The sequence below is a fragment of the Engystomops pustulosus genome, chromosome 4 (assembly GCF_040894005.1).
Source record: "Engystomops pustulosus chromosome 4, aEngPut4.maternal, whole genome shotgun sequence".
Taxonomy (NCBI): Eukaryota; Metazoa; Chordata; class Amphibia; order Anura; family Leptodactylidae; genus Engystomops; species Engystomops pustulosus.
The window spans coordinates 98,141,856-98,430,213 of NC_092414.1; the positions used below are offsets into that span (position 1 = coordinate 98,141,856).

The window sequence follows — 288,358 nt, forward strand, 5'->3', positions numbered from 1 at the left end:
TTCATGGGAAGATTTATCAGAAATGTCTGAGAACTGTTCGATTTGCTCATGGTAACCAATCAGAGCTCAGCTTTCATTTTCCCACAGCTATTTATAAATTTACAGCTAAGCTTGATTGTTTGCCATGGGCAACTAGAATGGTTTTTACCCCAGACACTTCTGATAAATCTCCCCCTTGGAACTTATGTTATTCATCATCTTGGGACTGCTTGAATAACAAATAGATGTCAACTCAAGTCTACATTGGAGAAGAAGATGTCATTACTTGAGTAGGTCAGCTATAATAAATATTAATATATTGGTTCCAATCATATTAGAATAAACTTACCATATTTTTTGGCTATAAGATGCACTTTTTAGCAAGAAAAATCCAGCTGCCAGACGCTCCTGACCGATGTAATGGAGATCGGATAATGCCCTGAAATAGTACTTCATCCGATCTCCCAGAGAGCAGAGCCTCGGCAGGACCTACACGACCTGCGGTGATGTCAGAAGCATGTGACTGATCACATACTTCTCACATCACCACAGGTCTGATGCTGCCGAGAATGGGGACGTGCTGCGCTGGGACAGGGTAAGAAGAAGAGGAGGGGAAGGGGGAAGGGTTCTGTATTTGTGTAGTTCTTCCCAGTGTGTTCCTTATATGTGTATAGTAGAGCTGTGTGTGTATTCATGTGTAGAGTAGTTCCCAGAGTGTTCCTTATATTTGTATAGCAGAGCTGTGCGTGTATTCATGTGTGTAGTACTTCCCAGTCTGTTCCTTATATGTGTATAGTAGAGCTGTGTGTGTATTCATGTGTAGAGTAGTTCCCAGTGTGTTCCTTATATGTGTATAGTAGAACTGTGTATGTATTCATGAGTAGAGTAGTTCCCAGTGTGTTCCTTATATGTGTATAGCAGTGCTGTGCGTGTATTCATGTGTGTAGTACTTCCCAGTGTGTTCCTTATATGTGTATAGAATAGCTGTGTCTATATTCATGTGTAGAGTAGTTCCCGGAGTGTTCCTTATGTGTGTATAGTAGAACTGTGTATGTATTCATGTGTAGAGTAGCTCCCAGTGTGTTCCTTATATGTGTGTAGTAGAGCTGTGTGTGTATTCATGTGTAGAGTAGTTCCCAGAGTGTTCCTTATATGTGTATAGCAGTACTGTGCGTGTATTCATGTGTGTAGTACTTCCCAGTCTGTTCCTTATATGTGTATAGTAGAGCTGTGTGTGTGTTCATGTTTAGAGTAGTTCCCGGAGTGTTCCTTATGTGTGTATAGTAGGGCTGTGTGTCTTCATGTGTATAGTGCTACCCAGTGTGTTTCTTATTTGTGTATAGGAGAGTTGTGTATGTATTTATGTGTAAGGTAATTCCCACTGTGTTCCTTATATGTGTATATAGCAGAGATGTATGTGTATTCATGTGTAGAGTAGTTCCCAGAGTGTTCCTTATATGTGTATAGTAGTATTCATGTGTATAGTAGCGCCCGGTCAGTGTGTGTGTATTTTGCAGTGCCCACTGTGTATAGTAGTGACAATGTATGCAGCAGTGGTGAGAGTGTTCCTATTTCTGTTTGTGTTTGTATAGCTGATCTGTGTGTGTAAATGAATGGATGAAACAGAGCTGTGTGTGTAAATGAATGGATGAAACAGAGCTGTGTGTGTAAATGTATGAATGTAGCAGAGCTTTGTGTGTAAATGTATGGATGTAGCAGAGCTGTGTGTGTAAATGTATGGATGTAGCAGATCTGTGTGTGTAAATGTATGGATGTAACAGTGCTGTGGGTGTAAATGTATGGATGTGTGCTGTGCTTTAGTGCGACCAACAGGGATATCTTAATTGGTTTAAAGTATATTTTTCCTTTTCTGGAAGCCTAAATTTCAGGTGCGTCTTATAGTAAGGAGCGTTTTATAGTCCGAAAAATACGGTACTTACAGTTTTCCATTTGTCACCTCTGTCTTTGAGGCTCAGAGATAAGCAACATATCAAGTTAGTAAAAAGAACAAGAAAAATAATACAGCGATTCTGTAATACATAAAGAACATAAAAGACAGTGCACATTACAAAACAGAAGATAATCTGTGGTGATGAAACCACTGTCAATCCACCAATCCAGTTTATTGAAGGATCCAGCATCCATATTGATGCTAGATTTCAAACCTGTTCCTCATACTGAGCTGTATTTCCCAGTGACCAGTGGGTGTTCGGCGCATCCTCATATGAGCAACCCTGGGTCTATTTTTTTACTAAAAGTCTCTAGTGCACAGGTGTCAAACACAAGGCCCACGGGACACATCCCGCCCACTGTCTTGTGTTCTCCGGCCCTCTTCCTGCTCCTATGCTGTGCTACTTAGGAGAGTGGCATAGGACCTAAGGTACTCCGATACCCACCTTTCCCTGCTCCTCTGAAGCTGTGGCAGTCTTCATGGCTGTGAAGCCACCAGATTTGGTGAGGTCATTACATCAAGACTGCTGGATTCAGAATGGCGTACAACCACAGAAGAGAAGAAGACTGCTACTGCTTCAGGGAAAGATGAGTAACATACATCTGCACATACATTGGGGTGGGGGGTGACTACACATAGGAAGCCTTTATGGGGGGCATAAATGACATTGATACAGTAATAAAATGACATTAATCCCTTTTAAGGAAACCATAAGGCTGATGTTGCCCCCTTTTTTCTTTTTGGATTAGTAAACCCACCAACATAAGAACATTTATCCCCCTTGCTGTGAATGAATTGATCAGTCAAGTGCAGAATTTACTCATAACGGAATGGCCCAGTGACTCGCAGACCTATTATTTTCTGTATAATTGTATAACATACTGATAAATATCACCATCATTATATTTCTGCTGTCAGTTGATGCTTAATATTGCAATGTTAGTATAAAATGTGTATATAAATTGTCCACTAAATTGGCTTTTTCTTTTAAATAAAACTTTGTTCTATAAATTAGTCCTGGTACATGTAATAACTTGTTCCAGAAACATAGGTAAAGGAACTACGGGGCAGTAATTTGTTACTTAGCGTGAACATCAAGAAGACCTATTGAAATATACTGAGCATACTTTGAAGTCTGTAAATGGATTTTAATAGCAGCTCACTAGCTGACACATCTAATAACAGCTTTGGAAGTATGTGAGAGAGTATAATGTTATATTCTGGGCTGATGCCAGCATATTGCATTTCTACTCACAAATATTTTCTTTCAATTAATAGTTACAGGATTGACAGATCATTGATGGTAACATGCACTTTCAAAATTGATCTATTCTTTATTTTGCACTAAATATAATCTAATATTGATCTTTCACTAAAGAGGTTGTCTCATAAAAGTCAATTCAACCTTTGTTTCTTTTTACCGTATATACTGGAGATTTTCGGTACAAAAAATGCGCTGAAAAACCTCACCTCGGTTTATACACGAGTCAATAAAAAAATTAACTTATATACTCACCCTACTGGGGGCTGGCTGTATACTATAGGGAGCTGGCTGTATACTATAGGGGGCAGGCTGGCTGTATACTACAGGGAGAAGGTTGGCTGAATACTACAGGGGGCAGGCTGGCTGTATATTACATGGGGTTGGCTGGCTGTATACTACATGGGGCAGACTGGCTGTATACTACTGGGGGCTTGTTGGCTATATACTGGGGGGAGGGGGCTCTGATCAATGCATTTCCAACCCTCGGCTTATACTTGAGTCAATAGGTTTTCCCAGTTTTTGGTGGTAAAATTAGGGGCTTTGGCTTATATATACGGTAAAAAGATTTTTAACCTCAGCAGGCAGCTGTTATAATGGCCAGATACATGCTTTGGTGCTACTCTGACGAAGAAGCTGTCTATTCTGGCTATTTTATATTGGACAAAACATGTCCTTCCATTACTACAGCAGAAATCCAGATCTGTGATGGAATTAACATTGTTGGAACATTAGTCTACACTAAAACTTCATTTTCATGGGAGTAACTAAAATTAACTACAAGTCCAGGGTAAAGACAAAGTCATGTTCCTGGGACAGTGATGTTAAGGAAGCGGTAATGGGGAAGTAAACCCACTGGATCACTGTATTGCAGACTGTGTCTTCTAATAAATGAGGTGGTAAGCTTTAAAGCAAGCAATCCCATATCCACAGAATAGGGAATAATAAGCTGATCACTGGGGTCCAACTGCTGGGACCCTCACTAATCACGAGAACTTCCAGTGCAGAAGGTAGTGCTGTTCTCAGCAATCTCCGACACTTCCATACTATTGAATGAAACGCCAGGATGCATACTTTACCTGTTCTTCCACCCATTCGTAAGAACAGGACATTGGATGGGGGATAACAAGTTAACTTGTGGGTGTGTTTTTATATCCAGTGAGTTGGATTTCCCTTGATATATCTTGATTTTATATTCTCTTCATATTTTTTCATTTCGATTATATTCAAGTATTTGTATACTGTAGCCTTTTTCCCTTGTACACTTTTGTGACATGGTATTTTTGGAAACATAGATTATTGTATTATGCACCAGCACTTAATTTATATTGATAAGAATTAGACATTCTGATATTATATTTATTATACATGCACTATGTATGTATTTTCTTTTGCAATGCTAGGCTTTGTTTTAGTAACATGTTTAAATGAATTGTAGTGTATTCACAAGTGTAATACACTCATTAGCACCTTCAATTTCTGGTACAGCAACATTTAAAAGTTGAGAAAAATATATTTACTTTATACTTGTTCATTTATACTGACTAATTTAGAGGGATTATTATTCAGGTTTTCAATTAATATTTCAATTAATGATTAAAATTGTGTGCTTGGTTTCGATAGATGACACACCTAGCAGCCAAAGGCATTTCACTATTTGCATTGCACAAGGTGCCTCTTCTAAAACACAACACATAGGGGGTAATTTACTAAGGGCCCGATTCGCGTTTTCCCAACGTGTTACCCGAATATTTCCGATTTGCGCCGATTGTACCTGAATTGCCCCGGGATTTTGGCGCTCGCGATCGGATTGTGGCGCATCGGCGCCGGCATGCGTGCGACGGAAATCTGGGGTGTGGCCGAACGAAAACCCGACGTATTTGGAAAAACCGCCGCATTTAAAAACGGAAAATGTGTTGCTCGGGACGCACTTACCTTCACTCAGCCCGGCCTCGGTGAATTCCGGCACGTTCAGAAGCTTTTGAGCGCAGCAGCGCCACCTGGTGGACGGTGGAGGAACTACCTTATTAAATCCCGGCCGGACCCGAATCCAGCGCAGAGAACGCGCCACTGGATCGCGATTGGACCGGGTAAGTAAATCTGCCCCATAAAGTTGAGATATCATGGAATTTATATTGAAGAACAGAAAAACTGGGATCGAAAGATTTTTTAGCAGAAGGATACACAGCAAAATATGAGAACGGAAAAGTGTAGAGTATGATAGCTTGGTGGTGTGTACAATGTTGACTGTGATACATTTATCTATTCATATCTTTTCTAAATTATGTATATACTGTAAGTTCTTGCACAACATAGAGATGTAGGAAATTCTTTCACATTGCCTGGCTGCGTTTTCTACATTTACTCCACTACTTACTCAAAACTGTGACCTACATTACTCTGTGTTACATTTGTACTGTAGTTGGCATTCTCAGTCGCTGATACAACAGCTGCACTGTGCTGATAGAGCACCAGAAAGGGTAAAGTCCATTACTGCAGTTGGTGTTTCAGGCCTGACAGAATCCAGAAGAGTAATGCCAACTCTTGATCTCAAGGATTAGATTCTTCTAACTTACTAAATGATCCATTTTTATAAAAATACAAAACAGGAACATAAAAAACAAGGTCTGTAATAGTAGTAATGCACATACATACAACTGCATGAATGCAGTAATCCATAACAGTATAACAAAGTTGATGTACAGTATCAGGAATAAACTAGAAAGTAACCCCTGAGCCAAAGAGGAATCTTAACAGAATCCAAAACTGAAATAAATACAAATAACAGGACAAGACAAAAAGGAGAGGGTGTGGGGAGAATACAGGTCAAGATTAAGTATGATGTTCTAGAGATCTGACTTCCTTTTTTTCAAAGTAAAGGAAGAGGAGTATTTTACACAGGAGGGGTGGGGGACTCAGCTCTGTGATGAACACGCCCAGGGGATACAGGAGACACAACTGGTAGGGAGCCAGCTAAAGTTTAATATAAGTTAATAAGTCATTTGATCCACAAATGAAAGAATTTTGGGTATATTCTATTAGTTGTCTGTCAGGACATGAGGGAAGCCAAAAAAGGGTCTCTGATGACAGGTTCCCTGTAAGAGAGGTCAGGTCTTCAGGGGGAAAATTGAAACTCTCTTAGCAGTATGCATCTTGTACACAGATTAAATAAATTTACATTGACCATAACACAGATGGCCATAATCTAATATATAAAGTTGTTTATGTGTATGTATGTCTGCTAAAGGAGTCTGTATTGTTGCATTTACAATCACAGGATTTTGCACAGATGAATCCCCTGACCCAGGGGAACTCCACATACTGGAGCACATTTACTTACCCGTCCGGAGGAGTTCATAGAAAGTGCATTGTCCGACGATCATGCACTTTGCTAGGATCATGCGCCCGATATCCTGCATGTGTCGCTTCCCCGCTCAGGTCCATAACTAAAGGTATGACTGACACAGGGGCCGGGCAGTGGGAGCTTTCAGCATCTGTAGGTGTCAGACAGAGATGGCACCCTTCAATAGTGGGACGTGTACAGTAACAGCCCTTACCCCAGACAGGGGACACTTTCCTGGAACTACTATAGGACTCTAATAACCCCAATTGCTATAGTTCCCCTGCCAGGTGAAACATCTCAGCTACAGCACCAGCAGAAGGTACTGTAGTATGAACAAAGCGGTGGCTTCAGAATAACTCTCTGATCATTCTTGATCTGACCTAAACCCAACTGAGCATCTGTGGAGAGACTTGAAAATGGCTTCCACAACATTCAACATCCAACCTGAGAGAACTGGAGAGGATCTACAAGGAAGAATGGCAGAGGATCCCCAAATCCAGGTGTGAAACACTTGTTACATAATTCCCAAGAAGATTCATGGCTGTACTAGCGCAAATGGGGCTTTTACTTAATACTGAGCAAAGGGTCTGAATACTCATGACCATGAGATATTTCAGGTTTTTCTTGTTTAATAAATTAGCAAAAATATCTACATTTCTGTTTTTTTCTATCAAGATGGAGTGCAGAGTTTACATTAATGAGCAAAAAAAGAACTTTATTAAACTTACCAAGTGGCTGCAATGAAAGAAAGCGAAAAATTTGGAAAAGTTCTGAATACTTTACATACCCACTGTAAGTTGGGGACCACCTGTACTATTCAATTGCATTCTTATTGTTTTGCTGTGAACTTTTTTAACAATATTGAGTATTGTCCTACTAATTTAATTCTAACATATTGATAGAAATAAACCATACTGTTGACAGTAGGTATCCAATGCTCATCTTCCAAAAATCGCAATAGCAGGAAAGAAGCAAAGACTAAAAACAGGACATTTAGGATTGTAAACATATTGAGGCATATTTATCTCTTTGTTTACAAAAGAATTCTGCCTTAATTTGCATCACAACAACAGTCATGAATGCTTTGCGCCACATTCATCAAGGGTTTATGACATTTTTATGACTAGTACAACAAAAGTGCCATGGTTTCCTAAAAGAGAGTGTGACTTCACTAGAAATCGTCCTGTGCATGAAAAATGATGACAATGCACCAGAAGGTACAACTAGTCTTATAATCCAGCATCAACACTAATTCATGTGGAACAGCATCCGGTTAGCCAACAAATTAGTGGTAACTCGAATATAGGTAGGGGTGCACCCCAGATGTTCATTCTAGTTGCCAGAATCCAATTATAGATAAAGTAGAAAATATCAGCAGCACTTCAGGATAAAGTATTAAATCAAAAGTCTTCCATTATTCATCAGATATGCTGTGCACCACATTGAGTACTGCTGATATTATCTATTTTAGACTTTATCTATTATCCAGCATCAGACACATTGATAAATCTGGAGCAGCCATATATAACTGTATATTGTCTTAATTTGCCCCAGCGGGGTATATTTTTCAAAGGTATCTGAAAGTAGAGCTAGGCAGTTCTGCTGAACCTGATTAATTAAAGAGTCTGATGTTGGATAATAAGTCTGGTGTAGTATAAGAATGCCTAATGGTGTATGTTCAAAACTGTAAGATGAGGCAAAAAAGTGCAATAAATGTTTCTGTTGAAAGTCTTGTAAACAGTATTTTGGTGCTAATTACACAAGAACCTGGTGCATTAAAATAGCTGAGTCTATTGTTTATCCAGCAAATTGAACATGGTTAAAACAAAGCAAGAATTGCTATTTTTGGTCATCCATGAAATTTTGTATAATGTACAAAATGTAAGTTAATGCTGTTCTCTGGATTTATGCACCTGTATGACAGGTGCCAAACATATGCCCAGATATATGCATCTACGCCAAATATAATCTCTAGATGTGTTCATCTACTATGTGCCAGACACATTCCAAGGTACAGTATATGCAGCTGTATCTCCCAGATATATACAACAGTATGACTAATGATTCCACCGATGTTTGCAGTTGTATATGTAACTGTACTCTAAATATACACCAAGATTTGTATATCTGTGCAGCTTGGTGCCTACAATCCATCCTTACTGTTGTATTTGTGAGCCACCATACACACAGCCATTCTAGCTAATAACGAAAAGTGTGGAACAGTATAAAACCACAAAAAGAATCAAGAGTATTCAGGTCCACAAAAAGAATCCAGGGTGGAGAAGGACTCTCCTTTCTCTTTATAAGGCGCCTGTTTTATGTGAGTGACAGTGTCTGGCATGCTGGATTTGGAGATAGTGTGAATGTTGCTTGTCCCTCTGTATAACCCCCTGCTTCTCCAGCTTGGCACTAGCAGAGCCTTGAGCAGCTGGAAGCAGTATCCATGTGAGTTTCTAGGATAGATAGGCTCCCTTCCAGCTAGAGGGGCTATGATGTCAGCTTGTGTCAGGGGCTGGCTAGAAGGCGGGCTCTTTTCTTTGATGTTGGGTCCTGGGATGGTCAGAGTAAGGAGGACGGAGGAGCAAAGTTGTTGGCAGCGAGCCACAGCTTCACACATGTACTCCGTTCAAGTCCCAGCTGTGGCAGCTGAAGGCACTACAAGGAAGGGACAAGGACGAAGCGATGCGAGGTTGGCGGCGGCGGCACAGGCGAGATTTGTCTGAGGGGCAGAGAAGAGAAAGACAGTCCGTACAGGCTCCCGAGCACTTGTGAGGGGCACCGGCTGGGGGAGAGCGACCGAGGAGGGAGGGAGGGAAGAAAGTGGGAACGGAGGACCTTAGCCCTAGTCTACTCTCACACAAGAAAGGAACATGCTGGCTGCACACTGGCTGGCGGGGCTCCTCTGTCACCTCTGTGTCCTGCACATAGGCTCCTGGGAAAACAGGCTTCACCCCAAGCAAGGTAATACTCCAATGACAGCATGACTTCCCCGCCTGCATGCTCTGGGAATGAATGAGATTTACTGTCACCGGTGTCTGCAGAGGTGTATATGTATGACATAGAAGCTACACATATGCAATAGTAGGGTGTAGGGCAGTGGTGGCACATTATTCGCCCCACAAAACCAAGGAAGTCAAGAATGTGTTGCACTATCCAAGCCCCTGCGATTGTTCTTCTCAAGCTACTGTATTGGTGTCCTCAGGATGCTGATATGATCGAATGCTGTAACAGAGCTGGGTGCAATAAGTCACTTCTTAAATTGCCGTGTTGGCACTTTTGATGGTAGTTTGGGCACTTGGTCTCTAAAAGGTTCGCCATCACTGGTATAGTGCTTCAGAAATAGAAATTGTCAGGAGCAGGGTGACCGGCACTCCCATAGAGGCTAATAAGACAGCTGAACTGACCAGTGGTAAGTGCACTTGTACCTAGATGGCAATGTATACAAGGCATACGTTTAATAAACATGAAGCCCTGTAAGCACAGGAGCTTTCCCTGAGCATGATGTAATAGGTGGCTGAATGTAGCACAGATATCTGTGTTTAGTGGTAATGTTACTTTATGAAGGTGTTACTGGTGGTATCACGTGCGGAAGAGCCCAAACAGAGCAGTACTTAGATTCAAGAGCAGAGGAGCACTGACAGGCGACTCAATTCTGTATGATGCCAAAAGCAAAAATGCCTACCGCCTATGCATTTCAGCAGCCATGACTATCTTCACCCAGGATGGGTGAGTGTTCTCTGCCTTGCCTTTTATATCTATTGATGGTTACTACTCCTGATCCTCAGTAATCCACTCTTTGGGGCACATTTACTAAGAACAGAGCAGTCTGCACTATGTGCAGTTTGCCTGTGTAGTGTGCAGAGGGTGCCAGTTTCTGGATTTCAGGATCTGGCCCCCTCTGCACTACCCCAAAAGAGTGCACCACCTTTTATTTGGTGTACCTTTAACATAGGGCATGCAACACATTTCTGTCGGACTTTGCATGTTAAATCTGGCGCACAGTCTGACTGAGCACCGAAACGCCCCTTTCAGTGCAGGAAGAATAGTGCAGCCGTGACACACAAAAGGGTCGGTGTGACACAAATGTGGTGCAGACCATTCTTAAATACCTGTGCAAGCAGTTTTCACTAGAAAGAACGTGCAAAGTCCGACAGAAAACTGGCGCACGACCGTTAGTAAATGTGCCCTGTTGTTTTTTTACAATGGGCTCATAGTTATCTCTGGATTGTGATTGTGCTGCTGGACAATTCTGCCTTCGCTTTGCGTGATGAGTCATGTATCATCATAATAAATCCAAATAATGATGTGCTGAACAGTAGTAGGAGTAGTGGGCTTTACATTGCCAATGCAGGACTACAAATAAGTAAACTAATTTCTATGAAAGACTACATGAATCTAAACTTGCAGGATATGTTTACCCCGAGGAATAACTGAGGAATTACTATAGAAAATCTATCAAACATACATATAAATACAATCAGTAGCAGGATGTGCAACAAACCTTTCTAAGTAGATTTATTACTTATGTATGTTAATAAAGAGTGCACTACTGTTCTCTTTCAGTCCAGATAAAAATTGAATCCATAGGTTTAGTTTTGTAGTTGCCTAAAATCTTCCTACATAGTGTTTTGTGTGACTGGACGTGAATCTGGTCCCCACGGCGGGACCTCATTTTTGTGAATAAAAGTAATTCTCATAATTAAATATGACATTACTGTTTTCCTTAAATAGCCTACCACCAACATTGGATCTGGATTCATGTTTGGTATTTATAATAATAATAATAATAATAATAATAATAATAATAATCTTTACTTTTATAGTGCCATCAAATTCCATAGTGCAAATCAATTTATAGCAGTTCCTCTGTTATTCCTCTCGAAAATCTATTATACTGAGTCTTACTAAGACATAATAATGTTGCCACAAATGAAATAAACCACAGTAATTCTTCTACATAGATTTGTAGCCCTGTTTCAATTATGCAAAGCCCACTATTCATCAGGTTGGAATGACTAATCATTCCCATTGTTATCAGCAATATACATAAAGAATCTACTTAGGAAGGTCCCCCGCACATCTTGCTACTGATATTGCATTCACATGTATGTCCGATAGACTTTTCTATAGCAATTCCTCCGTTATTCCTCAGGGTAATCATATCCTGCTCACAAAGTTTTAGACTTATTAGACTTAGCCATTTTTGAAGAAAACCATAGGAATTAATTTATTTGGATTTGTATTAAGCCAACTACTCACTACTGTTCAGCAACTCTGAGGCCATTGTAAAGACTAGGAGTGGAGAACTTTCTAGTATCTGTCATAGTTACCATGACAAACCCCGGCCTGGGGTTCCTTCACTCTTAGTACTGCTCTGCTTGGGCGCCAGGCATGATACCCCCAGAAACTTCTACTTCATAAAGTCACACCTTCTAGTTTGCCTCACAGTAGTTGCTTCATTCATCTGCCTATACTATCACACTATCACACAGTTATATGCACACAACAAAGAGGCCTGGCTAGGTCCTGCTAGAATTTCTCTATAGCCTGTAGCAGGATTCTGGTGCAGGTAGCCTTCTATATAAATAGAAATGATTTGCTGTAGCACTGTTCAGTGGTGTAAATACTGCAAGATTATAGTCCATTGTAAAAGCCCCAACATCACCAATAAAGGTTAGAAATTATCTGTGGCTAAAAATCATGACTTTGATACATACCCATAAGCTTGTATGATTAATGATTGTTATAAACTGGTCTGCAGTTATGGATCAGTTTCCACATTTGGCGGCTGTCCTGTCAATGGCTGCCTCCAGCCTTTATATGAATGAAGTAAGAGGTTGCATCAGGTTGATATGATATGATATTATCCAAGTCTAATAAAATGCGGTTTCCAGTTTTATGAGATATGGCAGAATTCACTCTCTATGTTAAATAGGCTAAAATTTGTGAAAATCTAATATTGATTACAGATTCTAAAATTTGCAGCTTTTCCCTCTCAAGTAATTCCTCTTGACTTTTAATATTGCAGTTCTGCAATCCTGGGTGAAATCCTGGGCAAATCTGCAACAAAATCTGCTTGGAAAATATCTGGATTATGCTGTACACTTATGGATACATTTTGCGGAAAATGTTCAATGGGTTTCTTCTTATAAAACATCTGAATGTGAAAATGTATTTGGATGAATGGAACAGGCACTGAAATTACTACTGTATGCTTAAGGTGTTAGAATTGCTTACAATTGCAACAGTCTTGTGATACAAGCTACTATACAGACCTTCTAGCTATTTGTGGGGGGCTACCTAAAGTGTCAGTAGGACTGCTGATGTAACATGGCATCTGGTAACAGTCTTGTGTGTTGGGGCAAGTGTAAATGATCACAGATAACAGATACAGAACATGCAAATACATTTTCCAGTGACATGACTTGGGATAATAGCCAAAGCTAAAACAGCAAACCATGGGAAACTGTTCTTCTGCTAGCTTTAGTATTTCTGACTTGTGAATATGATCACAGAATGGTAGAAGTAAAGCTCTGTTCACACTTGCGTTTGGCAAGTTCTATCACCCTCATTAAATAGCAGAAAAAATAGCACAGCAGCCCCCATCTTTTTTTCTACTACAGGCGGTACCCTACTTAAGGACACCCGACTTACAGACAACCCATAGTTACAGACAGACCCTTCTGACCTCTGGTGAAGCTTTCTGAATGCTTTACATTTGTCCCAGATTGCAATAATCAGCTGTAAGGTGTCTGTAATGAAGCTTTATTGATAATCCCTGGTCCCATTACAGCAAAAAATGTTTAAACTCCAATTGTCACTGGAGCCCAAATTTTTTTTGTCTGGATCTACAATTATAAAATATACAGTTTCGACTTACGTACAAATTCAACTTAAGAACAAACCACCGGACCCTATCCTGTATTTAACCCGGGGACTGCTAGTATTAATATTGGAGACATAATGAAAGATAACCTTCTGTACATTGAAGTCAATGGGGAAGACTAGAGCTTGCCCATTGAGCCTTCTCTGAAAATGGAGAGAGTAATGGAAAGCTCCTCCGCAGGTGTGATCTGAGCCTCATGTAAACCAAATGTATATCAACATTAGTCCACCATTCAGAGATTAGAAAAGCTGGAAACTATTCAGTGCTGGCACTGAAGTTCGGCCAGCAGACGGGAAGTCCTTGCATCATATTTTGTTATAATGCAAGGACTCCCCTTCTGTAAAAGGTGTGCAGTCTATGGGAACACACTGACCAAAGGGCCCCACATGATTATGTTAAAGGAAACCTACCAGTTCATATGGTCGGTGTAAGCTGTAAATACCGAGCACCAGCTCAGGGTGAGCTGGTGCCGGAACTTACTTTCGTTAATGTTATAAACCGCTGCATCCCGGTTTAAACACTTTTTAATGTTTATAGCTGTAGCTGCCTCGGCGCTGCGCGACCGTGCGTGACGTCTCCAGCACTTCCTATGTGCGCACGGTCGTTTACAGCTATTAACATTAAAAAGTGTTTAAACCGGGATGCAGCGGTTTATAACACTAACGAAAGTAAGCACCGGCACCAGCTCACCCTGAGCTGGTGCCCGGTGCTTACAGCTTACACCGACCATTTGAACTGGTAGGTTTCCTTTAAATAAAGATGAAAATGGGTCCCGGGTACATCAAGACGCCGGAGCCTGTGGATGTATCTGGAGGCTTTCAAGGGGCGAGGAATTTGTCCTCCATTGCATTTCTCAAAGTAGCATTAATATTATTTCTGCTACATACTTCTGACCTATAGGGTAATCTTCTGGGCAACTTCTTTAAATTCACGTTGTTACATATAACTTCCCCAAACTCCCTTTTTTAAAGAAACTAAGTATTTCTTCTTCCTTCACAATGGGGGAAATGGCTTTTTCTACATTGGTCTCAACCATAGAATGCTAGATACAACTGTGCCAGGTTGTTCAGAGGCATACACTGTAATCAGTGTGTCAGATTGATGGTGGCCTTGCTCCAAAATAACCCTCTTCACTGTTGCTGCCACTGTGGTGTCTGCCAAAAACTTTGACTTTTAGGTAAATAAAACAGCATTAAAAAGTCCACGTTTTAAAGAATTAAATAACTTTTGCAAATAATGAACTTTCCACATATTGTTTAAGCATGTTAGTAATAAGAACACTGTTTTATATAGATGGCAGATGAGTTTGCTGGATTCTGACCTCCTCTGAACTTCCTGTGGATGTCTGGTCTGTGCTTGGTTTCTGTAGCTGACACCTCTGCAGATAACATAGCTGAAAAGTGGAAATGATGACTTGACCTCAGAATTGGTTTTGGATATATATATATATATATATATATATATATATATATATATATACTCGAGTATAAGCCTAGTTTTTCAGCACACAAAAATGTGCTAAAAACCCAAACTCGGGTTAAAAAAAAATATAGGTTTTACCTGGCTTTTGTCTTAAAATTAGGGGCCTCGGGTTATACTTGGGTCGGCTTATACTCGAGTATATATATATATATATATATATATATACATATATATATATATATATATAACAGATTTTTCAGGAGTTATATAATCAAAATGTCATAGTGTTGGCCAAAATTTATGAAATTCCCAAATAAACATTTGTCCAGATATATGAATGCTGGTGCTTCATGCTTTGGTGACACAATTGTGTTGAATCACAGTAATAAATGTGGCGCAAACTAGGAAAACACATCAACACACCAACTTAGACAAAAAACATATACAGACATAATAATATCTCTGGGTCATTTAGGGGAATTTATTACCTGTGCTGTAGGATATGACTGATATGTGTTTCTGACTAGCTATCGGCTTCACATGTAATACATTTGGCTCCCAGCTCTACTATATGTGCCCCCAAAAAATGTAATTAATTTTGGCGCACAGAGATAATAAACTCTGAATACTTTAGAAAGCGCAGATAATTTTGTGAGTCATAAAATACTTTTTTGGCACTAATGACATTGAGTTTTGGTATACCGTTTTCATTTATTTATAGCATTATGGGTTTTTGTATAAGACATTCATATTCCCGGAATACCCTTTTAAGCATTTAACTATTTAATGCCATCAGAAACATTCGGTTCACTCCACATTGTTAACCTTATTATGCAAACAAGTCTACAAAAAGGGAGCATGGCTGACCTAATGTCATTGTCAACTGTAGCTATTACAATATATACTGATATATTTGTATCAGGCTCTGTTCATTGTATGGCAAGCTCCAGGTTTTACCTGATCTGGTTTTAAAGGGGTTGTCAAAGGGGAGGAAGTAAAATAAAGAAGTTAATGAATAATTTCCTTTCCCTTCACCTTTTGTCTCTGTCTATGTTGCCCAGCTCCTCTGCAGAATACATTACCCAGACATCTTGTTATATCAGCAGTCTTGCCATTATTTCCTAAAGTCCATCATTTCCCTTTTTTATTGATTAGAATCTATTGATTAGAACTGATGCAAATGAAAACCACCTTCCGTTTGCATTCTTCATACCGTTATATTGGGGAAAAGATTAACATTTCTTTTCTGGCAAGTGTCCATTTGTTTATGTCTAATAGATTGTAAATAGAGATGAGCGAACACTAAAATGCTCGGGTACTCGTTATTCGAGACGAACTTTTCCCGATGCTCGAGTGCTCGTCTCGAATAACGAACCCCATTGAAGTCAATGGGAGACTCGAGCATTTTTCAAGGGGACCAAGGCTCTGCACAGGGAAGCTTGGCCAAACACCTGGGAACCTCAGAAAAGGATGGAAACACCACGGAAATGGACAGGAAACAGCAGGGGCAGCATGCATGGATGCCTCTGAGGCTGCTTAAACGCACCATTATGCCAAAATTATGGGCAACAGCATGGCCATGACAGAGTGACAGAATGAAGCTAGATAGTATCTAAAACATGCAATAATTGACCCTGACACTATAGGGGACGGCATGCAGAGGCAGCGGCAGCAGGCTAGAGAGTGTCATGGCGACATACCCTAAATGGACTCAGGCTTCAAACCAATGGGTGGCAGAGAGGAACCAAAGGAGGTGAGCAAGAAGTGCTCAAATAATATCGGTACATGATAAAAGTTTGCCAGTATATTTTGTGGATTACACAGCAGGGTGGCGACAAAGTTAACATGGAAGCCATGAAAACAACCCAAAATTCTGCCTGACACAGCTCGTTTGATAAGGGGACCATGTATGGAGGCAGTGAACTAGTAGTAGATTAAAGGTGCTGCAGTTAAAACTATGTTAGTTGGATCTTGGCATGGAGCTGGCGCTCCGCTGCCAGACGAGCTTTCGCCAATCCAAGCCCCTGTCTCTAGGCTACTCCCCAAACAGCACTTTTGTATAAGATCAAGTGTAGTAGCGTTCTTATAAGTTTAGGATATGCTGGGTGAGGGGAATGTAAACAGATGCGCAAGAAGCGCATGATGCGCATGGAGCTGGCGCTCCGCTGCCAGGCGAGCTTTCGCAAATCCAAGCCCCTGTCTCTAGGCTACTCCCCAAACAGCACTTTTGTATAAGATCAAGTGTAGTAGCGTTCTTATAAGTTTAGGATATGGCGGGTGAGGGGAATGTAAACAGATGCGCAAGAAGCGCTGAAATAATATCCCTAAATGGTAAAAGTTTGCAAGTATATTTTGTGGATTACACAGCAGGGTGGCGACAAAGTTAACAACTTTGATGTGGAATGCCCTGTAATAGCTCTTGGGCGGTGTGCCTTTTATCGCCTAGGCTCAGCAGTTTCAGCACCGCCTGCTGTCGCTTAGCGACGGCACTGCTGCTGTGCCTAGAGCTACCGACTGATGGCGCCATGCCCACGGATGGTAATTCGGAGGAGGAGGAGGTGGAGGAGGGGTGGGAGGAGGTATAGTAGGCCTTTGAGACCTGGACCGAGGTAGGCCCCGCAATTCTCTGCGTCGGCAGTATATGACCAGCCCCAGGGTCAGACTCGGTCCCAGCCTGCACCAAGTTAAGTGTAGTAGCGTTCTTATAAGTTTGGGATATGGCGGGTTAGGGGAATGTAAACAGATGCGCAAGAAGCGCTGAAATAATATCCCTAAATGGTAAAAGTTTGCCAGTATATTTTGTGGATAACACAGCAGGGTGGCGACAAAGTTAACAACTTTGATGTGGAATCCATGAAAACAACCCAAATTTCTGCCTGACACACCTCGTTTGATAAAGGGACGATGTATGGAGGCAGCTATATGGACGACTTTTGGAGGTAGCAATGGAGACAACGTGTGGAGGCTGCTATGGAGACAATTTAATTTGGATAGTGCCTGTATGTGGCAGTCCCAAACATTTTTCAAACCAGAGGAGCAGGTAGGTGGCCCTCCAGTAAAATGGAATAGATTGAGTGCCTGTATGTGGCAGTCCCAAAAATTCTTCAAACCAGAGGAGCAGGTAGGTGGCCCTCCAGTAAAATGGAATAGATTGAGTGCCTGTATGTGGCAGTCCCAAAAATTGTTCAAACCAGAGGAGCAGGTAGGTGGCCCTCCAGTAAAATGGAATAGATTGAGTGCCTGTATGTGGCAGTCCCAAAAATTCTTCAAACCAGAGGAGCAGGTAGGTGGCCCTCCAGTAAAATGGAATAGATTGAGTGCCTGTATGTGGCAGTCCCAAAAATTCTTCAAACCAGAGGAGCAGGTAGGTGGCCCTCCAGTAAAATGGAATAGATTGAGTGCCTGTATGTGGCAGTCCCAAAAATTGTTCAAACCAGAGGACCGGGTAGGTGGCCCTCCAGAAAAATGGAATAGATTGAGTGCCTGTATGTGGCACTCACAAAAATTGTTTCAAACAGAGGACCGGGTAGGTGGCCCTCCAGAAAAATTAAATGCATGAAGTATAGCAAGAGCCAGTGGGCCCTGTCAAAAAATAGCCATTTTCCTCTGCTTTACTGTACAAAGAGGAGGAGAAGGAGGAAAATGAGGAGGAGGAGGAGGAGTGGATCAATTATTCAGGTTGAGCTTCCTTCACCTGGTGGAGATTGGAAATTCTGAGAAATCCAGCCTTTATTCATTTTAATAAGCGTCAGCCTGTCAGCGCTGTCAGTCGACAGGCGTGTACGCTTATCGGTGATGATGCCACCAGCTGCACTGAAAACCCGCTCGGACAAGACGCTAGCGGCAGGGCAGGCAAGAACCTCCAAGGCGTACAGCGCCAGTTCGTGCCACATGTCCAGCTTTGAAACCCAGTAGTTGTAGGGAGCTGTGTGATCATTTAGGACGATGGTATGGTCAGCTACGTACTCCCTCACCATCTTTCTGTAAAGATCAGCCCTACTCTGCCGAGACTGGGGACAGGTGACAGTGTCTTGCTGGGGTGACATAAAGCTGGCAAAAGCCTTGTAAAGCGTACCCTTGCCAGTGCTGGACAAGCTGCCTGCTCGCCTACTCTCCCTCGCTACTTGTCCCGCAGAACTACGCACTCTGCCGCTAGCGCTGTCAGAAGGGAAATACTGTTTCAGCTTGTGCACCAGGGCCTGCTGGTATTCATGCATTCTCACACTCCTTTCCTCTGCAGGGATGAGAGTGGCAAGATTTTGCTTGTACCGTGGGTCCAGGAGAGTGAACACCCAGTAATCGGTGCTGGAATAAATTCTTTGAACGCGAGGGTCACGGGATAGGCAGCCTAGCATGAAATCTGCCATATGCGCCAGAGTACCAACGCGTAAGAATTCACTCCCCTCACTGGCCTGACTGTCCATTTCCTCCTCCTCCAACTCCTCCAACTCCTCTTCTTCTGCCCATACACGCTGAACAGTGAAGGACTCAACAATGGTCCCCTCTTGTGTCTCGCCAACATTCTCCTCCTCTTCCTCCTCATCCTCCTCCACCTCCACCTCCTCCGATATGCGCTGAGAAACAGACCTCAGGGTGCTTTGGCTATCAACAAGGGAATATTCTTCCCCCGTCTCTTGTGACGAGCGCAAAGCTTCCGACTTCATGCTGACCAGAGAGTTTTTCAACAGGCCAAGCAGCGGGATGGTGAGGCTGATGATGGCGGCATCGCCACTGACCATCTGTGTTGACTCCTCAAAGTTACTCAGCACCTGACAGATATCAGACATCCACGTCCACTCCTCATTGTAGACTTGAGGAAGCTGACTGACCTGACTACCAGTTCTGGTGGAAGTTGACATCTGGCAGTCTACAATCGCTCTGCGCTGCTGGTAAACTCTGGATAACATGGTCAGTGTTGAATTCCACCTCGTGGGCACGTCGCACAACAGTCGGTGAGCGGGCAGTTGGAGGCGGCGCTGCGCTGCCCTGAGAGTGGCAGCATCTGGGCTGGACTTCCTGAAATGCGCACAGATGCGGCGCACCTTCGTGAGCAAATCAGACAGATTGGGGTATGTCTTGAGGAAACGCTGCACTATCAGATTTAACACATGGGCCAGGCATGGCACATGTGTCAGTCTGCCGAGTTGCAGAGCCGCCACCAGGTTACGGCCGTTGTCACACACAACCATTCCCGGCTTGAGGTTCAGCGGTGCCAGCCACAGATCAGTCTGCGCCGTGATGCCCTGTAATAGCTCTTGGGCGGTGTGCCTTTTGTCGCCTAGGCTCAGCAGTTTGAGCACCGCCTGCTGTCGCTTAGCGACGGCACTGCTGCTGTGCCTAGAGCTACCGACTGATGGCGCCGTGCCCACGGATGGTAGTTCGGAGGAGGAGGTGGAGGAGGGGTGGGAGGAGGAGGAGGCATAGTAGGCCTGAAACACCTGGACCGAGGTAGGCCCCGCAATCCTCGGCGTCGGCAGTATATGAGCAGCCCCAGGGTCAGTCTCGGTCCCAGCCTCCACCAAGTTAACCCAATGTGCCGTCAGCGATATATAGTGGCCCTGCCCGGCAGCACTCGTCCACGTGTCCGTGGTCAGGTGGACCTTGTCAGAAACGGCGTTGGTCAGGGCACGGATGATGTTGTCTGACACGTGCTGGTGCAGGGCTGGGACGGCACATCGGGAAAAGTAGTGGCGGCTGGGGACCGAATACCGAGGGGCGGCCGCCGCCATGAGGTTGCGAAAGGCCTCGGTCTCTACTAGCCTATAGGGCAGCATCTCCAGGCTAAGCAATCTGGAGATGTGCACATTAAGGGCTTGGGCGTGCGGGTGGGTTGCACTATATTTGCGTTTCCGCTCCAGCGTCTGGGGTATGGAGAGCTGAACGCTGGTGGATGCTGTGGAGGATCGTGGAGGCGACGATGGGGTTTTTGGGCCAGGGTCCTGGGCAGGGGGCTGACTAGCAGCTGACACAGGGGAAGGAGCAGTGGTGTGCACGGCCGGAGGTGAACGGGCTTGTTGCCACTGAGTGGGGTGTTTAGCATTCATATGCCTGCGCATACTGGTGGTAGTTAAGCTAGTAGTGGTGGAACCCCTGCTGAGCCTGGTTTGGCAAATGTTGCACACCACAGTCCGTCGGTCATCCGGTGTTTCCTTAAAGAACCTCCACACTTCTGAAGATCTAGCCCTCGCCGCAAGAGCCCTCACCACGGGAGCTTCACTAGTTGACAGTGGCGCTGATGCACCAGCTCTGGCCCTGCCTCTCCGTCTGGCCCCACCACTGCCTCTTCCAACCTGTTCAGGTCGAGGACTCTCCTCCGTCTCAGAAGCACTGTGTTCACCCGGCCTCTCAACCCAGCTTGGGTCTGTCACCTCATCATCCTCCGATCCCTCAGTCTGCTCCCCCCTCGGACTTCCTGCCCTGACAACAACTTCCCCACTGTCTGACAACCGTGTCTCCTCATCGTCGGACACCTCTTTACACACTTCCACTACGTCAAGAAGGTCATCATCACCCACAGACTGTGACTGGTGGAAAACCTGGGCATCGGAAAATTGCTCAGCAGCAACCGGACAAGTGGTTTGTGACTGTGGGAAGGGTCCAGAAAACAGTTCCTCAGAGTATGCCGGTTCAAATGGCAAATTTTCCTGGGAGGGGGCAGACTGGGGGGGAGGAGGCTGAGGTGCAGGAGCTGGAGGAGTGGGGATTTCGGTGACATGGGTGGACTGCGTGGAAGACTGACTGGTGGTGGACAAATTGCTCGAAGCATTGTCAGCAATCCACGACATCACCTGTTCGCACTGTTCTGGCCTCAACAGTGCTCTACCACGAGTCCCAGTAACTTCAGACATGAACCTAGGGAGTGTAGCTCTGCGGCGTTCCCCTGCTCCCTCATCAGCAGGTGGTGTCTCACCCCGCCCAGGACCACGGCCTCTGACCCCTGCAGTAGTTGGACGCCCACGTCCCCGCCCTCGTCCTCTACCCCTAGCCCTGGGGTTAAACATTTTTAAAATGAGAGTTATAACTTTTTTTTTTTTTTTACTTTTTTTTGTTTTTTTTTGTGTTTTTTTGTGTTTTTTGTTTTTTTTTGTGTTTTTTGTTTTTTTTTGAGTTTTTAGAACCAAACAATCCTATCCTATTGCTATGGCTATTTTCTAGCCAAGTATCAAAGGAAGCACACTACTATGCCAGATGAGATGACACTGAGTTAGTGCCTAATAGAAATCCAACCCCTACTGAATTTTCCCACTTCAGCCTTTGCTATGGATATGTGCGCCACTAAGCGCAGAACACAGCGGTCGCAAGTCTCACTACAAATTGCTCAGAATTGGCAAGTACATGCACTGCAGAAACTAAAGCCACCAGCAGATCAACCAGAAATCAAATATATAGAACGCTACTGTAGGCTTCAAGAAGCTGTTTGTATTCTCCTATGGCTATTTTCTAGCCAAGTATCAAAGGAAGCACACTACTATGCCAGATGAGATGACACTGAGTTAGTGCCTAATAGAAATCCAACCCCTACTGAATTTTCCCACTTCAGCCTTTGCTATGGATATGTGCGCCACTAAGCGCAGAACACAGCGGTCGCAAGTCTCACTACAAATTGCTCAGAATTGGCAAGTACATGCACTGCAGAAACTAAAGCCACCAGCAGATCAACCAGAAATCAAATATATAGAACGCTACTGTAGGCTTCAAGAAGCTGTTTGTATTCTCCTATGGCTATTTTCTAGCCAAGTATCAAAGGAAGCACACTACTATGCCAGATGAGATGACACTGAGTTATTGCCTAATAGAAATCCAACCCCTACTGAATTTTGCCACTTCAGCCTTTGCTATGGATATGTGCGCCACTAAGCGCAGAACACAGCGGTCGCAAGTCTCACTACAAATTGCTCAGAATTGGCAAGTACATGCACTGCAGAAACTAAAGCCACCAGCAGATCAACCAGAAATCAAATATATAGAACGCTACTGTAGGCTTCAAGAAGCTGTTTGTATTCTCCTATGGCTATTTTCTAGCCAAGTATCAAAGGAAGCACACTACTATGCCAGATGAGATGACACTGAGTTAGTGCCTAATAGAAATCCAACCCCTACTGAATTTTCCCACTTCAGCCTTTGCTATGGATATGTGCGCCACTAAGCGCAGAACACAGCGGTCGCAAGTCTCACTACAAATTGCTCAGAATTGGCAAGTACATGCACTGCAGAAACTAAAGCCACCAGCAGATCAACCAGAAATCAAATATATAGAACGCTACTGTAGGCTTCAAGAAGCTGTTTGTATTCTCCTATGGCTATTTTCTAGCCAAGTATCAAAGGAAGCACACTACTATGCCAGATGAGATGACACTGAGTTATTGCCTAATAGAAATCCAACCCCTACTGAATTTTGCCACTTCAGCCTTTGCTATGGATATGTGCGCCACTAAGCGCAGAACACAGCGGTCGCAAGTCTCACTACAAATTGCTCAGAATTGGCAAGTACATGCACTGCAGAAACTAAAGCCACCAGCAGATCAACCAGAAATCAAATATATAGAACGCTACTGTAGGCTTCAAGAAGCTGTTTGTATTCTCCTATGGCTATTTTCTAGCCAAGTATCAAAGGAAGCACACTACTATGCCAGATGAGATGACACTGAGTTAGTGCCTAATAGAAATCCAACCCCTACTGAATTTTCCCACTTCAGCCTTTGCTATGGATATGTGCGCCACTAAGCGCAGAACACAGCGGTCGCAAGTCTCACTACAAATTGCTCAGAATTGGCAAGTACATGCACTGCAGAAACTAAAGCCACCAGCAGATCAACCAGAAATCAAATATATAGAACGCTACTGTAGGCTTCAAGAAGCTGTTTGTATTCTCCTATGGCTATTTTCTAGCCAAGTATCAAAGGAAGCACACTACTATGCCAGATGAGATGACACTGAGTTATTGCCTAATAGAAATCCAACCCCTACTGAATTTTCCCACTTCGGTCTTTGCTATGGATATGTGTGCCACTAAGAGCTAAACACAACGGTAGCAAGTCCCCCTGCTAATTCCTCACAAAATGGTAAAAGATGCAAATTAAAATAAAAAAAGTAGAACGTTATTGTAGCCCTAAGAAGGGCTGTTGGGTTCTTTGAGAATCACTCCTGCCTAACAGTAAGCTAATAGAACACCCTAACGCTTTCCCTGACCAGCAGCAGCTCTCTCCCTAGCGGCATCCAGAGACAGAATGATCCGAGCAGCGCGGCCAGCGGCTAGTCTATCCCAGGGTCACCTGATCTGGCCAGCCAACCACTGCTATCGACGTGTAAGGGTACCACGTCATGCTGGGTGGAGTGCAGAGTCTCCTGGCTTGTGATTGGCTCTGTTTCTGGCCGCCAAAAAGCAAAACGGCGGGAGCTGCCATTTTCTCGAGCGGGCGAAGTATTCGTCCGAGTAACGAGCAGTTTCGAGTACCCTAATGCTCGACCGAGCATCAAGCTCGGACGAGCATGTTCGCTCATCTCTAATTGTAAACCTATGTGTCCGTCACATGACCAGTTCATATTCTTATCTACAGCCATGCTGTATTTGTTATGTATTTGTTGTATATATACACAAACAAAATTATACTACATTATTTCTAATTCTTTATTTTTCAGCAAGTTTTGTGAAAACGCTTTCATCGTATGAGATTGTCATACCATCTCGAGTAAACAGTTTTGGACAAGTGTTCCCTCCCAACCAACATTTCAGAAGAAAGAAAAGGAGTCTAGAGCCTCAAACTTTACAACCTGTTTTGAACAGGACATATTATCAGATTGCTGCCTATGGCCAGCTCTTCCATTTTAATCTTACCAATGATGCAAGCTTTATTGCGGATTCTTACAATGTTATCCATATTGGAAACCAAAGCCATGCCCAGCTTGACTTCTCAGATCTCAAACATTGCTTCCACATTGGGCACGTCAACGGCTTGGAGGCACATCCTGCTATCTTAAGTCTCTGTGGTGGCATGGTAAGTTTTATCAAAATGTGTATGCTTGTTTTTTACATTCATTTGGCAGAAAAAGATTCTTGATAAAGACTGAATTTTTGTCCACTTATATAATTAAACTTTTTCACTGTTTTTAATGGATGAAAATATTTTGTTTGCATCTGAATTAGCATTTTAACAGTAATTGATGAATTTTGGTTGTAATGTAATCTTAGATAGTTGTCGGCTAAATACTTATCATATAGTTATTTGTCCCAAACTTCTTCTTGCGATTCGAACCAGAATAAAACAGGGGGTTGCTACTGTTTTTTTTTTTTTTTTTGATTAAAACTTTAGTACATTTAAGGATACATTTTAGTATGATTTAAGGATACAACAAAGTAACTTGTGAAAGTAACTTGTGAAAGTAATGCCATTTGAAGAATTTAGCTAGGAATATCCCATTACCTTTTCTCACTTGTCTTTTTACCATATTGCAAGTTGGTGCAATGTTTTCTGCATGGTGTATAAGAAAAGATGATTTGTCAGACCAGGCCCTCTTTTTACATTAATTCATTATGTGGGTTTGACTTATGTGATCATAGCTTTTGTAGTAGACAGGGTTTATCTTGAGACTGGTCTTTGCCTAGGCAATCCTTATAGATAGTAAGCTGCAATGTTCTGTGTTTCCAGACACCTATCATCTTAGTTTTTATTAACTTTTTTAGCAATTGGGGCTCTAAGTGTTCTTCTGTCAGCTCTGACCATACAGAACAGCTTTTACATACCACTTGTGGTTTTATATATCAAGTGGTATGAATGATGGGGATTCCCCCACTCACATGTACTCTTTCCTCAGCCAAGCAAGCATACTTTCTGAACAGGGACAGATGAGAAAGCTGCTGCTAGTCTCCTGTTATACCCTCTAACAAAAGGACAAGTGAGATCAAATGTCAAGACCTAAACACTTGTCAAGCAGAAATCCTTTTTACAAATTAATGTGAATGGTAAATATATTACTTATCTTCCATTGCAAGCTAGGTTTATTAGCAAAAACGTTAAATGGTTTGCAAAGAACTCATGAAGTATAGTGCAAAAGCTTGCCATAACTTATATAACAAGATATCAATTGAATTCAGCATAGCATTCCACTTGTTACCACGCTAGGTTCATAAGGGTTGTGCTCTTATGAGGGATTTTTTTCTGGAGTTTGAATAATGGAGTGCTTTTTTCTTTGCTCAAAATGTGTAAATGCTGATAATAATCTATATTTATATGGCGCCATCAAATTCTGCAGCGCTTTATCAATCATATGGGACATATACAAGTATAATATTACATTATAGAGTACAAATAGTCATATGGAACAATAGGGGTGAGGGCCCTGCTTGCAAGAGCGTACAGTCTATGAGGATATTAAAACTATGCAGTAGTCACTGTGTAGGGATAGGGGGACTAGAGAACTCTTGAGAATTATAAATATTGTGTCATCTGCCTAAGCAGATGGATTATTTCATAACATGGTATCATGAAAAATTTGAAACTTTCATGGAAATTTGTCTAAATTAAAAACTTGATTTAAATTAAAGGTCATTTTCTGACTATTTCTATTTCTGAATGTTTCTACAGTACATGCAAAAATCTCAACCAAAATGTCCTAAAGGTTTGTAAGGGTTATAAAAGACAAAATAAATATGTGAATATTTTGGGGAGGACACTTGTAAACGAAACACACTAACATGCTGGCGTTTTCCCCTTTTGACAGGATCTGCTCTTCGTCTAGCTTCCTATGCCCTTATTTTTAAGAAAAAGAGGTTTTAAAATTCTGCAAATGAAGCTGAGGTGGTTCCAGGCTCCATTAACACCATTTGCATAATTTTAAAAAGCCTCTATTTTTGTAAAAAACAGTGCATAAGAAGCTAGACGAAGAGCACACACCAGTATATAACTGTGCATGATTTACAGTCCTTGATCCTGGTGGTACTTATCCTTAAAGGGGTATTCCCACAAAGACAAGTTTCTTAAATGTAATCGGGATAACAAAAAAAACCATCCTCTAATTTACAGTTACTGACAAAAATACATTTCACAGATATAATTCAAACCTGTCTCTATCAGTCTTGTTGTACACATTTTCAGTTGCCCCTAGATCCGAAACTGTAACTTCTGACTTAGGGGTCCGGAAAGACATCTTTTCTGAGGCTTCTTATCGGCACTTATCTCTGGGCTTTTTGCACTTTAGCCCCTCCCCTTGCATTCCAGGATGGAGATCTCACTGATTCACACTTGCTGACTTCCTGCCAGCAAGCTACAAGCTACAGTTTTTTATCCAGCAAGAGCTGGAGAGTGTCATTGTGTCTAATATCCATCTCATGGCTCTCATCGCCTCTCATCTCTGATCTGTGTCATCTCTCTTTCTATGTGTCAGATATTAGCGTTCAGAAGATAAATGAAAGTGTATATAAACCTTGTACCCCGATAATCTAATCGCATTGTAAGCTCACAGAACTAGATGGATCATAATTTGTCCCATCCACACCCTGGAATTTTACACTGACCATCACCGAGTTATAAGAATTAAAATAGCAATAAACTGAGTAAAATTATAAAGTTAAGAGTTACAAATTATCTTTATTGTGTTAACGCCACTAGGGGATTGAAATTTGAGAATTTTCTTTTATGGGAAAACCCCTTCAAACTTAATTTTTTGGCTTTCGGAACAAGCCACGCGATACTGTTTACATATGCATAAAATATATCTACCATTGGGCGGAATGAGTGTTGATTTAACTCTAGTGTTGATAGGGAAGGGAATTGTTCACCCCAGGGTGATCTTTATATATAGTTTATATAATATGTTTACTTTGTATTTAATATCCACAACAGGGGTATTCTGACATAACATTTACTTTTACTTCACATAGATTGGCACTTTTAAAGCTCATGATGGGGAATATTTTTTAGAACCATTGATGAAATATGATGGCAAGGAGCATAAAGATGGGCACAGCAAACCACATCTTCTCTACAAAAATGAGCAAAAAACTGGAAAATCAAATAGAAAAGCAAATCCAAACTGTAATATATCAGGTAAGATCTCATTGGAGGAGTACAATCGAATGGTTAACGCTAATGCTATTGTAAAAATATACGCATAATAGTCATCTATGTGTTACTTTAATTAAAACTTGTATATGGTACACAAATATAACAGTAAGAAGTTTTGATCCCCACCACATTTTTGAACATCACACTTCCTGCTGCAGCCAATCTGTACTTAAAAGGGTATTCTCATCTGGGCATTCACTTCCAGATTCATTAATCTGCTATATATAAACATTTCTTCAATTAAATGTTATTACTTTAGAAACAAAAAGTTTTTGTATATGAAATATCCAGGAGTTACTGCAGGTCCCACAGCCGTCCTGTGGTAATGAACACTGAATCCAGGTGGTCAGGCAGGACTTAATAGCGCATGTCTGGCCAACGCTGCCAAAATGTGAGGTGGTCGTATCCGAGGAAGCTCATTTCTAAGGGACAACATGGCTACATTTATGAGAAATTATCTTCACACAGGAACTTTTTTTTAAAATAACATTCAATTGAAGAAATGTTTACATATGGCAAATGAATGAAATGAAATGTAAATGCCGAGATGGGAATACCCCTTTAAATGTTAAATGTAGTTAAAAGCAACTCGCAAAGCCAAGATACTTTCTATGTAGAAACTGGGCATAACAGAAAAGGTTATGGCTTGAAAATAAGTATTTTACATTAAATGCTCTAAAATTTTAGCTTTAACAAACAAAAGTAGTATAAATTAGTGGAAAATGTTGTGGATTTAAGTGTAATTTTATGTGAAATGTGGCATACAGGTTTACACAAACTAGGACAGCCATTATTGTAAAGTTTTAGATAAGCAGCCTAAGGGTCAGGTTTATCATGCAACCTTTGCAAGTGATACATTTTGTGTATTTTCAATAAGTTTATTAAGAGTTTACAATTGTTTTTAACCCCTTTAGGATGCAGCCTTTTTTCATTCATTTTTCCCTCTATACCTTAAAAATCTATAACTAAATTTTTCCATGTACAGAGCTCTATGAGGGCTTATTTTCCGCATAACAAATTGAACTTCTTAGAGATGGTAATTATTATTCCATGCTTTGTACTGGGAAGCATGAAAAAGAATTCCAAATGCAGTGAAATCAGTGAAAAAACGCATTTGTGCCATTTCTACAGCTCAGTTTTTACAGCTTTCACTGTACGCTCCAAAAAACACCCCTACTTAATTCTTTGGTTCAGTACAATAATGGGAATACTAAATTTATGCAGGTTTTATTGTGTTTTTAATAATTTTTTTAAAATTCAAAACTTATGTACATCTTCTGACGCTAGTAACTTTTTAAAACGTCAATACAGAATGACAGTATATGTGGATTTTCCACAACATCTTTTACAATCTTGCAAAGACCCAAGGCTGTCATGGCGATGGATCGGTTCTCTCCAATGATGTCAACCATAGGGATACATGGAACCTGCCGTTAACACCAGAGGCCTTAGTGTATGCTATATTCTTTTCCATATAAATCTGGCAGAGAACAAATTGTACCATGCTACATCCATTATATGTCATTTAACTTTAAAAGAAATCTACCATTTGATATCATGCATTATGAACCAAACATACCTTGAGAATGCTGTAGCTACACTGATACAGAAACAAGTCTTGTTTAACCGGTTAAGGACCTGGACCTTTTTTGTTTTTTATTTCCATTTTTTACTCCCCACCTTCAAAAATCTATAACTTTTTTATTTTTACACGTAAAGAGCTCTGTGAAGGCGTGTTTTCTGTGTAACAAATTGCACTTCATAGTGGTGGTATTGAATATTCCATGCCGTGTACTGGAAAGCAAGAAAATTCCAAATGCAGTGGAAAAGGTGAAAAAACACATTTGCACCGTTTTCTTGTGGGCTTGTATTTTAAGGCTTTCATTGTACGCCCCAAATGACATGTCTACTTTATTCTTTGGGTCGGTACGATTTGTGGGGTACCAAATTTGTATAGGTTTTAGAATGTTTTCATACATTGAATGACCTTTTGATCACTTTTTATTGACTGAATGACCTTTTGACTTTTTATTGATTTTTTTAATATTTTTCAAATTGGCAAAAAAGTGCCATTTTCGACTTTAGGCACTAATTTCCATTACGGGGTTAAATGCAGTGAATAAACGTTATTATATTTTGTTAGATCAGGTATTTTTGGACGCAGCGATACCTAATGTGTTTATGATTTTTATTGTTTATTTATATTTATATCAGTTCTAGGGAAAGTGGGGTGATTTGAATTTTTAGGATTTTATTATAACTTTTTAAAAACTTTTGTTATTTTTATTTTTACTATTTTTCAGACTCCCTAGGGTACTTTAACCCTAGGTTTTCTGATCATTCCTATCATAATACAATATGGCAGTATATAAGGGTTTTCCTTCTGATTCATTACATAAAAGAGTTCAAATGAAACAGCCTCGGGTCTTTTGAAGATCCGAGGCTGTTATGGTGGAAGATCGCCTCTCCCCGATATATATGCAGCTCAGCTCAGCTTTTCCATAGCTGTTTATTAAAGTTGAACTCTGATTTACATGGGCAACAAGAACAGTTCTGCTCTCAGACACTACTGATAAATCTCCCCCTTGAGAGGTCTAAGTTTATATGCTATCTTTGTTCTCCGTCTATTGTACACAGACAACAGCAGCCATAGTAGTAGATGCTGCAACAACCCCATTACTATTCCACCTAGAGCTACATCATGCACTTCACCTCACCTCACTTCAAAAAATAAAACAGTAGTTTAGTGTGTGAACATGAGGAATAAACATGGTTTATGAAAATGATGTGACTTGTAATCTGTATTTACTCTTCCCTTTGCAGCCTTCATTTGTAACATACAGTTGTCTGCAGGAGAGTAAGGGCACATTCACATGGCCGTCTGCGGGGACGTACATGCGGCCGCATGTACGTCCCCATAGACGGCAATAGCGGCGCGGCGCAGATGCGGTGCCACACATGTGTGGCACCGATCCGGCCTGCACACCGCAAAAAGATAGAGCATGCTCTATCTTTTGGCGTGTGTGCGGCCGTGCGCCGCTATTCTCTATGGAGGGAGGAGGGGCTGCCTCCTCCTCATCTCCAGCACACGGCGGTATGCCCGCACGGCGGGCATACCGCTGTGTGAATGTACCCTAACTAGGAGAGACTGGGCCTCATAGCAGACATCTTAATGCAACCCCTCTCCCTTAACACATGATATCCATCATATCCATCCATTATCATACCTAAAGTTGTTAGAATAGGTGGATGATGGCATCATCTACACCAATGCCTGGCCCATAAGAAAACCGTAGGGCGTCCATATATAAGCTCACTAGAGGGCGTAGAACCAACATCTCAAAGGTCTTCATCAAATGGGATGCCACTAGTCTGTAGCTGTTGAGGTCTGATGGGTGAAGTGTTTTTGGAACTGGTACCACACAAGATGTTTTCCATAGTTGTAGTACCCTTCCCAACTTCAGCCTCATGTTGAACATATGTGCAATGATACCACAAAGTTGATCACCACAGGTCTTGAGTATTCTTGCACTGATACCATCTGGACCTGCAGCTAGTAGTAGGGCCCTACACCTGTCTCTACTGTGCTGGAGTATTACTCCTGCCCAGGAGTACAGAAGGCAGCAGGGAAAAGCTGATGATTGTGCAGTGCACCATCACTACCAGCGGCATCCTTCTGTGCTTGAAAGATTCTGGAGGCTGCCACTTCTACTACTGGACCAGAAATACTTTCTAGTCTGTTTTTTGGAAATATATAATAAGGAGGGAGCCCTGATGTACAGCATGTCTTTGGTTTGATAGTGTGTCAGGTGCCCAGGCCCCCTGAACCAGTGAGCCCCGTAGCGGCTACTAAGGCTGCTCCCTAATGGTTATGTCCCTGGTTGTCTACGTTCTGCTGGGTGGAAATGCACCAGGGTCTAAGTGCAATATGGGAGCAGCTGGATTTCCAGGGACCGGAGTGGCTGGTTGTATTTGCAGCCTTATGCCAGGAAATGTCACGGTGGCTTGGTCCACAAGTACTGGCTTTCATCTAAGCCCATCAGGGAGATGCAGGAAGAGGATAAGGCTACATTATAGTTAAGTACCCTGAGGCACTCTCCATGTGTGTGTAGAAACAGATCCCCGGGCAGATGGTGAAGCGGAAGTCTGTGGTATTTGCTGCAGGCCAGGAATCACACTTAACAGTGGGAATCTTTGGGAATCACATTTTCTTTAATGGCACACAGTCCACAACACCAGCAAGTAACAGGCTGCAAATGGTCCTTCCTGCAGGCACACACACAAGTCGGTGGATTGGTTGCTGTAGTGAAAGTTGCCCCTATTTCTTGGGAAGCAACCTAGATGCAGAGATGCAGCCACATTCAAATTTCATGAGAGAGACTGACTTAGTCCTTTCTCCTGACAGGAGCTCAGAGATAAAGATAAAGAAAGACCCAGAGCCTTGGAATGAGCTCTTATTAGCTACTTTCGCCAACCAATCACCAGCCTGGTATTCTGCATGGAAGATGACACATGTTTCAACACAAATAAAACATCACATATTAACCCTTCAGTAGTAGGCATGATGTACTGGAAGGTAGGAGAAAGTCTAATGTGAGAGTTGGCCAAAATCGTCCAAGAGCAAAATTTAGTAATGACCCATCCACCAGGACATTACAGAGACCTGGTGGTTTGCTTCAATTTTATAATGAATATCAATTTTTATCAGTTAGGAATGGAACATGGATGGAGTCATATTAAATGGAGAAAGAAGCAATTACATCTGATAAATTATATTACAACATTCACCTGTACTACTGATTCTTGAAAAGTTTGATGGAAAAGTGGTAGTCATCTGTACCTACCTCCATAATAAATCCTATTTGAGGTTTTTATCAGATTTAATGTTGGCAGCGATATTATTCTGCAGCTAATCCACAACTATTTTTAGTTACATTACTATGCACAGCACAGCTACTGTTCGAATAGTTTGTTTTTTTGTCTGTTTTATGTTTCCTAGAGAACAGGTTGACCTAGTTCTTTTTTATCCTTTTATACAAAGAAAAAAGAGCAGTTATCACAAAATGTAGAAATTTAATAAGATGCAAGAAAAATGTTCAACTTAGAATCAAAAATGCAAAACTGTCTGAAGCTTACTACTTTGTTGTATCCTTGTAATTATTATTAAGTATTATTTTAACACAGGGATCAAATGTATACATAATTCATAATTTCTAAACATTTTAATAATAAGATTAAATCACATTTAATTGTTATTATGTTCAGTTCCTGTCTTGGAACAAATTAAAAAGATGCAGTTCTCAAACTTGAAACATCACTGTGGCTCACTTTCCCCGTTTATACATTAATGCAATATTTTTCCACTTCACTGGTACTTTATAATTCCTCAAAAAACTCAGTTTGCACTTTGAAAGCCAAACAGAAGACCTTTCCGTCTGTGTCCTGCTTGACCCCCAAACATCAGTTTACACTGACATATATGACAGTGTTGTTACCGAACCCACTTAATGACATATATAGGCATAAACTGCTGAAGGGCGCAAAAACGAATGTCTGCTTATTACCTTTTTGATCACAGATTCGGACTGTTTTGGACTGTTGCCACTTTTTCTAAGTATCTTAGTGGAATAATCTTTGTAGCTTGTAGCTCTCAATACAAGTGATATAAAATATAGCCTTGGCTTGCTGGCTTCTGAATTCTAAACACATATTTTTTACCATCCTTACAAGTTTGCCATTTTTTGTTTGTCCCGTGCTCTCTGAATGCTTTTTGAATCCTTTTTAAATCCAACTCTCCATTAAAAACCCCTACCACCTAGCAGGGGTGTAACTAGGAGAGGCAGGGCCCCATAGCAGACTCCTGAATGGGACCTCCTTACTGCATAAAAATATACATATTGCACTCATATATACAGACACATTTATATACCTATATACATATTCTTACAGTTATTCACTCATACACATGTATACACTCTTACACACATTTATACACTCTTACACACAAATGCACATATATAGAGCATATACACATCACATACTGTCAGACAAAAATTCGAGTGTGGAGCAGCACCGTGTAGAAAGATAAAAAACGGGTGCAAAAATCTTCCAAAAGGGTTTAGACATCACCCACCATGGTAGCAAAAAACAGCGATGAAGCAGCACTCCGTATAGTGAAAAAATCTTGCTTTTATTCCACCAAAATCTACAATGTGCAACGTTTCACCTTATCATTAAAGGCATTTTCAAGCATGAAAATGCCTTTAATGATAAGGTGAAACGTTGCACATTGTAGATTATGGTGGAATAAAAGCAAGATTTTTTCACTATACGGAGTGCTGCTTCATCGCTGTTTTTTGCTACACATCACATACAGTGCCATATACAGACATACAGCATAAATACATATACACAGTATATAAGCATCACAGATACACACACACATATACAGTATAAATTACAGATATATGATATATATATATTATGCTGTACAATCTACAATATAATATGTATTGTATGATGTACATCCCCCATTCTTTATTGTTAGGTCAGATGACGGGGCCCCCTGACACTACCCCATAGCAACTGCTATGGCTGCTACCACTTTAGTTTTGCCCCTGCCACTCCGAGTGGTTACTACACAGTAGCTTCAACTATGGAGGTGCCAGATGTCCCCATGTGTTACAAAGAGGAAATTTGTAGGGAGTCGGGTTAGACTACAGGAATCAGTGGGAAGCAAATATGCAAATGTCAGGAGTTACATCAGCCTGGCATGAAGTCTGTGATCAAGAACACAGTCAAAAGCTGGGGGTAAAACCTCACAGGCAGAATTCAACTTAGTTATATAATGTAATGGTTACTACTAATGGTTAAATCACGTTTTTTTTTAAAGTATCTGATTAGTACCAAATGTGTTCAATAGTTTTTCTAAAACAAAATCATAGAACCTGAACACATTCATGAATTCACATCTTCTTTCCTTTACGTGAACTAGACATCTTGATACACAGCTTTTTTTAAAACATGTGGTTTTAGCCTTAGGCTATTTGGCAATACAGCCATGGGAATCTTGAGAGTGACACTCAGTGTATTCATTCAGAAGGTCTAGCTTACTGTTACACTACATCTTCCTTCCTCTGGGCTTGAATGATCAGAACTATTCATGCACTTTGAAACTGAACTTGGTTGTGACATTTGCTGACCTGATATTTTTCATCCAAGTTCAGTCCTATCATTTTTACAATTTGAACAGGTGTTGCTGTCATAGTGTCAGCTATAAAGAGATTGGGACTGGCATATATTACTGTAAATGTGAAAGGAGGATTTAATTTGTTTTAAGTGCGCTCTCAGTTATGTATATATTTATATGATGCTAGCAATAAGTGGATTACTATGCTCTTGGTGTTTCTTTAACCCCCCACAGATTATTGTGCTATTTATTAATTCATACTCTACTGAATGTACCACATTTGGAGAGCTTTATTTTTGAGTCCTTTCCCACAAAGGTCACTTTAGGCTAAATGCTGTATATTTAAATTGTAGATGTTTATAAACTGTATATTACTGAAATTTAAAGGAAGGTAATATTAAAATTATATGTAGCATTTTCAAAGGCACATTATAGGCTTTTGTTGATCTAGTTATATAAAAAGAACAGCATGTTTAATATAAATTCCATATAATTTTTATTGTATCAAAATGTATTACAAACAATACAGATTCCATTGTGAATTCTGATGTAGATCAGTATACTGGTCACGTACCTTTTAGTCAAAAAGTCTGTATATACATAACTGTGCTACTGCATGCCATTGGAGATGCATATAACAATTCCCTCACATACTATACGTGTAGAAGGGTATCTGTAATCAGACTCATCATACATCAGTACTTAATCTATGTTGTTCAGCATTAACAGCTACAGAACCTTCCCCTTGGCATACACTAGGCTGCTCTAACCGACTGTCACAGCAAAGTGCAGATCAGGCGTGTAACTAGGAGAGGCAGGACCCCATAGCAGACTTTTGAATGGGGCCCACTTCCTGCTTAAAAACATACATATTACACGCATACATAGACATGCAATTCTATACCTATACACATAAACAAACAGATCTTCATCCATACAAATACATTTAAACACATATGAGCACACATATAGAGCATATAGACACACATAGAGTACCTTATAAGACATACAGCATTTATACACACATACAGTATATACACACCATAAACACATCACACATACAAACACATATACAGCTTATACACATCAAATATATTTTATATATATATATATATATATTATGCTGTAAAATGTGCACATCATCCATTTTTTTTTGTGTCGGGTGGGATGATGGGGCCCCCTGACACTGCGGGCCCCATAGCAGCTGCAATGGATGCTACCACTGTAATCTATTAATCTATTAAATAGTGCTGGAAGAACACATATCATTGCATTTACATATGGTCCTTATCAGAAGAATATAAATATAGCAATTTTACATCTCTTTGGGTTAATATATCTTTTTAGTGGTTTGTACTACATTTTTTTATAGACTCCTTTCTCTTTATCACAGCCATAATATAAGCCTGGAACTAGTATTAGGGGATCTCACTGCTTCTTATTAGAAGATCATTGGAGTCATTTATTTTGCTGCGAACCTCCCGCGTTCGAATCCAGTATAGATGACAAGCATTCTTTATATGCAGTATTCTGAATTCCTGTCATCATCTGTTCCCTGGTAATATGATAATCCCTATGACAGCTACTACTGTGATTTGTTTCCAAATAAAAGATTGCACTTCATTCATTCAGTACTCCAAGGCATTCACTTGTCTATTGCTCAAAGTGTGAACTACAGTATTCTTAAATCTTCTGACAGCAAGTCTTGCCTGCATTTGTCCTCTTATGGAATGCTGTGCACTAGGCAAGAAGCTAAAGTTCTGTACATCATGCCAGCATATGGACAACACATTTGTCTATTACAATCGCTAACTTAAAAGTTATGTATATGACTTAGTGACAAGGCTGCAAGGCCAATAAACTAAAAGGTTTTTAACTTACCATATATACTCGAGTAAACCAGGTGCCGCTTGGGCTCCGGTCCCAGGTGTCGGCTAGTTCGATCTCCCGCGGTGGTCCAGAGGATCCACTAATCCTGGCAATAAAAAATGCATTTGTGCCGTATTCTTGTGGGTTTGGATTTTACAGATTTCACTGTATGCCCCAAATGACATGTCTACTTTGGGTCAGTACGATTACGAAGATACCAAATTTGTATAGGTTTTATAATGTTTTCATACATTTAAAAAAATTAAAACCTCCTGTACAAAAAAAGTTTTTGGGATTTTGCCTTCTTCTGGTACTAATACTAAAAATGACGTTTACAATGTTATCATTTTTAGGACTGTACGACCTTTTGATCACTTTTTATAGAATTTTTCAATTTTTTTCAAATGGCAAAAAAGTGCCATTTTCGACTGTGAGGTTACGGGGTTAAACACAGGGAAAACGGTTATTATATTTTTATAGATCGGGCATTTTCAGAAGCGGAAATACCTAATGTGTTTATGATTTTTACTGTTTATTTATATTCATATCAGTTCTAGGGAAAGGCCGATAATTTGAGTTTTTAGGTTTTTTTATTATAATGTTTTTTTTAACTTTTTAAAATTTTTTATTATTTTTCAGACTCCCTAGGGTACTTTAACCTTAGGTTGTCTGTAAGATCCTATCATATACTGCCATACTACAGCTGATAGCACATTGCAATGCATTGGTTAACCCGAAGATCCGAGGCTACAATGGCAACGCATCGCCACTCCCCGATGACGTTACGCCCATGCGCCGCCATCTTTTTGAAGCCACTGTCAGCTTTGCTGGCGGCGATCAGCGAGAAAACACCCGTGATTGGTGCTGGCACCGATCGGGGGTCTTACCAGTAAGCCTTTGCTGCAAAATGCAGCAAAGATTTACCGGCTATGGAGAGTGCTCAGCCCGTGAGCCCTCTCCATGCACCCGCACCCGGCATGTGACATAGTATTACGTCACATGTCGTTAAGGGGTTAAGCATGCTCCCTCCATCAGCTGCGCAGCCTTGTCCCAAAGTCGCTGGTCTCCACATGCCCAGTAGAAGAGAACAAATCTGGTGCATGCGCACATTGGTGGCTTCGGAAAAGGCCACACAGCTGAAGCTGAAGATGCGTTGGAAGGCGGATTAACTGAGGCTACTTGGGTGTGGAGTAACTTTTACTCCTGCTCCACGGCGAGACTACTCCATGCCTCAGTAGCCTGTGCTGATCATTTACATATAACAAAGATAACATTTTTATGTGAAATTACTGGATGTCAGTCTTAGCAAAAAGCACTATCAGGGTGAGAATTAGAGTAGGAACCTACAATTGGATCTATCTTGTAAGGTAGATCTGTGATGGAAGGTTTCCTTAAAGGTAATATTATTCCTTGTTCAATTATTGTATTCTGATGTACTTTTTATCCTTTTTTTTAAAAAAAAGATTTAAGCCAGTTAGGATGGATGTTACCTTACACTGTTAATAAAAAGATAATGGAAAGTAAAATGATGTTCTAACAGTAGCCAGACTTGCCTATTAGATTCTTTGCCATTCCAGTGCTTTCAAATGCTGGTCCAACCCAGGGAACTCTGCCACCAGATTTTACACCCCTGAATTAGTAGCTGAATTAGTACTATCCTTTCTAACAAGAACCTTATCCCTTAACCAGGGGCGGACTGGCCATAAGACCCACCGGGAGAAATCCCGGTGGGCCGATTGGTTTGGGGCCGGTCCGGGGCCGGTCTGGGACAGGTGGGGTCGGTGGAAAAGTAAAAACACATGGAACTCACCTGTCCGATGCCCCGACGCTGCTCCCCTGCTTGATTCAGTCCGGCCGCGGTGACAGCTCCGTACGGGTCGGCGTCGCACAGACCATGACGTCGGCAAGCGGCTGACGTCATGGTCTGTGCGACGCCAGCGCGTACGGAGCTGTCACCGCGGCCGGACTGAATCAAGCAGGGGAGCAGCGTCGGGGCATCGGAGAGGTGAGTTCCATGTGTTTTTATTTGTATGTACTGTGCTGGCGCTGTATGATGGGGGATTTGGCTGTATACTAGCGGCAGTGGCTGTATACGGGGGGCAGGGGCTGTATACTGGGGGATGTGGCTGTAAACTGGGGGGTGTGGCTGTATACTGGGGGATGTGGCTGTATACTGGGGGATGTGGCTGTATACGGGGGGCAGTGGCTGTATACGGGGGGCAGTGGCTGTATACTGGGGGCAGTGGCTGTATACTGGGGGCAGTGGCTGTATACTGGGGGCAGTGGCTGTATACTGAGGGATGTGGCTGTATACTGGGGGATGTGGCTGTATACTGGGGGATGTGGCTGTATACTGGGGGATGTGGCTGTATACGGGGGGCAGTGGCTGTATACGGGGGGCAGTGGCTGTATACGGGGGGCAGTGGCTGTATACTGGGGGCAGTGGCTGTATACTGGGGGCAGGGGCTGTATACTGGGGGCAGGGGCTGTATACTGGGGGCAGGGGCTGTATACTGGGGGCAGGGGCTGGCAAGCTGTATACTGGGGCTATGGGTTGGCAGGCTGTATACTGGAGCAGGTGCTGTATACTGGGGCTATGGGCTGGCAGGCCGTATACTGGGGGCATGGGCTGTATACTGGGGGCATGGGCTGTATACTGGGGGCATGGGCTGTATACTGGGGGCATGGGCTGTATACTGGGGGCAGGGGCTGTATACTGGGGGCAGGGGCTGTATACTGGGGGCAGGGGCTGTATACTGGGGGCAGGGGCTGGCAAGCTGTATACTGGGGCTATGGGTTGGCAGGCTGTATACTGGAGCAGGGGCTGTATACTGGGGCTATGGGCTGGCAGGCCGTATACTGGGGGCATGGGCTGTATACTGGGGGCATGGGCTGTATACTGGGGGCATGGGCTGTATACTGGGGGCATGGGCTGTATACTGGGGCTACGGGTTGGCAGGCTGTATACTGGGGCTACGGGTTGGCAGGCTGTATACTGGGGCTACGGGTTGGCAGGCTGTATACTGGGGCTACGGGTTGGCAGGCTGTATACTGGGGGTATGGGCTGGCAGGCCGTATACTGGGGCTATGGGCTGGCAGGCCGTATACTGGGGCTATGGGCTATATTCTTGTACATAGGGAGCAGTATTCCAATATATTTTACTTAGGGGCAGTAGTATTAAAGTAGTTACATTCTTGTTTATTGGAGAAGGTATTGTAGTATGTTTTTAGTGTACATATATGGCAGTATTAAGTTGTGTGCTCTTAAAATAGAAGTGTTATTCCTTTACAAGGAGGCAGTATGAGTCTCTTTCTCTGGGCTGTACATGTTGATTTAGACCATCTATAAACAGTTTGTATGGAGTTTAGTAACTCACATCACAAGGCCACACCTACTTGTTTTGACTCCGCCCACAGAATGGGGCCACTTTTACAGTTTTTTCCAGGGCCACTTTAAATTCCCAGTCCGCCCCTGCCCTTAACCCTTTCACGACCCGTGACGTAATAGCACGTCACGGGTCGGCCGCGGGTGCACGGAGAGGGCTCACGCGCTCCATAGCCGGTAAGTCTTTGCTGCATATTGCAGCAAAGGCTTACCGGTAACACCCGCGATCGGTGCTAGCACCAATCACGGGTGTTTTCTCGCTGATCGCCGCCAGCAAAGCTGACAGTGGCTTCAAAAGGATGGCGGCGCGTGGGCGCCGCCATCTTTTCGAGGATTGCCGCTCCTCGTGATGTCATCGGGGAGCGGCGATCCATCGCCATGGTAACCTCGGGTCTCGCGAAGACCCGAGGCTACTTCGGGTTAACCCATGCATTACAATGTGCTATCAGCACATTGTAATGTATGAGTAGTAAAATCCCCATATACTGCCATACTGTAGTATGGCAGTATATGATAGGATCGTGAAGACCCCCTAGGGTTAAAGTACCCTAGGGAGTCTGAAAAGTACTAAAAATAAAAATAAAAAAAAGTTAAAAAAAAAAAATTATAATAAAAAACCCTAAAAACTCAAATCACCCCCCTTTCCCTAGAACTGATATAAATATAAATAAACAGTAAAAATCATAAACACATTAGGTATCGCCGTGTCCGAAAATGCCCGATCTATCAAAAGATGATAACGGTTTTTCACTGCGTTTAATCCCGTAACGGAAAATCGCGCCCAAAGTCGAAAATGGCACTTTTTTTGTCATTTAAAAAAATTAAAAAATTCTATAAAAAGTGATCACAAGGTCAAACAGTCCTAAAATTGATAACATTGTAAACGTCATCAAAATCCTCAAAAAACGACACCACCCACAGCTCAGTACACCAAAGTATAAAAAAGTTATTAGCGCCAGAAGATGGCAAAATCCCCCAAAAAATTTTTGTACAGGAGGTTTTAATTATTTTAAATGTATGAAAACATTATAAAACCTATACAAATTTGGTATCCCCGTGATCGCACCGACCCAAAGAATAAAGTAGACCTGTCATTTGGGGCGCAAAGTGAAATCCTTAAGATCCAAGCCCACAAGAAGGCGGCACAAATGCGTTTTTTTACCAATTTCACTGCATTTGGAATTTTTTTCCCGCTTCCTAGTACACGGCATGGAATATTCAATACCATCACTATGAAGTGCAATTTGTTACGCAGAAAATAAGCCGTCACACAGCTCTGTACATGGAAAAATAAAAAAATTATGGATTTTTGATCATGGGGAGTACAAAATGAAAATGAAAAGACAAAAAAGGGCCAGGTCCTGAAAGGGTTAATGGTTCCTTTACATGACTGCAATGTTAAAAAAAAATCTATTTGTATCACCTGACATGGGTCCAATCACAGTTAGTGAATCCTACATACTCAGTGTGCAGTCACATGTTGCAGTTAAAACTACATCACAATCAGCGTTGAGGTGGTTTTAGGTGTAGCTTAGTTAATCTAAGTGAAAGATATATGTTGAACAGGTGAATGACATTTGTGAAACAGATTTCCCCTTCAAAATCAAATTCACTCATTCAGTGCATGTCTTTCACCTTTTAATTTAACAAAACTGCACCTAAACCCACCAAAGAACGGATTGTGATGCAATGTGTGACCGCACTCTCATTGTTCCCTGCAATGCCCTGCCTTCTTGACCCTGATTGACAAGTCTCACTGCTACCAACATGCCGCCTGTATAGACCTAGTACTTGTGGACCATCTGCCAATATTCAACTACAAACATATACCGCTCTCCTTACTTTCCCTGGGGCTGTTATCAGTGGTAGGAAATTCTACACAATGCCTTGCCGAAAACCTGAGAGAGACCACTGAGAGGTTAAAGAGAATTCCTGATGGAGGAGTGAGAGAGACAGCAGTTGTGTTTGATTTGGCTCCACTATATCATTAACCACCCACTCAGAAAGGTGACCCTGTCTGTGTGAAAACAAAATCAACCTTCCTCCTCCACAGGAATTTTCTTCAACCCAGTTTGTGGTGTCAGCATCAGTGAACTTGACTGTATACTGCAGCTCGACCACCTTCATGACTGGAACAGCGGACATCAATAAAAGTCTTTTTCAGAAGGATGGTAGCTCCCATGGAATCCCATGGATAGAGGCATCAGTGTAATGTGTATATAATCCATAAATGGGTATCTGGAAAAGGCCCTAGTTATGAAGAATGGATATATATGATGGGTAGAATTCTGAATTATTTGGCTCCTTTGATATGATTTATGAGTTTTATTTATTATTACAGTCTGGGCTTGGGGGGGGGCATTTGGGGAATCAAGATTTACCTGTCACCACTACCTGTTGGCAACCACTACCTTCGAGCATCTCACAAGGATTCCATCCCAGCCTTTATCTAGTCAATTCATTCATTAATCATTCACAAATCATCTTTTCTTTATTATGTAGGTGAGGCTGGTGACATGGAGAGAGAAAGTGATGTCACCCCTGTTACCCCTCCCTTGTTCATGGCTGTGTGTAAAGTATAGTAAAGCATTGCTGGTGTCTGTGTTTTATCTGCTGACATGCTGTGTTCTGCTGTACACACGTGTGAGACACAGGCATCACCTACACAAGTGCCTGACATGTTCTGCTATAACATGGCTGCATCTTGGAGCTTTTGTATCTCTTCTATACACACACAGGCTGAAGGGGCCATGTGTGCCAGAACCAGGAAGCACATGGAGGAGCCATTACACCATTGTAGATCACATGATTATACAGGCTGTCAGTCAAGCACTGGGGGTGTGGCTGTGCCTCCCACTCATGAATAAGCTGGACAGCTGAATACGATAATGACGCATTGGACATCTCTCAGGTCATTTGCATACAACTTTAGTACCTGATAGTTTAAGTTTACAGGCATGTAGAGGGACATTGAAGGGATTGGGGCAATGCTTTCTGATCGCAGTTTATGAAAATATATTAAGTTTCGGTGGTTAATTAGCCTGACAGGTTCTTTTTAAGAATAGAAGTATTGAATTTTGTTGAACATTTATGTATTTTTATGTATATATTTTTATGTAGGGGAATCATGGAATGTTATTTGATATTAGCTTCTCTATTATAGAAATTTGCTGAGAAAAATAATTATTTTGTAATATATTAAGTTGTTGATATTATGGCGTGTATTATGCATTATGCATCCTTAATCAAAAGGTACTGTGTCAGGTTTGTAGACGGGAGTCACTGGTGACAGGTTCTTTTTAAAGACCAGTGGCCCGGGATGGACAGCGGAACAAAAATTTGTCATTTTCGTTCTCCCGGACCCGTCCCTTCCGCCTGCCAGGGGTGCTTGGGTGTGCCAACAGCACCTGCACATTTTGTCTGTAAAGGTCTGGCTGGCCACCCACATACCACATCTGCGTCCTACACAGCAGCCCGCGCATACCAGCCAACACAGACACTGTCCTGGCTGTCTCAGCCTCCCACCTGTACACTCGTTGATACACGAACAAAACCGCCCATCTGCTGGCACAGATGTCTGCCCGGCCTGCACAGCCAGCCTCTGTACACCCCCAGTCTGCCGGCACAGATTTCTGCATGCCCGTCCACCTGCTGGCACAGCCACCCAGCCGCCTGCCCAAAATGCAAGCACCTCTATATGTATTGTACATATATATACATATATATATATATATATATATATTCTGATGTATATGTGTGAGTCTATATCTGTATGTATGTGAATATGAGTTTATAAATGTATGTGATCTTATAAACGTGTGTGTACACACATGTACACACATGTATGTAAAACTGCTATGGGGCCCAGCCTCTGTGAAAGACCCAACATAAAATTATTCATATTCCTGCACAACGGCTTTAAGGAAAATTCTGACTTGCACAGGCAAACATCTCTGGGGAGAGCATAAAATGTCAGTCAATCAATATTCCTCATCCAACCATGTGCTTGAGAAATCACTATATGCACCAAAGAAGACTGGAGGCTGTAATCACCGCTAGTGTACTTATATCAGTGCAATATTTTCGTTTTTCCTTTTCAGTAAATTGAGAAAGATTTGTAACATCCAGCTTTCACTTTGGGTACTGAGCAAAAAATAATGGGGGACCTTTTTAATCCTAGCATTTGGCTTTTACATAACCAAATGTGGAAAACTTTAGAGACTTTCTGAATCCATGTTATATACATACACTCACCGGCCACTTTATTAGGTACACCTGTCCAACTGCTCGTTAACACTTAATTTCTAATCCGACAATAACATGGCGGCAACTCAGTGCATTTAGGCATGTAGACATGGTAAAGACAATCTCCTGCAGTTCAAACCGAGCATCAGTATGGGGAAGAAAGGTGATTTGAGTGCCTTTGAACGTGGCATGGTTGTTGGTGCCAGAAGGGCTGGTCTGAGTATTTCAGAAACTGCTGATCTACTGGGATTTTCACGCACAACCATCTCTAGGGTTTACAGAGAATGGTCCAAAAAAGAAAAAACATCCAGTGAGCGGCAGTTCTGTGGGCGGAAATGCCTTGTTGACGCCAGAGGTCAGAGGAGAATGGGCAGACTGGTTCCAGCTGATAGAAAGGCAACAGTGACTCAAATCGCCACCCGTTACAACCAAGGTAGGCAGAAGAGCATCTCTGAATGCACAGTACGTCGAACTTTGAGGCAGATGGGCTACAGCAGCAGAAGACCACACCGGGTGCCACTCCTTTCAGCTAAGAACAGTAAACTGAGGCTACAATTTGCACAAGCTCATCTAAATTGGACAGTAGAAGATTGGAAAAACGTTGCCTGGTCTGATGAGTCTCGATTTCTGCTGCGACATTCGGATGGTAGGGTCAGAATTTGACGTCAACAACATGAAAGCATGGATCCATCCTGCCTTGTATCAACGGTTCAGGCTGGTGGTGGTGGTGTCATGGTGTGGGGAATATTTTCTTGGCACTCTTTGGGCCCCTTGGTACCAAAAGAGCATCATTGCAACGCCACAGCCTACCTGAGTATTGTTGCTGACCATGTCCATTCCTTTATGACCACAATGTACCCAACATCTGATGGCTACTTTCAGCAGGATAATGCGCCATGTCATAAAGCTGGAATCATCTCAGACTGGTTTCTTGAACATGACAATGAGTTCACTGTACTCAAATGGCCTCCACAGTCACCAGATCTCAATCCAATAGAGCATCTTTGGGATGTGGTGGAACGGGAGATTCGCATCATGGATGTGCAGCCGACAAATCTGCGGCAACTGTGTGATGCCATCATATCAATATGGACCAAAATCTCTGAGAAATGCTTCCAGCACCTTGTTGAATCTATGCCACGAAGAATTGAGGCAGTTATGAAGGCAAAAGGGGGTCCAACCCTTTACTAGCATGGTGTACCTAATAAAGTGGCCGGTGAGTGTATATAGTCTTTCCATTGATTTTTCTCTTCCGATTTAGTTGATGAAAATATAAGGCTGACAGATGGCCTTGGCAGACATTTATAGCTTAACTGTATTCTATACAACACATATGATCTAATGCTGTAAAACAACACTGTGAAAAAGGGTTACAGCTGTGTGTTCACTCCAGGGACTGGAATAAACTGTATACTGCAACAGTTGTTCATGTTATTTGCAAAATGTCATCTGTACTTCAACGGTTCCTCAAGAGAATTTAGGAAAATAGACCAATCCGAAGTATGTAGATGCTTTAGATTGGTCTTTTTTATTGAGTTGTCTTGAGGAACCATGGAAGTTTCTTATCACTGATTGATATGTGTGTAACTTGAAGCATAAATAGAAAGTACTGGACTTTTCAAAAATGTTATGATTATTTAAACAAAGCCTTTGAGAGCATTGCCATGCCACATTTCAACTATTCCATAAAGAAGATCTAGAATACACAATACAGTGTTAGGCCTCATGCACAGGGACGTAATGGGGACCGTGATCTGGCCGTTCAGGGGCCCCATAGATGTCTATGGCATTGGTCATGATGAAGTTAGCACACACTGTTTCACCGCACCGTGACCATGCATGGAAAAATATAAGACATGACCTATATTTTGCCATAATACGGGGCTAGCCGAAAGTCTTTCTATGGAGAGGGAAGGGTTGAGGAGCGCTCATCCCTCCTCTCTTCTGCACCATGCTGAATGCTCGCCTGGGCCGTAGTCCACTTGTGTGTATGAGACCTTAGTGCAGTGGTTCTCAACCTTTCTAATGTTGTGACCCCGCAATACAGTTCCTCATGTTGCGGTGACCCCAAACCATGTACAAGAATATTGTATTTGTGCCAAAAAATGCAATCAAATCGTGGCTCCCATGGCTTTAGGCGACCCCTGTGTTTTGGTCGTTCGACCCCCGCCGGGGTCGCGACCCACAGGTTGAGAACCACTGCCTTAGTGGGTTAAAGCAAAAATAGCAGCATTGTAGCGAAATCTTCTTACTACTATGTAGATGAAAAAATATCCTAATGCATGCTTTCCATATTTATATTTGTCAGTAGTATTCTGTTATTTGGAACACGTCCAGGAATGCTACTTTACCTATGTCACCTAAACTAGAGTCAGAGTTCGGTTTGAACGGGTAATTGCAGAAATGCCACTTTGGGATGTGGTCTGTTCCACATTTCTGTTATAATTTTCAGGCCCATCTTTTGTTTCTTATAAATTGTGTAGAAAGGGGGTGGATCCCATTGGTCAATAAAATAAATATACATCCCAGTAACACATATGTCATATTTAACAAAAAAGAAAGAGGGATGTCCAAATAGCAGATAATAAAGTATAATTTTATTTAATAAACAAAGAAGTTAGTTTAAAAACAATTAAGAAGCACACACATGTGCATATATACATACATATCCCTCCTGTTGCATAATTACATGATAAGATGGTAGAAAAGGTATATATATATATATATATATATATATATATATATATATATATATACCTGTAAATATATGAATGGTATTCAGGGGGTATATAAAATATGTGAAAAATAACCACATTATTGCAGTCCTCAAAAGTAAAAGAAATAGTAAACAATATACAAAATTACCTAATGCTGTTAACATTTTTTCTCATTTTTTATAGAATCTAAAAGGAAAGAGGAGTCAGCATTATTGCATACTTCAAGCAGCTTTGAAGAAGATGTTACTATGTTTACAAACTCTGCATCAGAATATTTGCCACACAATGAGACAAGTTATAATGGAAACGTTTCACATATCAGACGAAAACGCTTTATTTCTTATCCAAGATATGTAGAACTGATGGTTACAGCCGATGTAAAAATGGTGCGCCATCATGGCAGAAATCTACAACACTACATTCTTACTCTTATGTCAATTGTAAGTAATGATGATAATATTGTCCACTGTCAATCACTATTCCCTTGGCATATCACTATGCTCAACCGTGGCCATAGTATTCAAACATTTATCTTCAAAAATGCAGAATATGCTGCTTATTTGCAATCTTCAATTTTTGTATCAAATTGATAAAAAAATAGTATTTGTGGTTTCATCCATAGGCCTGTTTTACACACTGCAAACCCTGGATACTGTACAGCTATATCTAACACTATAGCTATAGCTATATGTAACACTACAACATTTTCAATCCATGGAGGATAATTTGAGTAGTTGGAGTTTATTTGGAGCAATTTGATTATTGGAGAAAAATTTAGAGTGAAATGGCATTTCTAGAATGATTTTAAAGTAAATTTTCTATCTGTGTGGAAGCATAAAATTCACTTGCAAATAACGCAGTGCTTTCACATGGTCTTTGTCGCTAGCTAAGGAGTAGATCCAGGACTTGGTTGCAAAGATTTTGAAGACAATTAAGTCTAGGAAGTAAGAAGATTCCTCTGCAGGCATGTGGAGACTTACAGCCATTGATGCTAGAATATGCAAATACAGTTTTCCAGGATGGGATAAGGAAAACATTGCCTCTTCGCTACCTTGTAAAGCAGCTCCCTTAACATCAATCATTACTTTTTCAGAATTCCCAATGACATTATACAGGACACGAGCTAAACCAGTATATCTATTCCATAGGGAAAAGATGCCCAATAGATATACTGGTTTGGCTTTTAGCTCACATCATTTTATTAGGGTTTCTGAAAAAGTTCCTTGTTCCATACAGGAAAGTAAATTTGCATATTTCCCTGAACCATTAATGCATTCCCTATAGATAAAGATTTCACTGCAACTTTTTTGCATTGTAAGAAAAAAGTGTTAGAGAAGCATTAGCCTTGTATGCATATATGTTCATGTAAGACTAAATACACATTTGCCCTGCAGCCAAGCCACCAGCATTAAGCTTCACTGAATCCTTATCCTTTTCCATTAAAAAATGAAAAATACATCAAAGCAGTAAAAGCGGCCCGTGATTGTAAATAATCCTATAACACTTGAATCTAGCTTATAGTGGTATATAGTGTTGTCATTCTCAATGGGATCCTTTAGTAATCTGTATAATAGCATTGGTTACTTCTCCATGGGTAAGCTCAGTATATTTGAAACAGAATTCCGTGGTTTATTTTCTGATACAAGCATGAGTAAATGGTTTCTATATACGGATGCTATGCTGTGTGCCAAGAGGAATGCTGTGTGATATCTGATATGATCACTTGTGTTAAACAGCCTGCACACACCCATGATTGAGAGACGCTGTAGAAATTTTTTGCCAATGTTAATCTCTCTGGTAAAATAAATTTGCTTAGAATAATGTTCATTTAAAAATGTCTTTGGAGCATTATTCTAATGTGAACCTAGTGAATTTTAGAGGAATATGATTTATTTAAATTTAAATCTAAAGAAGGGGATACACTCTAAGACAAATATATCAGGACGCCTCAGCTGGGTCCAGCTAGTGGATACGCCATCGTACAATTCCATTGCCACTTCATTAGAATTGCTCTTTAACCAGGCCTGAATGGGCGCAGGCTATAGAGTGTGCATGCCTCCATCAAACCTTTCCACTCCTAAAGACGCACTAGGTTTTATTTTTTGGGGAATTCACATTTATTGTTTAACAAAAAAATCTACATTTATTAATATTTTGTGCTCATCACATACATCAGCACAACCATCTGACATAATACATAGGGGCTTATTTATTAAGGGTCCTGCGGGCGCATTTTCATCGGGTTTCTCCACTTTTCTGGGAGTGCGCCGGGGATCGTGTTCGGATTATGTCGCAATTACGTCGGACTAAGAGAAGGATTTAACATTCAAATCTGTGCCGCAAGCCAAGCACTTACATGCACCGGGAAGAAGAAGGTGAACTCCAGTGGACCTGAGCGGGGAGCGACACATGCAGGATATCGGGCGCAGGATCTACGTGGATCGCGGCACAGTGCATCATCATCGAGGAACGCACCTCGGGGATCGCGACTCAGACAGGTAAGTAAATGTGCCCCATAATCTTCTGGATCCTTATAACTCACCAAAAATGAAATTTCATGCTGAATTGCCCCATGTGTAGCACTTTCCTTCAATGACGACTTCTTCAGGTAGCTGTTTGTAGCATTTTCAGCACAGTGATTTTAACCCATGAATTCAACCATGTCCCAGCCTCTTGGAGTATCTAAATGATCTACTAATACTAATGTATGACGTGGGCGAAGCTGTAGCAATCACTGCCACTAGGTCTTATTTTCAGGGGAGGCCTTATATTTCTAAGCTTGGAAAAAAATGTGCTTGGTCTTATTGTTGGGGGGTTTCTAATTTTCAGGGAATCAGGGTATCTGCTGTCTGTCTGTAACTATGAACTGTCTTACTTTTGCACAAACTTGATAATTGTTCCCCCAATTTTCCTGTGAATGTGTCAAAAATGCCCATTTGACTGGGTTTTCCAACAATGTTTTATATGTTTCTTTTTTTGAACAGATAGCTTTAGTTAACAAGTTCAGGTTGTTGCATGGTGTTTAAGCGGAGTGGATTGAAAAAAAGCAAAGCACAATCTGTCCCATACAGGTCTTCCTGCACTTTAGGGTGGCATTTTAATCAAATTGCCATCAGATCTGTCCCTTATACTTCTCTCTTTTTATAATGAACCCCTAATTGTGACGTTAAAAACTGCATTTAAATGCCGCCTAAGGGCTCATTCACACAACCGTAATGCCGATATGCGTCTGCACCATTTGCGGCCACATATCCGTCCCCATTGATCTCTATGGTGTCCGGTCACTGTGCAATGAGCACACATTGGGGCAGACTTGTCAAGTGTCTGAAAGTCAGAATATTTCTAGTTGCCCATGGCAACCAATCACAGTTCCCCTGTGATTCATGAGCACTGGTAAAATGAAAGCTGAGCTGTGATTGGTAAATCTGCCCCATTGACTCAACACACAGTGAGAATCCCTATAGCCGAACAGGCACACGTTTGTGTGAATGTACCCTGAATGTGTTTTTGACAACACTAGCTTGTTTATTGATTACTTGAATATCACTGGTTATTGTTACCAATTTATCTAATTTATATAACATTTTTAATAGGTTGCTGCTATCTATAAAGATCCAAGCATTGGGAATTATATAAATATCTTGATTGTAAAGCTAATTGTAATTCACAATGAACAGGTATGATATTTATCATATTTCTTCTTTTTTGGGATTCTATTGATCATTCTGAACTATACACATATACTACATAAAGTATACTTACACACAGTGGTGACCTATCCAATACAGGCAGTCCCCGCATTACGTACAAGATAGGTTCTGTAGATTTGTTCTTAAGTTGAATTTGTATGTAAGTTGGAACTGTATATTTTTTAATTGTCGCCCGAGCCAAAATTTTTCTGGTCTCTGTGACAATTGGATTTTAAAAATGTTGGGTTTTCACAAGAACCAGGTTTAACAATAAAGCTTGTAGCCCAGGGTTAAAATACAGTGGGGCACATTTACTTACCCGGTCCATTCGCGTTCCAGCGGCCGCTTCTCTGACGAGCGTTCGGGTCTTCCGGCGATTCATGAAGGTCCTGCGCCCGATGTCCACCAGGTGGCGCTGCTGCGCCGAAGTTCGCCGAGGTGCCCCTGGAGTTCATCATCTTCATCGTGGTGCATGTGAGTATGGCCCGTGCGACCATTTTTTTTAAAAAATGCAGCGGTTTTTCCGAATCCGTCAGGTTACCGTTCGGCCACGCCCCCCCCCCCCCATTTCCGTCGCGTGCATGCCAGCGCCGATGCGCCACAAACCGATCGTGTGTGCCAAAATCCCGGGCCAATTCAGGGAAAATTGGCGCAAATCGGAAATATTCGGGTAACACGTCGGGAAAACGCGAATCGGGCCCTTAGTAAATGACCCCCAGTAAATTACCAACATCCAGAGGTCCGTTTGTAACTAGGGGTCATCTGTAAGTCAGGTGTTCTTAAGTAGGGGACTGTCTGTATATAAAGCTTAGTGTATATGTGTGTGTGTGTATGTATGTCTGCTAAAGGAATCTGCACCGTTGCGTCTACAATCACCAAATATTCTACAGCCGCTCTCTGTGACTCAGGGAACATCATAGAGTAGGTTTTGAGCTGAAATTTGCACCCTGCACTTTCAAAAATACACTTATTAACCACCATATTCAGGGGCCATTGTCTGCTGCTGCTGTGGCAGTTAGAAGCTGGGCCATGTGTGGTTGCTGTTTTGCCATAGTTAATTAATATGAGCTCTCAGCTTTGATTGGTTACTATAGGCAATGAGTATAAGACAGCTTATGTGTGAAATGTCTGAGGTAAAACAGTTCCAATTTCCCATGGAAACCAATGCATTTTATAAACAGCTTTGGGAAAATGAAACTTGAGCTCTGATTGGTAGCCATGGGCAACTAGAACAGTTTTGCTCTCAGACACTTCTGACAAAGTGACAGTCAGAGACAGAGCCAAATACAGAGAAAGTCACATACTCACATAGACAGACAGTTGAAGACAGAGACAGAGATAGAAAACCTAGGTTAGAGACAGTCAGAGATAGTAAGAGACAGACACAGAGACAGTCAGAGAGACACTGAGAGAGATACACATAAAATATTTTTTTGTTAACCCAATTTTGTTATAGTTCAGAGCAGTTATTTACTATCCCAGGCAATGCTGGGAGCTACGACAAGTGATAATATAAAATTATCTTTAAGTGTGTACAAATAAAATAATAGGGAGCCCCTAGTTAAGTGTGTGCCACTCTATTGCTTTGTCTAGGTATCTTCTGGAGCCAGTTTACTGCAGTGATTGGCTATCCCCAGCTGTGCTATATACAATGAATGAATAAGCAAGGAGTGAGCTTGACCTGCAGCTTCATTCACTCAAAGATCTGGGCCACCATTTTAGACCTCAACAATGACCATGTCCTGCGTTTATCTTTTCCCCAGTAAAATATAGAACAGATCAGAGTTATCCATCTTTTTGTTGCAAGTTGTTTTTCATGTTCATATAGAAACTGTTGCAGACTGACAAATAGTATAGACAATAATATACTATGCTGTCAGCTCTTTCTTTCTCCTAATACAATGTAATACATTGTTTTGATACATATTTAATATTTGTAGCCATTTTTAATGTGCAGGATGGACCAGCAATCAGCTTTAATGCAGCTACAACTCTTCACAATTTTTGTGTCTGGCAAAGAACACAAAATATTCCTGATGACTCTCATCCCTCCCACTATGATACTGCTGTTCTTCTTACCAGGTATTATTTGTCAAAGTATGTTAATCATGCAGTACATAAAGCACTTGAGAAACCTTTAATCCCCCAGCAAAGGCTGTAACTGTTATCTGGGCCCAAGAGCAAAATTCCTAACAAGTCCCCCTCCCGCTAAGCGTGAACAACATTACTGAAACAGCATGGCTGTGTTCACACGGTGCGTTTTGATTGCATTTGAGACGCAATCCAAAGGCTCCAACCGTGATCACATGCTGATCCTGCATTACATTTCCATTGCATTTGTGATAGAAAAGGAATGTTATCTCAACACGTGATAACATCAGAAGCCTTTGGATTGCATCTAAATGTGCAGTCCAAATGCACCATGTACACTTGTCCAAAGTGAAAAATACCAGTTGTAAATGGAGATGTTATAGAAAAATAACACTTCCTAAAACAACATGTGCATGGTGCCTAAGGGTGCGGTCACACGTACCGCTTTGATTCAGTTTATAAGCGGAATAAACACGCATGCCACGGCCCAATAACATATGTGTTTCGGATGCGATTGGTAACCAATATCATGCTTTTCACTGGAAATGCATATGCAATCGAACTGAGTCCTGCCTCCATGCGCCAGCTTTGTGTTTGTAAACACCGCACTAGCGACACCTGTGGCTGCACCCTAAACAATGCAAGACATAGGGCGCTGGTTACTGATCACTTGTGTTTCCATGAAAACCCATTTGCTATCTGGCCGAGGCCCACCCCTGTGTGCTTGCATTGCGTTTCTGCTCCCTGAAGCTACATTTTGCTACACTAAATTTGAGATTTAATAACACAGTATATTCATATACCTATATATGCATATCCATATACATGCTAAATACAATATAAATTAAGCATATTAACACCCTGTTCCACATGAGCACATATAGAAAATACACATTATAAACATATGAACATATAAAGCATATTAATATACACATGAACATTAAACACACAATACACACAATCTAGATATAAACGTATGCAGTATGCAAATACAGTATACATGGAAATAAAATATGTACACCTTATATTAATATACCACATAATACTTACATTTCAGTCATGACTTCAGCAGAAGAGGACAGCATTAGAGGAGAAGCAGCTGGAGAGCACAGGAAGCATAGTGTCCCTGCACACCTCCTCCTCTCTCCGTCCCGTATATCTGCCATTTCCTGTAAGAGAAGAGTCTCTCTGACTCTGCTGAATGTTATTGTGCACAGCCTGCACCCTCGGCTCTCCAGAGGTGCAGGTTAGTTTGCATCCCCTGGCCCTGCCTGGAGGAAAACATCTACTGCAGTGCACAAGCTAGGAGCGCACTACTCCTGCATCTGGCCAGTGCCATGTATCTTGGGGTCTACGGGAAGATTGGAGCAGATATTAAAGGGAACCTGTCACCAGGAGACCCATTTTTAGCAATCCCCCAGTCCCCACAGAGCATAGTACATACACTACCAAAGTGTTTTTGTGTTAAAAATTGGTTTTATAGAAAAAAAGATATGTTATAGAGTACCTTTCATTAGCATCTGCTGTGTGACTAGGCAGTTGCCTATTGGGAGGATCTGGAAAGGAGCATTTCCCCCCCACCCTTGGGAAACATGTGACCTTTTCAAATATATGAATAACTTCCAACAGGAGCAGGGGGCAGAGGGGCAGGGGGCGTCGCTAAGCCCAGTGATGGGTGTTTTCTTATATTTGAAAATGCCACATGGAGGAGCTGTTCCCCAAGTGTGGGGGGAACTGCTCCTTTTCAGACCCTCCCAATTGGCAACTGCCTAGTCACACAGCACATGCTAATGAAAGGTACAATATAACACATCTTTTTTCTGTAAAACCTATTTTTTATACAAAAACACTTTGGCAGTGTATGTACTATGCTCTGTGGGGACTGGGGGAGTGCTAAAAATGGGTCTCCTGGTGACAGGTTCCCTTTAAATGGTGACAGCTGTGGGCCTGTCTTCCTGCGCTCCTGCACTATGCACATTTATTTGCTTCATGAGCTATAATTAGTGATTTAGTTATAATAATATTTTTTATTTGATCAGATTTATATTCACAAGAATGTACTAACACTTAAAAAACATGTATGAAACAATGATATTTTGAATCTTTACATGCAGGTAATGCCAATTATTGTAAAATTCTTTATTTTTATCTCTTTTTTTCTATAGAGAAGATATATGCAGGGCCAGTAATAAATGTGATACACTAGGTGAGTGACAACATTTGATGATTGAATGTAATGTTCTAGGAAGCCATCTAAATATTCGTAAAATTACTGTAGCTCCCTGTGTTAGAATACTTACCTTACCTTTAAAGGGATTGGCCACTTGACTTCACGTGATTTCTAATGTGTGTGTAAGTGTGGGGGGCAGGATCTTAGCTAATTTACCAATACACATGTTCTGCTCTGCTTTCTTTTACCTCATCATCCAGACATTTCTGTCCATAAAATGGCCACAGATGGAGGGTCATGTGATCTCTATCCGTCCATGAACAATTGCCAGGGTGATTGTTCATGGATAGATAGAGATTACACAATCCTCCATCAACAGCCATTTTATGGTCAGGAATGTCTGGCTGATGAGGTAGAAGACAGGAGCCCTCACTTTACATATCAAGAAAGCAGAGCAGAACTATTAATAGATGTATATTGGTAAATTACCTCATATCCTGCCCCCCCCCCCACACACACTTACATGCATGTTACAAAAAACATGAGGTAGCCAACCCGTTTAACAAATTCTGCCCTTTCATTACAATAAGTATGTAAATAGATGGGGTAAAATACTGTGTATTAACTAATTGTATGGCATTAGTTTATTTTACAAAATAAATGTTGTCATAAAGCAAGGACTACAGTGGGTAAATAAGTATTTGATACAAATCTGATATTGTCAAGTTTTTCCACCTACAAAGAATGAAGAGGTCTGTAATTGTTTTTCATAGATACACTTTTGCATAATTTTAAAAAAATCAAGAAAATTACATTGTATGGGGTTTTAAGTAATTCATTTGCATTTAACTGATTTGGCAAGCTCTGTGTAGCACTCTGTAATCTGTGAACGTTATATAAATAAAGGAATTATTATTATTATTATTGCATGAAATTAGTATTTAGTCACCAAACAACCAGTAATACATCTAGCTCTCACCTGTTAGTTTTTTTCATCAGAAACTCCTACTTCTCTGCATTAATTGAACTTGTTACCTGTATAAAAGAGATCTGTCCAAACACTCATTCAATCATACGCCAAACTTTCCCCATGGTTAAGACCAAAGAGCTCTCTAAGTACTCTAGAGACAAAATTGTAGACCTGCACGACGCTGGGATGGACTACAGGACAATAGGCAAGCAGTTTGGTGAGAAGATAACAACTATTGTTGCGATTTTAAAGAAATAAAAGAAACACAAGATGACTGTCAATCTTTCTCAGTCTAGGGCTCCATGCAAGATCAATCGTTGTGGGGTAAAGATGGTTCTTAGGCCAGGAATCAGCCCAGGACTACATGGGAGGACCTTGAAATCAGCTGGGACCACAGTCTCAAAGATTACTTTTAGTAATACACTACGATGTCATGTACGACAAGTGGTACATGTATTAAAACATTTTTGGCCAATAACCTCTTTCCCTCAGTAAGAGCATTGAAGATGGATTGTGTCTGGGACTCCCAGAATGATAGTGATCCGAAACACATGGTCAGCACAATCAAGCAATGGCTCCATGATTGGCCTAGTAAGGCCCCTTCCACACTTGCGTTGCAGATCACGTCAGAGTTTGATCAGGGTGCGATCAGGGTCAGTGAAAAATGCACATTTTGCATCAGAGTGCAATCAGTTTTCAGTCAGAGTTTGTTCAGTGTCTCAGTTTTTCATGCGCGTTTTCAATGCAATTTCAATGCGTTTTTCACGCGCAGGTAATGCACGTGAAAGGACTCAGGACTGTGCTCTATCTTTTCTATGGCAATTGATGCGTAAAAAACGCATTGCACTTGCATTGCACTTGCAAGTGTCTCAGAGTGCAATGCGTTTTTGATGCGTCTCCATAGACTTGTATGGTGCGTTTTTCACGTGCGTGACTTGCAAAAGTAGAGCATACTGAGATTTAAACGCGCTTTAAAAAAAAATGCAAGTCTGAAAAGACTCATTGATTACAACAGGTCAGAGTGCAATGCAAGTTCTGCGCGTCAAAAGCTCGAGCAGAACACGCTCGTGAAAAACGCAAGTGTGAAAGGGGCCTAAGTCTCCAGTCCTTAACTCAATTGAAAATCTTTGGAGGAGCACTCCTGTTGTCTTAAACCTGAAAGATCTGGAGAAGATCTATATGAAGGACTGGTCCAAAATCCCTTCTGCAGTGTGTGCAAACTTGTTCAAGAACTACAGAAAATGTCTGACCTAATTGCAAACAAAGATTTCCATACCAAATATAAATGTCTGTTTTTCAATTGTATCAAATTTTTATTTAATGTAATAAATTGCAAATTAATTATTTAAAAATCATGAAATGAGATTTCCTGGATTGCATTTTAGTTTTTTTTCTCTCATAGTTGAAGTGCACCTCCAATAAAAGTTACAGACCTCTTCATTTTATTTAGGTGACCTGCAAAATCAGCAGTGTATTAAATTTTTTATTTTCCCCATTGTAGATCTAGCATTATCCAAAATAGCATTAGTGAAGTAGTCAGAGTATTGGACACTTTGTATAAAGCACTAAGGGTCTTTAAAGTAATTTAATCTTTTATGCATTTCTACATCTATGATACTTTATGTAGTGTTGACACATTTTTCCAAGCCCAAGAAAATTTATATAAAAGTGTATTAGTTAAACATAGATAATGATTTAAAGTAAATAATTTGAGAATATTAATATCAAATATTTATTTAAAATATCTGCATTAAACTTTACAGGATTAGCGGAACTGGGCACAATGTGCGACCCTCAAAGAAGTTGCTCCATCAGTGAGGAAAATGGTTTAGGTGCTGCATTCACCATAGCACATGAACTGGGGCATGTGTAAGTGTTTTTATACTTTTCAGGTTTTAATTTAAATTACATGCAAATAAAATATTAACCTTGACTATGGGTCTAATATTTTTCAACATCATTGGGGTTTATATATTGTAATATTTACACATGTTTACAGATTTAACATGCCTCACGATGACAGCACAAAATGCAAAGACATAGGAATAAAAAATGAGTTCCATGTAATGTCAGCAGTTTTAAGTTATGATACAAGCCCGTGGACCTGGTCTGAATGCAGTCAGAAGTATATTACAGAGTTCCTAGAGTAAGTACTTATACCTTTTACCTAGAAATGCATTTATGCCTGAAGGAATACTTGTTGCTTTAAATTTCTTGTTAAGAGTTTTATTATTTGTTGTAAAAAGTGTTTTTGTATGAATGTATGGTTTCCGACACTTTTTATTTGAATCCTTAATGATTCATATATAAACTTACCGTATATACTCCAGTATAAGCTGACCCAAGTATAAGCCGAGGCCCCTAATTTTATCACAAAAACATGGGAAAACCTATTGACTCGAGTATAAGCCGAGGGTGGGAAATGCATTGGTCACAGCCTCCCCAGTATATAGTCTGCCGGACCCTGCCCCATAGTATATAACCAGCCCATATCCCCCAGTATATAGCCTGCCAGCCCATATCCCCCAGTATATAGCCAGCCCCCTGCCCCAGTATATAGCCAGCAACGAGGGAAGCCAGAAAGGTGAGTTTTGATATTTTTTTTTACTCGAGTTTAAGCCGAGTTTGGGATTTCAGCACATTTTTTTGTGCTGAAATACTGGGCTTATACTCCAGTATATATGGTAATTATATAAACTTAATGCTTTTAAGTTGCTTTATTTAGTGGGATAGATATTCTACAACAAAAGATGTGCATTACTATTTTACACATATAATTTTGATTGTAAATGTTTTTATAGTACTGGCTATGGGGAATGTCTCCTTGATAAGCCCACTGGACGTGTATATGATTTTTTAAATCAATTGCCCGGTGTAATATATGATGCTAACAAGCAATGTGATCTGATGTTTGGAAAAGGGTCCCAAGTGTGTCCATATATGGTAAGTTTTCCATCATTGTAAGTTTGTAGCCAGATATGTGTAATGCTTTCTTACTACTATCCACCTGGATAAGAGACAAGTATTTTGCTTGCTTGATTGGTTAGGAAATAGCAGAATAATCCATTCTGTATTTCAGTGGCAAAGTGCTGCAGTTATACTACATATACTACAGCCATTAGAATTTGATAACAAACATTTGGATACTTTGCAATAAAATTACAAATGTAGTTCTGGAACATAATACATGTCACATACATGTGTGTATAAGTAATGCTATGTACTTTACATTTTACTTAAGTGTCAAGCAATGACAACCCCTGACAATCTTCCCTATTAGAGCATATTCATGGTATATTCACTGGAGCACTGCTATGCATTGTCTTAGAGGTCCACACAGTCTCAGAGGCTACCCCTGAGGAAGACACAGAAACTCACAACATGTGAAAGTATTTCTTTTTTCAAGGCTTTACCATTTATATGAGAGCATATACTGTCCTTTTTTTGCAATAATTTGTATACATATTGCACTTTATTGTTTATACACATGATTACTACTATTGCTTTCATTATTATTATTTATTTAACACTGCTCATGGATTTACAGACGGTCCCCGACTTAAGGACACCCAATTTTATGCTCATGTATATGATTTCAAGTTATGACTCTCATTAGAGGGAAGCTAGCTGTCCCCAGCCTAAACTAAACTAACACATCCTCAGCTAAGGTATGAAATTGCACTTTTAGCTTTCCTTCTTTTATTCTAAAACACAACCATTTGTATATACAAAATCACCTTCCAAAACTATGTGCTAATTAGCTGTAAACAGTCACAATTTGCCTGAGATGAGTCACTTTTAGAGACTGGAGGGAGAACAGACACCCATATATTAAGTAACTAGAATAAAATTAATGAACAGAATCTGATTAGGATTGAAATTCTGTGAGCTATGTCACAGGTGCCACTGCGACCCATGTCCGGGGTTGCAGGCACACCCATGTACCTCCCTGTGCCCCAGTACGGCTGCGACGGGCTGACTTACCTACACACGGTCCTGGGATGGTTACTGTGTTCCAGTGTGCTTTTTCCTCCTAGGGCACATGTGCGCCGGCTCTCTGAAATTTAAAGGGTCATCACACCGCTAATTGGCACTGGCCATCCGCTGATCTATAAATGGCCTGCCTCTTTCTGTCACCCCTGCCGGATCTATGTGCCTTTGCCCTAGAGAAAGCTTTGTTCCTGATGCCCTGTGCTTATATTGCGATTTCCTGTTTGGGACACTGGTTCCGTTATTGACTACGATCCCATGCTGCCCGTCCTGGCCTCCTCCTCTCCCCAACTATACGACTTTGTACTTTGCCTTGGCAGCAAGCCACAGACATATGCACGCTTGTGGAGCGACCTGGTGGTACCACTCCGCAGCAAGTCCAACCCGCTTTGCGGTGGGCTCTGGTGAAAACAGGGTACCACTTAGACTCTGCTCCCAGGTGTCGGCTTAAGTAATCGTCATATTTCTGATGATCCCAGTATAAAAGATGATAATGATACATATATTTATAATTGAAGTAACTTAAATATCAGTGGTTGTTCTTTGTGATAATAGACAAAATTCTGACACTGTAATGTTGTGACTGCAAATAAAAGGTCAGCAAGAATACATAAAGAAATCATTTCTTTTCAAACAGAAACAGTGTAAGCGCTTGTGGTGTACAAGTGCTGAAGGAATGCATAAAGGATGTTTAACTCAACATATGCCTTTAGCTGATGGGAGTGACTGTGGTCCTGGGAAGGTATGTGGCTTTTAACCCTTCAACCTTAGTTTGTTCATCATGTGACTGAAATATGCAAATACATTTTCCAGAATGGTATAAGGAATACATTGCCTCTTTGGGTTACCGCCACATGCTGGGGGATTAAACCAGACAAGTGTATTTATTCCAAAAGGAACAGATTCCCAACTATTGACAGCGCTGTTTCAGTGTGTTTCCATCCAAAAATATGGCAAGAAATATTTCTAAATTTGACAGGAAACCGGGTTATACAAACCATGATTAAATTGGTTGTAGGAGGTTTGTACTGTATGACCTAATTTCATCAAGAACCCTAACATTGTGGCCTACCATACCTGTTCACAACCTGGCATGTATAAGATTAAACACACATAGCATGAAAGATAAAATTCCCCAATGTCCCACAATTTTCACTTCTTCACCACACCTGTCACTAAGAGAACACGTATAGTAACATACCACATACAATTGCACCTACTCCAGGGGAACTTTTGCAATGTGTAGAAGCAGCATGAACTGACAATCCATAATCACATATACGAATTCTATTTACCTAAGTGACGAGACATGTAGCAGCAATAATTTGTTAAAGTGAACCTGTCACCAGGAATGTCATTTTTAGATGGTGACAGGTTGCCGTAACCTATGCTATGCTGATTTTAAAAATGCCTTTGTCAGCATTCTGAATAATTTGAGTATTTATATACTTTATATAAGTTTAATTCACATTACCTGGTTTCCTTCCAGCAGTGTATGGTGAGTTCCCAAGGAGGGGCAGCTGTAACCTGTGTGTACCTGTGTCAGTCTCCTCTCCTCCACACTCATGCAGCTCTCTCACCTCTGCCCACTTCCTGTCATGTGCATTGAGCAGATAGGGGAAGGAGGGGGACAGTGTGAAGCAGAGGAAGAAAAGAATACATGAGGAGACACAGGCACACACAGGTGACTGCAGATACCCCTCCCCAGGACTCACCACACGCTGCTGGCAGGGAGCCAGATAATATTACTTATATAAAGTACTGAAATGATTCAGTATGTTGATGATAGCATTTTTAAAATCAGCACAGCATAGGCTATTGGAACATGACACCAGCTAAAAATGTAATTCCTGGTGACAGATTTGCTTTAAGAGGAAGGGTGGAAAATGTAACCCTAGATTGTATTTGATTGGTTGGTTGCCCTCTGTGGGGAATATTGAATTATAATAACCATCTTTGTGATTCTTGTTGAAAAATCTAGGATGAATCTTACATTAAAGCATTAGTGTGCAGCTTTTGAAAATGTCATTGTTTTGTATTTTTTAATTATTAAATAGCATTGTCATCGTGGCGTTTGTGTAGACAAGCTATCCAATACCCGAGCTGTGGATGGGGAATGGGGCACCTGGGAGCCTTATAGTTCATGTTCAAGAAGCTGTGGTGGTGGAATCAAAACATCTACTAGATATTGCAATCAACCTGAGTAAGCTGTAGAACTGTTTTCACAATATATTTATGTAAATATGACTTTTGTTCTTAAATTATTCCAAATATATACACATTTTAATGATGAAGAAATCATTTTATAAACATTTCATTATTATATAAAGGAGTTGTCTGAGAACTAAGAGAAACTGTTATGCGGCCGGAAGGGGGCTGCTTAAAAAACGTAGTCCTCACCTTATCCCAGCTGTCACGGGGGTCACGGGTGGTCCTGTGACCCATGTCTCGGGTTGCGGGCTCACCCGTGCCCCTCTCTGCGCTCCAGCACCCCACAGCTGCAACTTACCCATCCTCGCATCTGTCTCCGGTCTGTCAGCCAAACACGCACCTCCTCATCTCCTAGGGTGCATGCGTGCTGGCTTCACAAGATTTAAAGAGCCAGCATGCCGTTAATTGGCACTGGCCATTTCCCAGAACCCTTTACATACCAGCCTCTCCCTGCACACCCTGCCGGTTCTTCGTGCCTAGTGCCGTTGAAAAAGCTTGTTCCTTGGTGCCCTGCGTTCTCCTGTTGTGACTCCAGTTCCGTATTTGACTTAGATCCTGTTCCGCTCATTCTGCCTAATGTCTGTGTACCTCGCCTTGGCTGCCACGGCGGACAAAGTCACACCTGTGGAATGACTAGGTGGTACCACGCCGCAGCAAGTCCAACCCGCTTTGCGGGGGGCTCTATGAAAACCAGGTACCTCTTACATTCCGGTCCCAGTGTGTCGGCTTACGTCATCATCCGCGGTACCGTCACTACCCCTGACACTAGCACTGCATCAGGCACTGGATTTGAGGACGGGTGGGCATGGACGATCTGAGCGCAGCTTCCGTGCCTCTGTAAACAAACAAGGGGCACAGCCTGGAAAGACTGTGGAGGTAATTATGTGTCTATTTTTTAAGCAGACTCCTACTGCCCACATCGCAGTTTTTTTATAGGTCTCAGACAACCCATTAAAGCAGCAGATCATTTGCTTTTGTTGAAAATCCAATCATAAAATTTGTCATTTTAATAGAACATAATGCTGCACTGTACTTACTGTACATTCAATAATTCATTTTTGTTTTGCATGTAAATATTTTATGGATAAGTCTGTGTTAAATTATAAAACTTTTATTACTATAAATATTTTTAGGCCAAAAAATGGTGGAAAATATTGTGTGGGAAGAAGGATGAAGTTCCGATCTTGTAACACTGATTCTTGTCCCAAAGGAAAGAAAGATTTTAGAGATGTGCAGTGTTCTCAATTTGATGGCAGGCATTTTAACATCAATGGTCTTACAACGGGTGTACGGTGGATCCCAAAATACAGTGGCAGTATGTATGAATCATGTTTTTTCCCCCTAAAAAGTGCAAAGGTAGTAAATGCTGAAACTTCAGAGTAACACATTATTATTTGTACAGTTCTAATGAAAGATCGGTGCAAGCTCTTTTGCCGTGTTTCTGGGACATCATCCTATTACCAGCTGAGAGACCGAGTTACAGATGGCACACCATGTGGTCCTGAAACTGATGACCTCTGTGTTCAAGGATTATGCAGGGTATGACATAAAAATGTAATTATTTGTTTTATAACTGCATTATGATGGTATAATATTAAAATGGATGGGCTGTACACCACAGCTAAGACTATGGTGAATTAGCAGAAAGAAAACACTTCATGCCATTTGAAAGTTTTTTGGTATGCTGCCCATCTCTTTTGATTCTAGATTGATAATGTATGGATAGGACACAGTAGTATGTTACATAGATAGATAGGAAAAGAAGTGTCTATCAGTACTGCATAATGCGCGGAGGCTGCAGGAATAAGGTCTTAATCCAATTCGTATATGGATTACTGTGCCCCATGATCCCCTCTTTGTCCATCTTTCTCCAGTCTTCAGTCCATGACTTTGACTTTTTCCAGCCTGTACCTCCATGCCCTTTCTTTCTTCGGCTTACCCCATTTCTTTCTGTTTCACACAGTCTGCTCCTTCATCTTCTGTTATCCAGCTGCTTGTAGATTTTATTCACTGTACCCACAGAATTTTTAAAATGGCCCTGAAATCATTACATCTCCTATTGATTCAATAGTTAAATTGATTCTACATGTAGATGCTAATTTTCTTCAAACTAAAGGACCTGTGGTGATCCCAGACCTCTTGCCTAGATCCTGGTTTGTAGGACTTGAGAAATGTTCGAAACATGGAGTCAAAACATTGCACACCAGGTGAATAAAGTAACCCAGGTTTTGTACAGGAGCTTTTTTTTCGTATACCTAGATATTTAAAGTACAAATAAAATATATCCTACCTTGTCATACCAAACCATGCCTTGTCCAAGAGATGGAATGTTATTGTTAGAGAAAATTACACATTTTAAATGAATTAATCTACCTAAAATAATAATTAAAAATATACATACAAATATAAATATACAAAAACAGTACAGTCCCTCCATTATATTTAAAGCTTGTAGACTAATTTAACCATTGATTTATTTTCTTAGAATGTTTTACTGTGATTTTTTTGCATTAAAACAGCTTTATCTTTTGTTTTAGCAAGCAGGCTGCGACCATGTTTTAAATTCCAAAGCAAGAAAAGATAAATGTGGGGTATGCGGGGGTGATAATTCTTCCTGTAAAACTGTAGCAGGAACATTCACTAAAGCTCAGTATGGTACGTACTGTAGATCTTTAATATCCTTTCATATTTCTAAAATTTAAACTTGATTTTATTATTACAAAAAAAGGTACAGTAGCAACATTTGCTACTTGTTTCCTCTGCTGCTACTATTGTTATTTATGTATGTAAAATTGTTATTAAACATTAATAATTTTTTTTTAGAAACTAAATAGCATCCTTTAACCAACTGATTTATTAGGCTACATTCACACTACAGTATGGGGGACGTATATACGGCCGACGTATATGCGGCCGATATACGTCCCCCATACAATTCTGTGGGCTCACGGCGCCCTACGGGAGTGGTACGGTGCAGCACACGTGCGGCACCGTACCGCTCCGTAGCCCGGGAAAATATAGGACATGTCCTATCTTTTCCCGTATTACGGCGCAGCGGCCATATATCGCTATGGAGAAGGGCGGGGGTGAGCTGCGCTCACTTCCTCCTCCTCTCCCCGCGCTGCCGTGTGCCCGCCGTGCTACGGTGCGGCGGGCTCACGGCAGTGTGAATGTAGCCTTATGGTGATTTTATTGAATGATCGAGAATATACAGTGCATGGACTAATTTGTGAGTTTTCCAGGTTGGTGATTTTGATGATATAACTTTAGGAAGGAAAATAAATATTCATTGTGAGATTGTGAGCAGGGTTGCACCTAGCCTTTCTGCTGCCTGAGGCGAGCTATAAAAAGACGCCCCCCCCCCCCACTCCATATATGTAATATATTAAGGAGTGTCAGGACCAGACCCAATCATATTGGTTTAATGTGAAAATAAAGCAATGCAAAATACATAGAGCATCCCATTGTACTTTATTATAAACAGAGTGAGCTACCACAAAGAACAAAATACATACAACAATCCGCCATATAATATAAAATCAATACAGCGTGCCGCCATATACCATATAATACACACAGCGTGCCGCCATATACCATATAATAAATACATCATGCCGCCATATACCATACAATACATACAGTGTGCCCCCATATACCATATAATACATACAGCGTGCCGCCATATACCATATAATACATACAGCGTGCCACCATATACCATATAATACATACAGTGTGCCGCCATATACCATATAATACATACAGCGTGCCGCCATATACCATATAATACATACAGCGTGCCGCCATATACCATATAATACATACAGCGTGCCACCATATACCATATAATACATACACTGTGCCGCCATATACCATATAATACACACAGCGTGCCACCATATACCATATAATAAATACAGCGTGCTGCCATATACCATATAATACATACAGCGTGCCCCCATATACCATATAATACATACAGCGTGCCCCCATATACCATATAATACATACAGCGTGCCGCCACATACCATATAATACATACAGCGTGCCGCCATATACCATATAATACATACAGCGTGCCGCCATATACCATATAATACATACAGCGTGCCGCCATATACCATATAATACATACAGCGTGCCTCCATATACCATATAATACATACACTGTGCCGCCATATACCATATAATACATACAGCGTGCCCCCATATACCATACAATACATACAACGTGCCGCCATATACCATATAATACATACAGCGTGCCCCCATATACCATATAATACATACAGCGTGCCCCCATATGCCATATAACACATACAGCGTGCTGCCATATACCATATAATACATACAGCGTGCCGCCATATACCATATAATAAATACAGCGTGCTGCCATATACCATATAATACATACAGCGTGCTGCCATATACCATATAATACATACAGCATGCTGCCATATACCATATAATACATACAGCGTGCCGCCATATAATACATACAGTATGCCCCCATATACCATATAATACATACAGCATGCCACCATATACCATATAATACATACAGCATGCCGCCATATACCATACAATACATACAACGTGCCGCCATATAATACATACAGTGTGCCGCCATATACCATATAATACATACAGTGTGCCGCCATATACCATATAATACATACAGCGTGCCACCATATACCAAATAATAAATACAGCATGCCGCCATATACCATACAATACATACAACGTGCCGCCATATAATACATACAGTGTGCCGCCATATACCATATAATACATACAGTGTGCCCCCATATACCATATAATACATACAGCGTGCCACCATATACCAAATAATAAATACAGCATGCCGCCATATACCATACAATACATAGTGTGCCGCCATATACCATATAACACATACAGTATGCCCCCATATACCATATAATACATACAGTGTGCCCCCATATACCATATAATACATACAGTGTGCCCCCATATACCATATAATGCATACAGTGTGCCCCCATATACCATATAATACATACAGTGTGCCCCCATATACCATATAATACATACAGCGTGCCCCCATATACCATATAATACATACAGTGTGCCCCCATATACCATATAATACATACAGTGTGCCGCCATATAGTATATAATACATACAGCGTGCTGCCATATACCATACAATACATACAGTGTGCCGCCATATACCATATAATACATACAGCGTGCCCCCATATACCATATAATACATACAGTGTGCCCCCATATACCATATAATACATACAGTGTGCCGCCATATACCATATAATACATACAGTGTGCCCCCATATACCATATAATACATACAGTGTGCCCCCATATACCATATAATACATACAGCGTGCCCCCATATACCATATAATACATACAGTGTGCCCCCATATACCATATAATACATACAGCGTGCCCCCATATACCATATAATACATACAGTGTGCCCCCATATACCATATAATACATACAGTGTGCCGCCATATAGTATAAAATACATACAGCGTGCTGCCATATAGTATATAATATATACAGCATGCCGCCATATACCATATAATAAATACAGCATGCCGCCATATACCATATAATACATACAGCATGCCGCCATATACCATATAATACATACAGCGTGACGCCATATACCATACAATACATACAGCGTGCCGCCATATACCATACAATACATACAGCGTGCCGCCATTTAGTATATAATATATACAGCGTGCCGCCATATAATACATACAGATGCTGCCATATACCATACAATACATACAGCGTGCCCCTATATAGTATATAACATATACAGCGCGCCGCCATATACCATAAAATACATACAGTGTGCCGCCATATGTTATATTTTACATGGTGGCATGCTGAATGTACACACATGCATACTGACTACACATACAGCAAATACATTTATAAACAGTATATACACCAAATATACACACACACACATACATATACCATATACAATATATACAAATATATATATATATACATCCATACTTACATATACATACATACAAAGAAAGAAGTTACCTTACCTTTTTTCTTCTTCCATCGTTGGCCTTGTTCCCCAGTGTGGGGGGTGGGCTTTGCCAGGGAGGTGGGAATCAGTCCCAGGGGAAAGGGGGGAAACGGAGCGGGGGGGGGGGGTCGGAGGCGGGGGGGGGGACAGGTAAGCGAGCCGGGGGAGGGGATCCGAGCGGGGGTTGGGGAACCGGTGTGGACTTTGGACCGGGGGAAAGGTACCTTTGCGGGTGGATGTGCCGGCCGGCGGGCCGCGAGGGGAAGTGCCGGGCGGCCGGTGGATATGATGAGCGGACCGCGTGGGAAAGTGCCGGCTGGCGGGATGGTGGATGTGAAGGGCGGGCCGCGAGAGGAAGTGCCGCTGGGTTGATGTGATGGGCGGTCCGCTGGGGAGTGTGCCGGCCAGCGGGCATGTTGATGTGATGGGCGGGCTGCGAGGGGAAATGCTGGTGAGCGGGTGGCTGTGATGGGCGGGACGCGGGGGAGTGTGCCGGCCAGCGGGCGTGTTCATGTGATGAGCGGGCCGCGTAGGGAAGTGCCAGCGGGCGGGTTGATGTGAAGGGCAGGTCCATGCGCCGGCTGAGGGGGGGGGGACGTGGTAGACGGAGAACATGCCAGCAGGCGGGACCCCGACGCCGCCCCCTTGTCTAGCAGGAGGCGCGCCGCCTGAGGCGAGAATCTCAACTCGCCTCATGGCAGGTGCGCCCCTGATTGTGAGATCCAACATTCTGGATGTCACTGAACAACTGATTTTGGAAGCCTCTAGTGAATGGATTAAAACAAGTATTGCAGCAAAAGTATATATTAGCAGCAGCACTAGCCATCATTTTGAAAGACTGGTCCATACTGGATCTAAAAATCAACAAATTTATTCACTTGTCTTTATTCAACATCTACCCTTTAGATGCTATTTCAAAAAGCTATATTGTCATCCTTCCATTAAATAGCATATATGTTTTGGTTGTATATAGATTTGATTATCCTTTTAGAAATATATGCAACTTAAAAAAGATCCTTGAGGAAACCGTGAGGAAATGATATAGAAAGGATATTGGAAAATAATATACATTTTTATTACACACACAATATAAGTTATTTGTTTAACTATATTAAATTCACGAGACCAACTTAATATGCCTGTCTATTTCAAAGTGTTGCAGCTATAAAATAACCCAAGACGTTAAAATATATATTTCAGTTGTGGTCATATTTACCTTTTTTAAGGGTATAACATGATTGTGAAAATCCCTGCTGGGGCAACGAACATTGATATTCATCAGCATAGTTACTCTGGTCGTTCTGATGATGACAACTACTTAGGTAAGTGTGTGGTATGAAAAAAGTGAGTACAAAAAAAAGAAAAAAGACCGCAACCAATCTATTTACTAAAAGCTGTTTGTTTGATGCACGCAGCCCAGGGTCCTAGCATGCTTGACAAAGATTCATTGTGAATCGAAACTTTGCACTTTTTTCTATGCCTGTGTGAATAAAGGTTTAACCTTTTTTCTGTATATTGGATGCATCTGGGAAACAGAGATACATAAGACACACTGCACATGGTGCAGACATAGGTGTACTTGAAAAACGACAAGTGAAAAGTTGCAAAAAAGTCGCAAAAATGAGACAATTTGACTAGCAGAAATAATGATACATGTCCCCCTCCCCCCTGTCTTTGACCCTGGCTACGTTTCCTGGCTCTCTTCCTGCTCCATGTGTCTGTATTCCATTGTAGACTGCAGCTTAAAGGGGTTGGCCTCTTTTCAATAAATCTCTTCCATTAGACATGTCTCTGCATGCATATGTACCTGTGTCATTGCCTCCTGTGAGAGCTTCAGCATTACCCTGTTCTCCCCATGCAGCTCTATGCATATATACATATCTTCCTGTTTCTCACTCCTTCAGTCCATCCAAGCGGTAGCCTCCAGTGTGTTTTTTTTTTCTCTCAGTCCATCTCACTGACATACACAGGCAGTAAAGGTACATGGGCAATTTATGTTCAAGAGTGGCCACCCCCTTTAACCTGATCCTGACCCGTATATATGTCTGTCCTGACCTCTGGCATCTTTTCTGGACTCTGTTTGTTGCCTGTTCATGACCATGGGACCATCAGCAGGGAAACTAACTTAGTTTATACGTTTTTTTTAATCTTATATAACATATTGTTTTGATTTGTTTCAGCTCTATCAGATGGTCAAGGGAATTTTGTCCTAAATGGAAATTTTGTAGTGAGCAGATTTAAAAGGGAAATAAATGCCAGAGGCGCTGTTTTGGAATACAGTGGCTCTGACCATGTTATAGAAAGAATAAATTGCACTGACCGTCTGGAAGAAGATTTAATTCTTCAGGTAAAATGATTTCATACATTAAAAACTGCAGTTTGTCCTTTCCTTTGATAAAGCTCTGTCATTTGTTAATCTTGCGTTTTGTGCCAATTAAATTGTGCACAGTGTGTCATGAACTGCATGCAATTTATTAAAAAGAACATGAATACTTGATAAAAAACAAGTCTTTACTTTAAATGTCAGTTTACAGAATGTGCTGTGGTCAATAGGCCATTCATTAAATATGTAAACAGTTGATTGTAGTGATGGTTTATTGTGTCCGAACTTAAAAATGTTTGAATTTTGGCAAAGTTAATTACATGTACGCAATGGTGCTCGATCCGTTGAAAACGGACCTGTGTGCTGGTCAGATTCTAAAGACCGGGTACAGTGCAGTGCACAGGAGTCCCTGCATTATACAAGAGAAAACTGCAGTGTGCAGAAAAGAAAAGCTATTCATCTGATCATAGTCAGAAGATTTACAGTTATATCCAAGGGCAACCAAATTTGTAAATACCAGGACGGATAGAGACAGGTTGGAATTATATCTGTGAAATGCTGTATTTTTGTGAATAACAGTGAATTAGAGAATGTGTTATTTTGTTATCCTGAGGTATGAAACAGATATTTTCTGCCTGTTAAAACATAATACATAGCATGATATTAAAATTTATTTTAAAAAGAAAACATCTGAAAGTAACATTCATGAAATTAAAGGGGTTTTCACCTTTAAGATATTTATGACCTATGCATATAGATAGGATATGTTATCAATATAAGATTGGTGGGAGGTGGACACTCGGCTTCTGCGGATCAGCTGATTTCAGCAAACAGAACAGAGACAGAAGTCCAGCTCCATTTTCTGTGCAGTCTCTGTGTTACAAAATCCGCTGTATGGCTGAGGTCCAAGTGTTGGCCTCTTACCAATCTGTTGCTGATGACCTGCATTATGGATAGTTCATCAATATCTAAAAGATGGAAGAACCATTTAAGGGTTCCGCTGGAGACTTTGGAAAGGGTCATCCTTTCCTTTCTTTTGTATATTTTCACCTCTTAAGCAACTGGTCCAATCTTCCCTCTTTCTGGATTACAGGTGATGAGAACTGGTGCTATAATGAAGAGGGAAAAGGGAGAAAAGGACTCTTTCCAAGTCCAATAGAGCCCTTTAGCTTGTGAGTGAATTTATACCAAGAAAACTTCTTCTTTTAAGTTTCCAGTGTGTAATGCTATGCGACAAATGTTTTGACTAGATTTGTCAAGGCAGACTTATCTTAATGTCAATATTGCCTCTCTAAAATCTGCAGATAACTAGCACATGCTTTTCGAGCTCAATTGCTGTGAAGTAATATAGGTGGTAGAGTTTTTAAGTATTACAGTACCTCAAATAATTGCCAATGTAATTTAATCAATGTGATTCTAGATCTTATGTGTTGGAAATTTATACAATCCTGATGTTCGATATACATTCAATATTCCCATTGAAGATAAATTCAACCAGTTTTCTTGGAGCAAGTATGGTCCCTGGCAGGCCTGCAACAAGTTATGTCAAGGTAAACTTTTCACACATCCTCCTTCTGTCATGATACAAATTCTTATTTTATGGATATTCTTAATGACAGGGGGTAAGGGGGGGGGGGGGTTCCAAGCAATAAAATATAGAAAGGTATAAAATATGAGGACATCTTGTATTAGTTATGAAGTATTAATAAAATATGTATGATTTGGATATTATAGGTGTTCGGAAAAGAAAAGTGATATGCCAGCGTAAAAGTGATCAAGCAGTGGTGTCTGATCAAAGATGTGAATTTTTGTCTCGGCCAGAGTCCATTACCGAATCATGTAACATAGATTGTCAGCTGAGGTAAATGTACATATTATCTACAGGGGGCCGTGATGGGAAAAAGAACACATCCACAGTCCAGTCCAACTTTCAGTTCCCATGTTGCTTTGGTACTTCAGGTTTCAAGGTCGGAAGTTCAGGGGGACAATGAGTGGCCTACCCAAGCCACGGCACATCACTTCCATTTTCCAGGGGGCTTCACTTTCTCAGTCTGAGGAGGCCTTTCATTGGCTAAAATGGATCCTCCCCTAGAGCTTTATATGCTATTTTTGCCTTTACCTGCATACATTTCATAGCCTACGATCTTCAGTTGGATAATTTCCAACTTAGATAAATGAGTCCACTAATCTTTTACTTATAGTTCATATTAGAGTAATGTTTTAATTATAATGTTGTAGATATTACATAAATGTGTGGTTTTGTCAGTAGGGGGGAAAAGCTAACAAAATGAAATATCATCAATCCATTTAATGGTTTCTGTCTAAAGGTGGTATGTTACTGGAAAGGGCGAATGTTCTTCACAGTGTGGACCTGGACATCGGCCACTGGATGTACACTGTATAAAATATTCTTCTGTAAGAGGTCAGACCACACCTGTGGAAGATAAATTTTGTGTCAGCCAACCTAAGCCTCCAAATCGTGAACCTTGCCATGGAAACTGTCTTTCAGCCAGCTGGCGGTTTTCAGAATGGACCCAGGTAAAGATGCTTTTTTGTCACAGTTTTACATACTATTTAGTTGGTATTACGAAAATAGTAGTGTATTGCACACTGTACCGGTTTCTTTGAACAGGCACGACTTAAAGGGGTTGTCCGAGTTTTGAAAAAAAAACTATATGTGGCAGGAAGAGGGCTGCCTAAAACAATAAAGATGTACTTACCTTCTGGCGTCCTCCGGTATCCAGCACTGCTGTCACTCCGGTCCGGTCGGACCCGACAACCTTCCGGCCCTCATACACAATGCTGTGTATAGGGACGAATAGGCGTACCCAGCCATGGCCGGCCGGAAGCTGAATGCAGCGCTGCTCCGGTGGCCATGTTTGTTTACATGGCGCCCGGACCGGAGCGACAGCAGCGCTGGATACCAGAAGGTAAGTACATCTTTATTGTTTTAGGCAGCCCACTCCCGGCCACATATAGTTTTTTTTTCAAAACAACCCCTTTAAGGTTTTTTAAATTATTTTTTGAGCAAGTTAATATTACAGTAGCAAGAAATGCAGTTTTAACTTACAGTTGTCCATTGAAACCACTTTACATGTAGCAAAAAAATATTATTTTCCTTTGCCGCAGTGGTTTTGTGTTGATGAAAATGTGAAAAAAAACTTTATCGTAACCTTCATTACCTACTGTTGCACATCTGAAATTAATAGCGGGAAAAAAGCATATGAATGCAGAATTCTGATAAATGCAGAAGTTTATGTCCACTTTATGTAGCTGTCCCTCTGTAGAAAGATATCTGTGCTCTTTCTTTATATTACTTCTGTAGGAAAGTAAGGGGATTATGCAGCACTCTCTGCTCTTGCTCATTTTTGTGGACGAGGACTTTGTAAGACACTAAACAATTCCCTTGCTATGAGATGCTGTGTGCTGACAAAGTGCTTAGATTATCAGGGTCCAGGTTTATCTATACTTTCATTTTGTTCCTGAACATTCTACTAGCATCTGACACATAGAAAAATAAAAATGAGACAAGTCAGAGTCATAAGAGCTGATAAGATCCATATGATGCATACAACACACAATGGGGCTCATTTACTAAGGGTCACACTGCAAACTTTTGTTGGACTGTACACCTTTTCTGGGGCTAAAAAGGCTAGCACAGATATTAAAGTAGTGTGTGCACTGGGATTGTGGCACACGCAACCCTTTTTGTGGCGCAGCTGCGCTGGCATCCATGCGACACAAATTAGGGTGTGTGTCATTGGACGGTCCGACTGATTCAACTGAGCGCCGTATTTAAGTTTTAAATTGTGCTGCAAGCCCTATGTTTACGAAGCACCACAAAAAAGATGGTGAACTCTGTCGGACCTGAGAGGGGAAGCAACACATTCATGATTTCAGGCGCACAATCTCAGTGAATCGCCGCACACTGGGCAAGGGCCGATGCAGAGAGAGACTGCAGCAGGCAGAAAGGAGAAGATATTCAATCTCCCATGCCTGACCCTAAGTCAGAAAATTTACGGTCGGATCTAAAATTGTATACAGCAGGACTGATAGAGACAGGTTAGAATTATATCTGTGAAATGTTGCATTTTTGTTCATAACAGTGAATTAGAGAATGTGTTACAGGCGGTCCCCTACTTAAGGACACCCGACTTACAGACAACCCATAGCTACAGACGGATCCCTCTGCCCACTGTGACCTCTGGTGAAGCTCTCTGGATGCTTTAAAATAGTCCCAGATTGCAATAATCAGCTTAAAATTGTCTGCAATGAAGCTTTATTGATAATTCTTGGTCCTATTACAGCAAAAAAATTTGAAACTCCAATTGTCACTGGGGCAAAAAAAAAAAATTGTCGGGAACTACAATGATAAAATATACAGTTTCGACTTACATACAAATTCAACTTAAGAACAAACCTACAGTCCCTATCTTGTATGTAACCCGGGGACTGCCTGTATTTTGTTAACATGTGTATATGTAAAAATCTTGTCTTCGTGGGAATACCCCTTTAAATGGCACTTTGACGTACTATTAAGTCACTTGTTGTTTAGGTATTAATATCTGTTTTTCACAACCTATTTTCATCCATTTTTCATGTGATTGGGATCCAAATGTCCTTGTCAATTTTAATTTCAAGAGTATAGGGCATACAAATTAGATGATTTGGCCCATTAAAAACAAACTTTTTTTTTTTTCATTAGCAGGACTGAGCTGCATTCTTTTGACATTTGGTTTTCAGTGATCCCCAAGAAGTATAGTCTATGAGTGATCCATAAAAAAATTGCTCAAACCAGGATACACTCTACTTTTTAACTGCAAGAATGTTACCAGCCATGGGGGCTTATCCATTAAAAAGTATTGACCTCCATTGAATGAATGGTCAGTTAAAACAGTCCTGACTAGCACAAAGTCTACTTTTTTTGCCTTTTTTGAAATGAATATAAATGTGATTTTGTGTAAATTGTAGTGCACAAAGAGCTGTGGAAGAGGAGTGCAGACAAGAGAAGCTTATTGTATAAACAGCTATGGTCATCGTTTGTCTGATACAGAGTGTACTGAAGAGCTAAAAGCAGTGACCCAGAGCTGTAATGAACATTCTTGCCCTGTTTGGACCACCAGTGAATGGAGTGAGGTATTTAGTATGAAATATTCAAGTTTGTTTACTTGTCATTTTAGAATGAATAAAACTTACCTATCCAGGAAAATAGGTTGATGTTTATAAATAAATTAGCACCAGGATTGTGGAGGGTTTTTTGGGCAGGCTTTAAATTTTTGCACACATGATACTTTTTTGGGGTGTTGTATTGCTTTTTGAATGGCATGTGCATGGGCAGGGGTCCCCAAACTACGGACCGTTTCTATCCGGCCCCCGTCATCATTGGTGCTCTTGGAGCGGCAGTGGCGCCCCCCCGATCCGGATTTATATGTTGGGGGGACGCGGCCTTCGGCAGTCCGGCAGGGGCCTCCGTCTGGACAGGAAACTCCTGCCCGTCACTGTATAGTACCCGATGCGTCCGGAAACGGACGCTTGAGCACTATTACTTGAGCGATGTGGGCAGAAGACAAAGCTCACTTACCTTCACTAGGAATAGGCCGGTGAACTTGAGCGCAGCAGCGCCACCTGGTGGACGTCGGAGGAGCTGCCTTAATGAATCCTGGCCGGACCCGAATCCACCGCAGAGATCAAAGACTATTAAATGGTGGCAATTGAAAGTACAAATAAGTGTACCTTTCCTTTAAACAGCTTTGCAGCATAAGCTACCATATGTGTGTACATGAGTATCAATTAGAGATGAGCGAACATACTCGTCCGAGCTCGATGCTCGTTCGAGCATTAGCGTACTCGAAACTGCTCGTTGCTCGGACGAATACTTCGCCCGCTCGAGAAAATGGCAGCTCCCGCCGTTTTGCTTTTTGGCGGCCAGAAACAGAGCCAATCACAAGCCAGGAGACTCTGCACTCCACCCAGCATGACGTGGTACCCTTACACGTCGATAGCAGTGGTTGGCTGGCCAGATCAGGTGACCCTGGGATAGACTAGCCGCTGCCCGCGCTGCTCGGATCATTCTGTGTCTGGATGCCGCTAGGGAGAGAGCTGCTGCTGGTCAGGGAAAGCGTTAGGGTGTTCTATTAGAATAGTGTTAGGCAGGAGTGATTAAACAAGAACCCAACAGCCCTTCTTAGGGCTACAATAACGTTATACTTTTTTTTTTTTGTTTGCTTGTGGCTGGGCTTGCTGGCACTAGTAGTGCAGCTAGTACCATATTGTGAGGAATTTGCAGGGGGACTTGCTACCGTTGTGTTTAGCTCTTAGTGACACACATATCCACCTCAAACACCAAAGTGGGAAAATTTATTAGGGGTTTGATTTCAATTAGGCACAGTCTGCCAGTTTCTTTTTATTTTACGTTTATTTTTTCATAACTCAGCGTCATCTCATCAGTGTGCTTTCATACTTGGCTAGAAAATAGCCAAAGGAGAATCCAAACGGCTTACTTACGCCTACAATAGCGTTATATATATTTTATTTCTGGTTGATCTGCTGGTGGCTGTCCTTGCTGCAGTGCATATACTAGCCAATTGTGAGGAATTTGGAGTGAGACTTGCGACCGCTGTGTTTAGCGCTTAGTGACGCACATATCCATCGCAAAGACCGAAGTGGGATAATTTATTAGGGGTTGGATTTCAATTAGGCACAGTCTGCCATTTCCTTTTTATTTTACGTTTATTTTTTCATAACTCAGCGTCATCTCATCAGTGTGCTTTCATACTTGGCTAGAAAATAGCCAAAGGAGAATCCAAACGGCTTACTTACGCCTACAATAGCGTTATATATATTTTATTTCTGGTTGATCTGCTGGTGGCTGTCCTTGCTGCAGTGCATATACTAGCCAATTGTGAGGAATTTGGAGTGAGACTTGCGACCGCTGTGTTTAGCGCTTAGTGACGCACATATCCATCGCAAAGACCGAAGTGGGAAAATTTATTAGGGGTTGGATTTCAATTAGGCACAGTCTGGCAGTTTCTTTTTATTTTACGTTTATTTTTTCATAACTCAGCGTCATCTCATCAGTGTGCTTTCATACTTGGTTAGAAAATAGCCAAAGGAGAATCCAAACGGCTTACTTACGCCTACAATAGCGTTATATATATTTTATTTCTGGTTGATCTGCTGGTGGCTGTCCTTGCTGCAGTGCATATACTAGCCAATTGTGAGGAATTTGGAGTGAGACTTGCGACCGCTGTGTTTAGCGCTTAGTGACGCACATATCCATCGCAAAGACCGAAGTGGGAAAATTTATTAGGGGTTGGATTTCAATTAGGCACAGTCTGGCAGTTTCTTTTTATTTTACGTTTATTTTTTCATAACTCAGCGTCATCTCATCAGTGTGCTTTCATACTTGGTTAGAAAATAGCCAAAGGAGAATCCAAACGGCTTACTTACGCCTACAATAGCGTTATATATATTTTATTTCTGGTTGATCTGCTGGTGGCTGTCCTTGCTGCAGTGCATATACTAGCCAATTGTGAGGAATTTGGAGTGAGACTTGCGACCGCTGTGTTTAGCGCTTAGTGACGCACATATCCATCGCAAAGACCGAAGTGGGATAATTTATTAGGGGTTGGATTTCAATTAGGCACAGTCTGCCATTTCCTTTTTATTTTACGTTTATTTTTTCATAACTCAGCGTCATCTCATCAGTGTGCTTTCATACTTGGCTAGAAAATAGCCAAAGGAGAATCCAAACGGCTTACTTACACCTACAATAGCGTTATATATATTTTATTTCTGGTTGATCTGCTGGTGGCTGTCCTTGCTGCAGTGCATATACTAGCCAATTGTGAGGAATTTGGAGTGAGACTTGCGACCGCTGTGTTTAGCGCTTAGTGACGCACATATCCATCGCAAAGACCGAAGTGGGAAAATTTATTAGGGGTTGGATTTCAATTAGGCACAGTCTGGCAGTTTCTTTTTATTTTACGTTTATTTTTTCATAACTCAGCGTCATCTCATCAGTGTGCTTTCATACTTGGTTAGAAAATAGCCAAAGGAGAATCCAAACGGCTTACTTACGCCTACAATAGCGTTATATATATTTTATTTCTGGTTGATCTGCTGGTGGCTGTCCTTGCTGCAGTGCATATACTAGCCAATTGTGAGGAATTTGGAGTGAGACTTGCGACCGCTGTGTTTAGCGCTTAGTGACGCACATATCCATCGCAAAGACCGAAGTGGGAAAATTTATTAGGGGTTGGATTTCAATTAGGCACAGTCTGCCATTTCCTTTTTATTTTACGTTTATTTTTTCATAACTCAGCGTCATCTCATCAGTGTGCTTTCATACTTGGCTAGAAAATAGCCAAAGGAGAATCCAAACGGCTTACTTACGCCTACAATAGCGTTATATATATTTTATTTCTGGTTGATCTGCTGGTGGCTGTCCTTGCTGCAGTGCATATACTAGCCAATTGTGAGGAATTTGGAGTGAGACTTGCGACCGCTGTGTTTAGCGCTTAGTGACGCACATATCCATCGCAAAGACCGAAGTGGGATAATTTATTAGGGGTTGGATTTCAATTAGGCACAGTCTGGCAGTTTCTTTTTATTTTACGTTTATTTTTTCATAACTCAGCGTCATCTCATCAGTGTGCTTTCATACTTGGTTAGAAAATAGCCAAAGGAGAATCCAAACGGCTTACTTACGCCTACAATAGCGTTATATATATTTTATTTCTGGTTGATATGCTGGTGGCTGTCCTTGCTGCAGTGCATATACTAGCCAATTGTGAGGAATTTGGAGTGAGACTTGCGACCGCTGTGTTTAGCGCTTAGTGACGCACATATCCATAGCAAAGACCGAAGTGGGATAATTTATTAGGGGTTGGATTTCAATTAGGCACAGTCTGCCATTTCCTTTTTATTTTACGTTTATTTTTTCATAACTCAGCGTCATCTCATCTGGCATAGCAGTGTGCTTTCATACTTGGCTAGAAAATAGCCATAGCAATAGGATAGCATTGTTTGGTTTTAAAAACTAAAAAACACAAAAAAAACCTAAGAAACACAAAAAAACCAAAAAAAAAAGTTAAAAAAAAAAATTAAAGCTATATAACTTTCATTTTCAAAATGTTTAACCCGAGGGCTAGGGGTAGAGGACGAGGACGAGGGCGGGGACGTGGGCGTCCATCTACTGCAGGGGTCAGAGGCCGTGGTCCTGGGTGGGGTGAGACACCACCTGCTGATGAGGGAGCAGGGGAACGCCGCAGAGCTACACTCCCTAGGTTCATCATGTCTCAAGTTACTGGGACTCGTGGTAGAGCACTGTTGAGGCCAGAACAGTGCGAACAGGTGATGTCGTGGATTGCCGACAATGCTTCGAGCAATTTGTCCACCAGTCAGTCTTCCACGCAGTCCACCCATGTCACCGAAATCGGCACTCCTCCAGCTCCTGCACCTCAGCCTCCTCCCCCCCAGTCTGCCCCCTCCCAGGAAAATTTGGCATTTGAACCGGCATACTCTGAGGAACTGTTTTCTGGACTCTTCCCACAGTCACAAACCACTTGTCCGGTTGCTGCTGAGCAATTTTCCGATGCCCAGGTTTTCCACCAGTCGCAGTCTGTGGGTGATGATGACCTTCTTGAAGTAGTGGAAGAAGTGTGTAAAGAGGTGTCCGACGATGAGGAGACACGGTTGTCAGACAGTGGTGAAGTTGTTGTCAGGGCAGGAAGTCCGAGGGGGGAGCAGACTGAGGGATCGGAGGATGATGAGGTGACAGACCCAAGCTGGGTTGAGAGGCCGGGTGAACACAGTGCTTCTGAGACGGAGGAGATTCCTATAGCAGAACAGGTTGGAAGAGGCAGTGGTGGGGCCAGACGGAGAGGCAGGGCCAGAGCAGGTGCATCAGCGCCAAATGTGTCACGTAGTGAAGCTCCCGTGGCGAGGGCTCCCGCGGCGAGGGCTAGATTTTCAGAAGTCTGGAGGTTCTTTAAGGAAACACCGGATGACCGACGGACTGTGGTGTGCAACCTTTGCCAAACCAGGATCAGCAGGGATTCCACCACTACTAGCTTAACTACCACCAGTATGTGCAGACATATGAGTGCTAAGCACCCGAATCAGTGGCACCAAGCCCGTTCACCTCCGGCCGTGCACACCACTGCTCCTTCCCCTGTGTCAGCTGATAGTCAGCCCCCTGCCCAGGACCCTGGCACAAAAACCCCATCGTCGCCTCCACGATCCTCCACAGCATCCACCAGCGTTCAGCTCTCCATACCCCAGACGCTGGAGCAGAAAAGAAAATATAGTGCAACCCACCCGCACGCCCAAGCCCTTAATGTCCACATCTCCAGATTGCTTAGCCTGGAGATGCTGCCCCATAGGCTAGTAGAGACCGAGGCCTTTCGCAACCTCATGGCGGCGGCCGCCCCTCGGTATTCGGTCCCCAGCCGCCACTACTTTTCCCGATGTGCCATCCCAGCCCTGCACCAGCACGTGTCAGACAACATCATCCGTGCCCTGACCAACGCCGTTTCTGACAAGGTCCACCTGACCACGGACACGTGGACGAGTGCTGCCGGGCAGGGCCACTATATATCGCTGACGGCACATTGGGTTAACTTGGTGGAGGCTGGGACCGAGTCTGACCCTGGGGCTGGTCATATACTGCCGACGCCGAGGATTGCAGGGCCTACCTCGGTCCAGGTCTCAAAGGCCTACTATGCCTCCTCCTCCTCCCACCCCTCCTCCACCTCCTCCTCCGAACTACCATCCGTGGGCATGGCGCCATCAGTCGCTCTAGGCACAGCAGCAGTGCCGTCGCTAAGCGACAGCAGGCGGTGCTCAAACTGCTGAGCCTAGGCGATAAAAGGCACACCGCCCAAGAGCTATTACAGGGCATCACGGCGCAGACTGATCTGTGGCTGGCACCGCTGAACCTGAAGCCAGGCATGGTTGTGTGTGACAACGGTCGTAACCTGGTGGCGGCTCTGCAACTCGGCAGACTGACACATGTGCCATGCCTGGCCCATGTGTTAAATCTGATAGTTCAGCGTTTCCTCAAGACATACCCCAATCTGTCAGATTTGCTCACGAAGGTGCGCCGCATCTGTGCGCATTTCAGGAAGTCCAGCACAGATGCTGCCACTCTCAGGGCAGCGCAGCGCCGCCTCCAACTGCCCGCTCACCGACTGTTGTGCGACGTGCCCACGAGGTGGAATTCAACATTAACCATGTTATCCAGAGTTTACCAGCAGCGCAGAGCGATTGTAGACTGCCAGATGTCAACTTCCACCAGAACTGGTAGTCAGGTCAGTCAGCTTCCTCAAGTCTACAATGAGGAGTGGACGTGGATGTCTGATATCTGTCAGGTGCTGAGTAACTTTGAGGAGTCAACACAGATGGTCAGTGGCGATGCCGCCATCATCAGCCTCACCATCCCGCTGCTTGGCCTGTTGAAAAACTCTCTGATTAGCATGAAGTCGGAAGCTTTGCGCTCGTCACAAGAGACGGGGGAAGAAGATTCCCTTGTTGATAGCCAAAGCACCCTCAGGTCTGTTTCTCAGCGCATATCGGAGGAGGTGGAGGAGGATGAGGAGGAAGAGGAGGAGAATGTTGGCGAGACACAAGAGGGGAGCATTGCTCAGACCTTCACTGTTCAGCGTGTATGGCCAGAAGAAGAGGAGTTGGAGGAGTTGGAGGAGGAGGAAATGGACAGTCAGGCCAGTGAGGGGAGTGAATTCTTGCGCGTTGGGACTCTGGCGCATATGGCAGATTTCATGCTAGGCTGCCTATCCCGTGACCCTCGCGTTCAAAGAATTTATTCCAGCACCGATTACTGGGTATTCACTCTCCTGGACCCACGGTACAAGCAAAATCTTTCCACTCTCATCCCTGGAGAGGAAAGGAGTGTGAGAATGCATGAATACCAGCAGGTCCTGGTGCACAAGCTGAAACAGTATTTCCCTTCTGACAGCGCTAGCGGCAGAGTGCGTAGTTCTGCGGGACAAGTAGCGAGGGAGAGTAGGCGAGCAGGCAGCTTGTCCAGCACTGGCAAGGGTACGCTTTACAAGGCTTTTGCCAGCTTTATGTCACCCCAGCAAGACACTGTCACCTGTCCCCAGTCTCGGCAGAGTAGGGCTGATCTTTACAGAAAGATGGTGAGGGAGTACGTAGCTGACCATACCATCGTCCTAAATGATCACACAGCTCCCTACAACTACTGGGTTTCAAAGCTGGACATGTGGCACGAACTGGCGCTGTACGCCTTGGAGGTTCTTGCCTGCCCTGCCGCTAGCGTCTTGTCCGAGCGGGTTTTCAGTGCAGCTGGTGGCATCATCACCAATAAGCGTACACACCTGTCGACTGACAGCGCTGACAGGCTGACGCTTATTAAGATGAATAAAGCCTGGATTTCTCATAATTTCCAATCTCCACCAGGTGAAGGAAGCTCAACCTAAATAATTTATGCACTCCTCCTCCTCCTCATTTTCCTCCTTCTCCTCCTCTTTGTACACTAAAGCAGAGGAAACTGGCTATTTTTTGACAGGGCCCACTGGCTCTAGCAATAGTACTTTATGCATTTAATTTTTCTGGAGGGCCACCTACCCGGTCCTCTGTTTTAAACAATTTTTGGGAGTGCCACATACAGGCACTCAATCTATTCCATTTTTCTGGAGGGCCACCTACCTGCTCCTCTGGTTTGAAAACTTTTTTGGACTGCCACATACAGGCACTCAATCTATTTCATTTTTCTGGAGGGCCACCTACCTGCTCCTCTGGTTTGAAAACTTTTTTGGACTGCCACATACAGGCACTCAATCTATTTAATTTTTCTGGAGGGCCACCTACCTGCTCCTCTGGTTTGAAAACTTTTTTGGACTGCCACATACAGGCACTCAATCTATTTCATTTTTCTGGAGGGCCATCTACCTGCTCCTCTGGTTTGAAAACTTTTTTGGACTGCCACATACAGGCACTCAATCTATTCCATTTTTCTGGAGGGCCACCTACCTGCTCCTCTGGTTTGAAAACTTTTTTGGACTGCCACATACAGGCACTATTCAAATTAAATTGTCTCCATAGCAGCCTCCACACGTTGTCTCCATTGCTACCTCCAAAAGTCGTCCATATAGCTGCCTCCATACATCGTCCCCTTATCAAACGAGGTGTGTCAGGCACAAATTTGGGTTGTTTTCATGGATTCCACATCAAACTTGTTAACTTTGTCGCCACCCTGCTGTGTTATCCACAAAATATACTGGCAAACTTTTACCATTTAGGGATATTATTTCAGCGCTTCTTGCGCATCTGTTTACATTCCCCTCATCCGCCATATCCCAAACTTATAAGAACGCTACTACACTTAACTTGGTGCAGGCTGGGACCGAGTCTGACCCTGGGGCTGGTCATATACTGCCGACGCCGAGGATTGCGGGGCCTACCTCGGTCCAGGTCTCAAAGGCCTACTATACCTCCTCCTCCTCCCACCCCTCCTTTACCTCCTCCTCCTCCGAATTACCATCCGTGGCCATGGCGCCATCAGTCGGTAGCTCTAGGCACAGCAGCAGTGCCGTCGCTAAGCGACAGCAGGCGGTGCTCAAACTGCTGAGCCTAGGCGATAAAAGGCACACCGCCCAAGAGCTATTACAGGGCATTCCACATCAAACTTGTTAACTTTGTCGCCACCCTGCTGTGTAATCCCCAAAATATACTGGCAAACTTTTATCATTTACCGATATTATTTCAGCGCTTCTTTCGCATCTGTTTACATTCCCCTCACCCACCATATCCCAAACTTATAAGAACGCTACTACACTTGATCTTATACAAAAGGTTCTTAGAAGTGCTGTTTGGGGAGTAGCCTAGAGACAGGGGCTTGGATTGGCGAAAGCTCGCCTGGCAGTGGAGCGCCAGCTCCATGCCAAGATCCAACTAACATAGTTTTAACTGCAGCACCTTTAATCTACTACTAGTTCACTGCCTCCATACATGGTCCCCTTATCAAACGAGCTGTGTCAGGCAGAATTTTGGGTTGTTTTCATGGCTTCCACATCAAACTTGTTAACTTTGTCGCCACCCTGCTGTGTAATCCCCAAAATATACTGGCAAACTTTTATCATTTACCGATATTATTTCAGCGCTTCTTGCGCATCTGTTTACATTCCCCTCACCCGCCATATCCCAAACTTATAAGAACGCTACTACACTTGATCTTATACAAAAGGTTCTTAGAAGTGCTGTTTGGGGAGTAGCCTAGAGACAGGGGCTTGGATTGGCGAAAGCTCGCCTGGCAGCGGAGCGCCAGCTCCATGCCAAGATCCAACTAACATAGTTTTAACTGCAGCACCTTTAATCTACTACTAGTTCACTGCCTCCATACATGGTCCCCTTATCAAACGAGCTGTGTCAGGCAGAATTTTGGGTTGTTTTCATGGCTTCCACATCAAACTTGTTAACTTTGTCGCCACCCTGCTGTGTAATCCCCAAAATATACTGGCAAACTTTTATCATTTACCAATATTATTTCAGCGCTTCTTGCGCATCTGTTTACATTCCCCTCACCCGCCATATCCCAAACTTATAAGAACGCTACTACACTTGATCTTATACAAAAGGTTCTTAGAAGTGCTGTTTGGGGAGTAGCCTAGAGACAGGGGCTTGGATTGGCGAAAGCTCGCCTGGCAGTGGAGCGCCAGCTCCATGCCAAGATCCAACTAACATAGTTTTAACTGCAGCACCTTTAATCTACTACTAGTTCACTGCCTCCATACATGGTCCCCTTATCAAACGAGCTGTGTCAGGCAGAATTTTGGGTTGTTTTCATGGCTTCCATGTTAACTTTGTCGCCACCCTGCTGTGTAATCCACAAAATATACTGGCAAACTTTTATCATGTACCGATATTATTTGAGCGCTTCTTGCTCACCTCCTTTGGTTCCTCTCTGCCACCCATTGGTTTGAAGCCTGAGTCCATTTAGGGTATGTCGCCATGACACTCTCTAGCCTGCTGCCGCTGCCTCTGCATGCCGTCCCCTATAGTGTGAGGGTCAATTATTGGATGTTTTAGATGCTATCTAGCTTCATTCTGTCACTCTGTCATGGCCATGCTGTTGCCCATAATTTTGGCATAATGGTGCGATTAAGCAGCCTCAGAGGCATCCATGCATGCTGCCCCTGCTGTTTCCTGTCCATTTCCGTGGTGTTTCCATCCTTTTCTGAGGTTCCCAGGTGTTTGGCCAAGCTTCCCTGTGCAGAGCCTTGGTCCCCTTGAAAAATGCTCGAGTCTCCCATTGACTTCAATGGGGCTCGTTATTCGAGACGAGCACTCGAGCATCGGGAAAAGTTTGTCTCGAATAACGAGTACCCGAGCATTTTAGTGCTCGCTCATCTCTAGTATCAATGTTTTTAGCTATTTTATGAAAGTTTTGTAGTTTAATAGCATGTACCTGGAATTTAGCAATGTCGGTTCAAGTTTGAACAGTTTGTATTTGTATTGTTAGTATACTATATTTGTTATGTTGCACTTTTGTATCTCCCAGATGATATGCATTTTTGTAGATGCCTAAAATGGCATTTATTTATACCTACAATGTACTATTATTTAACTTTCAACTGTATTCTTACCATATGCTGTTTATTATGCTACTGTCTTGAACACTGTTTTTACAATGTCCCTCTTTCATTAGTGTCTTGTGACATGTGGAAAAGGAATGAGGCATCGACATGTAGCATGTGTATTAAATGATGAACATATGAAAGACAGTTTGTGTAATTCAGATATTAAACCAGAGTCTGTTATGGCTTGTGAGCTTCAGGAATGTGCTTATTGGCATGTAGGACCTTGGGGACAAGTAAGTATCAATTTTATGAACAATTTCTAGTATAATTGATTTCGTTTTACAAATAAAAAAGCAATCTATTTAATGAATTTTCAATTTTCCATAATTAGGTTAAAATAAAATAATTTTTCACCTCCTGAAACAAACATCTTTCTATAGAAATGCAGTTTCCTCAACAAACATTTATAGAGAAAATGTAGATGTCCTATCCCCTATTGACCAGAGCATGCTAGAGACCAATATAACGCTATACAGTGCTGTCTCCAATGAGTGCCTGGTGAAATTACTCAATATACCACTAAGAATGCACCTTGTGTTAAAGAGAACCCATCATGCAAAATAACCCCCCTAAGCTAAATATATTTTCATAAACTGCCATTAGAGAGCATTGCCTCTATCCCTTTATTGTCCCTCTACATGCCTAAGCAATGAGGTCCTAAAGCTGTATGCAAATGACCTGTGAAATGTCCAATGAAGCATTAGCATATTCAAGCTGTCCACTCTATTCATGAGTGGGAGGCACAGCCACACCCCCAGTGCATGACTGACAGCCTGTATAATGATGTGAGGCTGTATAATGATGTGCTTCCTGGTGCTGGTGGCCACGCCCCCTGCAGCCTGTGTGTGCATGTGTGTGTGTTTAGGAGAGATACAGCAGCTCCAGGCAGCCATGTTACAGCAGAACATGTCAGATTCATGTATAGCTGATGTCTGTGTCTCTCACCTGTATATTAGGAGGATGCAGCATGTCAGCAGATGCAGGACACACACTAGCCATGCTTTACTATACATTACACACATGAGCAGGGGGAGGAGAGGGGAGGGGTAACAGGGGTGACATCACTGCCTCTGACCATGTGACCAGCCTCATTTACATAATAAAGAATAGATGATTTTACAATGATTAATGTATGAAATAACTAGATAAAGGCTGGTATGGGATCCTTGTGAGCTGCTCCAACAGGTAGTAGTGACAGGACAAGTGACACAGACCTGATGACAGGTGTCCTTTAAGTTAGGTGTAGTAAAGTGGTAGTAGTAGGTTTAGCTACATATAAATCACCAGTTGAATGTGTTAGTTTAGATACATTTTGAATTTGCTGCATCTTAAAAGATGTTTTCTGCCGAAAGGGTTATAGCAAAGCTATAGGGCGAAAAATGGTGTCACAAATTGTGACTTTTTCATTCCTTGAATGCCTGAATGTATTTATACATTTCTAAAAGAAATAACAGGAGACTGGTACAATGCACAATATCAGAAATAGATGCAATAGATGGTTTGTCATGTTATGAGATATAGAAGTATTAAGACATGTCAAAAGTGGTAACGGGCGGCCCGAACGCTGCACACCGGGAGTGAACTGACATGCTTAGTTCACTCCCGCAGTGCAGCGTTCAGGCCGTACGTTCCCGGCAGCATGCGTTGCGAGTGTGATGCGAGTTCATCGCATCACACTCGCAAGTGTGGAACAGGCTTTACTCCTTAAATATGAAGGCTGTATGCTGCCGCTCTGTGCTGTAGATTCACAGGCTGATTACATTAGGCAGAGGGAGGTGGGAAGTGCTCAGGGAGCAAAGAGGGAGGGGGTGCAATAGCCTGTGAATTTGCAGCACTGAGGAGCTCTGGTAACATACTCCAGAGCCCTACAGACTCATTAACATAATTTTAAAAGTTGTTTTTTGAAGGAAGGAGGTCATGGATAACAAATATAAGAATATTACTAGAGTCACAGTGTGTGGATCTGTGATCCCTCGTTTTTCATGCTGGTATTTGATGATAGATTTTCTTTCTTTCTCCTTATGAATATTCAAATTATATCAAAGTTTGATAACTTCATAAATTCATAATGAGTATGAATTTAAAATATATTTAAGAAGGAGCGTTTAATCTGTTTTCTAAAAGCATAATTTTGATGATAATTTAAATGTTTCCTGTTATCAGTGTCCAGTTACATGCGGACATGGCTACCAAATGCGCACAGTAAAATGCAGCAAAGGAACTTATGGGATTTCTTTGGATGAACGTGAATGCAATGCAGCTTCCCGACCTACTGATAGTCAGGCAAATATCTTTTTTTACCTGTTTATAGTCGTTTTGAGTTTTTGACAACTTTCATGATTTTTTTTCATACCTTATTTTAAGAATAGGTTTATAATTCAGTATTTGTTAAGCCATATCCTTCTGCAATTCCCTTGTTATCAAGTGGAGAAACTCTTGTGTACAAGAACCTTAAAATGTATTCATAGAAAAAATGATGGTATAATTTCAACATTAAGGAAAAAAATGCAAGTGTAATTCATATTTTTTTTGCGTCCGCAATTGTTGATATTTAATATAAATGTTCCCTTTCCTTAGTGTTTGTTTAGGTTGACAAACTAATTTTAAATGGTTGATTAATGAGACATGTTATTCTGTTAATTTAAAACTATGCTATTTTAAGTGGTTACAAAATATCAGTTTATGCCATATTGACGGCCTATTCAATGTTAAATTGAAAGTAACTGCAGGCACACTTATGCTGTATATAAAGTAGTTGTCCGGGCTTCAGATTGTTTAAACTACCCAGGACCATTGTCTCAGCAGGGTTATTCAATGGTTTTAAATTAATTGCATTCCCATATCTGGATAATAATTGTAAATGTTTAAACATATTTATTGTTTTATATTTTGTGCATGTGTGTTAAAAGCACACATACTAAATCATAAAACAGACTAGTGTATCATTAAAGTGCATTGGAGGGGGGTGGCCTGCGGTGGAGAAAAAAGTGTGGTGTGAGAGCTCCACAGAATCCTGCCTAATCCTGACTCCCTGCTGCTGCAAACTACTACTCACTGTCTTAGTGTTGTGGTTGGTGATTCCTGAGGTCTTCCAACTGCCTCCAGTGCCCACTGTTTAGTTTTGCTTGGACCTCCTGGATGGTCTCTCCCACCACATCGTGCAGCCTGATGTCACGTGGCAAGCCCTGGCCCATCCAACATACTCTGCAAAAGGCCACAGTGCTGGCTGCTCTCTGCAGCGTTTGCCTCTGCCCCGGAACTGCACAAGCTATTCCTCTGGTGCTGCTGCCTACAATCGACATACAGCAGAATTCCCTTCTTGTGGATAGGCTTCTTAGGCGCTCTCTGCCTACACCTGGAGTCACTCCTCACATACAGCCTCCTTTGCTGGAGTCCTCCTGCTGCCTCTACCCCAAGCCGGTGGGGGCATTGCTTCTTCTGTCCTCTTGGCAAATGCATATGCCCCTCTGAAGGCTGTCTGCTCCACTGACACTTTTGTTTTTGTTTGGACACTTTTGTTGGTGCAGCCTGCTGTCATGTGGCAAGCCTTGGCCCATCCAACATATATTGTAAAAGGCCACAGCGCTGGCTGGCTATCTGCTTCAGCTGCCTCTACCCCAGGCCGGTATGTGCCTGTATTCCTCCATCTGTCCTTCCAGCCAGTGCTATCTCTGTGTGGGTCAATCTCTCCTCTGCTGCGTGAGGGCCATTTTGCTTTGGACAGGTTCATATATAGCCCATTTATTGCCGCTGTGCCTTGAATATTATCTCTAGCTGTGCTTCTATAATTGTTACATTTGCCTAAGCTGTACAAGGCGGCCAGTATAATCTCACCTGTGCAATACATACTGCTTCTAATTGCATATACTCTAGTTCCTGTATAGGCCCTAAATCAATGGGCAAGAAAGGTTCGGCCAAGGACTCTGTTGCCTCCAAGATGAGTCGAGTGGCATATTTGCAACAAGCCAAGCAGGCATCCATAGCTAATCTGGACACTGATAAAATCATGGTTGCCATTGCTGCTTGTCAGTCGACCCTTACCATGAAAATTGATCATATGCAAGAGGATATCACCCTTCTGTGCTGTGATATTGACAAAATTTGCAAAAAAACATCAAAGGTGGAAAGGCTTTAAACACTGGTTTGGTAGGTTAAAACTCTCCTTGATTGTATAGAGGATGCTGAGAACCACAACTGCTGGATTAATGTATGGATAATAGAGTTCTTTTTTGAGGAACTTATTAAAGACTTTTTTCTCAATAGATTAATTCAAAACAAAATAAAGATAGAGAAATTTGTGTTCGGCTGTCAAAGTGTCACTGCCTGAGAAAAAGAACACTTAAAATATTAAATTTTAATTCAATCAATTTAAAAAAGGGGCCACTCTTCAGCCACTAGAGATTCAATATATCAGGCACATTCAGTGTATGTATTGGGGATCGGGAACATGTTGCTACTCCCACTCACATATATCACCCCCTTTTTTTTTTTTTTTTTTATTGTTTCCTAATTAACATACAACTGACTAAAATATGTGTCACACACACGCAGTCATGGTTTAACCAGTTTAGGTCACTGCATACTGCTAACACACAGTCCACCAGTAGAGTGCTATTCACATTACTATAACTTGCACTCTATCTAATCCTATGTTTGTCCTCCGCCTGACGCGTTTCTACACTCCCCAGCAGGGTAGTGTGTCATCAGAGGCTTAAAGGTAGAACCTATAGGATATAGCCGATACACAGAATCATATTTGTGTGTGTCTCGGCCGTCGTCACCCGGCGCTATACAGACGGCCTCAATAGCGCCGGGTGACGCCGGCCGAGACACACACAAATATGATTCTGTGTATCGGCTATATCCTATAGGTTCTACCTTTAAGCCTCTGATGACACACTACCCTGCTGGGGAGTGTAGAAACGCGTCAGGCGCAGGACAAACATAGGATTAGATAGAGTGCAAGTTATAGTAATGTGAATAGCACTCTACTGGTGGACTGTGTGTTAGCAGTATGCAGTGACCTAAACTGGTTAAACCATGACTGCGTGTGTGTGACACATATTTTAGTCAGTTGTATGTTAATTAGGAAACAATAAAAAAAAAAAAAAAAAGGGGGTGATATATGTGAGTGGGAGTAGCAACAAATTCCCGATCCCCAATACATACACTGAATGTGCCTGATATATTGAATCTCTAGTGGCTGAAGAGTGGCCCCTTTTTTAAATTGATTGAATTAAAATTTAATATTTTAAGTGTTCTTTTTCTCAGGCAGTGATTTTTTTCTCAATAGACCCTCTCTGTAAAAAAACTCTCCTTGATCGTATAGAGGATGCTGAGAACCACAATTGCTGGATTAATGTATGGATAATAGAGTTCTTATTAAAGACTTTTTTGCTCAATAGACCCTTTTGCAATGCTTTTTGGTAGAGCTGGCCCACCAAATCTCGACCTGTCCTCTTCCTTTTAGCTCAGCCCTGCGCTTATTCATCATTAAACTCCTATATTATAGGAATGACATCTTTGCAGCGGACCAGCAACAAGGTGGTCTATGGAAATTCCTGGTTAACTTCCTACACTGACTACACTGCTGAAGTCCAATGGAAGAGGATCCAGTTCTCAACTGTTTGCAGTTGTGTCAGGGACCTGGGATTAAAATATTCCAAAGATTTTCCCAACTTGACTTTGAGTATAAGACAAGTAAGAACTACCCTCCTAGTAAGTCAACTTACTAGTTTTACCCTTCTGCAGGTGTGTGCATTGAGGTCACCCCATGTCTAGGGCGTGTGGCTATAGAAGTCACTGCTTTTTATAAGCCATATTACATTTTGGGGTCATTATGTAGACAACATCCATATATTTGGGAAGGTTAAAGCTCCCTTTAGGTTAAGTTTAGGTACTTGGTGGATGTATATTGAAAGACAATTCCATAGTGATACATAAAGTGATACTCCACTTTCTCATCATATAAGATTTGTACACCAGAACGATCTAAATAAAAGACAATTTTGGAGATCAAAAAGAATAAAAATGGGCCATAGACGTGGAAACCTAGGCCAAAAACTTTTACAGACAGAGACAAGATGAAGACAATGGGGCAGATTTATAAAAAGTGACCTAAGGTTAGACAGTGCAGAGTTAGACTAGGGAGTCTTATTCTGCATCAGATGTGTCTGCATCAAGTGTCTGGTGCTGGATGATAAAGTGGCGGGCTCCATGGGGGCCGTGCAGAGGCCGCCAGATTCATGAAGAACTTGCACCTCAATTCATGTATCTGGCTCCGACAGTAAACTGCACACAGTTTTTAGTAAATGAGGGCCATAGTGTTATGTACAATTAGTCCCCATCTACAAAGACTTAAAACGAGCACAATATGACTTCTGAGTGTGCATCTTGAAACACAGGTTTGTTTGTAACTTCGAAGTCTTAAGACATGAACATACCCAAATAATTAACCTCTGACAATCTAAGATCTATGCCTTTGCATCCATGTGAAGGGGATAAACCCCAACTTCACTGTATCCTCCAACTGAGGTGCAGTGATTCTAATGCACTTTAATGATATAGTGTATGTAAACTCAAATACACTAGTTTGACAATTGTTATAAGGATCTGTGCTTTTAACACACACTGGTGCACAAAATATACCACAAAAAATATATACTTTTGTTAATATTGACCGGATATGGGAATGTAATCCACCTTTTCTAATTAATTTAAATCTTTGTATACAGACATGCAATGCTGATGTCACAATGACAGCAAGCAACCATTCCAGGTCCTGCCGTGGGCTTCAGTGTCTTGGCCTATACTACCTGAGGTTATAAAGATAAATTTTAATGTATAAATATTGAAATATATGTAAAATAGGATTGTAATTTATTATTATTGTTATTTATGTTAGTTTTGTATCAACAGGACTGTGAACGACTTCCTTCTTGTCCAACACATTCCCGTGTATACCCAACTATCTCTCACATAGATCAAATACAAAAAAATGCACAGTGGAGATATGGGTCATGGACACCAGTAAGTAACATACAGACTGTATTTAGTCTACATTATATATTTTACAGGCATGTTTGATCACTTTTGACATACCACAAATCTACTCATTCTGACAGCTTCATAATTTAAATGTAGAAATTGTTGAATACATTTATATTTTTCTATGACACAGATGCGAAGAGCAAAATTACTTTATGGGGTTGTCCAATTTTTTTTAGGTTTTAATTTTTTTTTAGGATAGGCTGTAAATATCTCATTGGGCATGGGTCCCTATCACGCTTTTTACTGTATAGAGAGCTTGAAGCAAATAGCTGCACTCAGTGGGGGTCTCAAAGTATTCATGTTTCTTAGGCCTCCAAACAGCATGCAGGATTTTCTAATAGGTTCCGTTTGGTGATGAGCAGACCCGAACCCCCCAATAACCCCCGCGATCTGTGCTGGCACTTTATCTTGCTTTGCATGTAGAATTCACAAGCACAAAAGTGCTTAACCCCTTAAAGGGAATCTGGCGTCAGAAACTGGCCTAATAAATAAAAAAATAAAGCATGTTGTTAGGGAGCTGAGAAACCTATAGCTCTTCTTTCTTTCATGGCCTGATGTGGTGGCATCATCCAGAAAATCTACTTTGAAGTGAGATGTAAATTTGCTTAATTAAGTCAAGGAAGCTAAGTGTTTAACACTGAAGTCAACTTTCCCTGCCTCAGAATACCCTGTTCACTGTAACTCATGGTCTTGCATCCAGGGACATCATTGACCAAACCTCCTGAAGTCGGGCACATGATGTGAGTCACATAAGAGGAGGTGTTCAGAGGCAGGGAGAGCTTGACTTTTATGTTAAACATACCACTTGAAAGTTCATTTTCTGAAACATGACCTAGAAGATGTTCAGCTGCTTCAAAATGTGCTAATAATAGTTTGTTAGGTCAATTTCTGATGACAGGTTCCCTTTGAAGACCAGGCCGTTTTTTGTTTTTGCGGTTATATTTTTCACTCCCCACCATCAAAAATAATCCATGTAAAGAGCTGAGTGATGGCTTGTTTTCTGCGTAACAAATTACTCTTCATAGTGACAGTATTTAACATTCCATATCTTGTACTGGGAAGCAGGAAAAAATTCCAAATACAGTGAAATTAGTGCAAAAATGCATTTATACTATTTTCTTGTGGGCTTGTATTTTATGGCTTTCACTGTGCACTCCAAATAACATTGCACCCAAAATAATTTCATTCTTTGGGTCGGTTCGATTACAGGGATACCAAGTTTATATAGGCTTACCAGAAAAATGATGTTTGCTGCAAGCTTCCAGGGCACAAAAGGCCCCTTCCTCAGCCAAGGCTACAAATGAAGCAGTGAGAGAAAAACACAACATTTCAGAGATGTCACACTTGGATAATTCCTTAAAAACCTCTTAAAGCTCCATGTTACTATTATCGCAGGGAGCTGTTAAGGATGTATGAAGAAAGTTCACAGGGCTGCATATTGCTGCAAACACCCACCACTAACGCCCAACATCAACACCACTAGCACACTGGGGGTGGGTGTTAACCCTTGCTGCCGCTGGCTGTTAAAATCTGACACCCCATCTTGTTTTTGATGGCATCACATCATCAGTTGCCGTGATAGCCTTGAGTCTTTGTAAGACCTGAGGCTGTATGTAACAAATCTGCAGAAACCAATGTGCTAATTTTTATTTCTCTTGGCTAACACGGAACTTCTACACTTTTCACAACATTATATTGCAGTGGTAGTGGAAGAGTAAGAGCTCAGAGCACAAAATTCTGGATAAAATTAGTTTTTGGGAGAAAAGTTGACAGAGATGTGTTTGGACACTCCCAGACTTGGAAGCATTGGCTCAAATTGTTGAACAGATATTAAATCTTTTATTGTGTACATACATTTATTTTTTTAGATTGATGTGATCTAATTAGTTATACATATATTATTTTTAATTTCAGTGTTCTGCTTCATGTGGAAGAGGTAATCGCGCTCGCTATGTGAGCTGTAGAGATGCGCTAGGTGGTGTGGCTGATGAGACCTTTTGTACCTATTTACCTCGTCCACCTGAAGTTTCCAGCTGTTTTACCTCCTGTGGAGAATGGAAATCAGGAGATTGGTCACCTGTAAGAAAAATAAGGCTATTATTATTTTTTTTAATTTTTCTTGACATTTTTTCAGTAACATAATATGTATGTATTATGCTCTTGTGTCCAGTGTCCAGTGACCTGTGGAAAAGGAACAGTTATAAGACAAGTTGTGTGCACTAGTTACCATGGAAGAATTGATGAAGAAAACTGTGATCCGGATACCAAACCGATGAAAGAGCAAGAGTGTAATTTGGTACCATGTCAAACATTCAACCAATTTCCTGGTAATCCTGATCATCCAAAGAGGTTTCCTTATCCTGAGACCCCACATCGATACAGAGATTATGATACAAGCAGCAAAGACAACCAGCGAAATAATCCTGCTGCTCATGAAAACCAATGGAGGACAGGACCATGGGGCGCAGTAAGAAATAATTCTATTACTGTATTATATTGCTTTGGTGATGGGTAGCTACTGAAGGAAAATGAGGAGAGTGAGAGGCAATATGAATTGCCTGTGTGCAAGTTCTACTAGACTAACTCCATGCATTTTTGGTATTTACCAGACCAAAGCTACAGTAGAATCAATTAAATCCTATCACTATATCAGTTCAGTTCAGTGTTTTTACGTTCAGTCAGGTAAATCCTGCAAGCGCTTACAGCAAGTGTGTTGTACCAAACTCATTTGTGGGCAACAGGCTTTTAATGGCGACGTATTCCTGTTTAGCTCACGCTGAGTTTTAGTTAGTGGAAGGAGAAGTAGGAAGTGATATAGCTGATAACTCAACCCATATCACTCAAAGCTGATATGATTCTTATTAAGATATCGGTGTTCAGAGAATGTTAATGAGTTAAACTCATTAACCTAATGTGTACGTTGGGCAAAAGGACAAGTCCAAGGACAGAGTTTGGGGAAACTCTGTGTATGAATAAATAACATATGGTTCTAATGAAATACAGCTCATGTCAACATGCATCTGTCTCCTGAAGAACAAATATACAATTCAGCACAACCGGTCTAGTTAAGTTATCAGACAGATTTTTATTGCAATGCCTTTAAAATAATAAAGTATGACTTGTGCTGTATTTTACACATTAATACATTACACTTATTCTTGAGCTTCTAAAATAACTTTGTGAACACAGTTGTACACTTAATAAATTCATTCTTTATGTGATAATCTCACCCATTCTAAAGAAGAGGAAATCTCTTTACAATCGGGGTCCACCTATTGTAACTCCCTTACTATGCATAGGTTTTGTGTCTTTGAAGAGCTCTTACACCATGAGGCCATCAATCTTTGAGTTTTGTTTCCATATTATATGGCTATTCTGCAGGCAACCATAAAGATTATAACTTTATCATGGTTGTAAGCATTAAATACCATAGTCTGGTTACCAATAACATAAAAGGTTATATTAGCAAAAATTTGGGGGGGGGGGACAAAGTTTAGAATTTCAGTAGTCAGAAACACTGTTGTTTATGCAGGGGAATACTTTTTGCATTTTTTGTTGCATTGATGTAACTTTATTTGGTACATTAACCCCTTAATGCCAAAGCCACTTTTCACCTTCCTGACCCATTTTTTCAAATCTGCCCTGTGTCACTATAAATGGTTATAACTTTGAAACGCTTTAACATATCCTAGTGGTTTTAAATTGTTTTCTCGTGACACATTGTACTTCATGTTAGTTGAAAAATTTTGGTGGTATGTTTTGCATTAATTTATGAGAAAATTAGATATTTGGTAAAAATTTGGAACAATTCTCGATTTTCAAACTTCAAAATGTTCTACTTTTTCCACACATAGTCATAACAGCAAAACAACTTAATAACTAACATTCACCGAATGTCTACTTCATGTGGACATGGTTTTTTATGCATACTCTTATTTTTGTAGGATGTTATGGGCCTTTGAACGTTAGGTGCGTTTTGTCACATTTTCATAAAAAACGCAAAATACTGCTATTGAGGGACCTGCTCAGGTTTCAAGTCACTTTGAGAGGCCTAAATAAAAGTAAAACCCCATAAATTACCCAATTATAGGAACTAAACCCCTCAACATATGTAAAACAACTTTTATGAAGTTTGTTAACCCTTTAATTGTTTTACGGGGTTAAAACAAAATCGTATACAATTTTGAAAGTAAATATTTTTTGGCTAAATTAATGTTTTTCAAGAAATGTACAAATTCTAAGTAGATAAAATACCAAAAAGCTCCACAAAATTTGATACCCAATCCCTCCCGCGTATAACAATACCCCATATGTGGTGGTAACCTGCTGTATGGGCACTCGCCGGGGCATCGAAGGGAAGCTGCGCCATTCAGAGCAGATTATGCATTGTCACTTTTTATTGGCTATACAATCTTTATTTTTTTGGCAATTCGGACATATAAGGGCTTATTTTTTGCGACATGAGATGCACTTTACAAATATTTCATTTTAGTGGGTCATTAGCTTATTGATGACATTTTATTAACTCTTGAATGTATGGGTGAAAAGAAAATTGTCAATTTTGGTTTCCTTTCTTTTTGTATTTTTTGGGGGTCGTACACCGTACACTAGAAAATACTATATTATATTTATTCTACAGATCACTACGATTACGGTGATACCTCATTTATATAGTTTTTCATTTATTTTTACAATTTTACTGGAAAAAAACTAATATAGAGGAAATCTCATTTGTCTTTGCATCACCATCTTTACGGAGACATAACTTTAATATTTTTTTGTTGACAGAGCTAGTTTAGGGCTTATTTTTTACGTGTTGAGTTGTCCTTTCAAGTGGTACCATTTTGGCCCTCATAACTTTTTTTGATAACTTTTTAGATCATTTTTGTGAAGAGATTTTATGAAAAATGTACATTTTTGGCGAGTTTTTCGTGTTTTGTTTTTATGGCGTTCACCGAGCGGGCCCAATAATTTTTCTTAGTTATTGTACGGATTGTTACGGATGCAGCGATACCAAATATGTGGGTTTTGTGGGCGATTTTGTTTTTTTTTAACTTTATTACATGTGTATAGGGAATGTTTGTGTTTAGTGGACTTTAACTTTATTTAATTAATTCTTTTTATTAAAAAATGTTTTTACTTAATGTTTTTAACTGTTTTCATTCTCTTTTACAGGTTAGCTTGAACAAGTGATCCACTGATCGCTTTTTCAAGCTATTCTTCCCCTTATACAGTGTACACCATTCAGGAGCAAGCACCAGAGGTGCAAAATGCAGTACTGTTACGTCAAATGTCAGGAAGGGGTGAAAGCTTGTTGTTCATGAGATGAGTTATAGCTGCCACGATTACAAAACTACCAAATTACCAAATTTGTATATATTTTTAAAAGTTATGCTCCTTTTTTTTCCCCTAAAACCAGCTTTAAGAATTCAACTTTCCAATACCCAAAACTGTCTTTTTACATCAAAGCTGGCCATACACAGTCTTTGGTACATATGATGTAAAAAGTTGTATGGGCAAGTTTAAAACTTTTTAATATGGTTAGTAAAAAGATCTATTTGTGGTTTCAATGGGTTTACTGTGTCCATATTTTATTATATTTTTCTGTCTTTTAAAATGTTTCTGTTATGTTTTTGATTAGTGTTCAAGCACATGTGCAGGTGGCTTTGAACGTCGAGTTGTGGTTTGTCAAGACAGAGAAGGAGGAATTAATCATCATTGTGATGAAACATCAAAACCTGCTGAAACGAGACACTGTGATTCTGGGCCTTGTCCACGTTGGAATTATGGAAGCTGGGGTGAGGTAGGAAATAAACTTAAGCTTTGCATTTTTACCTACATTAAGTATAATACACCCGTATCTTGTTGTGTGAATGTATTCATATTTACTTTTATTAGTGCAGTAGTTGTTAAAAAGTAGTTTTATGAGAATACATCACAAAAAGTAACTGATTATTAGAAATTCCATATTTGATGGTTTTATTTAGGGGGCTTTATTAAGATTTGTCATTTTGTTGTCATAAGGTTGTCTAGGACTTAAGCTATTGATGGCCTTTCCTTAGGATACAGAATCGATAAGCGATAATTATGGGTTTGATGTTTACCACTTTAACTGCCACGGTTATTGGACATGCACAATTTATGGGTATTTGGCTTACAGCTTCATACACTATGTAATGGTCATTCAAAAGCTAAATGCCTATTAACAGTAGCTGGGTTGAAAGCACAGGAGGCAGCTGATCAATAGAGATATAGGATATCTGACCCTCAGCAATTTTATGCTGACGACCTGTTCTTGGTTAAAATTTAAAAAAATGATATCTTTATTTATATAGCGCCTACGCAGCGCTGCACAAAGCATGCCAAATCGTTTCCTGTCCCCATGAAACTCACAATCTAAACAGCCTACCAGTATGTTTTTGGAGTATGGAAACCCAAGCAAGCATGGAGAGAACATACAAACTCTTTGCAAATGTTGACCTGGGTGGGCCACTTCCTTCAATATACCACTTCCTTTAAGTACATTCCAATATAAATCACAGTAAATGAACAAAGACCACTCCAGAACCATGGGTTGGCACTGAGCAGACAGGGCTGAAGAGCCCTTGTGGTCGGAGAATACCCAGTTAAAGGAAACCTATAATGAGGAATCAGAAGAAGACCTGATGGTAGATTCCTCCTGCCTGCTTCTGCTTTAATCTGTAATTTAATAATCCTGGAACCTGACCTAACTTGTTTTTAATATAGCTTTAAATGGAGGCTCTTAAGTATAACTATCCCATGCATGATAAAGGATTTAGAAATACTTTGGAATATAACAATTTAAACTATGTATTACCTTCATGACTTGTATAACAAATCACATATATGACTGCCAGGGATTAAAAATGGCACATACAGGATTAATAGCAGCCCTTTTGATATAGGTGGTAATACTAACATACCTCTGTGAGGCTGCAAGTGGAGTAGTTGATGTGTCACAGCACTGGCTGGCAAGTTTTCTTCCAGGCACAGTGATGTCTAGAAGAGCACCACACTGGGAATCTGCAGATGTCAAGCATGGGTTTCAGCTCTATGTAATTACAACATTTTTCCATAACTGTGTCTATTTTTATATATAAAAATATGTTTCTATGTATATATTTAAAAGCCTGTCTTTCAATTACAGTGTACCCTGACTTGTGGAGGAGGAATGAGAACAAGATTGGTAATATGCCAGCTGACGAGTGGACAAGTTTTAGATGATCAGAATTGTGAAATCCTGGATAAACCACCAAATGTAGCTCAGTGTAACACACACATATGCCCTGCTGATGCTTCATGGCATCCAGGACCATGGAAATCGGTACGATAGCATATTTACAATACTTCTATGGAAAATGAATGCACATCTTTTCATGAGATAACTTTTATACCTTATTATTTAAAGCAAGTTTATTTAATTTTAAATAATATATTGAAATTGGGGCATTTCTTTGTGTAAAAATAGATGTATATACTACTACACAGAGTTGTTTCAGAAATTTTTAGCTTTTGTAAATTTTATTGGTTTTTATCTTAATTTAAGAGACAAGCAAATATTTAATACTTAACAAAACAGATCAATACAGCAACATTTTAACCTGTGACTTTCTGTTTCAAAAAACATTTAGGTGTAATACACTCGCATAAGTAAAATATCTTAAAAGTGAAATTGAGCCATTCACAATTTCTCAACTCAATTGACTTTTAAAAATCCTATGTAGCAATTAAGCTGGTCAGTCAGGATGAGTATGTTGCCATGCTGCATTACATTTTGTCTCTAAGATTACATGTTGTCAAGAAGATTGACAATATCATGTTTCTTCCATGACCCAGCGTGATAACATCATCCAGAATACTCAATATCGAAGAAAATTTGTTGTATACATTTTGCAGAGGTGGAGAGCTCAGAGCTGAAGTCAACCTCTCTTGGCATTAGACTGCCCCTTTTCCTGTCTTAGACACCCTTGCATTCAAGGACATTACTAACCGTCAACTGCATGATGTCAATCACAGCAGTAGGGGCCGTCTGAGGAGAGCTTGACTGCAGCGTTGAGGAGAGCTGTGACTTAATACAACTGAATGACTTTATACAACTGATCTAAAAATTGATTCCACCACACTGGGAAATGAAAGAAATATGATCTTGTAGACGTTAAGCTGCTTGATAACAAACTGCTAATAATTTATTAAGTCAACTTCTGATGACATGTTCTCAGTTGGTCTCCAGATTTCCCATGGAAATCATGGAAGAGAAAGGTCAAAGAAGAAGACCTCTTAAAAATCATTGCTATGATAGGTATGTCCATTAATTAAACACCCTGACATTCCTGACTGTAGGCTAAATATGTGCTCAATAAAAATTTGGTTTAAGTCACATGCACAATTCTCTGTGTAGCCCCAGCCTTAGATCCTTTTTTAAAACATGTTTGAAGATAAATATGCAGAACTCAGGATTCATGTCAGTTATAAGCTAAGGCTTGTCGTCTCCCTTTCATGTTTTTAAAGTATATTTAATAAAAAATATATAAAGCTTATCATATATTGGTTAGAGAAGTAAATACAGTTTGTTTTTATTTGTAGCATCACTTTTCTAAACTGTTAACTTGATAAAGACCATGGGGAAGATTTATCAGAAGTGTCTGAGGGCAGAACAGTTATAGTTATCTATTGCAACCAATCAGAGCTCAGCTTTCATTTTATAGACTGCTTCTTGAAAATGAGAGCTGATTCTGGTTGATCTCCATAAGCAACTAGAACAGTTGTGCTCTCAGACACTTCTGATAAATCTCCCCCATGTGGTGTACATGTAATGGGTCTTTATTTTGGCCCCAATGTACAGTGTTTGTTCACATTTGGTTTACAGTTTTTTATAAGGTGGGTTTAATGCTGGTCCGTCGGAGACAGCATAGTGTCATGAAGAAAAGTCAAAAATAGTGTGTAACCAATCTTCCTTTTTGCAGACTACCTACCATTCAATGGGGGGAGGAGCGTATTAACACTGGCACATTGTGTGCATAAATTAAATCTATGCCAGGTCCTGCGTAGCATAAATTTCTGTTATACCCTGGGCAAAGATCCTGGCACAGGCTATTGTAAATGTTGTAGCCCACTCTAACATAACCACTCTAAAATTATCAAAAAGTGTTTAAACCTGAAAAATAATATGACACTTAAATATGTAGTCTAAAAGCAGCTAACACTGTACAGTATTGTACATTTTTTTAACTATTCGCCTGTTAAACCCTTTCATCCTGTAATGAGTTCTGTTTGCTTCTATAACAATTTCTGTCATATTGTATGCTGCTGCATTTGAAGCCTCAGATAGAAATGTGATCAGATCATTACAAGGAATGTCAATAAGCTGATATTATCAGATATTATCTGTTAGTATCACATACTGTTAATTTTTTTTAGGTTAGTTGCATATCTGATAAGGAAAAAAATTATACATATAGCTGTGTTCTAATACATTAGGGGAGATTTCTCACCCCCTTATACACTGACAGCTGACATTGCAAATGTTGTTTTTAACATACCGTATGTTAAATATTATTTTTACGCAAGTGCCTTTTTTATGCTGATCTGTCAACTTTCCAAAAAAGTGTTATATCATGGTTCTTTCCAGAAAACTTGAATAACCGATATCTGAAATCCATGCCAGCTACAAACTGCATCCACATTGCCTTGCGAAAGTATTCAGCCGCCTAGAACTTTTCTACCTTTTGCCACATTTCAGGTTTAAAACATAAAGATATAAAATTGTAATTCTTTGGTGAAGAATCTACAACAAGTGGGACACTATTGTGAAGTGTGACAAAATATTGGATATTTGAAGCTTTTGTAAAAAATTATAAACTGAAAAGCGGGGCGTGCAATATTATTTGGCCCCCATAAGTTAATACTTTGTAGCGCCACTTTTTGCTGCGATTACAGCTGCAAGTCATTCTGGGTATGGTTCTATCAGTTTTGCACCATGGGAGACTGAATTTCTTGCTCATTCTATCGTGGAAAACAGCTCTAGCTCAGTGAGGTTGAAGAGGGCTTGTGAACTGTAGTTTTTAGCTCTTACCACAGATTCTTTGACTTGGTCAGTCTACCACCTGGATACATTTATTTGTGAACAATTCCATTGTAGATTTTGCTTTATGTTTGGGATCATTGTCTTGTTGGAAGATAAATCTCCGTCCAAGTCTCAGGTCTTTTGCAGACTCCAACAGGGTTTCTTCCAGAATGGTCCTATATTTGGCTCCATCCATCTTCCCATCAATTTTTCCCATCTTCCCTATCCCGGCTGAAGAAAAGCAGGCCCAAACCATAATGCTGCCACCATTATGTTTTACAGTGGGGGTGGTGTGTTCAGGTTGATGAGCTGTGTTGCTTTTACGCCAAACATATTGTTTGGGCTTGTGGCCAAAAAGTTAGATTTTTGTTTCATCTGAACAGAGCACCTTCTTCCAGATATTTGATGTCTCCCAGTTGGCTTGTGGCAAACTCTAAACAAGACTTTTTAAGGATATATTTTCTTGCCTCTCTCCTTAAAGGGCAGATTTGTGTAGTTTACGACTGATTGTTGTCCTGTGGACAGACTCTCCCACCTCAGTTGTAGATCTCTGCAGTTCATCCACAATGATCATGGACCTCTTGGCTGCATCTCTGATCAATCTTTTCCTTTTTTGAGAACGTTTAGAGAAACAACCTGGTTTTGGTAGATTTGTAGAGGTCTGATACTCCTTCCATTTCAATATGATTGCTTGCACAGTTCTCCTTGGGATGTTTAACCCCTTACCAACATGTGACATAGTACTGCAGGTGAGCCCTTTCCATAGCCGGTACCTGCTTGCTGCATATTGCAGCAAACACTTACCTGTAACACCTGCATTCCGGGGTGTTAACTTGTCCATCGCCGACGGCAAAGCTGCCGACGGCTTCAAAAAGATGGTGAAGATTGCCACTCCCCGTGATGTCATCGGGGGGCGGGGGGCGGTGATCGGTTGCCATGACAGCCTCGGGTGTTCCGAAGACCCAAGGCTCTCTGGTTTTAGCCTATTCATTACAATGTGTAATTCACTGGGGACCTGGGTTCAAGTCCCAGGGTCAACATCTGCAAAGAGTTTGTATGTTATCTCTCTGTTTGTGTGGACTTCCTCTGGGTCCTCCTGTTTCCTCCCACACTCCAAAACATATGGGTAGATTGATTAGATTGTGAGCCCCATTAGGTACAGGGACGGATTTGGCAAGCCCTGTGCAGCGCTGTGTAATCTCTGTGCACTATATAAAGGAATTATTATTAATGAATGAGGAGGAAAATCTGTAATAAGGCAGTATATGGTAGGATCAATCATACAACCTACTGTTTAAGTACCCTAGGGGGGTCTGAAAAATATAAAAAGTTTTAAAAAATTATATTAAAAAACCTTTGTCTTGGTCTTTATGATGCTCTTGCTTTAAAAAGAACCCTGAGACTATCGCAGAGCACGTGTATTTATGTGTAGACTTGATTACACACAGAAGGATTACACTCACCGGCCACTTTATTAGGTACACCTGTCCAACTGCTTGTTAACACTTAATTTCTAATCAGCCAATCACATGGCGGCAACTCAGTGCATTTAGGCATGTAGACATGGTCAAGACAATCTCCTGCAGTTCAAACCGAGCATCAGTATGGGGAAGAAAGGTGATTTGAGTGCCTTTGAACGTGGCATGGTTGTTGGTGCCAGAAGGGCTGGTCTGAGTATTTCAGAAACTGCTGATCTACTGGGATTTTCACGCACAACCAACTCTAGGGTTTACAGATAATGGTCCGAAAAAGAAAAAACATCCAGTGAGCGGCAGTTCTGTGGGCGGAAATGCCTTGTTGATGCCAGAGGTCAGAGAAGAATGGGCAGACTGGTTCGAGCTGATAGAAAGGCAACAGTGACTCAAATCGCCACCCGTTACAACCAAGGTAGGCAGAAGAGCATCTCTGAACGCACAGTACGTTGAACTTTGAGGCACATGGGCTACAGCAAGAGAAGACCGCACCGGGTGCCACTCCTTTCAGCTAAGAACAGGAAACTGAGGCTACAATTTGCACAAGCTCATCGAAATTGGACAGTAGAAGATTGGAAAAATGTTGCCTGGTCTGATGAGTCTCGATTTCTGCTGCGACATTCAGATGGTAGGGTCAGAATTTGGCGTCAACAACATGAAAGCATGGATCCATCCTGCCTTGTATCAACGGTTCAAGCTGGTGGTGGTGGTGTCATGGTGTGGGGAATATTTTCTTGGCACTCTTTGGGCCCCTTGGTACCAATTGAGCATCGTTGCAACGCCACAGCCTACCTGAGTATTGTTGCTGACCATGTCCATCCCTTTATGACCACAATGTACCCTGTAACATCTGATGGCTACTTTCAGCAGGATAATGCGCCATGTCATAAAGCTGGAATCATCTCAGACTGGTTTCTTGAACATGACAATGAGGTCACTGTACTCAAATGGCCTCCACAGTCACCAGATCTCAATCCAATAGAGCATCTTTGGGATGTGGTGGAACGGGAGATTCGCATCATGGATGTGCAGCCGACAAATCTGCGGCAACTGTGTGATGCCATCATGTCAGTATGGACCAAAATCTCTGAGGAATGCTTCCAGCACCTTGTGTAATCTATGCCACGAAGAATTGAGGCAGTTCTGAAGGCAAAAGGGGGTCCAACCCGTTACTAGCATGGTGTACCTAATAAAGTGGCCGGTGAGTGTATATTAATCAGTCATTTAGGAGAACATCGGATCATTCAGAGATCCTCACTGCACTTCTAAAGTAAGTTTGCTGCACTGATAGTAAAGGGGTAAAATAATATGGCAGGTAAGTTCAACTTCAAATAATAAACTTTATCAGTTTATTATCTTTTACAAAAGTTTAAAATATGCAATAAATTTTTTCCACTTCACAATTTTGTCCCACTTGTTGTTGATTCTTCACCAAAAAAATTACAATTTTATATCTTTATGTTTGAAGACTGAAATGTGGCAAAAGGTAGAAAAGTTCAAAGGGGCACTATATTTCATGACGAAGTATGCAGGGGATGTGAAGATCAACATATACAAACTAAAGAGATTCCTGTAGAGGCAGTTTTTATGTCTATTTCTTTTAACGTCTGCATAATGGTATCATGTGCAAAGGTTGTTGTGCAATTGTAGAACCCCCTTATATATTTTAAATGGTGGCTGGGACTATGTGGCATACATTTCTACCATATAAATCTGTCACATATGAACATAATTTTATCGTTTCTAAAGGACATCTATCATCACATCAAGGATTTTAGCATCTTTTAGCTTTGTATGCCCTTGTTTTCAAGAAAAAAGGGCTTTACAAATATGCAATTGAGTCTCTGGCTCATTTGCATAACTGTCTTTAAAAAAAACAAACAGGGCATAAGAAGCTTAAAGAAGAGCAGATCCTGCCTTAGGGGGCACACACCAGTATGTCATTGTGCTTGGTTTACAATCCTTGATCTGGTGATGGATGTCCTTTAATGTATGTTTCTTTTCACTGAGAATCTTTAAAGACTTAGCAATAACCAACCAAAAGGCAGTGGGGCATATTTACTAAGGCCCTTGCTCCAGTTTACTGTCAGACTTTGCACGTTCTTTCTAATGCAAGCTGCTTGCACATATATTTAAGAAGTGTCAGCGCCACATATATATTCCACACGGCTCATTTTTGTCACGGCTGCGGTACAACCGATGCGACACAAATATCTGCACATAAAGGGGTATTCCAGTTCTCAGTCAGACCGTGTGCCACATTTAACATGTACAGTCTGACAGAATTGTGTCACACACAATGGGGAGGATGTATTAACACACTTGCGCCACAATTCTGGTGGTTTTGCGCCTAAAACACTATCTAAAATGCCATGCGCCACATTTATCAAGGCTTTTAAACCTGTTTTTAGCCATTTTCCGACTTGTCCGACTGAGGGGTCGTGGCCTTCTGAAAAGGGGCGTGACTTAGTCTAAAAGGGGCGTGGCCTATTTGCATGTTCCGTGCGCTGAAAATTGTGGCGCAGAGTTTAGACCACTTTAAAGTAGGTCTAAACTGGAAACCGACAGTCTTATCCTGCACCAGATTCATTAACACAGTGATAAATCTGGCGCATAAAATGACTACGTTTTCCTCAACTAAACTGACGGAACCTGGGACACATTGATACATCCCCCCCACTATGTTAAAGGTGCACCAAAAAAAAGTTGCTGTACTCTGTTGGGGTAGTGCAGAGGGCATCAGATTCATGTAGAACGGGCGCCATAAATCATGGATCTGGTGCACCCTGCACACTTCACATGCAAACTGCATATAGGGACGCACGAACGCCAGCGTATGATAGCCCCGCCATTGCATATTCGCAGTCGGATACATCAAGAGGCTTCGCAGCGTTTATATGAAAAGTCGCCGGCAGCAGTGAGTGCGCCGGCGCGGGAACAGTAACGCCCCACGCCGGCCCACTCCTGGGCGGCCGCGGCCAGCTGGGATTGGGCCGGCGTGGGACGTTACTGTTACTGGTGTGAGGGTGGCGGATCGGGGCAAATAATCGCAAGTGCTAGCAACTGGCAAGTGGCGCAGAGGTCCTGATGAATATGCCCCATAGTGTAGTTTGCACTGTTTTTGATAAATGTGGGCCAGTATATTCACTACCATAGAAAATAGGAAATACTGCATGCACATACAGATTGCGTTTTTACTGTTGTATTTGTTGTACAACTGGATTCACATATAAATGTAATATCATAAGGGTTACCACTATATATATATTTTTAACAATAGATTGTATATATTATCATGCATAATTATTCTATGAATTTATCTTTTGCTGGAATATTGAATATACATTTTAATGTAATTGGTATTTCATATAGTAAAGCTTTATTGGGTAAGAGCTAGTATAATTTAATTGAAATGTTAGTTGAGTGACATTAGAAATTAATATTGTTAGGATAAATACAGAAAGGGATTTAATATATCTTTAATAAGATCTTAACAATTTTTAGATCAATATAAAGTACATTACCAAACATTTTGGAAAAAGGGTTCTTGACTTAAATAGTTTTTTACACAATAGACATATAAAGCATATTTACAGGATATGCCATAAATGTCTGATCGCTGCCTGCCCTACCTCTGTAACACATACACTTCTCTTAAAGGAAGCTACAATCCTGCCTCTCTGGGCTTCTCTTATTAAATGTAGACTGTGAGATACACTGTTTCTGTAACTCTCATTTACTTCTAAATGTACTCGAATTTACAGAGACCCCATGCATGCTCAACTGAGCAGGGTATACATTTGTATGGAGGATTGGCAGAAGTAGCCATCACCCAAACCATCATTCAACCGACAGCTATTAATAGTGTAAAAAGTATTTAAAGGGGTATTCTGGGAATATGGGCATCTGATACAAAAATCCATAATGCTATAAATAAATGAATACCACAAAACTCAAGGTGGATCACAAATGGAGCTTAAATAGTTTGATTTTATGATTCACATAATTTTAAGGGTGTTTCTAAAGTAGGGGGAGTTTTATCCAAGATCGCCGTCATACAACTACAAGTTCCATGATCCCACAGTTCTTAGTAACTGCTCCTCCTTCTTATGCTATGCTCCCAGTGATCATCTAACAGACTGTCCTGCTCTGTTACCATAGTAATGATGTGTGTAACTGTCATCACTCCACATTACTTCAGCCCCACTTAGATGACGCTCCAAAACAACACCGGCCATACTTGATGCACTGCAACCAACCAACTACAGCCAAACATAGTGATGATCACATGACATTGACATGTAATCAGCGGCCATCTTCTGTCCTGTGTCTCCTCCAAAGGGACAAAATCATAGGACTGATTGAAGGGCCAGTAACATTTTAATTCTTCATTATAGTGTATTTTCACAACATTTTTCTGCAAAGGGGTGCTTATATTTTTAATGATCCATTTTAATATGAATTATGCTTATTCCTGGAATACCCCTTTAAACTCCTCTTTCATTGGAGCTACTGAAAAGGTGTATGTTACTTTTGGAGATATCAGGATAGTATTTGAATCACATGGATGGCGTATGGAATTCATTAGATACTGTAGCTCTTAAGCAATTACGCTTTGCTATAATACTTTTTTACGGTTCAATAAAAGATTTATTGAGGGAACAAAAAACAGATCAACATTTGCTGACTATGAACAGCAGGAAATATAAGCTTCGAGAGGTGACTAGTACATGTAAAATGTTCTCAAGTACAAATAATCAGGAATACAGACTTACAAATAAAATGAAACAAATCAACAAAGACAAGAAATAGGAAAGGGAAGCACAATGGGAAAGTAGAACAGGGAAGGGGAAAGTAGGTTAGACTGTAGTGGTGCAAAGCTTGTATAATATCACACCATGCTGACTTAAGTAGTAAGAGTAGCTCTAGAGCAGTGCTTCTCAACCTTTCTAATGCTGTGACCCCGCAATACAGTTCCTCATGTTGCGGTGACCCCAAACCATATACAAGAATATTGTATTCGTGTCAAAAAATGCAATAAAATCGTGGCTCCGATGGCTTTAGACGACCTCTGTGTATTGATCGTTCGACCCCCGCCAGGGTCGCAACCCACAGGTTGAGAACCACTGCTCTAGAGGGTACGGTACCTAAGTTGACCCTAACGTCCATCGCATGTGAGGAACGGAATTGTATCTATAGATACAATTGGATATCGAATTTCTCTACAGTATTATGTTCTGTTCTTCCATTCTCGTGATCTCATAAAGGGCAGTAATCCACTGACCCCTAGAAGGGGGAGCAGATGTGCACTATAATCTGGCAATTGATATGCGCATAGCAAACAAAAAATGTCTCAAGTGCGTTATTTCTATAGACAAAGAGATCTCTAGTTGATGAGTAGTAGGGTCAACCCAAGAGTATTGGTGCAAGTGTTTAAGCATACATAACTATAGAGAGCAATAATCAGTTCCCATCTGTTTTTCATGGGGTACACTCCAACCAAATTAGGATCATAGAACCTAGTGTTGTATTACACCTCCAGCAGAAATCCAAAACCTATGGATAACTATGATGAAGAACTACTGTTTTCTTGTACGACCTCGATTTTATAGATTTTTTTGTGAATCCCTTGGGATTTTACTTTAAAGAATAAAGTGTGTAAGAATAAAGACATTATCCCAGTCAGATTGAGAAAGGGATGTCCCCAAGTACTTCTTTCACTCAGTCATGAGTAGGATAGGGGAAGGGAGTCCCCAATCTCCTGCAGCAGTCTATAAGAAAATGGGGCAGGTTTACTTACCCGGTCCATTCGTGATCCAGCGTCGCGTTCTCTGCGGAGGATTCAGGTTCTGCCGGGATTCACTAAGGTAGTTCCTCCGACATCCACCAGGTGTCGCTGCTGCGCTGAAGTTCATTGGATTGCACTGAACTTTACCAAGCCAGGCCAGGTGCAGGTAAGCGCGTGTCAAGCAACACTTTTTTTTTAAATGTGCCCCCCGATTTCTGTCCCGTGCACACTGTCGCCGATGCGCCACAATCCTATCGTGTGTGCCAAAATCCTGGGGCAATTCAGGGAAAATCAGTGCAAATCGGAAATTTTCAGATAACCCATCTGAAAAACACATTTCGGGCCCTTAGTAAATGACCCCAATGAGTCTATGTGTGAGGGGAGTTTGTCCTCTGCCCATAGCTTCTCGAACTGTGTCAAAGTATTACATATGACTGGGGAAAGGGGAGAAACAAAGCTATGTAGTTGACCACAAGCATACCATGTTCCCTTTTTATCTGCTTTAGATAGTGTAAAGGAAGATAAGGAAAAGACAACCATCTTGCATTATGTGTCAAAGCTGATGTTGGTACCCAATATGAAGATCAAGATAATCTGAACTTGCACATAGGGATGGCAGGGTTGGGGTAGAGTGGGATTACAGGGCTAGGTGAAGGAGACCAAGAGTGTAGTTTTCTGGGTTTATCCATAAAATTACATAGGGGTATAGGGGTATATTTTCAAGCTGCTTGGGAAAGAAACTACTGTAAGCGAATTTCTATCTTGGTCTGCAACTTGTCAGAATATCCATGAAAGAGATCTAAAAGACATGTTAATAAGTATGTCCTATGATATAGAGCAAAGTCTGGAATACCTGTACCCCCTTGCTCCTTATGTCTATGAATGAGCTTTTACAGACACAGTCAAACAGCAGGCACTGAATGAAGAGTGACAACTGAAAATTTTTAATAATACTCCAAAAGTGATGCATAGTCTAATGTAGTAAATATCACATTTGTATTTGCTCCTGCTCCTAGTTTAGAATCGCACAATAGGGTTGTTACCTGTTTTCATTTAAAGGAAATCAATAGAGATTATATACTCGTCCGAGCTTGATGCTCGCTCATCTATTACTATCAAGCATGATAAACCAGTGACCAGTTAGATCCAGGCTACTGCAGTAATCTTCTTATATTTGTTATCTATGGCCTCCTTTCTTCTAAGATCAAATATGCTACTGGGCCAGAAGTTCTGAGATGCGTTACTAGAGAACCTCAGTGCTCTGACTTCACAGGCTGTTAGACTGTCCTTAACCATACCCCTCTTCTTCCTCAACACTTCCCTGCCCTCTGCCTGGGTTAATGTCAGAGCCCTTAGCATTAATTTAATAGTTGATTTTAGAAGGCTATGGATAACAAATATAAGAACATTACTGTTGCTGGATATATTAGTAAGTGTTCTTGGTTTATCATGCTAAATTTTGATGGTAGATTTTCTTTAATAGATTAACTCAGCCCTTCCAACTGCAGATTTCTGAAATAGAGTTGTTTCTGCTTTACTTCGGTTTGTTTACAAGGTAGATTTTGATGTGTGTTATGGGTTGAAAACCATGTGAAATCCACAGAAATATTTAACTCTAAATTCACAAGTGATGAAGTGAATTTCATTAAAGGGGTATTCTAGGAATCTAGGAATTAAATGGGTCACTAAAATATAATATAAAATTCTGTTGGCATACACTATAATTAAGAATTAAAAATGCTACTGCCCGTTAATTTTTTCAGCATGGAGCATACACAGGACAGAAGATGGCCGCTGGTCATATGTTCACATCACATGTTCTGCACCTGCCTGGGCAGGTCATGTGATCACCACTATGTTTGTCTGTAGTCGGTTGGTTGCAGCGCTTCCAGTATTGAGTTGTGGTGAGACGCCATTTTAGTGAGGTAATGTGTAGTGATGACAATTACACATCATTACTATGGTAACAGAGCAAGAAAGTCTGTTACATCATCACTGGGAGCAGAGCATGAGAGGTAGGAGACGTTACTGGGAACTAAAGGATCATGGTACTTGTAGTTTCCAGTGGCGGCCATCTAGGTGATATCTCCACCAACTTTAGTGAGACCATAAATTTTTGTGAATCAGAAAATCAAACTATTTAAGCTCCATTTTTGACTAATGACATTTATTTTTCTTATATTTATTAATTAAAAACATTATGGGTTTTTATATCAGATGTTTATATTTCCAGAATACCCCTTTAAATTAATCTGCCACCAATTATACTACTAATCAGTGACTGAAAGCTGTAGATGAACTGAGAATTATTCTGTTGAATCCTATGGTGGATTTTTCATATGCCGTCAAAGTGGTAGTAGAACAGCAAATGTGGATCTTGAGGCAGAAACAATTCTTTGAGAGGCCAGTACACAAGCCTTCATCATATAGTGTCTTTACTTTCTTGTCATCATTTCATTTTTATTATTGGTTTGATTGGCTGTGGTTATTGGCAGCTGATTTTTTTGTTCAATGCAGTTGAAAAGTTCTGTTTTAGTTATGTTTTCTGACTAGAGTGACTGTATTTTGTTTATTGTCAAACTGAATATCTGATACATAACTTTTATGGGGGGAATGGAACAATCATTCAAGTTATAGTGACAAAGTAACTGATACCATCCACAAGAATTGTGCCCAAAGACTCCTGTGCCATGCCCTAAATTCAGAGGTAAATTTGGAGGGAGTCTGGAGTAACAATATTATATATTGTTGCTAGGAGGGATCTATTTAAGGTCTAGAATTTTTGCTATAAAATAGATTTTACGAATCTGTTATAGTATGATGATAACATTTTAAATAATATAAAGTATTGTGTTATAAACAAATAGACTATAAAGAATAGAAAGATAGCAATAAAATAAGTGCTGCAGAGGAACTTTTGAAACAGTTTATGAAGTATTTTTTATTTTATACATACATAGTCTGTGTTCAAACATTGGAATATCCATGTCACTTTTGAAACAGTTTATGAAGTATTTTTTATTTTATACATACATAGTCTGTGTTCAAACATTGGAATATCCATGTCATCTTACAAGAAAAAATTTGACCAATTTTGTCATTTATTGTGTCACAAAAGCTATTGTCTTGCATGTTAAAAAATTATTTTAAAATGAATGGCTTTGTTTTGTACATTTTATTTTGTGTTGTGCATTCTAACATTTGCTTTTATTAAAATAATGTGATACTGTGAATAAATAACAGACTGACAAAAATGTTCTTTGACTGTGTTGTGGATGTTAAAAAACAAATAATAAAATAAAATGTGCTGCTTTTTGTCATTACTTCTGGTTCATGTTCCTCTAATGCGCTATTTGTAATAAGAATGTTTACTAATTAAATTGCTTGTGTTAACTTGTGTTCCAGTGCAGTAAGTAAATGTATCAACTTAGGGCCAATATTAAAGACTAAATTAAGGTTAAAATCAAGTAAAACCTTAAAAGTTGTATACTAGCTCCATATTTAAGATAAAATACATTTTACACCTTCAAGGCAAACTGATCTTGTGTGACTCAAAGGCTTACTTTAGCAGCATAATCCAAATGGCAAAAAGGAAGGAAATCCTCTAGCACCACAAGTAAAAGATCCCAGTCACATACTGACGCGTTTCGAGCAAAAGCTCTTTTTCATTGTCACTACTATTTGATCGAAACGTTTCAGTCTGTGTCTGTGATCTTTTACCTTCCTATGTAGAGAATATAGTTCATATTTTAGAAGGAGGACCTGCTGTGCTGGAGAATTTCCTTTCTTTTTGCCATTTGGATAATCACCCCACAATTAAACACAGCCTTGTGTATGGCACTATAATATTTTCATACATTCATTGTATTCTTCCTTGTAATAACTAATTTTAGAGAAAATTCGTTTGATATCTTTATGCAAATCAGTTTCTCTGTGCACTTACAGCAGGGTGCATCCTTTTTTCTCTTTCTACGCTGCCCAACACAATCCAGCTCTGCCACTTAACATACTGATTAACATCTCCAATGGAAACAAGGTGTAGAAAGAAGAAAATGGGTGCCCTATAGGAGAGGCCATGCCCTCAGTACACAGACAATTTACATAATTTAGACAATGAATTTATACAGTGAATATATACATTTTTACTAATGTACCATACCAATGAGAAACAGTAAAGAATATTTCTGGGAAGCTTATAAAGAGCTGGTAGACTCCCTCTAACAGTAAGACAATAGAGGTAATATAATTTTGTATAGTTTTTGATTTTAGGCCTAAATTCTTACATCACTTCCAATACCAAAAATAAATATGGTACCTTAGAAAGTGGAAATGTCTGGCAGAGGTCATCTGGGGCCATATGTAGTAATGAAAAAAAATATTTCCAAATAAAGGAAAAATATCAAAGGACCATGAAACAATAGTACTCTAACATGTCAATTATTAATGGCCATATGTTTTCCAAAAAACATTTTTTTAGGTACCAAATATATAAGTCCTGCCATCAGGAAGGGAATTTTTACATAATGGCAGGTTCCAATTGCCTTCGGCATGTTGATTTAAAAATTCCTCCCGAATAATTCAATTGATTTTTAATTGTTTCTTTGACGTTACATGGCTCCCTGCCAGCAGCGCATGGTGAGTCCCTGGGGTGAGGGGTGCATTTGAAGATCAAAGCAGGGTGAGGCAAGTAGTGATTCACAAGTTTTCTCTGTGGATTAATAAAGCCAAGTTATTGAAAAGAAGCATGCAAAAACATGCATTTCCGAGGATGGTATGTGAGAAGATGCCATCAAGGTGAGTCCACATTAAGTGCATTTCTCAAAAATCTGTACAATGGTCACATAGGCCTACCATATATAGTGCAGATAAAGCATTGTCATTATGTATTGCCTTGCTTGTTGCAATTGATTGATAACTCTGGATAGTTATTTTAATGCACCATAATAATTTTGTTCTGCAGACTTGGATCAGAATATTATTATGTTTAAACATTTAAGCAAAATTATATCGGATAAACCATTGTCACTCACTTGCTGCTACGGGCACTGTGATTCGGGGAGTGTAGTTATTTTTACCATTTATACTCTGCTTGGTACAAAAAAATACAATTTATAAACATTAAGCAGAAGTGTTTCAAGCTATTACATAGTGCCCCGTTCTTTCACGCCTTCTGCTCTCTCTTCTAGCTGCTTCTTTCTACCAACATCGCCCTAGTCTCTCACCTGCTCACTCATTCACTATGGCTTCAGGGATGCGCTGTATTTTGCGCTTCAAAAGTTGTATTTTTGGCAGAGCAGGCCATAACTAATGAATATGAGTATACTGATGCTAGGAACAATAAGGCCCCTTCCACACTAGCGAGTGTGATGCGATGAACTCGCATCACACTCGCAACGCAAGCTGCCGGGAACGCACGGCCCGAACGCTGCACCGCGGGAGTGAACTGACATGCTGAGTTCACTCCCGCGGTGCAGCGTTCGGGCCGTGCGTTCCCGGCAGCTTGCGTTGCGAGTGTGATGCGAGTTCATCGCATCACACTCGCTAGTGTGGAAGGGGCCTAAGTGAGTGACATTGGCTTATCTTGTTAAATTTTGATATTAGAAAAATATATATCGACACCAATTTAGGATATATGGAATTAAGATACTTATAAAGGGAAATACACATTTTTTATCAGCATCAAATTCTGACACCATTAGTACATATACAAAATACAAAGCAATAAAACCTTTCTATTTCATGTATCATTAAAAAGTCTTTTTTTAAATAAATAGTTATATAGCAAAACTGTAGAAGCAAAGTACTTAAAGAAACCATATATTAGTAGTAAGTGAACAATAACTTTTAAAAATACCACTTACAATCACATAAGGAGGTCAGGTTTGTAGATAAGATTGCCAACAAACATACATATCACTGTGTAGGGCATGTGGTTTTTGTATACTTTCTCAAAGTATAGAAGATGCAAAGCCCTAATTCCCACATTTGACTCCCGGCCTAACAAGGGTGGTCCCCAAACTCTCTCTGTGCAGGCTAAGTCGGCCTAACTAGGGACCTCCTTCTTCTAGTTAGGGCGACTTATCCTGCATAGGGAGAGTTTGGGGCGGGAGTTAAATGTGAGGATTAGGGCTACTTACAGAATAAGGGAGAGAGAGGTCAGAGAGGGACATCAAACATTATTGAAGAATCCTGTTCCTCTGGATACTGGTGAGACCTATCCTTTACTTCTTTATTGTATTTGACTGTGTCCCATACTCTGTTACCCTATTATATGTAGGGGTTGTTTTTGTTTATTGTTATTCAGGTCTGGCAGTCCTTTTAATCTTGTACTCAACTTTTTATCATCATGGTCTGTCAAATCAGTGACAGCATTAATTGCAGAACAGAAGGATTACATAACAAATTCATTTATGAGGACAATAGTTTTAATAATTCAACACTCAATTAATACAACAGTTTGACTATTTCCATGGCCACTTATATAGTGAATGAATAATAGCATCACAATCTTATATACAAATATCATTACTGTCCACCATTCTGTGTAAGATACCAGGTGTGGACAGAAGTAAATTCCCTGACATACAGTTGTCTTACAGATGTCTCTGATTCAATTAATAATAATTCTTTTATTTATATAGCGCACACAGATTACGCAGCGCTGCACAAAGCATGTCAAATCGGTCCCTGTCCCCAATGGGGCTCACAATCTAAACAACCTAACAGTATGTTTTGGAGTGTGAGAGGAAACCGGAGTACCCAGAGAAAACCCACACAAACACGGAGAGAACATACAAAGTCTTTGCAGATGTTGACCTGGGTGGTATTCAAACCCAGGACTCCAGTGCTGCAAGGCAGAAGTGCTACTCACTCAGCCACCATGCCGCCCTATTCTCTACAACATATGGCCAGATCTTCCTGACAACTTATCTCGTAGGACTTGTAGCCTCCACCAATTACTTTTACATACCAAAACATTTGTTCAATGCCATCATATTCCTGGAGCCATAACTTGTTTTCCCTTCAACTGAATTGTGTGAGGGTGTTTTCTATTTTTATGATGCAAGCTGTAGTTAATCATAGAATTTTTTTTTCATTTATAGATCACATGTAAACATCATTCTGTGGGTCAGCAGTGTGTTTTCATGAAAGTCTGAAGTACTCCATTTTTTCACATGGTCATAGCTACATAGCTCTGACCAATCAGAGCTCAGATTTCACTGTATTAACTGCAGTTGGAAAATGAACGCTGAACTCTGATTGGTTGCCATGAGCAACTAGAGCAGGTTTGATCTCAGACAAGTTTATAGTGCCAAAGTACATGAACTCACAAGCTAAATAGGAAGCTTTTTTTAGTTTCCAGATGTGTTCTATCTTTTCTTCTTGGCCTGTCTGTTCAAATTGCCAAACTGTGGTTCCCTCTCTGAGTTTCTGTGCGGTGCCCTCACTCTATCTATGAATGGGGGCACTCTATATGTGTAAAATTGTTACGGGTGCTCTGTTTGTATGAAAATTCATTTGGTAGCGCTGTATATATGTAAATAATTAAAGGTGGCATTGTGTAGACAGTTGAAACCAAAACTATATACAAAGACACATATGCAAGTTATTCTCACTATGTGACATGAAATCAGAATAAACTAGAGATGGAACATGGCGGTACTGTTCCTCACTGTATGGCGGCAGTGTTCCTCACTGTATGGCGGCAGTGTTCCTCACTGTATGGAGGTAGTGTTCCTCACTGTATGGAGGTAGTGTTCCTCACTGTATGGAGGTAGTGTTCCTCACTGTATGGCGGTAGTGTTCCTCACTATATGGCGGCAGTGTTCCTCACTGTATGGAGGTAGTGTTCCTCACTGTGTGGAGGTAGTGTTCCTCACTGTATGGCTGTATTCTTCACTGTATGTAGGTAGTGTTCCTTACTGTATGAGAGTAGTATTCCTCACTGTATGGGGGTAGTGTTCCTCACTGTGTGGAGGTAGTGTTCCTCACTGTATGGCTGTATTCTTCACTGTATGTAGGTAGTGTTCCTTACTGTATGGGAGTAGTATTCCTCACTGTATGGGGGTAGTGTTCCTCATTGTATGGGAGTAGTGTCCCTCACTGTATGGGGGTAGTGTTTCTCGCTATATGGAGGTAGTGTTCCTCACTGTATGGCGGTAGTGTTCCTCACTGTATGGCGGTTGTAAAATCTGCTTGGTTTTGGGGTGCCAGTTAATATGAAATTAACAACAATATTCAATGGATCTTTATAGGGGATTTATTAGGGGTACAATACAGGGAAATATACATAGAGGATAAACTAACTAAGGATAGGACAGAGAGAGGGTAGGGGAGGAAGTGCTCTGACTCAGGATCTGTATGTCATCTTTTATATACACACACACACACACACACACACACACGTAGCTCACACTCATTGCCCATCATCCCACCTCCACCACTGTCTTGGCCAATCCAATGATGATGTAGAGTCAATATATTCTTATCACACAAACTTACAGGACAAGCAACTTTAAACTTTGTTTCCCACAGGATCTGGGAGAATCTCCAGGGGGCAATGACATGCAGCTGTCCTCAGTGTTGTCAGGATGGCCTTAGCCTCCAGGTGTAATAGCACAGTCCATTGTAATCACATGAAGGCTGTTCATACAATCTTTATTAGGGGCAATGTAGACATTTATGGCTTAGTTCTTCCTCTGTCCACAAAGACCCTTACACTGTCTCAAGCCACATCATGTCCTTTTTCCAACAGCGGTAGTGTCTCTCACTGTATGGCGTTAGTGTCCCTCACTGTATGGTGGTAGTGTCCCTCACTGTATGGAGGTATTGTTCCTCACTGTATGCCGGTAGTGTTCCTCACTATATGGCGGTAGTGTTCCTTACTGTATGGCGGTAGTGTTTCTTACTGTAGTGTCCTTCACTGTATGGGGGTAGTGTTTCTCGCTATATGGTTGTAGTATTCCTCACTGTATGGCAGTAGTGTTCCTCACTGTATGGTGGTAGTGTCCCTCACTGTATGGCGGTAGTGTTCCTCACTGTATGGGGTAGTGTCCCTCACTGTATGGTAGTAGTGTCCTTCACTGTATGGCGGTAGTGTTCCTCACTGTATGGCGGTAGTGTCCGTCACTGTATGGCGGTAGGGTTCCTCACCGTATGGCGGTAGTGTCCCGCACTGTATGGCAGTAGTGTCCCTCACTGTATGGCGGTAGTGTTCCTCAATGTATGGCGGTAGTGTTCCTTACTGAATGGGAGTAGTATTCCTCACTGTATGGGGGTAGTGTTCCTCACTGTATGGGGGTAGTGTCCCTCACTGTATAGGGGTACTGTTTCTCGCTATATGGAGGTAGTGTTCCTCACTGTATGGCGGTAGTGTTCCTCACTGTATGGCAGTAGTGTTCCCCACTGTGTGGAGGTAGTGTTTCTTACTGTATTGCGGTAGTTTTCCTCAATGTATGTTGGTAGTGTTCCTCACTATATGAGGGCTGTATTCCTCACTGTACAGCAGTAGTGTCCCTCACTATATGTTAGTAGTGTTCCTCACTGTATGGCGGTAGTATTCCTATCTGTATGGGGGTAGTGTTCCTCACTGTATTGGGGTAGTGTCCCTCACTGTATGTTGGTAGTGTTCCTCACTGTAGGGCTGTATTCCTCACTGTATGGAGGTAATGTCCCTCACTGTATGGTGGTAGTGTTCCTCACTGTATGGTCGTAGTATTTCTCACTGTATGAAGGTAGTGTCCCTCACTGCATGGTGGTAGTGTTCCCCACTGTATGGCGGTAGTGTTCCTCACTGTATGGGGCAGTGTTCCTCACTGTATGCGGGAAGCGTTCCTCACTGTATGGGGTATTGTTCCTCAATGTATGGGGGTAGTGTTTCTTGCTATATGGTGGTAGTTTTCCTCACTGTATGCCAGTAGTGTCCCTCACTGTATGGTGGTAGTGTCCCTCACTGTATGAAGGCTGTATTCCTCACTGTATGGCAGTAGTGTCCCTCACTATATGGTAGTAGTGTTCCTCACTGTATGCCGGTAGTATTCCTACATGTATGGGGGTAGTGGTCCTCACTGTATTGGGGTAGTGTCCCTCACTGTATGGTGGTATTGTTCCTCACTGTATGGCTGTATTCCTCACTGTATGGTAGTAATGTCCCTTACTGTATGGGGTAGTGTTCCTGTATGACTGTAGTGTTCCCCACTGTATGGCGGTAGTGTTCCCCACTGTATGGGGGAAGTGTTCCTCACTGTATGGGGGTAGTGTCCGTCACTGTATGGCGGTAGGGTTCCTCACCGTATGGCGGTAGTGTCCCGCACTGTATGGCAGTAGTGTCCCTCACTGTATGGCGGTAGTGTTCCTCAATGTATGGCGGTAGTGTTCCTTACTGAATGGGAGTAGTATTCCTCACTGTATGGGGGTAGTGTTCCTCACTGTATGGGGGTAGTGTCCCTCACTGTATAGGGGTACTGTTTCTCGCTATATGGAGGTAGTGTTCCTCACTGTATGGCGGTAGTGTTCCTCACTGTATGGCAGTAGTGTTCCCCACTGTGTGGAGGTAGTGTTTCTTACTGTATTGCGGTAGTTTTCCTCAATGTATGTTGGTAGTGTTCCTCACTATATGAGGGCTGTATTCCTCACTGTACAGCAGTAGTGTCCCTCACTATATGTTAGTAGTGTTCCTCACTGTATGGCGGTAGTATTCCTATCTGTATGGGGGTAGTGTTCCTCACTGTATTGGGGTAGTGTCCCTCACTGTATGTTGGTAGTGTTCCTCACTGTAGGGCTGTATTCCTCACTGTATGGAGGTAATGTCCCTCACTGTATGGTGGTAGTGTTCCTCACTGTATGGTCGTAGTATTTCTCACTGTATGAAGGTAGTGTCCCTCACTGCATGGTGGTAGTGTTCCCCACTGTATGGCGGTAGTGTTCCTCACTGTATGGGGCAGTGTTCCTCACTGTATGCGGGAAGCGTTCCTCACTGTATGGGGTATTGTTCCTCAATGTATGGGGGTAGTGTTTCTTGCTATATGGTGGTAGTTTTCCTCACTGTATGCCAGTAGTGTCCCTCACTGTATGGTGGTAGTGTCCCTCACTGTATGAAGGCTGTATTCCTCACTGTATGGCAGTAGTGTCCCTCACTATATGGTAGTAGTGTTCCTCACTGTATGCCGGTAGTATTCCTACATGTATGGGGGTAGTGGTCCTCACTGTATTGGGGTAGTGTCCCTCACTGTATGGTGGTATTGTTCCTCACTGTATGGCTGTATTCCTCACTGTATGGTAGTAATGTCCCTTACTGTATGGGGTAGTGTTCCTGTATGACTGTAGTGTTCCCCACTGTATGGCGGTAGTGTTCCCCACTGTATGGGGGAAGTGTTCCTCACTGTATGGGGGTAGTGATCCTCACTGTATGCGGGTAGTGTCCCTCACTGTATGGCGGTAGGGTTCCTCACTGTATGGGGTAGTGTTCCTCACTCTATGGTGGTAGTGTCCCTCACTGTAAGGCGGTAGTGTTTCTTGCTATATGGAGGTAGTGTTCCTCACTGTATGGCGGTAGTGTACCTCACTGTATGGTGGTAGTGTCCCTCACTGTATGGCGGTAGTGTCCCTCACTGTATTACGGCAGTGTTCCTCACTGTATTGTGGTAGTGTTCCTCACTGTATTGCGGTAGTGTTCCTCACTGTATGGGGGTAGTGTACCTAACTGTATTGCGGTAGTGTTTCTCACTGTATGGAGGTAGTGTTTCTCATTGTTTGGAGGTATTGTTCATTACTCTATAGCGCCATCTTCTGATGCTAAAATCTTTTTCATACTTTGGTGTAAAGAGCTGTGGGTGGTGTCATCTTTTGCGACTTTTGATGACATTTTCATAGCTATAATTTTTAGGACTGTGCGACCTTCTGATCACTTTTTATTAATTTTTTTTACATTTTTCAAAATGGCAAAAAAGTGCCTCTTTGACTTTGGGTGCTATTTTCCGTTACGGGGTCAAACACAGTGAAAAACCATTATTATATTTTGATAGATTGGACATTTTCGGACGCGGGGACACCTAATGTGTTTATGAATTTTACTGTTTATTAACATTTATATCAGTTCTAGGGAAAGGGGGGGTGATTTGAATTTTTAGATTTTTTTATTATAATTTTTTTTTTTTTACTTTTTTTATTTTTACTATTTTTCAGACTCCCTGGGGTACTTTAACCCTAGGTTGTCAGTTCGATCCTATCATATACTTCCATACTACAGTATGGCAGTATATGGGGATTTTCCTCCTCAATCATTACAATGTGCAATTAGCACATTGTAATGAATGAGTTAAAACAAGTTAAACCGGGTGTTGCCGGTAAGCCTTTGTTGCAATATGCCCGCGAGCCCTCTCCATGCCCCGGGACCTGGCGCGGTCGCACATCGGGAAGGTGTTAAAATATAAGCTAATGTGTGATTAGTTGTTTTTTAAAATGTTGCTTCCCTTAGCAGAAAAATGCTGTGGACATACAATGTAATGAAGAATTAAAATGCTCCCGGCCTCCACGCGGAGCAGACACAGGACAGAACATGGCAGCTGGTTACATGACCACATCACATGTCCCGCACCTCCCTGTATAGGTCATGTGATCCCCACTATGTTTGACCGCAGTTGGTTGGTTGCAGAGACGGAGGAGTTACTGAGAACTAAAGGATCATGGGATCATGGTTTCAAGTGGCGGCCATCTTGGTGATTACTGCATACTTTAGAGAGTATCATAAAATCTAACAATTTAAGCTACATTTGGTGACTAATGACATTGAGTTTTGTTATATTCATTTATTTATAGCATCATGGGTTTTTGTATCAGACTTTCATATTCCCGGAATAACTCTTTGAGGTTAGTGATATATATTGTGTATTCTTTATTAAGAGTAGTAGGGCAATGTATGTATATGTTGCCGCTAGTGTTACATTAGTCCAAATGTTACTCTAGAAGTAAATATTAAAAATAAATATGAGCGAGAACAGTTTATGGTAGTAAATTGTTTCCATGGCAACATTATAGCTTTGAACAGTATTGTTTCCAGCTTAGTCCCGTTACTTTGGTGTATCATATTGTTTGATGTTTCCATATGGTTTGCATTATATAATTTATCCAACTTAACAAGAATTTTCTCATATTAAAATTAAACCAAATATAGACTAGTATGCAAGCACCTTTACTATTCTGTAAAGTCACCTACTACTAAAATACACAGGAGTCAAATTTAACAGTGTAGTATTATATTGAATGCAGTGAAAAGATCTTCTCAAAATGTCTACATATGGATCCCTTCATATATAGCATATGAATTCAGATATGGCTCTAATAACAGATACTAAACTCCAAGTAACACCACATGCACAACCATGAGTCGGGACTGAAAGGGTCTAACTCTTATTTAAAGTAAAAACTCCTTTGACCCAGCTCTCAAATTTTCACATCAAAATCCAGGTGACATCACATAATGTTTTGTAAGTGAATAAAACCTGCCTGTGAAACAGACACATTTTTTTTTTTATAGCAATAAACATTGATTTTCCCTACTGATTTTCTGGTTGTTCTACATTAGTTCCCTGGGTTGGTAAACTTTTGTGGGAATGACTCTTATTTTCGACTTCTCTCATTAGGCCAGCCACCTAATGCTCTATTCTCTTCTGTCTGGTATTACCACCTGGGAGCTGTGTACCAAAACCAGGGAATGTGCTGTTCCAATGTAAAACAATTAATCAATGTACCAGACTTGTATTATGAATTCATCATAAGACAATAAATAGCATCTATTTAGTCTCTGTATGCTTTTCGGCTCTCCTGAGCCTTTTTCAACTGCTGCCATACTTCTAGCAAGCTTTCGATTACATAATACATTTATGTCTTCATTTCCGGTCACATGTGGAAAACAGTTTCCAGTACATCGCATCATACACCCCCTGTCACTACGTTACAGAGTTTAATGAACATGTGGCCCAACTCCGATCATGTATCTACCTTATACTTTTGTATACATTGTAGATATAAAGTTGTGATGTATATTTATATAAAAAAAAAATCCAAAAGGGGGTATCAATCCACCCAAAGGCACCATAGCCAGGAGATTAAAATGTAACTTTTATTAGTAATATATTAATAGAGTGACAAACAAAAAAGGATAACGTGGAGACCTAAGAACACAGCAAAGCCACCAATGGAGTGTAATGATTCAGCTAGAATAGAGCCTGGACCACTGAAAATGCTAGTCGCATCCTATCCCTAAAGTAACAGGGTTTACTCTCATTCAAATGATCCAGGAGGTTGTAGCTGTTATATGTCATTTAATAAATGCATAAACAATCCTGCATAGGGCCAGGTACAGTGGTCTAGATGACATGCACAGGTAAGGTAGCCTGGAAAACACATCTTGAATTGAAGTGTCGACCCACAGGAACAGTAGGTAGCTACAGTGGTTTGATATAGCATGCATCAACACCTATGCCGACCTGTGGTGTCAGCAGAGGTGTAAAAGATGCAGTCAAAGAGCTGTCAGCAGGTCAGACGATCAGATTGTCAGCCTTGACATCACACTTTTCTGGAGTCACACACACAGATTGTTAGATTTTAGTTTTGTACTCCTACTGAACACATGCACACCCCACCCCCTCCTAGTCTGCCCACGATTCTAGTCTAAAGTACTTAGAGTCATACACATAGTTGGTGGATTTTACACCTCTGCTGACACCACAAGTCGACATAGGTGTTGATGCATGCTACATCAAACCACTGTAGCTACCTACTGTTCCTGTTCAATTCAAGACGTGTTTTCCAGGTGACCTTACCTGTGATTATACGTTTAATAATTGACATATAACAGCTACAATCTCCTGGATCATTTGAATGAGAGTAAACCCTGTTACTTTAGGGATAGGATGCGACTAGCATTTTCAGCGGTCCAGACTCTATTGTGAAGCAATAGCCACAGCACACGCACATATACCACCCCGATCTGCCCTACTCAATTTTGAGTTACTGCACTTTGCAGGTACGCCACTATATTTGTCCAGATTCGGTTTCTAGTCTGGCTACGCGAGAAGACCAGTTCTAGCTGAATCATTATACTCCATTGGTGGCTTTCCTATGTTTTTAGGTATCCACATTATCCTTTTTTGTTTGTCACTCTATTAATATATTACTATAATAATAATATAATAATAATAAAAGTAGAATTTTAATCTCCTGGCTATGGTGCCTTTGGGTGGATTGATACCCCCTTTTGGATTTTCTTTAATAACCTGCCTAGGAGAGATCCCTCTTCCCTCTTCTTTGGTAGATGTATATTTATTGTCACGGGTGCTCCTGCGACCCATATTCCAGGTGCTCCCAGAGTCTGTTTGCAGCCTCACTCACCTTCCCTGGCTCCAGTAGCGGTCTCCGCGGTCCAGCGTGCGCGTTCCCGCCTCCTAGTGTGCGTGCGCGCCGGTTCAGTAAAATTTAATGGACCATCACGCCGATAATCAGCAGTGGGTGGACGCCTACCCTATTAAATTGCCAACCCCTTCCTGTGTCCCCTGCCGGATCTTTGAGCTTTGTGCCTTAAGAAAGCTTCTTCCTATGTCTTGTGCATTTATAGTGATTTCTCATTGTGACCTTGATTCCGTTTCTGACTTGGCTCCTGTGCCGCCTGTCCTGACCTTCCACTATGTCCCTGCCTCTGATGCCGTGCTTCCTGTCCTGACCTCCTGCTTGTCCCCGTCTCTGCCTAATGATTCTGCACCTCGCCTTGGCCACCACCGCAGACAAAGTCGTGTTTGAGGAGCGACCTGGTGGTACCACACCTCAACAAGCCCAACCCACTTTGCGGTGGACTCTGGTGAAAACCGGGTACCACTTACCCGGCTTATGTCATCGTCAGCAGTGGTTCAGTGTGTCCACTACCCCTAAAGCCTGACATTTATTTTCATATTCTTTTTTTAATTTTAATGCAAAGTATCAATGCATAAGAGGAATATTATGGCATTTTTTTCTACAGATAATTTCAAACAAACTCAAGAAAGGTTTAGATAGTAAAGTAGAGCCTCATAGATATGTGGTAGATTTACCAGTCTGATTTATCTTTGCTTATACTTGATAGTTAAAGTTGGTATGCTTAGGGAATGTTTCTTCTCAAACAATATCACAGACATGCCCTGCTGAATCTTCACATAGCTTTAGGTATTCTGTTCCAGGAATTTACTCCTTGGAATCAGTCCAGTTCTATTCTCCCTCAATGTTCAGAAACACTGATTAAACTTCTGAAGCAGCGTGTCATAATTATTTACTTTTATTTTGTAGTTTAACTGTGAAAATGTGATGTTGTAACTCAAAACATACTTGTAATTGTCTGACCATAAACAAGTTTAACCCCTTAAGGACGCAGCCATTGTATAGCTTAAGGCTCATCCCCATTTTTTGTATTCTGACTTGCGTCGTTTTATATGGTTATAACTTTTGAACATTGTAACTTATTAAAGTGATTCTGAGATTGTTTTTCCGCACATGCTTTACTTCATTTTTGTGGTAAATTTTGGCTGATAAGTTTTGTGTTTATTTAAAAAAAAGAAAAAATTATGAATTTTTTGAAAAATTTGCCATTTTTGAAATTCGATAATCATTACATTTTCAGGCAGATAGATTTACCACCTAAATAAGTTGCCGAATAACATTTTCCATATGTCTTCTTTACATTTTCATAATTTTTGAAATGTCTAGATTTATTTTGATGTCACACAGCTTACAAATCCAATATCGATTTTCCGTATTTTCAGAATTGACTATTTTGGGGATAAATACCGTTTTGAATGAAATTTTACCAATATACATATATAATCAACCCATTTTCAAATCTGCACCCCTCAAACTATCAGAGACAGCTTTTAGTAAGATTGTTAACCCCTTGAGATCTTCATAGTAATCAATTCAAAATGGAGGTGAAATTTAGAATGGTCACATTTTTTCGGTTATACGTTCATTTAGCCCTAAAATGTACACATATCCAAAAGATAAAAAGAGAAAACCCATCTTACAATTCATTCTGCAGAGACCCCTCACATGTGGCCGTTACTTGTTTTATGGGTGCACAGCGAAGTGCAGAAGGGCAGGAGCGCTCTGCAGCTGCCAGTATTTTAGTTTCCTCATTGGCCCCTTTTGTAGGCTATAAAAATTTTGCTTTTCCGTTATTGGGGCCATGTGACGGCATTTTTTTTGTGGGATGAGATGCTTTTTCCAGTGTTACCATTTTGGGGTTGTTATCCCCTATTATTGAAAATGTAGGAACTTTTTTTGAGGGCAGGAGTAGAAAAGCATCAATTCTGTACTAGATTTTTTACTTTTTTCTTTTTTGGTGTTCCCTGTATAGCCAAATAATAATGTTATCTTCATTCTATGGTTAAATACGATTACGGGGATACCATACATGAATATTTTTGCATTGCCGTCTTCCAAGTGGCACATCATTTTTAATTTTTTGGCTATGGAGCTGGTTGATGGTGTGTTTTTTGCGGGACATGTACTTTGCAAAAGCATAATTCTGGAGTACATATGTTTTTTGATCACTTTTAATTGCATTTTTTGTGGTATTGTATAGGTAAAAATCATAATTTGTGGCAGGTTTTTAACAGCGTTCATCGTTTGGGTTCAATAATTATTTATTCTACAGGTTTTCACAGATGTGGTGATACTATATATGTGTTATGATTTAGACTTTTTTGGGGTTATATGTCTCTTTATATGTCATGAGGCTTATGTATATTTTTATAGATTTATTACTTTATTTTTTATTGAATAACATTTTTTTTTACTTTTTTACTATTTCTACCATGGTACATGAACAAGCAATCATCTGATTGCATCTGACGGCACGCGCGGGGGGGGGGGGGGGTGATCATGGGGGAAAGACCCTCCAAAGGCATGACCACGGCATTTAACAGGTTAAACACCCGCGATCAGAACTTTATACGGAACTCAGTAAAAATTGATAAAGCTAGTAAACACTGCAGTGTCATACCCTGAGAACATCGGACCAAGCTTAAAGTGGTCCGGCATATTCATGAGTGGGTGGGACTAAGAGGCGATGACTGCCACATGAAGCCTGACAGTCACTGCCTGCCTATGATGTTGGAGGGGAGGTCCAGGGAAGACGCACTGTTCGCTACCTTTATTGGAAGGTTCAGATTTAACACTTCTAGTAATGGGGCAGTGCTAGGAGCCGCTTTACTTTACAGCTTACTCCTAGAGTGTTTTTTTAGGGTGACAGGTGCACTTTAAGGTAACTTGTCACTTTTTAAAATGTGCCAGTGTATTTTAAGCACATTTTCTATTTCTTTATGTTTACTGGTGAATGTGGTCAAAAATTTTATTTCATTCATTCTCCTTTTTACTTTTGTCACTAGACAGTTTTGTTGGGGATGTAATTGAGCTTTTTGATTAATGTACTTAAATAATTCCATAAGGTATCCTTTTTCTTTAAGTCTTTGTTCTTTAATTTGTGACTGTTTCTTATAGGTTTCTGTTCTTGTACAGTTTTTCTTATTCTTAAAAACTGGCTGTATGGAATATTTAAAAGCCATTTTTGTGGTGGTTACTAGAAAAGCATAAATACCTATTCATATTGACTTTCCTAAAAATGTTTCAGTAACTATGGACTTATCAAAATGGCTAACTATTTGGAGTATGGTCATATATCCTTTCCTCCTCAGATACCACAACTAGTGACCACTGACTGCACCGACTAGTGATTAATGATAACAGTGATCCATAGATCTGGATCAAATGGGAATTTTTTGCAATGGAATATACAATCCGTTTGGCAATCATAACGTAGGATATAGATGAGAAATGTAAGACTTTCGTACTATATGCTGGCATCAAACAATGAGAATGGGCCTTGTACTTACCGTATTGCCTGTGTTCTCGTTCCGACATAGACAGCCTGCCAGGAACGTGTTGCTAGGTCCCCTTAATAAAACTATGTCACTTCCCCTGATGCCATCGCCAGCCGTGACCTGACTTCCGGTCTGGATACGGATTTTGTCCTTGATCTGGCTAGTCATTGGTGGGCCGAACAAGATGACGTACAGTGTAGGCGGTACATGTCTGATGAACCATATTAGGATGGTGAAACGCATAGGAGTTGTAGTGTGGACAGGGAGAGCGTGTTAAGGCCTATATGGGGTTGGAGTTGTAGTGTGGACAGGGCAAGCATATTATGACCTATATGGGGTTAAGTGTCAGGATGAGACATAATTAGGGATCGGAGTTTGTTGATTTACAAGGGCAGATGGATCCCCTAAATAAGGGTGTGGTAGGTGGAATGTCTGACTAATACACCTACTCTTGAGGTAGTTTGACTTTGTCAGCCCTTACTTTACCTCTATACTATATCTCGGCGACTCTAATGCATGTTAATCTGTTGGAAATTAACTTTTCTACATGATAGCAGCAACCATAATGCACATTTATCAATAAATGGCCAGCTGCTCCACAAGGGACTCTCGCAACATTCTTTGTAGGTGGACTGACCTCAATATAGACAATTCCCCCATGCAAATATAACAAAAACACAATAAAAAAAGGAAGTATTTTATTGTGAGCGAAACTGAGTGAAACCCTATGGCTGTAGCTCAGTCATGCAAATGGTGAAACATTTTGATTTTATTCTCCCCCCCAAGTTTTTTAAGAGTGGAAATAAAAGTGACGTTTAATTCTCTCATGCACAGTCCCTACACAAAATTGAACCTATGATAATACTGATAGGGGTGCCAGTATATGGCAGTATTTATGAATATAAGATTAAGGTCCTTACAGGGTGATTATTCATTGACAGAGAGAGATCACATGACCCTCCATCTGCAGCCACTTTATGGTCAGGAATGTCTGGCTGATGAGCTAGGAGATAGGAGGCTTCACTTTACATATCAAGAAAGAGATACAGTACATTTAATAGATGTGTATTGGTAAATTGAGGGAGATAAATTAAGAAAAATGTGCCAATTTGGAACCAGTGTAATTTGCATTAAAAACATGCTTTGCATTTATTTTTCTACTTTTCTATTTTAATTTACTACTATGAAAACAATTGTAGGCCTAAATTGTGCTAGATTTTGGCCATCTTTTCTAGTGTGACACTAAGGGCAAATATCACATTGTGGGACTGATTGCAATACTTTTTAATGACAGATGTTTCAATTGGAGCTCCTCATGGTGGTATAATTTTGTAGAAACATTCTTATTGCTGTGTGTTTTTTTTCCTTTGGCTTATAGATGCCTTAGTTTATTTGTAGATATGAAACATTTGCATCCTTATTATTTTTAGTGCTCTGTTACCTGCGGAAAGGGAATTAAATTGAGAGAACTTCACTGCATTTCAAAAGGCCGGCAAGTTGATAATTCTGACTGTAATCACCTGAGGAAGCCAAGAATGGAGAAGATATGTAGGGCCGGAAGATGTCCTTCATGGAAAAGTGAAAAGTGGGAACAGGTAATGAATGTTCTATCATTAATGTAGTCATCTATAATTCTGGGTTCATATACAAAAAATATTAAAGAGTTATGCTGATGTGTTGTATCTGTTCCCTTTGCTTTGCTCAAACTGACTCTACTGCATTTATGTTTCTGTTGTGTGGAGGGTCCTACAACATTGGGGCTGCCAGATATCCTCATGAGATATGGAGCATAACAGTGGGAGCCTAACAGGAAAGCTCCTACGAACCTGGCTCATTACAGAATCAAAGGACTAGACTTACTGCTAGGTCACAGTGGTGGTTCACATATGGAACCATATGTGAACACTGATAAACAGAATCTATATTATATTACAAGCATAGTCAAATTGATATAGGAATGTACTTGGTAAACTCTCTAATGTAATTGAGTTTTGTATTGAAAAAAAATCATGAAGTTGGGAATACTCCTTTAAATAAATAGCGATCATGAATTAAACTTGTTTTAGTAATCAGTACTTTACTGGTTATATAGTCTAAAATATCTAGTCTATATCTAAAGTTCTGTTATTTCATGAACCTCCTTTATGTATATGAGCATCTGCAGTCATTTTAATTCTTAGTAAAATGTAAGGTTAACTACGCAAGAAAAAACTATGAAGGTTCTGACACTTGGTATTTTAACTATAGATGTTTTTAATGAGTTGTTTATGTTATTGTATCTTTACCTAATAACAGATTTTGTCCTTTTTAATTAATATTTTATATTCAGTGTTCTACAACTTGTGGAGTTGGAACTCAGTATAGGCAAGTGTATTGTAAACTTAAAGGACAAGATCGAGTTGACGCTAAATTTTGCAATTCTGCTACTCGCCCAGACAGTCACAAATATTGCACCTTACCTGACTGCAAACAGTACCAATGGATTGCAGATGAATGGCCAGCTGTAAGTATTCTTACTTACTTACTAAATAAATGTTTAAGATGACATAGGGGCTACATCTACAGTCTACAGACTGTGTGGCCATTTAGTAACCATTTAGCATTCCCTTTATTTGCAAACCATATTGATTATTGATATGGTGCCTTACAGTTATGTGGCATCATAGACATTTAGTATTTTTACTTCCTTAATAATGGTATGGTTTGCATCATTTATGCTTTTTTATTCTATGGATATAAACACATCATCAGATATTTTGTTGTACAATACAGACATTTAGAGTTTGGAGAATATCACTTTCTAAATATTGCCAACTAGAAATGAGATATGAGATTTGTATGAAATATGTGCCTCTAATTAGACTATGTGTATAAGTGTTCCACAGATTGTAATCAAGAAGAGGTGGGGAGGAAAATAAAATGTTTGGATATCCAAGGCAGATCTGTCAATGAGTCTTACTGTGACTCAACTGCTAAGCCACCGACTGCCAAGAAGTGCATAAATCCTGCATGCAAGTTTATTGTTGTGACTGAAGATTCATCTCAGGTATTGTCCTTTATCAAATAAAAACCTTTAGGGTCTATAATAACAGATATTTGCAATAATAAAATCAGGCATTAAGAGATTGATTTCTTAATTTTATACATTGACCAAACTGAGTATGTATAGGCAAGGACTCTGATGGTCACTGACCCAGGGCCGCCATCAGGGGGGATTAGTGTGACTGTGTTCAGGGGGTTCTGAGGAGGAGAAGTGGCCCCAAGTAACGGAAAACCCTCCTCCATTCTCAGTTACAGGGAATTCACTGTGCACACAGGCCTGGATTATCATTTGGTGGGGGGTGGGCACAAAATTTCCCAGTTAGTGGTCTGCACTGGCCCATGGAGAAATGGAGAAGGAATTGATGTCACAATGAAGAACTGCTCTCTACTCATGCAGAGCTTTCAGTCATCTGATGGTTATGAGGTATACACCAAAGCTAATTGGTTGCCTTCAAGGCCCACAGTATAGCTGTTCACAGCATATATAATAATGGCTGTTCAAATGCTTAAAATGCTCAAAATATATCCAGAGTTGTGGAGGTCTGTAAGGTATTGGAGACTGCAAAGGTTCTTTAAGCCTCCAATTTTTTGATTAAAGGGGTATTCCAGGAATATGAACATCTTATATAAAGTCCCTTGATCCTTTAGTTCTCATTAACTCCTCCTCAGTCTTATTTTCTGCCCCCAGTGATGATGTAACAGACTGTCCTGCTCTATTATCATAGTAATTATGTGTAAGCTGCTTCAGCGCACGGAGGTGCGCTTCTTATACCTGCCATTTCAAGTGGTAGGTTTCATTTAAATAACAACTAATTACATATTAACTTTACTGACTCATTTGTATATGAATTATGCTGATTCCTGGAATACCCCTTTAAGCTTGTGCTATAGGGAGCTGCAACAGAAGCAAAACTAAAATCCCAATTCTCCACTCAGCCTTCCACATTCCATTATGGTCTATTAAATTGGTTTCTTGAAACCTAATTCACACTGTGGGGCAAATTTACTTACCCGGCCCATTCGCGATCCAGCGGCGCGTTCTCTGCTCTGGATTCGGGTCCGGCCGGGATTCATGAAGGCAGTTCCTCCGCCGTCCACCAGGTGGCGCTGCTGCGCTGAAAATCATCTCCACGCGCCGGAATGCACCACCTCGGACCAGGTGAAGGTAAGCGGTCACCAAGCGACACTTTTTCGGTTTTTAAATGCGCCGGTTTTTCCGAATACGTCGGGTTTTCGTTCGGCCACGCCCCCCGATTTCCGTCGCGCGCATGCCGGCGCCGATGCGCCACAATCCGATCGCGTGCGACACAATCCCGGGGCAATTCAGGTACAATCGGCGCAAATCGGAAATATTCGGGTAACACGTCGGGAAAACGCGATTCGGGCCCTTAGTAAATGACCCCCTGTATGTTTTTATTACAGTTTCAGCTCTACTGCATACCGAGGAAGCAGGACCTCCTTGCATCATATATTAATATGATGTATGGAGTTTCGTCTGTAACAAGGAACTTTTCACATTCTGTGATCAGACTGATCATGGCCTGTGGGAATGTAACCTAACTAGCAAATCATAACAAACAAATTGCAGTGTGTCAGCTATTGAAGTACATTTGTAGGCTTTCTCCATGGCTGCTCCACATTTGTATGCTAACAGCTACTCTGGTTTATGGTTGCAAAACACAGCTATAAATCAACTCTGATTCTCCCAAAGTGTAAGGGGCTTTTGATCACTGTTAAATGGTGCATACTGTTCATATGACATTACAGCCCTCTGATATGTGATGTTTTCCAGTAATGTCATATTAAAATGACATAATTTTTGTATATGCATATAATGCAATACCATAAGCAGTGATGTGTACAAGTGAGTGGAGGTGTTGTAAATATTTTTCTAATATACTTTGTTACAAAATTCTGCTTGGTTTGTAAAATAGAGGTTGCAGAGCTCCCTCCTTACTAGCAGTTTTTCAACTCACAGTGGATATTCAGATTCCAGACTGTAATAATAAATGTACAGGGGCAGATTTACTTACCCGGTCCATCCGCGATCCAGCGGCGCGTTCTCTGCGCTGGATTCGGGTCCGGCCGGGATTTAATAAGGTAGTTCCTCCGCCGTCCACCAGGTGGCGCTGCTGCGCTGAAAAGCATCTGAATGCGCTGGAGTTCACCGGCTCAGGCTGAGTGAAGGTAAGCGCGTCCCGAGCGACACATTTTCCGTTCTTAAATGCGGCGTTTTTTCCGAATACGTCGGGCTTTCGTTAGGCCATGCCCCCCGATTTCCGTCGCGCGCATGCCGGCGCCGATGCGCCACAATCCGATCGCGTGCGCCAAAATCCCGGGGCAATTCAGGTACAGTCGTCGCAAATCGGAAATATTCGGGTAACACGTCGGGAAAACGCGAATCGGGCCCTTAGTAAATGACCCCCATAGTGTGAGTATATGAAGACTGACTATATGCTTATGTCTAATCTTTCTGTGTTCCTTTATGCATCTGCAACACCCTCGCCAATGCAAGGCGAAGGAGTGCTTGCAAATACGTCCCACAGCATGTCACTACATCACACAGGGGACATTGCAGTGGTAGATCCTGCCTGGCAAGGCATGAGTTAAGTGTTTTGTATGATGCAAGATCTGTCGTCCAATCACTTGTATTGCATTCTGCCCAATGAAAGCTGAGATGTAATTGGAGGAGTAGCCACCACCTGACCATGGGAGTTACAAGACCCTGTCAGGAAACTTCTAGATCAAAGAGTCTCTCCCAGGAGGGAGAAGAGAGCAGTCAGACTAGGAGTCTGCAGCAAGCAGACTGGAGTAACTCCAGTCTAAACTCTAGACAGCTAGCATACCAGACCAGAGCAGGAAGAGCCTAGCCCCTGCCTGAAGAGTGTAGCTAATAGCTAAGAGTTAGTGAGGAAAGGGGTATCATCCTACCTTTAAGGGTGATACCTGAAGCAACCCAGGAGAAAGCTGAAGCATCCTACTAGGACACAGCTACCTCCCAGCCTGCCATCTGCATCCAGGCTGGCGCTCTACCTCCTGTGGCTCCCTCCAACTTGCATCTCAGCACTCCACTATTCTGTTAAAGGCACGTTGCTGATGTTCCTGTCGGTTCCAATAAAGAACTGTAAGTGTTTCTGTTCAACCTCTGCCTCCGTCTGGTCCCTGCTACTCCGGCTGTCACCATCACGGGCACCCTGTCCACCACACAGAGACTCATACTCTAGACACCAAAGGGTTGCCCCAGGGAGATCCGCTACAGCAGTCTCTCCCTCATCATTTCTTGCCAACACCACCCTGCTGGAGACCTGCCAGGCTGTAGGACAGCCCTCCGGTTCCCCATACCAAGCACCGTGACACAAGCGTGCTTAGGCCGCAACCGCCAGCCACTCAGGTACTGCGGGCCCAGGCTGTCTCCAGGCCCCAAGAAAAGGCTAGGCCCCGGTGGGGGATGTTACAAGTGGCGTCACGAACAGGATTGATACTTCTGTGCCTTATTCCGGCATTAAGGACTATCCTTTATTGAAAAGACTGTGCTGCCTAACCCTGCTACCATTCGGGTATAGGCCCAAGTGATTGTGTGTTTCTGCATTGAACTGTATTACTGCTGCCACGTGCTGTCGAGCACCGCTCCAGCACTGAAGAGGTTAAACCCTGCAAAGAACTGTGTCAGCACTGCTACATCCGGCGCTGCCGCGCGTGAAGATTTTACCTCAGAGAACTGTGGCGCAGCAAGTAATTCCAGCCCGCCAAAACCTTCACTGGCAGGAAACCCAGATGACACACCAAGCTCCACCCACGCGCGAAGGGCGCGAACCCCGCCTCCTGTGGCGCAGGAGAAAATAGAGCCACAGCTCTTGGCGGGAAGGATTGGACTCCTCCCTCTGGCCCGAAGCGGACTTCCTGCCCCGCCTCAACGAAACGCCAGAACTCGTGAGGATCTTGGACAGTGAGGTCAGCACCATGCGGGGTCCTCGGCCACTTCCTGCGGTGGAGCAACCAGGGTTCTTCGAGGTCCTGAAGACCATGGTTGTGATCTTTGCTCAACCGGTCCGGAGGCCCTTCGCTGGGCACCGGTTGCATCGTGGACTGACCCGAGCCTTCGTCACCAGGACATACTTCCAGACGGTGACGGAGCGCCAAGTACCACCCGGGCGGTTCCTAGTGCCTCTCCCGGCTACCATGCTGGTGCCGCGGGCCCACGTGGAGGCGCCACGTGGGGAGGCCCCGACTCCTGTAGAGCCAGCGCCTGGGCCTACTGCTGCCGTGCGACCTGCACCGAGGCCCACTGCTCCTGCCGACCAGCCTGCCAGCCCTGCTGTGGTGGTTCCTGACCCTCCGGCTGCTCCTGCTCCAGTTCCGGCACCTTCCCGACAACCTGCGAGGCCCGAGCCTACACTGGAGCGACCTACCACAGCACCGGCACCTCCGCAGCCTCGAGGCCGAGGTGAGGCCCTCCGCCGGCAACTCCGAGACGCTGTCTCGGAACAGCGACGCCGGGAGAAGGAGGCCCAGCGCTACATGGCCGGCCGGTCTAAAGAGGGAGCCTGGGTGAAGCAAAACCGCACCACCGGCATGGTCCGGTACTTCGACCGGCAGCGTGGCTATGGCTTTGCCACTCAGGACTACACCGGACGGGAGGTATTTATTCCCCGCCGGTCTGTCAAAACGCCTGACTTGCTGGAGAGGCTCCACAATCTGAGACCGGGGGAGTGCATCGAATTTTCCCTGCAGAAGGGACCTCGAGGGCCGTGGGCAGCTGGCGTGATCCGGATTCCAGACTCCGATGAGGATCGCTACCCACCGTACGATGAGCTGTATGAGGAAGACGAGTGGCCGGAGTCTCCCAACACATCTTCTTCCTCGGCTGCGAGTCCCCGGGCGGTGACCCATGTGAATGCTCCATCCACGGTGATCGTGAGTACAGGTCCCATTGCCATCCAAGGGCTGGGCATGATCCAGGGCACCACCCCCACCGTCTCCCCTGCAGGGAGCGTTGCCAGATCCCGCAGTTCCTCCGTGGGAGAAGATATCCCGGTTGGTGAGCCGTATCCGGAGGCTCAAACCAGACCCTCATCTCCATTTGCCGGTTACCAGTGGGGTGACGACCCGGCCCCAGAAGAATCCCATGTATTTCTTTCTGGACCCCTCCGTGGTCCCTGGCTCTGTTGAGCCCCCGGCTGGAACAGCCGACACCCCGGGTGACAGCGCCCCTCCGCCTGAATGTCAGGAGGATGCTGCTGCGCCTGCAGTTCCTGCAGCTGCCACAGGGTGTCCCCAGCCAGCTCCTACCACCGCTGAGGATGCACAGGATTCCCTGCTGACTTTGGATCCTGTCCCTGCTGAACCCAGCGAAGATGCATCTGACTAACCCCTGAAGGGCTGTAGCCCTCTTCAGGTACTGTGCATATTGTAAATATTTATTTCTGTCCCTACCCTATAGAGCCAGAAACTGTCCTGGGACTCTTACCCTTATTTATCTCAGTCAAGAGATTTTCCACTGTCATGTGCTAGATAGCACCCCTTCCTCTGCCACAGTAGAGATTCCTACAAAGGACTCTGTCCCTCTACACTAGAGGAGACCCTTTGCTCCTTTATTGCACTTTTCCCCACATCAAGGGCTGTACCCAGAAGATGGACTTTGCTATTAAAAGACCTTCTGTGAGACTTTTGCCAACTCCAAGGAAAAGCTGCTATTGCTATTGACTTCTTATATTGCACTTAATGCCTTCCTTTTTAGGTATGGACATTCTGCATGCACTTTTATGCCTTTTCCTTTCCAGGTAAAGAGACATTTTATGCTGCTACCCTGAGTAGCCTAATCACCTATGTAACGTTTGTAACGTTCAAGATGTGTACCCATTGAGCTCCTAAGCCAATGTGCGTTTACAATATGTTTGCACACTGTCTATATGTCAGTAGTTTGCACTAACCTTTTATAGGCTTTCCAGATTGTAGTGTGGCTGTGTCGGACCGTCTCTATGTAAAACCCTGACCGCTACCTTATCCCTCAAACCGAGGTTTGCACGTGGGAGTAGTCCGTAAACTGCGGGTCTTTAGGGGACCGGGGGTGTTACAGAGATAGCACCTGGATGCCACTCATACACAAAGGGTAAGAACGTTAGTCGGCAGGTACTTGTACATTGTACAATGTCTTATTGTGTCACATATGCCCATGTAATGCATATACACACACCATATATTTGTCGCTAGGGAAGAAGTGTTTATATAACAAATATACAGGCCCTGGTGCAAGGAGTGGATTACAGTACATGACACCACACCTTTCCTACTGTACAGTTTGGTTTAATGGCGTTAGCGACCAACTGTCATACTTAGCATTTACATATCTGTGTCTTAGTCCGACACCAACCCAGGTGCCTGTCTCCAGGACCATGGGCGGTTTGTCCCTACATATCATGTAGCCTGCACTTCATAGAAGTGCCCTTCTCTACCTATGCGCCCCAACCATCCGTAGTCGAGCCGAGGGCGGCTCTTTCAATTGCCCCGGGGGTATGCAACACCCTCGCCGATGCAAGGCGAAGGAGTGCTTGCGAATACGTCCCACAGCATGTCACTACATCACACAGGGGACATTGCAGTGGTAGATCCTGCCTGGCAAGGCAGGAGTTAAGTGTTTTGTATGATGCAAGATCTGTCGTCCAATCACTTGTATTGCATTCTGCCCAATGTAAGCTGAGATGTAATTGGAGGAGTAGCCACCACCTGACCAGGGGAGTTACAAAACTCTAGACAGCTAGCATACCAGACCAGAGCAGGAAGAGCCTAGCCCCTGCCTGAAGAGTGTAGCTAATAGCTAAGAGTTAGTGAGGAAAGGGGTATCATCCTACCTTTAAGGGTGATACCTGAAGCAACCCAGGAGAAAGCTGAAGCATCCTACTAGGACACAGCTACCTTCCAGCCTGCCATCTGCATCCAGGCTGGCGCTCTACCTCCTGTGACTCCCTCCAACTTGCATCTCAGCACTCCACCATTCTGTTAAAGGCACGTTGCTGATGTTCCTGTCGGTTCCAATAAAGAACTGTAAGTGTTTCTGTTCAACCTCTGCCTCCGTCTGGTCCCTGCTACTACGGCTGTCACCATCACGGGCACCCTGTCCACCACACAGAGACTCATACTCTAGACACCAAAGGGTTGCCCCAGGGAGATCCGCTACAGCAGTCTCTCCCTCATCATTTCTTGCCAACACCACCCTGCTGGAGACCTGCCAGGCTGTAGGACAGCCCTCCGGTTCCCCATACCAAGCACCATGACACAAGCGTGCTTAGGCCGCAACCGCCAGCCACTCAGGTACTGCGGGTCCAGGCTGTCTCCAGGCCCCAAGAAAAGGCTAGGCCCCGGTGGGGGATGTTACACATCTCTGATCAGTGAAGATTAACCCTTTCTGCTCTATCCCTGCTCTATTCCCTATCAATAATTTTTCCTTATCGAGCTGAACTTTAAAGATACAAGGAGAGAAACAATTCTGTTTGAAAATTACTCCTCATACAAGACTATAGCAAGGAAGAGAGCAGACACAGTTATAACTCACTTAAAAATCTTTGCCTGGCTGTAATAGGGTTCTCTCATGAGATAAAAGACATATAAAAATTGTAACTAAGGGACAATTTGCAGCCTGTTTCTTTAACCAAGCAAACTTTCTTAACCCCTAGGTGCACCAAGACGTTATAGTACGTCCCGGTGGCTAGATACTTAGCGCACTAGGATGCACTATAACGTCCTTCTTCTGGCACCGGCTCACGAACGGAGCCGGTACCAGAAGCAGCGGCTGTCAGCTGTCTAGTACAGCTGACACCGCGCTGTAACACCCGCGATCGGAGCCGACTCCGATCGCGGGTGTTAACCCCTTACATGCCGCGGTCAAGCATGAGGACTGGCATGTGCCCCGGAGCTGCCCGCTCTCCCTACTAGTTAGACCCCTTCCGGGTATGACTGTAAACTGTCTGAGCATGCGCAGGGGCTTCGTCAGGGCACCTTCTCCTCCCCAAGACTTTATTCTTCATTCATGGTAACGTAGTCTCTGCACTTTATCATCATTGCACTTTACCTGTACCGGACCTCTCATTCACACTGCACTTCTGCATGTCATTCATTATTAATAATTTGTGGTCCTGGGCATGTTTACATATTGATTACATCCTTAGAACACTACTTACCTGTGCTATAATTTTGTGTTACATTTTTCTTTGCCATTTAACATGTGTGTGCTTGGGGAGTCTTTGTGATATGTACCCAGTATTTGGGTTTTTAAGTGTTTTTATATTATTCTAAATAGAGTTTATTTGTCTTCCATACACATCTCTTTCGTGAATTCGCATATGAAAAGATGGTGATGCTAAAATGAATAAGATTTTCTCCAAATTAGTTTTTATTCAGTACAATTGAATGAAATACACAAAACCCCCACATATTTGGTATCGCTGCATCCGTAACAATAGTAGCATAATAAAACAGAATCGTTATTAGATCCGCAAAGTGAACCCCGTAAAAAACAACCTCAAAAAAACTCTCTGAAAAAAGATAATTTTTTATTAATTCCCTTTAAAAAATGCCCTAAAAAGTAATTTTAAAAAGTTACACAATCTAAAATAAGATCACTAAAAAGAACAATCATTCTCGCAAAAAATAAGCCCTTAAATAGATTTGTGAGGTGAAAAATAAAAAAGTTATGCATATGAAAGACGGTGATGCTAAAATTAACAACATTTTAGCCAAATTACTTTTTATTCAGTAAAAATGGAAAAAAATAAAAAACATATATAAATGAAGTATTTTCGTAATTGTGGCGACCCATAGAATAAAAATTAAAAAAAAACACATAAAAATTTTCCTAAAAATTGATGATTTTCATTTCCTCCATCAACAAAGAGTTAATTAAATCTAACCAATTAGCTATAGATGCCCCAAAATTACGTACCAGAAAAGTGCATGTCATGTGGCAAAAGAAATAGGCCCCTATAGGTCAACAAAAAAAATAATAAATTATAGCCTGTACAATGTGACATAGCAAATCTGATCTGGATGGCGCCTCCTTCCCTTCTATGCCCGTCTATGTGCCCATACAGCAGGTCACCACCACACATGGGGTATCGGTGTACTCGAGAGAAATTGGGTATCAAACTTTGTGGAGCCTTTTTTCATTTAATCCATTGTAAATGTTTAATTTTCCACCCAAAATGAGTGTATTGTGAAAAAATATTACAATTTGCAGACTGCACCTCCATTTTTGTTTTAACCCCTATAAAACACGTAAAGGGTTAACAAACTTCTTAAAAGTGGTTTTTCATATGTTGAGGGGTGTAGTTTCCACAATGGGGTAATTTATGAGTCTAGCTATTATTTAGGCCTCTCAGTGTCAATTAGAAGTTGAGCAGGTCCATCTAAATACGGGTTTTGGTGATTTTACAAAAAATGTGAAAAATGATACCTAAATTCTGAGCCTCATAACATTCTAGTAAAATACGTGGAATCTTAAAAAAACCATGCCTACATAAAGCAGACATTTGGGAAATGTAAGTTATGAATTTATTTGGGTGCTATGACTATCTGCATCAAAAGTAGAGAATTTAGAACGTTGAAAATAAAGAATTTTTCCAAATTTTTGCCAAATTTTTGCCAAATGTTGTTTTTTTTCATAACTAAACGCAAAAGATTTCATCCAAATTTTTAAACTAATTTGAAGTACTATGTGTCACGAGAAAACAATCTCAAAATCCCCTGGATATCTCATAGCGTTCCCACGCTATAACCACTTATAGTGACACAGGGCAGATTTGAAAAATGGGGCCGCGTCCTTAAGGCCAAAAGAGGCTGAGTCCCCTAGGGGTTAATGAAGTATATTCGATCAATCATCACAACATTCCCCCACAGAATATTGCAAATGATCTCAAATGAGAGTTACTCATTTACCCTTGACAATAGTTTTAATGATATTGAGCATTGTTCAGCTTTGCTTCTGAGTCTGTGAATTCTACTGCCAAACCCCCAGAAACATTTAAACTGCTTCACCCTAAACCTTTGATCAAAGGTCCTATAACAGTTTGTCACAAAATACCACACCTCAACACACTCTGCCCAACACCTCCCTTCTTGCTACCTTGGCAATATCCTAGATGTGGATGTGGTGGATGTACTGGTAGATGGTGATTTTCCTAGTCTATCTCAACTCTTAAACATCTTATAAATTGTCTCACCCACGCCCAGAGCTCTACTGGTTTGAAAAATTAATGAAACCCCCAAACCCATGACAACAAAATCATATAATTTCTAGCCTTAGAAGACCACATGACTGAGTCAAGTTTAATTATGTATGTCACACACATCAAGCTGTATAAGAATGGTGGTATACTAACCATAACTGAATGTCAGATGGTAAACTGAGTCTTATCAGTTTTATCACAGCATGGGAAAAGGAACTGTGGATTAGATTAATTTAGCCTGGGATTGCTGCTATTGACCATAACAACTCTTGAACTTCTCACAATAGCATTGTCCAGGAAATATACTATAAATTAGTGCACAGTTTGTACAGGACACCGGCCATTTTTAACAACTATCTGAAGTATGTTAGCGGTATTCAAGACATAAGAGTACATACACTCATATCTGGTGAACTTTAGTTTAATTTGCCAATATGCCATTTGTCCATGGAGAGACATTGAATAGGCCAGTACTAAGATCTGCCCTAGAGCTGCTCTTATAATCTCAAAACTGATCTTGGTCAAGCTACATCCCTCCCGGTCCAAACAAGGGTCCAAACAAGCCCTCTGGAAAGGTGCTGATTCCCCTTCACAGCCTCCCTCTGTAGCACTATAGTCTCACATGGATTCTCAATTGTATAGCTCACTTACAACTTTGCTCACAAGGTAAATTCTCTAAAAATAGGTCTCTGTAGCAGCAGTTTATGCAAATTTGCCCTTTCTTATCTGCTTCTCCTGATAGACTATTTAATTCCCATTGAATGTGATCCTGCAATTTCTTCCTTTGTTATAAATTTAATGATTCTCTTACTATTATCTATATTGTTGCACAGATTTTTGTTGTATATTTTGTTTTATAAATGTTGTGTTCTAATTATAAAATTCAAAATTCAAATATTTTATAAGAAAAGATAATGAACGGTATTCTGAAAAAATGGAAACATTTTGTAAACTCCAGTAAAACTGTTGTGTTGCAAATTTGCTCCACAACGGGTACATATCACCATTCTCATTACCCAGTGCCATATTGCTATACGCAAACCCTCTTCTCCTATACCACCATACAAACTGAGTCTGATGAAGGTCAATTGTCTGACTGAAATGTCACAACTTTGGATATTTGAATGAAATAAAAACCTGAATTTGCAACACAACAGTTTGACCGGAGTTTACAAAATTCTTTATGCCTTAAGGGATTGGGGCACCTGTACAACTCACTCTTTATAGTGTGCAGCAGAAATACTTTCTCCACTGTAGGACAAGTAACAAAGTAAAGCAAAATTGGGACATGACACATCACCGATGATAACACAGCTAAACAGAACAGACAGATTTTCTGTTTTACTGTGCATTTTATGCATTACATTCTTAATCATATTTTTCATTAACTATACAAGTAGTGGAAGTAAAAATACTGATAAACATGTAATAAATGTACATAAAAGTAATACATTTCATGTCTTTATGCGGTTGCAGTGCCCTAGAAATTGCTGGTTTGGCTACAAACCAAGACTAACAAATTGCAAAAAAGTGCTCTCAAAGCAAAATCTCTATATCAATGGGTTACGATCTGTCAGTTACAAGAGCTGTCCTGTACGCCAATATTCATCTGATTCAAGATGCCATGTGGGGCAGTGTTTAAAAACCCTCCTTTGGAAAGTTGGAAAATGGAGTAAGGTATGGTATAAAGTTATATTTTACAATTCATAACTGTATGTCATTAACCCCTTCCCAACATTTGACATAATAGTACTGCATTGCGGGAGGTGCGTTCCCGCAAAATGCAGTACTATTACGTCATGCTTCTGGCACCGGCTCCTGAACGGAGCCGGCGCCAGAAGCTGCAGGTGTCAGCTATATATTATAGCCGACACCTGCCTCTAACACCCGCGATCGGAGATTTCGCCGATCGCGGGTGTTAACCCCTGCGCGACCGCGGCGTGCAAGGGGCATTTCAGAAGAATCGGACCCCCCCCCCCCGCGGCGCTTACCGGGGGGGGTCCGCTGCTCCGATCGCAGCCCCGGGACTGCCGGTGCCCGGGGCTGCGTGATCCTCCTTCCTGTAGCCGGGTCCCTGCCTCCTGACAGGACCCGGCTGTAACACACTGTAATACATCTGTATTACACTGTGTAATGTGAAGAAGAGCTTGAACAAGTGATCAGTGGATCACTTGTTCAAGCTAACCTGTAAAAGTTAATAAAAATGTTAAAAACATTACATAAAATAATTTTTTAATAAAAATAATTAATTAAATAAAGTTAGAGTCCCCTAAACACAAATATTCCCTATACACATGCAATAAAGTGAAAAAAAAACACAAAATCGCCAAAACCCCCCACATATTTGGTATCGCCACGTCCGTAACAATCCGTACAATAACTAAGAAACATTATTGGACCCGCTTGGTGAACGCCGTAAAAACAAAACCCGAAAAACACGCCAAAAATGTACATTTTTCATAAAATCTCTACACAAAAATGTTCTAAAAAGTGATCAAAAAAAGTTATGTGCGCAAAAATGGTACCACTGAAAAGAACAACTCAACACGTAAAAAATAATCCCTAAACTAGCTCTGTCAACCAAAAAATATTAAAGTTACGTCTCCGAAAAGCTGGCGATGCAAAAACAAATGAGATTTCCTCTATATTAGTTTTTATCCAGTAAAATTGTAAAAATAAATGAAAAACTATACAAATGAGGTATCACCGTAATCGTAGTGACCTTTAGAATGAAGATAATATAATATTTTTAGTGTACAGTGTACGACCCCCAAAAAATACAAAAAGAAAGTAAACCAAAATTGACAATTTTCTTTTCACCCATACATTCAAGAGTTAATAAAATCTCATCAATAAGCTAATGACCCACTAAAATGAAGTATTTGTAAAGTGCATCTCATGTCGCAGAAAATAAGCCCTTTTATGTCCAAATTGCCAAAAAAATAAAGATTGTATAGCCAATAAAAATTGACAATGCATAATCTGCTCTGAATGGCGCAGCTCCCTTCGATGCCCTGGCGTGTGCCCATACAGCAGGTTACCACCACATATGGGGTATTGTTATACACGGGAGAGATTGGGTATCAAATTTTGTGGAACTTTTTGGTATTTTATCTATTGAGAATTTGTACATTTTTTGAAAGACATATTAATTTAGCCAAAAAAATTTTACTTTCAAAATTGCATCCGATTTTGTTTTAACCCCTGTAAAACAATTAAAGGGTTAACAAACTTCATAAAAGTTGTTTCACGTACGTTGAGGGGCTTAGTTTCTATATTGGGGTAATTTATGGGGTTTACTTTTATTTAGGTCTCTCAAAGTGATTTGAAACCTGAGCAGGTCCATTTTTATGAAAATGTGAAAAATCGCACCTAACGTTCAAAGGCCCATAACATCCTACAAAAATAAGAGTATGCATAAAAAACCATGTCCACATAAAGAAGACATTCTGTGAATGTTAGTTATTATGTTTTTTTGCGGTTATGACTATGTATGGAAAAAGTAGAACATTTTGAAGTTCAAAAATCAAACATTTTTCCAAATTTTCACCAAATATCTGATTTTCTCATAAATAAATGCAAAACATACCACCAAAATTTTTCAAATAACCTGAAGTACGATGTGTCACGAGAAAACAATTTTAAAATCACTTGGATATGTTAAAGCGTTCCGAAGTTATAACCACTTATAGTGACACAGGGCAGATTTGAAAAAAATGGGCCGTGTCAGGAAGGTGAAAAGTGGCTTCAGCGTTAAGGGGTTAAAAATAAATGTGATGGTGGTGGTGGCACATTTACTATGAATGTAGGAAACTGCACTAAAAGTGCTCTGCCTGTGTGTAATACTGGGTACAACCGATTCATTAAGAACATGCACTAGAAATCATAAATCTGTCTCTTCCCCACACTGGCCCGACACCAACTTTTTTGTGGTGCACCTTTAACATAGGGTGTGCAACAGACTTTGCATATTAAATTTGGGGCACTGTCCGACTGAGCACCTGAACGCCCCATTATTTGTGTTGCATGTTGCCTAGTGCAGCTGTGCCACAAAACGGTGCAGACATTTGGGGTGCAGACACTTCTTAAATACCTGTGCAAGCAGTTTACACTAGAAAGAACAAGCAAAGTTCTTCAGAAATGTGGCACAAAGCCCTCAGTAAATTTCCCCCATTGTGTGGTAAACTGTGGCTAGCTAGGTATGTCCACAAGGGAAACGTAATATATTTTTTGGATATTTAGATATGAAGTCACCTATTTTGAGCAACAATCATTGGAGTAAGAAATAGCTAGTAGTGCGATCAAATGTCCTACACTTAAATGTTCTGAATGGTTTTATTATTTTAGCTTTCTCTCATTTTTATGTTGTATTTTAGAATACAGCACATAGGAATGCTACCAGGTTATGCAATTTATTATATTTTTACTTCTTATACAGTGTTCTGCATCATGTGGGATTGGCTTTATGGAACGAGAAGTCATCTGTATGACTGAAAACAATCTTGCAAGTGACCTGTGTCCGCTACATGTAAAACCTCGAGCTAGGAAATCGTGTTTGTCAAAATACTGTAAGGAAATCATCTCTGTAACTGATATTCATTTTAAAGCACATTCCCATAAATAACATTAACAAGATAGAAATAAATGCTTTATATGTGTCCGGCTTCTGAATCCTTCACCAACTACAAGAACTGCGGTCTGGTTGCCACTTTCACTGATTTATAACCACTGCAAGAATCTATGGTGCTTATACACAGGTCTATGAAGTTATGGAAAGTCATGTTGATTATTTAATGCTCAGTTTCTCCATTTTTTCTACATTTCTACAAATGCAGCTCATGTTAATTTTTCTTAGTGGATGTCACTGGTATGTTGGTGGATGTTCTGCACCTGTATATGTTGTGTAACAAAATAAGATTAAAGGGGTTGGCCACTTTCCCTCATGTTTTTATAATGTGTGGGGTGGGGGGGAGAGAGGAGGGGGTATTAGGTAATTTACCATTATGCATCTATTAAAAGTTCTGCACCACTTTCTTTACATGTAAAGTAAAACCTCCTGTCTTTTACTTCATCATCCAGATATTCCTGACCATAAAATGGCAGATGGAGGGTCATGTGATCTCTTACTGTTCATAACCAATTGCGCAAATGACCTTTTAATAGTATTCATAAATATAAGATTAAGGTCTTGGCAGGGTGATTGCTCATGTACATGACCCTCCATCTGTGGACATTTTATGGTCAGGAATGCCTGGCTGATGAGGTAAAGGACAGGAGGCTTAAATTCACATATCAAGAAAGCAGGGCTGAAATGTTAATAGATGTTATAGATAAAATCACTAAGCGATGGGGTAGCAATGTATATTTAAATAATCAATCACACACCCAAAAAAGGGTACTATTAGCATGAAGAACAAGCAGATGTGTATAGATATTAAGTAACAAATTTTATTGAAAAAAAGTTTTTTAAAAACAATTAAAAAACCAAAACAGGTACATATCAAAAAGCTCCCCAGATCCAGACCAAATACATGGCAAAGAAATGCCAAGATTAGTAAGTATTATACAATAGTATAGCTAATCACCAAAGAAACAAACATAAAGACTGGGACAACATAACATATAATAATATTTCAATAAATATACAATCCAGTATGTAGTACAACAATACAATAATTAGCATGTGGTGATATTACCATATAAGTCAGTGATGGCCAACCTATGGCACAGGTGCCAGAAGTGGCACTCGGAGCCCTTTCTGTGGGCACCCAGGCTGACACCCCAGGACAGAGTTCATCAGACAGGACTCGAATCTTCCTGAAGTCCCAGACAACTTGAGATGGTGCTCTCAATGCTCTTTTAAGGCGACACATCTTTGACTGATTGGAACTGCAGGCCAGATTATCTTTTAAGGTCCCCTTGCTGGCCCCATGAGTCTTCCAGATAGACCCGGAGAGAGCCTACAATGATGTCTGAATTTGCCCTCCTGCTTTCAATTATATTGGTGTACTCAGGATGCCAATACCATTGAATGTTGTGGAAGAACAGGGAGCAGTAAGGTACTGTTTAAATTGTCATGTTGGCACTTTATGGTAAATAAGTGGGATTTGGTTGTAGTTTGGGCACCAGGTCTCTAAAAGGTTCACCATCACTAGTATAAGTGGTCCTGGCTGGGGAGAACGAATGCCACACATGCATATAGATAGATAAATGGGCGAGAAATGGATCAGGTCAACACCTACAAGTATCTGGAGGTGTACGTCCAGAACAGGCTGGAATGGAGGACCAACATCGATTGGATATGTAGCAAAGTGATGACCAGGCTGCACTTGTTGAGGGAGCTGCAGTCATTCCAATTTTTCACCTTAATATTAACTTTTTTTATGAAATGATGATGGCAAGCATAGTCTTCTATGCGGTTGTCTCTTGGCGAGACAGCCTAAACATTAAAGAAAAGAGCCCATCAGAAGAGCCCAGAGCACTATTGGGGAAGTACTGTGCCCGTGGGAAAAAGTCTGGCAAAACAGATGCCTAAGGAAATTAGACACCATCGCAGGGAATGGCACTCACCCACTACATGACATACTGCTACATTACAGCAACAGAGCTCCATAAGCCAGAGCTACTGCCAGGTGTGTTGCTGTACCACGAGGTTCCACAAGTCCTTCATCCCAAAAGTGATAGAACTATATAAAGCAAAGGACTAAGTCTTCTCCAACCCCCTGCCCCCCCTGCTCTCCTACATCGTCCCCAACACCCTACCACCACCATCACCCCTTGCCAAATTCTGTAGTACCCTGGAAAATAATGTTTGTAATGTCTGGAGCAGTGGTGCACAAAACAATTTCCCAATGGGATTAATAAAGTTTTCTTCTATTCTTCTATTCTATATCAGTAAATTACCTAATAACCTGCCCCTACACTTCCACAAATATTACAAAAACATGAGGCAAACTGACCATCCTATTTAACAATATGTAACAACTATAAACCACAGAAATATATTATCTTTTGTAGGTGACTATACAAGCTGCAAAGAACTACGCTTGCTAAATAACACTCAAGTAGACGGTGAATATGCACTTAAAATTACCAACAGAAAAGTAAAGGTTAGTTTAATGCAAATCATGTAAAAATTTTAAATTGCATTTATTTGTTGGCCTTATGATATTTATTTATTTTTTACAGATTTACTGTTCAGGGATGCAGTCAGATAATCCAAAAGAATACATAACACTGGTTAAAGGTGAAGGGGATAACTTTTCAGAAGTATTTGGATATAGGTATGTAAAAGTTTCAAACAATATAATTTGGGTAGAGGCACATTATTAGTAGAGCTAGTTTGAAGCTTCGAAGGTTGGGTATTAGTCTGATAGACCAGAGTAGGGCATTCCAGAGAATTGGTGCAGCTTAGGAGAAGTTGTGGAGAAATGAGTAGGAGGTTTGAATTAAGGAAGAATATAATCTAAGATCACTGGCAGATTGAAGAGCACAGGTTGGGTGATAGACTGAGATAAGAGAGGAGAGATAGGGAGGTGCAGCATTATGTAGAGCTTTGTGGATGAAGGTGATGAATTTAAACTATATTAAGAATGAAACTGGAAACCAGTGCAGTGACTGGTACAGACTGGAGGCATTCTTGTAGCCTTTGGTCTGAAAGACAAGCTTGGCTGCTGCTTTCAGAATGGATCAAATGGTCCTTTCTGAACTATTTGAACAAAATAGAATGAAAGTGTCTAGGAAGTAGTGCCTAATATGGTAACATGTTGTTCACCAGTGCAGTTGCTTTTACAAAAATTAGGACCTCCAATAAAATCTAAATTGGTCACCTGAATATCCAACTGACATTTAAAATGTTAAGGCCAGATTCACACAGAAAATGCTCCACATGTAGAGGATAATCCACTATGGGCTTTCCCGAGGATAATCTGATTTGTTGTTCAGTGGCACTAAGGTGGAGATTAGAAATCTCATTGACATTAGGCTGTAATGTAGTGTGACCTGCAGTGAGGTCCATCTTTGTAAAACAAGCACTACCAAAAATAATAAAATAATAATAATAAAATAAACTGTTCCTTACCAACTAAACCAATATAAACTAGAAGAAAAAGGAATGTGTGAAATGGCATCATTGTTATTATTACTACCGTTTTGGGGACTGTGCAACATTTTGAAACTTTTTATTACATTTTTTATGTGTCACAAAATGGGGGGAAATTTGCATTTTGGTCATTTGGGTGCTCTTTTCTCTTACAGGGTTCACTACTGGGAATTACTGTTTTTATATTTTGATAGATCTGGATTTTTGGGACATGGCAATACCTATCATGTTTATGATTTTATTTGTTTTATTAATTGTATATCAGTTCTAGGGGGGGTGATTTTTATTTTTTTTTCTAAAATGTATTTATATTTTACAATTGTATTGCTTTTTTTACTACTTTTTAGACCCCCCAATGGTTAAACTACTACCATATACTTCAATACTTCAATATAAAAGTATATGGAGAATGATGTCACTGAGAGCGACAATCCCATCCAAGAGGTTGGCGCCAGGCGCCGTAATTCTTTAACTGCTGTGGCAGTGAGTAAATGGTTAGCACCCAGGGTAGATGCCAGCACCGATTGCTGGTGTGAGGGGTGGCTATTTGCTGCATAATGCAACCAACAATCACCATGTATGAAGAGCTCTCAGAATACATTATGGGGTTAAAGGTTCATTACATGTCTCTTTTATATTTATATAGGCTGAGAAACCCATATGAATGTCCTTTTAATGGGAGCAGAAAACAGGATTGTGCATGCAAAAATGACTATCTAGCAGCTGGATTAACTGCCTTCACTAAAATAAGACTTGACATCATCTCAATGCAAATCAAGAGTAAGTTTCCATAAATTTGTATATATGGTAGGAAAAAGTCTGCCCAATACCAATACAAAATGCTTAATTCCCTTTTTAATGCAGTGCTTAACCCCTTGCTGCGACAGGCAGTTTTTACCATTTTGACAGAGCCCTATTTTTGATCGGCACATGTGTTACAAACTTTTTAACACTTACCCAGGTGATTTTGAGATAGCTTTTTTGTGACGCATTATGCCCTATGTTTGTCGAAATTTATATGTTATGAAAAAATTTTAATTTGGCAAACAGTTTAAAATAGTCAAATTTTCTACACATGACTTTATAACTAACATTATCCATTTGTATACTTTCTGTTGTTCTTCATTTTCTTAAGATATTAGTAGTGTTTAACTATAAATTTAGAAATTATTTTTAACATTTCACAAAACATATTTTTTGAGTTACTAGTTCTGGTAAGAAGTGACTTTGAGTGACGTAGGATACAGTGGGGTTTATTTACTAAAGGTCCTGCAGCCGCATTTCCGTCGGGTTTCCCAACTTTTCGGGGATCACGGGGGATCACACCGGCTTTCACGCGACACAAATCGGGGGGGGGGGAGGGTGTATGGGCCGTCAGACGATTTGACGGATTGGGACAGCGCGCGGGATTTAACATTTCAAATTGTGCCGCAAGCCAAGCACTTACATACACCAGGAAGAAGAAGGTGAACTCTGGCAGACCTGATCGGGGAAGCGACACATGCAGGAAATCGAGCGTACGCTTGTAGTGAATCGTGGCAGACTTGATCCTTGTCGGACATTCCGGATCGGGTGTCGTGCAGGGACCGGGTAAGTAAATGTGTCCCATTGTCTCACCGCGACCATGCACGGCAAAATATAGGACATATGGTTTATCGTTCTTGATTTTAATGCTGGCATGTGAAAATGAAAAATATTATTTTTTCTATTAAATACAATTAGATACAATATTCATTTTCTCAGGGGGGCAAACCTTTTGACTAACCTAGCATAGGGTACAGTAGCCTTTTATTTTTTATTTATCACAGGAAAACCCTTACTCATAGATAATCTTACTGATAATTTATATCAATCAGCATTTCTTACTTGATGACAGGTATTTAAAGCAGCATACTGATTTTAGAACAAACTACGCCCTACCTTGATATAAACTGGTAAATTAGATGGTTACCTCAATGAAGGTCTGAAATAACTTTTTCTTAGCCACAGATCTGCTGTATGCCCGCACACTGCATGGAAGAGCAGTTCCATTTGCCACAGCAGGTGACTGTTACAGTGCAGCCAAGTGTCCACAGGTAATATACATGTAATACATGGAATGTGAGACCAAATTACTTCTATCATCATGGCACTGTTTGCTACATGTGAATCGTCAACTTTTTCCTTTCCTCTCATAGGGGCAGTTTAGTATCAATCTTTCAGGGACTGGTTTTCAAGTTACAGACAATTCCAAATGGATTGCTCAAGGGAATTATGCAAGTGTCAGTGTTCACAGATCACAGGTACAGTGTTATACAAGAATACATTATAAAATTCAATTGAACAAATTTTAAAGGGAACCTGTCATCAGCAATTGACCTAATAAACCACTATCAGAATATTATCAAGCAGTGTAACACCTTCTAGTTTTTGTTTTTTTCACAATCATCCAGAAAATTAACTTTGCAGTGAGATATAAATTGGTTGTATAAAGTCAAGGAGGAGGAGAGTTCAACACTGAAGTGAAGGTGGGGAGCTCTGACCCCCTCCGATGTCATAGAAATCATAGAGAGCTAGTAAGTGATGTCTCTGGATGCAGGGCCATCAATTACAGTGATGGGGCTTTCTGAGGAAGAGAGAGCTTGACTTCAGTGTTAAAATCTCTGCATCTTTGACTTTATACAAACAATTTACATCTCTGGATGATACCATCACACTGAAAGAAACAGTCATGAAAGAAACATAATCTGTAAGGTGTGTCAGCTGCTTGACAACATACTGGTAGTGGTTTATTAGATCAATTTCTGATGACTTGTTCTCTTTATTTTAAAAATATATTTTTGCAGGAAAGTCCTAGTTTTATAAATGACACTCCTCCCAACATCATTGTCATCTAGACTCAAGTAACTTTAGCCTTGTAGGTTTGCTATAATATGGAAACACAATTATAAAATAGTTACTTAACCTTTTTGGTTATATCACCTCTAAATTTGTATATTGTATTTACAATATTTACATATTTCTTTTATCACATCTTTCCTTTAGGATGGTACTAAATTATATGGAAGATGTGGAGGATATTGTGGAAAATGTGTTCCTAATTCCCCTGTTGGTCTCCAGGTTCAAGTACAAGACCGTTGATGCCCTCCTTCCTAACATACAAAAAGTCTGTGCCATTTTTTTCCTAACATGTTAGGGCATATGGATTTCCTATAGTGGAATCCACTGCTGGATGCACAAATTAGCCAAAGTAGGGGCAAAAGCAAACTCTGGCATACCCAAATCATATAATCAGAATATAATATTAGATGTGACTATATAACGATACAGAACTCAACAGAATAAATATCCAACTCGTACTTCTGACTGTGGCGATTTCAGAGATTTTGTGAAGTTTTGTGCAACACAACTTATGTTTATTGTCTGGCACATTAAAGGCATCTTGTTAAATTTGATAATATATTATCATATATACATAAAACTTTGAGGCTTAAAGGGAGTGTGTAAGGTTCAAGTCCTTCTAAAATCAAAACATACATTGATGACCGTTGAAGCACAGCAGAGATAATCATGTTATATTGGATATGCAAATAACTCTGCAATGCACCAGAGGGTGACCAAATTTGTAAGATTTGTCTACAGAAAGCCATATGTGTTAATACTTTCACACATCCTTCAGCCATGATGGACCTTTCAGCCTTTGGTCTGCAGTACACTGTCGTTAGGCCCTGCCATAGGTGTACTTGCGGCCTGCTTTTCATATCCATAAAAGGTGATCATCTCTGCTTTGCTTTATTGGTTTGCAGTCACATAACTATATTTATGCTTCTATCTAAGATCACTATGCAGCACTATGCAGACAATAAGCAATATTCAGTAATTTTGGTGCTTGAAGGTCAATTTTCACTTGAATAGAAGTGATAAGTTGACTTGTATATTGCTGGATGAAACAGTCTTGATACCTTGATTCAGTTCTTAATGTCAAGGTCTGTCTTTATCAATTCATTGCATATCCATTCTGTACACATCAATTTTTATTTATATTGTTAATTTATATCACAATAATATTTCTTAGTTAGATGCATTATTTTGAATGATAAAAGACACTAGCCTTCTAGAAAGGTTTTCTATATACAAGACATATAAATGGTGCATTACAATCATCAGGGCATATTCTCAGGTATCAATTAACATTTTAGAAGTGAGACTCTTTTTCTAATATTTAATGTCAGGAAATACATTGGACAAAGTTATTTATTTAATAAAAATATTTTATTTATATTAAATTAAGTGATCTTTGATTATATAAAAATAAAATAGCCCATAGCCCAAAAACTTTGTGAAATATTAATAAAATTACTACGTCTTTTAATGAAAAATAGTGGAAGCATATAGTGTTTACCACCAGGAAAATTAACAGTTATGAGCCCCTCAGGCTCCTTTCCATAATTTTTAAAGCTTTTTTTTTGTAAAAACAAGGGCATAAGAAGCTAAAAGAAGATTTTTATCTTGGCAGAGGAGGCGCACACCTACATATAAGTGTGCTTGGCTTAAAATCCTTCATCCTGGTGGTAGATATCCTAAGTGATCAAGCAGCATAATAAACAATAACCTAACACTGCCCATCTGAAAAAAATAATTATTGCATGTATTGTGTAAAGTACATTACACATTTTATTCTCATAAAATTAAATTAGTCAAATTATTTTTTAAATTGGGTGGTTTAAATTAAAAACTGAAAAATTTATTAAAAATGAATAAAAAAATGAAAAAAGCAACATTTTAAATAAGAATGTTAAATTTGGTGCTTCTTTTTTTAAAGAATACTGTACATTTTGATACTTTATTTTAAAAACACAATACTTTTGCACTATGTATTATTATTATCATCATTATTATGTTAGTATAATTCACAGTGTGTATTCAGTAAAAAAAAATATATTTAGTTGTGTCAGAACACATTTCTTTATTGAAGGTGTTCTTCAGTGTTTTGAGGTTAGATAACCCATTGTAAATCCTATAGAATCCCTTCAAAATGTATTTCCTATTTATGGAATGTATACTTTATATAATTATAAAAGTAGAAACTTGTAATATTAAATTTACTATACCTGTAAAATACAGTATATGACCTTTGTATTACTGTGCTGTTGTGTACTCTATACAATTTCATTCATGTTTTTGATCACTGTCATTTTGTATTGTGAAAAAAAGTTCTATACAAGATCTACATTATATATTCACTATCATATTTAATATTTATGTGAGGATTCCCATATTAAACATTTATTCGTGAGAGGTGCTGACCCTACCCATGAAAACTGATTGCTCAGCTCTTTTCTGTAGCTCCAGTAGATTTCAGGATGAGGATGGGGACACAGTAGCCCTTTCAATACTTATTTTAGATTACTGTTTTAAATGAAAAACGATTGAAAGACGAATGTTTCATTCTTAACTACTTTATTCATGAAAGTGTAATAGAGTATTTTGGTCATATTTCTTAGAAGTTACATATGCATGAAGAACTGCCACCTTAACATCTTACTGGATGCTGAAGTAATGTATATGGAGGGGAAGGATGAGAGATGGCGCTGGGAGATGAAAGTGTAGCAGGAGTACTGTAATTGCTGTGGAGCTGAGGTTTTCAGCACTTCAGCCTAATTTGCATATGTCTAAAGTTAACTTTTGCCAAGAAATGGTAACAAAGGGAAATGTAACAAAGGGAAATATAACATAAAAGTTAGTTCAGGTAGGTAAATCATGGTGCTTGATTCCCTTTAAAGGAAATCTATCACTGAAATATACAAAGTAAAATTGCCATACTGTAGGTTGTGTTCTCGATAAGCCAACTGTGCTTTTTTCTTAAATCCTGCTTTTCTAGATCCCAGTGAAAACATGACGAACAGAGAGGTAATTTTAGTTTTGGGTATATATTTGTTTGATAGATTTCCTTTAAATAGAACCTGTCGCTCGCATTTGCACTATTTCAGGTAGTGACAGGTTCCCATAGCAGTGTTTGTCGTTTACTTCACTGCGCATGCGCGGCTTCCTTGTGTATTGCTCTCACTGCTAGCATTGCTAGTAGGAAGTAAATGACAAGCAGTGTGCCAGAAAGGCAAATCATCCAGGCAGGTGGATGACATCACTGGAGGGGAGGAGTAAAAAGGAGGGAGGGTGAGAAAGACGACTTGACTCAGGAAGGTTGTATACACTCTGTCTGACTCACTGTATGCCAGGTTAGATCATAGACTCTTTTTTATGTTGTTCTGCAGCACAAGAAATAGGGTGCTATTGAGTTGAAAAGCTGCTATGGGAACCTGTCACTAGTTGTCATAGTGAAAAAGATGGTAACAGGTTATTTTTGTAGCAACAGTGGGGACGGTTTACTAGACCAAGCTTGACCAAACTTGACCAAACTATTAAACTGCAAAAAAAATTGGTGAGAGTGTCTATTGTAAGTTTAAAACACATCAGTTAAAGAACATCTACCACTAGGATGGAGGATTGTAAACCAAGCACACTGACATACTGGTGTGTGCCCCCTCTGGCACGATCCACTCTTCTTTTACCTTCTTATACCCTGATGCTTTTAAATTTATGTATGGAGCCTGAGGGGCTCCAGGCTCCAAAAGTGTTAATGGAGCATGAATCTCCACAGGCTCATTTGCAAAATTTTAAAACCTTTTTTTCTTAAAAACAAGGGCATAGGAAGCTTAAAGAAGAGTGGATTACAATCATTGATCCTAATGGTAGAAGTTTGGCGCAAAACGTTTTTACTTTGTGAGACATGTCTCATTATGTCATGCAGTGTCCATTTTCAGCAAAGGCCTGCTCCCTTGTTGGACAATGTTAAAAGAGGTAGCTTAATGCTCAAATGTTCTACTCTGGATATTGTTTGCGAATTATGAAACTTCTACTTAGTAGGTCCCCCTTGCTCTCAGCTTTCACTGAAGCTCCCTTATGATGACAGTCTACTTTTAATCTACAACAAATGCATAACTTTTCTGCTTCAGAACTATGAAACCTTTACTGAACCAGAATGTGATATGTGTCTCACCAACTATAACACAGCAGATGTTCACAAAAGTTAAAAGATGCGCTCACTCTAAAAATAGACATGTAAAAAATCCATATGGTAACTAGCTGTTGTAATGTTTAGAAGTCAAGCAAGAAAACTATGATGTAAATTGTTCCAGTATGTGACAAATAGGTTTTACCTTCAGTTATATTTTTGATGTCACTGAAATTGTTCAATTGTAATTACAAAAATATATTGTGCAATTACAGAAAATATATTTTGAGGAATAAAAAGTGTTTTTATTATCTAGTACCCTATTGTAGTCCTTTTTATATGCTCATTTGTATGATTTTCTTCTGCGTAATATAAATTATAAAAATAGTAGTATAACTACCTTAAAAAATAAGAAAAATAATAAAATTGCAGTATGAGACATTTTTTTGTGAACTTGAAAAGATGGTGAGATTTGAAGAAAGGTACCAAAAGCCCTGAAAGTTTAGTATGTTATCTTAAACTCTGTTTGCATGTTACACTGTCTATAAAGTCTTGCCTATTTTGCAGAACCATGGTTTTAATATCCAACACTGAAGAGAGCAACATATGCATGGTGTTATTTACATTGTAACAATAGGGAATAACAAAGGGATTAGTGATGAGCAGACCCATCAGTACTTGGTTCTCACCTCCCAACACCTGGGAACAGATTCAGCAAAGGATTTATTATTTGGGAATTCAAAATATCTTATACTGCTCACTGGGGGATCCGTGTACACTGACAATGGTCTAATGTCCTATATATTTTCTATAACAAAGTACAGCATGCTGTGTGTGTCGCCAAAAGCTATAACTCTCCATAGGATGTAAGAATTTTTGGACAAATCATAGAAATCAACTTTTAAGCTACAGAGCTCTAATGAAAACATTGCCATCTAGTGGTGAATCTCTACAACGTTTGAAGAAATATTTGTAAAACCTTGTGATCTCAGTCACTGGTCACTCAGTTTTGGGTATATTAACTATCATTGTCCCATAGAGAAATCACAGATTTGTCTCCGGTGACTGTGGTTGATCTCTCATTCATTTGAGGTGGAAAGAATTTGAGATTGCCAAGTGAGGGATCATAAAGTCCTGCAGCAAGGGTATATTGGTGGTTTAGGGGCCCCAACACTGGTGACCTGTGGGTTTGCCCTCTATAAATATAGTTAGAATGTAGGATACAACTGTATTTTTTCATTTTCCTCAAAAATATACTGTATACTTTGTTTATTCGTAATTAATTAGTGTTGAGTCATTGGAAAAACTTTAATAATAAAGCCAAAATGTTTGGGAGGACAGGCTTTCATGTAATCTTTGCAATGTGCGGCATTTCTTTTTAATCAAGCCTAAAAGGAGATGAAAGGAAATTGGCTTGAAGCCCACTCTAATAAAACATACAGATGCATCTGTTTTGTGTAGACTGCTATTAACTATTAGCAGTCTCTCCATATAACCTACGTAGCCATGGGTGTATAGAATCGGTAGAAATGATAAGGAAATCTTCTATGTGGTGTTTAACTGTGACTAGGGTTCACCAGGAAAATATGTGCCTGTGACCCAACACCTGTGCACAAATTACAAAAATAGCGCAAACAAAAATTTGAAGGGCAACTCAAATTTTAACAAAATCAATTGTTACAATCAATTGTAATCTTTAGAATCCAGTCCAGTATTGAACACTTATTTACAACAAAGAAAGAATGATGAAATTTTAGTGAAATCTTAGTTATGAAAAAAGCTTAACGTAATGACGTATATTTATCAATCTGTTTACTAGATCAAGCGTTTTAGACTGATTTTATATACGGAACATTGCCGGTTTGGGTCAGCAGAACAGGAACCAAGACTAGGGATTGAGGTTAGATATGGAGTATTGTGGGGCACACAAAGGGGTTACCCTTTTTTTGTATGCAGCCGGTCCTTGGATATAAAAAGATGGGGGATTACTACTCTAGGGGACCTAAGAAAATAATAAAAGAAAAAAAACATTACCGGTACTAGAAATGTAAAATTACTACTCAATATGCTAAATTTGTCAGAATATAAAAGTAATAATCAATAAATAAATATATATATATATATATATATATATATATATATATATATGTACTGTATATATATATATATATATACACTCATTGGCCACTTTATTAGGTACACCATGCTAGTAACGGGTTGGACCCCCTTTTGCCTTCAGAACTGCCTCAATTCTTCGTGGCATAGATTCAACAAGGTGCTGGAAGCATTCCTCAGAGATTTTGGTCCATATTGACATGATGGCATCACACAGTTGCCACAGATTTGTCGGCTGCACATCCATGATGCGAATCTCCCGTTCCACCACATCCCAAAGATGCTCTATTGGATTGAGATCTGGTGACTGTGGAGGCCATTTGAGTACAGTGAACTCATTGTCATGTTCAAGAAACCAGTCTGAGATGATTCCAGCTTTATGACATGGCGCATTATCCTGCTGAAAGTAGCCATCAGATGTTGGGTACATTGTGGTCATAAAGGGATGGACATGGTCAGCAACAATACTCAGGTAGGCTGTGGCGTTGCAACGATGCTGAATTGGTACCAAGGGGCCCAAAGAGTGCCGAGAAAATATTCACCACACCATGACACCACCACCACCACCAGCCTGAAGCGTTGATACAAGGCAGGATGGATCCATGCTTTCATGTTGTTGACGCCAAATTCTGACCCTACGATCCGAATGTCGCAGCAGAAATCAAGACTAGAGATGAGCGAGCACTAAAATGCTCGGGTACTCGTTATTCGAGACGAACTTTTCCCGATGCTCGAGTGCTCGTCTCGAATAACGAGCCCCATTGAAGTCAATGGGAGACTCGAGCATTTTTCAAGGGGACCAAGGCTCTGCACAGGGAAGCTTGGCCAAACACCTGGGAACCTCAGAAAAGGAAGGAAACACCACGGAAATGGACAGGAAACAGCAGGGGCAGCATGCATGGATGCCTCTGAGGCTGCTTAATCGCACCATTATGCCAAAATTATGGGCAACAGCATGGCCATGACAGAGTGACAGAATGAAGCTAGATAGCATGTAAAACATCCAATAATTGACCCTGACACTATAGGGGACGGCATGCAGAGGCAGCGGCAGCAGCGGCAGGCTAGAGAGTGGCATGGCGACATACCCTAAATGGACTCAGGCTTCAAACCAATGGGTGGCAGAGAGGAACCAAAGGAGGTGAGCAAGAAGCGCTCAAATAATATCGGTACATGATAAAAGTTTGCCAGTATATTTTGTGGATTACACAGCAGGGTGGCGACAAAGTTAACATGGAAGCCATGAAAACAACCCAAAATTCTGCCTGACACAGCTCGTTTGATAAGGGGACCATGTATGGAGGCAGTGAACTAGTAGTAGATTAAAGGTGCTGCAGTTAAAACTATGTTAGTTGGATCTTGGCATGGAGCTGGAGCTCCGCTGCCAGGCGAGCTTTCGCCAATCCAAGCCCCTGTCTCTAGGCTACTCCCCAAACAGCACTTCTAAGAACCTTTTGTATAAGATCAAGTGTAGTAGCGTTCTTATAAGTTTAGGATATGGCGGGTGAGGGGAATGTAAACAGAAGCGCAAGAAGCGCTGAAATAATATTGGTAAATGATAAAAGTTTGCCAGTATATTTTGTGGATAACACAGCTGGGTGGCGACAAAGTTAACAACTTTGATGTGGAATCCATGAAAACAACCCAAATTTCTGCCTGACACACCTCGCTTGATAAAGGGACGATGTATGGAGGCAGCTATATGGACGACTTTTGGAGGTAGCAATGGAGACAACGTGTGGAGGCTGCTATGGAGACAATTTAATTTGGATAGTGCCTGTATGTGGCAGTCCAAAAAACTTTTCAAACCAGAGGAGCAGGTAGGTGGCCCTCCAGAAAAATGAAATAGATTGAGTGCCTGTATGTGGCAGTCCCAAAAAGTTTTCAAACCAGAGGAGCAGGTAGGTGGCTCTCCAGAAAAATGAAATAGATTGAGTGCCTGTATGTGGCAGTCCCAAAAAGTTTTCAAACCAGAGGAGCAGGTAGGTGGCCCTCCAGAAAAATGAAATAGATTGAGTGCCTGTATGTGGCAATCCCAAAAAGTTTTCAAACCAGAGGAGCAGGTAGGTGGCTCTCCAGAAAAATGAAATAGATTGAGTGCCTGTATGTGGCAGTCCCAAAAAGTTTTCAAACCAGAGGAGCAGGTAGGTGGCCCTCCAGAAAAATGAAATAGATTGAGTGCCTGTATGTGGCAGTCCAAAAAACTTTTCAAACCAGAGGAGCAGGTAGGTGGCCCTCCAGAAAAATGGAATAGATTGAGTGCCTGTATGTGGCAGTCCAAAAAACTTTTCAAACCAGAGGAGCAGGTAGGTGGCCCTCCAGAAAAATGGAATAGATTGAGTGCCTGTATGTGGCAGTCCAAAAAAGTTTTCAAACCAGAGGAGCAGGTAGGTGGCCCTCCAGAAAAATGGAATAGATTGAGTGCCTGTATGTGGCAGTCCAAAAAAGTTTTCAAACCAGAGGAGCAGGTAGGTGGCCCTCCAGAAAAATTGAATAGATTGAGTGCCTGTATGTGGCACTCCCAAAAATTGTTTAAAACAGAGGACCGGGTCGGTGGCCCTCCAGAAAAATTAAATGCATAAAGTACTATAGCTAGAGCCAGTGGGCCCTGTCAAAAAATAGCCAGTTTCCTCTGCTTTACTGTACAAAGAGGAGGAGAAGGAGGAAAATGAGGAGGAGGAGGAGTGGATAAATTATTCAGGTTGAGCTTCCTTCACCTGGTGGAGATTGGAAATTATAAGAAATCCAGGCTTTATTCATCTTAATAAGCGTCAGCCTGTCAGCGCTGTCAGTCGACAGGCGTGTACGCTTATCGGTGATGATGCCACCAGCTGCACTGAAAACCCGCTCGGACAAGACGCTAGCGGCAGGGCAGGCAAGAACCTCCAAGGCGTACAGCGCCAGTTCGTGCCACATGTCCAGCTTTGAAACCCAGTAGTTGTAGGGAGCTGTGTGATCATTTAGGACGATGGTATGGTCAGCTACGTACTCCCTCACCATCTTTCTGTAAAGATCAGCCCTACTCTGCCGAGACTGGGGACAGGTGACAGTGTCTTGCTGGGGTGACATAAAGCTGGCAAAAGCCTTGTAAAGCGTACCCTTGCCAGTGCTGGACAAGCTGCCTGCTCGCCTACTCTCCCTCGCTACTTGTCCCGCAGAACTACGCACTCTGCCGCTAGCGCTGTCAGAAGGGAAATACTGTTTCAGCTTGTGCACCAGGGCCTGCTGGTATTCATGCATTCTCACACTCCTTTCCTCTCCAGGGATGAGAGTGGAAAGATTTTGCTTGTACCGTGGGTCCAGGAGAGTGAACACCCAGTAATCGGTGCTGGAATAAATTCTTTGAACGCGAGGGTCACGGGATAGGCAGCCTAGCATGAAATCTGCCATATGCGCCAGAGTACCAACGCGTAAGAATTCACTCCCCTCACTGGCCTGACTGTCCATTTCCTCCTCCTCCAACTCCTCCAACTCCTCTTCTTCTGCCCATACACGCTGAACAGTGAAGGACTCAACAATGGTCCCCTCTTGTGTCTTGCCAACATTCTCCTCCTCTTCCTCCTCATCCTCCTCCACCTCCACCTCCTCCGATATGCGCTGAGAAACAGACCTAAGGGTGCTTTGGCTATCAACAAGGGAATCTTCTTCCCCCGTCTCTTGTGACGAGCGCAAAGCTTCCGACTTCATGCTGATCAGAGAGTTTTTCAACAGGCCAAGCAGCGGGATGGTGAGGCTGATGATGGCGGCATCGCCACTGACCATCTGTGTTGACTCCTCAAAGTTACTCAGCACCTGACAGATATCAGACATCCACGTCCACTCCTCATTGTAGACTTGAGGAAGCTGACTGACCTGACTACCAGTTCTGGTGGAAGTTGACATCTGGCAGTCTACAATCGCTCTGCGCTGCTGGTAAACTCTGGATAACATGGTCAGTGTTGAATTCCACCTCGTGGGCACGTCGCACAACAGTCGGTGAGCGGGCAGTTGGAGGCGGCGCTGCGCTGCCCTGAGAGTGGCAGCATCTGTGCTGGACTTCCTGAAATGCGCACAGATGCGGCGCACCTTCGTGAGCAAATCAGACAGATTGGGGTATGTCTTGAGGAAACGCTGAACTATCAGATTTAACACATGGGCCAGGCATGGCACATGTGTCAGTCTGCCGAGTTGTAGAGCCGCCACCAGGTTACGGCCGTTGTCACACACAACCATGCCTGGCTTCAGGTTCAGCGGTGCCAGCCACAGATCAGTCTGCGCCGTGATGCCCTGTAATAGCTCTTGGGCGGTGTGCCTTTTATCGCCTAGGCTCAGCAGTTTGAGCACCGCCTGCTGTCGCTTAGCGACGGCACTGCTGCTGTGCCTAGAGCTACCGACTGATGGCGCCATGCCACGGATGGTAGTTCGGAGGAGGAGGTGGAGGAGGGGTGGGAGGAGGAGGAGGCATAGTAGGCCTGAAACACCTGGACCGAGGTAGGCCCCGCAATCCTCGGCGTCGGCAGTATATGACCAGCCGCAGGGTCAGACTCGGTCCCAGCCTCCACCAAGTTAACCCAATGTGCCGTCAGCGATATATAGTGGCCCTGCCCGGCAGCACTCGTCCACGTGTCCGTGGTCAGGTGGACCTTGTCAGAAACGGCGTTGGTCAGGGCACGGATGATGCTGTCTGACACGTGCTGGTGCAGGGCTGGGACGGCACATCGGGAAAAGTAGTGGCGGCTGGGGACCGAATACCGAGGGGCGGCCGCCGCCATGAGGTTGCGAAAGGCCTCGGTCTCTACTAGCCTATAGGGCAGCATCTCCAGGCTAAGCAATCTGGAGATGTGGACATTAAGGGCTTGGGCGTGCGGGTGGGTTGCACTATATTTGCATTTCCCCGCTCCAGCGTCTGGGGTATGGAGAGCTGAACGCTGGTGGATGCTGTGGAGGATCGTGGAGGCGACGATGGGGTTTTTGTGGCAGGGTCCTTGGCAGGGGGCTGACTATCAGCTGACACAGGGGAAGGAGCAGTGGTGTGCACGGCCGGAGGTGAACGGGCTTGTTGCCACTGAGTGGGGTGTTTAGCATTCATATGCCTGCGCATACTGGTGGTAGTTAAGCTAGTAGTGGTGGAACCCCTGCTGAGCCTGGTTTGGCAAATGTTGCATACCACAGTCCGTCGGTCATCCGGTGTTTCCTTAAAGAACCTCCAGACTTCTGAAAATCTAGCTCTCGCCGCAAGAGCCCTCGCCACGGGAGCTTCACTAGTTGACACATTTGGCGCTGATGCACCAGCTCTGGCCCTGCCTCTCCGTCTGGCCCCACCACTGCCTCTTCCAACCTGTTCTGGTCGAGGACTCTCCTCCGTCTCAGAAGCACTGTGTTCACCCGGCCTATCAACCCAGCTTGGGTCTGTCACCTCATCATCCTCCGATCCCTCAGTCTGCTCCCCCCTCGGACTTCGTGCCTTGACAACAACTTCCCCACTGTCTGACAACCGTGTCTCCTCATCGTCGGACACCTCTTTACACACTTCTTCCACTACGTCAAGAAGGTCATCATCACCCACAGACTGTGACTGGTGGAAAACCTGGGCATCGGAAAATTGCTCAGCAGCAACCGGACAAGTGGTTTGTGAGTGTGGGAAGGGTCCAGAAAACAGTTCCTCAGAGTATGCCGGTTCAAAGGCCAAATTTTCCTGGGAAGGGGCAGACTGGGGGGGAGGAGGCTGAGGTGCAGGAGCTGGAGGAGTGGCGATTTCGGTGACATGGGTGGACTGCGTGGAAGACTGACTGGTGGACAAATTGCTCGAAGCATTGTCGGCAATCCACGACATCACCTGTTCGCACTGTTCTGGCCTCAACAGTGCTCTACCACGAGTCCCAGTAACTTCAGACATGAACCTAGGGAGTGTAGCTCTGCGGCGTTCCCCTGCTCCCTCATAAGCAGGTGGTGTCTCACCCTGCCCAGGACCACGGCCTCTGACCCCTGCAGTAGTTGGACGCCCACGTCCCCGCCCTCGTCCTCTACCCCTATCCCTCGGGTTAAACATTTTGAAAATGAGAGTTATAACTTTAATTTTTTTTTTACTTTTTTTTGTGTTTTTTGTTTTTTTTTGTGTTTTTTAGTTTTTAAAACCAAACGATGCTATCCTATTGCTATGGCTATTTTTTAGCCAAGTATGAAAGCACACTACTATGCCAGATGAGATGACGCTGAGTTATTAAAAAAATAAACGTAAAATAAAAAAGGAAATGGCAGACTGTGCCTAAGTGAAATCCAACCCCTAATAAATTTTCCCACTTCGGTCTTTGCGATGGATATGTGCGTCACTAAGCGCAAAACACAGCGGTCGCAAGTCTCACTACAAATTGCTCACAATTTGCTAGTAGATGCACTGCAGCAAGTACAGCCACCAGCAGATCAACCAGAAATCAAATATATATAACGCTACTGTAGGCGTAAGTAAGCCGTTTGGATTCTCCTATGGCTATTTTCTAGCCAAGTATGAAAGCACACTACTATGCCAGATGAGATGACGCTGAGTTATTAAACAAAATAAGCGTAAAATAAAAAAGGAAATGGCAGACTGTGCCTAATTGAAATCCAACCCCTTATAAATTTTCCCACTTCGGTCTTTGCAATGGATATGTGCGTCACTAAGCGCAAAACACAGCGGTCGCAAGTCTCACTACAAATTGCTCACAATTTGCTAGTAGATGCACTGCAGCAAGTACAGCCACCAGCAGATCAACCAGAAATCAAATATATATAACGCTACTGTAGGCGTAAGTAAGCCGTTTGGATTCTCCTATGGCTATTTTCTAGCCAAGTATGAAAGCACACTACTATGCCAGATGAGATGACGCTGAGTTATTAAACAAAATCAACGTAAAATAAAAAAGGAAATGGCAGACTGTGCCTAATTGAAATCCAACCCCTAATAAATTTTCCCACTTCGTTCTTTGCAATGGATATGTGCGTCACTAAGCGCAAAACACAGCGGTCGCAAGTCTCACTACAAATTGCTCACAATTTGCTAGTAGATGCACTGCAGCAAGTACAGCCACCAGCAGATCAACCAGAAATCAAATATATATAACGCTACTGTAGGCGTAAGTAAGCCGTTTGGATTCTCCTATGGCTATTTTCTAGCCAAGTATGAAAGCACACTACTATGCCAGATGAGATGACGCTGAGTTATTAAAAAAATAAACGTAAAATAAAAAGTAAATGGCAGACTGTGCCTAATTGAAATCAAACCCCTAATAAATTTTCCCACTTTGGTGTTTGAGGTGGATATGTGCGTCACTAAGCGCAAAACACAGCGGTCGCAAGTCTCACTACAAATTGCTCACAATTTGCTAGTAGATGCACTGCAGCAAGTACAGCCACCAGCAGATCAACCAGAAATCAAATATCTTTAACGCTACTGTAGGCGTAAGTAAGCCGTTTGGATTCTCCTATGGCTATTTTCTAGCCAAGTATGAAAGCACACTACTATGCAAGATGAGATGACACTGAGTTATTAAAAAAATAAACGTAAAATAAAAAGTAAATGGCAGACTGTGCCTAATTGAAATCAAACCCCTAATAAATTTTCCCACTTTGGTGTTTGAGGTGGATATGTGTGTCACTAAGAGCTAAACACAACGGTAGCAAGTCCCCCTGCAAATTCCTCACAATATGGTACTAGCTGCAAATAAAAAAAAAAAAGTATAACGTTATTGTAGCCCTAAGAAGGGCTGTTGGGTTCTTGGAGAATCACTCCAGCCTAACAGTAAGCTAATAGAACACCCTAACGCTTTCCCTGACCAGCAGCAGCTCTCTCCCTAGCGGCATCCAGACATAGAATGATCCGAGCAGCGCGGGCAGCGGCTAGTCTATCCCAGGGTCACCTGATCTGGCCAGCCAACCACTGCTATCGACGTGTAAGGGTACCACGTCATGCTGGGTGGAGTGCAGAGTCTCCTGGCTTGTGATTGGCTCTGTTTCTGGGCGCCAAAAAGCAAAACGGCGGGAGCTGCCATTTTCTCGAGCGGGCGAAGTATTCGTCCGAGCAACGAGCAGTTTCGAGTACGCTAATGCTCGACCGAGCATCAAGCTCGGACGAGTATGTTCGCTCATCTCTAATCGAGACTCATCAGACCAGGCAACGTTTTTTCCAATCTTCTACTGTCCAATTTCGATGAGCTTGTGCAAATTGTAGCCTCAGTTTCCTGTTCTTAGCTGAAAGGAGTGGCACCCGGTGTGGTCTTCTGCTGCTGTAGCCCATCTCCCTCAAAGTTCGACGTACTGTGCGTTCAGAGATGCTCTTCTGCCTACCTTGGTTGTAACGAGTGGCGATTTGAGTCACTGTTGCCTTTCTATCAGCTCAAACCAGTCTGCCCATTCTCCTCTAACCTCTGGCATCAACAAGGCATTTCCGCCCACAGAACTGCCGCTCACTGGATGTTTTTTCTTTTTCGGACCATTCTCTGTAAACCCTAGAAATGGTTGTGCGTGAAAATCCCAGTAGATCAGCAGTTTCTGAAATACTCAGACCAGCCCTTCTGGCACCAACAACCATGCCACGTTCAAAGGCACTCAAATCACCTTTCTTCCCCATACTGATGCTCGGTTTGAACTGCAGGAGATTGTCTTGACCATGTCTACATGCCTAAATGCACTGAGTTTCCGCCATGTGATTGGCTGATTAGAAATTAAGTGTTAACGAGCAGTTGGACAGGTGTACCTAATAAAGTGGCCGGTGAGTGTATATATATATAGATAGATAGATATAGATATATATATAATTAAAAAATAAATCTCAACAAAAATGTAGTGATGTGCAAGCATTCATAATCCTGTTATAGATCTGTCTGCTCACCAGCTGTGGTCAGTGTCTGAGAGCAAAACTGCTCAAGTTACTCATGGCAACCAATCAGAGCTAAGCTTTCATTTTATGAATTACTAAAAGAAAATAAAAGCTGAACTCTTAATTGGTTGCCATGAGCATCTAGAACAGTGTTGTTCTCTAACACTTCTGATAAATCTCCCCCATCGTTATTATTTTCCTATGGACAAACTTGAGTTTAGGAGTTTGTGTCACCCAAACTATGCCCTAAGCCAGTGGTGGCGAACCTATGGCACTGGTGCCAGAGGCGGCACTCGGAGCCCTCTCTGTGGGCACCCAGGCTATCACTCCAGCATGAAGTTCACTAGACAGGACTCAAAGAATCTTCCTATAGAATCTTTCTACAATGATAGGCACATTTGCCCTCCTCCTTTCAACTGAGTTGGTGTCTTTAGGAGGCTGAACGATTGAAAGTTGTCAAAGAACAAGGAGAAAAAAATTACTGCTGAAATTGCTGTGCTGGCACTTCGCAATAAATAAGTGGCTTTTGGTTGAAGTTTGGGCACTCAGGCTCTTAAAGGTTCGCCATCACTGCCCTAGGCTGTTGGGCAAGGCCATATTGTGGTAAATGGAAAATGTACAGTGTACGTCTGATTGCATAATGAATTTCACCAAATTCTCATATGTGATTCCACCTTTCAAAACAATCAGAAAGATTCCAATATTGTACTGCTCACCTTTTTTCTTTCTCCAGTTATTGCATTTTTCTGTTCTGAAGCCACTTGTCAGACATCTTTCTCAGCAACAGTGATTTGGCCAGAGACTAATGTCTTCTTGCCTTTGCCTTAAAGCTGATTCAATTGTAAGTTGCCAGTCACTTTCCATGATGATTTGTGTACTTTCATGAAGTAACTCATAAAGCAACAAAGCAGTGAGATTCCTACAAATAAATCTACTGAGCTCTGCATAGCAAATATGGTTCCCAAAGGATTACAAATCAATAACTATCCAGCAGAGGATTTACAGGGGGAAAAGCTTCATTCAGTATTGCATCAACAATCCAAAGAAATTGTGAAATTAATTATACAAAGAGAGAGATGTGAAAACTTACAGAAACACAAATTATAGATATAAAGGCACAGTTAGAAACATTTGAAAAAATCAAGAATGCATGAAATATCAGGATGCCATTCATAAGGGACTGGTGAAAATAGAAAAATACATAACTATAAAAAATCAAAATGGAGTAGAGAAGTACAATCAGAAGAAAGGGTGGATATTTATAATTCTGACAACATAAGCACAGAAGAGCCCAAAAGACAAGATCAGTGTGAAATAGGAATGGAATAGAATAATATACCTTTACATAATAGATATTCAGCATTAGAGAGTGACAACAGATCTCACACATATCGACACTCCCCACAGAATTGGAAGAGGCTTACATGTGGAGAATATCCTATCACCAGTACACTATCACCAGTATCCATAATTCAGGAAATATCACCAGCAACAGTCACATCAACATTGAATTTGCTTCTTTGCACCCGTTCCAGTTCTACTATGTCCTTTTATATACACTGGTGCCCAAAACTGTATACAATATTCCATGTGTGATCTAACCAGTGATTTGTATATGGGCAAAACGATATCATGAGAATCTATTCTCTTAATGCATCCCATAATTTGATTTTCTTTAGCAGCAGCCGCCTGGCTCTGGTCACTAAAATGAAGTTTACCAACCACCAATACCCCCAAGTCCTTTTCAGCTGTAGTTTTACCAATTAATTGACTGTTTAGAACATAATTGCACATTTTCTCTCCATGACCCAAGTGTATAACCTTACATTTATCTACATTAAAGCTCATCAGCCATTTCTCTGCCCACTTCTCCAGCTTTTGTAATATTTTGTATTATTAATTACTATACAGAGGTAAGTATCATCTACAAGAATTGAAACTCTACTGTGTAAACCCTCAATGATGTAATTTATTAAAAAATATTAAAAAAGAAGGGGGCCCAATACAGACCCCTGTGGTACCCCATTGGTAACTTCAACTCAATTAGAGGAAAAAACCATTATAGGGCTGTCCGATTGATATAAAAATTTAGGAGCTTGGCTGGGGAGGGCTGTTTTAAAAAAATAAACCTGTACTCACCTTCTCGCCCCTGGTATCCCTCGCTGTGGATCTCCGCTCCAACAACTTCCAGGCTGCTTGGCACATGCACCTGTTCCCTGTACAAGCGCTGTATCCGACTGTAAAAATATGTCTACCACAGTACATAGAATTACCCCACCGGGGACACGGCTCTGTCTGCGCTGCTGCAGTGGAGGGCCGGACAGAACATTGAGCTGCAGGATGATCAGAGTAGTGGAGGTGAGTACTGAGGTATTTTCTCATTCCGTGCAGGACATCATATAGAAAGGTCTGGGTCCTTTATAGAGGGGGGTAACTCGCTGCTGGGCATTTTATAGAGGGGGGTAACTGGTGGCTGGGCATTTTATAGAGGGGGGTAACTGGCTGCTGGGCATTTTATAGAGGGAGGGTAAACTGGCTGTTTGGCATTTTATAGGGGGGTAACTGGTTGCTGGGTATTTTATAGAGGGGGAACTGGCTGCTGGGCATTTTGTAGGGGGGGGGGGCTGGCTGCAGGGCATTTTACAGGGTAGGAACTGGCTGCTGGGCATTTTATAGAGGGGGGGGGTTCTGAACATTATATAGAAAGCTGGAGATTGGCTGCTGGACATGATGCAGGAGAGTGGGGTCTGGTTGCCTGACATTATATAGAAGGGGGGCTGGCTACTTGAACTTTATATAGAAAGGTGGGGGCTGCCTGCTGGACATTAAACAGAGGGGGGCTGGTTGCTGGATATTATATAGACAGGTGGGGGCTGGCCACTGGACAATGTATATAGGGGGGCTGGCAGTGGTACACTATATAAATTTAGATTACTGACTTTGAATTAACTAATAGGAGAGGATTGGGGCTGCTCTGCTACTTTAATTACAGGTGCAGTGTTACATATTACTGCTTTTCTAGATATTATTGCTGATGCTATATATAGATTTACAGGGTAGTTATGGTGTGGACAAATTAATTTAAGGATGTTGTTGTTGTATAAAAATTGGTGGGATATGTAAGTAAAATAGGATGAAGTTTTAATCCAGTTGACATTGTACTGTAAGTAACTGTGGTATTTTTAGGGGCACAGTTTGGATATGTGCTGCACGGAGATGAACCTTTATAGTGTAATCTGTCACTGATCTCTCTTATGAAAACTCTGGTGTGCAGTATATTTTTTGGCACTATACAGTAATAAGCAGTATATTCCCAGTTGGTATATATCTATGTGTGGTATATTCATTACTGGCAGGGTACTGGCACATAATTCGTAGGGACAACTGTCATAGTCACGGAGGGTACTAGGGAGTACCGGTAGGAGAGTCTCTTTGGGAAGAGTCCGTGGACCCTCTGGACCTCCACGGGAGGTGATGCTACTAGCCGACACCCGGGACCAGATTCTAAGTGGCACCTGGTCTTCACCAGAAACCGCCGCAAGGCCGGATGGTCTTGCTGTGGCGGGGCGCCACCAGGTCATTCCAGGAGTGCAGTAGCAGCCAAGGTAGCAGGGATAGGAGGAACTGCAGGACACAGTCCGAGCCTGGGGTGACAGCAGGAACACTGGTAACACAGGAACACAGAGGAACAGTGGTAACGCTGGCACGGGCTGAGGACGCCGCTCAACAGGAAGCCTGGAAGGCACAGCAGGAGCACGGAGGCAGGTTGAAGACAAACAGGAGAGTCTGGGAATGCTGGAGAAACAGGAGCGTCTGGGGAAGCAGGAGACACAGGAGCATCTGTAAACACTGGAGACACACTAGTGCGTCTGGAAAAGCTGGAGAAACACAGGAGTGCCTGGAAAGGCTGAAGACACAGGAAACACAGGAGCATCTGGAAACACTGGGAATGGCTTTCACCTCAACAGGAGCAGCTTTGGGAACCGAGGTCTGGAAAACCAGGAAGTTCCTTGAAGAATGATCTGGCAAGGTAGGAAGGGAGTTGCCAGATTATAAGGCCGAGCTGGATTAACCAGCAACAATCAGGGGGACATTGGCCCTTTAAGTATTGACGAGCGTGCATGCACGCGCCCTAGTGAGCAAGGACATGCACGGCCTATTCGGGAAGCAGGAGCATTGGAGAGGTGAGTCCGGGCCAGGGGGTTGCCACGCCACATGGAAGGGAACAGGTGTACCCGCGATCCGTAACAAGGTGCCTGACCAACTACACAGACCTGCCGGAGCTACTGCTTAAAGTGTGTGGAATGTGTTCACATTTTTATCATTCACACCCTGAAGCTGCACACCTATCTGCACTGCAGACAGTGCAGAGTTACTTTGGCCTGTCCACTCACTACCTCTTATGTGATGTACAAACTTGGAGGAATTCAACTTTGCATATGCTGGAAAGGATGTGAGAATTCAAGGGTGGAATTCAACTTTGCATACGATGTAAAGGGTGTGTGAGCATTAGCAGGCAATGGTTGAATTCCTCCTCCAGATTGTACAGGAGAATCGAAGTATTGACCAACAGCACTTCACCATAAATGACTAGGCCTACATAAGGGACATTTGTTCGGTACTGTGCTTCCAATATGCCAGCAGTATGTTCAGTGCTGATGACACCATTGTCAGTGCTACCATCCCTATCTTTCATGACACATGATGTAATGGTGGCACAGGAGGAAGAATGGGTTTCAGGCCACTCCACACATGACTGGCAGGGTGGGTTGCTGGAGCAGTGGTCATATACTGGAGCAGCTCAAAGGCATCAATGGAGAATGGCTGGTAGGATGAAGAGGAGGAGACACCATTTACTGAGGACCCTTTATCTTTGCCTCTGGGCAGCGGGGCTGACATGAGCCACTATATGCTTGAGTTCCTGTGCAATGACACCCGAGTTGCCTGGATAATGACCGGTTCCAATTACTGAATGGCCAACCTGCTGGATCCATGTTACAAGTATAGCGTAGCATCCTTATTTCCACTACTAGAGCATGAGGCAATAATGAAGGAGTAGCACTGTGGCTTAGTGTTTAGCATTACAGCCTTGCAGCATCAGGGACCTGGTTTCAAGTCCCAGGGTCAACAAATGCAAAGAGTTTGTATGTTCTCTCTGTTCTCTCTCTCTCTGTGAGTTTTCTCTGGGTACTCCTGTTTCCTCCCACACTCGAAAACATACTAGTAGGTTGATTAGATTGTGAGCCCCATTGGGGACAGGGACCGATTGGCAAGCTCTGTGCAGAGCTGCGTAATCTGTGTGTGCTATTTAAATAAAGGAATTAGTAAAATGAATTATTAAGGAGTACAAGTGCAAATTGGTGGAGGCACTACTGGTAGAATTCACACCTGATATTGAGAGCTCAGTGGGAGCACAAGGAGGAGGAGGAAGTCGCCAATGCAACAGCAACAGCAGCATCACCTCAGGAGTGAGAGTGAGCATAGCCACAATGTGTAACACCATGTTCATTTCTCCTCCATTTTCACCACCATCGGATATGGAATGTAGTACCAGGAGTCAGTCTGTGACTCACATGGTGGAAGATTATATGTCAGCACATCTCCTGGTACTTAAGCATGGGTCTTCCCCATTTTAATTTCTTGGTGGGAAAATTGGACATATGGCCAGAGCTTGCCCTCTATCCCTCCCAGGTGCTCTCCTGCCCTACAGCTAGTATGCTTTCAGAGTGCATTTTCAGCACTGCCTATGGTGTCATCACAGAAAAGTGGATCTGCCCATCTACAGCCAAAATGAACATCCTCACATTCGGATTCGGAAAAACCGCCGCATTTAAAACAAAAAATGTGTCGCGGAGCTTGCACTTACCTTCACTAGGAATAGGCCGGTGAACTTGAGCGCGTTCCGATGCTTTTCAGCGCAGTAGCGCCACCTGGTGGACGTCGGAGGAACTGCCTTAATAAATCCCGGCCGGACCCGAATCCAGCGCAGAGAACCCGCCGCTGGATCGCGAATGGACCGGGTAAGTAAATCTGCCCCATAGTGTAAAGCTTCCAAACACAATAAAATGTGAAAATCATCACACAAACAGCACATATTGGGTATTGCCACGTCTGTAACAACCCGTACAATAAAATAAAATTGTTACTAAACATGTGGTGAATGCCTTAAAAAAATGAAAAAAAAAGCAAAGATTATTATTTATGTGCATCCAACCAAACAAAAAACACCAAAAAAGTTCCGAAAAAGTCATAAAAAGTACATAAAAAGTACCACTCTTCCCGCAAAAAATAAGCCCTAAAACAGCTCAATCAACAAAATAATAAAAATATTACGCCGCTTCATAGACAAGGGCAATGCAAAATCAAGGTAATTTTCTATCCAAATAAGTTTTTATTGTGTAGAATTCAGACATAAAAAAGCTATATAAATGGGATATTACCATAACCGTACTGACCCATAGAGCATAAGTAACATGTTAGCTATGCTATTAGGTGTATAAAACACAAAAAACACAAAATTACTGAATAGATGTTTTTTTGCTAATAAAGGTTAAACAACATGGTTTTGCGCCACCAAATGTAATGTGACTGCAATCCTTGAGGAGTTAAGTTTTTAAAATAGGTCCACTCTTTGGAGGTTTTAACAGCCATATTATCTTAGGGGTTCAGCAATTGGGAGATAAAATCAAAGAGCAGTTTATGATGTGGTATATTACTGCATTCAGGAGAAACTGGGTAACAAACTATGGGGTGCATATACTTCTTAAACCCCTTCTAAAAATAAAAGTTTAGGGGCCAAAAAAATTTTTGGGAAAAAGATCTTCACTTACGCAAGCCAATGTAAATTCTTTCTATAAGAACATGTGTGGTGGTAAAAAGCTCAAAATAAACCTTGATAAATTCTCTGGGTGGTGTAATTTTCATAATGGAATCATTTATTGGGGGGGTTCACTGTTGCTCAGGAGCTTTTCAAATGTGTAATGTCACCTAAAAACAATGTAATCAAAATCTGCCCTCTAAAGACTCAATGGGGACTCAACATGTATCATAGTTTTTTTCCCTTGAGACCAGTATTTTTGAGACATTTGGCGGCTCTCTTTTGCACCTTATGTATGATTATGTCTTTTTACTTGTGATACATGTTCCGATTTTCCTATCCTGGCAGGCTCAAATTTTGGCTTCTTTTTGAGACTTTTTGTTGCAAAAGTCTCAAATCCACATGGACCCAAGCCACGTGAGGGGGTTATATACAGGAGTGGATATAAGCCTTGTGAGGGGGTTACATACAGGAGTGGATATAAGCCTTGTGAGGGAGCAGGGCGGGATTAAGGGTGGTGGGGGTCCCTTGGCGCAAACTTATGGCGGCCCTTCCAACAATGTTTTTGGAAGTATATAGTCAGCCTCTGTATATAGCTTGCCAGCCCCCTGTACTATATAGCCAGCCAGCCCCCTGTAGTATACAGCCTGCAGCCCCTGTAGTATATAGCCTGCCAGCCCCCTGTAGAATATAGCTGCCAGCCTCCTGTAGTATATAGCCTGCCAGCTCCCTGTAGAATATAGCTGCCAGCCCCCTGTAGAATATAGCTGCCAGCTCCCTGTAGAATATAGCTGCCAGCCCCCTGTAGAATATAGCTGCCAGTCACCAGTAGTATATAGCCTGCCAGTCCCCTTTAGTATACAGCCTGCCAGCTACCTGTAGTATATAGCCTGCCAGCCCCCTGTAGTATACAGCCACCAGCCCCCTGTAGTATACAGCCACCAGCTCTCTGTAGTATACAGCCACCAGCCCCCTTTAGTATACAGCCACCAGCCCCTTGTAGAATACAGCCTGCCAGCCTCATGTAGTATACATCCAGTCAGCCCCCTGTAGTATACAGCCACCAGCCCCCTGTAGTATACAGCCAGGCAGCCTCCTGTAGTATACAGCCTGCCAGCCCCCTGTAGAATACAGCCATCCACCCCCTGTAGAATACAGCCACAATAATAAACTTTATACTTACCTCACATTCCCTTCCAGTGATCCCACAATGCTGCAGGCTTTTCCTTGCTCTTCAGGCAGCCACTGGCCACTGAAGGCACAGCTGCCATCGCTCGGGGAGATCGCCGATGCACTCATAGCCTGCTAGCCCATCATAGCCTGCTACAACTGAAACAGTGCATTGGCAATCTCCCCCAGTGATGGCAGCTGTGTCTCATTAACACAGCTGACATCCTAGACCCCTATGTGCGATGCGGTCAGCAACAGTCAGCAACTTTAAAAGTGAAAGTGGAGGGGGTCCCGGGGCTTTAATCAGGCCCTGTGAGGGAGTTATATACAGGAGAGGACAAAAGCCATGTGAGGGGGGTTATATACAGGAGTGGATACAAGCCACGTGAGGGGGTTATATACAGGAGTGGAGATAAGCCATGTGAGGGAGTTATATACAGGAGAGGATACAACCCACATGAGGGGGTTAGATACAGGAGTGGACATAAGCCATGTGAGGGATTATATACAGGAGAGGATACAAGCCACATGAGGGGGTTATATACAGGAGTGGACACAAGCCATGTGAGGGGGTTATATACAGGAGAGGATACAACCCACATGAGGGGGTTAGATACAGGAGTGGACATAAGCCATGTGAGGGATTATATACAGGAGAGGATACAAGCCACATGAGGGGGTTATATACAGGAGTGGACACAAGCCATGTGAGGGGGTTATATACAGGAGGGGACACAAGCCATGTGAGGGGGTTATATACAGAAGTGGACATAAGCCATGTGAGGGGGTTATATACAGGAGAGGATACAAGCCACATGAGGGGGTTATATACAGGAGTGGACACAAGCCATGTGAGGGGGTTATATACAGGAGAGGATACAAGCCACATGAGGGGGTTATATACAGGAGTGGACACAAGCCATGTGAGGGGGTTATATACAGGAGGGGACACAAGCCATGTGAGGGGGTTATATACAGGAGTGGACATAAGCCATGTGAGGGGGTTATATACAGGAGAGGATACAAGCCACATGACGGGGGTTATATGCAGGAGTGGACACTATAGTCACACCCCAAGGAGATGATGACATATGAGGCTGCGGTCACACGTGGTGTTAAGGGTGCAGTCATACGTTGCGTTTAAATTGCGTTTTAAAACACATGGCAGCAGCTGAGTAGAGGTGAGTTGCCTAATTACATTACTGTTAACATTTGCATTTATAAGACGTATAGTAAACGTGATATTTACACACAACGTGTGACTGGACCCATAGAAGTAACCAATAAATTAAAAAAAAAAATTTAATGCAAATATTTCAGAATTTTCAAAAAGAGGTTACTGTGCAAAATTTTAAACATTTAAAGCATGTGAAATAATTCCAATTTACATGTTAAAATAGGATCCATGCCAGGACCAAGTGCAGATTTGTGTCTAAAAAGTTGCAAAAATAAGCAAAAAGTGATACATAAGTGAAAAGTCACACAGAACATCTTGAAAACAAAGATACAAAAGGCACACTGCATAACGTACAGACCAAGGTGTACGACAGCAAAAGTAGCATTGAAAAGTCCCAAAAAAGTCCCAAAAATGACAAAAGTCACAAAAATTAGATAATTTAACTAGCAGAAATAATGATACATGTCCCCCAATGCCTGCTTCCGTCCTGCGCCCTGCTGTGCGCCCCTAACGTAGTTAACATTCACATGTGGGGTATTGCCGTACTCGTAAGAAACTGCACAACAAAATCTGAAATGTGTTTTCTCATTTTATCCTGCATGAACATGTACATTTTAGGACCAAATAATAATTTTATTTTTAAAATTAAAGAAAAATTCAATTAGAACCTCCATTTTGTTTTAATTCTTGTGAGATGCTTAAAAGGTTAACAAGCTTAACAAAGGCTGTTTTGAATAGTTTAAGTGCAGTTTTAAAAATGGGGCAATTTTATGGGAAGTTTCCAATAAATAGAATTTTGAAAACCCTTATGAAGATTAGAGATGAGCGAACACTAAAATGCTCGGGTACTCGTTATTCGAGACGAACTTTTCCCGATGCTCGAGTGCTCGTCTCGAATAACGAACCCCATTGAAGTCAATGGGAGACTCGAGCATTTTTCAAGGGGACCAAGGCTCTGCACAGGGAAGCTTGGCCAAACACCTGGGAACCTCAGAAAAGGATGGAAACACCACGGAAATGGACAGGAAACAGCAGGGGCAGCATGCATGGATGCCTCTGAGGCTGCTTAAACGCACCATTATGCCAAAATTATGGGCAACAGCATGGCCATGACAGAGTGACAGAATGAAGCTAGATAGTATCTAAAACATGCAATAATTGACCCTGACACTATAGGGGACGGCATGCAGAGGCAGCGGCAGCAGGCTAGAGAGTGTCATGGCGACATACCCTAAATGGACTCAGGCTTCAAACCAATGGGTGGCAGAGAGGAACCAAAGGAGGTGAGCAAGAAGTGCTCAAATAATATCGGTACATGATAAAAGTTTGCCAGTATATTTTGTGGATTACACAGCAGGGTGGCGACAAAGTTAACATGGAAGCCATGAAAACAACCCAAAATTCTGCCTGACACAGCTCGTTTGATAAGGGGACCATGTATGGAGGCAGTGAACTAGTAGTAGATTAAAGGTGCTGCAGTTAAAACTATGTTAGTTGGATCTTGGCATGGAGCTGGCGCTCCGCTGCCAGACGAGCTTTCGCCAATCCAAGCCCCTGTCTCTAGGCTACTCCCCAAACAGCACTTTTGTATAAGATCAAGTGTAGTAGCGTTCTTATAAGTTTAGGATATGCCGGGTGAGGGGAATGTAAACAGATGCGCAAGAAGCGCATGATGCGCATGGAGCTGGCGCTCCGCTGCCAGGCGAGCTTTCGCAAATCCAAGCCCCTGTCTCTAGGCTACTCCCCAAACAGCACTTTTGTATAAGATCAAGTGTAGTAGCGTTCTTATAAGTTTAGGATATGGCGGGTGAGGGGAATGTAAACAGATGCGCAAGAAGCGCTGAAATAATATCCCTAAATGGTAAAAGTTTGCAAGTATATTTTGTGGATTACACAGCAGGGTGGCGACAAAGTTAACAACTTTGATGTGGAATGCCCTGTAATAGCTCTTGGGCGGTGTGCCTTTTATCGCCTAGGCTCAGCAGTTTCAGCACCGCCTGCTGTCGCTTAGCGACGGCACTGCTGCTGTGCCTAGAGCTACCGACTGATGGCGCCATGCCCACGGATGGTAATTCGGAGGAGGAGGAGGTGGAGGAGGGGTGGGAGGAGGTATAGTAGGCCTTTGAGACCTGGACCGAGGTAGGCCCCGCAATTCTCTGCGTCGGCAGTATATGACCAGCCCCAGGGTCAGACTCGGTCCCAGCCTGCACCAAGTTAAGTGTAGTAGCGTTCTTATAAGTTTGGGATATGGCGGGTTAGGGGAATGTAAACAGATGCGCAAGAAGCGCATGATGCGCATGGAGCTGGCGTTCCGCTGCCAGGCGAGCTTTCGCCAATCCAAGCCCCTGTCTCTAGGCTACTCCCCAAACAGCACTTCTAAGAACCTTTTGTATAAGATCAAGTGTAGTAGCGTTCTTATAAGTTTAGGATATGCCGGGTGAGGGGAATGTAAACAGATGCGCAAGAAGCGCTGAAATAATATCCCTAAATGGTAAAAGTTTGCCAGTATATTTTGTGGATAACACAGCAGGGTGGCGACAAAGTTAACAACTTTGATGTGGAATCCATGAAAACAACCCAAATTTCTGCCTGACACACCTCGTTTGATAAAGGGACGATGTATGGAGGCAACTATATGGACGACTTTTGGAGGTAGCAATGGAGACAACGTGTGGAGGCTGCTATGGAGACAATTTAATTTGGATAGTGCCTGTATGTGGCAGTCCCAAACATTTTTCAAACCAGAGGAGCAGGTAGGTGGCCCTCCAGTAAAATGGAATAGATTGAGTGCCTGTATGTGGCAGTCCCAAAAATTCTTCAAACCAGAGGAGCAGGTAGGTGGCCCTCCAGTAAAATGGAATAGATTGAGTGCCTGTATGTGGCAGTCCCAAAAATTGTTCAAACCAGAGGAGCAGGTAGGTGGCCCTCCAGTAAAATGGAATAGATTGAGTGCCTGTATGTGGCAGTCCCAAAAATTCTTCAAACCAGAGGAGCAGGTAGGTGGCCCTCCAGTAAAATGGAATAGATTGAGTGCCTGTATGTGGCAGTCCCAAAAATTCTTCAAACCAGAGGAGCAGGTAGGTGGCCCTCCAGTAAAATGGAATAGATTGAGTGCCTGTATGTGGCAGTCCCAAAAATTGTTCAAACCAGAGGACCGGGTAGGTGGCCCTCCAGAAAAATGGAATAGATTGAGTGACTGTATGTGGCACTCACAAAAAATGTTTCAAACAGAGAACCGGGTAGGTGGCCCTCCAGAAAAATTAAATGCATGAAGTATAGCAAGAGCCAGTGGGCCCTGTCAAAAAATAGCCATTTTCCTCTGCTTTACTGTACAAAGAGGAGGAGAAGGAGGAAAATGAGGAGGAGGAGGAGGAGTGGATCAATTATTCAGGTTGAGCTTCCTTCACCTGGTGGAGATTGGAAATTCTGAGAAATCCAGCCTTTATTCATTTTAATAAGCGTCAGCCTGTCAGCGCTGTCAGTCGACAGGCGTGTACGCTTATCGGTGATGATGCCACCAGCTGCACTGAAAACCCGCTCGGACAAGACGCTAGCGGCAGGGCAGGCAAGAACCTCCAAGGCGTACAGCGCCAGTTCGTGCCACATGTCCAGCTTTGAAACCCAGTAGTTGTAGGGAGCTGTGTGATCATTTAGGACGATGGTATGGTCAGCTACGTACTCCCTCACCATCTTTCTGTAAAGATCAGCCCTACTCTGCCGAGACTGGGGACAGGTGACAGTGTCTTGCTGGGGTGACATAAAGCTGGCAAAAGCCTTGTAAAGCGTACCCTTGCCAGTGCTGGACAAGCTGCCTGCTCGCCTACTCTCCCTCGCTACTTGTCCCGCAGAACTACGCACTCTGCCGCTAGCGCTGTCAGAAGGGAAATACTGTTTCAGCTTGTGCACCAGGGCCTGCTGGTATTCATGCATTCTCACACTCCTTTCCTCTGCAGGGATGAGAGTGGCAAGATTTTGCTTGTACCGTGGGTCCAGGAGAGTGAACACCCAGTAATCGGTGCTGGAATAAATTCTTTGAACGCGAGGGTCACGGGATAGGCAGCCTAGCATGAAATCTGCCATATGCGCCAGAGTACCAACGCGTAAGAATTCACTCCCCTCACTGGCCTGACTGTCCATTTCCTCCTCCTCCAACTCCTCTTCTTCTGCCCATACACGCTGAACAGTGAAGGACTCAACAATGGTCCCCTCTTGTGTCTCGCCAACATTCTCCTCCTCTTCCTCCTCATCCTCCTCCACCTCCACCTCCTCCGATATGCGCTGAGAAACAGACCTCAGGGTGCTTTGGCTATCAACAAGGGAATATTCTTCCCCCGTCTCTTGTGACGAGCGCAAAGCTTCCGACTTCATGCTGACCAGAGAGTTTTTCAACAGGCCAAGCAGCGGGATGGTGAGGCTGATGATGGCGGCATCGCCACTGACCATCTGTGTTGACTCCTCAAAGTTACTCAGCACCTGACAGATATCAGACATCCACGTCCACTCCTCATTGTAGACTTGAGGAAGCTGACTGACCTGACTACCAGTTCTGGTGGAAGTTGACATCTGGCAGTCTACAATCGCTCTGCGCTGCTGGTAAACTCTGGATAACATGGTCAGTGTTGAATTCCACCTCGTGGGCACGTCGCACAACAGTCGGTGAGCGGGCAGTTGGAGGCGGCGCTGCGCTGCCCTGAGAGTGGCAGCATCTGGGCTGGACTTCCTGAAATGCGCACAGATGCGGCGCACCTTCGTGAGCAAATCAGACAGATTGGGGTATGTCTTGAGGAAACGCTGCACTATCAGATTTAACACATGGGCCAGGAATGGCACATGTGTCAGTCTGCCGAGTTGCAGAGCCGCCACCAGGTTACGGCCGTTGTCACACACAACCATTCCCGGCTTGAGGTTCAGCGGTGCCAGCCACAGATCAGTCTGCGCCGTGATGCCCTGTAATAGCTCTTGGGCGGTGTGCCTTTTGTCGCCTAGGCTCAGCAGTTTGAGCACCGCCTGCTGTCGCTTAGCGACGGCACTGCTGCTGTGCCTAGAGCTACCGACTGATGGCGCCGTGCCCACGGATGGTAGTTCGGAGGAGGAGGTGGAGGAGGGGTGGGAGGAGGAGGAGGCATAGTAGGCCTGAAACACCTGGACCGAGGTAGGCCCCGCAATCCTCGGCGTCGGCAGTATATGAGCAGCCCCAGGGTCAGTCTCGGTCCCAGCCTCCACCAAGTTAACCCAATGTGCCGTCAGCGATATATAGTGGCCCTGCCCGGCAGCACTCGTCCACGTGTCCGTGGTCAGGTGGACCTTGTCAGAAACGGCGTTGGTCAGGGCACGGATGATGTTGTCTGACACGTGCTGGTGCAGGGCTGGGACGGCACATCGGGAAAAGTAGTGGCGGCTGGGGACCGAATACCGAGGGGCGGCCGCCGCCATGAGGTTGCGAAAGGCCTCGGTCTCTACTAGCCTATAGGGCAGCATCTCCAGGCTAAGCAATCTGGAGATGTGCACATTAAGGGCTTGGGCGTGCGGGTGGGTTGCACTATATTTGCGTTTCCGCTCCAGCGTCTGGGGTATGGAGAGCTGAACGCTGGTGGATGCTGTGGAGGATCGTGGAGGCGACGATGGGGTTTTTGGGCCAGGGTCCTGGGCAGGGGGCTGACTAGCAGCTGACACAGGGGAAGGAGCAGTGGTGTGCACGGCCGGAGGTGAACGGGCTTGTTGCCACTGAGTGGGGTGCTTAGCATTCATATGCCTGCGCATACTGGTGGTAGTTAAGCTAGTAGTGGTGGAACCCCTGCTGAGCCTGGTTTGGCAAATGTTGCACACCACAGTCCGTCGGTCATCCGGTGTTTCCTTAAAGAACCTCCACACTTCTGAAGATCTAGCCCTCGCCGCAAGAGCCCTCACCACGGGAGCTTCACTAGTTGACAGTGGCGCTGATGCACCAGCTCTGGCCCTGCCTCTCCGTCTGGCCCCACCACTGCCTCTTCCAACCTGTTCAGGTCGAGGACTCTCCTCCGTCTCAGAAGCACTGTGTTCACCCGGCCTCTCAACCCAGCTTGGGTCTGTCACCTCATCATCCTCCGATCCCTCAGTCTGCTCCCCCCTCGGACTTCCTGCCCTGACAACAACTTCCCCACTGTCTGACAACCGTGTCTCCTCATCGTCGGACACCTCTTTACACACTTCCACTACGTCAAGAAGGTCATCATCACCCACAGACTGTGACTGGTGGAAAACCTGGGCATCGGAAAATTGCTCAGCAGCAACCGGACAAGTGGTTTGTGACTGTGGGAAGGGTCCAGAAAACAGTTCCTCAGAGTATGCCGGTTCAAATGGCAAATTTTCCTGGGAGGGGGCAGACTGGGGGGGAGGAGGCTGAGGTGCAGGAGCTGGAGGAGTGGGGATTTCGGTGACATGGGTGGACTGCGTGGAAGACTGACTGGTGGTGGACAAATTGCTCGAAGCATTGTCAGCAATCCACGACATCACCTGTTCGCACTGTTCTGGCCTCAACAGTGCTCTACCACGAGTCCCAGTAACTTCAGACATGAACCTAGGGAGTGTAGCTCTGCGGCGTTCCCCTGCTCCCTCATCAGCAGGTGGTGTCTCACCCCGCCCAGGACCACGGCCTCTGACCCCTGCAGTAGTTGGACGCCCACGTCCCCGCCCTCGTCCTCTACCCCTAGACCTGGGGTTAAACATTTTTAAAATGAGAGTTATAACTTTTTTTTTTTTTTTACTTTTTTTTGTTTTTTTTTGTGTTTTTTTGTGTTTTTTGTTTTTTTTTGTGTTTTTTGTTTTTTTTTGAGTTTTTAGAACCAAACAATCCTATCCTATTGCTATGGCTATTTTCTAGCCAAGTATCAAAGGAAGCACACTACTATGCCAGATGAGATGACACTGAGTTAGTGCCTAATAGAAATCCAACCCCTACTGAATTTTCCCACTTCAGCCTTTGCTATGGATATGTGCGCCACTAAGCGCAGAACACAGCGGTCGCAAGTCTCACTACAAATTGCTCAGAATTGGCAAGTACATGCACTGCAGAAACTACAGCCACCAGCAGATCAACCAGAAATCAAATATATAGAACGCTACTGTAGGCTTCAAGAAGCTATTTGTATTCTCCTATGGCTATTTTCTAGCCAAGTATCAAAGGAAGCACACTACTATGCCAGATGAGATGACACTGAGTTAGTGCCTAATAGAAATCCAACCCCTACTGAATTTTCCCACTTCAGCCTTTGCTATGGATATGTGCGCCACTAAGCGCAGAACACAGCGGTCGCAAGTCTCACTACAAATTGCTCAGAATTGGCAAGTACATGCACTGCAGAAACTAAAGCCACCAGCAGATCAACCAGAAATCAAATATATAGAACGCTACTGTAGGCTTCAAGAAGCTGTTTGTATTCTCCTATGGCTATTTTCTAGCCAAGTATCAAAGGAAGCACACTACTATGCCAGATGAGATGACACTGAGTTAGTGCCTAATAGAAATCCAACCCCTACTGAATTTTCCCACTTCAGCCTTTGCTATGGATATGTGCGCCACTAAGCGCAGAACACAGCGGTCGCAAGTCTCACTACAAATTGCTCAGAATTGGCAAGTACATGCACTGCAGAAACTAAAGCCACCAGCAGATCAACCAGAAATCAAATATATAGAACGCTACTGTAGGCTTCAAGAAGCTGTTTGTATTCTCCTATGGCTATTTTCTAGCCAAGTATCAAAGGAAGCACACTACTATGCCAGATGAGATGACACTGAGTTATTGCCTAATAGAAATCCAACCCCTACTGAATTTTGCCACTTCAGCCTTTGCTATGGATATGTGCGCCACTAAGCGCAGAACACAGCGGTCGCAAGTCTCACTACAAATTGCTCAGAATTGGCAAGTACATGCACTGCAGAAACTAAAGCCACCAGCAGATCAACCAGAAATCAAATATATAGAACGCTACTGTAGGCTTCAAGAAGCTGTTTGTATTCTCCTATGGCTATTTTCTAGCCAAGTATCAAAGGAAGCACACTACTATGCCAGATGAGATGACACTGAGTTAGTGCCTAATAGAAATCCAACCCCTACTGAATTTTCCCACTTCAGCCTTTGCTATGGATATGTGCGCCACTAAGCGCAGAACACAGCGGTCGCAAGTCTCACTACAAATTGCTCAGAATTGGCAAGTACATGCACTGCAGAAACTAAAGCCACCAGCAGATCAACCAGAAATCAAATATATAGAACGCTACTGTAGGCTTCAAGAAGCTGTTTGTATTCTCCTATGGCTATTTTCTAGCCAAGTATCAAAGGAAGCACACTACTATGCCAGATGAGATGACACTGAGTTAGTGCCTAATAGAAATCCAACCCCTACTGAATTTTCCCACTTCAGCCTTTGCTATGGATATGTGCGCCACTAAGCGCAGAACACAGCGGTCGCAAGTCTCACTACAAATTGCTCAGAATTGGCAAGTACATGCACTGCAGAAACTAAAGCCACCAGCAGATCAACCAGAAATCAAATATATAGAACGCTACTGTAGGCTTCAAGAAGCTGTTTGTATTCTCCTATGGCTATTTTCTAGCCAAGTATCAAAGGAAGCACACTACTATGCCAGATGAGATGACACTGAGTTAGTGCCTAATAGAAATCCAACCCCTACTGAATTTTCCCACTTCAGCCTTTGCTATGGATATGTGCGCCACTAAGCGCAGAACACAGCGGTCGCAAGTCTCACTACAAATTGCTCAGAATTGGCAAGTACATGCACTGCAGAAACTAAAGCCACCAGCAGATCAACCAGAAATCAAATATATAGAACGCTACTGTAGGCTTCAAGAAGCTGTTTGTATTCTCCTATGGCTATTTTCTAGCCAAGTATCAAAGGAAGCACACTACTATGCCAGATGAGATGACACTGAGTTATTGCCTAATAGAAATCCAACCCCTACTGAATTTTGCCACTTCAGCCTTTGCTATGGATATGTGCGCCACTAAGCGCAGAACACAGCGGTCGCAAGTCTCACTACAAATTGCTCAGAATTGGCAAGTACATGCACTGCAGAAACTAAAGCCACCAGCAGATCAACCAGAAATCAAATATATAGAACGCTACTGTAGGCTTCAAGAAGCTGTTTGTATTCTCCTATGGCTATTTTCTAGCCAAGTATCAAAGGAAGCACACTACTATGCCAGATGAGATGACACTGAGTTAGTGCCTAATAGAAATCCAACCCCTACTGAATTTTCCCACTTCAGCCTTTGCTATGGATATGTGCGCCACTAAGCGCAGAACACAGCGGTCGCAAGTCTCACTACAAATTGCTCAGAATTGGCAAGTACATGCACTGCAGAAACTAAAGCCACCAGCAGATCAACCAGAAATCAAATATATAGAACGCTACTGTAGGCTTCAAGAAGCTGTTTGTATTCTCCTATGGCTATTTTCTAGCCAAGTATCAAAGGAAGCACACTACTATGCCAGATGAGATGACACTGAGTTATTGCCTAATAGAAATCCAACCCCTACTGAATTTTGCCACTTCAGCCTTTGCTATGGATATGTGCGCCACTAAGCGCAGAACACAGCGGTCGCAAGTCTCACTACAAATTGCTCAGAATTGGCAAGTACATGCACTGCAGAAACTAAAGCCACCAGCAGATCAACCAGAAATCAAATATATAGAACGCTACTGTAGGCTTCAAGAAGCTGTTTGTATTCTCCTATGGCTATTTTCTAGCCAAGTATCAAAGGAAGCACACTACTATGCCAGATGAGATGACACTGAGTTAGTGCCTAATAGAAATCCAACCCCTACTGAATTTTCCCACTTCAGCCTTTGCTATGGATATGTGCGCCACTAAGCGCAGAACACAGCGGTCGCAAGTCTCACTACAAATTGCTCAGAATTGGCAAGTACATGCACTGCAGAAACTAAAGCCACCAGCAGATCAACCAGAAATCAAATATATAGAACGCTACTGTAGGCTTCAAGAAGCTGTTTGTATTCTCCTATGGCTATTTTCTAGCCAAGTATCAAAGGAAGCACACTACTATGCCAGATGAGATGACACTGAGTTATTGCCTAATAGAAATCCAACCCCTACTGAATTTTCCCACTTCGGTCTTTGCTATGGATATGTGTGCCACTAAGAGCTAAACACAACGGTAGCAAGTCCCCCTGCTAATTCCTCACAAAATGGTAAAAGATGCAAATTAAAATAAAAAAAGTAGAACGTTATTGTAGCCCTAAGAAGGGCTGTTGGGTTCTTTGAGAATCACTCCTGCCTAACAGTAAGCTAATAGAACACCCTAACGCTTTCCCTGACCAGCAGCAGCTCTCTCCCTAGCGGCATCCAGAGACAGAATGATCCGAGCAGCGCGGCCAGCGGCTAGTCTATCCCAGGGTCACCTGATCTGGCCAGCCAACCACTGCTATCGACGTGTAAGGGTACCACGTCATGCTGGGTGGAGTGCAGAGTCTCCTGGCTTGTGATTGGCTCTGTTTCTGGCCGCCAAAAAGCAAAACGGCGGGAGCTGCCATTTTCTCGAGCGGGCGAAGTATTCGTCCGAGTAACGAGCAGTTTCGAGTACCCTAATGCTCGACCGAGCATCAAGCTCGGACGAGCATGTTCGCTCATCTCTAATGAAGATGAATCGTCCTCTAAAAATTTTAACTTTTTAACTTTAAAATTTGGAAAATCGCTGTTCGAACTGTATGCCTTCTAAATAGAGATGAGCGAACATACTCGTCCGAGCTTGATGCTCGGTCGAGCATTAGCGTACTCGAAACTGCTCGTTGCTCGGACGAATACTTCGCCCGCTCGAGAAAATGGCAGCTCCCGCCGTTTTGCTTTTTGGCGGCCAGAAACAGAGCCAATCACAAGCCAGGAGACTCTGCACTCCACCCAGCATGACGTGGTACCCTTACACGTCGATAGCAGTGGTTGGCTGGCCAGATCAGGTGACCCTGGGATAGACTAGCCGCTGCCCGCGCTGCTCGGATCATTCTGTGTCTGGATGCCGCTAGGGAGAGAGCTGCTGCTGGTCAGGGAAAGCGTTAGGGTGTTCTATTAGCTTACTGTTAGGCAGGAGTGATTCTCCAAGAACCCAACAGCCCTTCTTAGGGCTACAATAACATTATACTTTTTTTTTTTTATTTGCAGCTAGTACCATATTGTGAGGAATTTGCAGGGGGACTTGCTACCGTTTAGCTCTTAGTGACACACATATCCACCTCAAACACCAAAGTGGGAAAATTTATTAGGGGTTTGATTTCCATTTACTTTTTATTTTACGTTTATTTTTTTAATAACTCAGTGTCATCTCATCTTGCATAGTAGTGTGCTTTCATACTTGGCTAGAAAATAGCCATAGGAGAATCCAAACGGCTTACTTACGCCTACAGTAGCGTTATATATATTTGATTTCTGGTTGATCTGCTGGTGGCTGTACTTGCTGCAGTGCATCTACTAGCAAATTGTGAGCAATTTGTAGTGAGACTTGCGACCGCTGTGTTTTGCGCTTAGTGACGCACATATCCATCGCAAAGACCGAAGTGGGAAAATTTATTAGGGGTTGGATTTCAATTAGGCACAGTCTGCCATTTCCTTTTTTATTTTACGTTTATTTTTTTAATAACTCAGCGTCATCTCATCTGGCATAGTAGTGTGCTTTCATACTTGGCTAGAAAATAGCCATAGGAGAATCCAAACGGCTTACTTACGCCTACAGTAGCGTTATATATATTTGATTTCTGGTTGATCTGCTGGTGGCTGTACTTGCTGCAGTGCATCTACTAGCAAATTGTGAGCAATTTGTAGTGAGACTAGGACCGCCTTGTTTTGCGCTTAGTGACGCACATATCCATTGCAAAGACCGAAGTGGGAAAATTTATTAGGGGTTGGATTTCAATTAGGCACAGTCTGCCATTTACTTTTTATTTTACGTTTATTTTTTTAATAACTCAGCGTCATCTCATCTTGCATAGTAGTGTGCTTTCATACTTGGCTAGAAAATAGCCATAGGAGAATCCAAACGGCTTACTTACGCCTACAGTAGCGTTATATATATTTGATTTCTGGTTGATCTGCTGGTGGCTGTACTTGCTGCAGTGCATCTACTAGCAAATTGTGAGCAATTTGTAGTGAGACTTGCGACCGCTGTGTTTTGCGCTTAGTGACGCACATATCCATCGCAAAGACCGAAGTGGGAAAATTTATTAGGGGTTGGATTTCAATTAGGCACAGTCTGCCATTTCCTTTTTTATTTTACGTTTATTTTTTTAATAACTCAGCGTCATCTCATCTGGCATAGTAGTGTGCTTTCATACTTGGCTAGAAAATAGCCATAGGAGAATCCAAACGGCTTACTTACGCCTACAGTAGCGTTATATATATTTGATTTCTGGTTGATCTGCTGGTGGCTGTACTTGCTGCAGTGCATCTACTAGCAAATTGTGAGCAATTTGTAGTGAGACTTGCGACCGCTGTGTTTTGCGCTTAGTGACGCACATATCCATCGCAAAGACCGAAGTGGGAAAATTTATTAGGGGTTGGATTTCAATTAGGCACAGTCTGCCATTTCCTTTATTATTTTACGTTTATTTTTTTAATAACTCAGCGTCATCTCATCAGGCATAGTAGTGTGCTTTCATACTTGGCTAGAAAATAGCCATAGCAATAGGATAGCATCGTTTGGTTTTAAAAACTAAAAAACACAAAAAAAAACAAAAAACACAAAAAAAAGTTAAAAAAAAATTAAAGTTATAACTCTCATTTTCAAAATGTTTAACCCGAGGGATAGGGGTAGAGGACGAGGGCGGGGACGTGGGCGTCCAACTACTGCAGGGGTCAGAGGCCGTGGTCCTGGGCGGGGTGAGACACCACCTGCTTATGAGGGAGCAGGGGAACGCCGCAGAGCTACACTCCCTAGGTTCATGTCTGAAGTTACTGGGACTCGTGGTAGAGCACTGTTGAGGCCAGAACAGTGCGAACAGGTGATGTCGTGGATTGCCGACAATGCTTCGAGCAATTTGTCCTCCAGTCAGTCTTCCACGCAGTCCACCCATGTCACCGAAATCGCCACTCCTCCAGCTCCTGCACCTCAGCCTCCTCCCCCCCAGTCTGCCCCCTCCCAGGAAAATTTGGCCTTTGAACCGGCATACTCTGAGGAACTGTTTTCTGGACCCTTCCCACACTCACAAACCACTTGTCCGGTTGCTGCTGAGCAATTTTCCGATGCCCAGGTTTTCCACCAGTCACAGTCTGTGGGTGATGATGACCTTCTTGACGTAGTGGAAGAAGTGTGTAAAGAGGTGTCCGACGATGAGGAGACACGGTTGTCAGACAGTGGGGAAGTTGTTGTCAGGGCAGGAAGTCCGAGGGGGTAGCAGACTGAGGGATCGGAGGATGATGAGGTGACAGACCCAAGCTGGGTTGATAGGCCGGGTGAACACAGTGCTTCTGAGACGGAGGAGAGTCCTCAACCAGAACAGGTTGGAAGAGGCAGTGGTGGGGCCAGACGGAGAGGCAGGGCCAGAGCTGGTGCATCAGCGCCAAATGTGTCAACTAGTGAAGATCCCGTGGCGAGGGCTCTTGCGGCGAGGGCTAGATTTTCAGAAGTCTGGAGGTTCTTTAAGGAAACACCGGATGACCGACGGACTGTGGTGTGCAACATTTGCCAAACCAGGCTCAGCAGGGGTTCCACTACTACTAGCTTACCTACCACCAGTATGCGCAGGCATATGAATGCTAAACACCCCACTCAGTGGCAACAAGCCCGTTCACCTCCGTCCGTGCACACCACTGCTCCTTCCCCTGTGTCAGCTGATAGTCAGCCCCCTGCCCAGGACCCTGCCACAAAAACCCCATCGTCGCCTCCACGATCCTCCACAGCATCCACCAGCGTTCAGCTCTCCATACCCCAGACGCTGGAGCGGAAACGCAAATATAGTGCAACCCACCCGCACGCCCAAGCCCTTAATGTCCACATCTCCAGATTGCTTAGCCTGGAGATTCTGCCCTATAGGCTAGTAGAGACCGAGGCCTTTCGCAACCTCATGGCGGCGGCCGCCCCTCGGTATTCGGTCCCCAGCCGCCACTACTTTTCCCGATGTGCCGTCCCAGCCCTGCACCAGCACGTGTCAGACAACATCATCCGTGCCCTGACCAACGCCGTTTCTGACAAGGTCCACCTGACCACGGACACGTGGACGAGTGCTGCCGGGCAGGGCCACTATATGTCGCTGACGGCACATTGGGTTAACTTGGTGGAGGCTGGGACTGAGTCTGACCCTGCGGCTGGTCATATACTGCCGACGCCGAGGATTGCGGGGCCTACCTCGGTCCAGGTGTTTCAGGCCTACTATGCCTCCTCCTCCTCCCACCCCTCCTCCACCTCCTCCTCCGAACTACCATCCGTGGGCATGGCGCCATCAGTCGGTAGCTCTAGGCACAGCAGCAGTGCCGTCGCTAAGCGACAGCAGGCGGTGCTCAAACTGCTGAGCCTAGGCGATAAAGGCACACCGCCCAAGAGCTATTACAGGGCATCACGGCGCAGACTGATCTGTGGCTGGCACCGCTGAACCTGAAGCCAGGCATGGTTGTGTGTGACAACGGCCGTAACCTGGTAGCGGCTCTGCAACTCGGCAGACTGACACATGTGCCATGCCTGGCCCATGTGTTAAATCTGATAGTTCAGCGTTTCCTCAAGACATACCCCAATCTGTCTGATTTGCTCACGAAGGTGCGCCGCATCTGTGCGCATTTCAGGAAGTCCAGCAGAGATGCTGCCACTCTCAGGGCAGCGCAGCGCCGCCTCCAACTGCCCGCTCACCGACTGTTGTGCGACGTGCCCACGAGGTGGAATTCAACACTGACCATGTTATCCAGAGTTTACCAGCAGCGCAGAGCGATTGTAGACTGCCAGATGTCAACTTCCACCAGAACTGGTAGTCAGGTCAGTCAGCTTCCTCAAGTCTACAATGAGGAGTGGACGTGGATGTCTGATATCTGTCAGGTGCTGAGTAACTTTGAGGAGTCAACACAGATGGTCAGTGGCGATGCCGCCATCATCAGCCTCACCATCCCGCTGCTTGGCCTGTTGAAAAACTCTCTGGTCAGCATGAAGTCGGAAGCTTTGCGCTCGTCACAAGAGACGGGGGAAGAAGATTCCCTTGTTGATAGCCAAAGCACCCTTAGGTCTGTTTCTCAGCGCATATCGGAGGAGGTGGAGGTGGAGGAGGATGAGGAGGAAGAGTTGGAGAATGTTGGCGAGACACAAGAGGGGACCATTGTTGAGTCCTTCACTGTTCAGCGTGTATGGGCAGAAGAAGAGGAGTTGGAGGAGTTGGAGGAGGAGGAAATGGACAGTCAGGCCAGTGAGGGGAGTGAATTCTTACGCGTTGGTACTCTGGCGCATATGGCAGATTTCATGCTAGGCTGCCTATCCCGTGACCCTCGCGTTCAAAGAATTTATTCCAGCACCGATTACTGGGTGTTCACTCTCCTGGACCCACGGTACAAGCAAAATCTTTCCACTCTCATCCCTGGAGAGGAAAGGAGTGTGAGAATGCATGAATACCAGCAGGCCCTGGTGCACAAGCTGAAACAGTATTTCCCTTCTGACAGCGCTAGCGGCAGAGTGCGTAGTTCTGCGGGACAAGTAGCGAGGGAGAGTAGGCGAGCAGGCAACTTGTCCAGCACTGGCAAGGGTACGCTTTACAAGGCTTTTGCCAGCTTTATGTCACCCCAGCAAGACACTGTCACCTGTCCCCAGTCTCGGCAGAGTAGGGCTGATCTTTACAGAAAGATGGTGAGGGAGTACGTAGCTGACCATACCATCGTCCTAAATGATCACACAGCTCCCTACAACTACTGGGTTTCAAAGCTGGACATGTGGCACGAACTGGCGCTGTACGCCTTGGAGGTTCTTGCCTGCCCTGCCGCTAGCGTCTTGTCCGAGCGGGTTTTCAGTGCAGCTGGTGGCATCATCACCGATAAGCGTACACGCCTGTCGACTGACAGCGCTGACAGGCTGACGCTTATTAAGATGAATAAAGCCTGGATTTCTCATAATTTCCAATCTCCACCAGGTGAAGGAAGCTCAACCTGAATAATTTATCCACTCCTCCTCCTCCTCATTTTCCTCCTTCTCCTCCTCTTTGTACAGTAAAGCAGAGGAAACTGGCTATTTTTTGACAGGGCCCACTGGCTCTAGCTATAGTACTTTATGCATTTAATTTTTCTGGAGGGCCACCGACCCGGTCCTCTGTTTTAAACAATTTTTGGGAGTGCCACATACAGGCACTCAATCTATTCAATTTTTCTGGAGGGCCACCTACCTGCTCCTCTGGTTTGAAAACTTTTTTGGACTGCCACATACAGGCACTCAATCTATTCCATTTTTCTGGAGGGCCACCTACCTGCTCCTCTGGTTTGAAAACTTTTTTGGACTGCCACATACAGGCACTCAATCTATTCCATTTTTCTGGAGGGCCACCTACCTGCTCCTCTGGTTTGAAAACTTTTTTGGACTGCCACATACAGGCACTCAATCTATTCCATTTTTCTGGAGGGCCACCTACCTGCTCCTCTGGTTTGAAAACTTTTTTGGACTGCCACATACAGGCACTCAATCTATTCCATTTTTCTGGAGGGCCATCTACCTGCTCCTCTGGTTTGAAAAGTTTTTTGGACTGCCACATACAGGCACTCAATCTATTCCATTTTCTGGAGGGCCACCTACCTGCTCCTCTGGTTTGAAAACTTTTTGGGACTGCCACATACAGGCACTCAATCTATTTCATTTTTCTGGAGGGCCACCTACCTGCTCCTCTGGTTTGAAAACTTTTTTGGACTGCCACATACAGGCACTCAATCTATTTCATTTTTCTGGAGGGCCACCTACCTGCTCCTCTGGTTTGAAAACTTTTTGGGACTGCCACATACAGGCACTCAATCTATTTCATTTTTCTGGAGGGCCACCTACCTGCTCCTCTGGTTTGAAAACTTTTTTGGACTGCCACATACAGGCACTCAATCTATTTCATTTTTCTGGAGGGCCACCTACCTGCTCCTCTGGTTTGAAAACTTTTTGGGACTGCCACATACAGGCACTCAATCTATTTCATTTTTCTGGAGGGCCACCTACCTGCTCCTCTGGTTTGAAAAGTTTTTTGGACTGCCACATACAGGCACTCAATCTATTTCATTTTTCTGGAGGGCCACCTACCTGCTCCTCTGGTTTGAAAACTTTTTGGGACTGCCACATACAGGCACTCAATCTATTTCATTTTTCTGGAGGGCCACCTACCTGCTCCTCTGGTTTGAAAAGTTTTTTGGACTGCCACATACAGGCACTCAATCTATTTCATTTTTCTGGAGGGCCACCTACCTGCTCCTCTGGTTTGAAAACTTTTTGGGACTGCCACATACAGGCACTCAATCTATTTCATTTTTCTGGAGGGCCACCTACCTGCTCCTCTGGTTTGAAAACTTTTTGGGACTGCCACATACAGGCACTCAATCTATTTCATTTTTCTGGAGGGCCACCTACCTGCTCCTCTGGTTTGAAAAGTTTTTTGGACTGCCACATACAGGCACTATCCAAATTAAATTGTCTCCATAGCAGCCTCCACACGTTGTCTCCATTGCTACCTCCAAAAGTCGTCCATATAGCTGCCTCCATACATCGTCCCTTTATCAAACGAGGTGTGTCAGGCAGAAATTTGGGTTGTTTTCATGGATTCCACATCAAAGTTGTTAACTTTGTCGCCACCCAGCTGTGTTATCCACAAAATATACTGGCAAACTTTTATCATTTACCAATATTATTTCAGCGCTTCTTGCGCTTCTGTTTACATTCCCCTCACCCGCCATATCCTAAACTTATAAGAACGCTACTACACTTGATCTTATACAAAAGGTTCTTAGAAGTGCTGTTTGGGGAGTAGCCTAGAGACAGGGGCTTGGATTGGCGAAAGCTCGCCTGGCAGCGGAGCGCCAGCTCCATGCCAAGATCCAACTAACATAGTTTTAACTGCAGCACCTTTAATCTACTACTAGTTCACTGCCTCCATACATGGTCCCCTTATCAAACGAGCTGTGTCAGGCAGAATTTTGGGTTGTTTTCATGGCTTCCATGTTAACTTTGTCGCCACCCTGCTGTGTAATCCACAAAATATACTGGCAAACTTTTATCATGTACCGATATTATTTGAGCGCTTCTTGCTCACCTCCTTTGGTTCCTCTCTGCCACCCATTGGTTTGAAGCCAGAGTCCATTTAGGGTATGTCGCCATGCCACTCTCTAGCCTGCCGCTGCTGCCGCTGCCTCTGCATGCCGTCCCCTATAGTGTCAGGGTCAATTATTGGATGTTTTAGATGCTATCTAGCTTCATTCTGTCACTCTGTTATGGCCATGCTGTTGCCCATAATTTTGGCATAATGGTGCGATTAAGCAGCCTCAGAGGCATCCATGCATGCTGCCCCTGCTGTTTCCTGTCCATTTCCGTGGTGTTTCCATCCTTTTCTGAGGTTCCCAGGTGTTTGGCCAAGCTTCCCTGTGCAGAGCCTTGGTCCCCTTGAAAAATGGTCGAGTCTCCCATTGACTTCAATGGGGCTCGTTATTCGAGACGAGCACTCGAGCATCGGGAAAAGTTCGTCTCGAATAACGAGTACCCGAGCATTTTAGTGCTCGCTCATCTCTACTCCTAAAGTCATAATAAAATAAATTAACATATAAAATTATGTCCACATAATGCAGACATATGGTTTATGTTAGTAAGCAACCAATTTGGGGTGGTTAGACTAACTGTATGATGCATATAACATTTAAAAATCAGAAAATAGGAAAATGTTTAAACATTTTCACCAAATTTCCATTTTTTAACAAATAATTTAAAATAATGTAAACTAAAATATAGCAATAATGGGAAGCACAACATGGCATAGAAAAACAGTCTCAAAATAAACTCGGTAAGTTAAAGTGCTCTAAAATTATAACTTCATATCGCGACACAGGCAGATTTGAAAAATCAGACCATGTCCTAAAGGTGAAAATGAGCTGTGTCCTTAAGGGGTTAAGATGAACCAGGCATGGATCCCATGCAAATTGGCTGTGCCAGCGAGTTAGTAAATATGGTGAATTTAAACTTGAAATTGTCAAGTTTCGCATTTACTGTATTCAAAATTGTAATCGTCACATAGCACAGTAGCTAGATTTCAACCACAGTGAGAAAAAGGGTTTTCCCATTCTTTTTTTAATGCTATGAGAATAACTGAACACCCAGAACGCCTTTAATCTCAATAACATGGACAGCATTTTATTTCTTTTTTTATTATTTTTTTAAAATTATTTCATTGTTTATTTTTTGTTAGGTTATTATTTTAGGTCTTAGCCATTTTTTGTCAGGGCAACTGTTCTGTTATTACTACCATTTTCAGCCCTCCACCCCTTACTACCCCTATTTTACAGCCAGTTTTTCACCAAGCATGTAATCAGAATGAGACTATGGGGCATATTTATCATACGCTGGAGCTCGTGCGCCAGCGTATGATAGCCCCGCCGCTGCATTTTCGCCAGCGGCAGCAAGTGCGCAGGCGCGAGGACAGTAACGCCCCGCGCGGGCCCTCTCCCGGCCGGCCGCAACCTCCACTCGGCCGGCAGCGTCCCCCCCTTCACGTCCCTTCACGCCCCACTGGCATGAAGGTGGCGGATCAGGCAAATAATCGCAAGTAAGCTAGCATTTGTGATTATTTCAGGGCCTTTGCGCCACTGGCGTAGCGCAGAGGTTCTGATAAATATGCCCCTTTGTTTATATGTTACAGACAGGAACGGTAGATACATTTGGTGGGGTAAGTACAATATATGTAAGCATCATAGTTGTCCTTGGATACAACCACCCTCACTCTGGCAGGGGTTACCCTGCATGCACCACTGAGCTCTCTGATGACCACCTAGATTCAGCATTCATGCTGTAATGCTCTTGGACATTTCATATATGAAAAACTGTTGCTTTGTTCAATCATTTCAGCAGTGATGGTCATATCCAAGGACAACAATTTTGTTTCGAGGGGAAAACATGGATGTATTTATAGAAAATTACCCTTGGATAGATAATTTTTTAAAATAACTTCCTATTGAATGAATGTTTGTATATGAAAGATGAATTCAATTAAATGTGAATGTCCAAAGGAGAATATCCCTTTAAGTGATAACTGCAGATGTTAAAGAGGTCATCTGAGATTAAAAAAAAAAAAAAAAAGTATTTTAAATATTCCTGAGGTACCTCAGTTTGAGTAATTCAGCACAGGACCACCTGCAGTGCTCCTGGTCACTGTTATGAGTATTTTGATAGGACAGCCCATTAATTGCAATACAAAAATACCTTTTATACAACTTTCAATTATAGAATCAAGTTAATATTTTTATGAATTCCTGTTGGTCTTGACAAACAGCTCACTTCAGTTTGGGGACCACCAGCAGAGCCGCTGGTGGGGTCACTGGACATACTTGAGGTTAGAGCATAGCTAATAGTTTTCTTTGTGAGTCCATTCATAAAACAGAAACCACCCTAACTGCTTGTAAATGTAACACAAATCAGCCAGTGAGGTTTGTGTATGAAAATATTGCCATCTGCTTTCAGTCCTACTCATAACTTGTAAAACTAGGAAAATTCTATAATATTGTTCTACAAAATAATAATTCATGTTATTACATTTCTATTACTTTCCTTGCTCCTTCTCTCTAAAACACACAAATTGCTTAAGGATACTATAAATAAACATTCTTCTTTGTTTTTATAGATATGTTTTCTACCCTGAAAAATAGTAATTAAATGTGAGTATAACTTTTCTGAAGATTTGAGTCCTGTAACATATTTTGTACACTAGAGGGCAGTATGAGGTTACACAATCAAGCTTTGCGTTGGTGAATATAGGTCATAGAGTACATGATTGAACCAGATTGTAGAGTTACACAAAAATATTGTAAATTGTATCCAAAACATTATAAAACAAAGGAATATGGGCATATCATTTTTACATCATGTGCCCAATGTGATACATTTAAATGAAGATTACATGATTACATAAATTTTGGCAGAATAAGGAAAATGCTATTTAATATTAGATGCGTTATCCCTTTTCTGCAGCATATGTTTGGATATGTTATGCACGTATTATAATGACATAACATGTATCATCTTGTTGGTTATAGATGAAATGGCTGCATTTTTGTTTCAATAGTATATTAATCCCTTAATAACCACTGTTTTGAGATTCTATAATGGTAAGTAAGTAGCTCTTCTGAAATGAAAAACAATTAATGTGTGACCTTCATTTGAAATACTTTATTATATTGTGTAGTGAACATTTTTCTAATATACTTTATTAGATTTGTTTGTAAAAAAATCAGGCTACTCCCTGCCATAGAGATACATATTCCATCCTGTACAGTGTTTTTCTATGGAAGCTGCATTAGGTCACATCTAATCTCCCTGTGTTGGTTAAACAGCTCTGGCAGTGAGGATTAACCCCTCCGGTTTCAGCTTGATGATTGAAAATTATGCTCAAAGCATACTGCAGCCAGGGAGAGAGCAGATAGGGTTAACACTCACCGCTGTGTAGAAAACAGGAGAGAAGAGAGAGATCTTTTTTCAGTAATGTAGACAGATTTTCCCTAGCAACGTAGGAGTAACATTGTAACTAGGGGGAACTTTACAGCCTGTTACTTTACAAACTAAGGAGAATTTGTTAATGAAGTATGTTAGAATAATGTGCACAACTGCCCCCTCCACAAAATATCAAAAAGCATCTGAAATGACGGTTACTCTTTAAGTTTAAAGAAGTTGAAAAAAAAATCACACAGGAAAATCAAACACCTGCACAAACCCAGGATATAAAACTATATATACCCAAATTGACATCTATAACACACAAAAAAATAGGTGATGTTCCAAAAAGTTTTTTTCCCCAAAAATTATTTCATTTTGCAAAGAAAGGTCAACAAAACAATGTCAAATCTGTGTCCTTTTTTAAATATAATATGCACTGAATGGGTTAGTAAAAGTTTACTAATAGGATATATGAATCCCAAAATTTCTTGCCCAAAGAAACAAAACCTAATATAGCTATAGTGACAAAAAATATAAGAAGGAATGAATTGCTGAAAAAAACTGATAAAAGTCAAGTCATTAACATGGAAAACAGGTGCGGAGATAAGGGGTTAAAGAATGGAAGAATAGTGGCCAAATTGTTAATTTATTTTGTAAATATCTCATCCCCCACCACTGAAAAGTCACCTTAAGGGCTCATTTACATGAGTGTATCCCAGTTTGAAGCCATATACACAGCCTGAATTTATTGGCTGTTATTGGAGCAATCACACCTTGAGTCCCTTGGAGACACAGCACCTCTTTTCAGTATTTTTACACATCACTCGTAGCATAGCGGTTTTCCCATATTCAAGATGGCGACGAAGGCATCTGATATGTTGTGCGCATGCGAGCTAGCCAGTCGCATCATGTGATCGGGTTTCCCGAGACATTCTATCATAGTATCATAGTATCATAGTATATAAGGCTGGAAAAAGAAGCAAGTCCAAACTTTAAGAATTAAATAAATGTTTTATCCCCATAACCCGTGATATTTTTTCTCTCCAGAAAGGCATCCAGGCCTCTCTTGAACATGTACATAGAGTCCGCCATAACAACCTCCTGTGGCAAAGAGTTCCATAGTCTCACTGCTCTTACAGTAAAGAACCTTTGTCTATGGTGATGGTAGAATCGCCTCTCCTCTAGGCGTAGAGGATGCCCCCTAGGTATAAAAAGATCTTTGGAGAGATCCTTGTACTGTCCATTCAGGTATTTGTACATTCTAATGAGGTCTCCCCTCTTGATACATCCCATAATTTTATTGGCTTTGGCAGCAGCCGCCTGGCTCTGGTCACTAAAATTAAGTTTACCATCCACCAATACCCCCAAGTCCTTTTCAGCTCCAGTTTTACTAAGTAATTGACTGTTTAGAACATAATTATACTTTTTGTTTCCATGGCCCAAGTGCATAACTTTACAAATATCTACATTAAACCTCATCAACCATTTCTCTGCCCACTCCTCAAGCTTCCACAAATCCCTCTGTAATGCTCAACTATCGGCCTCAGTATTTATTATTTTACACAGCTTAGTATCATCTGCAAGTATTGAAACTTGACTGTGTAAACCCACTACAAGTTCATTAATAAAAATATTAAAAAGAAGTGGCCCCAATACTGACCCCTGTGGGACTCCACTGGTAACGTCAACCCAATCTGAGAATGTGCCATTAATGATGACCCTCTGTTTTCTATCACTAAGCCAATTAATTACCCAAATACACAGATTTTCCCCTATTCCTAGCAGTCTCATTTTATATACCAACCTTTTATGCGGCACTGTGTCATATGCCTTTGAAAAGTCCAGATATACAACATCCACAGCGTACCCCAGTTCCAGTCTTGAACTTACCTCCTCGTAGAAACCAATCAGATTAGTCTGACAGGAGCGATCTCTCATAAACCCATGCTGACACTGGGTTATAAGGTTGTGCACAGTGAGATACTCGAGGACAGCATCTCTAACAAACCCCTCAAATATTTTCCCCACCACAGAAGTTAGACTCACAGGTCTGTAGTTTCCAGGATTGCTTTTTGATCCTTTATTGCATATTGGTACCACATTTGCTACGCGCCAGTCCTGTGGAACATAACCAGTCCTCAGTGAATCTTCAAATATTAAAAATAACGGTCTGTCTATCACGGTACATAGTTCATGCAGAACCCGGGGGTGTATGCCATCTGGCCCCGGTGATTTTTCTATCTTAGTGGTTGCGAGGTGGTGCCGTACCTCTTCCTGGGTTAAACTGTTGACATTCCAAAGAGAATTTACATTATTCCTTATTGTGTCTTCCACCAGGGGATTTTCCTGGGTAAAGACAGTTGAGAAGGCGACATTCAGTTGATTGGCTATTTCCTCATCTAATTCCACCATGACCCCCCTATTATTCCTAAGGTGGCCCACATTCTCAGTTTTTAGTTTCTTATCATTTATATACTTGAAAATGATTTGGGATTATTTTTGCTCTCCCTGGAAATTTTCTCTCAGTCTCTATTTTTGCAGCCTTTTTACAGGATTTATTTTTCTCTCTATAATCCTGTAATGCCTCATCGCTACCTTCATGTTTTAGCACCTTAAACGCCTTATCTTTCTCGCTTATTGCTTTCCTTACAAGACTAGTTAGCCACATTGTTTTTTTCCTGTTCCACTTATGCTTTTTCTCATAAGGTATGTGTTTCTCACAGGACTTTTTTAGAATATATGAGAAAAAGTCCCATTTTTTGGGGGGGGCTTCTGTCTTTGAGAACATTGTCCCAGTCTATGCCTTTAAGGTCTTCCCTTAGTTACTGAAAATTTGCCCTCCTGAAACTTAGAGTGTTTGTTGTCCCTTCCCTAATGCTCTTAGCTCTTAGTACACTGTCTATTTGCCCTGCATTAGTGTAGTTGCCCTCCCCCCAGGTCTCTAGTTTAAATACTCCTCCACCCTTCTGGCCATTTTTTCCCCCAAAACAGCTGCACCTTCCCCATTGAGGTGCAGCCCATCCCTACTGTAGAGCCTGTAGCCGACAGAAAAGTCAGCCCAGTTCTCCATGAACCCAAAACCCTTCTTCCTACACCAACTTTTGAGCCACTTATTTACCTCCCTGATCTCCCGCTGCCTTTCTGGTGTGGCACGTGGTACAGGTAGTATTTCGGAGAAAACTACCTTTGAGGTCCTTGCCCTGAGCTTATGGCCTAAATCCCTGAAATCATTTTTAAGGACCTTCCACCTACCTCTTACTTTGTCATTAGTGCGAATGGGGACCATGACCGCTGGTTCCTCACCAGCCCCTCCCAGTAATCTGTCAACCCGATCCGCAACATGCTGAACCCGAGCACCCGGCAAACAACACACTGTTCGGTATGCACGGTCTTTGTGACAGATTGCTCTGTCTGTTTCCCTAATAATAGAATCTCCCACCAGCACCTGCCTAACCTTGCCTGTGCTCCCATTACCCTTCTTACTGGAGCAGATAGTCCCCTGGTTGCTAGAGACCATGTCTTGCTGCAGCATTGGTACCCCAGAGCTAATATCCCCCTCATCCGCCAGCCTGGCAAACTTATTGGGGTGCACCAGATCAGGACTAGACTCCCTACAAGTCTTCCCTCTACCCCGCCTTCTACATATTACCCAACTAGCTGCCCCCTCACTCTGCACCTCCATACTTCCCTCCCCACCCCCATCTTCCCCAGAGAGTTTGTGCTCCAGGAGCAGCAAACTTCGCTCCATATTGTTAATTGCAGCCTTGAAACTTGCTCATTTAGATCCAGAATCTGGGCTTCCAGATGAGCAATTTTCACACATCCCACACAGCAGTATTCCCCCTCAAACGGCTGTTCAAGGAAAGCATACATGGCACAGGATGTACACTGTGTAGCAACGCCACTTATGAAGTCCATTGTTCTAATGGGGATTACAATAGAAATATGCACGAAAGAAGTATTTACAGTCAAAGTAACACAAAATACAGCAGTTACCTGCTAAAGTCCCTCAAACTTAAGTCACACTTAGGACACTGCACACACTTCAGATCAATGCACACTCGCCACCAAGCTCGTACACTTGCTTTTCTGATGCTTTTTTAAAGGTTATCTGCCCCAAAATCTGCTGAGCTCACTGCTTTCTGATTCTCAGTCACATGACAGCGGACATGCGCAGTGACCGAGGCGGAATGCCGATGGCACTGAGTCCGGCTTTTTTACTGATCCTGGGGTAAGCATATGATCGATTATGTAATAGTTTATTTATACTGCTGCACGGTTTTCACTATGATACAATAACTTAAACGGATTGCTTAAATTATGCTATGAATCACTGTATACATTGACGTGATCACATGATTTTTTGTATTGATACAATGATGTCACTTCCTTTGTAACTTTGTATAAATTGCCCCTTTGTTGTACACACCTTTGCTTGAAAAAGGCACCAGATTTTGGGAGCCGAAACGTAGCTGCTTTCTTAACACATGCTGGAATAAACGAGCATGTTCATATTCACATTGGAATCTTGGAGTGCTGTCATTTTTGCTATATATATATATATATATATATATATATATATATATATATATATATGATAATATTGGATAATCATTATTTTATGTCATGGTTAGAGGTCATGGTGTGGCAAATGCATTGAAACTAGGACTAGGCTGCATATACATGAGTATCTCCAGAAATCAAATGAGTCTTTGATATTAGTTGAAGTGATGAAGAAACACAAATATCTAGCAAATAATTGTGGAAACTAGGACTCTAAAGAAACGCTATATATTATCTATAAATTAACAGACTTCTAATTAGGTAAAATTGCCAAAAGCAAGAGACTGGAAAGAAAGTGCTAGAAGGTTGTTCATCTGCACTAATTACTAATACTTGAGACACTAAACTGAGTGATGTGATGATGTAAAGCAGAACATATCAGAAATCATCTCAGTGATTTCACTTCTTGTCATTGATTAGGCTGTTCGTCAGTTAGTGTTGTGCAGGTCTCTTGTCACTTATTAGCCATTGCTCATCACTTGCCCCCCACTGCTGTATCCTCATCACCTATGGTTTATCATGTGATGTCTGATACTTATCCCTCATCACTTATGTTCCAGGTCCTTCATTACTTATACTACTTTGTCTCCATTAACCAGTTATTAATTCTATCATATGATAAAATGTTAACATGATTGATGATAATGATTTCCTCACTACATGTGTTATTAAATGAAATATTTTAATTGTTCAACCAACCTATCAATATGCAAATCTGAGTGACTGAAAACCTGTGATTTGATTTACCGTATATTCCGGCGTATAAGACGACTTTTGAAGACAGAAAAATCTTCTGTCTAGTCTGGGGTCGTGTTATACGCCGGTAATCGCGACCGCCCGCCGTGTATTCACGGCGGCGGTCGGGTCGCGCTGCATGGAGAGGGCTCATGGGCATATTGCAGCAAAGGCTTACCGGTAACACCCGCGATCGGTGCTAGCACCGATCGCGGGTGTTTTCACAGCGATGGCTGGCGGCAAAGCTGCCGGCAGCCTCAAAACGATAGCAGCGCATGGGCGCCGCCATCTTACCTGGTATCGCCGCTCCCCATGACGTCATCAGGGGCAGCAATGCGTCTCCGTGGTAGCCTCGGGTCTTCGGAAGACCCTAGGCTATTTAGTTTTAACCCCTTCATTACAATGTGCTGATAGCACATTGTAATGAATGAGGAGGAAAATCCCCATATACTGCCATACTGTAGTATGGCAGTATATGATAGGATCGATCAGACAACCTAGGGTTAAAGTACCCTAGGGAGTCTGAAAAATAGTAAAAATAAAAATAAAAAAAAGTTAAAAAAAAATTATAATAAAAAACCTAAAATTTCAAATCACCCCCCCTTTCCCTAGAACTGGCATAAATATAAATAAACAGTAAAAATCATAAACACATGAGGTATCGACGTGTCCAAAAATGCCCGATCTATCAAAATATGATAACGGTTTTTCAATGCGTTTAACCCCGTAACGGAAAATAGCGCCCAAAGTCGAAAATGGCACTTTTTTGCCATTTTGAAAAATATAAAAAAATCTATAAAAAGTGATCAAAAGGTCGTACAGTCCTAAAAATGATATAGTTGAAAATATTATCAAATTTCGCAAAAAATTACCTCACCCACAGCTCCGTACACCAAAGTATAAAAAAGTTATTAGCGCCAGAATTTGGCAAAATCAAAAAAATAATTTTTGTACAGGAGGTTTTCATTTTTGTAAATGTATGAATTTACAAAATGTATGTTTTGTATGCGTTGGAAAAGGGGTAGTCTTATATGGCGAATATATCTTAAACTCTATATTTTAACAGGAAAGTAGGGGGGTCGTCTTATACACCAGGTCGTCTTATACGCCGGAATATACGGTAAATAGGTTCGATATATAATGCACTGTAAGAAATCTTATCCCATATTAATTAATATTGGATGAATAATTTTCAGATACAAAGCTTCAAATGCCACACATTTATGTTGAATATAATGGTCACATTGAGGGTATCCCCGGCAACTATTACGGGAAGTGTAGGCCTTCCCGTAGGTCCTATACTTATGTTCAGATATGCTGTCTGTCCGATGATGGGCCCTTGCATTGTATTGCTGGCCAATCATTTGAATAACTGTTATCTAATGCCATATTATGTAATGCCATATTTTCAAATTATCCAAGTCATAGAGGGGTCATTTATCATTTTTTTTCCTTGCTGTTGGTGTTTTTTGTGCCTTTTTGCTACATAATGGCTGTTTTGCGCCTATCTAGCGCTTTTTTGGAATGTTATGGCTCAATTGGCCGTGTGTTTTTGCGCCCTAATTTGTCATTACATTGCGTCTCTTTACAGATTTTTGCGCCTGATTTATTATACTATTGCGCCTATATGGGCGCATATAATTGCACAATAATATGCCAGTCCTGACCATGCTTAGGAAAGGCAATGGTATGATTTGTGCAACAAATTGCGCCTAGCAAGGCACAAAAAACCAAGAGACAAAATGACAAAGACAAATGACTCACAACAGGCGCAAAAAGAGCGCAGAGAAGGGAGAAATAAGATAAATGACCCCCATACACTAGGATCAAAAATATTTTGACAGACTTTCTCACTTTTCTTGCTCTGTATCTTGCATTTATAGCTTGCCTCCCTTTTGCCTCTGTCTGCATAGTATACATTGTGCACTATGGAAAACACAAGATGGAAAGACACAGCAAACAACATCTTTCCATCCTGCTCCCTCCTGCTGAATGATGTATATTCTCAATGGCGGCCATGGAAAAAATGGGAGACTGAGTGAATATATAGCCACATAACACATATAGACAGTTAGATCACAATGGAAACACCCCAAACATTGACAACCGCCAATCACTGGCTAATGCCAAAGTTTAATCATCTTCCTGCTTTCAGTAGGAGGGAAATGGTCTCACCTATCCTTACAATGTGATGTGGATGCTTCCTTAATTATTCTGCTTCATTTTATACACACCACTTACTATAGATGGTGTCCCCAGGCCTTCAGCAACGTCTTTTAGCTTTTTCCTGTTCCTGTGCTGATTCAAGGAGGAGGAGCGGATCTCCAACTGTCAGACACTGCCAGAGACACTGGGGAGAAGGTAGAATTGGTTTATTAATGCTTCTGCCTTCTCCCTTCTTCACTGCACAGCGCTGAATAGCGCTATGTAGAAGCCTCAGTTACAGAGAAAAGCCTGTAATAAACAACTGTCAAACTGTCCCCCAAAGGTCTTTTATGACCTCATAGCAGACAAAAAACACACAAAATATTAATAAATATTTAAAAATAAACATTAATATATATAAAAATTGCTATCTACACTATAAAAACATTGCCATAGTCGCCCCCTGATTGACTACACAAATTAAACATCAAAAAACAAAAATGTGTCACGATAAAAAAGGCACAAACATTTTTATGACCTATGGACCAAAAAGTACTAAATTCACTAAAAATGTCATTGTAGCCTTTTTACAGCCTGGTCAGAAATGGGTTAAGCGAAAATTGTGTTTATATGTTGTTAACTGTCAATAGTTACCTTTTTAATAATTAACCAAGAAATTTACCAGAGTTTGAGATTTTTATCCTGCCAAGATATTTCTTTATTTTGATTTCCTAATAATTCACGGTGATATGTTATTTTGATTATGTTTGTAAGTGAAGCCATATGGCACTTGTCAAAGTTAATTCATTACCAGTAAAATCAGTGCAGCATACATAAATCAGGAGAGCAAATGCCGTATAAATAATGCCACTGAAATACCGGAGATTATACGTCCTGAATACTTCCTCCTAACAGAGTGTACATACCTTTACGCTTTTTTTTCTGCTCTGAATCTTAGAGGACTGCATGCAGAGAGTGACCTTAAATGCTCTGAGCATTGAGTCTCTGCTTCTTTCACACACTCATATTTCTGTTTGGCATCTTGCAAAACTCCTGTTTAATATCAATATATAAAGCTAAATGTACAGATAGAAAACTTTTCTGTTTTCTGGATTTTGACTAAAAATGTAAGACTCAAAAGACTCCTACTCACAAGTTTAGCCTACAACATGGCTATGGATTTTTAATCTTGCTAATGCAGTTTTGGCATAGTACATAACATTTTAAGCTACTTTGCATAATTCTGCATTACTGATTTTTTGGTAATCATGGCCTACAAGAGCTTCAGGGCCAGATCAATGACGACCTAGGGTAAGCCATCAGACACATTAGCATAATTTTAAAAGTCAATTTAGAAGAAACAAAGCCATGAATAACAAATATAAGAAGATTACCACAGTCATGGTGCCTCTATGAGTAAGTGTTCCTGGTTTCTCATTCTTGATTTCCTTTAAATTGAATTGTATGCTTCCTATATTATTGTACATTAACAGCTAAAATTAAAATACAATATCTGGGGGAGTTTGGAGAAATATCATCTATTTCTTAGGTGCAACTTTATAAGACAAAATATGATTTATTATCCCTTTGTGTTTGTATTTACAAATGATGTAGTTGCATAGTAGAAACAAACATCAATATGTCAGCACTGGTCTTTTGTTACTGACTGCTAGCTATCTGCTAATTGCCGAAGTAAGATGTTGCTGTGCATGGGTCCCTTCAGCAGCTATGGGCCCCGGGAATTGCCAACTATGCCGGGTGCTGGCATCGGCCCTAGGAAGTGCATTCCTGTGCCAAAGTGAAAAGATAAGCAATTTAATAAGCATGGTCAAAAAAATAATGGTCAAAAGGGTAATAAAATCAAAATCAAGGAAGTACAGAAAATAATAGCAAGCTCCAAAAAGTCTTATAACATGCACTACAAAGTGGGCAGACAATCCTCTTATGGGATATCAGAGTCTCGGTTCATAGAATAGAATTGATGGCTCTGCTGACATCCAGCCAAACCAAATGGCAGGGGAGGAATGTGAGTGGGAGAGGTATTTGTTTATCACAGCTAGATTAACTGTCTGTAACCCAGAACAAAGTCAACAGGAGACAGTGTGTAATGTGGAAATCAATTAAGACTGCATGGAGTGGAATAATGCAGAGTTCACACAAATGCAGGGCAATATGCAAAGTCTAAAATTCAAAATCTCAGTCAGCCTTGTATCTTCTGCTGTACTTTGATTCTTTTCTGTTTGTAGCAATACTCTTTTGTGAAGATGGCTTCACATTCGACTCAAGAATATTTTGGTATACAGTTTGGTCGACTATACAATTGCATATGATTTGGTTCACATTGCTGTAAGTATAAATCTGTTAAATTGACTTTGTTAGTCAAAAAACAGTAAGTATAGTTGAACAGTCATTTTATGACTGCATTCTTATCTACCAAAACTATCCATAGATCTGTTATGCACATTTTACCATTGAACTTACAAAACAATTATTCAGCCTTTTGGTTAATACTGCAGATTTAAGGTCATCAGTATATAATTTATATGGCTCATGCTTATTTTTATTCCACTTTTACCCCCGAATACAAACGGGAAAGTTTCATATGAACAAAATGTTGATTAAAAAGCCAGGAATAAGCTGACTAGAAATTACTCGAAATATCCTTGAGTAACTGTGGATATGCTAGCTTTGAAATCGGTATATATCTAAAATCAATCAGGGAAGTCCAATAGACATTTTGGATTTCTGGTACTAATTTCAGGGCTAAAAGAACACAGCCTTCTTTTAATGGCATATGTCTATTAGTGTGCCTCTTATTGAACATTGGACTTGTTTAGTTGTCATCAAAGCTCTGAAATAACAGTGCATTGATTGTAAGGAGCCATAAGGAAATAGTTAGACTTCTGCAGTTGAAAAGGTCAAGATCTGCAGCAGGCAAAGAGCAATGTATTTTCCCTCCTCACTATTGGAAAAGAAGCACATTGTTGAAAAATATATTCATAGAGGCAATAATAATGAATACTAATGAGAAAAGCTTATTATTGTGTTACTTGTGTGACCAGCAAACATTGTCAGAAACAAGGTTCTGTGTTTTTTTAATATAATCCTTGCCAAAACAATCAAATTAAGCAGCTTTATGGGGGAACATCTGACTTCTAATGGCTCCTACAAAGTATATGTATTACTGAAATTTCTGTGGCTAAACATTTTCACATATATCTGAATGAACAAGAACAATCACAAAAATTACTGCAACATAAATTTCTACATGTAAACCACAGCTAAAAACTACAGTCAATTAATTGTATAAAATCTGTAAAATATGTCTTTAATTTGAACTGTGGACTTTATATAATGGCATAGTTGCAAGAGTCTACTCCTGTTCTGGTGCACCCCAATACGTTTGCCAGGGGTAGTAATACTGCAGCAAGACATGGCCTCTAACAACCAAGGGACTGTCTGCTCCAGTAAGAAGGGAAGGGAGCACAGGCAAAGTCAGACAGGAGCTGGTAGTGGGAGATTATAATAATAATTCTTTTATTTATATAGGGCACACAGATTAAGCAGCACTGCACAGAGTTTGCCATATCGGTCCCTGCCCCCATGGGGCTCACAATCTAATCAACCTACCGGTATGTTTTGGAGTATGGGATGAAAACAGAGGACCCGGAGAAAACCCACATAAACACGGAGAGAACAAACTCTTGATAGGATAGGATTATGCAATGGTATGCAATGTAGCAATAGTTAAGCCTATGGGGATGCACCAAACAATCAATTCAGTAGTATATAACCAGTAGTGTGCAACCACCATCACAATCACAATTCACAGGGCCGGATAAAAGGAGGGGCTCCTGAGGCTCGAGCCCCGGGGCCCTCAACACTTTCACTTTTTAAGGGGCCCCACCAGTTTCTGAAAGTCAGTCAGTTTCTGAGTCGCTGACTGTCTCTGTGTGCGATGTGCAGCAGCCCATGGCCCATAGGTTAAGGTAATTATTCATACATCAACCAAATATATACATGTATATTGGAGAGGGTGCACTGTGAACCAACATTACCTTGCCCCCTACATGCGTTTCAACCTACTGTTCTTTCTCTTGAAAAAATATGCATGCATTTGGGCCCTCTGAGGAATAACTTGGGGGTCATGTTAAAGGGAGATGAGGAAAGGGCTAATCTATTGAATGTTGCCTTCTCAACTGTTTTTAGCCATGAAATCCCATGGTGGAAGACATGATGAGGAATAATGTAAATTAATGTAAATTAAAAGTTTAACCCAGGAAGAGGAATGGCGCCACCTCACAACCACTAAAATAGACATATCATTGGGCCCAGGTGGCATACACCCCCGGGTACTGCTTCTATTATGTACTGTGATAGAGAGGTGGGGTCTCAGTGATTACCAGAACTCAGGGTCCGAGGAACTTCCGTCAGAACCCTTGTAGCTCCCCAAGATGAGTGGAGCAGATGGCCATGCATGTCTGTTATGCTCCATTTATGTCTATGAAGCTGACAGAGATCTCCTTTAGCTCCATAGAGATGAATGGAGCAGAACAACAGTGCCAAACTGCAATCTTGACCATAGCTGGAAAAGAAGGAACTCCAAAAATCACTATGATGCACTCTGGTCATTCTGTAAAATCTGACCAGCACACAGTCCATGATTCACTGATCAATCATGGTTGTGTGCCGCTGGGCTAAATCTATAAACAGTAAGTCAAATATTGCTCCTTTACGTATGCATCCTGCTGTGTTCTCTTCAAGCAATTTATCTTTTATCTGTCATATATGTGTGGGCCGGTTGACATCGGAAGATGGGGTGGAATGGAATGGAATGAGGATGGGAGGAGCAGCTGGACCCAACTCAGGAGGCCACTCCCCCTTCTAACTACCTGCTGGATCTGGCTGTATTCCAGGTAAGAGTACAAAGTTCATTTTATGGGGTCTTGAGGCAAACATTTTTAAAGTAAAAGGAGGGTGCCATTGTGTTAACAGGGCTCTATGGGAACCTATCACTAGCTGAATTAGTGAAAAAGGGGGTGACACATTTACTGTAAGTTATGGTTGACTAATTGTTTTTTTTAAGCATCAATGTTAGTTAACTGCTAACCATATTAATGTGCTTGGATAGTATAAGGCAGAGACAGACCAGGGAAGACTGTACTGTCAGGCTAGAAATGAAGTAATTAAAACAGTAATGCATTGCCAGTTTTAAACATATTCTAAATGTCTGAAGAAAAAATGAAGATGTCCCATGGGACATCATTAAATTTGACAGCATACTCCTGCCATATGGCTAAATATTGGAAAGAATACAAACCACATGACTGGATAGACAGATGGAATGAAAATGATAGAAACTAAAATACATACACATACCAACGATAAGAAAGGCTGGGCATTGCCTTAGTGAAAACCAAATACAAGCTACATAGAAAAGAAAACATGTCCCCTTATAACATAGAATATTGTCGCCATATGTTACATTTTCTCACATTGCCTTGTTCAATGTGTATAGAATAATTGCAAGACAAAAGGACAAGGTTTAAGGAATTAATTAAACTACAAATTATGAAGAAATCTCAATTGAAATACTTACAATCTCTGCTGCAGCTAAATGTGAATTAAACAGCTTTAAAAGCTATAAAACTAAGGTTTGGATGCTTGTAAGTGGGTTCTGTACTACCTTAATAGTAAACAATGGAACAGGGATAAGGGAAACCACATAAAGCACAGGTATACTGATGCCAGATGCATCAAAGTAGTGAAGATGTGAATGAATGATTGCAATGATTGGGTTATTAATCTGGTGGCTACAATCTATTTAAAAAATACTGGAGGAGTAGCTTTGTGAGTTGAGTTACGGGTGAGTGAGTTGCTTACGGGTGGAGATAAGGGGAGGATAAAGAAAATTTTAAGACATAAATAATACATTGTAAACTGTGAATTATCATGGGGGGCTTCAACTACCCAGTTATAAATAATGGTAGGCAGAAACCAGCAAAGGGAATGGTGTTTCTGATAAAATAAAAGAACATTACCTGTTACAACTAGTCCAGGACCCAAGAAGAAGAGAGTTAAGGCTTCCCTACACCTAATCTTAACCAATAGACCTGACCTTACTTACATTTTATAAGAATAATAGAGGGGCTACATGAACTTTAAACTTTAGAAGGCCCTCAAGAAGGTTATATTGAGGGCTACTGGCCCCTAACATATATATTGCCAATTTTCAAAAAGGGGTCAAAACCTGAACCTGGAAGCTACAGTATAGTTTAACTTTGTTGTGGAAAAATATTGGACTAGATTCCTAGCGATGCTATCCTGAAGTATCCCAATGCTAACTCATCAGCATGGGTGATTATCGCAATTGGAGAACAGAAATGATTGTAGCACAGAGAATGATTATAATTACATTTTTTGAAGGTTACAACAGTCAGCAATAAGTAGGCAGTGTACAGGCCTTTTCCTTGAATGACTTCAGTGCATCTGCGGCCACAGGACATCACTAGTCTCTCACACTGCTCTGGTGGGATTTGGGGCCACTCCTCTTTCATTCTCTTTCACAGTTCTTTGACTTTTGTAGATTTCTTGGCGATTACAGTGTCACCAAGGATTTTCCAGACGTTTTCTTTCGAGTTTACATTAGGACTATTGGCTGACCATTTCAGCATTTCAATGTTTTCTATTTCAAAGAACTGCTTTACCTGTTTTACTGTGTGACAGAGGGCATTGTTATGCATGGAAACTGCTTGCTAAGTTAACGTAAGGAAGGAACCATGTGTTGTTGAAGAAGGATCTAATTTACACTTATATTAACTCTGCCATATAGCTGTATGAGAGGTCCAACTCCTGCTGCAAACCATGACACTTCCTTCACCACCTTTTACTGACTTCTACACATGTTGAGTTCAGTCTTTCCCCCCCAGTTTGTCAGCAAACATAAAGTTTCCCATGCGATCCAAATAAATTAAACTTGCTTTCATAACTAAAATGCTCATCATTAGGATATAGCTTTGCCAATATACAAGATGTTTAAATGAATTTAAATACTTAAAGAATTTAAACTGACCAACAAGTCTAAAAAATATATTGTTATTAATATTTTTATTGGTGGTGAAAATTGGCTAGCATGACAATGATAAGTGAACACCTATTTCCCCATTTAGTTATTGACTTAGGGATTTAACCTGAGGATACATTGAGGAATTGAGGGGAAGTATCCCCAAAACAGCACAGCTGGGGATAGGATACAGGATACAGCTTTTAAGATCAACTGAGGCAACTTTTGAACATATGAAATGCTGCACTGTAATTCACCCTGTAATTTCCAAGAGATATATATCAAATAAAGTCCCTTTTATTTTTCACTTCTCCTGCACTAGAAAAAGTTTCTGGCCACCTAAATGAAGCACTGAAATCATCTTATATTTTGTTATATTTTCCAATAATAAAGTAAAATTCAAATATCTTTGCTGCCTGGTATGTGTCTATAGTAAGAGGAAGGCTTTTATATGGCATGAAATCATGCACTTTTACCACACAAAGGGAGTCATTTATCTTTAATTTCTCTGTTTTTCTTTATTTTTGAGACTTTTTTTGGCGCATTGCAATTTTGAGCCTTTTTGGGGACATTTCGAAACGTCATGACATTTGTTTATCGTCAGTGAAACACATTTATCTTCCATTCCAGATGTGCTTAATGCTGCAAATGACATTTATCTTTTCAAATTGTCTACAAATTTGCAACAAAAAAAAGAAAGGCAAAAACAAGCCAAAACTAAAAGAGACAATTATATTTTTTGACTTATAGAATGCAATGCTATTATTTAGTTGTATATGTATTGTGGGAGACTTGGCCCAGTAGAGACCGTGGTAGCGGGGTGCTGTGATGCAGTTCAAGACAGTGACACCAAGGTACAGTCCAAAAACAGGTCTAGCCTGCGTTTATTGCAGCAGGAACAAAATAAAACAGCCTTCAGTTTCAGGCAATAAAACAAATAATATCCTACCCGTCAGGGTGCTAACTAAACAGAGTTTCTCTAACTCACCACTAGTACGTAAAATAAGTCGCTGCTCCAGGCACAGAGGTCAGGGCTGTGTGCTCTCCAGCCTCCTTTCAGAGAGACCACACTCTCAGCTCTGCTAGGCAGCTTTATGCAGGCTGATTAGACTGTTCCCACCACCTGTGTCCAAAGTGCTGGACACCACAACCTCAGCACTAAGGCCTTGCATAATAGGAAAACCTAGGGGAAACATACCGCCCATCCACAGTTAACCCCTTCAGTGTCTCACAGTATATAATAAAGCAAATTATTGTGATTTAACAATCAAATGGTCATAAATTTACATTTGCCGGTGCAAGCAAAAAATCTGGTGTTTTCTCTGGTAGATATAAAATGATCACATCCTCTGCCAACGACACAATTCAAGCCATATACAAAATATGATTTAACCCTTTAATGACATGGCCTGAAAAGTCTTTAATGATCTGGGCATTTTAGCGACTTTTCATACATAGCAGTTTAAGGGCCATAACTTCTTTTTTTTGCATGCTACCCTAAAAATTTCTGTAGCATTGCAGCTCAGTGTGTAGATTTCCCCAGGTGCCATGAACCATATACTATAAAAACTCATGCAACATGTTTCCATATTTGTATGAATTTGTATAAGAAGGTTTTGTACTTTTCAAACACACAATTAAATATTTCTTAAGGTTGAAAAAGGACACAAGTCCATCTAGTCCAACCTACAATTCTACACTGTTCATTCACAGAAAGGCAAAAAACCATATGAGATCATCATCAATTATCAAATATAAGGGGATAAATTTGTTGAATATGTATGGTGAGACTGATAGGCTTGCATTTCAGTTTTATGCCTTTGTCAGTCCTACTATGCTCTACATGCGTTGCCAAGATGCTATTTTAGCATGTTTTAAAGGGGATTTGTATCATTACATGCTTTATTACCTCTTTGGACTATACAAACCCAGTGAGCTGCATTGTTTCTTGTTTCACTTTTTGAACCAGGTTTCCTTTCTCCTGCAGTTTTGTTTTATGTGTTTTTACGAATATGAAATAAAAACTGTTACTTTTAGATGGGGATTGACACATTTTGCTTCAAAATTCAATATGTGTTTCTCAAAATTATCTGAGAGTGTTGGGAGACCCCCTAAAGATAAGGTAGTTATCTTGTCCCATGAAAATTCAAGGGGTCCTTACAACATTTACTGTATGTATATAGAGCCATCCTTTATAATATGAGTTTTACATCTTGACCTGAAAAATGACCATCAGTCTACTCCACTGCCAGCTGTGCCCTCATTCACACTCTTCAATGCCCCCTGGTGAAAAAGAGATAATAATCACCAGGGCCGGTGATTACGAGGAAAGCTCCTGGGGTGCACACCCCAACAGTCAGCTCACAGCTGTAAGCTAACCATCCCTTGGATCAAAGCATATGCACCCCTTCCCAGCCTCCGTGCTGTGACAGTGACTCAACGGCAGAAAACTGGTTTAAAAGTCCTGATAAATCTCCCATTATGTTTCTCTGATTAATTTTAAAGTAATTTTCGACTGAAATGATTTAAGAATGTTATTGTGATATTTAAATGTAATGAAAGTCCCAAAGTTAAAACGATCTTAGCATGGACTAATGTATTCCTTGTTTGTATTACAGGGTAAATAGCCAATCTAAGGATGTCTGTTAGCAGATGTTTGGCTCAGTTGCTAAGAGACTTAATATATTCTGAAGAGAAGTCTTCTGAGACATATTGCACAGTATATCAGTCTGATCATTGTAGAGATTATGACACTGCTGTGCTCAGTGTGATCTCAGTCTATATGTACATGATTCATGATAATTATAAGTAATTTTATTAATTCTGGTCCATGGAGAGGTTAGTGTTACTATAATTATTGAGATTCAACTATGGAAATGTGCTCCTAGTATGTGGGAAATTGAACTGCATTGTTATTAATGATAGGCTTTAGTGTGATATTACTAACTACAAATAACTTAAAAATCTTTTTTAAGGTATAAATCCTTTATTAAATATTTCACATAATACATCAAGAAATAACAACAAGCATTTCGTTTGGAAAGGGTATACAAAATCAAAGCAACTTTTCCACAAATTTCATGTACATTAAGAGGAAGCAATACCTATCAACATTATACCCCATCCCATTTCTCCCATACCCCAGCAGGGAGAAAAAAAAAAACAGAACTACTTCTTAATGCCATGTCAACAAATACTTTCCCATTTAGTAATCTGCCCCTCTGCCTTATGCTATATTTTTTCATACTGGCCAATCTTAAGGTTAGATTTAAGCAGGAGTGTGATAAATTCTTTACACCATATTAAACGGTATCACCCGATAATTCCAATTTAGTGAGTAACTACTAATATATCTTGATCTGTTTTGCCCAATAACCATTTTCTAGGCTATCCATCATTGTCACATCATTTAATTCACAGAATGCCAATCTCTAGGCATTTGATGAAACAAGGTAACACACGCCAATTCTTTTAATACATGTATTAAGAATTGTTGCATATTTTATGATTAAATTAAAATTTATTATTATTAGTTGCAATATATATTATTATATTCTGAAAATTGCATATTATTTTTACTATGTGAAACACACCACATTATGGGTTTAAGGATTAAACTGTCCTGTCAGCATTTGAATTAGACACTTGGCATATTTCCAAGAGTTCAGCATCAGAAATTCTCAACAATATTTCATCATCATAAGGGATAGGTACAACAAGTCAATGTCTGCTACATTAGGGTAATTGTAGTTAGGGTTATGTTAAAGATTAGAGATGAGCGAACATGCTCGTCCGAGCTTGATGCTCGTTCGAGCATTAGCGTACTCGAAACTGCTCGTTGCTCGGACGAATACTTCGCCCGCTCGAGAAAATGGCAGCTCCCGCCGTTTTGCTTTTTGGCGGCCAGAAACAGAGCCAATCACAAGCCAGGAGACTCTGCACTCCACCCAGCATGACGTGGTACCCTTACACATCGATAGCAGTGGTTGGCTGGCCAGATCAGGTGACCCTGGGATAGACTAGCCGCTGCCCGCGCTGCTCGGATCATTCTGTGTCTGGATGCCGCTAGGGAGAGAGCTGCTGCTGGTCAGGGAAAGCGTTAGGCTGTTCTATTAGAATAGTGTTAGGCAGGAGTGATTCTCCAAGAACCCAACAGCCCTTCTTAGGGCTACAATAACGTTCTACTTTTTTTTTTTTTTATTTGCATCTAGTACCATTTTGTGAGGAATTAGCATGGGGACTTGCTACCGTTGTGTTTAGCTCTTAGTGGCACACATATCCACCTCAAACACCAAAGTGGGAAAATTTAGTAGGGGTTGGATTTCAATTAGGCACAGTCTGCCATTTTTCCTTTTTTATTTTACGTTTATTTTGTTTAATAACTCAGTGTCATCTCATCTGGCATAGTAGTGTGCTTTCATACTTGGCTAGAAAATAGCCATAGGAGAATCCAAACGGCTTACTTACGCCTACAGTAGCGTTATATATTTGATTTCTGGTTGATCTGCTGGTGGCTGTACTTGCTGCAGTGCATCTACTAGCCAATTGTGAGCAATTTGTAGTGAGACTTGCGACCGCTGTGTTTTGCGCTTAGTGACGCACATATCCATTGCAAAGACCGAAGTGGGAAAATTTAGTAGGGGTTGGATTTCAATTAGGCACAGTCTGCCATTTGTCCTTTTTTATTTTACGTTTATTTTGTTTAATAACTCAGCGTCATCTCATCTGGCATAGTAGTGTGCTTTCATACTTGGCTAGAAAATAGCCATAGGAGAATCCAAACGGCTTACGCCTACAGTAGCGTTATATATTTGATTTCTGGTTGATCTGCTGGTGGCTGTACTTGCTGCAGTGCATCTACTAGCCAATTGTGAGCAATTTGTAGTGAGACTTGCGACCGCTGTGTTTTGCGCTTAGTGACGCACATATCCATTGCAAAGACCGAAGTGGGAAAATTTAGTAGGGGTTGGATTTCAATTAGGCACAGTCTGCCATTTGTCCTTTTTTATTTTACGTTTATTTTGTTTAATAACTCAGCGTCATCTCATCTGGCATAGTAGTGTGCTTTCATACTTGGCTAGAAAATAGCCATAGGAGAATCCAAACGGCTTACTTACTCCTACAGTAGCGTTATATATTTGATTTCTGGTTGATCTGCTGGTGGCTGTACTTGCTGCAGTGCATCTACTAGCCAATTGTGAGCAATTTGTAGTGAGACTTGCGACCGCTGTGTTTTGCGCTTAGTGACGCACATATCCATTGCAAAGACCGAAGTGGGAAAATTTAGTAGGGGTTGGATTTCAATTAGGCACAGTCTGACATTTGTCCTTTTTTATTTTACGTTTATTTTGTTTAATAACTCAGCGTCATCTCATCTGGCATAGTAGTGTGCTTTCATACTTGGCTAGAAAATAGCCATAGCAATAGGATAGCATCGTTTGGTTTTAAAAACTCAAAAACACAAAAAAAAAAAAAAAACACAAAAAAAAGTTAAAAAAAAATTAAAGCTATAACTCTCATTTTAAAAATGTTTAACCCGAGGGCTAGGGGTAGAGGACGAGGGCGGGGACGTGGGCGTCCAACTACTGCAGGGGTCAGAGGCCGTGGTCCTGGCCGGGGTGAGACACCACCTGCTTATGAGGGAGCAGGGGAACGCCGCAGAGCTACACTCCCTAGGTTCATGTCTGAAGTTACTGGGACTCGTGGTAGAGCACTTTTGAGGCCAGAACAGTGCGAACAGGTGATGTCGTGGATTGCTGACAATGCTTTGAGCAATTTGTCCACCAGTCAGTCTTCCACGCAGTCCACCCATGTCACCGAAATCGCCACTCCTCCAGCTCCTGCACCTCAGCCTCCTCCCCCCAGTCTGCCCCTTCCCAGGAAAATTTGGCCTTTGAACCGGCATACTCTGAGGAACTGTTTTCTGGACCCTTCCCACAGTCACAAACCACTTGTCCGGTTGCTGCTGAGCAATTTTCCGATGCCCAGGTTTTCCACCAGTCACAGTCTGTGGGTGATGATGACCTTCTTGACGTAGTGGAAGTGTGTAAAGAAGTGTCCGACGATGAGGAGACACGGTTGTCAGACAGTGGGGAAGTTGTTGTCAGGGCAGGAAGTCCGAGGGGGGAGCAGACTGAGGGATCGGAGGGTGATGAGGTGACAGACCCAAGCTGGGTTGAGAGGCCGGGTGAACACAGTGCTTCTGAGACGGAGGAGAGTCCTCGACCAGAACAGGTTGGAATAGGCAGTGGTGGGGCCAGACGGAGAGGCAGGGCCAGAGCTGGTGCATCAGCGCCAAATGTGTCAACTAGTGAAGCTCCCGTGGCGAGGGCTCTTGCGGCGAGGGCTAGATCTTCAGAAGTCTGGAGGTTCTTTAAGGAAACACCGGATGACCGACGGACTGTGGTGTGCAACATTTGCCAGACCAGGCTCAGCAGGGGTTCCACCACTACTAGCTTAACTACCACCAGTATGTGCAGGCATATGAATGCTAAACACCCCACTCAGTGGCAACAAGCCCGTTCACCTCCGGCCGTGCACACCACTGCTCCTTCCCCTGTGTCAGCTGATAGTCAGCCCCCTGCCCAGGACCCTGCCACAAAAACCCCATCGTCGCCTTCACGATCCTCCACAGCATCCACCAGCGTTCAGCTCTCCATACCCCAGACGCTGGAGCGGAAACGCAAATATAGTGCAACCCACCCGCACGCCCAAGCCCTTAATGTGCACATCTCCAGATTGCTTAGCCTGGAGATGCTGCCCTATAGGCTAGTAGAGACCGAGGCCTTTCGCAACCTCATGGCGGCGGCCGCCCCTCGGTATTCGGTCCCCAGCCGCCACTACTTTTCCCGATGTGCCGTCCCAGCCCTGCACCAGCACGTGTCAGACAACATCATCCGTGCCCTGACCAACGCCGTTTCTGACAAGGTCCACCTGACCACGGACACGTGGACGAGTGCTGCCGGGCAGGGCCACTATATATCGCTGACGGCACATTGGGTTAACTTGGTGGAGGCTGGGAGCGAGTCTGACCCTGCGGCTGGTCATATACTGCCGACGCCGAGGATTGCGGGGCCTACCTCGGTCCAGGTGTTTCAGGCCTACTATGCCTCCTCCTCCTCCCACCCCTCCTCCACCTCCTCCTCCGAACTACCATCCGTGGGCACGGCGCCATCAGTCGGTAGCTCTAGGCACAGCAGCAGTGCCGTCGCTAAGCGACAGCAGGCGGTGCTCAAACTGCTGAGCCTAGGCGATAAAAGGCACACCGCCCAAGAGCTATTACAGGGCATCACGGCGCAGACTGATCTGTGGCTGGCACCGCTGAACCTGAAGCCAGGCATGGTTGTGTGTGACAACGGCCGTAACCTGGTGGCGGCTCTGCAACACGGCAGACTGACACATGTGCCATGCCTGGCCCATGTGTTAAATCTCATAGTTCAGCGTTTCCTCAAGACATACCCCAATCTGTCTGATTTGCTCACGAAGGTGCGCCGCATCTGTGCGCATTTCAGGAAGTCCAGCACAGATGCTGCCACTTTCAGGGCAGCGCAGCGCCGCCTCCAACTGCCCGCTCACCGACTGTTGTGCGACGTGCCCACGAGGTGGAATTCAACACTGACCATGTTATCCAGAGTTTACCAGCAGCGCCGAGCGATTGTAGACTGCCAGATGTCAACTTCCACCAGAACTGGTAGTCAGGTCAGTCAGCTTCCTCAAGTCTACAATGAGGAGTGGACGTGGATGTCTGATATCTGTCAGGTGCTGAGTAACTTTGAGGAGTCAACACAGATGGTCAGTGGCGATGCCGCCATCATCAGCCTCACCATCCCGCTGCTTGGCCTGTTGAAAAACTCTCTGATCAGCATGAAGTCGGAAGCTTTGCGCTCGTCACAAGAGACGGGGGAAGAAGATTCCCTTGTTGATAGCCAAAGCACCCTCAGGTCTGTTTCTCAGCGCATATCGGTGGAGGTGGAGGAGGATGAGGAGGAAGAGGAGGAGAATGTTGGCGAGACACAAGAGGGGACCATTGTTGAGTCCTTCACTGTTCAACGTGTATGGGCAGAAGAAGAGGAGTTGGAGGAGGAGGAAATGGACAGTCAGGCCAGTGAGGGGAGTGAATTCTTACGCGTTGGTACTCTGGCGCATATGGCAGATTTCATGCTAGGCTGCCTATCCCGTGACCCTCGCGTTCAAAGAATTTATTCCAGCACCGATTACTGGGTGTTCACTCTCCTGGACCCACGGTACAAGCAAAATCTTTCCACTCTCATCCCTGGAGAGGAAAGGAGTGTGAGAATGCATGAATACCAGCAGGCCCTGGTGCACAAGCTGAAACAGTATTTCCCTTCTGACAGCGCTAGCGGCAGAGTGCGTAGTTCAGCGGGACAAGTAGCGAGGGAGAGTAGGCGAGCAGGCAGCTTGTCCAGCACTGGCAAGGGTACGCTTTACAAGGCTTTTGCCAGCTTTATGTCACCCCAGCAAGACACTGTCACCTGTCCCCAGTCTCGGCAGAGTAGGGCTGATCTTTACAGAAAGATGGTGAGGGAGTACGTAGCTGACCATACCATCGTCCTAAATGATCACACAGCTCCCTACAACTACTGGGTTTCAAAGCTGGGCATGTGGCATGAACTGGCGCTGTACGCCTTGGAGGTTCTTGCCTGCCCTGCCGCTAGCGTCTTGTCCGAGCGGGTTTTCAGTGCAGCTGGTGGCATCATCACCGATAAGCGTACACGCCTGTCGACTGACAGCGCTGACAGGCTGACGCTTATTAAGATGAATAAAGCCTGGATTTCTCATAATTTCCAATCTCCACCAGGTGAAGGAAGCTCAACCTGAATAATTGATCCACTCCTCCTCCTCCTCATTTTCCTCCTTCTCCTCCTCTTTGTACAGTAAAGCAGAGGAAACTGGCTATTTTTTGACAGGGCCCACTGGCTCTAGCTATAGTACTTTATGCATTTAATTTTTCTGGAGGGCCACCTACCCGGTCCTCTGTTTTAAACAATTTTTGGGAGTGCCACATACAGGCACTCAATCTATTCAATTTTTCTGGAGGGCCACCTACCCGGTCCTCTGTTTTAAACAATTTTTGGGAGTGCCACATACAGGCACTCAATCTATTCAATTTTTCTGGAGGGCCACCTACCTGCTCCTCTGGTTTGAAATTTTTTTTGGACTGCCACATACAGGCACTCAATCTATTCCATTTTACTGGAGGGCCACCTACCTGCTCCTCTGGTTTGAAAAATTTTTGGGACTGCCACATACAGGCACTATCCAAATTAAATTGTCTCCATAGCAGCCTCCACACGTTGTCTCCATTGCTACCTCCAAAAGTCGTCCATATAGCTGCCTCCATACATCGTCCCTTTATCAAACGAGGTGTGTCAGGCAGAAATTTGGGTTGTTTTCATGGATTCCACATCAAAGTTGTTAACTTTGTCGCCACCCTGCTGTGTTATCCACAAAATATACTGGCAAACTTTTATCATTTACCAATATTATTTCAGCGCTTCTTGCGCATCTGTTTACATTCCCCTCACCTGGCATATCCTAAACTTATAAGAACGCTACTACACTTGATCTTATACAAAAGGTTCTTAGAAGTGCTGTTTGGGGAGTAGCCTAGAGACAGGGGCTAGGATTGGCGAAAGCTCGCCTGGCAGCGGAGCGCCAGCTCCATGCGCATCAGCCGCTTCTTGCGCATCTGTTTACATTCCCCTCACCCGCCATATCCCAAACTTATAAGAACGCTACTACACCTAACTTTTTGCAGGCTGGGACCGAGTCTGACCCTGGGGCTGGTCATATACTGCCGACGCAGAGAATTGCGGGGCCTACCTCGGTCCAGGTCTCAAAGGCCTACTATACCTCCTCCCAACCCTCCTCCTCCTCCGAATTACCATCCGTGGGCATGGCGCCATCAGTCGGTAGCTCTAGGCACAGCAGCAGTGCCGTCGCTAAGCGACAGCAGGCGGTGCTCAAACTGCTGAGCCTAGGCGATAAAAGGCACACCGCCCAAGAGCTATTACAGGGCATTCCACATCAAACTTGTTAACTTTGTCGCCACCCTGCTGTGTAATCCACAAAATATACTTGCAAACTTTTATCATTTACCGATATTATTTCAGCGCTTGTTGCGCATCTGTTTACATTCCCCTCACCGGGCAAATCCTAAACTTATAAGAACGCTACTACACTTGATCTTATACAAAAGGTTCTTAGAAGTGCTGTTTGGGGAGTAGCCTAGAGACAGGGGCTTGGATTGACGAAAGCTCGCCTGGCAGCGGAGCGCCAGCTCCATGCCAAGATCCAACTAACATAGTTTTAACTGCAGCACCTTTAATCTACTACTAGTTCACTGCCTCCATACATGGTCCCCTTATCAAACGAGCTGTGTCAGGCAGAATTTTGGGTTGTTTTCATGGCTTCCATGTTAACTTTGTCGCCACCCTGCTGTGTAATCCACAAAATATACTGGCAAACTTTTATCATGTACCGATATTATTTGAGCGCTTCTTGCTCACCTCCTTTGGTTCCTCTCTGCCACCCATTGGTTTGAAGCCTGAGTCCATTTAGGGTATGTCGCCATGCCACTCTCTAGCCTGCTGCCGCTGCCTCTGCATGCCGTCCCCTATAGTGTCAGGGTCAATTATTGCATGTTTTAGATGCTATCTAGCTTCATTCTGTCACTCTGTCATGGCCATGCTGTTGCCCATAATTTTGGCATAATGGTGCGATTATGCAGCCTCAGAGGCATCCATGCATGCTGCCCCTGCTGTTTCCTGTCCATTTCCGTGGTGTTTCCATCCTTTTCTGAGGTTCCCAGGTGTTTGGCCAAGCTTCCCTGTGCAGAGCCTTGGTCCCCTTGAAAAATGCTCGAGTCTCCCATTGACTTCAATGGGGTTCGTTATTCGAGACGAGCACTCGAGCATCGGGAAAAGTTCGTCTCGAATAACGAGTACCCGAGCATTTTAGTGCTCGCTCATCTCTATTAAAGATAGATCTGTGGGGAAATTTATCATATGTCGGTCTTCCTTCTTCAGGCTCTGGCCTCTTGATGTATCTAGCAGCTGGCTGTGTAGTGTATGTTTCTACACCAGGTCCTACCTGGCTTAGAATTGCACAATTATTTATGTCGCTAATTATAGCAAGGGTGTGGCTAACTCCACCATCAGCTGCATCCTTGGCGTGGAAATGGCGTGAAGGGAAAAATCATTACAATTGCTGGTAATTTGCTAGAAAATATTTACCCCTTAGTGACCAAGCTCATTTGTGCCGTTATGACCAAGCCCTATTTTTCAGAACTGCCATGTGTCCCTTTATCCGGTAATTAGAGATGAGCGAGCACTAAAATGCTCGGGTACTCGGGTACTCGGGTACCAAGTGTCTGCCCAGGGAAGCTTGGCCAAACACCTGGGAACCTCAGAAAAGGATGGAAACACCACGGAAATGGACAGGAAACAGCATGGGCAGCATGCATGGATGCCTCTGAGGCTGCTTAATCGCACCATTATGCCAAAATTATGGGCAACAGCATGGCCATGACAGAGTGACCGAATGAGGCTAGATAGCATCTAAAACATGCAATAATTGACCCTGACACTATAAGGGACGGCATGCAGAGGCAGCGGCAGCAGTGGCAGGCTAGAGAGTGTCATGGCGACATACCCTAAATGGACTCAGGTTTCACCAAAGGAGGTGAACTGATTTCCTATTTGAACAAAAGGTTGACGGTATATTTAGTCGATAACACAGCATGGTGGCGACATAGTGACCAAGTTCCATAACGTATCTGGTGAAACACCCGAAAAATGAGCCTGACACAGCTCTTTTGATAAGGGGACGACATGTGGAGGCAGCCATGGAGACGACTTCCATGATTAAGAGCGACAGTATGGGGCATTCATATTGCGCTGCTATGATTGCAACTTCAGGTCTCCAGCATGGCGGCGACAGATGGGCCGAGTTCCACTTTGTATCTGGTGAAACACCTGAAAATTCTGCCTGACACAGGTCGTTTGATAAGGGGATGATGTGCTGCATATCCTCTCGTGCTCCAGCGTCTGGGGTATAGAGAGTTGAAATGAGACATTGGTGGACGCTGTGGAGGAACGTGGAGGCAAAATGGACAGGAAACAGCAGGGGCAGCATGCATGGATGCCTCTGAGGCTGCCTAATCTTGGGATGGAGCTGGCGGTCCACTGCCAGGCGAGATTTCGCCTGTCCAAGCCCCTGTCTCTCGGCTCCTCCCCACCCAAAATGGGCCTGGGGGCCAGAAGCGTTTACTTTGAAAAAATTATAATTTTCAAAGCAGGCCGGGTCGTTTAAATATTTCACCTAGGAATAATGGAATAGCATAGTGGTTCTATTTTTAATTGTTTTTACGGAAATGGTTCCATGATTAAGAGCGACAGTATGGGGCATCCATATTGCGCTGCTATGATTGCAACTTCAGGTCTCCAGCATGGCGGCGACAGATGGGCCGAGTTCCACTATGTGTCTGGTGAAACACCTGAAAATTCTGCCTGACACAGCTCGTTTGATAAGGGGACGATGTATGGAGGCAGTGAAGTAGTAGTAGATTAAAGGTGCTGCAGTTAAAACTATGTTAGTTGGATCTTGAGAAGGAGCTGGCGCTCCGCTGCCAGGCAAGCTTTCGCCAATCCAAGCCCCTGTCTCTAGGCTACTCCCCAAACAGCACTTCTAAGAACCTTTTGTATAAGATCAAGTGTAGTAGCGTTCTTATAAGTTTAGGATATGGCGGGTGAGGGGAATGTAAACAGATGCGCAAGAAGCGCTGAAATAATATCGGTAAATGATAAAAGTTTGCCAGTATATTTTGTTGATTACACAGCAGGGTGGCGACAAAGTTAACAAGTTTGATGTGGAAGCCATGAAAACAACCCAAAATTCTGCCTGACACAGCTCGTTTGATAAGGGGACCATGTATGGAGGCAGTGAAATAGTAGTAGATTAAAGGTGCTGCAGTTAAAACTATGTTAGTTGGATCTTGAGATGGAGCTGGCGCTCCGCTGCCAGGCAAGCTTTCGCCAATCCAAGCCCCTGTCTCTAGGCTACTCCCCAAACAGCACTTTTAAGAACCTTTTGTATAAGATCAAGTGTAGTAGCGTTCTTATAAGTTTAGGATATGGCGGGTGAGGGGAATGTAAACAGATGCGCAAGAAGTGCTGAAATATATATCGGTAAATGATAAAAGTTTGCCAGCATATTTTGTGGATTACACAGCAGGGTGGCGACAAAGTTAACAAGTTTGATGTGGAAGCCATGAAAACAAACCAAAATTCTGCCTGACACAGCTCGTTTGATAAGGGGACCATGTATGGAGGCAGTGAACTAGTAGTAGATTAAAGGTGCTGCAGTTAAAACTATGTTAGTTGGATCTTGAGATGGAGCTGGCGCTCCGCTGCCAGGCGAGCTTTCGCCAATCCAAGCCCCTGTCTCTAGGCTACTCCCCAAACAGCACTTCTAAGAACCTTTTGTATAAGATCAAGTGTAGTAGCGTTCTTATAAGTTTGGGATATGGCGGGTGAGGGGAATGTAAACAGATGCGCAAGAAGCGCTGAAATAATATCGGTAAATGATAAAAGTTTGCCAGTATATTTTGTGGATTACACAGCAGGGTGGAGACAAAGTTAACAAGTTTGATGTGGAAGCCATGAAAACAACCCAAAATTCTGCCTGACACAGTTCGTTTGATAAGGAGACCATGTATGGAGGCAGCTATATGGACGACTTTTGGAGGCAGCTAAGGCGATGACGTGTGGAGGTAGCAATGGAGACAACGTGTGGAGCCGGCTAAAAAGACGACATGTGGAGGCTGCTATGGAGACAATTTAATTTGGATAGTGCCTGTATGTGGCAGTCCAAAAAAGTTTTCAAACCACAGGAGCAGGTAGGTGGTCCTCCAGAAAAATTAAATAAATTGAGTGCCTGTATGTAGCAGTCCAAAAAAGTTTTCAAACCAGAGGAGCAGGTAGGTGGTCCTCCAGAAAAATTAAATAGATTGAGTGCCTGTATGTGGCACTCCCAAAAATTGCTTAAAACAGAGGACCGGGTAGGTGGCCCTCCAGAAAAATTAAATACATAGAGTACTATAGCTAGAGCCAGAGCCAAAAAATAGCCAGTTTCCTATGCTTTAGTGTACAAAGAGGAGGAGAAGAAGGACAATGAGGAGGAGGAGTGCATACATTATTCAGGTTGAGCTTCTTTCACCTGGTGGAGAATGAAAATCCGGAGAAATCCAGGCTTTATTCATCTTGATAAGCGTCAGCCTGTCAGCGCGGTCAGTTGACAGGCATGTACGCTTATCGGTGATGATGCCACCAGCTGCACTGAAAACCCGCTCAGACAACACGCTAGCGGCAGGGCAGGCAAGAACCTCCAAGGCGTACAGCGCCAGTTCGTGCCACATGTCCAGCTTTGAAACCCAGTAGTTGTGTGATCATTTAGGACGATGGTATGGTCAGCTACGTACTCCCTCACCATCTTTCTGTAAAGATCAGCCCTACTCTGCCGAGACTGGGGACAGGTGACAGTGTCTTGCTGGGGTAACATAAAATTGGCAAAGGCCTTGTAAAGCGTACCCCTGCCAGTGCTGGAAAAGCTGCCTGCTCGCCTACTCTCCCTCGCTACTTGTCCTGCAGAAGTACGCCCTCTGCCGCTAGCGCTGTCAGAAGGGAAATACTGTTTCAGCTTGTGCACCAGGGCCTGCTGGTATTCATGCATTCTCACACTCCTTTCCTCTCCAGGGATGAGAGTGGAAAGATTTTGCTTGTACCGTGGGTCCAGGAGAGTGAATACCCAGTAATCGGTGCTGGAATAAATTCTTTGAACGCGAGGGTCACGGGATAGGCAGCCTAGCATGAAATCTGCCATATGCGCCAGAGTCCCAACGCGCAAGAATTCACTCCCCTCACTGGCCTGACTGCCCATTTCCTCCTCCTCCAACTCCTCCAACTCCTCTTCTTCTGCCCATACACGCTGAACAGTGAAGGACTGAACAATGGTCCCCTCTTCTGTCTCGCCAACATTCTCCTCCTCTTCCTCCTCATCCTCCTCCACCTCCTCCGATATGCGCTGAGAAACAGACCTAAGGGTGCTTTGGCTATCAACAAGGGAATCTTCTTCCCCCGTCTCTTGTGATGAGCGCAAAGCTTCCGACTTCATGCTGACCAGAGAGTTTTTCAACAGGCCAAGCAGCGGGATGGTGAGGCTGATGATGGCGGCATCGCCACTGACCATCTGTGTTGACTCCTCAAAGTTACTCAGCACCTGACAGATATCAGACATCCACGTCCACTCCTCATTGTAGACTTGAGGAAGCTGACTGACCTGACTACCAGTTCTGGTGGAAGTTGACATCTGGCAGTCTACAATCGCTCTGCGCTGCTGGTAAACTCTGGATAACATGGTTAATGTTGAATTCCACCTCGTGGGCACGTCGCACAACAGTCGTTGAGCGGGCAGTTGGAAGTCGGTGAGCGGGCAGTTGGAGGCGGCGCTGCGCTGCCCTGAGAGTGGCAGCATCTGTGCTGGACTTCCTGAAATGCGCACAGACGTGGCGCACCTTCGTGAGCAAATCAGACAGATTGGGGTATGTCTTGAGGAAACGCTGAACTATGAGATTTAACACATGGGCCAGGCATGGCACGTGTCAGTCTGCCGAGTTGCAGAGCCGCCACCAGGTTACGGCCGTTGTCACACACAACCATGCCTGGCTTCAGGATCAGCGGTGCTAGCCACAGATCAGTCTGCGCCGTGAGGCCCTGTAATAGCTCTTGGGCGGTGTGCCTTTTATCGCCTAGGCTCAGCAGTTTGAGCACCGCCTGCTGTCCTGGGCAGGGGGCTGACTAGCAGATGACACAGGGGAAGGAGCAGTGGTGTGCCCGGCCGGAGGTGAACGGGCTTGGTGCCATTGAGTGGGGTGTTTAGCATTCATATGCCTGCGCATACTGGTGGTAGTTAAGCTAGTAGTGATGGAACCCCTGCTGATCCTGGTTTGGCAAAGGTTGCACACCACAGTCCGTCGGTCATCCGGTGTTTCTTTAAAGAACCTCCAGACTTCTGAAAATCTAGCCCTCGCCACGGGAGCTTGACTACGGGCAACATTTGGCGCTGATGCACCAGCTCTGGCCCTGCCTCTCCGTCTGGCCCCACCACTGCCTCTTCCAACCTGTTCTGCTATAGGACTCGCCTCCGTCTCAGAAGCAATGTGTTCACCCGGCCTATCAACCCAGCTTGGGTCTGTCACCTCATCATCCTCCGATCCCTCAGTCTGCTGCCCCCTCGGACTTCCTGCCCTGACAACAACTTCACCACTGTCTGACAACCGTGTCTCCTCATCGTCCGACACCTCTTTACACACTTCTTCCACTACGTCAATAATGTCATCATCACCCACAGACTGCGACCGATGGAAAACCTGGGCATCGGAAAATTGCTCAGCAGCAACCGGACAAGTGGTTTGTGACTGTGGGAAGGGTCCAGAAAACAGTTCCTCAGAGTATGCCGGTTCAAATGCCAAATTTTGCTGGGAGGGGGCAGACTGGGGGGAAGGAGGCTGAGGTGGAGGAGCTGGAGGAGTGTTGATTTCGGTGACATGGGTGGACTGCGTGGAAGACTGACTGGTGGACAAATGGCTAGAAGCATTGTCTGCAATCCACGACATCACCTGAAATTTTTTGTTTTGTGTTTTTTTGTGTGTTTTTTTTAAACAAAACGATGCTATCCTATTGCTATGGCTAGTTTCTAACCTACACTGACAGCACACAACTGGATTTTGTGCTGTGCCTGATGACTTTGAGCTATAAAAAGAAATAAAGGTAAAAAAAAAAAATCAGCAGACTCTGCCTAATTCTAATCAAACCCCTAATAAATTGTCCCACTTCGGTGTTTGAGGTGAATATGCGTGTCACTAAGAGCTAAACACAACGGTAGCAAGTCTCCCAGCAAATTCCTCACAATATGGTACTAGCTGCACTACTAATGCCAGCAAGCCCAGCCACAAGCAAACAAAAGAAAGGAAAATATACCGCTATTGTAGGCCTAAGTAAGCCGTCGGGGTTCTCCTATGGCTATTTTCTAGCCTACAGTGAAAGCACACTGCTTTGCAATATGACTTTGAGCTATAAAAAGAAATAAAGGTAAAAAAAAATAAATCAGCAGACTCTGCCTAATTCTAATCAAACCCCTAATAAATTGTCCCACTTCGGTGTTTGAGGTGGATATGCGTGTCACTAAGAGCTAAACACAACGGTAGCAAGTCTCCCTGCAAATTCCTCACAATATGGTACTAGCTGCACTACTAATGCCAGCAAGCCCGGCCACAAGCAAACAAAAGAAAGGAAAATATAACGCTATTGTAGGCCTAAGTAAGCCGTTGGGGTTCTCCTATGGCTATTTTCTAGCCTACAATGAAAGCACACTGCTTTGCAATATGACTTTGAGCTATAAAAAGAAATAAAGGTAAAAAAAAAAAAAATCAGCAGACTCTGCCTAATTCTAATCAAACCCCTAATAAATTGTCCCACTTCGGTGTTTAAGGTGGATATGTGTGTCACTAAGAGCTAAACACAACGGTAGCAAGTCTCCCTGCAAATTCCTCACAATATGGTACTAGCTGCACTACTAATGCCAGCAAGCCCAGCCACAAGCAAACAAAAAAAGTAAAATAAAACGTTATTGTAACCTAAGAAAGGCTGTTGGGTTCTTGTAGAATCACTCCTGCCTAACACTATTCTAATAGAACAACCTAACGCTTTCCCTGACCAGCAGCAGCTCTCTCCCTAGCGGCATCCAGACAGAGAATGATCCGAGCAGCGCGGGCAGGGGCTAGTCTATTCCAGGGTCACCTGATCTGGCCAGCCAACCACTGCTATCGACGTGTAAGGGGACCACGTCATGCTGGGTGGAGTGCATAGTCTCCTGGCTTGTGATTGGCTCTGTTTCTGGCCGCCAAAAAGCAAAACGGCGGGAGCTGCCATTTTCTCGAGCTGGTGAAATACTCGTCCGAGCAACGAGCAGTTTCGAGTATGCTAATGCTCGAACGAGCATCAAGCTCGGACGAGTATGTTCGCTCATCTCTACCGGTAATATCTTTAGCATGCTTTAACTTACCTAATTGGCTTGGAGATTGTTTTTTCATGACATGTTGTACTTCAAAATTCTAAATTCTAAATGCTCAGTTTTATAAACTGATAGGCTTGTTACCCAAATTAGTTCTTAATTAACATTTCCATATCTCATCTCCGTGTTGGCGTCATTTTATAAGTGTCTTTTTTTATTACGATGCCAGAAAGATTGCAAATTGAACAGCATCCCCACAAATCACCCCATTCTAATATTACCCCTCAAACTATTGAAAACAGCACATAGCAAGTGTGGTAACCAATTTAAATTAAAACAAAATGAAGGTTTTATTTGGAATTTCTATTTAGCCCTAAAATCTGCCCACTTAAGATGGATAAAAGTAGAAAATGCTTCTAGAAATATATTGTGCAGTTTCATTCGAGTACGAGGAGACTGCACATGTGGATGTAACCCACTGTCTGGGGACATAGTGGGTGCGGAAGTGAAGAAGCACTATTAAGCTTTTGTAGTGCAGATTTTGATTTTAGGTTTCACGTGCCATAACAGTTGCAGAGTCTCTGAGATACCTAAAACCCATTCCCCCAGAGAACGACTCCATTTTGTAAACTTTTAATAAAGCAGTATAAGGGGATATTTTAACCACTTGCTGCCAATGGTCGTTTTACATTTTAGGATTCTATTTTTTGATCCTCACTTGCAAAAATCCATAACTTTTTTATTGCTTCGTGTACAGAGCTGAAGGACTTATTTTCTGCATAACAAATTGTTCTTCTTAGTGACTGTATTTTATATTCCATGTTGTGTACTGTCTAGTGGGAGAGAATTGGAAATGTTGTGAAATTGACAAGAAAACATATTTGTGTAATATTCTTGTCGGCTTTGTTTTTTCATCTTTCAATGTGCGCTCCAAATGACACATATAACCTATTCTCTGATTTGATATGATCACAAGAATACCAAATTTATATAGGTTTTAATATGTTTTGATAGATTTAAAAAAACTTAAAACCTATTGAACAAAAAAAATTATTCATTTCACGATTTTCTGACGCAAATAACTTTTTCATACTTCAGAGTACGAAGCTGTGTAAGGTGTCATTTTTTGGCGTTTTAAATGCTAGCATTTTGGGGACCTTTTGATCACTTTTTATTCAACGATTTAGGTATTTCAATATGGCAAAAAAGTGGAAATTCTGACATTCGGACACAGTTTTCCATTACAGGGTTAACTGCCACGTATAACCGTATTTATATTTTTATGGACTGGGTATTGTGGGACGTGTTGATATCTAATGCGTTGTGATTTTATATTTTTTTACATTGTTTTAAAATTATGTATTGTTTCATCTGTACTGGGGCTTTGGGGGAATTTTAATTAATTTTATTTTTTATTTTTTGTGTGTTTTTTTTCACTTTATTATTAATACTGTAATGTGACATGAACAAATAAATTATCATCTGATCAACTATTCATACTAATGCATTGCAATTACAATGTATTGCAGTGCATTAGAAGTGTTAGCCTATACACTTGCATAGGCAGACTGTCAGCCAGCTCGGTAGAGCGAGGGGCTGGATCAAGCATGGAATGCACAGGACAGACCCTGGGACTGCCCATGGAAGAAGACCGGTGCCTCCTCCCTCACCCCATACGTAGATCCTGCCGTCAGTGCTGTGAAAGTGGGATCTAACGGGTTAACAGTTGGATCAGAACTCATTCCACTCCGGACTGTTAGAGCAGGGGCCCTGCTTTCCCTGCACAGGGGAACCATGTAGAACTTAGGCTATATATATATATATATATATATATATATATATATATATATATATATATATATTATATATATCTACAGCTCATAGCTAGTACATTGCTGTTTATATTTTCTGCTGCCTCTATTGTTTGAGTTTTGCTTTTGCTATATTTCTGAATTTCTAGTTATCTGATATCGGCTGACATTTTGTGACTTTCCCTTTGAACTCTGATTTTGTAATGTATCTGTTATCTTAGTTGTGACCCAGACCGCTTGTTATTCTTCTGTGTTATTTATTTGTGAATCTTGTTTCATGTTCTCACTTTGGCGTAGGGAAGAACTGTCTTCAAGATGTCCTAAATTACCTAGGATATGCAGAGGCAAGCAGGCAGGTGACAGTTGGGCTCGGATTTGAGCTTATTGTCCTGTCTGTACTTCCTGAGTCCAGAGTCTTTCAAAAAAACTTGTTTGTAAATTGAAGTAGAGTCACTGTGAATTCCAAGTTTTCCCACATCTTCTACAATTGATTGACCTAAAAAAAGTAGAACTCAGGAAGGTACGGCAGCCAAGGAACCTGTGTGCATCACAACTCACAAGCTTTTAAGGAAGTTCGAAGTTTTATTGTAGGACAACACCATGGAGAGGATTTTGGGCACATTGGGCACATTGTGCAGCAGTTCTCATTTCCCCCTTTCCTGGCCCAATATGGACAAGATATATGAAGAGGCTCTGGCCCTGGTGAATATTACGCCAAGTTTGGCCAGGTGTAGAATTGTGCTGGAACTGGTATACAAGTCATTATAAATTGCCTCTTTTTTTGTTGAATAAGGGGGAATCATTATTTATCTTAAATATCTAATATGCGCAGCATCTTTTTTTTTCAGCAACTAAGATAAAAAGCATATCAGAGCTATATTTATATTCTATAGATGAAATGAATCTAATTTATTATTTCATTTGTCATTTATTTCTTTCATTTACACATGTATTTTATTTAATTACAGCACATGCATTTGTTAATATGACAAGATATGTGTAGGACAAACGAAAATAATGTAAGTCAGTGACATTTGGCAAAGAACATGTTTCATTTAATCAGCTCCTTGAACTCAGGAAGTATTTTTTTTTGTAAGAATTATAGTATATGTCTTGTTGCCAGAGAAAACAGGACTGATGAATAGCAGAATTCACATAGGTTTATAAATAGGATGGCTAAAAAGCAAAGTAAAGACAGGTGGGAGCTCTGCCATGGTGAACATTTGAATCCTTAAAATGCATGTTAAAAGTTTCAGAATTGAAACCCACCAAGAAAAGCTTAAAGAGATTTAAAATTATTTTGTTTTACAGTCAATGCAAATGCCAATGACTTACTGTGCTTTAGTAACCTCCAGAGGCATAGCTACCGGGAGAGGGGAGGTGGCTCTGGGGCCCTCGGAATTGTAGTGGCCCACTGAGAAGCTTACAACTGTATCTAGGACACATGTAGAGTTGTAAACAGGAACAAAAAGGAAAAATATAAATTAAAGTCAGCTCACCCAGATCATCCAAAGGTCTCACTAATATCGACATGTTGTTGATGGTGCATGGAGGAGAGAGAGGAGAGATATCCACCGCATCGCATAGGGTAACAAATAAAAAAATATGAATGTCCTTCAGCACTCCAAATTCATACTTTAAAAATGCATTCATTATTTCATTAGATTAGAAATGATATTTATCGGATATATATTTAAATCGACCTAAGCATTTCAAGCTGTTTGCATGCGGCTATTAGTCATGGTCTAACAAACTTTTAAAACCCCCTTTACACGGGCACATGTACCTCACTTAATTTCTATGACATCATTTTCACTAACATACAGAGAAACATCATTACGAGCATGCATTAAAAGCATAATGAAACTTTCTGTGTATACTTATATAAACTACATAGAAAAATATGTGAAATATAAAGAAAATATATATATTGACCACGAATTGTATTTTGTATACACATATAATAAAATATAATACCTTACTACAACTCATATATATACTTAAGATTGGATCGATAGTTTAAACCCCTAGGATGTCTTGTGTCCATTTCTAAAATCCAGAACACCTCCCTACTTCCAAGTAGCATCCATGATATGCTCACTCAGACAACCCTTGAAAGATCACTTGGTGCTACCCACGTATTGCAGGTGGCATGAGTCACAGTGTATCAAATACATAACATATTTTGTGTTGCAATTTATTAAAGTTTTTATATTATACTTCTTATTGGTTTGCACACACTTGTAGCTTTTTTGTGGGGCATAGGAAGGGATATGCATTACATAATACCTCCACATTTATACAATTCCTCAATTTTGAGCCAATTAAAAGAACATGCTCCTTGTGTGGACTCATATATAGAGGGGAGCACTATATTTCTGTCAGGGCCTCATTATAAGGGGTGTGCCTGGGGCCAAATGTTTACAGTGTGGTCGAGTCAGAGTAAGCAAAGTTTTATTATTTTACTGGGAACTGTATATAGTTAGTGCTGGGGTGGGGCTGTATATAGTTATTGCTGGAGGACTGTATTTAGGTGTTACTGGGAACTGTATATAGTTAATGCTGGGGGGCTGTATATAGTTAATGCTGGGGGGCTTCATATAGTTACTGCTTGGGGGGCTGTCTAACATTAATGCAGGAGGGGCTGTATATAGTTAATTCTCATGGGGGCTGTATATAGTAAATTCTGGGGGATGTCTATAGTTAATGCTGGGGGCTTTATATAGTTAATGCTTGGAGGGTTGTATATAGTTAATTCCGGGGGGCTGTATATAGTTAAGGCTGGGGGGGCTGTATATAGGTGTTACTGGGGAGTCTGTATATAGTTAATGCTGGAGGGATGTATGTAGTGATTACTGGTGGCTGTATACAGTAATTACTGGGGGCTAGTGAATACTGGGAGATTTATATAGTGAAAACTGGCAACTATATATAGTTATTGTTGGGGGACTGTATATAGTGATTACTGGGGGTTGTATACAGTGATTACTGGGGGCTGTATACAGTGATAACTGGGGGGGCTGTATATAGTTATTGCTGGTTTTCTTTTTAGGAAAGTCAAAATTGTCAGTGATAGGGACCATAGGTTCATCTGGGTCAAACAGGCATGTAGATGCATCCAATTTTTTAGGACCGGGTGAACCACGTAGGGAAGAGTAGCTTGGCGGTGATCAAGTGAGGCATAAGAGTGGAACCAGGGCAGGGTGGTTAGAGGGGCAGGTGAAAGACTATCCTCAAATTGTACCCACAATTTGTTTTTCCTACCATGGAACCAGTCCAATATCCTCGCGTATGAAGCAGCGAGGAAATAGCTGCTACAGTCAGGAAGTCGCAGATCCCCTGCTATTTTCCTAGTATCAACGTGGCCTTTGCTATCCTTGGGGGGGAAGAGGACCAGAGCAACTTGTTGAGGAAACTCAGCAGTTTCTGGAAGAACAGTTTGGGCAAGGTCAACGAGATCATCTGAAAGAGATATAAAAGCTTTGGTAGTAAGGTCATCTTGACACAATTAACTTTCCCCACAGAGGATATGTGTCGTAATTTAGGGCATATGTGGATTTGAGATGTGAGGGGATTTGGATTCCCAGATAGGTGATGGCTTTTTGCTGCCAGGAGAAGGGATACCTCGAGCACCAGTGTCTCGAGGTCTGAGAGGCCGGGACACATCGCCACACTTTTAGTTACATTAATTTTATGGTTGCTAAAGTGGCCAAATGTTTCAAGAACCTCCATAAGTGGGGGCAGGGAGGTGCCCGGATTTGTTAGGTACGGCGGGACATCATCTGCAAAAACGGAGCATTTGTATTCACGATCTCTGATCCTGATTGCCATGATGTCGGGGTGTGACTGAATAGCATTGAGTAGGTGTTCTATTACTAGAGCGTACAAGAGAGGGGAGAGGGGGCATCCCTGCCTGGTGCAGTTTTTGATGGTGAAGGGAGGTGATAATGAGCCATTGACTTTGATTTGCGCATACGGGGCACTATATAGGGTTTTGATCTTTGCTCGCATTACCGGGCCCATTCCTATTGGAAGAGAGTTTCTTCAAGTAAGACCCAGTCCACCTGATCAAACGCCTTTTCGGTGTCGAGCAAGAGAATGAGAGTGGGGACTCTCGTTTGTTTCATTTGATGATGGTATGAATCCCACTTGATCCGGGTGGACTAGGTCTCCCAGAAGGCGGGCTAGTCGGCAATCATTTTCGGCATATATTTTAGTGTCTGTGTTGATGAGGGAGATGGGCCTGTAGCTAGGGCAAATTTGGGGGTCCTTCCCTTTTTTAGGAATAACTGTAATATGTGCATGAAGGAAAGTGGGCGGGAGAGGGTTAGAGGGGGAGACTGCATTGAAAATGACCAGTCGGCTTAAGGAGATTTCTGGGATCATGGTTTTATAGAAAGCGGCAGTATACCCATCGGGTCCTGGGCTTTTACCAGCTGGGAGGTATTTAATTACTGTGTGAAGATCCCCAAGTGTGTTGAGCGGTGTACTGGATATATTGTGTCAGTGACAGTGGGGGGTGTGGTGGGACAAATGAGTTTGGAGGCAGAGGAAGGTTGTATAGAGAATGATAGTAGGAAGAGAAGGCTTCCGCTATATCCTCAGCGGTGTGAACAGATGTGCAGGCACCACTCCTGATCGAGGCTATATATGTCAATACTCTCTTGCACAAAGGCCTTGGCTAGTAAGCATCCTGGCTTATTTCCCCACTCTTAGAAGGAACAGGAACAGAAATGTTTGAACCGTTTCTGTTTGGCTTCAAGGAGAAAGTTAACTTCGTGCTGTGTCACAATGAGTTCCCGTAGGGTCGCAACAAGTAGGTTTCTTTTGTGTTTAGCCTCAAGGTAATGAAGAGTGGTCATGAGGGATGTAAGTTTGGTGCTAGCAGCCCTTTTTAAACGGGACCCATGTTTTATAAGGGTACCTTTTAGGTTGCGCTTAAGAATTTCCCATTTATAGACGGGTGGTCTAGATGGGATTTATTGGTAATTTCTTTTAGCTCCGAGAGGCAAAGCTGATCTTGTAAAAGGGATTCGTTTAGTCTCCAGTTAAAAGGGGAGCACCTTCCTGGTACCCTGTTTCCCCAAAAACAAGACATTATATATTAATGTTTGCTCCTAAAGATGCACTAGGTCTTATTTTCAGGGGATGTCTTATTTTTCCATGAACAAGAATTTACATTTATCGTTGAACAAAAAATCAAGTTCTCTAACCTCCTTATGACTCTCCAAACTCTGACTTTCATGCTGAATTTCTTGTGACTGCATTTCTATTAGAATGAGTGGCCCCATTATCTCATGTTTAATAAAAGCACTTTCCATAAATGATCCTTCATCCTGGTAGCTACTGGGATCACATTTCCAGCACAACAGCCAGTGATTTATTCCATGAATTCTACCCCATATCACAACCTTCTACAGCATCTAAAAGATTTCCTAATACCAATGTTTGGCGTGGGGGGAGCTGCTGCAACGACTTCCTGTAGGTCTTATTTACAGGGGAGGCCTTATATTCCTAAGCCTCAACAAAAATGTATTAGGTCTTATTTTCAGGGGATGTCTTATTTTAGGGGAAACAGGGTAGTAGGGAGAGGGTGCAATTTACGGGAGCATTATCTGAAATAATGATCGAACCGACCTCAGAGCTCAAGGCAGACGAGAGTAGGTGGTGTTGGATGTACATATAGGTGATTCTGCTATAAGAATTGTGCACCTGAGAATAGAATGAATAATCCCTCTCCTCTGGATGATGCAACCGCCATATGTTGCATAGCTGCATAGAGTGAAGTAGTCTATGCAAGCGATTAAGCTTACCGTAGGGCACAGAGGATTTACCTGAGGATGTGTCTACGAGTGGGTTAATGGCAAGGTTGAAATCACCACAGAGAATTAGGGAACCATTCGCAAACACCGTCAAGTCCTCTAATGTTTTAAGCTGGAAGTTTGTCTGATCAATATTCAGACAAAGTGTGTATTAGCAAGTGTGCATGTGGAGCCCTGAATATCACATTTCACGAAGAGGTATCTGGCCTCGGTGTCGAACTTTGTCTCTAAAACCATGCATTGTGCGCATTTATGTATGAAAACTGATACCCCTCTGGATCTACTCTCAGGAATGGTACAGTGGATTTGGGTAGGGTAGTATTTGCAGTTAATCACTGGCATATGGTCTGTCATAAAGTGAGTCTCTTGTACACATAAGATTTGGACCCTCTGCTTGTGGAAAGAGTAGAGAACCTGAGAGTGCTTTTCTGGTAGGTTTAAACCTTTGGCATTAAAGGTAGCTATCTTAAATGGGAGAGCAGCCTGTGTGGCCATTGTCAGCACTCAAAGGTAAACCCTTCAACTACACTTGGATACACTGGGTGTATGGGGTTTGGAGACCTCGTTAGGAAAAGGGGGAGAAGGAATGGAGGGAAGGTATTAGGAATGAGTAAGGGACTGGGGTAGTGGGCGAAGGGATGTAAAGTCGAAAAAGAACCCGAACAAAAAACAAGCCTGTTAAAAGTACTAAGTTAGGTAGTGTGTGGGCACAAATCTCAACCATAGTATCTTACTATGGCCACACCTATGGGGGTAGGTGGTTGCAATGAGGACAGAAGTGGTCAGCACAAAAAAGAAAAGTAAAAAGATAAAACAGAGAAATAATCCGTACAGGCCTTCAGAAAATACACAACAAAAGAAAAACTTATATGTTAGGGGAACCATAGGCACTTGTCAATCACCATGCGCCTGCGGTATCCATACTTCAGCAAGAGAGGGAGACAGTTTGAAAACTCAACTCAGGTAGGAAAAAACATGGCATGGGGACCGCAGAAGTCCTGTTAAGATAACACTGTTGAGAAAATAGTGAAAACATCATATAAGAAAAGCACTTGCCTAATAAAAGCGTAGAGGCAAAGTAAAGGATACAAGTCTCCAGGAGGATGAGACTCCATCAGTTTATAGAAGGTGACCAGTTCCTTGAGCTTAATCAAAGGTGGAGCACCCCCTCTTTCTTTGGGGCTGAAAGCGAGCTGAATCAGACCTCGGGCGCTGATCTGGCCCTGTAGAAGGCAAGCCATTTGTATGGAGAAGCTGATCCACTGAGGGTAGAACCCAGTCAAAGAGAGTCATTGAAAAGAGGTCTAGGGCATGCAGAAAGGAATGTAGTGCTTCTGGGTGGGTCAAAGAGGCTTGGCTGTTGCTGGATCATGTTGGGAGAGCAAATGGAAACCCCCATTTGTAAGCTATATTTTTGTCCTGTAGCACTTGGAGCAATGGGCCAGGATAGCTCTCTGTGTGAGCGTGCGCCTGTCAGGGAACAAGGAAATTTGTGCCCCATCAAAGTAAAGATCACCTTTTTGCCATGCTTTCTGCAATATCTGATCATTTATGGAGTAAAAGAGAATCCTGCATTTAACATCACGTGGCCTCGCTGGTTCAACACTCCGGGCCCGGAGCGCTCTATGGTCAAGATCAATTTCTATACGAGTGTCCACCGGGCGTTCTGGTAGCATGTTAAAGGGAACCTGTCACCAGGAGACCAATTTTTAGCACTCCCCCAGTCCCAACAGAGCATAGTACATACACTGCCACTGTTTTTGTATTAAAAGTTGGTTTTACAGAAAAAAAGATATGTTATATTGTACCTTTTATTAGCATTTGCTGTGTGACTAGGCAGTTGCCAATTGGGAGGGGCTGGAAAGGAGCAGTTCCCCCCTACCCTTGGGAAACATGTGACCTTTTCAAATATATGAATAACTCCCCACACTCGGGATTGGCTGTAGAGGAGCAGGGGGCGTCGCTAAGCCCAGTGATGGGTGTTTTCATATATTTGAAAAGGTCACATGGAGAAGCTGAATCCCAAGGGTGGGGGGAACTGCTCCTTTCCAGCCCCTCCCAATTGGCAGCTGCCTAGTCACACAGCAGATGCTAATGAAAGGTACAATATAACATATCTTTTTTTCTGTAAAACCAATTTTTAATACAAAAACACTTTGGCAGTGTATATACTATGCTCTGTGGGGACCGGGGGAGTGCTAAAAATGGGTCTCCTGGTGACAGGTTCCCTTTAAATATACATCAGATGCATGCGTCACCTCCGGTAAACCCCTTATCCTTAACTTTGTTTTGTTGGTTTTTTTGTTCTCTAGATCATCTAGATGGGATACAAGCTGCCTCACTTGCGCGGACTGGGTTTCTACTTTCTCTTGGATCTCAGAAATAGCTACTGTGACCTCTGCTGTGAATGTTTCAAGGGCCTCAACTTTATCTTGTATAACTTGAACCTGCTGTAAATCATGGAACCAGGCCCCTTTAAGTTCAGATGCTAGTGTGTCCATATCCCCCTTAGATGGGAGTAGGGCCAGTTGAGTTTGTAATTCTGGGTCTCCCTGGACTGCAGCTTCAGGAGTTGCTAGATATTCCACTAATCTCCCTCTCAGGCCCTCCCTGGCGTGGGAGTTGTGGCGAACGGGAGTGGTGACTGTGGCTTGATGGCGCATCTTCCCCAGTGTACTGCTGCCCTGGATCTGTGTGTGCCGCTGCTGGGCTCCGGCTAGAGCCTCAACCTCAGGTCTGGAAGTTTTCCTTCCCCTTTGCATGACAGGGAGCTGTCAGAGTTTTCACTCTCGCTGCACATGGCGTGCAAGATGGCTGCGTGCGGTGAGAAGCATCACGGGACTCCCTGTCGGAGGAAGGTAGGCGCTCTTGGAGAGGAGCAAAGTAATTAAAGATTGGTGTACCGTGAGGTGACCGATCCTGCAGACGACTGGATGCTCTTCTTGTTCCAAATTTCCCCATTTAAAAGCTTTTTTGCCCCTTTAGATTCGCCAAGGCACAAAGCTCAGCTCAGGCACGTCTGCTCTGCATCCCTGTCAGGCCACGTCCCCGCACAAGACTTTTTTTTTTAGATGAAATTCAGATAGTTATGCTATCTCCACCCATAGTAACTCCACAACTTCATTTTTTTCACCAATGTCATCTCATAGGACGGCTTGAGGCAAGATTTATAAACCCCCTCTTTTTATTTATGTGATCATTTGTAAAAAGACTATAACCATCTATATTAACGGCCACGTCAGAACTATTGTCCAGCCATGTTTCACTGATACCTACTATAGCAGTGATGGCAAACCTTTTAGAGACCGAGTGCCCAAACTACAACAAAGACCCGCTTATTTATCGCAAAGTGCCAACACAGAAATTTAATTTGTGATTTATACTCCCTTCTCTGTCACAGTTTTTATTGATATCAGCACTCTGAGGACACCAATAAAGCAGAAGATAGTCCCAGGTACAGCTGTCACTTTAAAATACCTGTGTGCACAGCAAGTCCTGGGCTGTCTGGGACTGCAGGAAGATACCTGAGTCATCTCTGGTGATGGCCTGAGTGCCCACAGAAAGGGCTCTGAGTGCCACCTCTGGCACCAGTGCCATAGGTTAGCCATCACTGTACTATAGCATATTTGCCCTTCAACATTAAGAGTTCCAGTTCCTCCATTTTGTTTGTGAGGCTTCTGGCATTAGTGTACATATACTTTATATGATTTTCCCTATTCTTATTCCTTTGGTTCTTTTCCCTGATTTTATCCCTGACCCCCCACCAGGGCCGCTTCTGCCATGAGGCGAGGTGAAGTCCCCGCCTCAGGCGGCAGATAGCGGACCCCATTTAAAAGCGGCATTTTGCCGCTGGTAGCACGGACTTGCCAATGGCTGGCAGGTCCGTGCCACCTGTAAAATAAATTACATCGCCGCCTTCAAGGCGGTGATGTAATTTATAGGCAGAGCGGTGCAGCACATCGCGCCTGTGTGCACCGCTCTGCAGGACACAGGTCGGCGTGATGACGTCACCACGTGCCCGTGCCGACCTGTGTCCCTTCACAGAGGGCTACTGGCTGGAGGAGATGAGGCAGCTGCGTGGGAGCACGGAATGGTGAGTGCAGCAGGGGGATCGCTAGATCTTCCTTCCCTCTCTCATGAGACCATGTACAGGGACTGCTTTCCCCAGCAGTTGCTTCACCCTCCGGGAGTAGAAGACTCCCGGAGGCTGAAGGCTGAAGGACCTTTGATGATGCAATGGTCACATGACCTGCCGGGGAAAGCAGTACACACACAGAGAGCTGCCTGAGTGAGGTGAGGGGGAGACATGACAGGGGCCAGGGAAGAACATGGGGGACTGTGTGTGAAGCACATTACTTACTGGGGGGGCTGTGTGTGTGGGCACATTACTTACTGGGGGGGGGGCTGTGTGAGGCACATTATTTACTGGGGGGGGGGGGGCTGTGTGAGGCACATTATTTACTGGGGGGGGGGGGCTGTGTGAGGCACATTATTTACTGGGGGGGGCTGTGTGAGGCACATTACTTACTGGGGGGGGCTGTGTGAGGCACATTACTTACTGGGGGGGGCTGTGTGAGGCACATTACTTACTGGGGGGGGCTGTGTGAGGCACATTACTTACTGGGGGGCTGTGTGAGGCACATTACTTACTGGGGGGCTGTGTGAGACACATTACTTACTGGGGGGCTGTGTGAGGCACATTACTTACTGGGGGGCTGTGTGAGGCACATTACTTACTGGGGGGCTGTGTGTGAGGACATTACTTAGTGGGGGGCTGTGTGTGAGGACATTACTTAGTGGGGGGCTGTGTGTGGGCACATTACTTAGTGGGGGGCTGTGTGTGGGCACATTACTTACTGGGGGTCTGTGTGAGGCACATTATTTACTGGGGGGCTGTGTGAGGCACATTACTTACTGGGGGGCTGTGTGAGGCACATTACTTACTGGGGGGCTGTGTGTGGGCACATTACTTACTGGGGGGCTGTGTGTGGGCACATTACTTACTGGGGGGCTGTGTGAGGCACATTACTTAGTGGGGGGCTGTGTGTGAGGCACATTACTTACTGGGGGGCTGTGTGTGGGCACATTACTTACTGGGGGGCTGTGTGTGGGCACATTACTTACTGGGGGACTGTGTGAGGCACATTACTTAGTGGGGGGCTGTGTGAGGCACATTACTTACTGGGGGGCTGTGTGTGAGGCACATTACTTACTGGGGGGCTGTGTGAGGCACATTACTTACTGGGGGGCTGTGTGAGGCACATTACTTACTGGGGGGCTGTGTGTGAGGCACATTACTTACTGGGGGGCTGTGTGAGGCACATTACTTACTGGGGTGCTGTGTGTGGGCACATTACTTACTGGGGGACTGTGTGAGGCACATTACTTAGTGGGGGGCTGTGTGAGGCACATTACTTACTGGGGGGCTGTGTGTGGGCACATTACTTACTGGGGGGCTGTGTGAGGCACATTACTTACTGGGGGGCTGTGTGGGCACATTACTTAGTGGGGGGCTGTGTGAGGCACATTACTTAGTGGGGTGCTGTGTGTGGGCACATTACTTAGTGGGGGGCTGTGTGTGGGCACATTACTTAGTGGGGTGCTGTGTGTGGGCACATTACTTAGTGGGGGGCTGTGTGTGGGCACATTACTTAGTGGGGGGCTGTGTGTGGGCACATTACTTAGTGGGGGGCTGTGTGTGGGCACATTACTTAGTGGGGGGCTGTGTGTGGGCACATTACTTAGTGGGGGGCTGTGTGTGGGCACATTACTTAGTGGGGGGCTGTGTGTGGGCACATTACTTACTGGGGGGCTGTGTGTGGGCACATTACTTACTGGGGGTAGCTGTGGGGGTAATTACTGGGAGGCTGTGGGAAACATTACATTGGGGTTGTATGGGGGAAATTTTGGGGGGTTGTATGGGAGGCATTAATGGGGGTAATTGTGTGGGGCATGTATACAGCTGAGACTGGATACAGGTGGTGGGGGAGCTGAGACTGTATACGGGGTGTGGGGGGTGTGGGGGGTGTAGGCTGTGTATACAGGGGGGTAGAACAAAGGCTGTGTATACAGGGGGATAGGGGAGAGGCTGTATATAAATGGTAGAGAGGAGAGACTATGTATACTCGGCTGTTCATTATTGGAGGAGGCTGAATTAGGGCAACTAATTGAATTACTATATATGCTCTAATTTGGGTGACTAAAGGATGTTTTATGTTGGGATTAGTTTGTTCAGTCATGTTGTGAGGATAATATATATTGGAATCACAATTCATTATACTGTGACTGTGGTATTTTTAGGGGCGCCATGGGGAGTTGTGCTGCATGGAGTTGAAGACATTTCTTTGTGAATTCGGAGGAAAACCAAGGCCAGAAGAAAGCGTAAAGAAGTACCTTCCCGATGGAGTAGATGGTCACCTGTAAGGTACTAGAGGTCACTAATATCTGTGTCTAATGACTACTAGTGTGTAAGGTATCATCAGCAGGGGCACGCACGTGCACGTGTACACGGGGGGGGGGGGCAGCATTTTAAAATTTCGCCTCAGGCAGCAAAAAGGCTAGAATCGGCCCTGCCCCCCACCACCACCTCCCCCAAGTACCATGACTCTTCCCACTTCCCTATCTACACTGTCTTCTTGCCTTTTACAAGTGTACTTGCCCCCCTCCCAAGACTCTAGACACTCATCCAACCATGTAGACATTTATCCCCCAAAACAGCTGCACCATCCCCATTGAGATGCAGCCCAACCCTACTGTAGAGCCTGTACAGCAATGTCAGCCCAGTTCTCTGTGAACCAAAAGCCCTCCTTCCTACACCAACTTTTGAGCCACTTATTTACCTCCCTAATCTCCTGCTGTCTTTCTAGTGTGGCACGTGGTACAGATAGTACTTCAGAGAAAACTACCCTTGAGGTCCTTGCCCTGAACTTATATGTATATACAGGTGGTCCCCTACTTAAGGACACCCGACTTACAGACAACCCATAGTTACAGACAGACCCCTCTGATCTCTGGTGAAGCTTTCGGAATGCTTTACTATAGTCCAAGATTGCAATGATCAGCTGTAAAGTGTCTGTAATGAAGCTTTATTGATAATTCTTGGTCCTATTACAGCAAAAAATGTTTAAACTCCAATTGTCACTGGGGCCAAAATTTTTTTTGTCTGGATCTACAATTATAAAATGTACAGTTTCGACTTACATACAAATTCAACTTAAGAACAAACCTCCGGACACTATCTTGTACGTAACCTGGGGACTGCCTGTATATATATATATATATATATATATATATATATACATACAGAACATATATACAAACACATGTACCAGTTGTTTAATGAGGCCTCTTCAACCGGATAGACTGTTTACTCCACAAGTAAATGCAAAAAACATCTAAAGTTATTTTTTAGATGGTCCTAACCACTCAATGACTACTTCTTATTTAGGGACTCATCACATAAACTCTTGTCTCATTGAAAGACTAATGGTCACTATCTGTTAATTGTTTATATCTGTCATCGTGGACAGCACTTTAACATGAAAGTTTAAAGATGTTTCCAACAAATATATCTTGCTCCATTGTGCCTCATCAGACTCACATCTAGATAAGTATAAACAACCCATAAGTGTCCCAAAAGTGTCCCAAATCCACCTGACAGATTCTCTTCAACAAATCCAAGATGCTGCTTGTAGAAGTCAGAGTGGCATCGGTCAGACAGAATAGCACAGAGATGTCTTCTAAAGGTCACAGCATTGTTTTATACTATGGATATTAATAAGGAGAGCTGAGAAACCCAGCATTGATTGCTATATGGTCACTGCATGGTGGAATACTGGTACACTTGGATGTGTTTTGCCCCAAAGCTGAACCTCCCCCCCCAAGCTGAGCCCCCTAGATTTGCCTCTGGTAACCACAAATTGGAATTATGCAGTATATGGAGCTGTCAGCTACTGACTTATATATACGCTGGTTCTCAGTTCCAAAGCTGATTAGTAGGGATGCTGGATATAGGGGGCTTTCTAGAGGATAGATTTTAATATCCAAAACCTGAAAAAGCACATTTATACTGTTTATTCTGTATGATACCATTCATATAATATACTTTTATAGAGATAACACTCTTTAAATTCCCGTATAATGATGGTTTAGATACCTACTGCTGTTGACCCTGTTTGTAGAGATACTAAGTGAATAATAGTTCATATAGACGAAAGAAACAACATACCTTGGTAAGTTATGAATTTAAAAGTTGCTTTATTCACCAAGCATTGCAAGTGCTGCTGTTTGCTTCTGTGAACAGTTTTTATAATAGACATTCAGTATGCAAACTGCAGAATGTCTAGAATTTTTTGTAGAGGATAGAATCTTAAAATCAATCTTTACAGTATTCACTTCAATATACATTGTTTTTACCCCCAAATGTAACTAAATTCTAAGATTACTCTTGGCATAGGTTTATGCCCACATTGAAAGATAAGTTAACTAATGTGTTCACACTTTATAAATCAAACCAAGGCACTAGAAACATAAACAATTTAGATGTAACAAGAGACTAGTCTGATTCTGATACATTAAGAACCAAAGCATATTTGTACTGGAAAAATAAACTAGTAGCGTTAGTTAGCTAATAATGTCATGTGGCTTCTCAAATCTGTCTTTATGATATCCAAATGTAGTTACCACTAGGGATGAAGAAAGCAAAGTTATGGCAATAGCTATAAAATCAATATATTTCATAAAAACCTGCATCTGACAAAAATATTTAGGGAGATTTCTCAGTGCTTCTATACCAGTTTTAGGCGTAGAAGCATTGATATAATGCAATTTCTTGTGCAATGCCATGTGGGCTTGGAGGGCCGTAACCACCGTAATACCTCTATCCATTCACCAGTGAATGTTTGCTGATTTTTACTGAAAAGGTGTTCAACGGAGGTACCTGGGACCCTGACGGACCTCTCATTCTCGTGATTTGTGGGAGTCTCATCACTAAGATCCCCATCGATCATCAAGTTAGGCCTATGACTGACTTTTTTTTTGCGGGCAGACTAGAACTATAGGGTCACATTGCATCCCGCTAATTCCCCCTCATTAACTACTGTTATTAATCAGAAACCACACTTTTAGGACTGTGAGAGATATCATATTTCTCTACAGATGCCATTTTGTCCAACCGGACACCATCTTGTCAGTCAGGGGTTATGTTGTCCACTGCCAAGGCATGTCATTATTTAAACATCATTTTGTGTGAACTGTTTAGAAATTACTTTGTCCTTGCTATTGTTTACCTTGTCTTTTCTGTAGCTTCTCTGCTAAATGTATGGAGATAATGGGGCAGATTTACTTACCCGGCCCATTCGCGATCCAGAGGCGCGTTCTCTGCGGTGGATTCGTGTCTTCCGGCGATTCACGAAGGCAGTTCCTCCGAAGTCCACCAGGTGTCGCTGCTGCGCTGAAGAGCATCGGAACGCACTAGAGTACACTGAGCCAGGCTGAGTGAAGGTAAGTGCGTGCCGAGCAACACTTTTTTTTTAAAATGCAGCGGTTTTTCCGAATCCGTCGGGTTTTCGTTCAGCCATGGCCCCCGATTTATGTCGCGTGAATGCCGGCGCCGATGCGCCACAATCCGATCGCATGCGGCAAGAACCCGGGGCAATACAGATAAAATCGGCGCAAATTGGAAATATTCGGGTAACACGATGGGAAAACGCGAATTTGGCCCTTAGTAAATGACCCCCATTGTGTCTCATAATGACATTCCTAGTTGTGAAGAGCCAAAATAATTCACAAACACTAATATAAGAAGAGTCAAAAGCAATGTTTTATTAGTTGATGGGTGAATAAAATTGTAAAATCCAATATTCACTTCTTAATAGCATAATTACCACAAATGACCACATACATACAATACATTCACCAGCCACTTTATTAGGTACACCATGCTAGTAACGGGTTGGACCCCCTTTTGCCTTCAGAACTGCCTCAATTCTTCGTGGCATAGATTCAACAAGGTGCTGGAAGCATTCCTCAGAGATTTTGGTCCATATTGACATGATGGCATCACACAGTTGCCGCAGATTTGTCGGCTGCACATCCATGATGCGAATCTCCCGTTCCACCACATCCCAAAGATGCTCTATTGGATTGAGATCTGGTGACTGTGGAGGCCATTTGAGTACAGTGAACTCATTGTCATGTTCAAGAAACCAGTCTGAGATGATTCCAGCTTTATGACATGGCGCATTATCCTGCTGAAAGTAGCCATCAGATGTTGGGTACATTGTGGTCATAAAGGGATGGACATGGTCAGCAACAATACTCAGGTAGGCTGTGGCATTGCAACAATGCTCAATTGGTACCAAGGGGCCCAAAGAGTTCCAAGAAAATATTCCCCACACCATGACACTACAACCACCAGCCTGAACCGTTGATACAAGGCAGGATGGATCCATGCTTTCATGTTGTTGACGCCAAATTCTGACCCTACCATCCGAATGTCGCAGCAGAAATCGAGACTCATCAGACCAGGCAACATTTTTCCAATCTTCTACTGTCCAATTTCGATGAGCTTGTGCAAATTGTAGCCTCAGTTTCCTGTTCTTAGCTGAAAGGAGTGGCACCCGGTGTGGTCTTCTGCTGCTGTAGCCCATCTGCCTCAAAGTTCGATGTACTGTGCGTTCAGAGATGCTCTTCTGCCTACCTTGGTTGTAACGGGTGGCGATTTGAGTCACTGTTGCCTTTCTATCAGCTCGAACCAGTCTGCCCATTCTCCTCTGACCTCTGGCATCAACAAGGCATTTCTTCCCACAGAACTGCCGCTCACTGGATGTTTTTTCTTTTTCGGACCATTCTCTGTAAACCCAACCAACAACCATGCCACATTCAAAGGCACTCAAATCACCTTTCTTCCCCATACTGATGCTCGGTTTGAACTGCAGGAGATTGTCTTGACCATGTCTACATGCCTAAATGCACTGAGTTGCCGCCATTTGATTGGCTGATTAGAAATTAAGTGTTAACGAGCAGTTGGACAGGTGTACCTAATAAAGTGGCCGGTGAGTGGATATACTGCATGGTTGGTGAAAAACACTGTTGATCTAAATATAACCAGCTCATTGGGGGTCATTTACATTCGCGTTTTTCCGACGTGTTACCTGAATGTTTCCGTATATTTCCTGTATTGCGCCAGGTTTTTGGCACACGCGATTGTATTTTGGCGCATTGGCGCCGCCATGCACGTGGCATAAATCGAGAGCCGTGGCCGAATGAAAACCCGATGGATTCGGAGAAACCGCTGCATTTAGAAAAAAAGTGTCGCGGGACACGCACTTACCTTCACCAAGTATAGGATCGTGAACTCTGGCGGGCCTCGGCAGACTTCAGCGCAGCAGCGACTCCTGGTGGACGTCGGAGGAACTGCCTTAGTGAATCGCCGGAAGACCCAAATCCACCGCAGAGAACGCGCCGCTGGATCGAGAATGGACCGGGTAAGTAAATCTGCCCCATTGTCTCCACTGTGAGTATTTATACATCAATGGAATATACCACTAAAAATATCATGTGATCTCTTATATCCTACAATATTTGGTAAAATGTGTCAACCAGTAAATCACTCAAATTTGGTTATCCAGGAGATGTCACTTACTATAAATGTCAATATTTGAAGTGAAGAGTTTACATTTTTTTAATAGCTTTTCATTGGCCCCAGTGAGAGTCACAGGAGAGGAAGCAGCACCACAGGAGGGAACACTGAAAATGAAACACACATGAATCAAGATTTCTCTATGGGATAAAAGAATGAAGCCCTGACTCAGTTCCTTGTACTGCACACTGTGTTATTCAATATCTTTTCACATGCATTCCAACTAAAACAAATTGTGTGCTTCATCTTACAAAGCTTGTGCAAATGTTTACACACTTCGTTCTTTTATTTTTGCAGAAACCTATGATTAAACAGTCATATTCAATATGTGTGTCTTCTCTTACACAAGAGCAAATATTTCTCAATTGTGACTTGATAATCTGGATGTTCATTGCTTTGATATTGGAATAATATTCTCTAACATTTGCCCACCTGTTGCAAGCCAAAATATTTCCACACATGGAATCCCATGTCAGTATAACGATACATGTGTACAGGGTACTTTGGTTATTCAAGCTTCCATTTAGGTTTAGATGAAGGGAAGGGTCAAGTAGTTGTTTATGTTTTGACAGTGGGATAGAGTTGAGGGAAATCTGTTGAGAGGATAAATTACTAAAACTGAGAGGCTGTCAGATTAAAATTAGAGGGATGAATGGTGGGGGTTTAAATGGCAAAAAAAGAAAAAAAGAGTTACTGAGGGTCATAGGCAGAAGCTATTCGCACTGTGAGATCTAAAGACCTGTTAGGTAATACATAAAGGGGCCTGTTAGGCAAAGCTTTGTAGATTGAGGTTAGGCTTTTTGTATTGGATTTTATGTAACAGACAGATAGACTAACAGAAAGGGATGGTTTTTGCAATATGAGAGTTGAGATTGTCAAGCTGAAGAGTTTAGGATAGAAGGGAAAGATGCCAGTCTTTTCAGCGGTAAACCGCAAAGTAGAATGTTGTATTCATCTGGCTAGGATTTGATAAGTACCTACACTGGAAAGGGGAGGCGAGATCAGTACTTCTTAATGCTGTAGTCAGCAAGGGAAACAATTTTCTGTGCTGTTTCCAACATCAATGGTTATTTCAGGTGGGTTAACAAAGGCAATGAATAAAGCATACATTCTATTGCTGAAGAAGGCAGAATATTTAAAGGTACTAGCAATCTGAGAAAGGATAGGAGATTTGGTGAAAAGATGGTTGTGTGGAGATCATCATTACAAGACTCCTAAAATGAAGTTACTCTCAATATTATAATTGACAGTGGGAAATATTTGTAGGAATAGCCATAGAAATAGTCAACAGGAATTAGTATGAATTTTTCTATTATTAGATTTAGCTAGCCAGGTAATATTTCAAAGAAAAACTCTCACCACATTTTACCCTATTAAATTAGTTACCCCCATTAGGTAGGGTATGAAATGTCCTTTCTAAACCCTATTACCTATAAAACAAATCTAGTACAAAGTCATGTGAAAATTAACAAAGTCATACTTACCCAAGATGAGTCAAGTTTAGAGACTGTAGGGAGAGTGTCAATTTAGACTCCCCTATCTTTAGTTCACTGCAGTAGAAACATGCTTCTGTCATATAAAAGATAAGAATCTCAATTTTCAGATCGCATCAGGCATGTGGTTCTGAACTGCAGATACAAGTTTCAAGGTTTCATAGTTTATACGTTCGAAAAAAGACACTTGTCCATCAAGTTCAACCAAGGAAGGGTAGGGATTGGATGAGGAAGGAAGTAGTGAAAACATAGTTGGAAATCCGAAATGCAGATAAAAACCCAATACCAATCCTGATGCAATGTGATTCTAATATAATCTGAAACTTGTGTCTAGGTACTATAGAACCGAAGGGAGGGTTGTTGGAAATTATATTACCCTTGCAGAAGAGTTCTTTTTATAGGTAAATGGGTGAAATTTCGAAGAAAAGATAGAATTCTAGAAGAAATATCATACATGGTCTGAAGGTGTTAGTAGTTTAATATGGAAAATCTGACTACAGAGTCAATTTAATAGAAAGATAAAGTGAAAAATAAGACTTAAGATACGGTAATTATAAAATTAATACTGCATAATATACAGTCATATACCCACATATGCAGAACGCTGTTATGTACTACCGTATGTGTTGATAGCTTTCTGTCATAGCTAGCATCAATTATCCAGCACTTTGCTACTAAAAATCTTCTGTGGAATAACTACAGTCTTTCATCCCCATGCACACCCATGAGCCTTGAACATCAATAATACTTTGCATAGCCCAGTGATAGAACTTTTTTGCATGACTTTTGGTAGCCACTTATCATTGCTAGTTCAGGTTAGTACCAAACTATGCCCCCCCCCCAACATTCGTGCTGGCATTTAAATTGATGTGACCCCAATGTGATCAACCTCAACCTCCCCATCTTTAAAGAATTTGTTTCACTAAATTGTTAGAAAATATAAAATTCAATGTGCCAATACAGGTGGATAGGTCACATTGATATTTCAGGATATGGATATAAACAGTTTGGATCAATAATAAGTTTTAAAGGAATGTTGCAAGAGAGCAGTTGGTAAAGTAGAATTTGTAAATGAAGAAGGAAAGTTTTTTTCATTAAAGGAGAATACCCTCTGAGAGAGGATGTTAGAGGAAAGCTCTAGGCAGACAGCCAGGGATTTAAGTTGGAGCTGTTTTTCATTATGTCAATTCCTTTCTTTAAAATTTGTGGCCAGGTCTTCATAGAAAATACAAAAGACTGGAGGAGGGAATGTGAGGGTATGAGGGAGCTAAAGTAATATTGTTTATCAAATGGGACCATGGTTGAGATCTAATGCAGCCTCTTTTTTCTAAAAGTAAATCAAACAAACTATTGCCTTTTCTTCACAATTGTTTCCCAATTGAATGATTGAATTATTGGATAATAAAAGCTTTAAACCTTATCCTCCGATTAGGATGGAGCATTAATTGCTCAAAATCAGGCAGCTAACCCCCTATTATGTTTGTGGAATTATTAAATTTGAGAATAAAATATAAAACTTTTTTCACAGTGCCAGGATTTATTGTGATAACTCTGAGTACCAGCTGTCTGGATTGCTTTACTCCCGTTGTATACTGAACATCAACAAGGACACATGAGGGATTATCACCAAGAGGAGCAGGTGAGCTGTATTGAGCATTAAGATGAACTTTGTGTTTTTGTTTTAAAATGTTTTAAAGTTAAAGGGGTGTTCCGATTTCAGCTAATTAATTTTATTGTTTGTATAATAAAAAGTTATACAATTTTCCAAAATACTTCCTGTATCAATCCTTCACTGTTTTCTAATTCTCTGCTTGCTGTCATTCTATAGAAAGTTTCTATGTTTACTTCCAGTGGACAGAAATCTGACCATGGTCACACAGGTGCACGGCTCATTATATCACAGAGAGTAATCAGAGCTGTGTGTTATAATGAGCCGAGCACCTGTGTGGCCGTGGTCAGATTTCTGTCCACTGGAAATAACACTAAAGCTTTCTATAGAAGGACAGCAAGCAGAGATCTAGAAAACTGGAATGAATTGATACAGAATGAATATTGGAAAATTGTATAACTTTTCATTATACAAACAATAACATTTATTTGCTGAAATGCTGAAGTCCCTTTCACACAAATGTTTTTTAACACACATGCTCCGCGTCTCTTTCTGATGTGCAAGACTTGTTTGAAGATTGACCCACTGTATTCAATAGTCTTCTTAGATATGCTTATTTTTATAATGCATGCTTATGTGGGGGGTTTTTGTGTGCGAAACTCAGTATGCTCTACTTTTCCAATTGACTACCTGAAAAACGTCCTAAAGATGTCTATGGGATGCATCAAAAACACATTGCACTCGGAGATACATGCAAATGCAAATTTACACACTAAACAAAATTGTCAGTTTTACACTGACCAAACTCTGATAAAACTCTGCAACGCTCGTGTAAAAGGGGCCCTAGTGAGCGGGAAAGAATTCTTTTAGGTAGGGTAACTTGAAAGTGGAACAATTGTGTATCAAAATATAAAAAACAATAAAATATAATTCATTTATATAACATTGTTATCACTATGTAAGTTTTATTCAGTATAAATAGATTCTATGTAATCAATTTTATAAGCAAATAACAAAATTAAGATTTTGTCACTGAATATAAATGCTCATTATTCAGATTAATATGCCTATTACCCTCACAACCACAAATTAATAGAGAATCTTACATTTGGCACCTGGAAACCAAAGATTCAGCACAGGAGGTAAAGTTAATGAGTTGTAAAGACCAAATGCTGCACCTGATGTATCCCTTGGGAGTTGTACATTGGTTGCACAAGAAGAATGGTAGCTTAATAAGATTAATAAAAATTGACAGGACTACTAGGCATGATACATTGTTAAGATCACACTTTCTAGACATATTGCTTAGTTTACATAGAGAAATAATCCACATAAGAAGTAGATAGTTTTTGTATACAGTGGATTCAATACAGTATCTGGTACTGATTCTGATGTTATTCTGTAGCATATTTCATTTTCCAAGATATTAATTATTCCACAGAGCTGTGTAATCTAAGCCTTTACATTAATCATAGACAGTGGTGACAATGTAATTATTAATGTAACTTCAGCTTAACTGAAATTCATAAAAAGACATTTCATTTTTGCCCTCATATAAATGTTACGAAAGTGAACCTACCTACTGTCAATTCTTATGGTTGTTTTAAGAAAATAATCTGTCTTGCATTTGTAATCAAATCTAAATGAAACTGTAACTATTACATTGGTTATTGCAGGGATATCAAAGCGTAATTCGACCAGTCTACCCACCTTTCCATGAATGAGACTTTATTGCTATTATTGTTTGAAAGTACAGATTCCAATTTGTAATTGTTATAGACAACATTCATTATTACATAAACAGATAACAGGGAAGGTGAATTCCAGTTTTTGTTGTCGCGTTATGCACATGTGATATAATTGTCAGATGTGGGAGAGGTATAACATTATTAACGTCCTAAAGATAATTAGGCAATGGCTGGATCCCAAAGTATGGGATATGGAATAATTAGTTTAAGTTTTGTGTGGACTCTATTCCAAAGGTTTTGTACTGGGGCCTCATTTCCACCATGTGTGCAATAAGGAACCCATGTCTTTGTTGCATCTCCAACATAGGTTTAATTTCTGTGGATACATGCAGGGTAATCTATATGGTGTAGAATACCATCCATGTATTAACTTTCTTGCAGTTTCTTGGTGGTGGATGTATTTTGAAGTTTTAGTTGTTATGTTTTAATTATTAATCTTTACTAAACAATCAAAAAGTGCAATATAATAATAATAAATAATTCCTTATTGATCTAGCGCACACAGATTATGTAGCACTACACAGAGTTTGCCAAATCTACCTACCAGTATGTTTTTTTGGAGTGTGGGAGGAAACCGGAGGACCTGGAGGAAACCCAAGCAAACACGGAGAGAACATACAAACTCTTTGCAAATGTAATGCAATACATGAAAAGCATGTGTAAAACTAGCTTCACACAAAATGATCACCTCACACAAGAGGGAATACAGAAATATCATGCAAGGACTTCCCATTTGCTGGCAAAACTGTATTAACTGCTACAGTGATGACACTGCAGTCCTGTCGGCAGCTGTGAAGTCCTTGCATTATATTTCTGTAAAATGCAAGGACTCCCATCCTGTACAAGGTGTCCACTAAAACATATGGGCCCATTTTCATGCACACTGACCTGAGATTATTTCTTCTCTCATTATTTTATAGCCCAATACCAATATTTCCCTATTCAAGGGCAGTACCCATTTGAATATCTCCACAACTCCTTTCCAGTAACTCTGAATTATACAACAAGTGATTTTCACACTTTTTGCTTCAATATACAAACCATGACTGTCAGTAACGGGCAGTACCATGGGTGAAAGGGAACACGGAGAGATGTGAGTATGAGAGATTTATAGTTTTTATAGCCCCACCAGCCATATATAACATATATATAGGTGGTCTGCACACTAAAATTGATACTTACATTTCCACAACATATATATTTCCTCCTTATTCCTAATTGTAGAATTATCTAGATATCAGCAGTTACATGTATTTCCCTACTATGCCTCCATTTTAAGAATGGTCTGCATTACCTCCTGTTTGTCAGCAGAACTTTTATTCAGCGTGATATTGCTTATCCATTTATAACAACAAAACAGAGCTAGCATAAATGGATTTAGCTACAGTAAAAGCGGCAATAGTCTTTTATTTCCCATGAGTACGAGATAATCCAGACATTAAAGCTTTCTGATTATTCAGCTTTTTGTAAGTGACAGGGGACACAATGCTGCTCTCGAGTCCAGCAGTACAACCAATGCATTTGGCTTCTTATCTCTCTGCATTAGGAAGAACCAGGATATTCCACATTGTGTAGGCATATTGCTTTGCCAGTTCTACATATCTTCTTAACAATGGGAAGATTCTCTATATTCTTACTGTAGTATTAACCAGCACATTTATTGCAATGTCGAACATTAAAAACATTGGTAACTTTTATTTTCATTATTGTGTAATAAGGCTCATAAAATCATCTAGAATGATACGTTCAATGCAAAGTGTATTGGATGTCTTTATAGGATTGGGATTTACAACATTGTCAGAGTATTGCTATATAGTGTGGGCAGTAGTATGTGGCGAAAAATTGTAGCAGCTAGTGACTGTTTTTCTCAAAATTATTTCCAGCCATGTGATTTTGCTACTAAATAGTAGGTTCATTGGCCAATCTCAACAGCTCCACAGACATTCTTACATGCTCATTGTCTGCGTCTCCTTCAATTGACTTGTTTCCTAACACTGTTCTTCATGTGTTATCCACACTATGTGACCCAACTTCTTTAGGACCAACTAATTGAGCTGCTTGCCTTGATCCACTACCTCAATTTTAACCTGGAATGAACTCCTCCTGTCCTGACAGCAACTTGTATTTGATATATTGATGGCTCTTGGTCAACATACTCACTAAAAATTTACATATATAGTTTGCACATGTATAGTACTACAATAGTTAAAGGCGCCAAAATCTAATTGTGTCATCCTTTTCGGCTTCATCTAGGTGCTCCCCTCTGTCTATCCAGGTACTCCCCTCTGTGCTTCCCCTGAGCTTAAATCACTCAGACCACAGTGTCTGAGCAAAGATTTCTTGTTCATCTAGTCCTCCTTTGTGGTACAACTTGTAAATTTAATTTCTTCTGTTGTCTCTTGGCTTGTGTCCTGACTCTGTCCCTGATCAGTCCCTGATCTCCAGTGTATGACCCTAGATTGTTTCTTACCTATGATCATCTACTACCTGTTTGGGGGTACTGCCAGATTCCTTGTAAGGATTTTTACTAATCTGACCTCGGCCCTTCCTTGACTTTTTTCCCTTGCACTGCCTGATTAACTGTTGTCTGTGCTGTGACTGTGCACATTAGGGGAGGGGGCGGGGGGGGGGGGGTAACGAGGAATTAAGACTTCCCCACCCTGCACACCATGCCCACGCCAATTGATAGGGGGTGGGGCACCAAGATCTGTGTCACAAAGGGACAGCTCTTGATAAATTCCCTCAATAAGTATGGATGTTCCCTATCGTTGCTCAGTTACAGCATTGATAAGGAAGCTTTAATGCTGTTGTAGAGAATGGTTGTTGGAGGGTTAGCCTCAGCAGATGTTGGTGGAATTAGAAAATAGTTTTTGTATAAAATTATTTAATAAATTGTTCAGTTTCATAGTTACCATGAAAGTGCTGATGGGAATGGTAATACTGTATGAATATTACTTCACTGTTATACATAAGTTTGCTTAACTGTTAAGGACTAGATATCTTTATCCAGTTTATACAAACAGTGGTAGAATATTCTTAATGAAAAATGACATGTCTTTAAATGACATTAATAGAAGTAGAAGTCTTAACTCTTTTTACCTGTGAGAGGAGTTAGTGTGGTCCCCTTTATATGTCTGACTCATGAGATCTGGTTACTCATGAGGAAAGGTGCAACCACCCCTAGTATACCTACAACCTTCTATCTCTCCTCTTCAATGCTAATCATCTTTTATTTTAAGAAACTGAACAGAGAGCGTCTGCTTCTCTGTCATCAAGGACTCCTACATATTTAATACTATCGCAATTCTTGTTAGAAAAGAAACATATTCATGGCCTTTAAAAGTAATTTAACTTGCAGTTTATTCATTTGCCACCTCTTGCCTCTGCCCTTTAGCCCTGGTTTACGATACATTTAATTGGCAGGTTTCTTTTTGCTTTGTTTTCTACTGGAACTGAATGACTACTTTATTACTGACAAAGGAATTTTAGCCACAATAATGCCCATAAACACAAGCAATAAAAGGGACATAAGGAAAGATTGTTGCATTTTCTTTGATCTGTTTAAAAGGATCAGTAGCCTTCATTTATTAGACTTTACTACTAAACTCTTGGTGTTATAATTCACTCCATCTGGTCATTTTTATTTCAAAGAAATGAAATGAAGTTACCGCTTAATCCTAATCAACAAATGTTTATGGTCATTTTTATATCCTCTACAACCCTACAAATTGGGCACCAGGGAAATGAAATATTACATTTGTTTTAACATACACATATTTACTGCATGTGTGTGCCACATACTGTATCTTATGTTTACCTTTAATGAAGAGAAAAAAATTAGCTGATACTATATATTACTACGGTGCTTTTAGGAGAATTTAGCTTTATATATAAGGCATCTAGTGCAGCATATATGAAAGAAAAGGTAAATGTAGGAACTTTCAGAGCATGAAGTTGTTACAATTGGGTGAATTCTGGAGAATTTTGCACCTAACACACGTATTAACGGTTTTGGATAATTTTTTGACTTTTTGATCTGTCCTGAATATTCAGTCAGAAAGTAGACCAACTAATAGCTGGTTTAATGTAGAATCCATAATCATAAGCGAAGCAGGATAAAGCGTCCAGCGTGATTTATGTGGCGCAAAATATGACTGTGTAATCTAACTCTGCACTGGTCTATGCACTGACTTTTCCATAAATATTGCTATCCTCTTTACACTTATACCATTCTTTGGATAAAACATTGAATTTAGATCCCTATGGCAGCTTATTATAGATATAATGTTATAGGAGTGATTCCATAGAGGTGTATGAGCCATGTGGTATACTGATTATCTATTTAAGTATACAGGAATTTTGTATCAGTGTGATCCAATAGGAAAATAACCCAGCACAAACCCAACAGAATCTGTATGTACTGAGGTATTCTTTTGAAACAAAACTTCTGTTGGAGAATATCTCTTTATGCATGAATCCAATAAACCATGTATGACTTATGTATGATAAATATACATAAGGGGTATATTTATCAGGGCTTGTACACCCTTAAACAATCACAATTCCTGGCCCAAAGTGGTCTATGCTGTGTTTTTCCTTTCTGTAGATCAACTGGGGATTCTTTATTAAAGTTTCTATTTTTTGGCAAAGCATACGCAAAACTGTTACATTAATGACTCCTATAAAATAGAAACACCTTTGTAAACTGCTTTATTTTTATGTTAATGAAGTACAGGCAATTTAGGGGGTTTCCTGGTCCATGAGGGCTGTTGTCATTTCACCCCCCAAAGCACTTGTGATCTATCTCCCTGCTTCTATCAGAGGTTTTTCCATGCCCCCCCCTTCCATCTAGCTTTCTGGTAATCATTGAAATCCATACAGGATGGCTGTAGAAATACCCTTAGTGATCTGGCATATAACCTTGTGTGATCTCGCAAACATGTGACTCATCACATGCTTTAGGTCGGCCAATTACAAACATGCTGTCTTGATTTATGTGAATGCACTCTGGCTCTGTTCTCAGTGCCTTTAAAGGGAACCAACCACCCCGATTCTACCTATAAAGGTAGAAGGGGTGGTAGGTGGATGAATGGGACGTGAGGATAGCCCTTTTTTGGGCTAATCCTCACGTCCCGGGTGTCTTTTACAAAACTTTATTGGAGGCATATGTAAATTTTTTATGCGGCTACTGGGGCATGGAGTAGCCGGACATGAGGCTACTAGTCACGGCTACTCCACGCCCCAGTAGCCACGTTACTCCACCTACCATTTAATCTTCGTCCAGGCCTTCCGCTGCACGGCCGCGGTTCCGGGGCCGGAGCTACTGCGCATGCGCAGAAGGCCGCAGATGCCAGGGGACCAGGCCGAAGACTAAATGGAATAGCTGAATATGATTTTTTAAGCAAGGCTGATAGTTATGCCAGGCTGCATCTCAGGCTAGGAAGAAGCCAGCAACATGATACAGGAGTCATTGGAATTGTTGTCAAAGGCTCTCTCCAGCTATGCTAAGCTATTTTTTGTCTGTAACTTTACAGTTACTCTTTAAATCGTTCATACTTGACAAAAAATATGCTAGATCCAACCCACAGTTCTAACCTGGGTTCTGGGATCCAGCAGCGCTTCTGGTTAATAAGCAGGAAATCTGATGGTAGATTTCCTCTATATACGCCTTGACATGAGCAATAGGGGCTTCTAGTCTAATAAGTAAAGTAAAATGCTATATCCCTGAGAAGAAAATTCAGAAATCAGCCTGAAAGAATTTGAAAAATGAAGTATCAGGTTTCTCAATAAAAACTGATTTATGTGTTTTTCTTCATTATACTATGTATAGCAATATATACTATATACCTACCTTTTTAAAGATCTTATGTTTTTGGTAAATTAGAATTCAACTCATTTCAGATTATTTTCATTGGCTCATAACAATGCATTGAAGCTCTTTTTTATCTGGAGTTAACAAATACCATCTGTGTTCCATTTACGGTTAAAAAAAAAACCTTCTTATATACAAATATCTTTTGCTGTAACTAGGAAACCAATCCTTGTAGTTCAAAAGGTTCTGCAGATCATTTCTACATATGTTTTAAACAACAGAGCTCCACAGTTTGCTGTTTCTGTGTACATTCCTTCTGTCAAAACATACACAGTTGAGAATTGTATATATATATTGCATAACAAAACTGTTGTATACAGATATTCTTTTACTCCTAAGGTTCCTGCAAAATAAAGTGCAGGGAGTAAAATGTTACTTATACACTTATATGTGCGGTAAAGACTAAATGCAAAATTACAAGCTTGAAGGGAAGTGTCACTAATTATGAAATTATACTTTTTGTGGTGCACCGCAGCCTGCATTAAACCTTTAAACCTTTCCTTAAAATTTTAACATTTGCATGCCAGATGTCTAAACGATTATAATTCCAGAACAATGAATGATGTTGATGCTCATAGTAACCAATCAAGTACTTGTTTTATGTACCATAAAATTATTACTTTCCTTATTAAATGTTTAGGTTTACTTTATTTGTTGTTATATCCTCCAGTTGAGTTATATATCTATTTATATTCTGGGAAAAACCTTTGCACTATAATGCATGCTCTGATGACTCAGACAGTGGGTCCTGATGCTAAACCCACTTCCCACCTGACCCTACCTGATAGCCTTGCAAGCCCTAATGGCAAAGTACTACTGGTCAATGTTCTCTGCCTGAACGCAGAAATAATACAAACCAGTAAAAACATACAAGAATGGTCATCAGAGCTGGGTCTCGGCAGAGTAAAGGAAATTCTAAATCATAAAAGCAGGTGAGTAGTCTGAACAATAACCAAGGCTCAGGAAACCAAGAAAACAATTTTCATGGTAATGACAAGTAGCTAACAAGAGGAACTATAGTCAGCAACCTAAGAGGGGTGGCCAGGACTCTTTTAGCTCTGGCCTCAATAGTGATTTGACCAGAAATCAGAGAGCAGAAGACTAGTTAACTAGCTATAGACCCGACCTAATATTACAGGAAAGAGACATGTGTGGTGCAAAACAATCAAAACAGCAAAGCCAGCTAAACCAGTGTTCACATTGCAGAAGCACAGAAAAACACAAGACGCATACCAAGACCAGAGGATGATGCCGACAGGTGTTACTTATACTTTTATAAGATGAAGTCCTAACAGTTTTAGGCTGCATACACATCATGTTTTGGGCCTACGTTGTAAGGATAGGCTAGGAGGATTTCTCATTTATGCTTATAGTACAGTTGAATCACTGTATGGATACACAATGAGATATGTCAGCCTTCTTTCTCTCCAGAAAGTGGGAGGAGTGAATATTGGCATTGCCCAGTTCATGGCTGCTGCTGATGTTCACGGTGCCGTAACTATCCTTATATGAGAAGTTACGTCTCAGACATGCATAAGGGTATGCTAATACATTGCATCCATCCCCTATTGCCTCTCCAATGGCGCTTGCTGATCATATACATCACTCAGAAGAATGGAGCAGGATGGAAAAATGCAGTTTGAAGGCTCTTTCCTTCCTATGTTGTCCAGTAGTGCAGACAGAGGCAAAAAGGACTCCTCCAGTATATATCTGCGTATACGCTCAGTATATATGCCCAGAGCTTTCCTGGAGTATGGGCTGAGTATATCCAAAAAAGGAGATGTGTATGTAACTTTAGACATAATATATTGTGGATTATGATGGCATATAATTAGATATCAGTAAGAATAGGGTCCTCAAAGTAATATATACAATTTAAGCCATAAATCTGCTTTGCAATCCTTGCTTAGTTCCTAAAGTGTAGCAAAAAATGCAGTCTTAAAATGATGGATTTGAGTGCTCGAATAAAAGATTCAAAGATAATGCCAACAGTTCATGAGAAAATGAAAGTTCATCCTTTTAAAATTCTATGCATATCAGGAAATAATAAAAGCTGGTTCGTAGAAGATCTTAAAATCAGAAAAAACAACCTCAGATGAATCACACTGCAGATTCCACTGTGTTTCTATTTACTAAAATGTAACCGAAATGGAAAGCCAAATGTGAAAAACTAAGTATACTATATACATCAATAGCTTGTAGAACTGCTTTTACCAACAATATCTTGTAGTAAGGTTTGTGGGCAACTTTTGGGCAAAGGTTTTTTAAAGGTCACACCGTTGCAAATGGGTTGAGGGCTGGGTTTTACTAGGTGATTGCAACAAATTGATTCTTTTCTATTTTTTAGCCATACTGTTATAGATTTGCTTATATGCTAGGGATCATTGTCCTGTTCCATGCCCAACTTCAGCTGTTCAAAAGTAGCATCACATTTGAACCATACTGTCTGCTTCAGCCCATTTGGCAGTGGAGAGTCTGATGTACATGTCGGCTTCTGAAACTAAACTAGTATGTCTCTCTTTTTTCAGATGTGTGATCTTGGGCTGGAGAAGACAGACTGGCTTCACCCATCTCACAGGAGGGACCTAAAAACTACAGTATTATATGAAGTACTTGGGAGCACTGAATTATACACAAACTGCTTCTGCGTCTTGACCCAGTGTATGTTGTTGTTTCATTAAGATTCATTTGTCTACATTTAACACTTTCTAAGGACCATATGTTTTTTGTTATTGTGTCGTGATATATAAAGGTAATAGAATATCAGATTTTTCTATGACGGTAAATAACAAACAATTCATCACTATAATATATGGTAAATCCTGATTAGTACTGCTATAAACAAAGAAAAAACATAGCATAATGAAAAATGAAATGTATCAATAGATGATACAAATGATTATTACTAAGCACAATGAGTAATCACCATCATAGGTGAATACAATTATTCATCTGGTATTTTAATAGTTTGGCATACAAGGTATGAAAAAGTTAAAATTCCTGCCCCACATGTGCCACTTCACCATTCAGGATGGGGAACAAATTGGGCAAGAGTGGAAATACCGTGGCCAGCCATATTTGCAATAACCTGTGTCAAAAAACTGGTTGGACCTGGTGTCGTTTTCAATGCTGGCACTTGAGTGTCAGAACCTCTTGGCAATTCTGGCATGCTGTGCACCTGGTGTACTGATGAATAAGGCTGGCACACAATGTAAGAGTCAAAAACATTTCACCTGGTTACCCTCTTCCACAAGGTTATATTGTTTGAAATCTTAGCTGTCAGCATTATTGTACACTAAGCTACATTAAACTAGTATGGGTAGGAGCTCTCATTTCACTGACTAGCTAAATGCTATTACTAAAGGAGTTAATATGGCCGCCATTTTCACCGTGTTCTCAGCAGACATACACATGCTTAAACTATCAGGTAGTGAAGCTAGAGTAGCAGCACTGCACCAAACTCTTAGCAGAAGAGTTGCCCTGCCTCCAGATGCTACATGACAGCTTGCTACCTGTCAGCAAAAAACGTCACTGCGTTTCATCCTTGACACACGTGTCACTGGTTGGCCATCATTGCTGTAGGAGATTTGTTTTGCATAAAGCTTATCAGACAGATGTACAGTGTTATTAGCCAGGAGTTATACATTGCTACGGAAAACATGGGAATTTTTTGCATGCGGAACTGTGTTTCAATATACCTGTATACTCCTCTGCTGTCATTTGGAAATGTTTTTATTCCAGATTTAATTATTATTTTTTTTAAAAAATCATAAAAAATAAATCATAAACTTTTTTTACACATTATAGAAAGAAAATGTAAAATGTAAATGTTGCAGTTTTGACCCACATACACAAGCTCGGACTGGCCCACAGGTAAACAGGTCCCCAGGCCGTGCATAAGTAGTGCTGGACAAGATACCCTCTCTGAAATTTATACATATATTTAGCATAGAGCATCTCAACTATCCTATGTATTTATTTGATTATATTAATAGATTGTTTAACAAACTTATAGCTGTGGTGGGCCCCAAGATCAGATTTTACTGGTGGGCCCAAGGTATCCCAGTCCGACACTGTATATAAATATGTAAGTGGGTTATCAAATGTCTGGATGAATAAAATAAAAGTAATTTGCTTTTTAGGATAATTTTATCATGAAATTATGTGTGTAAATAATAGATAGATATATGCCAATGTCTTATTGGAAAATGTTGTGGGTCAACTAATCTTGAAAGGAGGCAGAAGAATCCTAATTACTGTGTATATGAATGTCCACATATTCTTAGGCATATGCATGTATCATAGTATCATTGTTTATACGGTTGAAAAAAGACACATGTCCATCAAGGAAGAGGAAGGGATTTAGGGGAAACAATTCTATATAACATAACCATCAATGTTATTTAGGTATAAAAAGGCATCCAGACCCTTCTTGAAGCTCTCAGCTGTCCCTGCTGTGACCAGCGCCTGAGGCAGGCTATTCCACAGATTGACAGTTCTCAAGCCCTCTGGTGATTATAACTTGATTTCTCCAGATGGAGACAGTGCCCCCTCGTCTTTCGATTTGATTTAATATGAGACAACTTACCACCATATTTTTTGTATGGACCATTCATATATTTATATAAATTAATCATGTCCACTCATAGTTGTCTCTTTTCCAGACTAAATAAATCTAGTTGTTTTAATCTTTCCTCATAACTTAGACCATCCATACCCCTTATCATTTTTGTGGCTCTACGTTGAACCCTCCCCAGCTCCAGGGCATCCTTTTTATGGACCGGTGCCCAGAACTGGACAGCATATTCCAGTTGAGGCCGAACCAGTGCCTTGTATAGTGGTATATTACATCCCTATTCCGAGAGTCCATACCACTTTTGATACATGACAAGATCCTACTGGCTTTAGAGGCAGCTGATTGACATTGCATGCTGTTATTTAATTTATGATCTACCAGTACCCCCAGGTCCTTCTCAATAAGGGACTCTCCCAGATTTACTCCTCCAAGGACATATTTTGCCTTTGGATTATTAGCCCCCAGGTGCATAACCTTACATTTATCCACATTGAACCTCATTTGCCAAGTGGATGACCAAACACTCAGTTTGTTCAAGTCACCCTGCAGCCTATGAACATCCTCCATAGACTGTAGTACACTACACAGCTTGGTGTCATCTGCAAAAATAGATACAGTGCTATTAATTCCTACCTCAATATCATTAATAAATATATTAAATAGTAGTGGGCCAAGCACAGAACCCTGGGGTACACCACTCATAACTGGTGACCATTCTGAGTAGGAATCATTGACCAAAACCCTATGGATACGATCCTTCAGAAAGTTTTCAATCCAATTGCAAATGATTCCTGCCAAACCACTAGACCTTATTTCACACATCAGGCATCTATGAGGGACAGTGTCAAATGCCTTTGCAAAGTCCAAGAACACAATATCCACAGCAGCTCCTCCATCCAGGAATCTGCTCACCTCTTCATAGAAGCAGATCAGGTTAGTGTGACAACTTCTATCCTTAGTAAACCCGTGCTGGCTGTCACTTATTATATTATTTGATGTCACATACTTCAGTATATAGTCTTTTACTAATACTTCCAATATTTTCCCCACAATGGAAGCTAAGCTTACAGACCTGTAATTGTCTGGCGTAGTTCTAGAGCCCTTTTTACATATTGGCACCACATTTGCCTTGCGCCAGTCACTTGGCACCACACCAGCCATAATGGAATCCCAGAAGATTTTAGACAGCGGTACAGCAATAACAGAACTGAGTTCTTTAAGAACTCTGGGGTGTACCCATTGTACACATTAATTTTATTGAGCTTAGATTGGATCATGGCTACATTCAGCCAGTCTAGTATATTACAGGGTGCATGACCCGCACTGGCATGACCCACGTCAGAAGTTCTTTTTTCTATTGCATAAACTGAGCTAAAAAACCCATTAAGTATCTTCGCCTTCTCTTGGTCTCCAGTCAGTCACCGATGCCCCATTTTTAGAATAAAGGGGTCCAATCTTTAGCCACCTGTCTTTCATTTTGTATTTTGGCTGTTTGATTTCCTTTTTACAGATTCTGGTAAGTTTTTTGTAAGTATTGAGAGCCTCTGGTGACCCGTCAGATTTATATTTTTTTAATGCCCTTTTTTTATCATTAATTGCCCTTTTAACTGTAGCTTTAAAACACTGTGGGGTGTGATCTAGCCCTCTATACTTGTTACCTATTGGAATAAATTTAGAAGTATAATGACCCATTTAACATTAGTATCATCACATAACCGTATTTGATTATGTTATGATCGCTGTTCCCAAGGGTTTCCCGGACACTGGCATTTTGGACAATCTCCGCATTGTTAGAAATCACAAGGTCCAACAATGCATCACCTCTTGTGGGATCTTCTACAAGATGCACCATAAAATTATCCTGCAGAAAGTTGATAAAATGAAGAAGAGCCCAGACTCCAAATTTATATTTGGAAAGTTAAAGTCTCCCATTATTACTACAATCCCCTACTGTGCAGCCCACTCCATCTGTTTATATAGGTAACCCTCTATTTCCTCAGAGATGTTAGGAGGTCTATAAATTACACCAAAAATAATTTTCTCAATGCTCTCCTGGTTTGAATTTTAACCCACAAAGTTTAAGCCTCCTCACACTCTTCTGAGACCACTGTCTCATTCACAATCGCTTTTAAGTCTCTTCTGACATACAGACATATGCCACCTCCCCTCCTGTTTTCCCTGTCTTTCCGAAAGAGTTTAAAACCTTGAACATTAACACCCCAGTCATGTGATGCATCAAGCCATGTCTCTGCTACACCAACAACATCTAACTGTTCCTCTAATACCAGAGCCTCAAGCTCTCACCCTTTTTGCCTATAATACTTCTGGCATTTGTGAACATACAATTTAATTTTCCACAGATATTTATCTGATTTAAAGTAATTTTACCGGCACATATATCCTCACTATTGTTTTGTAACTTGTGGATCTCCTTATCCACTGCCTTAGCGCATACTCCACCCACTTCACCACCCACCAACATAACCTATACCCTCTCTGACCTGTCTACCACTTTTGTGTCTTCCTTTTCCTCCTCCCCCGATCCTAGTTTAAATACTCTGCCACCCCTGCTAGGATCTTCTCCCCCAGCACAGCAGCCCCCCCTTCCATTTAGGTGCAAGTTATCTGCGGAAAACAGCTTGTACCCCAGTGAAAAGTCAGCCCAGTGCTCTAGGAACCCAAAACCCTTTGCTCTACACCAGGATCTAAGCCATGGATTCAACTACCTGAGCTACCGCTGTCTGCTCTGTGTAGCGCATGGCACAGGTAGAATTCTGGAGAATACTACCTTGAGGTCCTTTTCTTAAGCTTTGTGATAAAGAAAAGAAGGTAATTAGGATTCTGCTGTTGCTATGAGTTACTCAAGCCTCTGTTACAACAATGAAATCACCACATCAGAAGCGAAAAGGAAGATGACTTTGAATGGAAACACACCGACCCCAAAGAGAATCCCAAACACAATCCACACCAGGCTCCTCCTGCGTTTCTGAGACAAAACCAGCTTGCGGGATGTGAAAAGGAAACTAAGTAGAAAAAAGCCCAAGTAATTCAATAAAGTAAGCTCCTTATTCCTATATACTCTCAAAATGAGCCTTAAAACTGTACAATAACTTGAAAGTAGACACCAAAGCACAATGCATGACATAGGTTGTGCTGCTCCAGGTTCTTCCGGGTATTTTCACACCGCACATTACAAAATGAAAGCTGAGCTCTGATTGGTTGCCATGAGAAACTAGAACAGTTTTGCCCTCAGACACTTCTAATAAATCTCAGTTTGTTTTATCTCCATGTGCACTTCTCAAATGGGCCCAAACTGCCTTTTTTTAGTATGATGTTTGTGTACCTTTGTCTCCATTGTACTGACTACCCTTTTTTTATAGCAACAAGCTCATGGTATATGGTTTAGGTATTCAGCGGGCGTTAATGTCAGTTATTCAAAAGGATATAGCTACCCAGTTTGATTACAATGTACAGGATAAGAAGTTTTCTGCCTTGCGTTAATGTACCCTAACTATTTTAGAATTCAAAGCTTTTGGTAGTTTTCCTTTAATTTTTAATTTCATGTCAGGTCAAAAAAGATCAAATACTTATGTAACAACACATTGTGAATAATACAGAGCTGTATTCTACAAATTCTATCTGTAATATTTACCTTTCTCATATTAATTTTAACATCAGTTGGAATTATGCAGTGCATATGTGTATATAGTATGTATAGGTTGTTTTTAGAATATAGCAGACAGATCTTTTGCCAGGAAAGCTGGAGATTGTTGACATATGGGAACAGATTGAATCAAACGCTGACTATGGAAAGGTTGTGGGAACATCTGAGATGAATAATAAAAAAAAATGAACATATGTAGGTGGATCTGGCACATTCCACACTTGGAAGAAGACTGTAAAATATTTTGGAAGAAAGCAGAAAAGGTGGAATAAGATATCTCTGAAAAATAATCCGCTTACCTAAAGGAAAGGAATACATATGCAGTACAATGTGAAACTGTAACGAGAAAACAAGTGAATCTTAATGCACTCAGACTGCTCAGTCCATTCTGTATATTCTCAAATCATTGTGGAGGGCATATTAGCTAAGTTACAGCAGACTGTTTACAGTGTATGTCTGCATAGGAATGGTTTGACAAATACATTGCCTGCCAAGAATGAAAATCCAAAGCACATTTTCTAAACACACAGACAAATCTTGGTGCTATTATTTTCAATGGACAAGTGTTCACATTGTTCTGGGGCATTTCCTGTTAAAGAGAACTGAGACCAGAGACAAGGAAATTATCACTGTATGGAAATACTGCTATAATTCTAGTCATAATTTAGGTGCCCGTATATCCAGTATAAAAACAAATAATAATTACATTGATTCGATAATATGTATAGACGTATACAACCCTCCCAAGATGGCAGTTTTCAACATGCCCTCGCTGCCCACTGACAACTTTTTCTACTCCCCACGTTGAGTAAGCATGGATGTGTATTTGGGGGTCAGGAAGAATAGCCTTCTATTAAGGGTGTATGGGCACCTCTCATTTTTTTGCAGTGTTCACAGTGAGGTGATGCCATGTGCCATGAAGGTACCCAATAGACACCAAAGGGGCCAAGATTTAGCAGCTGATTGTGCAGCTAACTTATGACCAAAACACACGGTCATGTATATGAAGCCTAAAAAAGTGATATGTCTCTACCACTTTGCAAGCTAAATATATTGTTTTACTCAATGGAGGAAAATGTTATTTTGGCAGTGAGTTCAAATACATTCTTATGTTAAAGTTACCCTCTACCTTTATAGCAAATGTAATGAATTGCATGAAATAACTGTTGCAATAACTACTACTATTATTGCGAAGATGTAACTGCGGCATAAATAGGACCCACAACAGTTATCCAAGACTATCAGTATCCAAGACTACTTCAAACTATCATTTAAGATTTAAGATCATTTAAGATCATCGCTTCGGGACCAAGCCATTTTAGGACTTCAGGACCAAGCCCCATTTTTATATTTGGTCTGTGTCATTATACGTGGATAAAACTTTGGAACACTTTAACATATCCAAAGGATTTAGAGATTGTTTTTTAGTCACACATTGTACTTAAAACTAGTTGACAAATTTGGATGATATCTTTTGTGTTTAGTTATGAGAAAAAAACTGTAATTTGGCAAGAATGCAGAAACATTCTCAATTTTCAAAGTCTCAGTGCCCACACGCCACTGGGATTTGAATGGCTCTTGCAAAGCCATCACCAACCGAAGGTGTTACAGGTGGGTGTTTGTTGCAATATGCAGCCCATGAGCGCTCTCCATACACCCGCAGCCGGCATGTGATGTAATACTACCTCACATGTCAGTAAGGGGTTAAGAGGTTTGTTAACCATTCAGGTGTTTCACAGGGATTAGAACTAAATGAAGGTGCAATTTACAAACTAATTTTGTTTAGACAATACATTCATTTTGGCCAAAAATTAAAATTTCACAACGGATTAAATGACGACAAGTTCCACAAAGGCAGCACTTTGGTCCTTTATTGGACCCCAGGGCTGCCTGGTAAATGATCAGGACCTCTGTGCCTGGCATGGATCGTACTGATCAGCCAGGTAAGTACCCACTACTACCCTATAGACACCACAGTCACCATGACCATGGTCTCTATAAGGTTAAACAGCCAGGATCATGACTATCGTAATTCCAGCTGTTACTGCGGGAGCCCGGCTTTCACACACAGCTGAGCTCCTGCAGCGATCACACATGACATACCTGTTCGTCATGGTGCGGTAACTACCTGCACCTTATGATGTATAGTTATTTCAAGGTGAGGGAAGGGGTTAATATTATGTATGCGGTGATGTATGATTGTTTTTGGTTTGTGTTTTTTGTCTTGTTGGCACAGTTGTGGCACAAATGCAACTTTCCATTGCAACAAATGAACATAGGGCAAATAGGACAAACATCTGCTTGCACCATTCATTATTTGAGTAGGAACATTTTCACAAAAGGACTGAATTCAGGATTTGCTACTTTTAGTTTAACTGCAAGTCCCCACCCCAGTTTATGTTCTGCGACTTTTGATGTTTTCTTGTGACTTTTTATCCCAGTGGCACAAACAACCCACATAGCATAAGACACTACCTGCAAATCGGTGTGTAGTGATAAATATATATGTCTGTATGTCTATAAAGGCTGCATAAGCTCACATCTAATCTCTCTGAGTGTGTTTAAACAGCTCTAGCAGTGAGGGTTAACCTTCACTTTCAGCTGGATTTTTGAATATAGTGTTCATAGCATACTACAGCCAGGGAGAGAGCAGGAAGGGTTAACTCTCAGTAACCGCAGTGTGAGGAAGAGAGGATTGAGAGACCCATCTTTAAGCCTGTAGACAGAAAGCTGGATTTCTTAAGGCATTTTTAATACTTTATGCAAATTCAAAAGTTTACATACATAGTATTTCGTACCATTGCCATTGCCCTTAACTATATGACATCAAACATTTTGAATATCCTTGGCAAGCTTCTCACAATATTTGGTAAACAATTGGCCTATTTCTCCAGGCAAAACAGGTGTAACTGACCATGTTTTACCCATAAATTTTATAATATGATTGAGATCACTGCTTTGTGATGGCCACTCCAAAACTTTGACATTGACTGAAGTCCTCGTCCATTTGAAAGACCCATTTGTGTGCAAGCTTTGGCTGATGTCTTGAGATGTTGCTTCAGTAATGCCACATAATGTTCTTTCCTCATAATGCCATCTATATTGTGAAGTGCACCAGTCCCTCCTGCAGCAAAACAACACCAGAATGTGATGCTGTCACCCCTGTGTTTCACAGTTGGGATGGTGTTCTCAGGCTTGCAATCTTCTCTCTTTTTCCTTCAAACTTAACAATAGTCAATATCACCAAACAGTTACATTTTATTTGCATCAGACCACAGGGCATGTCTCCAACAATAAAAGTCTTTGTTCCTGGGTGCATTTACAAACATTAATCTGCAGAGTATCATAAAATAAGTAAAAATTGTTATGATATGTGAAGTTGCAAAAAAATGCAAAAATTGAGCTGTACATTCAGGTGCCTATGATGCTTGGTCATGTAAGGGTTAAGCTTACCATACACAGTGAGAATTCTAAAAAGGTTGCATTTTTTCTGGAACTTCATGTCACAAATCATTCTTTGTCTCACTTAAAATACAAGCAAAAATTGCATTTTTTGTCCTTCTTAAATTTTTAAATATGTTAAGTCGTACACAGAGATATTTTAACTGCATTTGATGTCTCTTTGATCATAAATGTCTGCTCTAATATTCCCTTTCTGAGATTTTAAACACAATCTCATGGGATAGCAGAAATGGTTTTCCTTTGATTCATATTACAGAGCCAGTGTGCGTATCCCTCGTCTTTTCCTACAGCACCACACCCTTTGAACATTTCTGGCTTCCACACTAACAATCTCTATGGCCTTGGTAAAAATTCTAATGTGAAGATGTGTGATCCCAATTCATTCTGAGGTTAAAGATGTTCCTACTTAAGAACCCTATATTGTTTTAAGTATTTAAAAAAGTACCATGCATTTGAATCTGCGACATAAGCAAATACATTTAGGCAGATTTATCATAGTGTCTCAATGGTAGACTAGACAGTGTTATGTTGCATTACCAAAGTGTCTGCGGCGGACATGTGAGACAGGCGTCCCGTTTTGTATTTTGATATGCACATTTTTACTATACAATTTTTGGTTATATTTTATTAAATAAATTTTAAATATAAAAAACATGCTACGCTATCCATACACGTATTTCTTATAGGGATTTGGTATGAGGAATAATGGCAATGAATGAGGATTAAACGCGATGGTGTTGGTCTGAATGGTGGTCAATTTTTAACTGAGGTTCATTGCGCTTATCCTCTGGAGAGAGAATAACCATCAAACAACTGACTTGCTGAACATTTGATTGGAAAGAACGAATAAGGAATTTGTGGAGCTTCCTTCAGAGTAACTTTCTTTGTTTTTATTAGTAGGACTTTTGTCGATCGGTCCTGGGCTGTGATTAGCTCCTATGTGCCAAGTGTGCAACATGTTAAGAAAAAAAGTAATAAAAGAACTTATACAAACAATTTTTCAGCAAATCTTTAGAAACAATCAATGGACACATTTAACCAATATTTCCACTACCATTTCTTCATGTAATACCATTTGTCTATTCAAAATGCAATCTTCTGCAAATGTTTTTTAGTTTTCTTCATTGCACCTTCAATTAGGGGCGTAACTAGGAGTGGCAGGGCCCCTTAGCAGATGTTTTAATGGCACCCCGTACACCCTTAGAAAATATACACATTTGTATACTCAAACATTTATAACATTTATATGTTCTCACACACTTTTATGCACTGATAAATATGCTGTACAATGTGCAGCATAAAATGTATTTAATGGTGCACATCTTCCATTCTTTAATGTGTCAAATCCGATGCCGGGGCCCCCTGACACTGTGGGCCCATGGTGGCAGCTATGGCTGCTACCGCTGTAGTTACGCCCCTGCCTCCAATAGAAGATAACTTGACCATTTTTCACCTTCCTGACACTACCTACTTTTTCAAATGTGATGTCACTATAAGTGGTTATTACTTTGGAACGCTTTCACATATCTAGGGATTTAGAGATTGTTTTCTTGTGACACATTGTACTCATTGTTAGTTGAAAATTTGGAGTGATAAGTTTTGTGTTACATTCTGAAAAAAAAACTGAAGAAATTCTCTATTTTCAAAATTAGAAATTTTCTGCGTTCCAGGCAGATAGTCAGAGAACCCAAATACCTTGACAGTTAACATTTCTCTAATGTCTGCTTTATTTTGGCATGGTTTTTTATGCATCCTCTCATTTTTGCAGGATGTTAGGAGGTTTATAACTTTAGGTGCCAGTTTTCATGTTTTCATGAAAATCGCCAAGACTCATATTTTGAGGGACCCACCGGGGTTTTTAAGTGACTTTTAGAGGCTTAAATAATAGTTATAACCCATTAATTAACCCATCATAGAAACTAAAGCCCTCAACCAGCGTAAAACAACTTGTTTACCCTTTAAGTGTTTCACATGCACAAAACAAAATTGTGGTGCGGTTTTGAAACTGTCATTTTTTTGTCTAAATAAATGTATTTTTCAAAAAATGTATACATTCACAGCATAAAATGGCAAAATGCACTGCAAAGTTTGTCACACAATTTGTCCTGTGTGCGCCAGTGGTGGCGAATCTAAGATTGTGTCGTGACGCCCAATTGTGTAGCGTACATATCTTCTGAAGATGGATGTGCATCAAAAAAATAGCCATGGCACCACAACCATTTTCTGTCTAGTTCCCCGCTTGTTTGAGATTAGGGAAAGTTTTAGGAATAAGTGATTGCTGCCTACTACTATTTGTATGTTTTGAGTTGAGAAACGGGGGAGGATAACCTATATCCTTAAACCTTGATTGAATAATCTGACATTTCTGCTGATATTTGAGCAGGAGCCTTATGAAAACACTTATGGTTTGGGATGGGTGGCAACTTTTGTCATGTAAAACAGTATGGCCCCGGAAAATATATATTTTTTTCTACAAAATTCTGCATCAAAATATTAGTGCTCAAGTAAATGTCTAGGATAGGATAATGTTAACAATAAATTAGAACAAAATAAAAAATTGCGTGGACAATAAAGTAGTCAATAAAGTTAGGGATAATACTAGGCAAACATTCCTAAATTCATAAGCAATCATCTACAGTATATAACAACCAACCAAATTATTTCCACAATAACACGTAGGGAAGGCTGATGGATGGGCTCCCCTTTTCAGAGGTGGGGCTTTTTCCAGGTAGGGGGACACTAGGGAATATTTGTGTAACCATATTTTTTTCCCCATTTTGTGTGATTACAGCTTTAAAGAGTATAGTTCTAAAGAGCATCTGTTTCAGCAAAGTAAAATATATATAACGTGCAAATTATATGGATGTCTAGGCCCTTGACAAGCATAAGCATGAAACATTTGAGTATAATATTAAGATTCTCCTCCCTCAGTAAGGAAGAGAAATTTTAATTAGACCCTTTGTTCCAATTTAGTTGGATTAGGTTAGTCGTTGAAACCCCGGTTAGGGGTAAGTTGTAGAGTTTTTTAGTTTTACAGAGTTAAGGAAATGAGATGCAATCCGCAAAAGAAAGCTAAAGCAGCAAATTAAAACTGAAATAGTTAGTTATTACAGCACCCTCTGTGGGTTTAGTCAGGAAGATAGAGCTGATACAAAAATTAAAGTGGATGTGTACATTACAAGAAATGTCATGCTATCAGTAAATAAGAAGTTCTAACTATTGTCTAGAATAAGTGTTATTATAACATGCCTGAATTTTCAGATAAATGTACATATATACAACTCAAATGTATCCTTTATACTCTGTATATGTTAAATTATAAATAAAAATTTATATTTAAAAAAAAAAAATAAAATAAATGTTTGCTACTGTGAAAGTACAGTAGGAGATTGGCGGAGACTATTCTATTGCCAAACACAATTACACAATTATAAAGGCATGAAATCTAAATAGAATACTAACCTGGAATTCATTGATCAGAAAATGTTAGTAGTATTACCTTATCCGTTGAAAATAATACAATGTATCTAATATTCCACTCCAACTACTACATATATGAACAACATTTTAAAGTATGAACAATATAAAATGCTCCTCTTTTCAGCTTGGTCAATGTACCCCGACTGTAAGACTGGATAGACAAGCATTGTGGTTGAATGTCTAAAGTGGTCCGAAACAGAGAGCAAACAACAGGTCAAAGTGGAAAAGGAGAGTCATAGAAAATTATGAACAGCTACTTTACTAGTTTTCTAAACTTTAAGTAGAAAGCACTATCATTACTCTCCATTGTGATTGTAGAGTTGAACACAGAACTGTGTAGTGTCAACTAGTCCAAGAGTAGTATAGAGGGTAAGATTCAATAGAATTAAATGTTATGCCTTATCTGAAAAGAGGACTGGATGAAATAGAAATGGGTATAGCTAACAGTTCATGTAGCTTGAGATGCTATATTATGCATTAGTAATCGCATCTTATTGATGTGAAGTTCTTAAAAAGTATCAATTGTTATTGGTACAGTACTATTCATTCAAAAAACAAAAACTGACACATTAGACCTCTTCATTTAGCCAAAGTAGTTTCAACAATATTTCTCACAACCTCAGCTGTTTATATATTCAATCTAACTTCAGTTTGTTTTTTGTAATTTACAGTAGCACTCAAACCCTAATCTCTACCCAAAAACATTTTTGGTGGCAAGTAAGCCAGCTAGTAGCTCATATAAGGTTGAAATGGAAAATCTGACACATTGGGGCTCATTTTCTAAGGGTCCGCGGACTGCATTTCCGATTTGCACCGCATTTGGAAGGGTTTTTTGGAGCATGCGATCATATTTTGGTGCAATCACTCCGACTTTCATGCAATGCAAATTAGGAGGCGTAGCGGTCGGACAACCCGACATATTCGGACTACGCGCAGGATTTAAAATTCAAATTGTGTCGCAAGATACGCACTTCCAAGCGACTGGAAGAAGAAGGTGAACTCCGGCGGACTTCAGTGGGAAAGTGACCTATGCAGGAAATCGGGCGCACAAGCTACGTGAATTGTGTCAGACTTCATCTTCGTCAGACCGTCTGGATCGGGGATCGTGAGAGGACCAGGTAAGTAAATTTGCCCCATTGTTGTTTTTCGCTACTCGTCTTGCCTACATAGCCTATTGTGCATGAATTCCCCAAAATGAAAAATTGCTGTATAATACAGTAGCAGCATAATAAATGGGATTCCTTCAAATCTAATACACATGCTGCATAAAAAATCTACAGCTGAAATTGTTTATGATTTACCTGAATAGTTTTATCTTTACAATGAGAAGGATAAGCCCTTCCCCCTGCTACCACAAACTTGAAGGAAAAAAATGCAACATAAACCAGACAATTTAAGCAGATTTTTTTGCATGTGGAATGTCTATGGCTAAGTAAATTTCACAGCGACTCTGAACTATCTCACATTCTTGGAGTTTATGGGTGACTCAGTGGGGGACGTGTATTATAGTTTTGTCTCTCTGAGTTGAATTTTAGAGACATTTGGCGGCTAGTTTTTGCACCTTGTGTATGATCATGTCTTTTTACTTGTGATACCGTATTTTTTGGACTATAAGACGCACTTTTGTTCCCCAGAAAATGGGGAAAAAACAGTGGTGCGTCTTATAGTCGGATGTAGCCCTACTGCAGGAGGAAATGGAGGGCACCTGGCAGCCAATGCTGGAAGAGCGCAGACCTTCACAGTAAATGCACAGTGGCTTTGCCGAGTGCTGCTGTGCTCCTCTACTCCTCTCTTGTATGTGCGCAGCCCGTGGCTCCCATATAGTGGGGCCGTGCACATCGCTCCCTGAGAAGGGGACAGTCGGCGGGCAGTGAGCTGACTGGTTTCACAGTGCTGCCCTGAGTCTCGTACAGTCAGCTCTGAGCAGAGTGTCTCTGGCTGGAGCAATGCTCTGCAGCACTGCTGCAGAGCATTGCTCCACATCGGAGACACTCAGCTCACAGCATAAACAAGAGGGACACAGACATCTCCCAGATCCTCTGATGTGTGGATATCACCTGACCCCGTGATGTCATGGAAAGGGGCGGGGCCTCCCGGAAAAAGCAGGAAGTAATTGAGCTGACATGTGTGACTGCAAGTGAAGAACAGAAACCTCACAGGAGCAGTGTTATTCATGTGTATGGAGGTGAGAGCCTGACAGGAAGGAGGAATATAATGATTGCTTCTTATCAGGGGAGCTCAACTGGAACAAGATATGTATGTATGGGACTTCATGGCTTTTGTGGCTGAGGTGTACGTTACATGGGACTGCATGGCTGGTATGGCTGAGGTGTATGTCACATTGGACTGCATGTCTGGTGGGGGACTGAAGTGTATATAGATGTATTACTGAGGGCTTGGTGGCTGTATATATATGTATTATTGGTAGGAGGTGGACTGTATGTGGATGTATTATTGGTGGGAGGTGGACTGTATGCGGATGTATTACTGGGGGGTTGGCAGTTGCATGCGGATGTATTACTGGGGGGTTGGCGGCTGTATGTGGATGTATTACTTGGGGGTTGGCAGTTTTATGCGGATGAAGATGTATTATTGGTGGGAGGTGGACTGTATGCGGATGTATTACTGGGTGGTTGGCGAGTGTATGCGGATGTAGTACTGGTCAGAAAGTAGATAGTGAGCAGGAGGATGTGTGTTATGCTATATTCAGTGGGGCCTTCACAAGATTTTGTGCCCAGAGGCCCCCACCAACTTTAATCTGGCTCTACCAGTGAAAGCTATTGGCAGTAAGCGCAGCCCGTGAAAACCTAAGGCAGCATGCAGTGCATGCTGACTGGACTATTCTGCCCCCAACACTGGTTGGCTGAGCTTGCTGCTAGCCAAGCCCTAGCCAATCAGTGTTGGGTCAAAGAAACAACACTCCCCCGACCACCAAGTGTTCTGTATAGAGCTGAATATGACAGAACACTTGTCGGCGCGGGAATCATCCTTCAGCACCAGGTAACAGTGTCCCATAAAATGTTCCCTAATAAAGTCTCCCCATTAATTCTCCCCACACAAAGTACACTATTAAAACTTCACCAAATGTCACACAATGACCCCTAATAAAAGTAGCCCCTTAGGCTACATTCACAGCAGGCACACGTCGGTGCCCCGGAGAAGAGGTGGTGAGCGCTGCTCGCCCCTGCCCTTTTCCAAAGAGAAACATGGCTGCACAGCTCTGTACAGTGCCGTTACTTTACTGTTACTTTATTAAATATTTTAGCACACTATTTGTGAAAAAAACCCTTTTTTTCTTATTTTTCCTCCTCTAAAACCTAGGTGCGTCTTATGGTCCAGTGCGTCTTAAGTTCCGAAAAATACAGACTGTACATGTAAAAATAAATGTTCAGTTTTGCCTATCCTGGCAGGCACAAAGTTTGGCTTCTTTTTGAGACTTTTTGTTACAAATGTCTCAAATCCACATTGACACTAGCCATTTGAGGGCGTTATATACAGGAGCGGATACTACTGTTAATTTGGGATTTGAGGCTGTGTGCTGCATTTTTAAACACTCTAGTCACACCTCAGTGAGATGACGACATATGAGGCTGCGGTCACACATGGTGTTAAGGGTGCGGTCACACGTTGCATTTTGATTGTATTTTGAAACCTATTACAAAAGCTGAGGAGAGGTGATTTGCCTAATGACATTACTGTTAACATTTGCATTTACAAAACGCATAGTAAATGCAATGTAAACACATGCGTTAACATCACATTTATATTGCGTTTTGTAAACGCAAATGTTAACAGTAATGTAATTAAGCAAATCACCTCTCCTCAGCTGTTGTGATTGGTTTCAAAATGCAATTAACGCTCAATTAAAATGCTATGTGTGACCTCACCCTTAGTAGTATCCAATAAATTTAAAAAAAATGTAAATGCTAAAAGTTTCTGAATTAAAAAAAACAGGTTACTGTGCAAAATTTAAAACATTTAAAGCGTGTGAAATAATTATAATTTACATGTTAAAATAGGGTCCTTGAAAAAAATCCTTTGTTTCCACCTGCCCTGGACCAAGTGCAGATTTGCGCCTAAAAAGTTGCAAAAATAAGCCAAAAAAGTGATACATAAGTGAAAAGTTGCACTGAACATCTGGGAAACAATGATACACTGCACAAGGTGCAGACCAAGGCGTACTTGAAAAAGAAAAAGAAAAAGTTGCAAAAAAGTTGCAAAGACGCCAAAAGTCCCAAAAATGAGACAATTTGACTAGCAGAAATAATGATACATGTCCCCCAGAGCCAGTTCTGTGGCTGCAAAACATGGCCAGACATATTAACCTCCGTCTAATGTTTTTGGCAAGTGTTTTATGTTGATATGTTGTTACTTTTTTGTCAATTATGGCCAATTATTTCCCCTATTTCTATTCAAAAGACAATGTTCAAAAGGTTTGTCATGAACTTGAACATTTAACTTTTTTTACACTATTTCTTTGAACATGTACTTACCTTGATTTGAGTATTTTAGTTATTTCAGTATTTTATCAGCTTTTTGCACCCCCTGCAAAGCATTTCTGCTTCTATATACACTGTTTTAACTACTGTATAAGGAAAACTAGCTTTTCTCGTGTAACATACTTACGTACACTTTTTGCCAGGTTGAAAAATGAAAAAAAAAAACACATTTATGAACATATTTTGTCATAGGAAACAATGAAATAACTACCCATTAGATCTGGCATTTAACAAGTGCATGGCTTCAATTTCAGTAAAGTTTCCAATAAATTTTTTTGATACATTTTTTACTAAGCAATATATTATAACCTTAAATTATTCTAGGCTTTTCCAAAGCTGACAGAAATATAATTAAATTGGCACGTACACATTAAAACTTTTGTGTATGTATTTTAATAGCCATATATTATTTTAATTCACTGCATGTTTGTTAATTTCAATGAAAAATGGTGCATTGTTTGGTTAAAATTGCTATATTGATGTGTCACAAAGGGTAGCCTTGACACATTGACAGTAGCAGCAGAGGTATCATAGAAATCAGGCAGACCCCCTCCTGTACCTCCCTGCTACGCCACAGCTGTGTCACAGTAGGTGGAAGAATAAACTGGGATGTAATTCTTCCTTCCCTTTGTAGAGTAAATAGATCACAAAGAAGGGGAGAATCTGCAATTTACATACAGTGAAATGATGCAGTTTATGGTCTGTAAAAAGAAGAATATTGCTGTTCTGTCAAGGTGTGCATACTTTGTAGTGCAGTTTATTGTTAAAAAAAAAAGCCTTAACGTTAGTATTTATGAAATGTTTGCAGTTCTATTGGCCAAATAAGAGTTTTTTTTAATTAATTAGTTCTAATTAATGTGATGTTATGTATTGATATGTAATGCAAATGGCATTACACATTTAATGATATTTATTTGCTGTTTATTGTTACTACGGGCTGATGTTATCTGGATGGATGGGTACCACATCATTATTGTTTCAGTCCAGAAAGTGGACTAAACCAATTGTTAGATAAAGGGGTAGGGCAGTCTTCTATTGAGTTTGGAGTTGGTCAGATTGATGTGATGAGCAGTTGAAGATTTGTCCTGTGAGGGGGTAGTGAAGCTATGAGTGAGAGGAGAAATGTAGGAAGAGTTGCAAGGTTATTGCCTGAGGGGACTGCCTGAGAAGACCCCACATTTAGTTCTGTGAGTAAGTGATGGGTTAAGCTGCTTCAGATATAAAAAGAGAGTAACCACAATAAGAATTAGTGCAGGAGAGGACTCACATAAAGCCACTGCTGAAGAGAAGGACAAGCTTAAAAATATAATCACCACCATCTCCCTCCAGGTCTCAGACAGCCATTTACCAGCTTGTAACCAAGTATTGTGCCTCTTATGGCACTAGAGTAAGTCATCTGGTGTCCCGGTTGTAATCCACTGCATCAGCACATCAAGGGCCCTCTCAAATATTATCAGGCCAAGGATACTATATACAGAGAGTGCCCCTGGTAGAACGTCTACAACCACCATCTACCACCAGTGTGGCCCCTTCATCACTGGCTGCTTTATTAGCCACGCTGATAACATTTCAGCTTAGGAACAGTGGAGGATTCACAAGTCACCAGCCTCCCTGTCACCAGTATAACCACAATCATCCTCATCATCTACTCATGCCTGCATTATACCACCTACCATCTCTGGGCTGCTTGATGCATTGCTACTGCAAAGAGTGGCGTCACACAGGATTTCTTTGTGTGTCCTTATGAATGGACTTTAAAAAATTATATACAAGATTTGTGTGAGAAACACAGCAAGTAGTAAGGGTTTAGCCTGTTGTCCCTAAAAACAGAAAAGTGTTTATTTTATGTGGATTTATAAATGAAAGAGACTGGTCCACATTTACTAAAAATAGTGCAAACGGTCTGTCTCAGCACCGGAACGCCAATTTCTTTGCAGAAATGTATGTCTCATGAAGAATAGCGCAGCTGTGCCACAAAACAGTCATATGCAACACAAATGTGGTGCAGGCACTTTCTAATTCCTGTGCAAGCAGTTTGCAAGGAGAAAAACGTGCAAAGTCTGCCAGAAAACTGGTGCAGGGCCATTAGTGAATGTGGGCCACTGTGTTTTATTGATATTGAAGTGAATAGACATGTTTGAGTATATTTTTCTGTCAAAAACTGTTGCTGTAGATAAGCAGAGCAAAGATTGAGAACCAGTTACAGCCAGTTTGAAGTCACTGCAGACTACTGTCAGTCGGTGTAAACGTTGGAGCCATTTTAAAAAGGGAGAAAATGTCACTGGAATCCATCATGTGAGGTATTTGTCTATATCAACAGACTGTAAAAGTTAGAGTACGATTTTGTGGTGAAAATGTACTTGAAATTTAATTGAAAATAGCAGCAGCCATGTTAGAAAATAATGTAGTGGGTTTCCCATAACAACAGGAGGCCAAGTATCTCCCAGCACTGCAGCACCATTTATGCCTTTAACATACTATGTAGGAGCACCTTGGTTGCCACGCTAGTGGAGAGGTGCACACATGAAGAGAATTTAAAGAAAAATGCTTTCTATGTTTAGATTATATCCAGTTTCCACAAAACAGAAGGTGGTCTTTTTGACTAGTTATTTTAGTGTTGCTCTCAGAGAGGTGAAGTTATGGACATTATCCCAAAAACAGACTGTGGAATAGATTCTGGACAAACTATTTGATATCTTTGAAACCAGCTTCAAAAGTAAAGATGCATTTTTTTAGCAAAACTCAACAACCCGGTGAGTCCCTTAACGACTTTGCTTTATCCTTACAAGATGTCTTTAAAACAGTAAGCAGTTTATTGAAGGAGCTGCCAATTAATCCATAAGAAGCCAATTGAGGATGCTGTTGACCTATTGTTGGTGATATATTCCTCTACGGCGGCCATCTTGAGCAAGAGAACTAAACAGACGCCATTACAGGTCTGGCCTGGGGGGGGGGGGGTATGTTGCCCACTCAGCAGCTATAGAGTTGAATGTTTTAATTCAGCTATTTTTCTCATTTAAACTGTTGTTTGCCTTTTATATTATCCTTGGCATTTTGCTGTCCCTGGCCTCTATGTTGTCTTTTTTATTTGTTTTGGTTATCAAGAAGTTTCTGGAGACATAATCTGTACATTCTGTGGATAAACATGTGAATCTACAGAATCTACTGGTAAATGCATTATGGCCAATAGCATTACAGTATTCTATCTCCTTGTCACGCCCACCAATGCTGTTTTTTTCTGTCTATGATATTAAACATTTGAGAGAATAAATGGGGAGAAGATCTTTACATACACCAAGAGACTGACATGTCTTGGGTTTGTTCTCTCCTCCTGGCACCGGGAGCCATGAAATATTTAATTTGAAAGTCACCTGTACAACATGAAGGACTGTTTTGAGTCCTGGATAAAAATCTCTAACACTATCATCCTGGTAGCATTTTCCTTGACTTTAAAGAATCGGCTAAAGAATCAGATAGTGGGATCAAAGTTAACAGACATCTGGTAAATCTGCTGTATTATCTCTTGAATGCTCTGAAAATAATAAACATTTGTGTACAGTACATCTAGCAAAAACTGTCACTGCTGAAGGAACTCTGACACCCACTCCTGATCTATTAACTGACCTGAATGATCAACTAGCCTGAAACTAGAGTGTCTGGAGGCCAGCTCAAAGAAAGAGTGAGTCACCCCAGCCTAAAGACCTTCTTCCAGACAAGCATCACAGAAGATACTCTGGTAGGTTACCTAATGATAGGTTTAATACTCGGGAAGGCCCATTTGTAGACAATGCCACAGAAGTCGCCATGTAGAAAGAGACTTATAGGAGCTAAAAGGATGTCCCTTAAAGGCAAACGACCACCCCTCTAGCGGTCAACCAATAGGTCCAGAAGATCCCAAGTGGATGCCCCAGTATGTTGGCACCCCTCTTGAAGTCACTATCTACATCAACAGACAGCTGCACAAGCTACTCAGAAAGTTATACAGAAGACCATCCATCTGCTGACTGCTCAACAGAGATTTACCAATGTAAGAGGTGAAATTTTGTGTTTACATATGAGATGCCTGCCCAGTAATTCTGCAACCCAGTACTGAAACACTGATGTGGTGCCGGGCGTGTCCTGGAATTGAAGGTCAAGACTACAAGACTCTGGTAGAACCCAAACTGATGGAAGAAAATCCTATGATGATGGCTGCACATAGTTTAGTGACAGTCTACTGAGGAAAAATACCCATTCGCCTTCTGAATCTAAGTGAAAAAGAAAGACTTAGTTGAAGACCCAGTAACTACTGTTCAGCAAGCTATTGAGAGACAGAGACCTCAAGAAGATGTTGCCGCTACACTGTGGTGGACTGAGATTCATGTTGGAGAGATGACCAGCTGACCAAATGGTGGTGTCCTGAAAGTTGTTAACTACGTAGGACATACTGTTAGTGCATAAGGAATCAGACCAGACTCTGAGGAAATTTCAATGGTTAAGAATTGGCCCACTTAAACGACAATCAAGGAAGGCCAGAAGCTTCCTTGGAATTGCTGGATGTTATAGCAGGTTCATACCTCACTTCGCTCAGTATCTAAGCCCTTACAAGATCCTCTTAGGGGAGATTCCAAAGAGGAAATGAAGAGTAAAATCCCTATAGACGGGACTGAAGAACATAAAAATTAATTTTCACTGTTAAAACAGAAACTGTTGCAACCACCAATCTTGGGTTCTCCTAACTATAACCAGCCGTTTTGTTCTATAAATTTATCCCAGTAAGTTAGGGCTTGGATCTATCTTCTTCCAGGTCCAAGAAGGAGAAGAGAGAGTGATAGCCTATGACAATCGAGCCCTCAAGGGCCAATTATGGTCAATGTATCACCTTGGAAAATGTATTTTAATATTTCCCAGAGTCCCCTGGTAGAGCATCAATGGCTACAAGTCTCCACACATCTATCAAGTGGTCTTAGTTGGCAAACTCTCCACAAGGAGAACTCTTAATTTCTGACCCTAGTCAATAGCCTCCCACTCAGCCAAACCAGTTCCCTATGCTGCACTGAAGAGGCCCAACCAGGTCAAAATGATACTTTCTACAGTTGGGAATCTGCTCCTTCTGAAATAGATATACTGGTGTGGCTTAATCCCACATCATGTTATTAGGCTTCTTGTAAGCTATGCTTGGTGTTAAAGGGGCTGCCTCAAGGTAGCAAAAGGAGGCATTGTTTTCCATTTCCCATCTTGGAAAATGTATGTGCATATTTCCATACTGACATACTGGTATGAGAGATCTGCTGCGGACTAACTGGTTTGGGGGATCTGTGTGGCGGACATACTGGTATGAGCGATCTGTGGAAGACATAGTGGTATGAGGGATCTGCAGTGGATGTACTGATATGGGGGATCTGTGACGGATGCACTGGTATGAGGGATATGTGGGGGATGTACTGGTATGAGGGATCTGTGGAAGACATAGTGGTATGAGGGATCTGCAGTAGATGTACTGGTATGGGGGATCTGTGGCGGATGTACTGGTATGAGGGATATGTGGGTGATGTACTGGTATGAGGGATCTGTGGAAGACATACTGGTTTGAGGGATCTGCAGTGGATGTACTTGTATCGGGGATCTGTGGCGGATATACTGGTATGAGGAATATGTGGGGGATGTACTGGTATGAGGGATATGTGGCGGATGTACTGGTATGGGGTATCTGTGGCGGACGTACTGGTATGAGGGATATGTGGCAATTGTACTTGTATGGGGGATCTGCTGTGAACGTACTGGTATGAGGGATCGGTGGTGGATGCACGGGTATGAGGGATCTTTGGTGGATGTACTGGTGTGGGGAATCTCTGTCGGACATACTGGTATGAGGGATCTGTGTTGGATGTACTGGTAAGTGGGATCTTTGGTGGACGTACTGGTGTCAGGGATCTGTGGCGGATGTACACGTATGGGGGATATGTGGTGGATGTACTGGAATGAGGGATATGTGGCGGATGTATTGGTATGAGGGTTCTTTGGCGGACGTACTTGTATGAGGGATCTTTGGCGGATGTACTGGCATGAGGGATCTGTGGCGGATGTACTGGTATGAGGGATCTGTGGTGGATGTACTGGTATGAGGGTTCTTTGGCAGACGTACTTGTATGAGGGATCTTTGGTGGATGTACTGGTATGAGGGACATGTGGCGGATGTCCTGGTATTAGGTATATGTGGTGGCTGTACTGGTTTGTGGGATCTGTGGAGGACATAATGGTATCAGGGATCTGTGGCGGATGT

The 288,358-nt window shown here is 41.8% G+C and overlaps 1 protein-coding gene and 2 long non-coding RNA genes across 3 annotated transcripts; 2 read left to right on the top strand and 1 right to left on the bottom strand.

Annotated features, from left to right (window-relative positions):
• The first annotated feature begins 9,108 nt into the window (after positions 1-9,108).
• ADAMTS20 (ADAM metallopeptidase with thrombospondin type 1 motif 20) lies at positions 9,109-155,715 on the top strand. Its single transcript, XM_072146861.1, has 39 exons — positions 9,109-9,495; positions 24,482-24,837; positions 27,720-27,885; positions 47,492-47,748; positions 50,902-50,985; positions 52,955-53,079; positions 55,254-55,294; positions 57,992-58,097; positions 58,228-58,374; positions 59,030-59,171; positions 60,856-60,960; positions 62,276-62,421; positions 63,563-63,744; positions 63,832-63,968; positions 64,967-65,084; positions 69,723-69,818; positions 70,677-70,843; positions 72,240-72,369; positions 72,554-72,680; positions 73,147-73,357; positions 75,791-75,955; positions 86,508-86,672; positions 88,603-88,722; positions 93,358-93,468; positions 95,404-95,568; positions 95,660-95,956; positions 99,131-99,292; positions 100,658-100,834; positions 131,166-131,330; positions 132,065-132,238; positions 132,611-132,781; positions 144,471-144,671; positions 147,433-147,562; positions 150,012-150,103; positions 150,183-150,277; positions 151,742-151,875; positions 153,079-153,170; positions 153,273-153,377; positions 154,120-155,715. The coding sequence occupies exons 1-39, from the start codon at positions 9,405-9,407 to the stop codon at positions 154,213-154,215; spliced, it is 5,751 nt and encodes a 1,916-aa protein (XP_072002962.1). The 5' UTR covers positions 9,109-9,404; the 3' UTR covers positions 154,216-155,715.
• A 78,700-nt stretch (positions 155,716-234,415) lies between these two features.
• LOC140129045 (uncharacterized) lies at positions 234,416-237,688 on the bottom strand. Its single transcript, XR_011855272.1, has 3 exons — positions 237,495-237,688; positions 235,730-235,750; positions 234,416-234,726 (listed from the first exon to the last, which is right to left on the bottom strand). It is a non-coding gene; the product is annotated as an uncharacterized lncRNA (long non-coding RNA).
• Positions 237,689-246,305: 8,617 nt separating this feature from the next.
• Positions 246,306-265,445, top strand: LOC140129046 (uncharacterized). Its single transcript, XR_011855273.1, has 3 exons — positions 246,306-246,476; positions 254,715-254,825; positions 264,944-265,445. It is a non-coding gene; the product is annotated as an uncharacterized lncRNA (long non-coding RNA).
• Positions 265,446-288,358: the final 22,913 nt, after the last annotated feature.

Excerpts from the sequence above, each read along its gene's own strand:
- ADAMTS20 (XM_072146861.1), top strand. The coding sequence starts at position 9,405 with ATGCTGGCTGCACACTGGCTGGCGGGGCTCCTCTGTCACCTCTGTGTC. Across the intron at positions 72,681-73,146 it reads AACATAGATTGTCAGCTGAG|GTGGTATGTTACTGGAAAGG; the intron begins GTAAATGTACAT and ends TTCTGTCTAAAG. Across the intron at positions 151,876-153,078 it reads CATCTCAATGCAAATCAAGA|CCACAGATCTGCTGTATGCC; the intron begins GTAAGTTTCCAT and ends ACTTTTTCTTAG.